The 235,929-nt window shown below is 42.3% G+C and overlaps 3 protein-coding genes across 5 annotated transcripts; 1 reads left to right on the forward strand and 2 right to left on the reverse strand.

Moving 5' to 3' along the window:
• Positions 1-812: 812 nt before the first annotated feature.
• LOC115157954 (TSC22 domain family protein 2) lies at positions 813-55,460 on the reverse strand. Its single transcript, XM_029706323.1, has 3 exons — positions 53,064-55,460; positions 3,680-3,731; positions 813-3,454 (listed from the first exon to the last, which is right to left on the reverse strand). Exons 1-3 carry the CDS (start codon positions 54,710-54,712, stop codon positions 3,167-3,169), a joined length of 1,989 nt encoding a protein of 662 aa, XP_029562183.1. The 5' UTR covers positions 54,713-55,460; the 3' UTR covers positions 813-3,166.
• A 61,540-nt stretch (positions 55,461-117,000) lies between these two features.
• On the forward strand, positions 117,001-123,617 carry LOC115157955 (profilin-2). Of its 2 annotated transcripts, none has more exons than XM_029706325.1 (3): positions 117,001-117,325; positions 119,478-119,670; positions 121,811-123,617. In XM_029706325.1, exons 1-3 carry the CDS (start codon positions 117,197-117,199, stop codon positions 121,906-121,908), a joined length of 420 nt encoding a protein of 139 aa, XP_029562185.1. In that variant the 5' UTR covers positions 117,001-117,196; the 3' UTR covers positions 121,909-123,617. The 2 variants fall into 2 exon arrangements, with proteins under 2 accessions (XP_029562185.1, XP_029562186.1); XM_029706326.1 differs by lacking the exon at positions 121,811-123,617 and adding an exon at positions 121,424-121,599.
• An 11,195-nt stretch (positions 123,618-134,812) lies between these two features.
• LOC115157957 (E3 ubiquitin-protein ligase RNF13) lies at positions 134,813-223,840 on the reverse strand. 2 transcript variants are annotated; one of them, XM_029706327.1, is made up of 10 exons: positions 223,605-223,840; positions 204,978-205,180; positions 204,664-204,744; positions 180,925-181,050; positions 159,142-159,229; positions 158,238-158,328; positions 157,356-157,461; positions 154,746-154,839; positions 138,388-138,468; positions 134,813-136,376 (listed from the first exon to the last, which is right to left on the reverse strand). In XM_029706327.1, the coding sequence occupies exons 2-10, from the start codon at positions 205,089-205,091 to the stop codon at positions 136,021-136,023; spliced, it is 1,137 nt and encodes a 378-aa protein (XP_029562187.1). In that variant the 5' UTR covers positions 205,092-205,180; positions 223,605-223,840; the 3' UTR covers positions 134,813-136,020. The 2 variants fall into 2 exon arrangements, with proteins under 2 accessions (XP_029562187.1, XP_029562188.1); XM_029706328.1 differs by lacking the exon at positions 223,605-223,840 and adding an exon at positions 223,288-223,499.
• Between the last annotated feature and the right edge of the window lie 12,089 nt (positions 223,841-235,929).

A 235,929-nucleotide genomic window follows, 5' to 3' on the forward strand; every position in this document is an offset into this window, starting at 1 on the left:
TATTCCAAGCATGCAATGATTACATCAAGCTTGTGACTCTACAAACTTGTTGGATGCATTTGTTGTTTGTTTTGGTTGTTTTATAGATTATTTTGTGCTGAACAGAAACAAATCGTAAATAATGTGTAATTTAGGAGTCACTTTTATTGTCAATAAGAATATGTTTCTAAACACTTCTACATTAATGTGGATGCTACCATGATTACGGATAGTCCTGAATTAATTGTGAATAATGATGAGTGAGGAAGTTACAGATGCACCAATATCATACCCCCAAGACATGCTAACCTCTCACCATTACAATAACAGGGAAGGTTAGCATTTGCAGGGGTATGATATGTCTAACTTTCTTACACATAAGTGAATTCCTCCCAATACCTTTGGTTCTCTAAAATGGACTATGTACAAAAAGTGCTGTAATTTCTAAACGGTTCACCCGATATGGATGAAAATACCTTTAAATTAAAGCCTGAACCTCAGTCATTGTATCATTTCAAATCATAAGTGCTGGAGTACAGAGCCAAAACACAAAATGTGTCACTGCCCCAATACATTTGGAGCACAAAACCGTACCTATGAGTAAATAAAATAGCCTAGTGTACATCAATTCAGTTCTTGTTGATCCTAGAGCAAAGTACAGCAAGCAGAGATTGAGGTGAGAGATACATGTTTTGGCATCTCTATAACCTGGATACAGCATGTTTCATACTTGTACAACAACTAAGTCAGTCATCAGTAACCAGAAGGTTGATTATTAGTCATTCATTGTAAGATGACACACAAACAAGACACAATTTGCACTGGGCAAGACATTGACATTCTTAATAAAACAGTAATTTATTTTTTTTTACACCATTTTTTTTGTTGCCACAACAGCACATTACAAGGGCATCATTAAGATATTTTCTCCAAGGCTCAGTGATCATCACGTTCATACAGTACACACCTCGCATGTACATGGCATCTCCTTCAAAAAAAGAAATAATAATACCCAGTTGCAAAGGTGAAATCTAAGTTCATCCTACTAAAGATGATAATTTTGGTTTGGTTCTAAGCCACAAAGAATGGTACAGGAATCACAAAAGACATGTAACGCAGACAGGACATACCATAATATGCTCATTCAATAGTTTACCAGATTCAAGCTGGAGTTGTGAAATGTGTACAATACTTTCCATTAAGTTTGTAAGTTATTATAGTCTAGCAGTTTTTTTATTGAAGTATGTGTTGGTACACTACAATCAGAATCTAAATGTTTGCATTCCTTAAAGGTCCAATGCAGCCATTTTTTTTAAATCTCAAAATCAAATCCTTTCTGGGTAACAATTCAGTACCTTCCTGTGATTGTTTTCAATTAAAATGGTCAAAAATAACTAAAAAAGAGCTACTTAAGCAAAGAACAATTTCTCAAGCAAGAATTTTGCTAGGACTGTCAGTGGTTTGAGTGGGGAGGGGAAAACTGAACTAATTTACTGCGTGGTGACGTCACCATGGAAACCCAAAGCTCCCTCCCACTAAAACAGGCTGACATTTCAGGTGGTCTTTTCAAACAGCTCTTATACTAAAAGGGCATTATAATTTTCACAGTATTATTCCAACCTCATAGTGTGGAAATATAAAGTAACGTTTTTGACTGCAATGGGCCTTTAAATACAGTAACATTTGCAATTTAACAAAACTTTTTTGGTCTGCATATGAAATTCAAAACACTTTACATAAACAAAAATACGTCTCAAACTTCATTTTCTGCTAGTGTGTGCTTCTGACTCTCCCTTACTCTTAATCCCCTCATTCTCTCCCCCTCTCTTTCCATTCCGTTCTCCTTCCTCTCTCGTTCTAACTGGCAGCTCTTTGTAAACGATGGGTAAAGGACAGAGCAGACTAACTTTACGTTACAATAAGAGTGCTAAATAAAAAGATGAGGTAAGAAAGTGGTTTAATTATAGATCATGCAGAACATGCTAAACAGAAACAAAAAAACAAGTAAAAAAAAATTCAAAAAGAAACGTGTGCATTAAAAATTAAATTATTACACAGCTTTGAGTCTTTGGTTACAACGTAGGTTGAACAATTTCACAGCTTTTTTACCCCTAGCCCAGACAGTAAATATGTGCAATAGAATTTTTAAAACGTTGGGAAAGTATGGCAATTGTCTTCCAATTTTGGCGACAAAGAAGCTACAGCAAATGTTTATCAAAATATAACTACCAACGATTCATATCTCAATAACTGGCGTTCACCTGTACAATCCCTCTTTGCTTTTAACACTTTACAAAATGTACATTCAACCTGGATTCATTTAATTAAGTTAACTGCCTTTTAGTGTTAGCGGTGCTATGCCATGGGAATTGCCTTTTTAAAAGAACCTATTGCATTTACGGAACTACTTTTTGATTAGACTACCAATTGACTGCCTGACCGATAATCTAACATACTTTAACATGTACTTCCGTGACATTGTTCATTTACATTATGAAAATTGTATCCCTGAAATAAATAAATGCAAACATTAAAACTGAACTAATGAAGTTATTTTTTGATTTGTGTCAGTGTGGTGGCTCTGGGAAAACTAGTTTTGGTCTTCTCACGGCGTGAGACACATTCTTCCTATGGTGGGAGGAATCCTTTCCTCCACCTCAGTCTCTATTTGTCGTTCTCATTCCCCCGTTCTTTTCCACTTGCTACCAACAACCAAGTGTGGAGTGGGGGGATAGAACAGTCAAGGGCCTCCCAGGACGTAGGACCCCCCCCCCCCCACGTTTTTCGGCCTCTTGGACCACCTCCACTACCGCCACCATGCGCCGGATTGCCTCTTACCCCCCGTGGCCCTGCACCGCACTCCTCCCTTGGCCAGCTCCCCATAGACTTAACGCAGGACACCCGGCCAAAAGAATGCTATCACATGATGATGATTGTCTAATACTGGGAAGGCCCGACGACAGCAGCAGCACGCAAAATGAAGCATGGCTCTTCACACGAGTCGAAGACAAGGGTGGCAAACAAAAGCTGATTTTGCTTGGTTTTTTTTTTGCTTCTAAAAAAACAAATCAAATGCAGTTCTGAGCTCTTTTTTTATGTTGCAAGGCAGCGGGAGAGGCAGGGGTTGGTTGTTTGTTGGGGTCTCCTCCTCCCGTATGTCAGGGAGGTGTATTACGGGGGCATGGGATCACACAGAGGTGACGTTGGGCTGCTGTGGCAGGCTGAAAGCCTGGGTTTCACCCTCCAGGGGGGTGTTGGTATTGGTGGAGGGTAGCTGCTGAGACGGGGAGGTGCTGCCGGCAGGGCTGATTTGGGTGGACGACAGCTGGGTGAGCTGGTCCATATTGGCCAGGGACTTGAGCACGGCGTTCTCCTGCTCAAGCTGAGAGTTCCTCTCGCACAGTTCCTTGATCTGCTCCTTCAGCACCTCCACCTCCTCCCGCACTGCGTACATCAGGTGGCTCTTCACTAGATCCTGAGGAGAGAGAGGCCTGCCATTAGCACAACAATTTAGGACCATACAACAATGCACACACACTATAGAGATAAGAGAGGTTGTCAGAGGGCTAGCAAGAGAGATATAATACCATGTCAAACATTACTCACAAGCTTTACCACTGACTTCAGGTCAAATCATGTACTTTAACTTTTCAATATGTTAGTAGTGCCTAGTTAAAGGTAAAACGAGAGACGCACTCACCATTGCTTGCTCTATCTTGTTATCGATGGCAACAACACTGGCTCCGGAAGCACTGTGGAGATAAGAGAAAAATAATGTTAATACCGAAGGAATGAGGAAGAGAGGCCACCCTATTCCTTTGAAGAGAATCATCAAATCATCTATTACACATTCGAATGTATGTTTCTGTTTTCAATTATGTCGGTCACCAGTCAAGCCTACGCATGTCAAAAATGACATGATATCCTCTTTACTTTGGAGTAAAGCAGAACAACTGCTCTTCCAAGGTACACTACTTGACCAAAAACATGGACACCTGCTTGTTGAACATCTCATTCAAAAATCATGGGCATTAATATGGAATTGGTCCCCCCTTCGCTGCTATAATAGCCTCCACTCTTCTGGGAAGGCTTTCCACTATATGTTGTAACATTGCTGCGGGGACAGCGTACCTTCTTTTTTTTTATCCATTGCAAATGAGAGGCTAATAGTTTCCCCTCGATAATCACCAAGTCTCAGTGTGAAAGAGCAAAATGTCATGCTCTGATGATCCCATATATCTAGTGGAAACGTCATAAAATGCCGAACACTTTTCCCTTGCCGGAATAGGCTAGTTGATACAATGTTGCAAGTTTGCTGGCAACAGACCTAGTTGATGGTATCAAATCAATGTTGCACTTCACTAGCTGAAGTCAAATATGGTACTGTCCAAATGTAGCATGTTTTTGGTCACAGGTTCAGGAATTGCTGAAGAAATGCAACTTTTACCTGGAGCTAACTCTGCAAATAGCACGGCTGGGTGATTTAAAAAGTCAGTCAATCAATCAATAATACTCTTAGCAAAAATGCTTATCTTTAATTTACAATATGTAGAATCTGAGAATAGAAAGGTTCAGAAATGTTTTGAAAAATCACAGCACAGTTGAAAAATATATGGCAAATAGAAATCTAAACTAGAGGTCAACCGATTATGATTTTTCAACGCCGATACCGATTATTGGAGGCCCAAAACCCCGATACCGATTAATCGGACAATTTGGGGGGGGGGGTTTATTTATTTATAATAATGATAATTACAACAATTCTGAATGAACACTTATTTTAACTTAATATAATACATCAATAAAATCGATTTAGCCTCAAATAAATAATTAAACCAAATTGAACATGTTTCAATAATGCAAAACAAAGTGTTGGAGAAGAAAGTAAAAGTGCAATATGTGCCATGTAAAAAAAAGCTAAGGTATAAGTTCCTTGCTCAGAAAATGGGAACATATGAAAGCTGGTGGTTCCTTTTAACATGAGTCTTCAATATTCCCAGGTAAGTTTTAGGTTGGAGTTATTATAGGAATTATAGGACTATTTCTCTCTATACGATTTGTATTTCATATACCTTTGACTATTGGATGTTCTTATAGGCACTTTATTATTGCCAGTGTAACAGTATAGCTTCCGTCCCTCTCCTCGCTCCTACCTGGGCTTGAACCAGGAACACATCGACAACAGCCACCCTCGAAGCACCGTTACCCATGTAGAGGAAGGGAAACAACTACTCCAAGTCTCAGAGTGAGTGACGTTTGAAACGCTATTAGCGAGCACCCCGCTAACTAGCTAGCCATTTCACATCGGTTACACCAGCCTAATCTTGGGAGTTGACAGGCTTGAAGGGGTGGGTATAATTTGTGGAACGTTCCAACAGGAATCTGTTCCAAAAAACGTAAAGTAAAAGGTTGCCAACCAACAACGCATACAAAGTAGCAACGCATACAAACCTGGCTAACTAGCTGCCGAATAGTCATCAACTCACCATGTAGCTTATTCTTAAATGTTTGTCTATCGGCAACCAGAGTGAGGACAGACATTTTTCGGAATAAACGTGATGAAATAGACCACTCACTACCCGGTATCTTATTCTGCCGCTATACAACTTTGTATGCGTTGTTTTTTGGCAACCTTGTTATTTACAAAGTTTTTGGAATAGATTCCTGTTGGAACGTTCCACAAATTATACCCACCCGGTTTGAAGTCATAAACAGCTTGAAACACAGCGAATAGCTGCTGGCAAATGCACGAAAGTGCTGTCTGAATGAATGCTTACGAGTTATGTTATGTCAATGTTATGTCATAATTACGTAAAATTCTGACAAATTAGTTCGCAACAAGCCAGGCGGCCCAAACTGTTGCATATACCCTGACTCTGCGTGCAATGAACGCTAGAGATGACACAATTTCATGTTAGTAGGCAATATTAACTAAATATGCAGGTTTAAAAATATATACTTGTTTATTGATTTTTAAGAAAGGCATTGATGTTTATGGTTAGGTACATTGGTGCAATGACAGTGCTTTTTTCGCAAATGCGCTTGTTAAATCAACACGCGTTTGGCGAAATAGGCTGTGATTCAATGATAAATTAACAGGCGATTACATGCAACGCAGGACACGTTAGATAAATTAGTAATATCAACCATGTGTAGTTAACTAGTGATTATGTTATGTTTGATAGTTTTTTATAAGATAAATTTAATCCTAGCTAGCAACTTACCTTGGCTTCTTGCTGCCCTCGCGTAACAGGTAGTCAGCCTGCCATGCAGGCTCCTCGTGCGTTGGATTGGATTAGTAACCGGAAGGTTGCAAAAACGAATCCCCCCTGAACAAGGCAGTTAACCCCTGTTCCTAGGCCGTCATTGAAAATAAGAATGTGTTCTTAATCTGACTTGCGTAGTTAAATAAAGGTGTAAAAAAAAAAAAAATTTAAGTCCCAAATTGTTTTGGGTTTTTTTACATAAAAAAAAAAATATATATATTATATCGGCAAATCGGTGGCCAAAAATACCGATTACCGATTGTTATGAAAACTTGAAATCGGCCCCAATTAAAATCGGCCATTCCGATTAATCGGTCTACCTCTAATCTAAACAGGATAGTGTTCAGAGATAGACAGGAGGGATAGAGTGGAGCTGAAGGATGGGATCAATTACATTGATGGAAGCCAAAAGCTGATCTACCCCCTACATTTTAATAAAAAAATGTATTGTAAAAAAATTTCTCAAGACAGATAGAAAGGGACATACAGGTGGAGTAGATTAATGCGATTTAAAGAAACAGAATTTTCATCACGATATTCTTACTGTTTTTATTTGTCAGCTGTGTATTTTTACTTAGTTGACAATGCTGAATTGGTTCTCAGTTCCATGTGCTCATTTCTTTAACCACCAATGGTTCACGGTGTCGGCCTATCAATGTGTCCACATGGCAGAAGCTGGTGCTCTCGCATTCGTTACATTTTTATCATTTTAATTCAGATTTGCATAATTAACCACGTGACAATGATTTTGAGAAACAAAATAATTATTGAAATGAAACTGTTCCATGAAAATGTGATTATCATAAGTGTCATGCAGAAACTCACGCGCCGCCTACGTCAGCTATAGTCCTACCCAAGTTTATCAGGCATCGCGTTCTTGGAAAATGCAGTTCATATTTTCTTCTTTGCCATGATTAGCTCAGAAATTGACGAATAGGTCTACAAACTCAAAATCCCTTATTACCCTGACACTATAGCGCACTGAGCGAAACTCCCGGACAGCAGTTGTGAGTAGCCTAATTTCAATCCATAGGCTATTGTCCATTGTACTTTGACCTGTCCTGTTTTTAGGATATGGTATGTTTGTTAACATGTTACTTCATATTCATATCGAAGCAAACATTTTTTGATAGGGCGCCATTTAGGCTATTTTATCGGAAGCACGCATGATGTAAAAAGTGTCCATGACATTCTGTAGGAGACAAAAGGCCACAGAGGCTATATACTCTCTACTGTATATGCTACATGATTTATGTTAGATGACTTTGACAGAGTGGTGATGGCCAATATACATATTTTCCCTGCCTTTGGCAGTGGGCACTGCTTATAATGGGGCATCATCAGTGCTCACCTTAATAGCCCACCACTGGGTGAGACAAGTTTTCATTGTTTTGGGGCAGAATTATGTGAGGTGTTGTTGGTGATTCTTGGTCAGTTTAGCTCGCGAAATGCTGCCCTTGTCAATCTGCCGCGCCAGGCGGCTGCCTAATCCGCGGGCCGGCCGGCCGACCACCTCATTGTGCGCTCCATTGTACTGGAAAGTCATCTTTCTTGATACTGTGCACTTTTAATAGGCACCATTAAAGCGCTGATCAGCAGTGCTTTAATGGGAGGATGGGGAGGATAAGCATGGGAGGATAAAGCATCCTCCCACCGTTTCAGGTAAAACAGCTAAGGGAGAAAATGTAACCACTCAACTTCATAGACAGCTATGGATGCAGGGACTCACTATCCATATCAAAATTATAGTTTTAACCATGTTTTGAGGCTATATAGTTTGTTTACATTTACTTTGTATACACACATTGGAGTGAAACAAGTATATAGTTTGGGTTCTGATGGGGTACGACAGTTGAACTAAGGTCATTAGGCATTTCTAAATTATACTCTTCAACAATCAATGAGTCCATGTCATGAATTCATAAGTCCAAAAATGGACAATGCAACTGCAGACTGCCCCTTCAGATGTACAATGCACCTCTACCGGGCACAGCGAGCCTCGTCGGCGCACCCTGTGCAAATAGGATATCTAATACAATGCATATAAAACCCAAGGATTAGGGAATAAGCGAATTCCCATAAAATTGTTGTAGTGAAGAATATAAACAATTTTTGGTGGGCAACTGGTGGTCACTGCATTCTAGATGCAGAACAATAACATACCACGCAAAACAGAACGGACCAAAAACTGATTGTTATTGGAAGTGAAACGTATTATTTCCGCTTCTAATGCAAATCAAATCATACGTAAATGGACTAATCTCACAACCGTGCATCTCTTTTTGATGTAAATGCACAAGGAGGCGTGAAGTGCTCTCAACCACCGTGTGCAGTGAAAACTGTTCGGGATTTTTTTTTCAAACACCATCCTCTGAATAAATATTTCTCCTTTCAGATGTAATACAATATAAAACTATACTTTTTTTGTCATGTTTTATCTCGACAGGTTTGAGGATACTATGTGTTGCAATCTTTTGTTGTCTAATCGACATCACAGTCGAATACACCGCGTTTATTGTACCCTTTTTATGATGGTTCCCAATACCTCTCGTTTATCACTCCGTTAAAGGCCGTATCCTTAAAGAAAATGCACAATACTCACATCGTTTAGGGCCCACCGTCTCGTTGACACATTAAATAAATCTCACATGTCGCTATTTAATCCTCAAAGGTTGTCGTGTTTGATACTTTACAAAGACCAATGCGCAGTCGCTTGCCTTTCCAGTACAACACCGCCCTGCAAACGCACGACTGAACAAAGGGGCTCGCGCGCAACACGCCACTAGAAGGTGCTCTGGCAAGATAACATTTTGTGCAGGTCTGTAGAAGTTTGCTATTAATGTGATTTCAAATTTTACTGAACCAGCGGAATACATGAAATGTTATTCTTCCTCCATATTCACGGGTGAGGTAAAACTATACGGCCCATGCTGTTATGCTCCAAAGACTGCGGAGGTTTTAGGTTTCCTCAGCACAAATCAAACTTGTGTGTGTCTGTGTCATGGTCTCTCAACTATTGCAGAAAACTATGCAATCCTTTTCAATCAGGTCCGAGTAATCCATAAATGCCATAGACTCCTCCATGCAATGTAAACAAGGCACCTGTCAATTATCGATGCTATGGTAATGCCTAGGCTCTGTATGTGACTGGCAGCAGCACAATGTATGATTGGACTTGCAGAGAGACAACCGCCCATCAAATGTCACACCACATTAAAGTTACTGATGCTACAAGAAAGAAGCCAAAGCCCTTGTATCCCTGCAAAGTTGATACAAATTGTAATAGTGGCACAACAGACCAATGATAAAATACAGTAACAATTCTAAAAATGGGACACTTTGTTCTTCTAGTAACTGATCATGGATACAAAACTTGAGCAAGAGCACAAGCAAGTTGATAAAATCCCACTCTTCATTGATAAAAATCAAGCATTATTGATTAGTCTTTTTCATACCATAGCAAAGACAGCTACACAATGATGAGGTAATACAAATGTATCCAAATACTCAAAAGCTATTACCTGCATCGTGCTCTGTGAGAAACAAAACGTCCTGAATATGCAGGTAAGGTTCCTGGCGTGCAGGGAAGACTGTAGCTCATTTTGCAACGCATGATGCCCAAAAGTTCCATAAAACACAACTCTGTCATAGGTATCAGTGTTTTGACAGTTGTGTGTCTCCAGTCTTTAAAAGCCTTTTTACATGTCACATTGACTTGCTTGGGAGAATGTTAGGGGAGGAGTTTGGTGCACTTGACATTCTCATTTGCCTTCTCATGCGACAGGCTTATATGATCACATTTACTGACATTCACTGCCAAATTTTATTTAATCACACCACGTGTCAACCCGCACCTTTATTATATCCATATACACTGTTAGTCTTAAAGAAGTTTACTCATAAATATCTTTAAAAAATCTGCACATTAGATGTTTCTTTGATTTCTCTCAAAACCAAATTATGGCACTCATGTTTAAGTAACTACATTATTGAATATGGATATTCAGGGTGCTAGTTAATATTTTCAGGTTGTGTGTGCCTTTTAATTTACTTTGCCTTAACTCTATTTAAAAGCTCCAATGCGCAAAACCCTTAATGTTTAGAGCACAGCATTTATTCTTTAAGTGCTTATGGCTGACTACACATACATGAAGCAAACTGCTACAACACTATCAACTGGGAACCTATATTTCTCTATTACATTGTTGTCCAGATTTTAGTCATAAGAAGATTTATGATTGTACTCTTTACAGTGATTTAATAGTTTTTAATATTAGCCTAATCCCATGATAAAAACTTGTTCTGTTAGTGAATTTACTCAAATAATTAAACTAATCAAATTTCAAACTCAACTTTCCTCATGTCAACAATGTCCTCTCTGTCCAGTCTGAAGCAGAGTTTCAAAATGCAAATGTCCAACTATCAAAAGCAGATATCAAAAGATGGAAAAATAAAACTGGATCATTATACCATTTGACCTTTTCCGGTGTCTCTACTCAAAAGTGGACCACTGAGGAGCTATTGTTCCTGCTGTGATGACCTACTTTCAACATACGGGTAGAGGGGAATGTTATGCTATGCTGACAGGTCCACAATAACATGCAAAACCGCAAAATGAACTGCCCGCATTCCACATCTTTGGCCCGCCTTGATTGCAATCTGAGTGGTTGATAAACAAGGAGAGAATAATACATTCTTCCTCCTCTGAAACAACCATAACAAAACACAGTGACAGCAGTCGGCAATGTTCTGCTGTGTCTCTGCCTAATGAGAGATGGGAAAGGATGATGGGCGGGGAGGGGTTAAAAGGAAGTGGAGGGAAGTCACTGGCAGCTAAATCTAATTTGTTAGCAATCAGCATCCAAGGAAAACAAGGCGGCCTGTACATTTTATTCCGGGAGGGGACATATGGGCTGTTTATATAAGAGATGGCTTGCTGTGTGTGTCACCCACAACAAGGACCTGTGCTGACCACAACAGTGCACACGTGTGTGTGTGTCAAGACAACAAACAACCCTAGGAACACAACACCCCACATTCCAGTCGCCCCCAAAGCCCCAAAACATTCCAGTCACCCCGGCGGCATAAACCCCAACACCACACATCGAAGTCACCTCACCCCTGACGGGGCACCGGCAGAACCAAAACACCCCACATTCAGGGTTGGGGGTGCTGACCGGATAACGGGGAGACGAAAACACAGAGAACATGTGCGAGGGCAGAGAGTACGGTCTCCCCTTTTTTCTCTCGTCTGATCACATGCTTTCGGAGACAAAAAATCCAATGTGTTCTTCATTAAGGGACAGACGCACAAGCACACTTCACCCTGCAAACCCATACGAACACCACACTAGGTGAAGGCAGCTGTACAAATCATACTTCAATGGCCGCTCCCCTCGGCCAATGGATCTCAAACTATGGAGAGGGTGGGTGCTTATAGAAGATCTTATTGACTGACGACACGCTGCTAGGCTCTTTCATATGCAGAGACCTTATTTATCCCCAGAGTTAACAGCATATGGGCCTCTCTAATCTTCTCAAAAGCTGCACTACAGTCGCTAGACCAGTTGATGTCAGCAGAGTCTGAGTTATTAGCCATTATCCTCACCTAAATCAAAAGAGGAACGACTCCAGCTGATTATGAACTGTCAAACAGAAAAAAGAAGCTTAGTTAAAGGTATCTTAATAAACACTTTTATATTTTGTCCATGTTCACCCAAGTCAAGAAGACTTAAGAGACAATGGTCCTGAAAGACAAATAACATTGTTATAAACCAGCTTTGCTACCCCATTGCCTTAATTGATGGTACCCATTATTTAAGAAAGGAGCCCAGTATAAACTTGCCTGGAGGTGGGTCTCTAGGGTCCTAAGGGGACTAGGAATGCTATTGGGCTAATAATGACCTTTTCAATCAAATAGGAAGCCAGGAGGAACATTTACAGGGACTCTGGGGCATGCCCTAAAACAATGAGTCTAAACCAATGTTATTCTTACTCCTGTTATATTTTGACTGCTTACATGGGTGCCCTGATTCACACTGGTGTGCCTTGAGGAACTCTCGTGTGCCACAAAACCGTTCTGAATCTTGATCATTTTTCGATACACTGACATATAACCCTTAGATGTATGTCAAATCCACATGCCATTTTTATTTGGGAGCACCAGTGCCGCTCAGATAATATATGAATGGTACATGATTACATCTCCATCATTGTTTCAAGTCCAGTGCGTTCAGGCTGTTACATTTATCAATTGAGGGGTGCACATCACAAGCAATGTCAGTTGTCTCATTTCACGTCGCCTGTGACAAGCATTAGCAGAGGCAAGTCTGCTTAGGCTTAGCTGTACCAAAGCCTCTGCCATAGAAACAAACGGAGCATGGCTTTGTGTCCGTTGTTGCACCGCTCGTCTCTAGCACAAACCGTTCAAAACTAAAGACTTATTTTAACGGAGTTATACAAACAAATATTTTTAGCACAGATTCGCAAAACGCACTTAAAAGGGGTACAGAATTATGAAAATAGTTCAAATAAAACCTATTTAATCTATAAAAAAAAAACGTTTTTCACAATTTTTTTTTTAATGATTTGCAGTATGGAGCAGATGAGGTCTATATACTAAATGAATTAATAAGGACATTTTAGGGATGCCCAACATTTTTTTTACCATCAAGCTGGGCCCAGGTTTAAAAAAAAAGGTTGGAAATCACTGCTGTAGACTATGTTATTAGATGCGATTTTCGGTAAACTATCAAAATAAAGTCGCACACTCCATATATTAACTCCCAGCAATATAATGGGTATTTACCAATGTTCCGGCATCACTGTGCCTTCCTCAGGGTAATGTCATGAATACTTGAACCAGGTTATGTAGACAAACAGTGCAATTAGTGCAACCAATGACAATAGTGAGGGTGTCATAACGATTATGTTAATTACAATTTGTGAAACGTAAAAATAATTATTTAATATATTACGCTATTGTTATCATATAGGAACATAATTGAATAATGTACATCATATTAGCATCAACATACATTGTTTTATTCAATTTCACATAATTGTTTCGCATTTAATTTCATATTTGTTACATGTAATCTTTTGGTTCAACCTTAAATGCATAATGAGCATCATCAACAGGGGGAAATGATTAGTTGTACGCTAATAAGCTGTAGCAAGAATATATCAATTTATATGACTTGTTCATAAAAGAAAGATTTGTTCATAAGAAGGGCATGAGATCAAAGTCAATATTGGGACCCAAATGAGAAATTGTGTTTTCCTGGAACCCAAGCTAAGGAAAATATGCAACTCTACGTGAATATCGATACATTTCATTGCCCTTATGCCTAAAAAAAATGTAATAGACAAAAACAAAAAATTAAATACCCATAAATATATTTTCATGCTTATTTTTCCCCATTAAAAACACTGTCTACAGTCGTGGCCAAAAGTTGAGAATGACACAAATATTAATTTTCACAAAGCCCGCTGCCTCAGTTTGTATGATGGCAATTTGCATATACTCTAGAATATTATGAAGAGTGATCAGATGAATTGCAATTAATTGCAAAGTCCCTCTTTGCCATGCAAATGAACTGAATCCTCCCAAAAACATTTCCACCCTGCCACAAAAGGACCAGCTGACATGTCAGTGATTCTCTCGTTAACACAGGTGTGAGTGTTGACGAGGACAAGGCTGGAGATCACTCTGTCATGCTGATTGAGTTTGAATAACAGACTGGGAGCTTCAAAAAGGAGGGTGCTGCTTGGAATCATTGTTCTTCCTCTGTCATCCATGGTTACCTGCAAGGAAACGCGTGCCGTCATCATTGCTTTGCACAAAAAGGGCTTCACAGGCAAGGATATTGCTGCCAGTAAGATTGCACCTAAATCAACCATTTAATGGATCATCAAGAACTTCAAGGAGAGCGGTTCAATTGTTGTGAAGAAGGCTTCAGGGCGCCAAAGAAAGTCCAGCAAGCGCTAGGACCGTCTCCTAAAGTTGATTCAGCTGCGGGATTGGGGCACCACCAGTACAGAGCTTGCTCAGGAACGGCAGCAGGCAGGTGTGAGTGCATCTGCACACACAGTGAGGCAAAGACTTTTGGAGGATGGCCTGGTGTCAAGAAGGGCAGCAAAGAAGCCACTTCTCTCCAGGAAAAACATCAGGGACAGACTGATATTCTGCAAAAGGTACAGGGATTGGACTGCTGAGGACTGGGGTAAAGTCATTTTCTCTGATGAGTCCCTTTTCCGAAGGTTTGGGGCATCCGGAAAAAGCTTGTCCGGAGAAGACAAGGTGAGTGCTACCATCAGTCCTGTGTCATGCCAACAGTAAAGCATCCTGAGACCATTTATGTGTGGGGTTGCTTCTCAGCCAAGGGAGTGGGCTCACTCACAATTTTGTCTAAGAACACAGCCTTGAATAAAGAATGGTACCAACACATCCTCCGGGGGGCAACTTCTCCCAACCATCCAGGAACAGTTTGGTGACGAACCTTGCCTTTTCCAGCATGATGGAGCAACTTGCCATAAGGCAAAAGTGATAACTAAGTGGCTCGGGGAACAAAACATCGATATTTTGGGTCCATGGCCAGGAAACTCCCCAGACCTTAATCACATTGAGAACTTGTGGTCAATCCTCAAGAGGCGGGTAGACAAACAAAAACCCACAAATTCTGACAAACTCCAAGCATTGATTATGCAAGAATGGGCTGCCATCAGTCAGGATGTGGCCCAGAAGTGAATTGACAGCATGCCAGGGCAGATTGCAGAGGTCTTGAAAAAGAAGGATCAACATTGCAAATATTTACGCTTTGCATCAACTTCATGTAATTGTCAATAAAAGCCTTTGACACTTATGAAATGCTTGAAATTATACTTCAGTATTCCATAGTAACATCTGACAAAAATATCTAAAGACACTGAGGCAGCAGACTTTGTGAAAATTAATGTGTCATTCTCAAAACTTTTGGCCACAACTGTAGGTTGGAACTGTTGCTGTTAAAATACAATTAATAATTCCATTCTGAACTGGAATAAATGGATTGATCACATCACACAGATGTATAACAGAACACACACACATGCTTTTTGATCGTGCAACCCTAAGTAACAGTACAGATAAAAAAGATTCTGGCCTACTGTATATCTTACTGTATACATTTTTGTTGATAGAAAGTCTAGGTTGGAACTGTTGCTGTTAAAAAACATTTTTTTATTCTGAATTGGAATAAACTGATTAATCACATCACACAGATGTAGACCAGAAAACACACACATACACACAGTCCTAATGAAAGGTGTGTGGCTGGTTGAAGTTTCCAACAAGCATGTCTATTCTGGGCTGTTTTTGACAGTGCAACATTGAGGTCATGCTCAGCATTGAGACTGTTTCTGTACTTCAGAACCCTGACTTGCATAGGTATGTGGTGCCAAACTGGATCAGAACATCTACTGCTTTCTCAGTCAGGCAGGAGACCGCTTCCTGATGCAGATGAGCAACCCAGAACTGTGTGAGTGTTTGCCTCAAAAAGCATCTTGCTTCAATCAGTTTATTCCAGTTCCGAATAAAAAGTATTACTTGTAACAGCAACAGTTGTGCCTTGCTAGTTGACTTACTTTTCCACTTTCAAAGCACTGTTTCCTGAAGCATTCTGCCCTGTTCTGAAAGAACTCCCTGGGTTTACCGTCATGTTGTGCCTAGATGTTTGATCAGGACGTGTCGTTTTATTAATTTGTTCGTTCTGAGAGACTCATTACTAAGCACTTCCCCACACAAAACACATTGTGGGCGCTCCTCATAATTTCTCAAAGTTTGTAAGAATGAGACAAAAAGTCATCACTGTATTTGCGTTTCATGACGATTGAGCTCAGTCAGAACTTGTGGCTAGCATGAGTCCATTTCATGGCAGCGGTGAGTGATGGCGAGTGGGAATAACAAGTCAGTGGCTTGAACGACATCGCTGCAGTGTGTGGGTCGTGGAGTGATCTTCAAGAAAACTGCAGAAAAAAGATCAGCTAAACCGCCAAGCACACGGGCATCTCCCTCTACCACTTGCGCAGCTGCCAAACTGAGCAGGGACAGATGCTAAGCAGAGAGCGCACTGAACCGAGTTCGCAGTTGCACTTGGCCAAATCAATTCCAGTTATTAATGAAATAATTATACATTTACGTCGCGACCGACCATTAACAGGTCCGCGACACACTTTGGGTCGCGACTCATACTTAAAATGCTGTTTTAGGTAGATGCGTTTTGCAACAACGGACACCAGTGCAATTCAAACCAGGTCCAAGCTTGTTTTTGAGTCTCTTGAATTGGTATGTGTCAGATACCAAAAAAACCTAATCAAATTGTATGCCACATGCGCCGAATACAACATGGGTAGACTTTACCGTGAAATGCTTACTTAAGAGCCATTTCTCAATGATACATAGTAAAAAAAAATATATATAATAAAAGGAAGAACAAGAGGAATAAAAATATAGACGAAATAAGCTATATATAGGGACTGGTAGTGTGTCAGTGTAGTGTAGTGTGTGTGGGTAGAGTCTTGTGAATATGAATAAGGTCAGTGCAAAATAGGGTCATTGCAGATAGTCCGGGTAACCATTTGGTTAACTATTTAGCAGTCTCATGGCTTGGGGATAGATGCTGTCTCGGAGCCTGTTGGTCCGAGACCCGAAGCTATGGTACCGCTTGTCGGACGGTAGCAGGCAGAACAGTCTATGGCTTAGGTGGCTGAAGTCTTTGGCAATTTTTCACACCTTCCTCAGACACTGCCTGATATAGAGGTGTTGGATGACAGGAAGCTCGGCCCCAGTGATGTACTAGGACGTCTGCACCATCCTCTGTAGCACATTGCTGTCGAGTGCAGTTGCCATACCAATGCTCTCAATGGTGCAGCTGTAGAACTTTAAGGATCTGAGGACCCATGCCAAATCTTTTCAACCTCCTGAGGGGGAGGAGGTGATGTCGTGCCCCATTGACAACTATGCAGGTGTGTGTGGACCATGTTAAGTCAGGGGTCTTCAACCTTATCTTGCCCTGGGACCCCCTCCCAGGCAAACCTATCATACGTTAGCAAAAACATTTGTCTTATTATCAGGTGAATGGCAAGGAGAAGTAAGGAATGAATAGATTTGGTAAATACTGAAAATTTTGACCTCCCCACATTATAATTGGAAGAGGAAGTGTGAACTATCATAGGAGTGACCTTTCTAGCTAATAGGCTAACACATTTTCACTAAGAGCAGCTGGTTAAATATTATGAGTGCATGAAATAAAATAACAGAAATTGTTTGAAATATTGGTTTATATATAAAACATAGCACGAAAGCAACAATCAAAGTCTAGGAGGAAGGCCATAATGGTAGCCCAGCCGATAGAGGTGAGACTTAAAGCCTGAAGAGTGAACATTTACAGTGCATTCGGAAAGTACTCAGACCCCATTTTTAAAAGGAAGAAGTTTGGAACCATCCACACTCTTCCTAGAAACCGCCCTCCGGCCAAACTGAGCAATTGAGGGAGAAGGGCCTTGATCAGGGAGGTGGCCAAGAACCTGATGGTCACTCTGACAAAGCTCCAGAGATCCTCTATGGAGATGGGAAAACCTTCCAGAAGGACAACCATCTCTGCAGCATTCCACCAATCAGGCCTTTATAGTAGAGTGGCCAGACAGAAGTCACTCCTCAGTAAAAGGCAAATGACAGCCCACTTGGAGTTTGCCAAAAGGCATCGAAAGGGCTCTCAGACCATGAGAAACAAGATTCTCTGGTCTGATGAAACCAAGATTAAACTCTTTGGCCTGAATGCCAAGTGTCACGACTGGAGGAAACCTGGCACCATACCTACAGTGAAGCATGGTGGTAGTAGCATCATGCTGTGGGGACTAGTCAGGATGGAGGGAAAGATGAACGGAACAAAGTACAGAGAGATTCTTGATGAAAACATGCTCCAGAGCTCTCAGGACCTCAGACTGGGGCAAAGGTTCACATCCCAACAGGACAACGACCCTAAGCACACAGACAACACAATGCAGGAGTGGCTTCGGGACAAGTCTCTGAATGTCCCTAAATGGCCCAGCAAGGGCCCGTACTTGAACCCGAACATCTCTGGAGTGACCTGAAAATAGCTGTGCAGCGACACTCCCCATCCAACTTGATAGAGCTTGAGAGGATCTGCAGAGAACAATGGGAGAAACTCCCCAAATACAGGTGTGCCAAGCGTCACACCCAAGACTCAAGGCTGTAATCGCTAACAAAGGTACTTCAACAAAGTACTGAGTAAAGGGTCTGAATACTTATGTAGACGTGATATTTCAGTTTAGTATTTTTTATAAATTTGCATTGTCATTGGGGGGGGGGGGGGGGGCAGTCAAGTGCTGGTTGCTGCCATGAGAAGGAGGATTATTTAGGAAACTGTTTGAAGTGGTAGAGTTTGATGTTTTCAGAGGAGCCCTGAAATTATCAGGGAGTTCCATAGGCGTGGTGTGTGGGAGGAAAAGGCAGGGTACCCCATTGTGTGGAGCCTAGTCCTGGGGGCATGGAGCAGTTTGGTGTGGCTTGAACGTAGGGTGGGTGGAGGTTCATGGGGGAGAGTAGGTCTGACAGGTAGGCAGGTCCATTTAGGGCTTTGTAGACAAGGAACATTTTATAGTAAATTCTTTGAGGAACAACTAGCTAGTGGAGATCAGCAAGGAAAATGCTACAGGATGAAGCGTGCGTAGTTAAAATATAGTTAAACTGTCCTTACAAACATGTGCCACAAAAACCACACACATTTATAGGCCTACACATTGAAAACACACACGAAGCAGCACACACACACACGAAGCAGCACACACACACACACACACACACACACACACACGAAGCAGAACACACACACACACACACACACAAAACGCAGAAGACTATCTGCCGGTCTCAATTCCATTGGAAGGGATAATGCCATCTTTCCATGAAAGACAACAATTGAAGGATGTGGGAAATGGATAAACAGGTTCATCTGAACAAGGGTTTTTCTGAGGCTGCATTGTTAGGAAATGTCGTCTACTATACATGGGGATTGGTTGACACAATAGAAACGATACAGAGAACGAAAGTGTGGACAGCCTCAACCGCCCCTGGCCTGCACACCATCTGGCAACTGGTGGTATTTTTCCAGTGCGAAATCAGAGTCACGAGCAGTGTTCCTCCCATGCCTATCCTGTAAACAGGCCTTAATAAAAAACTGAAAAGCTTGTTCACTGTCCTGTTGCATAATCCTTGAGCGGGTGCATGTACGCACGCACACACACACAATCAGCTGCTCTGTCTGCAGATGTCCCTTGCATGCTGCACTGTGATCTTATAAGCTGCAGTGTTTCCCCTATGATTTTTCGACACAGCGGTGGCAAAGTTAGCATAATTCGCCAGATTTCGCCATTGGGGCAGATGATTATTTTATTTTTTTACAGTTTTAAGGCAAGTTTCCAGTAATTCTACACATTTTGTCACGGGGCTGTGAGGAAAAAAAATGAATTTTTAAGCTAATTTCCTGCAATCCTACATATTTTTCCATAGGGCTGAGAGAGAATTTGCAGTTCTAAAGCTATTTCCTGCAATTCTACATACACTATACAATGCAGTCATTAAATATTCAGACCCCTTTACTTTTTTCACATTTTGTTATGTTACAGCCTTATTCTAAAATAGATTTTTTTGTATCCCCTCAATCTACACACAATACCCCATAACGATAAAGCAAAAACAGGTTTTTATAAAGTTTTGCAAATTTATATAAAAAAACAGAAAAATCACAATTACATAAGTATTCAGACCCTTTACTAAGTACTTTGTTGAACCACCTTTTGCAGTGATTACAGCCTTGAGTCCCTGGAGCAGGTATTCATTAAGGATCTCTGTACTTTGCTCTGTTCATCTTTCCCTCGATCCCGTCTCCCAGTCCCTGCCGCTGAAAACCATCCCCACAGCATGATGCTGCTGCCACCACCATGCTTCAACGTAGGGATGGTGCCAGGTTTCCTCCAGACATAACGCTTGGCATTCATGCCAAAGAGTTCAATCCTGATTTCATCAGACCAGAGAAACTTGTTTCTCACGGTCTGAGACTCTTTAGGTGCCTTTTGGCAAACTCCAAGCGGGCTGTCATGTGTCTTTTACTGAGGAGTGGCTTCCGTTTGGCCACTACCGTAAAAACCATATAGTGCTGCAGAGATGTTTGTCCTTCTGGAAGGGTTTCCCATCTCCACAGAGGAACTCTGTAGCTCTGTCAGAGTGACCACCGGGTTCTTGGTCACCTCTGTGACCAAGGCCCTTCTTCCCTGATTGATCAGTTTGGCCGGATGGCCAGCTCTAGGAACAGTCTTGGTGGTTCCAAACTTCTTCCATTTAAAAATGGAGGTCACTGTGTTCACCATCTTCAATGGTGCAGACATCTTTTGGTACCCTTCCCCAGATCTGTGCTGACACAATCCTGTCTCGGAGCTCTACGGACAATTCCTTCAACCTCATGGCTTGGTTTTTGCTCTGACATGCCACTGCCAACTGTGGGACCTTAGACAAGTGTGTGCCTTTCCAAATCATGTTTAATTAATTGAATTTACCACAGTTGGACTTCAATCAAGTTGTAGAAACATCAAGGATGATCAATGTAAACAGGATGCACCTGAGCTCAATTTCAAGTGTTATAGCACTATGAATATAAATCTGTCTACTCTTATGGCCTATAATCATAAAGTATTTTATTCAGGGATATGGGTAGTAAAAAAGAGAAGACCTCTGTTACTTTAGTTTGGGGACAAGTACATATTTGTGCTGCCACCTTTTAAAATGATCCCATCTAGCATGCTAACAAGTAGCTTTCCTGGAATGTTTACAGAGTGAGTGTGATTGCTAATTCCGTTATGGCGACAAAATATTTTGTCATCGCTCTGTTTTTTGCTGTTTAAAGGTATCCAATAACAGGTAGAGATGTGTGAACTTCAGTGACTCTGCTCACAACACCCCTGTTTTAAAATAGCCAAAGGAAACACATGAGACCAACGCAATTTCTGTGTTGGCTTACACCAGTGGTTGCACTATAAAGTTTGAATGGCAATTATAATATAACTTAGGGATAAGCCAACGAAAACGCCATCGATGGAGACGCAAAACAGTGACTGATCTGACCCACCCATCTCGTGATGGGGGAAAACAGTTACATATCGGGATATAATTTTTGACGATATACCGTATTGTATCGTTTTGACAATATCACAATATTTTTGCGCTAATTGGCTGTACCTGCACAAAAACTCCAGTATTTTTCCTTCATAGCTTCTTCTCCATCTTTTTAAATAGGGGACCCATTTGTTTTCAGCACTTTTATTTCCATGACTGATCAAAACTGTTATTCTCATGGCTTTCTCTTGTCCCTTTGCAGCAGACATATGGGTGAACAATATGTTTTGAACATCAAATCGCAATACATATAGAATCATGACAATTGTAATACATATTTTATTGCTTAGTATCGCAATTCCCAGCCCTGCACCTACCACAAGGTTTGGCATTGGTCAAAAAGTCAGTGCTTTTGCCCTCAAATTGCTTTTGAGCATGTTTTCCCCTTTCCAACAAGTCAGACCTTGCAGAGTTAGCTGACTACATTCAAAGGGAGGATGGTTGGGAGGAAGCTCTGTTTTACCTGTGGTTTGTTGAAACAGTTGGGAATAAAGACTCACTGTTCATCACAGCAGCCCACAGGCACTTCAGTTGGATGGGGATCAAACACATAAGCGGTGTACCCACGGCACACAGCCACGGCTCTTGCACAACCCGGCTACTGTTGTTTACCCCAACACATCCCATTTCAACAGCAGGTTCCTTGCTTCCCCTTTTCAAGAACAACGCGGCCATACGGACCACGCCATTCATGCTCAGCGTGGCAATCACACAAATACCTATTGTTTATACATGACGTACAGGGCTATTGCACTGAACTCTATTGGTAAAGGTTACGGAGCCTGCGTTTTGTGACGGCTGACTTTAGTTATATACAGTTACATATCTCAATATTATATAGATATTTGACTCCCCCACCCCCCAAAAAATATTGGTTACTGAAGGTTGTGTTAACTAGCGCTAGTCGGCTGTACATGCGCCAAAACTCTGGATGTGTTTCATACGATAGCTTGTTCTCCATTTTACTAACCAACATGTTTTCAGCACTTTTATTTCCCCGACTGATCAAAACTTGTTTTCTCATGCCCTCTCATCTCTCTGCAGCAGACATATAGCGAGAAATATCGATTCGCAATACATATCGTATCGGCACCTAAGTATTGTGATAATATCGTGAGGTTCATTGCAATTCCCTGCCCTAGCTGACTTGTGTGTAAATAAACAAACAGAGGTGGAAAAATCTCATCTCTTGCCAAGTGTGACAAAACAGCAATAGAAAACATACCCCACCCTACATGCAAACTTCTATGGCAGTGACCTTGCATGAAATTGAATATGGCAATTGAGAAACACCTCCTTAGAGATAGCTTCAGCATAGGCTACCCACTGGTGCACTTTGTATACCTACCACAGACCCTGTACCACAAAAGCACATTCTTCATGGGTGACCACTCATTACATCAACCATGAGTTCAGAGATTATGTATACTGGCCCTAGCTACGACGTCTCAACAAACAGACATGAATGAGATGTGTACTGCCAGCTAACCCATAAAACAAAAGGTGCTAGCTCGCAGCCAATAACGTCCATGGCAGAGAGTCAAGGCACTGCAGAGGCATGAGACAGCACATGGGAAAGTCTTTCATCTTCGAAACAGGGACATGAGTAATGCATGCTCCTCTCCCACCACATCAAAACAACACCTGGATTCCTCTTCAACTCAATATGATCCAATATCATCACTTGTATTACCAATAGCACAATTCATTACAAAAGGAGATTCAATTATTAATTTACAATACGCATATACAGTTGAAGTCGGAAGTTTACATACACTTAGGTTGGAGTCATTAAAACTAGTTTTTCAACCACTGCACACATTTCTTGTTAACAAACTATAGTTTTGGCAAGTCGGTTAGGACATCTACTTTGTCCATGACAAGTCATTTTCCCAACAATAATTTTACAGACAGATTATTTCACTTATAATTCACTGTATCACAATTCTAGTGGGTCAGAAGTTTACATATACTAAGTTGACTGTGCCTTTAAAAAGCTTGGAAAATTCCAGAAAATGATGTCATGGCTTTAGAAGCTTCTTTACATAATTTGAGTCAATTGGAGGTGTACCTGTCGATGTATTTCAAGGCCTACCTTCAAACTCAGTGCCTCTTTGCTTGACATCATGGGAAAATCTAAAGAAATCAGCCAAGACCTCAGAAAAAAATTGGAGATCTCCACAAGTCTGGTTCTTTCTTGGGAACAATTTCCAAACGCCTGAAGGTACCACGTTCATCTGTACGAACAATAATACGCAAGTATAAACACCATTGGACCACGCAGCCGTCATACTGCTCAGGAAGGAGACGCGTTCTGTCTCCTAGAGATGAACGTACTTTGGTGCGAAAAGTGCAAATCAATCCCAGAACAGCAGCAAAGGACCTTGTGAAGATGCTGGAGGAAGCAGGTACAAAAGTATCTAGCCGAAGAACACAATCCCAACTGTGAAGCACGGGGGTGGCAGCATCATGTTGTGGGGGTGCTTTGCTGCAGGAGGGACTGGTGCACTTCACAAAATAGATGGCATCATGGGGGAGGACAATTATGTGGATATATTTAAGCAACATCTCAAGACATCAGTCAGGAAGTTAAAGCTTGGTCGCAAATGGGTCTTCCAAATGCATACTTCCAAAGTTGTGGCAAAATGGCTTAAGGACAACAAAGTCAAGGTATTGGAGTGGCCATCACAAAGCCCTGACCTCATCCTATAGAACATTTGTGGGCAGAACTGAAAAAGTGTGTGCGAGCAAAGAGCCGTACAAATCTGACTCAGTTACACCAGCTCTGTCAGGAGGAATGGGCCAAAATTCACCCAACTTATTGTGGGAAGCTTGTGAAAGGCTACCCGATACGTTTGAATCTACCAAATACTAATTGAGTGTATGTAAACTTCTGACCCACGGGGAATGTGATGAAAGAAATAAAAGCTGAAATAAATTATTCTCTCTACTATTATTCTCACATTTCACATTCTTAAAATAAAGTGGTTATCCTAACTGACTTAAGACAGGGAATTTTTACTAGGATTAAATGTAAGAAATAGTTAAAAACGGAGTTTAAATGTATTTGGCTAAGGTGTATGTAAACTTCCGACTTTAACTGTATTCAGTTTCAGGTGGGTAGAAGGGAAGGATTTGATACAATGTCTGCCTATACTTGCGAAAATCGACACTTACTGTTTTGTTACTAAGACAATACAACACACACGTTTCAATAATGCACACGTTTACTCTTCACCTTCGATACATACAGTTATTTTGTCAATGCAAGTGAATGATTTATGCTCCATAGGAATTAGGTGTGGTCAAACAAGCCAAAACCATGTTACTGGGTCACTTCACAGTTGGTTATCGATTAATCATTAGCTGACCCCAGTAACTCCAAACAAGACTGAACTGATACTCCACTAAGGGAGTTCCATCAATCACGTCAACATAGGAAAATATGTCCTCTTTTACTGCCTGGTTTATCTTCTAATTCAATATTTAACTTTTTTTTGGGTGTTCATCTTCAGTTTTGTACGGAATCATTTTCTATGCAAGTGATATTTTAGATAATCATCAAATCACTAAGGCTAATGGACGAGCGAAAAATACCTTGCCTGGGTTAAACGAGGTGAAGGTATTCACCAATCTGCTCTTCAGCTCTCCCAAAGATTCCAACATCGAGCTTACAAAATATTACGTAAGTTGCATCGTAATAGGGGATATTATACAAAGTAATATCTTGATGTGATTTTCTTTTTGCAGTGCAAAATCCATGGTGCTACTCTGTACACCTATGGGGCAAAAGACACTTGAATGCTGGGTCCTTGTGACTGGTATATTGCCACACTAAACATTTCTAAAAAGTGTTGCCTGAATTGTGTGTGAACTGTACTGTTGGTTAAGAGCTTGTAAGTAAGCATTTCACGGTAAAGTCTACACTTGTTGTATTCGGCGCATGTGGCAAATAAAGTTTGATTTGAGAAACTCCAACCTGCCCCAACTCTTCCCACAATGCCATGCTTTCAACCATGCAAACTTGGGGATCGTCAGCCACGGCTGGTCCCCACACACACTTCGACCCCAGTAACTTGCTAATCGAGAAGGCTTTGCAGAAAGCAGTGGACGGGTTCCTGCATATTTGGGGCGGCAGGTAGCCTAATGGTTAGAGCGTTGGATGGTTGCTGGCTTCAATCCCCGAGCTGACAAGGTAAAAATCTGTCGTTCTGCCCCTGAACAAGGCAGTTAACCCACGGTTTCTCGGTAGGCCGTCATTGTAAATAAGAATTTGTTCTTAACCGACTTGCCTAGTTAAAGAAAGAAAATAAAAAAAGAGGGCCAACCAACTTTCTGGTAGAGAACGCCGTGATGAGTACTAAAATGGTTGCCCATAATAAAGCGCAATGCGCTATGATAAAGCCGTTAGATGCAGTTTAATTAAAATGGCAGCTGCAGTAATAGAGGATGTCGCCATAGCGTAGGACCGACAGGAACGGCGACTGAATAATCTGCTTTCTACTATTTAGCGAGAAGCAGGACCTAGTTCTATAGAAGACGCCCATAATTCTTCTCAGCTTCTTAACTAACTCATCAATATGCTCTCTAAAAAGACACATTTTCCTCTATCTAGATGTCCAGATATTTGTAAGCACGGACACGATCAATATGGACACCATCCAAAGTACATATGCTTAAGTCAGATTAATTTTTTTATGCGCTCTAGAGAACATATTACTTTGTTTTACCTGAAATCAATACTAATTTCATGTCATTGTAATACAATGAAGGCAGACTGTAGTTCCCCCTGGTCAACCGTGAGGGCAATAGCAACAGTCTCATCTGGATACAAGTGCAGGTTACAATTTTTGACAGACGTGGATATTGTTAATGTAAATAGTAAAAAGTACAGGACCCAGAATTCACCCCTGCTCTACACATTTCATAATATCCATGAAACCTGATTTAACACAATCAGTAGATAAACATTGCGTTCTGTCAAGTAATTTTTAAACCAGTTACATGCAGCCTGGTCTAAGCCAATTGAAAAAAGCCCCCGAATTAACAGTGAGTGATCAACAGTATCGAAAGTCTTTGAGAGGTCAATGAAGAGGGCAGCACAATGTTGCCTTTTATCCATACAGTTTAACCACATTTATAACTTTGGATGCAACAGAGATAGTGCTATGACCTGGTCTAAAACCCAACTAATAAACATTTGGAATACATTTCAAAGATAAGAAAGATCTGAGCTGATAATTAATCGAGGACTCTAATATTTTAGCTAGGCAAGAAAGTTATTATTTAGATCACAAGGGTCACCACTTTTGTGAAGGGGGCCACCTTCCAAACCCTGGGGAGAGTAACAGATATAATTGTGAGGTTGAAAATATGGGTTAACCTGTTTGGTATAGGGGGCAGTATTGAGAATTTTGGAAAAAATATGTTCCCATTTTTAACGGCCTCCTACACCAACTCAGAAGCTAGAATATGCATATTATTGTTCAGGTTTGGATAGAAAACACTCTGAATTTTCTAAAACTGTTTGAATGGTGTCTGTGAGTATAACAGAACTCCTATGGCAGGCAAAAACCTGACAAGGTTTCAAGCAGGAAGTACCCTGTCTGACAAGGAGTCGTGCGTCTTACCTCTTTTTATTGAAAAGTAAGGATCTTAGCTGTAACGTGACAATTCCCAGGGCTCCAATAGGCTCTCAGAGCCCGCGAAATAACTGAAGGTTTACGAGGGAACCTCAGGTTGAAATATATTATCGCCTTTTGTAAGTGGATGCTCGGAGGACCTTTCAATGATGCGCGTGCATGAGTCGCTTCTGAGGAGAAATTTTATTCGGCTGTTTAGGCTCAATGCATACTCCCGGTCGGAATATTAACACTTCTCTATGACATAAATGGCATAAAAATTGGTTTTAAACAGCGGTTGACATGCTTCGAAGTACGGTAATGGAATATTTAGACATTTTTGACACGCCAATGCGCCATGCGCGACACCGCGAAAAAGCATTCTAGAACTCACGAACAAAACGTCGCTGTTGGAACATAACGATGGATTATTTGGGACCAAACCAACATTTGTTATTGAAGTAGAAGTCCTGGCAGTGTATTCTGATGAAGAACAAGCAAGGTAAGAACATTTTTCTTATAGGAAATGTGATTTTGGTGGAGGCTGAACTGGGTGGGTATCTAAATAGCTAGCCCTGTAACGCCGGGCTATGTACTTACATTATTGCAAAATGTGCTTCATCCGAAAAGCTATTTTAAAATCGGACATATCGAGTGCATAGAGGGGTAATGTATCTATAATTCTTAAAATAATTGTTATGCTTTTTGTGAACGTTTATCGTGAGTAATTTAGCAAACTGTTAGTAAATTCACCGGAAGTTTGCGGTGGTTATGCTTTTTCTGAACGTCACATGCTAATGTAAAAAGCTGGTTTTTGATATAAATATGAACTTGATTGAACAGACATGCATGTATTGTATAACACAATGTCCTAGGTGTGTCATCTGATGAAGATTATAAAAGGTTAGTGCTGCATTTAGCTGTGGTTTGGGTTTATGTGACATGATATGCTAGCTTGAAAAATGGCTGTGTGATTATTTCTGGCTGGGTACTCTGCTAACATAATCTAATGTTTTGCTTTTGTTGTAAAGCCTTTTTGAAATCGGACAGTGGGGTTAGATTAACGAGATTCTTGTCTTTAAATAGCTGTGAAATAGTCATATGTTTGAGAAATTGAAGTTATAGCATTTCTAACGATTCAAAAATCGCGCCACTGGATTTCAGTAGCTGTTACGTAGGTGGGACGAGTTCGTCCCACATGTACTAGAGAGGTTAATGATTCAGTGAGGCAGAGAGCTGCAGCAAAAATGGATCAAGCATATCAGCTCCAGTAGATTTTTTATTTAACCAGGCAAGTCAGTTAAGAACAAATTCTTACTTACAATGACGGCCTTCTCCGGTCAAACCTGGGACAATTTTATTTTCAACAATTGACTAAGCTTCATTAGACGTTAACGGGTTAACCGTCAAATCAGCTAGAGGCTGGCAGAGGGAAAAGCAGTCGTTTGACTGACCAGGGTCAACTAGACCACCGTTTCTATCAAATAAAAAGCCTGTCGAGATATAATTATGATAAAAATAATCACATATCCCATTCTTCTCAATTATGATGCCAAAGTCAGACAGAACTTGCTTAGGCAGGGAAGACGTGCTGGAATTGAAATAGCGTGAGTAGAACCCGGCATCCCCATTCAAGTCAATGATGGCATAATGGGAGGACTGTCATTCTCTCTGGCACCAAAAGCTAAAAAAGTGTTGATAGGGGACAGAATGCGGTCGGATTACATACGTTACTCTTCCATATTTCCACATGGGTGAAGATATTGGAAATTTAATCAAAGCCTACTAGATGATAAATTGTTTATAACTAGGGCAGAAGAATTTATAAGACTTTTTCCAGACATAACTTAGGTACAGCAGATCCCCTTATTGTAATGGGACACGTTTAAATGTACCTTCAGAGGCCATGCAATTCAGTACACATCTATAAAACAAAAGCAATTTAGATCAAAAGAGCCCATAATAAAGGAAATTGAAGGAATAACTACAGTTAGATAGCAATAAAAACTGTACCATAGACGCACAGAATAAGTCAGAGGAAAAACTAAAAGAAATGGAGGAACTTATTCAAGAAAGATCCAGTGTATTATAAAAAAATAAAGCGAACTGGATGGAATATGGGGGAAAATGCACCAAATTCTTTTTCAATCTTCAATATAGAAATGCTGACAAAAAAAATGTATTGAAACTTGTTACAAATGGAGTCACACATGATTCACCAAATTATATTTTGAAAGAGAAAGTAAAGTACTTTTCGTTTCAGTCTCCTCCATCTCCAGTAACCGAAGCTAATTATATGGATTTTTTTCCTAATAATAATAATAATAATAATAATAATAATAATGTAAAATTGACATCTGTACAGAAAGACTCATGTGAAGGCCAATAACAGAGTAGGAACTTCTTGATTCCCAGCCTTTAAGGCTGGAAAAACTCCAGGGCTGGATGGCATACCAGTGGAAGTATACCAAACTGTTTTTGATATACTCAGAGGACCATTATTAGCATGTTTTAACCACTCCTATATAAAATGGTAGATTATCGGACACACAACAAGGTCTGATATCCTTATTACTGAAACAGGACCCTAGTGGTATGTACACTGCTCAAAAAATAAAGGGAACACTTAAACAACACAATGTAACTCCAAGTCAATCACACTTCTGTGAAATCAAACTGTCCACTTAGGAAGCAACACTGATTGACAATAAATTTCACATGCTGTTGTGCAAATGGAATAGACAACAGGTGGAAATTATAGTCAATTAGCAAGACACCCCCAATAAAGGAGTGGTTCTGCAGGTGGGGACCACAGACCACTTCTCATTTCCTATGCTTCTTGGCTGATGTTTTGGTAACTTTTGAATGCTGGCGGTGCTTTCACTCTAGTGGTAGCATGAGACGGAGTCTACAACCCACACAAGTGGCTCAGGTAGTGCAGCTCATCCAGGATGGCACATCAATGCGAGCTGTGGCAAGAAGGTTTGCTGTGTCTGTCAGCGTAGTGTCCAGAGCATGGAGGCGCTACCAGGAGACAGGCCAGTACATCAGGAGACGTGGAGGAGGCCGTAGGAGGGCAACAACCCAGCAGCAGAACCGCTACCTCCGCCTTTGTGCAAGGAGGAGCAGGAGAAGCACTGCCAGAGCCCTGCAAAATGACCTCCAGCAGGCCACAAAAGTGCATGTGTCTACTCAAACGGTCAGAAACAGACTCCATGAGGGTGGTATGAGGGCCCGGCGTCCACAGGTGGGGGTTGTGCTTACAGCCCAACACCGTGCAGGACGTTTGGCATTTGCCAGAGAACACCAAGATTGGCAAATTCGCCACTGGCGCCCTGTGCTCTTCACAGATGAAAGCAGGTTCACACTGAGCACGTGACAGAGTCTGGAGACACCGTGGAGAATGTTCTGCTGCCTGCAACATCCTCCAGCATGACCGGTTTGGCGGTGGGTCAGTCATGGTGTGGGGTGGCATTTCTTTGGGGGGCCGCACAGCCCTCCATGTGCTCGCCAGAGGTAGCCTGACTGCCATTAGGTACCGAGATGAGATCCTCAGACCCCTTGTGAGACCATATGCTGGTGCGGTTGGCCCTGGGTTCCTCCTAATGCAAGACAATGCTAGACCTCATGTGGCTGGAGTGTGTCAGCAGTTCCTGCAAGAGGAAGGCATTGATGCTATGGACTGGCCCGCCCGTTCCCCAGACCTGAATCCAATTGAGCACATCTGGGACATCATGTCTCGCTCCATCCACCAACGCCACGTTGCACCACAGACTGTCCAGGAGTTGGCGGATGCTTTAGTCCAGGTCTGGGAGGAGATCCCTCAGGAGACCATCCGCCACCTCATCAGGAGCATGCCCAGGCGTTGTAGGGAGGTCATACAGGCACGTGGAGGCCACACACACACTACTGAGCCTCATTTTGACTTGTTTTAAGGACATTACATCAAAGTTGGATCAGCCTGTAATGTGGTTTTCCACTTTAATTTTGAGTGTGACTCCAAATCCAGACCTCCATGGGTTGATAAATTGGATTTCCATTGATTATTTTTGCGTGATTTTGTTGTCAGCACATTCAACTATGTAAAGAAAAAAGTATTTAATAAGATTATTTCTTTCATTCAGATCTAGGATGTGTTGTTTAAGTGTTCCCTTTATTTTTTTTGCAGTATATTAAGATCCAGTCCATTTAAAAAATTGGAGGCCTCTTACACTTCAGTGTTGTGATGCAAAAATCTTAGATAATGCTTGGCGCATAGACATTTTTAAAAATCAGACAGGTTTTTTACATGGACGATACATTGGAGATAAGACAAGCACTGGAAACAATAGAATACTATGAAATATCGGGGACACCAGGCCTGGTTTTCATAGCCGATTTTGAAAAGGCTTTTGATCAAGTACGACCTGAGTTTATATATAAATAAATGCCTAGAATATTTCAATTTTGGGGAATCTTTAATTAAATGTGTTAAAGTTGGGTGTAAAATAGTAAATAATGGCTACATCTCAGAAAGTTTTAAACGGTCTAGAGGAGTAAAACAAGGTTTTCCACTATCGGCATATTTATTATTGCCATTGAAATGTTAGCTGTTAAAATCAGATCAAACAATAATATCAAGGGATTAGAAATACAGGACTTAAAAACAAAAGGTGTCATTGTACACTGATAATTCATGCGTTTTCTTTTTAAAACCACATTTAGAATCCCTCCACAGCCTCAGAGGAACTAGATAATTTTGCTAACCTCTCTGGATTAAAACCAAATTATGATAAGTGATTTTACGTATTGGATCACAAAAAACTGGTAATTATACATTACCGTGTAGTTTACCAATAAAATGTCTGACGGGGATGTGGACATACTCGGTATTCAAATCCCAAAAGAAAGAAATGATCTCACTCCAATAATTTTTTATAGAAAGTTGGCAAAAACAGATAAGATCTTGCTACCATGGAAAGGAAAATACTTGTCTATTTGTGGAAAAATCTCCCCGATTAACTCTTTAGTCATATCACAGTTGACCTATTTGCTTATGGTTTTGCCTACACCTACTTTTTAAATTATATGAACAAAAAAATATTCAATAGTATTTGGAATGGGAAGCTAGACAAAATTAAAAGGGCCTATTTATATAACGAATATGAATTCGGAGGGCAGAAATTATTAAAGCATTAGACCTCTCACTAAAGGCATCAGTGATACAAAAGTTATACTTAAATCCAAACTGGTTCTCTAGTAAATTGGTAGGAATGTCTCACCCCATGTTCAAGAATGGCCTTTTTCCCCATTATTCAGATTACAACTGCTCACTTTCGGTTGTTTGAAAAGGAAATAATCTCCAAAATATCGTTATTTTTTAAACAAGCCTTAGAAAGTTGGTGGAAATTTCAGTTTAATCCACCTGAAAAGACAACAAATACAACAAATGTAATAATTGATAAAAAATAATAATAATTTGAAGAAATGTTTAAAAAAATGTATAATTTTAGTGAATGATATCATAAATAGGATGGGTGGAGTTATGTCACACATGCAGGTAACACAGACATATGGAAATGTCTGCTCTACCCAAAATTACAACCAACTAATTGCAGCATTACCACAAAAATGGAAGAGGCAAGTAAATGGGAAAAAAGTAAGGAACTTCTCTGTCGGCCCTGCATTAAAGAACATAAATGGTTAAAGAATGTGAAAATAAAAACATACCAATTTCATTTAAGGACCAAAAAAATTACAGCTGTGCCATATAAATTGCAAAATAGTTGGGAAGAGACTTGTGATGTGCCAATGGAATGGGTACATGGTTTATGAAATGACAAGCAAAACAACGCCGGATTCAAAACTTCGAATTTTTCAATTTAAATTACTATACAAAATTCTTGCAACTAATAGAATGTTATATATATGGGGGATACAATCTTCCCAGCTCTGCATATTTTGCTGTGAGGAGGCGGAGTCATTAGGTCATTTATTTTAGTACTGTCCATATGTAGCTTGTTTTTGGTCACAGGTCCAGGAATGGCTGAAGAATTGCAATATTTGCTTAGAACTAACGCTTCAGATAGCAATACAGGGTGATTTGAAAAGCCATGGTCAATCAATCAATATAATAATTATTTTAACAAAAAATGTTTATTTAATTTAAACTGTAGAAGAATAGAAAGGTTCTGTACTTTTGTGAAGCATCACAGCACAGTTGAAAAATATACGGCAAATAGAAATCCAAAATGGATGGTGTTTAGAGAGATGGATGGGTTGAATGGAGCTGAAGGGTGGGGCTAATAAGATAACCAATGTAAAATATACGGGGTCTGTAAAATGTATATAGGATAAGAATTGTGAAATAGCAGTTACAAACAGAAATCAAAATGGACGGACATCAGAAATAGAAGGACTAAAAACAAACAAAATACAACTATTGTAAAATAGAGTGTGTCTGTAAAATGTATATAAACTCAAGGTAGAAGCCTAAGTGTTATTGTTTATTAGTTTACTCCAATTGGGGTATGGGTGGTAGGGATTGTGGGGAAAAATAAAGGTATATTTTGAAATTGGAAGTTTACATACACCTTAGCCAAATACATTTAACTCAGTTTTCCACAATTTCTGACATTTAAATCCTAGTAAAAATTCCCCATCTTAGGTCAGTTAGGATCACCACTTTATTTTAAGAATGTGAAATGTCAGAATAATAGTAGAGAAAATTATTTATTTCAGCTTTTATTTCTTTCATCATATTCCCAGTTGGTCAGAAGTTAACATTCACTTAATTAGTATTTGGTAGCATTGCCTTTAAAATTGTTTAACTTGGGTCAAACATTTCAGGTAGCCTTCCACAAGCTTCCCACAATAAGTTGGGTGAAATTTGGCCCTCTTGACAGAGCTGGTGTAACAGAGTAGGTTTGTAGGTCTTCTTGCTCGCACACACTTTTTCAGTTCTGCCCACATATTTTCTATAGGACTGAGGTCAGGGCATTGTGATGACCACTCCAATACCTTGACTTTGTTGTCCTTAAGCCATTTTTCCACAACTTTGGAAGTATGCTTGGAGTCATTGTCCATTTGGAAAACCCATTTGCGACCAAGCTTTAACTTCCTGACTAATGTCTTGAGATGTTGCTTCAATATGTCCACATAATTTTACTTCCTCATGATGCCATCTATTTTGTGAAGTGCACCTGTCCCTCCTGCAGCAAAGCACCCCCACAACATGATGCTGCCACCCCCGTGCTTCACGGTTGGGATGGTGTTCTTCGGCTTGCAAGACTCCCCCTTTTTCCTCCAAACATAAAGATGGTCATTATGGCCAAACAGTTCTATTTCTGTTTCACTAGACCAGAGGACATTTCTCCAAAAAGTACAATCTTTGTCCCCATGTGCAGTTGCAAACCATAGTCTGGATTTTTTATTGCGGATTTGGAGCAGTTGCTTCTTCCTTGCTGAGAGGCCTTTCAGGTTATGTCGATATAGGACTCGTTTTACTGTGGGTATAGATACTTTTGTACCCGTTTCCTCCAGCATCTTCACAAGGTCCTTTGCTGTTGTTCTGGGACTGATTTGCACTTTTTGCACCAAAGTACGTTCATCTCTAGGAGACAGAACGCGTCTCCTTCCTGAGCGATATGACGGCAACGTGGTCCCATGGTGTTTATACTTGCGTACTATTGTTTGTACAGATGAACGTGGTACCTTCAGGCTTTCCGAAATTGCTCCCCAAGGATGAACCAGACTTGTGGAGGTCTAGTTTTTTTTCCTGAGGTCTTAGCTGATTTCTTTTGGCACTGAGTTTGAAGGTAGGCCTTGAAATACATCCACAGGTACACCTCCAATTGACTCAAATGATGTCAATTAGCCTATCAGAAGCTTCTAAAGCCATGACATCATTTTCTGGAATTTCCTAAGCTGTTTAAATGCACAGTCAACTCAGTGTATGTAAACTTCTGACCCACTGGAATTGTGATACAGTGAATTATAAGTGAAATAATCTGTGTGTAAACAATTGTTGGAAAAATTACTTGTGTCATGCACAAAGTGGATGTCCTAACCGACTTGCCAAAACTTGGGGAGTGGTTGAAAAACTAGTTTTAATGACTCCAACCTGAGTGCAAGTAAACTTCCGACTTCAACTGTATGTATGTATGTATGTATGTATGTATGTATGTATGTATACATATATCTACCAAAATAAGATATGGGGGATTGGAAATGAGGCAGACAATTACATTGATGGAAGCAACAATCTTTCCGCTATATATATATATATATATATATAAATAAAACAATCCAGCTACAATAGTCATTTACAACATTAACAATGTCTACACTTTATTTTTGATCAATATGTTGTTATTTTAAAGGGATTTTTTTTTGCTTTTCTTTCATAAACAAAGGACATTTCTAAGTGACCAAACTTTTGAATGGTAGTGTGTAATACATATAAATAAAACCTGCATCACATCCGGCCGTGATTGGGAGTCCCATAGGGCGGTGCACAATTGGCCCAGCATCGTCCAGGTTTGGTTGGGGTAGGCCGTCATTGTAATTAAGAATTTGTTCTTAACTGACTTGCTATAAATAAAAAAATTAAATATTTGGCGTAGGTATAATTTCACAAGCCCTTAATTTTACAATTTGACCTTCAGATTGTACAACAAAGCTTAGAGAAAACATGTACAAATGTTTACATCTCATCTACCTATCTATATATACACTGTATAGTAGCAGGGCGACAATGCCTAAAAATCATATCTCGATTCATTATATCTATATAAATAATGAATCGAGATATGATTTTTAGGCCATGTCGCCCAGCCCTGCTACTGTACAGTGCATTCGGGAAAAGTATTCAGACCACCTCACCTTTTCCACTTTTTGTTATGTTACAGCCTTATTTAAAAAATTTATAAAATTATATTTTTTCCTCAATGACACACCAAAAACTGTTTTGTTGAAAGTTTTGCAAATGTATACATTTTTTAAAACTGGAATATCAGTTTTACATAAGTATTAAGACCCTTGACTCAGTACTTTGTTGAAGCACCTTTGGCAGTGATTACAGCCTTGAGTCTTCTTGGGTATGATGCTACAAGCTTGGCATGCCTGTATTTGGGTAGCTTCTCACATTCTTTTTTGCAGATCCTTTAGGTGCCTTTTGGCAAGCTCCAAGCGGGCTGTCATGTGCATTTTACTGAGGAGTGGCTTCCGTCTGGCCACTACCATAAAGGGCTGAGTGCTGCAGGGATGGTTGTCCTTCTGGAAGGTTCTCCCATCTCCACAGAGGAACTCTGGAGCTCTGTCAGAGTGAACATCAGGTTCTTGGTCACCTCTCTGACCAAGGCCCTTCTCCCCTGATTGCTCAGTTTGGCCGGGCAGCCAGCTCTAGGAACAGTCTTGGTGCTTCTTCCATTTATTAATGATGAAGGCCACTGTGTTCTTCGGGACCTTCAACGCTGCAGACATTTTTTGGTACCCTTCCCTAGATCTGTGCCGTCATCATCCCGTCTTGGAGCTCTATGGACAATTCCTTTGACAACATTGCTTGTTTTTTTTCTCTGACATGTACTGTCAACTGTGGGACCTTGTATAGACAGGTGTGTGCGCCTTTCCAAATCAAGTCCAATCAATTGAATTTACCACAGGTGGACTCCAATCAAGTTGTAGAAACATCAAGGATGATCAATGGAAACAGGATGCACCTGAGCTCAATTTCAAGTCTCATAGCAAAGGGTCTGAATACTAAGATATTTATGGCTTTTATTTTTTATACATTTGCAAAGATTTGTAAAAAAAAGAAACAGTTTTCGCTTTGTCATTATGAGTTAGTGTGTAATCAATTTTAGAATAAGTAAATGTGGAAAAAGTCAAGGGTTTCTGAATACTTTCTGAATGCACTGTATATTTCCACACTACGAGGTCGGAATAACACTGAAATTGTGAAAAAGATGATAATCAAATCAAATTGTATTTGTCACGTGCCAAAGATAAATCAAATTGTATTTGTCACGTGCCAAATATAAAACAGATGTAGACCTTACAGTGAATGCGAGTTAGAGTGACTATGCCCTTTTAGTGTAAGAACTGTTTGAAAAAACTGCCTGAAATTTCAGCCTGTTTTGGTGGGATAGAGTTTTGGCCTGCTTGGTGACATCACCAGGCAGTAAATTAATTAATAGACCAATAAAAGAGTTCCAAACCTCTCTGCCAAAAACAGTTAGTTTTCAGTTTTCCCCTTCCCACAGACCACTCCCAGACAGTCCTAGTAAAATTCTTACTTGAGAAATTGCTCTTTGCTCAGAAACTATTTTTACCATTTGAATTGAAAACAATCACAGTAAGGTACTAAAATGTTACCCAGAAATGATTTGATATTTAGAAAAAAATGTCTGCATTGGATCTTTTAGGCCAGATCTGAGATGAGGGGAGAAAAGCACCCAGAAGAATTTGCATTGTCAGATTTCAACTGCAGAGAAAAGACATCAGATGGCCTCTATACGTTTCACTCACTATATCCACTCAATGTGAACCTAAAAAGCATCAGAGGGTGATTCCCCTACATGGCTGATGCAACCTCACTGTTCTTCTGTTACATAGTGTGGTTTTTAATCTGCTGCACATCATCACTACAGTGATTTGACACACTGTATATTTTCTGGCTTCCAGAGTTTTGTAAATCCCCCAGCCCATATCACTCAGAGTGAGGGAAAGAGACAGCCAGAGCAGTTCAGAGAAGGATTGATACCATAGCCTAAACAGCCGAACACTCACAGTAAGGGAAATTAACCAACTGATCATTCTCTCTCCAACTTTCTCACACAAATACACTCCCAGAGAGACGGGCCTAACACAGAGATTAAAGCCTTATCCCTTACCGACACCCAGAAAGAGGGAGTACAGAGCGGATTGATGACTCAGACCCAGCTGTCTGCCATGCTTGCCACACATCCTCATTACTCACTATTCAGTCTCATTCCAGCTCTGAGGAGACCATTTGCACATAAACCTCCTTGTTAAGCCTCACTCCCCCTGTGAGTCGACTGGCTGCAACACACAGCCCTATAGTTTCTTAAGGGGATAGATCGGCTAGCTTTTTATGTCAGAGTCAATGGGAATGGACAGAAAGGCAGGGTGAGGCCACAGCAACACGCCTAGCATTCATTGCAACATCTGAAGCAGTAAACAAGAGGGAGCCATTTATAGAGGCATTCAGCGCCAACATGTAATCTAGGTGAACTCATGCAACGATCAGGTCAGACGATATAAAATATATAAAAACGTACGTTCCCCAGCAAGAAAACCCCAAAATGTGACTTAAACAGAAGGGAGAACTAACAAAAGAGAGTCACTGACCAACAACCAAAACGAAACAGGTGGGGTTTTAGGAGGGGTTCTGAAAGACACACATGATAGAGAAATGTGATATTAACAGTTAGCAATTGAAGCAATTTAAAGAAATAGGAGGATATTTCTGTCCTGTTAGTGTTTTTAAATGGTCTCCACTCCAGTTTCCTGCAGCTAATCTGGGCGCATGGTCACCAGAGATGGCTTGAGCTGACAAATGAGTTAAAGACTGCATTACATAGGCAAGATGTGGTGGGTGTAAACGAGATAGACAAAAATTCCTCATTGTCTCCCAAATCTTCCTTGCACCTGGGAAACTAAGCCAGTGAGGGGTTAAGACAACACCCACGTACAGATAATGACAGAATGAACCCAGAGTGGTTTATGATGCTCCTGGGTCTGCGTGAGGGGGGGTTGAACCAACCATGACTGACCATTGTTAGTGTGAGCTATATATAGTACTCTGCATTTGAGTAAAGTTTAGGTTACTCGGTCCAACACTCAAGGGTGGGGGTCGACCAGCCTCATTATTGCAAAAATGAATCGATATTAAATAAAGATGATTGTTTGAAGAAATTAACATGTGAGTACTGAATTTCCACTACATTTTTGTCAATTTTTATTTATTTATTTCACCTTTATTTAACCAGGTAGGCAAGTTGAGAACAAGTTCTCATTTACAATTGCGACCTGGCCAAGATAAAGCAAAGCAGTTCGACACATACGACAACAGAGTTACATATGAAGTAAAACAAACCTACAGTCAATAATATAGTAGGAAAAGTCTATATACAGTGTGTGCAAATGAGGTAAGGGAGGTAAGGCAATAAATAGGCCATGGTGGCGAAGTAATTACAATATACCAACTCTGGAGTGATTGATGTGCAAGTGGAGATACTGGGGTGCAAAAGAGCAAGATAAATAAATAAATACAGTAAGGGGATAAGGTAGTTGGATGGGCTATTTACAGATGGGCTATGTACAGGTGCAGTGATCTGTGAGCTGCGTACAGCTGGTGCTTAACCTGTTATGATAGGGGACAGTATTTTCACGGCCGGATAAAAAACGGACCCGATTTAATCTGATATTTACTCCTGCCCAGAAACTAGAATATGCACATAATTATTGGCTTTGGATAGAAAACACCCTAAAGTTTCTAAAACTGTTTGAATGGTGTCTGTGAGTATAACAGAACTCATATGGCAGGCCAAAACCTGAGAAGATTCGAAACAGGAAGTGCCCTCTCTGACCATTTCTTGGCCTTCTTTGGCCTCTTTATTGAAAACAGAGGATCTCTGCTGTAACGTGACACTTTCTAAGGCTCCCATAGGCTCTCAGAAGGCGCCAGAACGTTGAATGATGACTGCAGTCTCTGGCTGAAAAACAGTAGCACTGGATAGTGGTCGATCTGAGAACAATGAGACGGGTGCGCGCGTGCACGTGAAGAGTCCATTTTACATTTTCAGTCTTTGAACAAAAACGACGTCTCCCGGTCAGAATATTATCGCTATTTTACGAGAAAAATCGCATAAACATTTATTTTAAACAGCGTTTGACATGATTCGAAGTACGGTAATGGAATATTTTGAATTTTTTTGTCACGATACGCGCCGGCAGGTCACCCTTCGGATAGTGTCTTGAACGCATGAACAAAACGCCGCTATTTGGATATAACTATGGATTATTTGGAACCAAACAAACATTTGTTGTTGAAGTAGAAGTCCTGGGAGTGCATTCTGACGAAGAACAGCAAAGGTAATAACATTTTTCTTATAGTAAATCTAACTTTGGTGAGTGCTAAACTTGGTGGGTGTGTAAATAGCTAGCCCTGTGATGCCGGGCTATCAACTTAGAATATTGCAAAATGTGCTTTCACCAAAAAGCTATTTTAAAATCGGACATAGCGAGTGCATAGAGGAGTTCTGTATCTATAATTCTTAAAATAATTGTTATGTTTTTTGTAATTTAGTAAATTCACCGGAAGTTTGCGGGGGGGTATGCTAGTTCTGAACGTCACATGCTAATGTAAAAAGCTGGTTTTTGATATAAATATGAACTTGATTGAACAAAACATGCATGTATTGTATAACATAATGTCCTAGGGGTGTCATCTGATGAAGATCATCAAAGGTTAGTGCTGCATTTAGCTGTGGTTTGGGTTTTTGTGACATTATATGCTAGCTTGAAAAATGGGTGTCTGATTATTTCTGGCTGGGTACTCTGCTGACATAATCTAATGTTTTGCTTTCGTTGTAAAGCCTTTTTGAAATCGGACAGTGTGGTTAGATAAAGGAGTGTCTTGTCTTTAAAATGGTGTAAAATAGTCATATGTTTGAAAAATTTAAGTTTTTGTATTTTTGAGGAATTTGTAATTCGCGCCACGCCCATCATTGGCTATTGGAGCAGGTGTTCCGCTAGCGGAACGTTTAGATGTAAGAGGTTAACATGCATGAAACCAAGGCTTTTACCGTTACAGAAGTCAACAAATGAGAGCACCTGGGGAAAAGGAGTGGAGCTAGGCACTGCAGGTCCTGGATTAACCTCTACATCACCAGAGGAACAGAGGAGGAGTATGATGAGGGTACGGCTTAAGGCTATAAGAACTGGTCGTCTAGTACGTTCAGAACAGAGAGTAAAAGGAGCAGGTTTCTGGGCGCGATAGAATAGATTCAAGGCATAATGTACAGACAAAGGTATGGTAGGATGTAAGTACATTGGAGGTAAACCTAGGCATTGAGTGATGAGAGAGATATTGTCTCGACACATTTAAACCAGGTGATGTCACCGCATGTGTGGGAGATGGAACTAAATGGTTGGCTAAGGCATATTGAGCAGGGCTAGAGGCTCTACAGTGAAATAAGACGATAATCCCTAACCAGAACAGCAATGGACAAGGCATATTGACATTAGGGAGAGGCATGCGTAGCCAAGTGATCATAGGGGTCCAGTGAGTAGATTAGGTTGGCTGGAGAGACAGCGATTCAGACAGCTAGCAGGCCGGTGCTAGAGGGACGTCGCGACGGAGGAAGTCTGTTATAGCCTCCTTGTGCGGTTACTTCGGTAGACCAGTCATGATGTATTAGTAGGGTTCCGTGTAGCAAAGGGGTCCAGTCCAATTGGCAAAGTAGGTATAGTGGCCCAAGAAAGTGGCCGATGGATCTATTCAGCTAACAGTCCAATATGCTCTAGACAGCTTGCGGGCCACGGATTTCAGATGGGCATTCAGGGGACGTCGCGACATAGGAGCCAGTTGAGTAACCCCCCTCGAGCAGATTACGTCGGTAGTCCAGTTGTGAAGGATCGGCAGGGCTCCGTACCGGCAGTAAAAGGGGTCCAGGCCAGTTGGCAAAATAGGTATTGCAGCCCAGCAGTGGCTGATGGACCTCTTCAGCTAGCCGGGAGATGGGCCTAGCATGGGCTAGCTCCAGGCTAATTGGTGCTTGCTTCGGGACAGACACGTTAGCCAGGAGTAGCCACTCGGATTGCAGCTAGCTAGCTTTTCTATAACAAGGAGGACGCACAAGACATCCTCCAAACACCCCACAGGGCCGACATCCTGTTATTTGCAAGAGGAAGCGACACAGGTACAGAGGACAAAGAGCCGGAGGCCTGGTCAGGACCTGGAGAAGGCGAGTGTGAAAGCTGCCGTTACCGTCAATACTACTCGCCAACGTGCAATGATTGGACAATAAATTAGACGAGGTACGATCACAAATATCCTACCAACGGGACATCAAAAAATGTAATATCCTATGTTTCATGAAATCGTGGCTGAATGACGACATGGATATTCAGCTAGCGGGATATACGCTGCACCGGCAAGATAGAACAGCACACTCCGGTAAGACGAGGGAGGGCGGTCTGCGCATATTTGTAAACAACAGCTAGTGCACGAAATCTAAGGAAGTCTCTAGATTTCTCGCCTGAAGTAGAGTATATTGTGATAAATTGCAGGCCACACTACTTGCCGAGAGCGTTTTCAGCTATACTTTTCGTGGCTGTTTATTTACCACCACAGACAGATGCTGGCACTAAGACCGCACTGTCAGCTGTATAAGGAAATAAGCAAACAGGAAAGCAATTACCCAGAGGCAGCGCCCCTAGTGGCCAGAGACTTTAATGCAGGGAAACTTAAATCAGTTCTACCAAATCTTTATCAACATGTTAAATGTGCAACTAGAGCGAGAAAATTAATTCTAGATCACCTGTACTCCCCACACAGAGACGCGTACAAAGCTCTCCCTCGCCCTCCATTTGGTAAATCCAACCACAACTCTATCCTCCTGATTCATGCTTACAAGCAAAAATTAAAGCAGGAAGCACCAGTGACTCGGTCTATAAAGAAGTGGTCAGATGAAGTAGATGCTATACTACAGGACTGTTTTGTTATCACAGACTGGAACATGTTCCGGGATTCTTCCGATGGCAGTGAGGAGTACACCACATCAGTCACTGGCTTTATCAATAAGTGCATCGAGGATGCCGTCCCCACAGTGACTGTACGTACATACCCCAACCAGAAGCCATGGATTACAGGCAACATTCGCACTGAGCTAAAGGGTCGAGCTGCCTCTTTCAAGATGTGTGACTCTAACCCGGAAGCTTGCATGAAATCCTGCTATGCCCTGCGCTGAACCATCAAACAGGCAAAGCGTCAATACATGGCTAAGATTGAATCATACTACACCGGCTCCGACGCTCGTCGGATGTGGCAGGGCTTGCAAACTATTACTGACTACAAAGTGAAGCACAGCTGCGAGCTGCCCAGTGACACGAGCCTACCTGACGAGCTAAATCACTTCAATGCTCGCTTCGAGGCAAGCAACATTGAGGCATGCATTAGAGCATCAGCTGTTCCGGACGACTGTGTGATCACGCTCTCCGTAGCCGACGTGAGTAAGACCTTTAACAGGTCAACATGCATAAGGCTGCAGGGCCAGACGGATTACCAGGACGTGTGCTCCGGGCATGTGCTGACCAACTGGCAGGTGTCTTCACTGACATTTTCAACATGTCCCTGATTGAGTCTGTAATACCAACATGTTTCAAGCAGACCACCATAGTCCTTGTGCCCAAGAACACAAAGGCAACCTGCCTAAATGACTACAGACCCGTAGCATTCATGTCCATAGCCATGAAGTGCTTTGAAAGGTTAGTAATGGCTCACATCAACACCATTATCCCAGGAACTCTAGACCCACTCCAATTTGCATACCGCCCAAACAGATCCACAGATGGTGCAATCCCTATTGCATTCCACACTGCCCTTTCCCACCTGGACAAAAGGAACACTTATGTGAGAATGTTATTCATTGACTACAGCTCAGCGTTCAACACCATAGAAGAGATTATCCAGACAACCACAGCAGCTCTCTGAAGCAGCCTACCTGGCTCAACATCCAAGCCCTGATCCTTAGAACATATGGAGGGCCCTAACACAAGAAGGCCTACCATTAAACCAGTCTATTGAAGACACCTCATGGAGGTGGCACATTGGCGGATCAGAGCGATGCTCTGTAAAATACGAGATCATCCAAATCATCTCAGAGGGCCGCTCTTCATATTAGTAATCTCAGAGACATGGAATTGCATGGAGGAGAGTCCCATCAGTGGCCCTGAGTGACTCACAAGCTGCCGTTCTCAAAGAACGTAGGAAGTGTCGAATGACCAATATGTTATTTTTTTAGGGCCAATACCAATTTTTTTGGTAAATCTCTTGACAAACTGGGTAAATTAAGATGGCATAGACCTACTCACAATATAGCTGAATATATATTAAATAGGGATTGTGTTGCATGCATTGTGATATTGAGCTTGTTTTGGCTGATCATTGGAGTCTACGGTGTTATAGGTGACAAACAATTTGTTTGCCTTCCATTTGGGACTTACAGTGCATTCGGAAAGCATTCAGCCCTTTTGACTACTTTACACATTTTGTTAAGTTACAGCCTTATTCTGAAACGTATTAAAATGTTTCCCTCATCAATACACACACACACACACACACACACACACACACACACACACACACCCACCCCATAATAACGTTTAAAACTGTTATACATTTATTAAAAATAAAACAGAAATACCTCATTTACATAAGTATTCAGACCCTTTGCTATGAGACTCGAAATTGAGCTCAGGTGCATCCTGTTTCCATTGATCATCCTTGAGATGTTTCTACAACTTGACTGGAGTCCACCTGTGGTAAATTCAATTGATTGGACATAATTTGGAAAGCACACACACACCTGTCTATATAAAAATGTCCCACAGTCAACAGTGCATGTGAGAGCAAAAACCAAACCATGAGGTCAAAGGAATTGCCCTTAGAGCTCCAAGACAGGATTGTGTCGAGGAACAGATCTGCAACATTGAAGGTCTGCAGCATTGAAGATACCCAAGAAAACATTCTTAAATGGAAAAAGTATGGAACAACTAAAGACTCTTCATAAAGCTGGCCGCCCGGCCAAACTGAGCAATCGGGGGAGAAGGGTGAAGAGGCAACTCCGGGATGCTGGCCTTCTAGGCAGATTTGCAAAAGGAAGACATCTCAAACTGGCCAATAAGAAGAAAAGATTAAGATGGGCAAAAGAACAGACACTGGACAGAGGAACTCTGCCTAGAGGGCCAGCACCCGGAGTCGCCTCTTCACTGTTGACGTTGAGACTGGTGTTTTGCGGGTACTATTTAATGAAGCTGCCAGTTGAGGACTTGTGAGGCATCTGTTTCTCAAACTAGACACTCTAATATACTTGTCCTCTTGCTCAGTTGTGTACCGGGGCTCCCACTTTCTATTCTTGTTAGAGACAGTTTGCGCTGTTCTGTGAAGGGAGTAGTACACAGCGTTGTACGAGATCTTCAGTTTCATGGCAAGTTCTCGCATGGAATAGCCTCCATTTCTCAGAACAAGATTAGACTGACGAGTTGCAGAAGAAAGTTATTTGTTTCTGGCCATTTTGAGCCTGTAGTCGAACCCACAAATGCTGATGCTCCAGATACTCAACTAGTCTAAAGAAGGACAGTTTTATTGCTTCTTTAATCAACACAAGTTTTCAGCTGTGCTAACAATTGCAAAATGGTTCTCTAATGATCAATTAGCCTTTAAAATGATAAACTTGGATTAGCTAACACAACATGCCATTGGAACACAGGAGCGATGGCTGCTGATAATGGGCCTCTGTACACCTATGTAGATATTCCACAAAAGAAATCTGCAGTTTACAGCTACAATAGTCATTTACAACATTAACAATGTTTCTGATCAATTTGATGTTATTTTAAATGGACAAAAAAAAAGTGTTTTTCTTTCAAAAGCAATGACATTTCTAAATGACCCCAAACTTTTGAACGTTAGTGTGTATGTAGGTAGGTCGGTAGGTAGGCAGGCAGGCATGTATATATTTTTAATTTGGGACAGTTCATGTTCAGTTTGGGATGGCTTAAATTGCATTTTGGGAAAATTCTGGGACTGATGGAAAAAGTTAAGTCTCGAGCCATGATCGTAACCACTGTAATGAAATACAAGTTACATTTCTGAAATATGTAGGTGAACTTGTGAGACTCGGTCAAGTCATCTGATGTAACCTACAAAAAAACAAGCAGCCCAGAACATAGGCTAGTACAGGTCAGAGAGCCCACCCAAAGGACTCATTGAACATTTCTAAGAATCTGAAGGGGTCCATTAGTCATTGTCATCACCAGGAGAAACGTCGTCTACTTGGGTAGTGGGCCGAGAACGATAACAAGGTTTTGACAATTTCTCTTTGGTCTTGAGACTTCCCTTTGAAATGAAGCCCAGAGATACTTCACATACTGTAACCACTATGAAAAAAATGGTGTGTAAGGAAGAGTGAGAGAAAGCAAGAGAGCGATAGAATGCCAGGGGGAGACAGCAAGAGAGATGCCTGGCCAACATGCACAGTTGTTTGTACATGGTCAACATTCTGGGAACTGCCTGTGACACACTATGGGGCTGATTCAATTCCAAATGTAAACTGGGTTAGTATGGACTCTGAAGGCAAAACAACAATGTTCTTGTTTCAGAGTTGTTTTTCTTAGAGGAGGGACCCTTGTCTGTGGAAGCTGAAATACACACTTGTATTTACATAACTTAACAGTGTCAGACATTTTTACTGTGGAATTTTAAGGTTAATAATATGGAAAACGGCCATTTAAAATGAACATTTTGAACTTGGGACTAGTTCCCAGATCCAAAGCACGTCTACTATTAGGTCTTCCTATTTTACACAGAGGTCAGGGATCATTCCATGAGGATGAATTTAACATTTTGAAGGGGCCATTTGCAGTATCAATAACCTTAAAATTCAACAGTAAAAATGTCTGATGCCGTTATAATAAGTTAGATACAAGTGTGTAGTTGCAAAGTGAAAAGGTTACCTTGTCTGCTTAGTACAGTCACAGATCACACACTATTTAAAAGCACATTCTAAAATAGTCATCAACATTATTCTAGGAAACACACCGTTTGAGGTCATTTTGTAAAACAGGGTTAGTGTTACAGTTTCAAAGAGGCACTATTTTTTATTGTAGTTATTTTCAGTGTTGTTTTTATAAGATAACATATCTACAGTTGTTTGTCATGAACATGGACTGTCAAGTCATTTCCTACAAAAAGTTGATCAGATAAAGCATGAAAATTAAATGTGCTGTATTTTTGTTATATTTGAATGTTAAAATAGGGTTACAGAACGTTTCGTTTTTTTTTTTTTTCTCTCAATTTGGCTGCATCTTTAAGTGCACTAATATCATAGCCCCAAATAAATTAGCCTAACTCACCACCTACGTAAGCGGAAACGGAAAAAACATATTAGCTAGATCAAACTAAATATAATACCCACTGCTAGTAGCCTTGTATTAATCTAAGATATGTTTAATGTCCCCCAAAAAGTTGCAGTTGTAGCCTAGCGCCCAACGCAATGGCCAATGCGTATTTCGCACACACTGCATATCAAAGCCATATTAAATATCTTAGTTGTAAAATAGTTGCTATTGAGCTCAAAACTGAGAGCTGAGAAATAACAAATACAGTGGATTTGGAAAGTATTCAGACCCATTGACTTTTTTCAGATTTTGTTACCTTAGACTTATTCTGAAATGTATTCAATCGTTCACCCCCCCCCCCATCAATCTACACACAATACTCCATAATGACAAAGCAACAGGTTGAGCTCAGGTGCATCCTAGTTCCATTAACCATCCTTGAGATGTTTCTATAACTTGTCCACCTGTGGTAAATTCAATTAATTGGACATGATTTGGAAAGGCACACACGGCTATATAAGGTCCCACAGTTGACAGTGCATGTCAGTGCAAAAACCAAGCCATGAGGTCGAAAGAAATTGTACGTAGAGCTCAGATCGGGGGAAGGGTACAAAAAAATGTCTGCAGCATTGAAGGTTTCCAAGAACACAGTGGCCTCCATCACTCTTAAATCGAAGAAGTTTGGAACCACCAAGACCCTTCATAGAGCTAGCTACCCGGCCAAACTGAGAAATCGGGGGAGAAGGGCCTTGGTCAGGGAGGTGACCTAGAACCTGATGGTCACTCTGACAGAGCTCCAGAGTTCATCTGTGGAGATGGGAGAACCTTCCAGAAGGACAACCATCTCTGCAGCACTCAACAAATCAGGCCTTTATGGTAGAGTGGCCAGACGGAAGCCAGTCCTCAGTAAAAGGCACATGACAGCCCGCTTGGAGCTTGCCAAAAGGCACCTAAAGGACTCTGACCACGAGAAACGAGATTCTCTGGTCTGATGAAAGCAAGATTGAACTCTGACCTGAATGAACAGAGCAAAGTACTGAAAGATCCTTGATGAAAACCTGCTCCAGAGCACTCAGGGATTAGTCTCGAGTGTTGCTAAGTTGGTAGAGCATGGTGTTTGCAATGCCAGGGTTGTGGGTTCGATTCCCACGGGGGACCAGTACAAAAAAATATATAAATTTAAAAGTGTATGAAATGTAATTTATGCATTCACTACTGTAAGTCGCTCTGGATAAGAGCGTCTGCTAAATGACTAAAATGTAAATGTAAAAATGCTCAGGGCCTCAGACTGGGGGGCGAAGGTTCACCTTCGAACAGGACAACGACCGTAAGTAAACATCCAAGACAACACAGGCGTGGCTTAGGGACAAGTCTCTGAATGTCCTTGAGTGGCCCAGCCAGAGCTCGGACTTGAACCCGATCTAACATCTCTGGAGAGACTTGAAAATAGCTGTGCAGCGACGCTCCCCAACCAACCAGACCGCACTTGAGAGGATCTGCGGAGAAGAATGAGAGAAACTCCCCAAATAAATATGTGCCAAGCTTGTGGCGTCATACCGAAGACTCGAGACTAATCCCTGTCAACAAAGTACTTAGTAAAAGGTCTGAATATTTCTGTAAATGTAATGTCAGTTTTTTATAAATGAGCAAAAATGTATAAAAACCTGTTTTTACTTTGTCATTATGGGGTATTGTGTGTAGATTGAGAGAGAAAAAAACATTTTAATCAATTTTAGAATGAGGCTGTAACATAACATGTGGAAAAAGGAAAGGGCTCGGAATACTTTCCGAATGCAATGTATATACAGTACCACAAGAGATTATTTATTTTTACTACTTTCTACATTGTAGAATAATAGTGAAAACATCAAAACGATGAAATAACACATATGGAATCATGTAGTAACAAAAAAAAGAAAAAAAAAAAAGAGTTAAAATATATTTTAGATTCTTCAAAATAGCCACCCTTTGCCTTGATAACAGCTTTGCACACTCTTGGCATCAGTGTATTAGTGTTTTGAAACTTTTTTTGTGGACCCCAGGAAGAGTAGCTGCTGCTTCTGCAAAAGTTCATGGGGATCCAAATAAACAAATATAGGCTAGCCTACCAGCATACGCACTCCAAGGTTAACCAAACTTCAGCACAGGAACATTCTACACACGTGTTCTGGTGCGCATCTATAGGAGCCCTCTGGAGATCCCCCCCCAAGAGTCTATAAACAGTGAGAGTAAATGCCAGCAAGAGTCAGCCTGAACAATGAGAGATTAAGGACAGAAAAAAGGCCAACATCAACCACCCCAGGTCAGGACCGATCGAGGCAGTTGACAGAGGCGAGGCCTGGTGACTCAATCGAGCCATGTTATCTCATAGCTAACTGGGCCCCAGATCCATTGGCTATCATCGCCACCTGTCCCCTCTGTCCACTCAACCTCCGACACAGCCTGTCCTGGGCTGCGTCCCAAATGGCACCCTGTAGGGCTCTGGTCAAAAGTAGTGCTGGTTACACAGGGCTCCCCTGATGTCATGGCCGACATACGAGAACGATTAGCAAATGGGCACGGCTGTTCTCCGATGACATCACACTGGCAACAACTCGCTCTGTCCACCACCATTCCCCCTTCTCTCCCCTATCATGCACATCAACAACTCTGATGCTGGCCTGGAACAAAGTCTCTCGGTAAACAATGATTAGTTTCAGGAAAATAGCATCAGGACAATACAATCAGACCTCATTTCACACACATCCCGCTATACTAGAGACAATTGAAAAGTGGGTATTGATGAGGTGGCATGCTAGGACGAGAGCCAGGAGACATTCGACACCATATAGAGAACAAAACACAGGGCTACATGCTAGGAGAGTATTCATTTCAGTTAGTGTCAGCTGCAAAACAATTACTTTTAGTGTAATTTATTTGAGAGCCCTCAACTCAAAAAAGAGGTGGTAAATAAGGGGTACTGATTGTCTATAACGAAGTGGGTTATTATCCAGTTTTTGTGGGCGGAGGCATTATGCCTATAGGGGGCACACAGGCATGTGCCCCCTCAGATTTGTCCTGTAAAAAATGTTTTTGTTGTTTCTCTGTATACTACTAGCAACTTTATCAAGTTGGCTTTAGTTTCCCAATCTGGGATAGCTATCTCCCAGCCTCATAGCTAGCTACCAAGAAGCCATTTCAGGCTATCAATAAAGTTAGAGTAGCTAGCTTGTCAAGCCATAGGTGGGACGTCCATAAGACTCAGCTTACCCTAATGTACACTGAATTAAATTACCAAAATGATTTAGCCTACTCCTGTCAATACAGAAATAAATTAAATCATTCAAAATAGGCTACTACACCAGAAAGTATGGTTGAGCCACAGAGGATCATTAGCTTCTTTAAAAATATATTGTTTTAAATCGCATTGTCTACAGTCGGAAGGGCACGCAATTTCGGCAGCATGAGCGGCAAACACCAAATAGATTATTATTGAGTTGCGACTGTCAATGAAAAGTAGAGGCCCAGCCAGGCATTTCGCAATATTTCTAAACACAATCGCGGGAAAACGTAGTTTGGAAAGCAAATGGCTATTGCTGTAACGAGAAGACAAAGAAATTCTCAACTTAATTTAGCTAACAGTATAGCCTATATTATTGGCACCAGTTGAGAGTATCGATCATATTCCCGGTGAGTTCGTATACTCACTCCATCATTGGTGGGTCAGTGCCACTTGAAAGTTTGTTTTTAGACAATTTCCTCCTCCAGGTTAGATGGATGTCAAATTGTATTTGTATCAAAGCCATATTAAATATCTTAGTTGTAAAATAGTTGCTATTGAGCTCAAAATTGAGAGCTGAGAAATAACAAATACAGTGCATTTGGAAAGCATTCAGACCCCTTGACGTTTTCCAGATTTTGTTACCTTACAGACTTATTCTGAAATGTATTAACTCGTCCCCCCCTCATCAATCTACACACTATACTCCATAATGACAAAGCAAAAACAGGTTGAGCTCAGGTGCATCCTAGTTCCATTAACAATCCTTGAGATGTTTCTATAACTTGTCCACCTGTGGTAAATTCAATTAATTGGACATGATTTGGAAAGGCACACACGGCTATATAAGGTCCCACAGTTGACAGTGCATGTCAGTGCAAAAACCAAGCCATGAGGTCGAAAGAAATTGTACGTAGAGCTCAGATCGGGGGAAGGGTACCAAAAAATGTCTGCAGCATTGAAGGTCCCAAAGAACACAGTGGCCTCCATCATTCTTAAATGGAAGACGTTTGGAACCACCAAGACCCCTCCTAAAGCTAGCTACCCGGCCAAACTGAGAAATCGGGGGAGAAGGGCCTTGGTCAGGGAGGTGACCTAGAACCTGATGGTCACTCTGACAGAGCTCCAGAGTTCATCTGTGGAGATGGGAGAACCTTCCAGAAGGACAACCATCTCTACAGCACTCAACCAATCAGGCCTTTATGGTAGAGTGGCCAGACGGAAGCCAGTCCTCAGTAAAAGGCACATGACAGCCCGCTTGGAGCTTGCCAAAAGGCACCTAAAGGACTCTGACCACGAGAAACGAGATTCTCTGGTCTGATGAAAGCAAGATTGAACTCTTTGGCCTGAATGAACAAAGCAAAGTACAGAGAGATCCTTGATGAAAACCTGCTCCAGAGCGCTCAGGACCTGACTGGGGGCGAAGGTTCACCTTCGAACAGGACAACGATCGTAAGTACCCCTCATCAATCTTCTCGTAGGACTATGAGATGGATCAGACAATGCTGTTTTTATTGATCTGTTTGTCAGTGTCAGCAAAGTAGGCTACCCTGTCATTTTTGTCATATTATAAAAGATTCTGCTAATGTCTCCACCCTCCAGTCATATAAAGTGTAGTAGATTTGCATGAAATATGTTTATAAAAAGATTGACTTATGATATTAGCCCAAATTAGGACTATGCAATCTACTCATGACATTAGGAATAGTATACCATCTTACATAAAAGTCTGCAAACGCGATAATGCACAGAATGCTTTATTATAAAGGTGCATTGTTATGGTGAAAATGATCTTCCCCAAACTTAAAACAACTCACGCGCTGCCTGTGTCTCTAACCATCTTAGCTGGCATGCCTGCTGGCAAGGTTGGTAGACTTTAGAAAACCAAGCAATAACTAAATGTAAAGAATAAAACTCACATAAGACTCTCCTTTAAATCTTTTACCCAGATTTTCGCAGAGATGCATATTTAGTTTCTTTAAAAATAGAACCACTCGTCAAGTAGGATACAGACAGCTCAAGAAGTATGCTTAGCTATGCAGAATGGACATTTTTATATTAGAATTAAGCATAAATTATTATATGTTTCAGGTCTTTAAGAAATTCAATTCTCGAACAGGGTCATATATCCAACCCCCCCACCAGCTATCCAAGTATTTTGTGCCTCCTGTTGGTGGGCACAAAAGAAAAACACCAAAACTCTACGACAGTTCTCTCTGGCGCAATGCTCCTCCCTGCCAGCCGCACTCCCGCCTGCCAAACTCCAAATTTACTCTCTGAACACAACTGCAAGACATGTTTTTACATACAACTAAACAATTCCAGGAATAGCATACCTCACACCAGCCTTGGCAAGGGGAGGTGTTCACTACACAATGTCGAGTATGACTGCATTGCTGCAGAATGTGATGTAAAAGATGATTACGTTTTTTTTTGTTTATCTTAACATGATGCCCATTGACACCTGTTGAGTGTGAATGCATAAACACCTTGTGTGTACACTAAAGAATACAATGAGGTTGAACATTGAGATAGGGAGTGGCCACTGGCATTTTAAATGAAATTGAAACAGTCATCTTTCTTACCCATCCTCATCCCCATCCATGGGAATGGCTATCCCGAACAGACTGTTGACGGTGGGATTGGCCAGCTGCAGGCTCTCTGGGATAAAAGGCCTCATGAAATCTTTTCCCAGGGTGGCGTTGGGCTGAGGAAGGTTGTCCGACCTCCTGCGGCTGTCATCCTCTTGGCTGGCTGCGGGAAGGCCCTGCCCAGCAGATACCGACGTGGCCCCACTGCAAACTACCTGGGCCTGGGAGAGTCCTCCAGGGCCTGGGGGGGTGTTGGTGGCGCTGGGCACTGTGGCAGGCACGTTCTGGACAACGGAGGCTGTGGAAGGTGCGAGGACACTGCCCACTCCACCTGAAGGCAGGGGCTGACTCACAGGGTGCTGCATGGCACCCCCGGGCAGGAGAGGGGCCATCACTGCACCGCTGCCCACCTGTAGTAACATCCCCGGGGCCGAGGCTAATGGACCGCTGTGCAGAGACCCTGTCAGCTCCCCGGCCTGAGCCAACAACCCCAGCACCTGAGCACTGAGGCCGGCTGGGGTGATGACAGGCGAGGGGCCCTGGCTCGCAGGAGGCCCCACAGTGAGGGAGGCCATAGGGAGGGTTTGAGTGCTGGAGCTCTGAGGCTGGTGAGGGGGTAAGTAGTCCAGCTGACTGGGGTGCGTTCCAGAGGGATGAGCAGAGTAGGCAAACTGCTGGGCTTGCGTGGCAAGAGGCATATGGGGATATTTTTTCAGCATGCCGCCTTGGGGCGCCCCGTTGAGGCCAGTAGGGTGAAGTGTTTGGGGGACAGCGGGCTGGACGTTGACCTGGGCCTGGGATACCACTGCTGAGTAACCCATGGGCTGGAAGGCACTCCCCCCGTTCCCTATTTGGGGCGCTAGGCCGTTGCCTTGCTGCTGAGGCTCCGGAGGATGGCCATGATGGATAGTGGAGTAGCCACTATCACCTGTGGACTCTTGAGCCTCTGTGGACAGGGTACTAGAAGCAACCACAGAGTCTCCTGTGGCCCCAAGCCCAGTGTCCCTGTCTGCATTGTGGTCAAGGGTGACAGTGTGTTTTATGCTATCCACAGTCCTGCTCATGCCAGAGCCCTCAGAATCTCTCTCATAGAACTCTGTACATGTCCATCTGCCCCGTCTGAAGGGCTCCCCTGTACCATGGTCAAGTTTAATGACCCTGAAACGTGAACTATAGCTTACAGTGGTTGTAGTGCTAGGCGCAGCTGGGGGCGTTTGAGCCACACTTGTTGGGGAGACATTCGCAGCAGGGAAAGCATTGACTGTTGTCAGCTGCTGAGATGCAAAGGTTGGAATGGAGGGCTTACTCGCGGCTGGTACAGGCACACTACCCCCTAAAAGGTTTTGATTGACATGACTTCTGCCTGTACTTCTAAAAGCGTGCCCCCCGTTAAAATGACCTGTTGCAGCCTCCACTTCCCCTACGTTGTTTAAGGTTTCCTCGGATGAACTTCTGTCACATACCCCCGTGTCAATATCGGCCCGTGACAAGTCGAATATTTCTGATGACACATCCTCGGTTCTGGATTCGTCAGGGTCGTCCAGACTCTCGGTGTCATCCGTGATGCTACTGGCCGCCACCTGAGCCTGTGTCACACTTGTGATTTGAAAACAGCTCTTCTTCTTTGCTGGCATTTTTGACATATTTAATATGTTAGTCACTCCAGCTCTCTATTTCCAGATTAAAGTGTTAAGTATGAGCTCAATTAGTTAGGTAGTCTTCTAACTTATCCATCTAAAGAACTCACAGTTTATAACGAGAGACAAGTATGCGACATCTTCCTTGCTCCCCTCTCCTGTTGCAGAGTGTGGCTGAGTATAAAAACGAACAAACAAATTTCCTCTGAACTCGGACAAGGTAACTAGCAAGCTAGTCTCCGTCAGCACGAAATGTGACAAGTCTCCCGATACCACCGTCTCCTCTCCTCCGGCTCCTCCAGACCTGGCCTCCCGTGTGAGGTATTTTTACGGCCCGGAGTTGCAAGCAGGCCGCTGTCGCAGTTACTGTTCACCGGCTGCTACCGATACTTCAGTCTGACTGGCGGGCCTCGTTTTTCACCACTCTTCCCTTTAGCTAGCCAGCCAGCTAATGTAGCTAAAAGCGAACTAGCTAGCTAGCCAAATAGCTATCGTTAGTTCTCTCCTTACATAGGAACCAGCCTGCACGACATCATATAAACAAGTCCATATCCTTCTTCAACTCGTCACATGGAATCTATATCCTCCTACGGTAGACATAAATTCCTGAATTGAAGAAAGTTCAGCTTCCCCGTCCTCGGGTTCTCTCACTCTTTAGAACTCCTACTGTGACTGAAATTCACTTACTAGCAGGCTAGCTCAAGTATGGCTCTGCTCATTCTCTACCACTCGACAAGATGGCAAAAAAAAAAACGCACAGCACTCTGGGAGAGTTGCGCATTGGCGTCCTGTCTGTGATTGGCGTGCATAAATCATTTGAGAATTGAATAATTCGAAGGGGATACGATGATTTGCTAATATTCTGAGAGAATAAAGTATCTAAACACATTTCATATCCCCAGACACTTGTGAAATTTCTGCCAACATAGACATCTGTGTTTGGTTAATATTGGGTCAGATACAGATCAGCCTTGATTTCAACATCCACATAGACGGCCTTAATTTCTCCCAAAAATGTATATGATTTGTACAGATTATCTGAACAAATAATAGGTCCTACCGGAATAAATCTAAACAAATCATTGACATCTATGTTTCACAAGTTTGGACAGTGCAGCACAGTACAATAGAGCTCAGTAGAGTAAAGTGTAGTTCAGTACAGTAGAGTACAGCACAGTATAATGTACTATATTGTACCTTACTTTACTCTAATATGTTCTGCTGAACTTAACTGTACTGTACTCTACTGAATTAAACTGTACTCTACTGAATTAAACTCTTCTGTACTGTACCGTACTGTACTATACTGTAATGTACTCTACTGAATAAAACTAATGTCCTGTGCTGTTCAAACTTGTGAAACAGCCTAGAGGTCTATGATTCGTTCAGATTTGGTCTGGTCCTGACCGACCAACTGTGTACTTGTTTGGGGGCGGAGCTCATTAGAATAATAACCAGCATGCTTTGCAAGTGTTGGTTTTATGCTTAGGTGGTATACGGTATATACCTTATACAGGGGTATTTGGAAAGTTTTATCAGTACATGTGTATATTTGTGGCTACTTTTTAAGTAAATACCTGTAGTCAACTTGGGAAATACGTTAGGAGATAAACCAGATCAAGTTCTTCATTTAACCTGTCACATTATTTTACTTTATGAGCTTACCATAGTTACCGAGAATGGTTGAGCCAGTCAAGGGTTTGTTTGAAAATAGCACAATGGGTGAAAGCAGGAGCTGGTGAGTCCAGCTGTGTATTGACAGGGGTTGTGTTTTATATTGAAAGTCAACAGTGTTTTTTTTTTTTACTTCAACAGAGTGATCAGGGACTTGCAACTATTGTTTTCCTTCACAGAAAAGATATTAGTGCAACAGATTCTGCAGAAAATAGCTTTATCTTTATCAGATGACAAAAGAAATGCAATACTATTTGGATGGCAGCCACACAAGGAAATGAGCTTACAATGAAAAATAAGGATTTTTTTTTCAAAAACGATGCATGGCCATCATTTTTAATGTTTATCATCATTTCTAATGTTTATCATATATCCTGCTACATTCCCATCAGCTGTCAGAGCAGCTTACCGATCACTGTACGTGTACACAGCCCATCTGTAAGAAGCACACCCAACTACCTCATCCCCATATTGTTATTTATAAAACATTTTTGCTCTTTTGCACCCCAGTATCTCTACTCGCACATCATCATCTGCACATCTATCACTCCAGTGTTAATGATAAATTGTAATTATTTCGCCTCTATGGCCTATTTATTGCCTTACCTCCCTAATCTTACTACATTTGCACACACTGTACATAGATTTTTCTATTGTGTTATTGACTGTACGTTTGTTTATCTCATGTGTAACTCTATGTTGTTATTTTTGTCGCACTGCTTTGCATTATTTTGGCCAGGTCGCAGTTGTAAATGAGAACTTTTTCTCACCTGGCCTACCTGCTTAAATAAAGGTGAAATTAAAAAAAAAATTCTGTTTAATTTATCCCCTCAAAATACCTAGTCCTTGCCGATGACAAGCATACCCATAACATGATGCACCCACCACCATGCTTGAAAATATGAAGAGTGGTACTCAGTGATGTGTTGTGTTGGATTTGCCTCAGACCTAACACTTTGTATTCAGGACATAAAGTACGTTTCTTTGCCTCATTTTTTACAGTTTTACTTTAGTGCCTTATTGCAAACAGGATGGAGGTTTTGGAATATTTCTATTATGTACAGGCTTCCTTCTTTTCATTCTGTCAATTAGGTTAGTATTGTGGCGTAACTAGAATGTTGTTGATCCATCCTCAGTTTTCTCCTATTACAGCCATTAAACTCTAACTGTTGTATAGTTTTTTGGCCTTATGGTGAAGTCCCTCAGCAGGTACCTTCCTCTCCGGCAACTGAGTTAGGAAGGACACCTGTATCTTTGTAGTGAGTTGGTGTATTGATACACCATCCAAAGTGTAATTATTAACTTCACCACACTCAAAGGGATATTCAATGTATGCTTTTTATTTACCAATCTACCAATCGGTGCACTTCTTTGCGAGGCATTGGAAAACTTTCCTGGTCTTTGTAGTTGAATCTGTGTGTGAAATACACTGCTCGACCGAGGGACCTTACATATAATTGTATGTGCGGGGTACAAAGATGAGATAGTCATGTTAAACAGTCCATGCAACTTATTATGTGACTTGACAAGCAAGTTTGTAGTCCTGAACTTATTTAGGCTTGCCATAACAAAGCAGTTGAAGACTTATTGATTCAAGACAGTTCAGCTTTTCATTTTTTATTAATTTGTAAGAATATTGAAAAACATAAATCTAATTTGACATTATAGGGTATTGTGTGTTGGCCAGGGACAAGCAATTCAATCCAATTCAATCCAATTCAATCCATTTAAAATTCAGGCTGTAACATTCAAGAGGTGTGAATGCTTTCTGAAGGCACTATATTTCTACCTTGTGGACACTAAGTTATAATTGTGAGGGTGACACTTGGATGATCCTTTCCTGTCTGTCATACTATCTGCCTGGCCAACACCCATTCACTGAAGCATTGTAGGCTCCAGGACATGTTAGTCACTATGCTGTATAGTGCCACACCCAATTCAAAAAAGGAAAAAGACTGCTCATTCACAGAAAAAGGTAGGAATCCAACTGTAGTAACGCGATACAATATTTTATAATATAGTCCTATTATTGTTTGTCCTGTATGTGTATACAACGTGTTTGTGTGTGTGTGTGTGTGTGTGTGTGTGTGTGTGTGTGTGTGTGTGTGTGTGTGTGTGTGTGTGTGTGTGTGTGTGTGTGTGTGTGTTACACAGCCCCAGGTCTCTCAGATGTTGGATGACATCACTGTCTCGCACCATATTGCTCTTCCACTCTTCCTCTCCTGCCAAGGGATATGTAGGACAGAGAGAGAGAGAGAGAAAGAGACACACTCACACACACACACACACACACACAAACAGACAGAGGAAATAATAATGGCGGTGTCTATTGAGGATAGGAGGCGTGGTGATGGCACATTAACGACAGGACCACTGACAGCAGCATACATCGCCAGAACAAAAGACAGCAACACTTTTAATACAATGACAATTTCTGGAGTTAAACAATGGCCCTCGCTACAGTGGTTTAATTAAGGGTGAGAAATTTGATTATCTGCACTTCACCTCAACGGATTTCTGTTTTTGGTTGTTGTCCCTACGGCTAGATGTTTTAGTATCGAAAATAACCTTACAGTGGCGTTCGTTCATCATTTCTTAGGACATATCTACAATAGACAGGGCCTGACAGAGACAAGACAATTGTTGGAATGTTCCTTGTCACCCATGCTCACACTTTACCTGTCAAAGTAAAACTTAACTACAGTTAGTTAATTTAGCTACAGTTGGTTCATTTAGCAATAGTTCTTTACTTCATTTAGCTACAGTTTGTTAGCTAGAGATATCTAATTTAGCTACAGTTTGTTTGATACAGTTAGTTCATTTAGCTACAACAGATTTACACACACAGCCCGACCTCTTCTTTGAAGACGGGTGTGTGTGTGTGTGTGTGTGTGTGTGTGTGTGTGTGTGTGTGTGTGTGTGTGTGTGTGTGTGTGTACATGCATGCGTATGTCTGTTGACATAGTGTGGGATAGGGAGATACAGTAGGGAGCGTGAGCCCTGCTCCCAAGCCGGTGTGACACAAAAGGCGCTAAAGCCAGTTTGAATCGCTGTTGAAACCCTGAGGTCACAGGGGTGCGTTTGAGGCTAAAACAGGAAGCCCCGGCGCTCACCTCGTCATTGACAAGCTGCCCTCGTGATTGACAAGTGGGGGGCCAGGGAGGCCCCGCGGGACCCGGCCCCTAGCTGTGTCTGAGTGGAGAGGCCACCTGGGCTGCCAAGGGGGTCCCTATCGCGTGTTACGCCTCACAGAAGGGCCGCTGCTCAGTGTCGGACCACTCGTCCAATTAACAGACAGGCAGCGAGCGGGTACATCAGCTGTACTGGTTTGATAGGGACAACGATATTACTGAGAGGAGAGATATTTACGCAAACACACATACAACTGTGCACAGAAGCTGGACAAAAAGAAGAGCTATTGTAGAGAAAAATAAAGGTAATGTCGGCTCACTGCAGATGCAAGTCCATATACTGTAGTTCAAATTTAAAAATGTAGCTTACAGATTCTTAAATATATATACTGTATACAGTGCCTTCAGAAAGTATTGTTGTGTTACAAAGTGAGACTAAAATTGATTTAATTGTATTTTTTTGTCAACAATCTACACAAAATGCTTTGTAATTTCAAAGTGGAAGAAAAATTCTAACATTTTGTAAGAAATTAATGAAAAATAAAATAGTAACATATCATTGTCTTTCTAAACGTTTCGAAAGGGGAGGGTAGCCATGGGCGCCCGCATCATAATGGTAATGGCCCTCCCCCTATGACCAAGTTCCACAGCCTGTCATTCGGTCAGTTTGTACCGTAGAAGACTCAAACCACTTTGTAAAGACTGGGGACATCTAGTGGAAGCCATAGGAAGTGCTCAATGAATCCTAACTCAGGGTGTGTTTTATAGGCAAAGTGCTGAGATCCACAAATCAGATTTCCACTTCCTGTTAGGATCTGTCTCGGGGTTTTGACTGCCATATGAGTTCTGTTATACTCATAGACACCATTCAAACAGTTTTAGAACCTTTAGGGTTTTTTCTATCCACATCTACTAATTATATGCATATCCTAGCTTCTGAGTTTGAGTAGGAGGCCGTTTAAAATGGGCACGTATTTTTTTCTAAAATCGCTGTAGCGCCCCCTATCCTTGGCGTGCGTCAAGAGGTTAAAGTATTCAACCCCGAGACAATACATGGTAGAATCACATTCGGCAGCGATTACAGCTGTAAGTCTTTCAAAGTAAGTCTCATAGCTTTCCACACCTGGATTGTACAACATTTGAACATCTATTATTGTCACGCCTTGACCTGAGAGAGACGTTTTATTTCTCTATTTTGTCAGGGTGTGGGGTGGGCAGTCTATGTGTTATATTTCTATGTTGTCTTTTTCTTTATTGGCATAGTATGGTTTCCAATCAGAGGCAGCTGTCTATCGTTGTCTCTGATTGGGAATCATACTTAGGCAGCCCTTTTTTCCCCACTTTCAGTTGTGGGATCTTGTTTTTGTACAGCTCAGTTAGCCTGCAGAACGTGACATTCGTTTTCCGTTGTTTAATGTTTTGTTTTAGTGTTCTGAGTTAAATAAAGAAATATCATGAACACTTACCACGCTGCGCTTTGGTCCACTCCTTACGACAATCGTCACAATTATTTTCTAAATTCTTCAAGCTCTGTTAAATTGGTTGCTGATCATTGCTAGACAACCATTTTCAGGTCTTGCCACAGATTTTCAAGCAGGTTTAAGTTAAAACTGTAACTCGGCCACTCAGGAACATTCACTGTCTTGGTAAGCTGCCCCATTGTAGATTTGGCCTGCTGAAAGGTGAATTCCTCTCCCAGTGTCTGGTGGAAAGCAGACTGAACCAGGTTTTCCTCTAGGATTTTGCCTGTGCTTAGCTCCATTCCATTTATTTTTTAATCCTGAAAAACTCCCCAGTCCTTAACTATTACAAGCATACCCATAACACACCCACTATGCTTGAAGATATGGAGAGTGGTACTTAGTAATAAGTTGAATTGGATTTTTCCTAAACATAACACATTGTATTCAAGACAAAAATGAATTGATTTGCCATATTTTAATTATTAATTTAGTGCCTTGTTGCAAACAGGATGCATGTTTTGGAATATTTTTATTCTGCACAGGATTCCTTCTTTTCACTCTGTCAATTAGGTTAGTATTTTGGAGTAACTGCAATGTTGTTGATCCATCCTCAGTTTTCTCCTATCACAACCATTAAATTCTGTAACTGTTTTAATGTCACCATTGGCCTCATGGTGAAATCCCTGAGCAGTTTCCTTCCTCTGTGGCAACTGAGTTAGGAAGGACGCCTGTATCTTTGTAGTGACGTGGTGTATTGATACACAATCCAAAGTGTAAATAATAACCTTATCATGCTCAAAGGGATATTCAATGTCTTTTTTTAAATGTTTACCTATCAAACAAATAGGTGGCCTTCTTTGCGAAAACCTCCCTGGTCTTTGCGGTTTAATCTGTGTTTGAAATTCACTGCTCAACTGAGAGACCTTACAATTATCTGTATATGTGTGATACAGAGATGAGGTAATCATTCACACAGAGTCCATGCAACTTATTTTGTGACTTGGTAAGCATTTTTCTACTCCTCAATTTATTTAGGCTTGTCACAACAAAGGGGTTCAATACTTATTGACTAATTTCAGCTCTTCATTTTTAATTATTTGTTAAAAAAATTTGAAAAAACATAATTTCACTTTGACATTATGGGGTGTAGGCCAGTGACAAATACATCTAAATTCAATCCATTTTAAATTCAGGCTGAAACACAACAAAATGTGGAAAAATTCAAGGTGGGGTGTGAATAGATTACTGAATGCTTTCTGAATACATTTTACATCTCTTATCCAGAGTGACTTAAAGATAGACTAATGTGTTAGATTATATTGACAAATCAATCATACTTATTTTATTTAACTTTTTGGGGAAAAGGGTGTACTGGTTCTGGGAGGGATTCCATATCTTGTAGCCTACATGTTCTCTTGTTAACAATCATGTTTAAGTCTAATATGTAGATATTTTTTAATATATAGTGTATGCGGACACCCCTTAAGATTGGTTGATAAATAATAAAGGTTGCTGACAGGTATATAAAATGCATCACACAGCCATTCAATCGACATAGACAAACAGTGGTAGTAGAATGGCCTTGCGGAAGAGCTCAGTGACTTTCACAGTATGCCACCTTTCCAACAAGTCAGTTCGTCAACTCTCTGCCCTGCTAGAGCTGCCCCGGTCAACTGTAAGTGCTGTTATTGTGAAGTGGAAATGTCAAGGAGCAACAGCGGCTCAGCCACTAAGTAGTAGGCCACACAAGCTCACAGAATGGGACCGCCGAGTGCTGAAGCACGTAGCGCGTAAAAACTCACAATGCCAAAGGACGTCCAGACAGAAATGGTTTGTCGAGATCGGTGTGGAAGAACTTGACTGGCTTGCACAGAACCCTGACCTCAACCCCATCCGACACCTTTGGGATGAATTGGAATGCCAACTGCGAGCCAGACCTAATCGCCCAAAATCAGTTCCCAACTTCACTAATACTCTTGTGGCTGAATGGAAGCAAGTACCCACAGCAATGTTCTAACATCGAGAGGAAAGCCTTCCCAGAAGAGTGGAGGCTGTTATAGCTGCAAACGGGGACCAACTCCATATTAATGCCCATCATTTTGGAATGAGATGTTTGACGAGCAGGTGTCCGTCCACATACTTTTGGTCATGTAGTGTATGATTATGAATGTTTCTAAAATGACATATTCGGATGTTTTTGGAGCCTTTTTCCATAGCCCACATACTGCAGAATGCACAATGAAGAAGTTTATTGCGGTTGGGGTAAGTTTCTCAAAACCAGGTGAAATCGCTAAAAAAGTGTCTGGACCCTTCTATAACATGCCATTTACATCAAAAATAGAGATTCGGTTCAAAAATAGTGAACCAATCCTTTAAAAGGCACTTAGTATACTATTTTTTTTATTTAACCTCTTGCAATTGGAAAACATGCTCTTCGTGACAGAATTTTAAAGTTAGGTGAAATCAAACATTTTTTCCCCAAATCAATTTACACTACCCAAAAGGGACTCATTTCATGGAACGATCCATTTGCTGACAGATAATTCTACCAAAGCTCAATGCAGCAAGGGAAAGGGAAAGGGGGATACCTAGTCAGTTGTACAACTGAATGCCTTCAACTGAAATGTGTCTTCCGCATTTAACTCAACCCCTCTGAATCAGAGCTATAACCAGTATGTCTGCATCTAGTGCGGTCTTTCTGTCTCTCAGCTTGCCAATAAGAACATTATGCCTCTATATTTTTAATTCAATAAATGAATCACTGATAGAATTTATTTAACCTTTCAATGTCCAGGGTGTTGCCTAGCCCAAGATCAGTGAAAGCACCCGCCCTTACAGAAAAAAATTGGCTTCTGGCAAACATTTGTGGCAAATCTTGAGTAAATTTAGGGCAAGCATATATTTTCACATGCAAATGAGTTTTGTAGCAAACTGTTGCTGCAACTTAGAGGCGACTTGTGAACTCTGGGTAACTCGCGGCGAACATTCAACTGTTTGCTACAAATTTGCTGCAAACTCATTATGAATATGCAAATTAGATCAGGTTTTTGCTTACTTTGTGTATAACAACATTGAAATGTCTTCTAATGAAACCAAATCACATATAACTTTAAATGAACTTGCTTCTCTCGGAGAAAATTAAACATACTAAATGTACAAAATATACTAAGCAATATGTATTCAATGTCTTAACAGATAAAAAAATAAACCCAATACACCTTTCTTATCTATTTCACAATGAAAACATTATGCCAGGGGCCGCAATATTAACCTTGAAATCAGAATGCTAATGAAGACAAGAGCAAATACTAAATATTTCCCAGATAAACTGTTTACTTAATCTTTTTATGTATCTACAACATTTACATGAGAGAAATGTGAACACTATGGGGACGTTAACCTTATGTTTAAATGAGCAACTACCGAATTTACGTAAGCCAAGTGATAACTGAGCAATGAGCCCGTCCTCTTATAGCTCCTCCCACCAGCCTCTACAGTTAGTTGAAATTGTAAACAAGATTTTTCTCAAGTCAAGCATCAACACAATTGATTTAAATGAATCAACTAATTATGATCTTGAATCTAGACTGAGGACTTCATCATTAAGAAACAGGTGTCTACTAGTTGTCATGAGTCTCTCTCCTTGGTGAGGATCAAAAGTGCCAAATCACCATCTTTACTCTTAATAGGGCTAGGTGTTCCGCTAGCGGAACTTCAGTTTCACTTCCGGTGAAACTGGAGGGCGCGCAATTCAAATAAATAATCATAAAAATTATGAATATTAAACATTTAGGTACATACAAGTGTCTTATATCGGTTGAAAGCTTAAATTCTTGTTAATCTAACTGCACTGTTCGATTACAGTAGCCATTACAGAGAAAGCATGCCACGCGATTGTTTGAGGACGGCGCCCCACATCAAAATATTTTTCCACTGGCACAGGCTTCATAAATTCACAAATAGCGATGAAATATTCATATACTTTTTGAAAATCTTCCTCTGATTTGTCATCCAAAGGGTACCAGCTATAACATGTAGTGTCGATTTGTTAGATAAAATCTTTCTTTATATCCCAAAAAGTTTAGTTGGCGCCATTGATTTAAGTAATCCACTCGTTCAACATGCAGAGAAAGGAATCCGAAGTTCTACCGCTAAACTTTGTTTCAACAAGTCAAAATATGTTTCTATTGACTCCTCAGATACCCTAAAATGTAATCAAACTATAACATTTCTTATTGAAAGAAGTGTGTTCAATAGGAAACCGATTTTAGCAGGTGCGTCTTGTCTTCATCGTGCACCCAAACACGAATTTCCAACACTGTGTCCTTGTACTGAAACTCATATTTCTTATTCATTTTGGAAGTTACAAGCCTGAAACATGATGCTGCCACCCCCGTTCTTCACGGTTGGGATTGTGTGCTTCGGCTTGCAAGACTCCCCCTTTTTCCTCCAAACATAACAATTGTCATTTTCGCCAAACAGTTCAATTGTTGTTTCATCGGACCAGAGGACATTTCACCAAAAAGTACGATCTTTGTCCCCATGTGCAGTTGCAAACCGTACTCTGGCTTTTTTAATGGCGGTTTTGGAGCAGTGGCTTCTTCCTTGCAGAGCGGCCGTTCAGGTTATGTTGATATAGGACTCGTTTTACTGTGGATATAGATACTTTTGTACCTGTTTCCTCCTGCATCTTCAGAAGGTCCTTTGCTGTTGTTCTGGGATTGATTTGCACTGTTCGCACCGAAGTACGTTCATCTCTAGGAGACAGAACGCATCTCCTTCCTGAGCAATAAGACGACTGCATGGTCCCATGATGTTTATACTTGCGTACTATTGTTTGTACAGATGAATGTGGTACCTTCAGGTATACTTATTTCCCTCATTAAAATGCAAATCAATTTATAACATTTTTCACATGCGTTTTTCTGGATTTTTTTGTTGTTATTCTGTCTCTCACTGTTCAAATAAACCTACCATTAAAATTATAGACTGATAATTTCTTTGTCAGTGGGCAAATGTACACAATCAGCAGGGGATCAAATACTTTTTTCCCTCACTGTAGCTAACATGATACTGAACAGTGACGCTATCATATTGACAGGCATATACCGTGTAATCGGAAAGTATTCAGACCCCTTGACTTTTTCTACTTTTTGTTACATTACAGCCAAATTCTAAAATGTATTCAATAGTTTTTTTCCCTCAACAATCTACACACAATACCCCATAATGACAAAGCAAAAACAGGTTTACATATTTTTGCAAATGTATTAAAAATTAAAAACTGAAATATCACATTTACATAGGTATTCAGACCGTTTACTCAGTTTACTTTGTTGAAGCACCTTTGACAACGATTACAGACTGAAATCTTTTTAGGTATGACGCTACAAGCTCGACACCTGTCTTTGGGGAATTTATCCCATTCCTCTCTGCAGATCCTCTCAAGCTCTGTTAGGTTGGAAGGTGAGCGTTGCTGCACAGCTACTTTCAGGTCTCTCCAGAGATATTCGATTGGGTTCACTCAAGCACATTCAAAGACTTGTCCCGAAGCCACTCCTGCATTGTCATGGCTGTGTGCTTAGGGTCAACCTTCGCCCCCAGTCTGAGGTCCTGAGCGCTCTGGAGCAGGTTTTCATCAAGGATCTCTCTGTACTTTGCTCCGTTCATCTTTGCCTCGATCCTGACTAGTCTCCCAGTCCCTGCATCTGAAAAACATCCCCGCAGCATGATGCTGCCACCACCATGCTTCACCGTAAGGATGGTGCCAGGTTTCCTCCAGACGTGAAGCTTGACATTCAGGCCAAAGAGTTCAATCTAGGTTTCATCAGACCAGAGAATCTTGTTTCTCATGGTCTGAGAGTCTTTAAGTGCATTTTGGCAAACTCCAAGCAGGCTGTCATGTGCCGTTTACTGGGGAGTGGCTTCCGTCTGGCCACTCTACCATAGAGGCCTGATTTGTGTAGTGCTGCAGGTATGGATGTCCTTCTGGAAGGTTCACAGAGGAACTCTGGAGCTCTGTCAGAGTGACCATCGGGTTCTTGGTCTCCTCCCTGACCAAGGCCATTCTCCCCCGATTGCTCAGTTTGGAAGAGTCTTGGTTGTTTCAAACTTCTTCTAGAGAATGATGGAGCCCACTGTGTTCTTGGGGACCTTCAATGCTGCAGATATTTTTTGGTACACTTCCCCAGATCTGTGTCTCGACACAATCTGGTCTCGAACCTCTGTGGAGAATGCTGCAAGGAAAGACCTAGTTAAGCTGCAACTGACCCAGAACAAAGTGGCACGTTTTGCTCTTATTTGTAATCTGAAGGCTGACATAAATTCTATGCATGCCAGTCTCTCTTGTCTAAGAGTTTCAAGGACAGCTTTTTTCCATCTACGTAACATTGCAAAAATCAGAAACTTTCTGTCCAAAAATGACGCAGAAAAATTAATCCATGCTTTTGTTACTTCTAGGCTCGACTACTGCAATGCTCTACTTTCCGGCTACCCGGATAAAGCACTAAACAAACTTCAGTTAGTGCTAAATACGGCTGCTAGAATCCTGACTAGAACCAAAAAGTTTGATCATATTACTCCAGTGCTAGCCTCCCTACACTGGCTTCCTGTTAAGGCAAGGGCTGATTTCAAGGTTTTACTGCTAACCTACAAAGCATTACATGGGCTTGCTCCTACCTATCTTTCCGATTTGGTCCTGCCGTACATACCTACACGTACGCTACGGTCACAAGACGCAGGCCTCCTAATTGTCCCTAGAATTTCTAAGCAAACGGCTGGAGGTAGGGCTTTCTCCTATAGAGCTCCATTTTTATGGAATGGTCTGCCTACCCATGTGAGAGACGCAGACTCAGTCTCAACCTTTAAGTCTTTACTGAAGACTTATCTCTTCAGTAGGTCCTATGATTAAGTATAGTCTGGCCCAGGAGTGTGAAGGTGAACGGAAAGGCTGGAGCAACGAACCACCCTTGCTGTCTCTGCCTTGTCGGTTCCCCTCTTCCCACTGGGATTCTCTGCCTCTAACCCTTTTACAGGGGCTGAGTCACTGACTTACTGGTGTTCTTCCATGCCGTCCATGGGAGGGGTGCGTCACTTGAGTAGGTTGAGCCACTGACGTGGTCTTCCTGTCTGGGTTGGCGCCCCCCCCTTGGGTTGTGCCGTGGCGGAGTTCTTTGTGGGCTATACTCGGCCTTGTCTTCGGACGGTAAGTTGGTGGTTGTAGATATCCCTCTAGTGGTGTGGGGGCTGTGCTTTGGCATAGTGGGTGGGGTTATATCCTGCCTGTTTGGCCCTGTCCGGGGGTATCATCGGATGGGGCCACAGTGTCTTCTGATCCCTCCTGTCTCAGCCTCCAGTATTTATGCTGCAGTAGTTTATGTGTCGGGGGGCTAGGGTCAGTGTGTTACATCTGGAGTATTCTCTTGTCTTATCCGGTGTCCTGTGTGAATGTAAATATGCTCTCTCTAATTCTCTCTTTCTTTCTTTCTTTCTCTCGGAGGACCTGAGCCCTAGGACCATGCCTCAGGACTACCTGGCATGATGACTCCTTGCTGTCCCCAGTCCACCTGGCCATGCTGCTGCTCCAGTTTCAACTGTTCAGCCTGCGGCTACGGAACCCTGACCTGTTCACCGGACGTGCTTGTTGCACCCTCGACAACTACTATGATTATTATTATTTGACCATGCTGGTCATTTACGAACATTTTAACATCTTGACCATGTTCTGTTATAATATCCACCCGGCACAGCCAGAAGAGGACTGGCCACCCCTCATAGCCTGGTTCCTCTCTAGGTTTCTTCCTAGGTTTTTGGCCTTTCTCAGGAGTTTTTCCTAGGGAGTTTTCCCCAGCCACCGTGCTTCTTTCACATGCATTGCTTGCTGTTTGGGGTTTTAGGCTGGGTTTCTGTACAGCACTTTGAGATTTCAGCTGAGGTACGAAGGGCTATATAAATAAATTTGATTTGATTTGATTTTGATTTGATTTGATTTGATTTGATTTAAGAGTTGAGGAGAGACTGACTGCATCGCTTTTCTTTTTATAAGAAACATTAATGTGTTGAAAATCCCAAATTGTTTGCATAGTCAACTTACACACAGCTCTGACACACACACTTATCCCACCAGACATGCCACCAGGGGTCTTTTCACAGTCCCCAAATCCAGAACAAATTCAAGAAAGCATACAGCATATAGAGGCCTAATTGCAGGGAACTTCCTTCCATCTCATATTGCTCAAGTAAACAGCAAACCTGGTTTCAAAAAAACAGATAAAGCAACACCTCGTGGCACAACGCCTCTCCCCTATTTGACCTAGATAGTTTGTGTGTATGCATTGATATGTAGGCTACGTGTGCCTTTATTTTTTTTATGTAGTTCTGTCTTTGAGCTGTTCTTGTCTGTTGATGTTCTGTATTATGTCATTCTGTATTATGTTGCATGTTTTGTGTGGACCCCAGGAAGAGTATCTGCTGCTTTTGCAACATCTAATGGGGATCCTAATAAAATACCAAAATACCAACATTTCTTTGACCTCATTGCTTGGTTTTTGCTCTGACATGCACTGTCAACCATGGGAACTTATATAGACGTATATAGTGTGTGCCTTTCCAAATCATGTACAACCAATTGAATTTACCACAGGTGGACGCCAATCAAGTTGTAGAAACATCTCAAGGATGATCAATGGAAACAGGATGCACCTGAGCTCAATTTCGAGTATCATAGCAAAGGGTCTGAATACTTATGTAAATAAGCTATTTCTGTTTTACATTTTTAATACATTTGCAAAAAATTCAAAAAAACAGTTTTGCTTGGACATTGAGGTATTGTGTTTAGATTGCTGAGAAAAAAAATATTTAATACATTTTTGAATAAAGCTGTAACATAACAAAATGTGGAAAAAATCTATTGGTCTAAATACTTTTCGAAGGCACTGTAGGTTTTAAAAGTCAGCAACGTCTTCACCTAAAAATATAAGTGTTTAAAATATCCGGCAAATCATTAGTTAGCTAGCTATCACATTAAATGTGCAAAAATATGATAGTAAACATTAGCTGGCTAAGCACCAACTAGCTAGTTAGCCTGTCAGTGGTGCTGACTGATTGAAACTGATATAGCAACAAAATGTGTTTCACTCTATCCCATAAAACATGACACTGCAAACCAGACATCAATTAGCTAACACATTTGAAAGTTTATTAGGATGTTTAATTAGTCAATTAGTTACTGTACACACTTACCAGTCAACTATGGTAGGTCGATTGCTTGGTTTCCATTTGCAATTGATTTTTCTGCTACCCTCAACTACTGGCAGGGGTGCAACTTTGGTTTTAGAAGTGGGGGAGGGGCATAATTATTTATTTATTCATTTTATTATCCAGTCGGATAAACACTCCAAACAGCCTACCTGACCTCTCGGAGGCATACGCATGGTCCTAAATTACACCATTGCCTCATTTTGTATCACATTCCAATGATAAAACTGGGCAGGACAAAAATGCAGATTCAGAATGTGGGGGGGGACATGTCCCCCTCGTCCCCAGTGAAAGTTGCGCCCCTGGTTACTGGTCTTGGAAGTTATATGTTCCCCATAAACAAATTCTGGTAAACTGTTCGCTCGTAGTGGCAATAAATATTGTTGCCACAGGCTTGCCATAGATTAAAATAGAATCTCGAGAGAATTGTTTGCCAGAAAAAAAACTCTGGCGAATTTTATTTGTCACATACCCGTGTTAAGCAGATGTTATTACGGGTGTAGTGAAATGCTTGTGTTTCTAGCTCCAACAGTGCAGTAACATATAACAAGTATTATCTAACAATTTCACAACAATACACACAAATCTAAAGTAAAGGAATGGAATTTAGAATGTATTTATATTTGGGCGAGCAATGTCAGAGTGGCATAGACTAAGATACAGTAGAATAGGATAGAATACAGTATATACATATGAGATGAGTAATGCAAAATATGTAAACATTATTAAAGTGACTATTGTTCCATTATTAAAGTAGCCAGTGATGATTTCAAGTCTATGTACATAGGGCAGCAGCCTCTAATGTGCTTGTGATGGCTATTTAAGAGTCTGATGGCCTTGAGATAAAAGCTGGCTCTTTGTCCCAGCTTTGATGCACCTGTACTGACTTCGCCTTCTGAATGATAGCGAGGTGAACAGGCAGTGGCTTGGGTGGGTTGTCCTTGATGATCTTTTGGCCTTCCTGTGACATTGGGTGCTGTAGGAGCCCTGGAGGGCAGGTAGTTTGCCTCCGGTGATGCGTTGGGCAGACCGCACTACCTTCTGGAGAGCCCTGTGGTTGCGGGCGATACAGTTGCCGTACCAGGCGGTGATACAGCCCGACAGGATGCTCTCTATTGTGCATCTGTCAAAGTTTATGAGTGTTTTAGGTGACCAGTCAAATTTCGACAGCCCCCCTCAGACGATCCCACAGGTGAAGAAGCCGGATTCGGAGGTCCTGGGCTGACATGATTCCATTGGTCTGTGGTTGTGAGGCCGGTTGGACGTACTCCAAATTCTCTAAAACAACGTTGGAGGCAGCTTATGCTAGAGAAAAGAACATGCAATTCTCTGGCAATAACTCTGGTGGATGTTCCTGCAGTTACCTGTCATGCCATGATCTGTTTCACCTGTTCCTGTGATTGTCTCCACCCCCTCCAGGTGTTGCTTATTTTCCCCATTGTAAGGTTCTGGGTGTAGCTGGTGCAGAGGAGTCAGGCACAGGACAGCAGAGATGAGTAACACAATGAACTTTACTCAAAATTTCCAAATACATTAAGAAATACCATAGGACCTTCAATCAGAGGCAATGATAGACAGCTGCCTCCAATTGAAGGCCCAATCCCAATACCTAAACACAGATCTAAACACCCTAGAACAGACATAGAAATATACAAACATAGAACAATGACCAAAACCCCGGAATACATAAATCAAACACCCCTCTACATACACACACACCCCAAACCATATAAAACAAATACCCCCTGCCACGTCCTGACCAAACTATAATAACAAATAACCCCTTTACTGGTCAGGACGTGACACAGAGGGCATGATCACCCGGTCATCTGGGTCGTTGGGTGCCCTCATGCACGACATGGTGTTGTTATTGTCGGAGTGTGCATAAAATGCATTGAGTTCGTCCGGTAGAAAGGCATCTTTGGGCAGATCATGGCTTGGTCTTCCTTTGTAATCCATCATGGACTGTATGCCTCACGCATCAGGCATCGGAGGTTGTGTAATATGACTACACCTTATTCCTATATTGTTATTTTGCTCGTTGGATGACTATGCAGAGATCATAGCGGGACATCTTGTACTTGTTCCTGCCCTCAGTCATAGCCTCAGGGTTTCTGTGACAGCCCTGTTTGCAATAGCCCTGTCCTTTATCTTATCACAAACTTCGGTATTAATCCAGGGCTTTGATTGGGGAAGCAGCAAACCTTCACTATGGGGACAATGTCGCCGATGCATTTCCTAATGAAGCCATTGACGGAGGTGGTTAGCTCCTCAAAGTTATCGGCGGAGTCTCAGAACATATTCCAATCAGCATTAGCAAAGCAGTCCTGTATCATATACTCTGATAACAATTTCTCAACGGCGCGAGTCACAGGTATTTCCTGTATTAGCTTCTGCTTTTAAACAGGAAGCAGGAGTATGGAGTCATGATCTGATTTGCCGAATGGGGGACGAGGGAGGGCCTTGTATGCTTGCTTGTGGGCAGTGTAACAGTGGTCAGGATTTTATCGCCCCTAATGGCGAAAGAGACGTGTTAATGGAAGTTGTGCATCAAATGTCTTAATTTAAATCGCCGGCAACAAGGAAGGTTTTCCAGCTTGTTATTTTTATTGTCCTGAGGTGTAATGTATACAACAGTCAAGATAACTCCCTCAGGAGGTCGAAGGGTCGGCATTTGACCATCATTCCAAGACGGGTGAACAATGGGTCGAGTCAGCACACAATTTATTGTTGATGAAGAGGTAAACCCTTCCCCCTCTCGATTTTCCTGACTCCACTGTCCTGTTCACTCGGTGAATGGAGAATCCTTTGAGTTGGATAGCCATGGGGGTATCTTGTCTGAAAGCCATGTTTCAGAAAAGCAGAGAATATTACAGTTACGAGAGTCCCGTTGGTAGCAAATACATGATTGGAAGTCATCCATCTTATTATCATGTGACTGTACATTATTATTTTTTGTATATTTTTTCCCCAATTTCGTGGTATCCAATTGGTAGTTACAGTCTTGTCTCATTGCCGCAACTCCCGTACAGACTCGGGAGAGGCGAAAGTCGAGAGCTGTGCGTCCTCCGAAACACAACCCAACCAAGCCGCACTGCTTCTTGACACAATACCCACTGAACCCAGAAGCCGGCCGCATCAATGTGTCGAAGGAAACACCGTGCACCTGGCAACCATGTCAGGGTGCACTGCGCCGGCTCGCCACAGGAGTTGCTAGTGTGCGATGGGACAAGTGCATCCCTGCCGGCCAAACCCTCCCCTAACCCAGATGGCGCTGGGCCAATTGTGTGACGCCTCATGGGTCTCCCGGTCGTGGCCGGCTGCGACAGAGCCTAGACTCGAATCCAGAATATCTAGTGGTACAGCCTTAGACCACTGCGCCACTCAGGAGGCCTCAAGTGACTGTATATTGACCAATAGAATGGAGGGAAGAGGTGGCCGGTTTTCCCTTCACCTTAATCTTGCCAGAACTCCCCCTCTCTTGCCTCTGTAACGACAACATTTTCTCTTGGATACCCGGAAATTGCGTTGGAAATACAGAAAAAGCCTAGGGCAGATGAGTCGAAGTTGTAGCTGGAATTGAGATGAATAACTGCCTATCTGAATGTTCAAAAGTTATTGTCGGTTATTAGAAATGTTATTGAACATATTTTGTGAAAATAAAGTTAAGATAAACGCCAAAACAATCGCAAAGTTGGGTCGGCGTTTGCAAAATAGCGGCCATATCGTACAGCGCCATCTTTGTCTCAAGCAGCATACAGCAACATGATGTCCTTTTACAGCTATAACACTGTAATACTTGTTGTTGACATTACTTTTACTGCAACCAGTAGCCTGTAGTGTACTGTAAAATTACAGGAACTTTTTAACAGTGTAGTAAACTCAGCAAAAAATCCAAATAACTTCACAGATCTTCATTGATAAGGGTTTAAAACACTGTTTCCCATGCTTGTTCAATGAACCATAAACAATTAATGAACATGCACCTATGGAACGGTCGTTAACACACTAACAGCTTACAGACGGTAGGCAATTAAGGTCACAGTTATGAAAACTTAGGACACTGAAGAGGCCTTTCTACTGACTCTGAAAAACACCAAAAGAAAGATGCCCAGAGTCCCTGCTCATCTGCGTGAACGTGCCTTAGGCATGCTGCAAGGAGGCATGAGGACTGCAGATGTGGCCAGGGCAATAAATTGCAATGTCCGTACTGTGGGACGCCTAAGACAGCGCTACAGGGAGACAGGACAGACAGCTGATCGTCCTTGCTGTGGCAGACCACGTGTAACAACACCTGCACAGGATCGGTACATCCGAACATCACACCTGCGGGACAAGTACAGGATGGCAACAACAACTGCCCGAGTTACACCAGGAATGCACAATCCCTCCATCAGTGCTCAGACTGTCCGCAATAGGCTGAGAGAGGCTGGACTGAGGGCTTGTAGGCCTGTTGTAAGGCAGGTCCTCACCAGACATCACCGGCAACAACGTCGCCTATGGGCACAAACCCACCGTCACTGGACCAGACAGGACTGGCAAAAAGTGCTCTTCACTGATGAGTCGCGGTTTTGTCTCACCAGGGGTGATAGTCGGATTCGCGTTTATCGTCGAAGGAATGAGCGTTACACCGAGGCCTGTACTCTGGAGCGAGATCGATTTGGAGGTGGAGGGTCCGTCATGGTCTGAGGTGGTGTGTCACAGCATCATCAGACTGAGCTTGTTGTCATTGGAGCCAATCTCAATGCTGCGTTACAGGGTAGACATCCACCTCCCTTATGTGGTACCCTTCCTGTAGGCTTATCCTGACATGACCCTCCAGCATGACAATGCCACCAGCCATACTGCTCATTCTGTGTGTGATTTCCTGCAAGACAGGAATGTCAGTGTTCTGCCATGCCAGCAAAGAGTAAGGATCTCATTCCCATAGAGCACGTCTGGGACCTGTTGGATCGGAGGGTGAGGGCTAGGGCAATTCCCCCCAGAAATGTCTGGGAACTTGCAGATGCCTTGGTGGAAGAGTGGGGTAACATCTTACAGCAAGAACTGGCAAATCTGGTGCAGTCCATGAGGAGGAGATGCACTGCAGTACAGGTTAATGCAGCTGGTGGCCACACCAGATACTGACTGTTACTTTTGATTTTGACTCCCCCTTTGTTCAGGGACACATTATTCCATTTCTGTTAGTTACATGTCAGTTTATGTCTCAGTTGTTGAATCTTGTTATGTTCATACAAATATTTACACGTTAAGTTTGCTGAAAATAAACGCAGTTGACATTGAGAGGACGTTTCTTTTTTTGCTGAGTTTATTTCATTGCTAAAAGGGATAGAATGGTGGAGGGGTAAAGAACAGGATGGAGGGGTGCTCTCATCTTATCTATGAACATAGACAGGGCTCTAACTCCCCTAGCTCCACAATGAAATAGGGTGCAGGCCAGGCAGCTGAAAAGGATAGAATGGTGGAGGGGTAAAGAACAGGATGGAGGGGTGCTCTCATCTTATCTACAAACATAGACAGGGCTCTAACTCTCCTAGCTCCACAATGAAATAGGGTGCAGGCCAGGCAGCTGAAAAGGATAGAATGGTGGAGGGGTAAAGAACAGGATGGAGGGGTGCTCTCATCTTATCTACAAACATAGACAGGGCTCTAACTCTCCTAGCTCCACAATGAAATAGGGTGCAGGCCAGGCAGCAGGCTGTTAGCCAGCCTGCCAGATTAGTGGAGTCTGCCACTAGCACAGTCAGTGTAGTCAGCTCAGCTATCCCCATTGAGACCGTGTCTGTGCCTCGACCTAGGTTGGGCAAAACTAAACATGGTCGTGTTCGCCTTGGCAATCTCACTAGAATAAAGACCTCCTCCATTCCTGCCATTATTGAAAGAGATTGTGATACCTCACATCTCAAAATAGGGCTACTTAATGTTAGATCCCCCACTTTCAAGGCAGTTATAGTCAATGAACTAATCACTGATCATAATCTTGATGTGATTGGCCTGACTGAAACATGGCATAAGCCTGATGAATTTACTGTGTTAAATGAGGCCTCACCTCCTGGTTACACTAGTGACCATATCCCCCGCGCATCCCGCAAATGCGGAGGTGTTGCTAATATTTACGATAGCAAATTTCAATTTGCGTCTTTTCGTCTTTTGAGCTTCTAGTCATGAAATCTATGCAGCCTACTCAATCACTTTTTATAGCTACTGTTTACAGGCCTCCTGGGCCATATACAGCATTCCTCACTGAGTTCCCTGAATTCCTATCGGACCTTGTAGTCATAACCGATAATATTCAAATTTTTGGTGACTTTAATATTCACATGGAAAAGTCCACCGACTCACTCCAAAAAGCTTTTGGAGCCATCATCGACTCAGTGGGTTTTGTCCAACATGTCTCCGGACCTACTCACTGCCACAGTCATACTCTGGACCTATTTTTATCCCATGGGATAAATGTTGTGGATCTTAATGTTTTCCTCATAATCCTGGACTATCGGACCACCATTTTATTACGTTTGCAATCGCAACAAATAATCTGCTCAGACCCCAACCAAGGATCATCAAAAGTCGTGCTATAAATTCTCAGACAACCCAAAGATTCCTTGATGCCCTTCCAGACTCCCTCTGCCTACCCAAGGACGTCAGAGGACAAAAATCAGTTAACCACCTAACTGAGGAACTCAATTTAACATTGTGCAATACCCTAGATGCAGTTTCACCCCTAAAAACTAAAAACATTTGTCATAAGGAACTAGCTCCCTGGTATACAGAAAATACCCGAGCTCTGAAGCAAGCTTCCAGAAAATTGGAACGGAAATGGCACCATACCAAACTGGAAGTCTTTCAACAAGCTTGGAAAGACAGTAAGTACCATGCAGTATCGAAGAGCCCTCACTGCTGCTTGATCATCCTATTTTTCTAACTTAATTGAGGAAAATAAGAGCAATCCTAAATTTATTTTTGATACTGTCGCAAAGCTAACTAAAAAGCAGCATTCCCCAAGAGAGGATGGCTTTCACTTCAGCAGTAATAAATTCATTAAATTCTTTGAGGAAAAGATCATGATCATTAGAAATCAAATTACGGACTCCTCTTTAAATCTGCGTATTCCTCCAAAGCTCAGTTGTCCTGAGTCTGCACAACTCTGCCAGGACCTAGGATCAAGGGAGACACTCAAGTGTTTTAGTACTGTATCTCTTGACACAATGATGAAAATAATCATGGCCTCTAAACCTTCAAGCTGCATACTGGACCCTATTCCAACTAAACTACTGAAAGTGCTGCTTCCTGTGCTTGGCCCTCCTATGTTGAACATAATAAACGTCTCTCTATCCACCGGATGTGTACCAAAGTCACTAAAAGTGGCAGTAATAAAGCCTCTCTTGAAAAAACCAAACCATGACCCAGAAAATATAAAAAACTATCAGCCTATATCGAATCTCCCATTCCTCTCAAATATTTCGGAAAAAGTGTTTGCGCAGCAACTTACTGCCTTCCGGAAGACAAACAATGTATACGAAATGCTTCAGTCTGGTTTTAGACCCCATCATAGCACTGAGACTGCACTTGTGAAGGTGGTAAATTACCTTTAAATGGCGTCAGACCGAGGCTCTGCATCTGTCCTCGTGCTCCTAGACCTTAGTGCTGCTTTTGATACCATCGATCAGCACATTCTTTTGGAGAAAATGGAAACCCAAATTGGTCTACACGGACAAGTTGTGGCCTGGTTTAGATCTTATCTGTCGGAAAGATATCAGTTTGTCTCTGTGGATGGTTTGCCCTCTGACAAATCAACTGTACATTTTGGTGTTCCTCAAGGTTCCGTTTTAGGACCACTATTGTTTTCACTATATATTTTACCTCTTGGGGATGTCATTCGAAAACATAATGTTAACTTTCACTGCTATGCGGATGACACACAGCTGTACATTTCAATGAAACATGGTGAAGCCCCACAATTGCCCTCGCTGGAAGCCTGTGTTTCAGACATAAGGAGGTGGATGGCTGCAAACTTTCTACTTTTAAACTCGGACAAAACAGAGATGCTTGTTCTAGGTCCCAAGAAACAAAGAGATCTTCTGTTGAATCTGACAATTAATCTTGATGGTTGTACAGTCGTCTAAAATAAAACTGTGAAGGACCTCGGCGTTACTCTGGACCCTGATCTCTCTTTTGACGAACATATCAAGACTGTTTCAAGGACAGCTTTTTTCCATCTACGTAATATTGCAAAAATCAGAAACTTTCTGTCCAAAAATGATGCATAAAAATTAATCCATGCTTTTGTTACTTCTAGGTTAGACTACTGCAATGCTCTACTTTCCGGCTACACCGATAAAGCATTAAATAAACTTCAGTTAGTGCTAAATACGGCTGCTAGAATTCTGACTAAAACCAGAAATTGGATCATATTACTCCAGTGCAAGCCTCCCTACACTGGCTTCCTGTTAAGGCAAGGGCTGATTTCAAGGTTTTACTGCTAACCTACAGAGCATTACATGGGCTTGCTCCTACCTATCTTTCCATATTGGTCCTGCCGTACAGACCTACACGTACGCTACGGTCACAAGACGCAGGCCTCCTAATTGTCCCTAGAATTTCTAAGTAAACAGCTGGAGGCAGGGCTTTCTCCTATAGAGCTCCATTTTTATGGAATGGTCTGCCTACTCATGTGAGAGACGCAGACTCGGTCTCAACCTTTAAGTCTTTATTGAAGACTCATCTCTTCAGTAGGTCCTATGATTGAGTGTAGTCTGGCCCAGGAGTGTGAAGGTGAACGGAAAGGCACTGGAGCAACGAACCGCCCTTGCTGTCTCTGCCTGGCCGGTTCCCCTCTCTCCACTGGGATTCTCTGCCTCTAACCCTATTACAGGGGCTGAGTCACTGGCTTACTGGTGCTCTTCCATGCCGTCCCTAGGAGGGGTGCGTCACTTGAGTGGGTTGAGTCACTGACGTGGTCTTCCTGTCTGGGTTGGCGCCCCCCCTTGGGTTGTGCCGTGGAGGAGATCTTTGTGGGCTATACTCGGCCTTGTCTCAGGATAGTAAGTTGACGGTTGACGATATCCCTCTAGTGTTGTGGGGGCTGTGCTTTGGCAAAGTGGGTGGGGTTATATCCTGCCTGTTTGGCCCTGTCTGGGGTATCATCGGATGGGGCCACAGTGTCTCCTGACCCCTCCTGTCTCAGCCTCCAGTATTTAGGCTGCAGTAGTTTATGTGTCAGGGGCTAGGGACAGTCTGTTATATCTGGAGTATTTCTACTGTCTTATCCGGTGTCCTGTGCGAATTTAAATATGCTCTCTAATTCTCTCTTTCTCGCTTTCTTTCTTTCTCTCTCTCGGCCCTAGGACCATGCCTCAGGACTACCTGGCATGATGACTCCTTGCTGTCCCCAGTCCACCTGGCCATGCTGCTGCTCCAGTTTCAACTGTTCTGCCTGTGGCTATGGAACCCTGACCTGTTCACCGGACGTGCTACCTGTCCCAGACCTGCTGTTTTCAACTCTCTAGAGACAGCAGGAGCGGTAGAGATACTCTGAATGATCGGCTATTAAAAGCCAGCTGACATTTACTCCTGTGGTGCTGACCTGTTGCACCCTCAACAACTACTGTTATTATTATTTGACCATGCTGGTCATTTATGAACATTTGAACATCTTGACCATGTTCTGTTATAATCTCCACCCAGCACAGCCAGAAGAGGACTAGCCACCCTTCATAGCCTGGTTCCTCTCTAGGTTTCTTCCTAGGTTTTGGCCTTTCTAGAGAGTTTTTCCTAGCCACCGTGCTTCTACACCTGCATTGCTTGCTGTTTGGGGTTTTAGGCTGGGTTTCTGTACAGCACTTTGAGATAACAGCTGATCTAAGAAGGGCTATATAAATCAATTTGATTTGATTTGATGGCTCTTCACAAGCACACTGTAATGGAAAATGGTATACGTTTACCGTATTTTTGGTATTATCATCAGTATAAAAAATCTCTGAAATGTTTTACTGCAGCATACTGTAAATGATGGTGCATTGTGGGAAAATTGTTGTATTTCAAACGGTACTGTAATTCCACCACACCGAGTAAAATACCGTACCGTATCTTTGGAGCGTCGTGACATCAGGGATTGTAACATACTCTGTTTCACGGAAACGTGGCTCTCTCGGGAAATACTGTCTGAGTCCGTACAGCCAATTGGGTTTTCAGTTCATCGAACAGACAGAAATAAAGATCTCTCCGGGAAGAAGAAGGGAGTGGGTGTATGTTTCATGATTAACTACACATGGTGTGATTGTGATAACATACATGAACACAAGTACTTTTGTTCATGCGACCTAGAATACCTCACAATCAAATGCCGACTGTGTTACCTACCAATTTCTCCTCGGTTATAGTCACAGCTGTGTATTTTCCTCCTCAAGCCGATTCCACGACGGCCCTCAAAGAACTACACTGGAGTATGCAAACTGAAAACCATGTATCCTCAGGCTTCATTTATTCTAGCCAGGGATTTTAATCATGTCACAACCTGATCTGGTTCACCTATCCTTGTGATTGTCTCCACCCCCTTCCAGGTGTCGTTTATTATCCCCGGTGTATTTCTGACTCTCTGTGCCAGTTCGTCTTGTTTGCCAAGTCAACCAGCGTTTTTCCTTGCTCCTATTTTTCCCAGTCTCTGTTTGTTTCTAGTCCTCCTGGTTTCTGACCCCTGCCTGGCCTGACCTCGAGACTGCCTATCGCCTGGTACTGTTTGGACTCTGACCTGGTTGATGAACTCTCGCCTGTCCCCGACCTGCTTTTGCCAACTCCCTTTGTTATAATAAATATCGGAGCCCAACCATCTGCCTCCTGTGTCTGCATTTGGGTCTCGCCTTATAGTACGAACTGGCCATGACAGACCCAGCATACTTGGACCAGCTCCATCACGTTGTCTCCCTGCAGGGAGCCACAATTGGGAGGCATGAGGAGCTACTTCCGGGCCTTTTGGAAAGGCTTCGTTCCCTGACGGAACGCCACGACCAAGGGTTCAAGGCGATATTGGAGCAAATCAGTGAATTAGCTCATATGCAGCACGCCACATCTGAGACCTCCCAACCTCCCAACCACCCAGTAACCTTCCTACTAGTGGTGGATTGGTTCAACCTACCCCGGTTCCCCAAGAACCCCGCTTACCTCCTCCGGAACGTTATGCAGGCAATTCTGGTTCCTGCCGGGCATTCCTTTCCCAGTGCTCTCTCATCTTTGAACTCCAGCCCTCTTCATTCCCGTCGGACTGATTGAAGATATTAGTGTGATAAAATACACTATCTGGAAGGGCGCTCTCCTGGGCAACAGCTGTGTGGGAGCAGCAATCTGCTGTGTGCCAGAGCTTGGAGGAATTCATGGCAGAAGTGAGGAAGGTTTTCAATTCTCCAGTGCCCGAGAGGGAGGCAGCTCAAAGTCTACTGCAGGTACATCAGAACTCCCATAGTGTGGCAGACTACGCAGTAGATTTTCGCACATTAGCCGCCGAGAGTTCCTGGAATCCAGAGGCTCTATTCGACATCTTCCTCCATGGACTGTCGGAGGGGATAAAGGACGAGCTCGCAACATGGGAAATACCACTGGACCTCGATTCCCTTATCGCCCTTTCAATTAGGATTGATGGCCGCCTACAAGAACGCCGGTGTGGGAGGAGGTCGGGCATTGGGAACACTCGTTCGTCTGGTGATGGCACTCGTCCTAAGGAATCTGGAAATCCCTGAAGGGTGCATTTCCGAGGAGAGCCGAAAACACCCAAGGTTCCCCGAGAATCATTAACGACAGGTGAGTTGTATACTCCAGAGCCTACGCAACTGGGACAAGCTAGATTAACGGTTGGGGAACGCTCACGTAGGCTGAGTTCAAACTGTTGTCTGTACTGTGGAGAGGCAGGACATTATATAGCTACCTGCCCTGTTAGGAAACCCTTGTGTCTGGTGGGTACAAGTACTCTGGTGAGCCAGACTGGGAGTTCCCTAATTCCCATCACCCGCACTCCTTTTTTATGCTTTTTCTGTGGGGAGACGAATCTAAGTCTCTCCAAGTGCTCATTGACTCTGGGGCTGATGAAAGTTTTATGGATGCTACTATTGTTTCTGAACTTGGTATTCCCACTCAACCCCTCTCTGTTCCCATGGATGCTAGGGCACTGACGGCCCCTCAATTGGAAGAGTCACCCATAGTACAGTGCCCGTTCATATACGGGTTTCAGGAAACCACAGTGAGACCATACAGTTCCTCCTCCTTGCATCTCCCCATGTTCCTGCTGTCTTGGGATTTTCCTGGCTCCAAAAACACAACCCTGTTATTGACTGGACGACGAGCTCTATCCTGGGTTGGAGCCCATTTTGCCTTTCCCACTATCTTAAAGCAGCACAGCCGTCCCGAGACGTCCTCCTCAGGACGTTAGCAAGGCTTTGGATGTCTCTGCCGTTCCAACTGAATACCATGACCTCCTGGAAGTTTTCACAAAGGCACGTGCTACTTCTTTTCCCCCGCACCGTTCTTATGATTGTGCCATTGATCTCCTCCCAAGCACCACACCACCTTGTGTTGGCTATATTCTCTATTCTGGCCGGAGACCAAAGCCATGGAAGAGTACATGGAGTAGTCTCTGGCTATGGAGGCACCCTCCGTCTGCACCTCCTGCCGGCTGTAACGGGTTGGTAGTCGTGGTGAAGGAATGAGGCACAGGAAGCTGTTGTTCCACTGGATATCATAAGGTGAATGCACCAATTTGTAAGTCGCTCTGGATAAGAGCGTCTGCTAAATGACTTAAATGTAAATGTAAATGTAGTGGCGTATTTAATTTACATTCACACATAAAACAAATATTCCCAAACACAGGGGAGAAAACACACACGGCGTAAACAGCGCCGACACGAACATGAGCCGTCAGTACCGAAATAATCCCGCACAACACGGAAGCGGACCAGCTAAAATAAATAGCCCCGCTAATTAACCAAACTAAACACAGGTGCACAAAACCAAAAAAAAGGGAAAACCAAAAAAGGGAATCAGTGGTAGCTAATAGGCCGGTGACGACGACCGCCGAGCGCCACCCGAGCAGGAGGGGGCGCCACCGTCGGTGGGAATCATGACACCGGCGCAGGGTTTGTCTTTGTGGAGAAGGGGCCACCATTTTTTCCAAGCTGGACCTTTGGAATGCCTACCACCTGGTTTGGATACGCGAAGGAGATGAGTGGAAGACAGCATTCAACATAGCAAGCGGACATTATGAGTACTAGGTCATGCCATTTGGACTCGCTGTCTTCCAGGCTCTGGTAAACAATGTGCTCAGGGACATGCTAAACCATTTTGTGTTTGTCTACCTTGACAACATCTTGGTTTTTTCCCGGTCTGCCCAAGAACATGTTCTTCATGACAGACAGGTTCTTCAGCGCCTCCTGGAGAACCTACTGTTTGTGAAAGCCGAGAAGTGTGAGTTCCACCGCTCGACAATCCGGACCCGTCCCATCAATTTGTGGTAGAGGTTGATGCTTCAGATGTTGGAGTGGCGGCCATCCTGTCCCAGCGATCTGCCCAAGACCGAAAGTAGGCAACGAGAACTCCTGGTGGACAGGTTGGTGTTGGAAGAGTGGAGGCACTGGCTGGAAGGAGCAGAACAGCCATTCTAGGTCTGGAGCGACGATAGGAATTTGGAATATCTCCGTACAGCCTAGCACCTTAACTCCAAGCAGACCTGGTGGGCTCTCTTGTTTACAACATTCAACTTCACAATTTCCTACCACCCAGGGTCCAAAAATGTGACGCCTGATGCCCTCTCCCACCTATACAGTTCCTCTGCCACACACTTGGTCTCCGAAACCATTCTCCCTACCTCATGCCTTGCAGCCTCAGTGGGTTGGGGTATTAAGACCCTGGTTCACAAGGCACAACATTCCCAGCCTGGACCTTGTTTGTCCCTAACTCAATCCGGTTCCGGGTCCTGGAATGGGCTCATTCCTCCAGGCTGACCTGTCATCCAGGTTCCCGCCGTACCCTAGCATTCCTTCTGCAATGTTTCTGGTGGCCCACTGGTGCCTGATGTCTCTGCCTTCATGGCCGCGTGCACGGTGTGTGCTCAGAACAAGACTCCATGGCAAGCTCCTTCTGGTCATCTTCAGCCACTACCGGTCCCTCATCGTCCCTGGTCCCATATCTCTCTGAACTTTGTCACTGGGCTCCCCCCGTCTGATGGCAACACCGTCATTCTGACAGTGGTGGATCGGTTCTCAAAGGCCGCTCATTTCATCCCTCTCCCCAAACTTCCCTCTGCCAAGGAAACGGCCCAGCTCATGTTGCAGCACGTCTTCCGGATCCATGGACTCCTGGTGGATATGGTTTCCAACCGGAGTCCTCACTTCTCTTCTCAGTTCTGGAAAGCGTTCTGCACCCTTATTGGGGCGTCGGCCAGCCTATCCTCCAGATTCCATCCCCAATCTAACGGCCAGTCGGAGCGAGCTAACCAGGACCTGGATACCACCCTAAGATACCCGATCTCAACCAAACCCACTACCTGGAGCCGACAACTGGTCTGGGTGGAGTATGCCCGGAACACCCTTCCCTGTTCAGCCACAGGACTCTCCCCTTTTGAGTGCTCCATGGGCTACCAGCCTCCACTCTTCCCAGAACAAGAACTGGAAGTCAACGTACCCTCGGCCCAGATGTTTGTCCGCCACTGTCAACGTACCTGGAGAAAAGCTTGGGTAGCACTTCTCAAGACCAACTCCAGGTATTGTCAACAAGCGGACCGCCGCCGGACTCCAGCTCCCCGCTACCGCATTGGGCAGAGGGTATGGCTGTCCACATGGGACCTGCCCCTTTGGGTAGAATCCTGCAAACTGTCCCCCCATTTCATTGGTCGTTTTCCCATCTCTAGAGTCCTTAGTTCCACTGCTGTCTGTCTCTCGTTACCCCGTACCCTCCTTATTCACCCTATTTTCCATGTGTCTAGGATTAAGCCTGTGTCTTACAGTCCTTTGTCTTCTGTGTTTCCTGTCTCTCTGTGCCAGTTCGTCTTGTTTGCCAAGTCAACCAGCGTTTTTCCTTGCTCCTATTTTTCCCAGTCTCTGTTTGTTTCTAGTCCTCCTGGTTTCTGACCCATGCATGGCCTGACCTCGAGACTGCCTATCGCCTGGCACTGTTTGGACTCTGACCTGGTTGATGAACTCTCGCCTGTCCCCGACCTGCTTTTGCCAACTCTCTTTGTTATAATAAATATCGGAGCTCAACCATCTGCCTCCTGTGTCTGCATTTGGGTCTCGCCTTGTGCCCTTATAAACAAAGCTAATCTGTGGAAAACAATACTGAAGTTCTACCAACACAATTGGCTGTAGTACTCGCTCTAAAAAACAGTGTACCTCTGCTACTCAGCTTTTCGAAATGCCTACAAGGCCCTCCCCCGCCCTCCCTTCTGCAAATCTGATCACGACTCCATTTTGCTCCTCCTTTCCTATAGGCAGAAACTCAAACAGGAAGAACCCGTGGGACTATTCAATGCTGGTCTGACCAATCGGAATCCATGCTTCAAGATTGTTTTGATCACGTGGACAGTGATATGTTCCGGGTAGCCTCTGAGAATAACATCGACAAATACAAGGACATGGTGACTGAGTTTTCAGGAAATGTTCAATGGCTCAGACATGAGACGTATGTGTCAGGGTCTACAGACAATCACAGACTGCAAAGGGAAAACCAGCCACGCCGCAGACAGCAACGTCTTGCTTCTGGGTAAGCTAAACACCTTATTCACCCGCTTTGAGGATAACACAGTGCCACTGACATGGCCAGCTACCAAGGACTGTGGGGTCTCCTTCACCGTGGCCGACGTGAGTAAGACAATTTAAGCGTGTTAACCTTCTCAAGGCTGCCGGCCCAGACGCCATCCCTAGCCGCATCCTCAGAGCATGCACAGACCAGCTGGCTGGAGTGTTTACGGACCTATTCAATCTCTCCGTATCCCAGTCTGCTATCCCCACATGCTTCAAGATGTCCACCATTGTTCCTGTACCCAAGAAAGCAAAGGTAACTGAACTAAATGACTATCGGCCTGTAGCAGTCAGTTCTGTCATCATGAAGTGCTTTGAGAGACTAGTCAAGTATCATATTGCCTCTACCTTACCTGACACCCTAGACCCACTTCAAATTGCTTGCCGCCCCTATAGATCCACAGACGATGCAATCGCCATCGCACTGCACACGGTCCTATCCCATCTGGACAAGAGGAATACCTATGTAAGAATGCTGTTAATTGATATTAGCTCAGCATTCAACACTATAGTACCCTCCAAGCTCACCATTAAGCTCAGGGCCCTGGGTCTGAACCCCGCCCTGTGCCACTGGGTCCTGAAATTCCTGACGGGCCGCCCCCAGGTGGTGAAGGTAGGAAACAACATCTCCACTTCGCTGATCCTCAACACAGGGTCCCCACAAGGGTGCGTGCTCACCACCCTGGACTTCAGGAAACAGCAGAGGGAGCACCCCCTTATCCACATCGACAGGACTGCAGTGGAGAAGGTGGAAAGCTCCTCGGCATACACATCACCAACAAACTGAAATGGTCCACCCACACAGACAGTGTGGTGAAGAAGGCGAAACAGCGCCTCTTCAACCTCAAGTGGCTGAAGAAATTTCACTTGGCAGCTAAAACCCTCACAAACTTTTACAGATGCACAATTGAGAGCATCCTGTCGGGCTGTATCACAGCCTCGTATGGCAATTGCACCGCCCGCAACCGCAGGGCTCTCCAGAGGGTGGTGCGGTTTGCCCAACGCATCACTGGGGGCAAACTACCTGCCCTCCAGGATACCTACAGCAATATTTTATCAAATCTTTATCAAATTTGTATATGTTTTTTATTTGATACCTCAAGGGGTCCTACATGATCCATAGTATGACCATCTTAATACAATTCCATATGTCAGCTTAGCACCCCCCCCGTCCCCAAACGTCTTACACTCTAAAGAATTAAGCATTTCTTTTGTGATGTACAGCAACATTTTTGATGGGATGGCAATCAAATCAGTGTTGTTTTCACCAATATTTAGAGTGTCCTTTAATAGACTGCTAAAGAGCAAAGAACCATATTTGTTTACATCAGTTTTGGCTTGACTGACTATTATATTACACGTTTACATATACTTTCTCATAGGACTTTACTTAGAAACGGACCCTAAGAACTTGTGTGTAGGCTCTTCCAAATAGGCCCAACAGTTTGTATAGCTGGTCATGTTTATTTGTGCTGGTCTGAGGGTTGACTCTTGCCAGTGACTGAGAACTGTGTTACGGTTTGTGCCCACTTTCAGAGTGCGCCAGTGGTAACAAGTCAAGTATTGTGTGGCCAGCTTTTTCAGGAGAGCGGTCCTGGCCATGGTCACCTCTGACCTCTAGCGACGCACTGTGGGCTGGGAGAGCACAGTAAACAAACATAATTGACCAAAGATCACTCAGCACATTCTAAAATGTTCGGCCCACACATTCTAAAATGGTAGGCTCCAAAAGGGTACGAAGAGTCATCCCAGGTTGTCACAGTTGTGTGGAGAGAGGGACCAAGGCACAGCATGATTTGAGCTCCACATATTTTATTTGGTGAAACTTACAAAACAAAAGGAAACAAACAACTAACCGTAACATCAGCAGTGCTACATGCACTAACTCAAAACAAGATCCCACAAAACACAGTGGGGAAATGGCTGCCTAAATATGATCCCCAATCAGAGACAACGATAAACAGCTGCCTCTGATTGGGAACCATACCAGGCCAACATAGAAATAAAACACCTAGATAAAAACACCCCCTCCCCCCTAATCACACCCCGACCTAACCAAAATAGAGAATAAAAAGGATTCTCTATGTTCAGGTCATATCTGAAAAAGGTAAATAATAAATAAATGTGGTCTTTGCGCATGGCTGATGCTTTTATTAGAAATTATTTTTTGACCAGAAAACAGAAAAATATTAGCTTTTTAAAATCTAGTATTGATTTCAGATTAACCCGTAAGTATGAGCTGAAAGAGCATTATGGGGTGTTTGGATAGCTATTGTGAAAAAGGAAAGCTGCCTGCACAAATTACCTCTAGCTTGAGAAAAACCTTTGGGGTTGATAAATGCCCAACATCAAGCATATGTTGTACTTTTTAAAATAGTAAATAATGAAATAAATGTTTTATTAATAGTTAATAAGTAATTTATTAACACATATGTTAATATGTTATTATGAAGTTACCCTTACATGTTTGAGGCATGTCTTTGTCACTTTTGTACATATCATGCTGTTTCTTTTATTTATAATCAAATGTAGTCAAATAAAATAAAATAGTCACATGAATACAACAGGTGTAGACCTTACAGTGAAATGCTTACTTACGAGCCCCTAACCAACAATGCAGTTTAGAAAATACAGATAAGAATAAGAAATAAAAGTAACAAGTCTTGGTGTGCTTGGTCTGCTAAAGCCTTAAGTCAACCCAGTTCTGTCACCTTATATTCATTTTAAAATGTCATTATTATCATATTATATAATAACTGTGCAATATTGCTACTGATATTAGATTTTAAGTCTCATTGCTTATATTATTGACAGTTTTGAAAATGTATAAATTAAATGAACATTCCAGTATGAAGCAAAACACAGCATCATATCCTAAATGCATCGTATTTTTGTATTTTGAAAGTTAAATATTGTGGAAACTTGATTGCTGACATGAAAAAGATTTTGGAACTATATCAGCAATGAACTAATGAAACAAATACAAAAATATACTTTTGTGCTATTTAAAATAATAGAAGTATCATGCTCTTTAACAAAAAAGTTTTTATTTCTCACCTTTGCATATACAGTATCATGCTTTCTATCTATACTGAACAAAAATATAAATGTAACATGCAACAATTTCAATAATTTTACTGAGTTACAGTTCATATAACGAAATCAGTAATTTAACATAAATTAATTGGGCCCTAATCTATGGATTTCACATGACTGGGCAGGGGCGCAGCCATGGGTGGGCCTGGGAGGGCATAGGCCCACCCACTTGGGAGCCAGGCCCAACCAATCAGAATAAGTTTCTCCCCACAAAAGGACTTTATTACAAACATAAATACTTCTGTTTCATCAGCTGTCCTGGTGGCTTGTCTTAGACGGTCCCGCAGGTGAAGTAGCTAGATGTAGACTGAAGCTGTCTTGGGATGGAGTGGTTACACATGTTCTGCGGTTGTGATGCTTGTTGGACGTACTGCCAAATTCTCTAAAATGATGTTGGAGGTGGTTTATGTTAGAGAAATGAACATTAAATTCTCTGGCAAAAGCTCTAGTGGATATTCCTGCATTCAGCATGCCAATTGCACATTATGACATAGTGTGACAAAACTGTGTGGCTTTTTATTGTCCCCAGCACAAGGTGCACCTGTGTAATGACCATGCTGTTTAATCAGCTTGTTGATATGCCACACCTGTCAGTTGCATGGATTATTTTGACAAAGAAGAAATGCTTACTTACAAATCAAATCAAATTGATTTATATAGCCCTTCTTACATCAGCTGATATCACAAAGTGCTGTACAGAAACCCAGCCTAAAACCCCAAACAGCAAGCAATGCAGGTGTAGAAGCACGGTGGCTAGGAAAAACTCCCTAGAAAGGCCAAAACCTAGGAAGAAACCTAGAGAGGAACCAGGCTATGAGGATGGCCAGTCCTCTTCTGGCTGTGCCGGGTGGAGATTATAACAGCACATGGCCTAGATGTTCAAATGTTCATAAATGACCAGCATTGTCAAATAATAATAATCATAGTAGTTGTCGAGGGTGCAACAAGTCAGTAACACAAGAGTAAGTGTCAGTTGGCTTTTTCCTAGCCAATCTTTGAAAGTATCTCTACCGCTCCTGCTGTCTCTAGAGAGTTGAAAACAGCAGGTCTGGAACAGGTAGCACGTCCGGTGAACAGGTCAGGCTTCCAGCAGGTCTGGGACAACAGGTCTGGGACAGGTAGCACGTCCAGTGAACAGGTCAGGGTTCCATAGCTGCAGGCAGAACAGTTGGAACTGGAGCAGCAGCACGGCCAGGTGAACTGGGGACAGCAAGGAGTCATCAAGCCAGGTAGTCCTGAGGCATGGTCCTAGGGCTCAGGTCCTCCGAGAGAGAGAAAGAAAGAAAGAAAGAGAAAGAGAGAATTAGAGAGAGCATATTTAAATTCACACAGGACACCGGAAAAGACAAGAGAAATACTCCAGATGTGACAGACTGACCCTAGCCCCCCGACACATAAACTACTGCAGCATAAATACTGGAGGCTGAGACAGGAGGGGTCAGGAGACACTGTGGCCCCATCCGATGAAACCCTCGGACAGGGCCAAACAGGTAGGATATAACCCCACCCACTTTGCCAAAGCACAGCCTCCACACCACTGGAGGGATATCTCCAACCACCAACATACCATCCCGGGACAAGGCCGAGTATAGCCCACAAAGATCTCCGCCACGGCACAGCCCAAGGGGGGGCGCCAACCCAGACAGGAAGACCACGTCAGTGACTCAACCCACTCAAGTGACGCACCCCTCCCAGGGACGGCATGGAAGAACACCAGTAAGCCAGTGACTCAGCCCCCGTAATAGGGGTAGAGGCAGAGAATCCCAGTGGAGAGAGGGGAAACCGGCCAGGCAGAGACAGCAAGGGCGGTTCGTTGCTCCAGCCTTTCCGTTCACCTTCACACCCCTGGGCCAGACTACACTTAATCATAGGACCTACTGAAGAGATATGTCTTCAGTAAAGACTTAAAGGTTGAGACTGAGTCTGCGTCTCTTACATGGGTAGGCAGACTATTCCATAAAAATGGAGCTCTATAGGAGAAAGCCCTGCCTCCAGCTGTTTGCTTAGAAATTCTAGGAACAATTAGGAGGCCCGCGTCTTGTGACCGTAGCGTACGTGTAGGTATGTACGGCAGGACCGAATCGGAAAGATAGGTAGGAGCAAGCCCATGTAATGCTTTGTAGGTTAGCAGTAAAACCTTGAAATCAGCCCTTGCCTTAACAGGAAGCCAGTGTAGGGAGGCTAGCACTGGAGTAATATGATCACATTTTTTGGTTCTAGTCAGGATTCTAGCAGCTGTATTTAGCACTAACTGAAGTTTGTTTAGTGCTTTATCCGGGTAGCCGGAAAGTAGAGCATTGCAGTAGTCCAACCTAGAAGTAACAAAAGCATGGATTAATTTTTCTGTGTCATTTTTGGACAGAAAGTTTCTGATTTTTGCAATGTTACGTAGATGGAAAAAAGCTGTCCTTGAAACAGTCTTGATATGTTCTTCAAAAGAGAGATCAGGGTCCAGAGTAACGCCGAGGTCCTTCACAGTTTTATTTGAGACGACTGTACAACCATCCAGATTAATTGTCAGATTCAACAGAAGATCTCTTTGTTTCTTGGGACCTAGAACAAGCATCTCTGTTTTGTCCGAGTTTAAGAGTAGAAAGTTTGCAGCCATCCACTTCCTTATGTCTGAGACACAGGCTTCTAGCGAGGGCAATTTTGGGGCTTCACCATGTTTCATTGAAATGTACAGCTGTGTGTCATCCGCATAGCAGTGAAATGTAACATGATGTTTTCGAAAGACATCCCCAAGAGGTAATATATATAGTGAAAACAATAGTGGTCCTAAAACGGAACCTTGAGGAACACCAAAATTTACAGTTGATTTGTCAGAGGACAAACCATTCACAGAGACAAACTGATATCTTTCCAACAGATAAGACCTAAACCAGGCCAGAACTTGTCCATGTAGACCAATTTTGGTTTCCAATCTCTCCAAAAGAATGTGCTGATCGATGGTATCAAAAGCAGCACTAAGGTCTAGGAGCACAAGGACAGAAGCAGAACCTCGGTCTGACGTCATTAAAAGGTCATTTACCACCTTCACAAGTGCAGTCTCAGTGCTATGATGGGGTCTAAAACCAGACTGAAGCGTTTCGTGTACATTGTTTGTCTTCAAGAAGGCAGTGAGTTGCTGCGCAACAGCTTTTTCAATAATGTTTGAGAGGAATGGAAGATTCGATATAGGCCGATAGTTTTTTATAATTTCTGGGTCAAGATTTGGCTTTTTCAAGAGAGGCTTTCTTACTGCCACTTTTAGTGAGTTTGGTACACATCCGGTGGATAGAGAGCCGTTTATTATGTTCAACATAGGAGGGCCAAGCACAGAAAGCAGCTCTTTCAGTAGTTTAGTTGGAATAGGGTCCAGTATGCAGCTTGAAGGTTTAGAGGCCATGATTATTTTCATCATTGTGTCAAGAGATATAGTACTAAAACACTTTAGTGTCTCCCTTGATCCTAGGTCCTGGCAGGGTTGTGCAGACTCAGGACAACGGAGCTTTGGAGGAATACGCAGATTTAAAGAGGAGTCCGTAATTTGATTTCTAATGATCATGATCTTTTCCTCAAAGAAGTTCATGAATTCATCACTGCTGAAGTGAAAGCCATCCTCTCTTGGGGAATGCTGCTTTTTAGTTAGCTTTGCGACAGTATCAAAAATAAATTTCGTATTGTTCTTATTTTCCTCAATTAAGTTGGAAAAATAGGATGATCGAGCAGCAGTGAGGGCTCTTCGATACTGCACGGTACTGTCTTTCCAAGCTAGTCGGAAGACTTCCAGTTTGGTGTGGCGCCATTTCCGTTCCAATTTTCTGGAAGCTTGCTTCAGAGCTCGTGTATTTTCTGTATACCAGGGAGCTAGTTTCTTATGACAAATGTTTTTAGTTTTTAGGGGTGCAACTGCATCTAGGGTATTGCGCAAGGTTAAATTGAGTTCCTCGGTTAGGTGGTTAACTGATTTTTGTCCTCTGACGTCCTTGGGTAGGCAGAGGGAGTCTGGAAGGGCATCAAGGAATCTTTGGGTTGTCTGAGAATTTATAGCACGACTTTTAATGCTTCCTGGTTGAGGTCTGAGCAGATTGTTTGTTGCGATTGCGAACGTAATAAAATGGTGGTCCGATAGTCCAGGATTATGAGGAAAAACATTAAGATCCACAACATTTATTCCATGGGACAAAACTACGTCCAGAGTATGACTGTGGCAGTGAGTAGGTCCAGACACGTTGGACAAAACCCATTGAGTCGATGATGGCTCCGAAAGCCTTTTGGAGTGGGTCTGTGGACTTTTCCATGTGAATATTAAAGTCACCAAAAATTAGAATATTATCTGCGATGACTACAAGGTCCGATAGGAATTCAGGGAACTCAGTGAGGAACGCTGCATATGGCCCAGGAATGTAAACAAATTTCTGCAAAATATTTGAGAGAAATAAGCTTTTGTGAGTCTGTGATGTTTAATTTCAGCTCATGAAACACGGGACCAATACTTTACATGTTGCGTTTATATTTATGTTCAGAATATTTTGTCTGCTTATAAGACTGATGAAGGCCTGGTAGCTAAAACCTGTCCTTATGACTGCTGCTCTAAAAAATCGAAAGAAATAACCTGTGATTTGATCACGTTTGATTACTTTATTTGCGTTTTCATATTGATTTATTACTTTATTTGCGTTATGAATACATTTGGTTACTCCTGGGCTACAACACCCAAAATATCGTTGTAAGAGTTGGGCCAGCCAAATGTGTCATTTGAAGCCTTGAAGCCACTGCCTCATGCTAAATTTATTTGCATTATTATGAAATTACCAGACTGACTTATAGGTTTGTCAGTTTTGAATATGAATACACTTATCTTTGAAAACAGACGCTGTGACTAATACACATGGCGCAAAGCCAGTATTCAAATAATGGTAAGAATGAAAAGGTTTTAGATATAATCATTTTAGAATGAATCATTTGGCATGAGGCTAGACTTGGAAACTTTTTACATTTACATTTGCATTTACGTCATTTAGCAGACGCTCTTATCCAGAGCGACTTGCAAATTGGTGCATTCACCTTATGATATCTAATATATTTACTTATTTCCCCAGAATTAAGTTTGAATTTGAAACAAAGGGGATTTTTTTGCCAATAATAGCTGCCTTTGTTTACAATAATGCATTTTGTTCAATACACCAAAGTATTGATTTATATTTGGACACCTCTGCTTAGCCTGGTCCCAGATCTGTTTGTGCAATTGACATTGACCATAGGAAATGGCAAGACAGCACAAAAGCAGATCTGGGACCAGGCTTAAGAGTCTGCTAGCCCCATGCTCTTAAAAATAAAGGTGCAAGTTGGAACCAAATAAGGTTATTGAGGGCGATGCCATACAAGAAGCATACAGTGCATTCAGAAAGTATTCAGACCCTTTCCCCTTTTCCACATTTTGTTACGTTACAGCCTTATTCTAAAATGGATTAAATAAGAAATGTTGATCATCAATTTACACACAATACCCCCATAATGACAAAGCAAAAACTGGTTTTTAAGAATTTTAGCAAATTTATAAAACAAAAACAGAAATACCTTATTTACATAAGTATTCAGACCCTTTGCCATGAGACTTGAAATTGAGCTCAGGTGCATCCTGTTTCCATTGATCATCCTTGAGATGTTTCTACAACTTGATTGGAGTCCACCTGTTGTAAATTCAATTGATTGGACATGATTTGGAAAGGCACACAGTTGTCTATATAAGGATTCACAGTTCACAGTGCATGTCAGAGCAAAAACCAAGCCATGAGGTCAAAGGAATTGGCTGTAGAGCTCCAAGACAGGGTTGTGTGGAGGCACAGATCTGAGGAAGGGTACCAAAACATTTCTGCAGCATTGAAGATCCCAAAGAACATCATTCTTAAATGGAAGAAGTTTGGAACCACCAAGCCTCTTCCTAGAGCTGGCCGCCTGGCCAAACTGAGCAATCGGGGGAGAAGGGCCTTGGTCAGGGAGGTGACCAAGAACCAGATGGTCACTCTGACGAAGCTCCAGAGTTCCTCTGTGGAGATGGGAAGGACAGAAGGACAACCATCTCTGCAGCACTCCACCAATCAGGCCTTTATGGTAGAGTGGCCAGATGGAAGCCACTCCTCAGTAAAAGGCACATGACAGCCCGCTTAGAGTTTGCCAAAATGCACCTAAAGGACCATGAGAAACAAGATTCTCTAGTCTGATGAAACCAAGATTTAACTATTATGCCTGAATGCCAAGCATCACGTCTGGAGGAAAACTGGCACCCTCACTATGGTGAAGCATGGTGGTGGCAGCATCATGCTGTGGGGATGTTTTTCAGCGGCAGGGACTAGGAGACCAGTCAGGATCGAGGGAAAGATAAACAAAGCAAAGTACAGAGAGATCCTTGATGAAAGCCTGCTCCAGATTGCCGAGGACCTAAGACTGAGGAAACGGTTCACCTTCCAACAAGACAGCGACCTGAAGCACACAGCCAAGACAATGCAGGAGCTGCTTCAGGACAAGTCTCTGAATGTCATTGAGTGGCCCAGCCAGAGGTTTTGGTTCAACTCTAGTTATTAACGCCAACACTGGAGTGATTTTACAGTGTTCATTTAACTCCTGTATCAACACTAGAAATGTTACACTGAAAAATCAACACTAGTTAACACTGGCCAATGTGCTGTCTTCCGTACATTTCAAAAACCTTTGGCGATCTCAGGATTAGGCCTGTGTGTTTGGTCTGACCAGTGAGAGGCCGGGGGTGTGTGTGTGTGTGTGTGTGTGTGTGTGTGTGTGTGTGTGTGTGTGTGTGTGTGTGTGTGTGTGTGTGTGTAAGGACCGACACTGGAGAAGAGAAGCAGGTACGGGGAGTTGAACATTTAATGTGGAACAGACATCAAACAGGACAGAGACAGCGTCAGAACCGGGTATACAAAGACAAACTGACATTAATCCTGAAGCAGGGAACAGAGCTTGGGAACAGACAGATTTAGGGGAGGTAATGACACAGGTGAGTCCAATAATTGCTGATGCGCGTGACGGGAGGGGGAGCGGGAGCAGGCGTGACAGCATGTTTGTGTGCGTTCATGTGTGTGTGCTTTCTTGCATACGTTCGTGTGTAATACAGTTCAGCCCCTTAAAGGTAAAATCTTTAGATTGTTATCGCTGCAGTTTGGCCCACCTGTTGCGACAAGTGGCTCTGTTTCTGAGAAACAGATTTGCATAGAGAGAGAAAACATCTCGAACCAAACACCACCTCATAACCTGCTAGTGACTAAAAGTGGTGTGTGTGTGTGTCTGTCTTTCTGTCTGTGTATTTCTGGTTTCTGTGTGCAGGTGTTTGTATGTGGTGCCAATGTATGTGTATTTGAAATAGTTTGTTTAGTTGGCTTTTTTTTGCACTTCTCACTTAATTAACTCTGAGGCCAAGTTATTGTAGCTGTGACGACAGCTACAATACCTCTAGTGACATTTTCCCTCAGACATCTTTGTATGAGCGATAGAACAGTAAAATATGTCCTGCAATTTGTTTTATAATGCTACTCCGTTCATCAACAAAACCAAAAAAAATAACAAAGGTGCTGGGGTGAACAATGGCACTGTGTACCCGAAAACAGATTCCATATTTAAAGAATCAATGGCTATTTAAAAGTAAAAAAATGTATTTTCCAATCCCGGATTGCCCCTTTAAAGGACAACTCCGCCGCTTTTGCTTCTCTGTGAGGTTTTCAAGAACGATCCCCGTGATGACTTATACAAGACATTATGGTTGTCTTTGTCTAATAAGATCTGTAAATATTTAAAATAGACACTCAAAAACCTATAGAATGATATTTATAGTCGGCTTACTCCAATATTTTTCTATTTGGCTCAATCTCCAATGATTCCATTCGGCAAAACCACTCCCACCATCACCGACCGAAGTTGCAACTCCAGCAGCCTTGGTGCCCTTTCCAAATAGCCTATGTTTTCGTATTGAATTACTTGTAAACGTCCTATTTTTTTATTCGTTTGAATAGGCCTCTAGTGTTGTTGGATGGTTGCTTGGATAGTCGCTGTGGCAATATGTCTGTTATCGCTGAAAAAAATTAATTCGGATGCAGCAGGTTTAGTGTTACGTGAATCAAGTTATCAATGTTCTTAAACTGAACTTCAGTTAAACTACTCAGTCTGCCCCCCCCCCCCACCCAGAGTGTGTAAGATTCTGTTTGAATGGAGAAGACGGATAGCCAGCCCATCCTTACAATGTACAAAGCCTTTTATATTAACACACACACACACACACACCAGTAGAGAACTCCACCCAGCTTTAGGTGGCTGTATTTTTCCACAGTACCCAGACCACCTGTCTCCTTATCTTTTGCCAGCCTAGCTGTTCCAGGGCCGTTGTTTCTCTCCCTAACTTAGGGAGACCTCTTCTCCTGTTCCTTTCCCAAGGTCGTCTTATCAACTCTGCCCTGCTCATTTTGAAGTGGTAACAGTGTCTTACTCACACACAGTATTGGAATATAGTTTTTAACCCATTATTATAGCCTTATTCCGAATACATTTCAACAGGTTATAGGGTTTCTGAGTGAAATCATTTAGTCAAACCTTTAATCATATAATTTCCATTACATTTAGCTACATAGCTAGCTAGCATTGCTAATGTTAGCACTAAAGATACAGGCTGAGAGATTAGGATTCTTCTAACAGGCCTACATGTTGTTTGAACTATTGTGTAAGACAGTCGCTAAGATGAAACTCGGCTGTTATTGTTGCAAACACTATGATTTTGAATGTAGCAGTCGAGATTGCCAGGAGATACAGACCCTACCGTTACGCTTGTTTACACTGAGTTGCACTGAGGTCGGAACGCAATCATGGTTACATTAATTAAGACAATCATGGTTACGTTAAGACACCGTGGAGCAGGCGCGAGATATGGATCGGAAAATGTACCTCAATTCAGGGATGGGATATGCCACTGTACTCCAAATTTGACATTTATCCCCACTGCTCCATCGAGAAGATTGAAATACTGTTAGTTTTCCCGGAAAACTGGCCTTTTCGTCCTCATTCTAGCTATCGGTAGCCACTGCAGCCATTTTGGAATGGCAGTGTCAGCCAATCAGCTCCTTTGTTGTCCAATGCGACATTCCATTCCATAACAGCTGTTATGGCTACTGCTAGCTAGCATAAGGACAAAAAGGGCTGTTTTTCTTCTCGATGGAGCAGGGTGGATAAAGGTAAAATATGGAGCACAGTGGCATATTCCATCTCTGCACTGAGGTATATTTTCCGACCCATATCCAGGGTTGCCATGTCTGTGGATTCCTGAAAATTGGGGAAACTTTTAAAACAATTAAAATGTATAGGGGGCGGGTTGCGGGTTTTTGGGCTACTTCTAAATTGCGCTGCGGCAGCCATGGCATTTCTCTTTTTTTTTTTTTTATATTAATAATTTCACTGTGACCTGCTACTGCTGACTATCAGGCAATGAGGCAGGCTGTGGCTGAGTGAATGAGTCAGTGAGTGGTGGGGGAGGGCGGGAGGGGTGTGTGTGTGTGTGTGTGTGTGTGTGTGTGTGTGTGTGTGTGTGTGTGTGTGTGTGTGTGTGTGTGTGTGTGTGTCGAGCACAGTCATTGAGAGAGCACTGCAGCAGGCGGTCATGACGAGTGATTTGAGAACAACAAACTAATTAACTAGCACTAGCTAGCTACGTACTTCTCCCTCATAATATTATTTTGTCTTGTTTGTTGTATCCTGAATTCCCCCAGTCCTACCAATCATTAACCTACTAGAGCAAACACAGCAAAGGAGGGAAACTGAAAAATAATCATCCAACAGTTTCAGAGAGAGGCAGAGAGGATCAAACAATATGCTTTCTCTCTGGAAATGTATCCAGGGCTTGAAATTAAAAGCGTTTTGTCATCTCGGGAACAATATTAAAAAAAATGTCATACAACTACTATACATCCATAAAATGTAAAAGCAATGAGGCTAATGCAACAGATCAGAACGTTTAGCTTAAAATGTTGATAAACTATTATTTCTTCACATTATAAGCACAGCAATGCGCATGCAGCAGTAGTCTACGCGTGAATGTTCCAAAATGCAATTAGCGGTAACACACCATTCTAAAAAGCACACAGCACATGTGAGCGGTTTCATGTGACAGAAATGAAAATATCTGTTCGAAATGTAGAAAAGGGGGAGATCAAATGATGCAACAACATGCATGCATTGCTAATACAGTATTACTAGGATTGTGTCGTTACCTGCAGGACAATGAAAGGAAGTTGACTTGAAAACCAATAGAACAATGGAAATAGGTTTCAATGGCATACCTTTGAGATTTGAAACAATTAAGTTCATGGTTAAATAGTTTCAAAATGCTGACTGCCTCCATTCAGATTGCAAGGTGGGTGATGTGTGCTGTACCCAACAGGCACTGGCCTTTCTCTCCACTCTTGTGACCATTTGATCTGAACGAACCGTGCCTCGACTATGTCAACAGAATCAAGCCTTAAGATGTTAATGTTAATTATCCTACATTATAACTGTCAAACATTACTGGTGTTTAGCCTATGGTGTGGACATAAGAGGCTGTAGTCAATATGATGTGGCTCAGTTGGTAGAGCATGGTGTGTGCAACGCCAGGGTTGTGGGTTCGATTCCCACGGGGGGACAAAAAAAAAAATGCATGAAATGAAACGTATGCGCTCACTACCGTAAGTTGCTAAGGATAAGAGCGTCTGCTAAATGACTAAAATGTAAATGCATATAACCTAGACTGCACTTTTAAATGTAGGCTAAATATTTATGTACATTTATGCAAAATATTATTCTAATGTTGGCTGTTTTAGAGACAATTTTTTAAATGTGAATTTCTGGCTCAGTTGACAGCCCCATTTAACTATTTCAGTAGTAGGCTACTCTTATTAGCCTTTTAAATGCATTTCGGGACGATTCTGAGATGGTGAAGGAAAAGTTATTCTCGAAGAAATCCCCATCAAAATCCATCAATTTAAGCTAATAGATACACCATATACAAAAGTATGTGGACACCCTTGAAATTAGTGGATTCAGCTATTTCAGCCACACCCGTTGCTGACAGGTGTATAAAATCGAGCACACCGCTATGCAATCTCCATAGACAAACATTGACAGTAGAATGGCTTTATTGAAGAGCTCAGTGACTTTCAACATGGCATTGTCATAGGATGCCAACTTTCCAACAAATTTCTGCCTGGCTAGAGCTGCCCCGGTCAACTGTAAGTGCTGTTATTGTGAAGTGGAAATGTCTAGGAGCAACAATGGCTCAGCCCCGAAGTGGTAAACCACAAAAGCTCACAGAATGGGACAGTCAAGTGCTGAAGCGCTTAGTGCGTAAAAAACGTCTGTCCTCGGTTGCAACACTCACGACCAAGTTCATAACTGCCTCTGGAAGCAACGTCAGCACAACAACTGGTTGGGAGCTTCATGAAATGGGTTTCCATGGCCAAACAGCCGCACACAAGCCTAAGATCACCATCTGCAATGCCAAGCGTTGGCTGGAGTGGTGTAAAGCTCACAGCCACTGGGCTCTGGAGCAGAGGAAATGCGTTCTCCGGAGTCACGCTTCCCCAAGTCCGATGGACGAATCTGGGTTTGTCAGGTGCCAGGAGAACGCTACCTGCCCCAATGCAGAGTAACAACTGTAAAGTTTGGTGGAGGAGGAATAATGGTCTAGGGCTGTTTTTCATGGTTTGGGCTAGGCCCCTTACTTCCAGTGAATGGAAATCTTAACGCTACACCATAAAATTACATTCTAGATGATTCTGTGCCTTATCCTGTTTCAGAATGACAATGCCCCCGTGCACAAAGCGAGGTCCATACAGAAATGGTTTGTTGAGATCGGTGCAGAAGAACTTGACTGGCCTGCACAGAGCCCTGACCTCAACACTATCAAACACCTTTGGGATGAATTGAAACGCCGACTGCGTACCAGGCCTAATAGCCAAACATCAGTGCCGACCTCACTAATGCTCTTGTGCCTGAATGGAAGCAAGTCCCCGCAGCAATGTTCCGACATCTAGTGGAAAGCCTTTCCAGAAGAGTGGAGGCTGTTATAGCAGCAAAGGGGGTACCAACTCCATATTAATGCCCATGATTTTGGAATGAGATGTTTGACAAGCAGGTGTCCACAAACTTTTGGTCATGTAGTGTATCTGTTTTTTGCACGGGCTGCATATCAATCCGCAGTGTTCCTAGGCTGTCATTGTAAATAAGAATTTGTTCTTAACTAACTTGCCTAGTAAAATAAAAAAATAAATACATTATGCAACTTTACTTGTCATACAAATGTTGGGCTGTATGTTTTTGTTTTTAATGCATTCTAAGGCTGCATGATGCAACTCTAATGATGATTTGAAAAAAGTTGCATGAAAGGCATGAGATCTGCTTTGTTTTTTTGCGCAGGCAGCACACACTTCATCAGTCTCTCATTCACAATTTGACAAGCACTTGACAATGCATAACATTTCCTGGTGGCATCCCCCTTGTGTGGCCATAATGCCCCCTAAAAAATCCATGTCTTTTGCGGCCAGTGGCCGTTGTGCCATTGGGCTGAATATAATAATTATACTGTAATTCCCTTTTCCCGGCTGCCGGCTCTCTCAGATATCTCAATTATTAGCCAATGCCTGTCACTTTGGGCCCTTCTCACATCTCAACTCCGAAGTAGCTACAAGTGAAGACAGACACATCGAGGGACGCAACTGCATGAGTCCTTCTTATGGAATTCCGAGGAGCATATTGAAGCTGTTGGAAGAAATTTCCACATGTACTTTCCGTCAGCCAACAAAATGAGTAGGCCTAATGAACAGCAAAAGCACTAGCCTATGTTGAGCTATTCTATTGGTCAACTTGTCCTTATGCGTGAGAAGAAAATATTCCAAACATAGTCTGTGACATTTGTGGGATGGGATAGATCAGAAAGTTTAGCTTAAAATGTTGATAAACTATTAGGCTATTTCTTTCCATTATAAGTGCATTAATGCGCAGACGTCAGTAGAATATAAGCGCAAATTTTCCAAAATGCAATCAATTAGCGGGAAAAGACCATTCTCAAAAGTAACCGCAAATGCAATTATGCATGTAGGCCTAATGCTTTATCATGAAGCTGCATTTCTATGGTGAAAATAATCTTCCCCAAACTTGAATGCTAGTTAGGCTTTACACCGGTCGTTAAGTGGATTAATGTGCTTAATTTTAAGACATTATTTGGCCACTTTAGTTGTAATACAAACATTATCAAAATGTATAGTCATATGAGCTAGGCTACATGTGGTGCGCAACTAAGATTTGAAAAAGTTGCAAAAAAAAGGTATGCATTGTTTCTTGCCTTACTGCACATAAGCTAAGCATCATTCACAAGTGATAGGCTAATATTGTCACCCATCAGACTATTCTTGATTTAATCTTGTCTTTACATATACTAAATAATATATGTGTGAAATTTGTTTTGATTTAGAATGGACTATTATCATGCACCTGTCTCGAAACAGGGGCAGGGGAATAAAATATGCGTAATCTATGCACTTAAATAGCGATTGGAGCACGCTTTTCCCGTGGTTCATTTTAATGCCAGCCAGGTAGGCTATTCTCCTGTTGTAAAGAGAAGCAATGTGCTTAATATTAGGAAAGTTGACAAATAAATATAGTAGGCCATGAAAACTGATGGGATCCTCCTCTTTTTAATAGAGGCCATCAAAACTCTGTTTTCTAACTCAATTGAAATGTTGCACAACATGAGCTCATGGGCTCTCGTTACGTGTTTGATTCGATTTTCGATTACATTTCTATTGATGTCAGAATGATTAGAGGGACAATAGAATGCTGAGTACCAGGCAGTTAGCAAGTTTGGCAGGCTACTATCAGCAGCATCAGAGCTTTGAGAAGTCTACTTACTGTGACAAAACTGACTTATGACCTGTGTGACGGTAATATGCTCAACGTAACAGCCCAATGCTGGACCAAATGGTGAGTGGGTTGAGTGCAGCCCTAGGACAGGTTGCATATTCCTGGGTTAGCGTAGACTGTCATGTGACTACTAGACACTCAAGGAAGATTTCAGGGCTATTTTACCATGGGAATATCCCTGATGCTGAAGATCTCTGAAGGAGTCTAAGGTTTGTTTTACCTAAACCCCTGGCACGTTTTAGCCTCATCATTAGCTTAACATTTGGCATCTAAGCGCACAAAAATACACTCTCTACCCGAGGGAACCAACAACTCAAGAGAGCCACTTTCACAGGTGTAAACGCCACAGAAGGACAAATGAGGGAAAACTCTCTTTGAGTTTAAAATTCTTAACTAGCCCTGGTACTTGGTGTCATTAAGGGCTTTATAAATAAATGTTATTGATTGATTACTGCTAATGGAGTGAGCCTATGGCCATATGCAGTGTTTGTTGGAACAGTAGTTGAGGTGTGAAAGGGTTGGAGTGTCAACAATACAATAGTATAATATCTCATTGCTGAAATATGGCAGTGGACAAAGATTCTATCCCCTGGGCACAGACTTCAGTTCAATTGGATTGGATTTAGGTTAGAAGTTGGGTGAAAAAATAAATAAATAATCAAAATTCCTATACATTGATGACATTTTGCAAATCCAATCAGTTTTCCACGTTGATTCAACATCATCACATTGAATTATGTTGAAATTATGTGTAAACAACTTCGATTCAACCAGTTTGTGCCCAGTGGGATATCACCCCAAAAACCACTGTAGTAGACTTGAGAACCTACTGTACATGTAACCGGTGTGAATTGGCTAGCTACAGTGAGGGAAAAAAGTATTTGATCCCCTGCTGATTTTGTACGTTTGCCCACTGACAAAGAAATGATCAGTCTATAATTTTAATGGTAGGTTTATTTGAACAGTGAGAGACAGAATAACAACAAAAAAATCCAGAAAAACCCATGTCAAAAATGTTATATATTGATTTGCATTTTAATGAGGGAAATAAGTATTTGACTCCTCTGCAAAAAATGACTTACTACTTGGTCTGACTGGCTAGGCCACTGGCTAGGCCACTCCAGGAATTTAATGTGCTTCTTCTTGAGCTACTCCTTTGTTGCCTTGGCCGTGTGTTTTGGGTCATTGTCATGCTGGAATACCCATCCACGACCCATTTTCAATGCCCTGGCTGAGGGAAGGAGGTTCTCACCCAAGATTTGATGGTACATGGCCCCGTCCATCGTCCCTTTGATGCGGTGAAGTTGTCCTGTCCCCTTAGCAGAAAAACACCCCCAAAGCATAATGTTTCCACCTCCATGTTTGACGGTGGGGATAGTGTTCTTGGGGTCATAGGCAGCATTCCTCCTCCTCCAAACACGGCGAGTTGAGTTGATGCCAAAGAGCTCCATTTTGGTCTCATCTGACCACAACACTTTCACCCAGTTGTCCTCTGAATCATTCAGATGTTCATTGGCAAACTTCAGACGGGCATGTATATGTGCTTTCTTGAGCAGGGGGACCTTGCGGGTTCTGCAGGATTTCTGGGCTGATTCCTCACCGTTCTCATGATCATTGCAACTCCACGAGGTGAGATCTTGCATGGAGCCCCAGGCCGAGGGAGATTGACAGTTCTTTTGTGTTTCTTCCATTTGCGAATAATCGCACCAACTGTTGTCACCTTGTCACCAAGCTGCTTGGCGATGGTCTTGTAGCCCACTCCAGCCTTGTGTAGGTCTACAATCTTGTCCCTGACATCCTTGAAGAGCTCTTTGGTCTTGGCCATGGTGGAGAGTTTGGAATCTGATTGAGTGATTGCTTCTGTGGACAGGTGTCTTTTATACAGGTAACAAGCTGAGATTAGGAGCACTCCCGTTAAGAGTGTGCCCCTAATCTAGGTCAATTATATTTTCATATTTTTATTTGCCCAGCGTGTGCATGAATCATAACATTTAGTGGGAGACAATATAACTATCCTGACAGTACTGGACCCAATCTGTGTTTAGTTACCCACATTGTTACATTGTAATTAGCTCACAGGGATCATTTGATTCAAGTCAGTCACTATTTGGTTTGGGGCGCATATAATTGACCGCTCTCTAGAGTTCCTCCCAGAAATATGTGAAGTGACCAAATCATTCTCAAGCAGTCCTTGTGCTCCATCCATGTTGCATTCTGCTCATAACACCAAATAACTTTTCCTGAAAAGAAATTAAACTGCAGTAACAGGCTCTGGACACTGTGTGTCTTCATTGAGCAGAGACATGTTCAACAGAGAGGAGATACCTGCTCAGGATGACCGTGTTCGAGAGCATCAAAACTGCTATGTATCATGGTTAAGTTGGGACTGACTGACTTATAGACCATTTATATTTGTTTTTAAGTAGTTATTTATGATGCAAGGTGATTTGTAGAGCAATGTCGAACGCCACCAATGTTTGGTTTAGTCCTAGATTTATGGGCATAAGCACATATAGATCACATTCATTCATCTTTATCAGTCAATCAGATTCCATAGCTTCACCTTAAGGTCAATTAATTAAACCCAGTATGATTTTTGTCATCTCTACCTGTAATAGTTTGGATTGGAAAGTACCTGCACTCCTTCCATGCTGTAATGGTGAATCTGAACTTTCACTCTAAATACAAGTTGTGTGTAATGGATCTTGTCTAAATATGGCCACTTGACTCATAGTCATGCGATTCACATGGTGGTCTCTATGACCTTGTTAGTTCACATCAAGTTCCCTCCCAGCTAGCATATAATGTCCTGAGAATCATATGCTTCTTAGAGCTTGGTGAGAGTGTGGATGTCCTGTGGTTATTTTGCATACAACCTTCCCATAATGTTCTAGGAATGGTGCAGGATACAAAGCTTGCACATAACGTTCTGAGAACCATATGTTTTTTAGGTGGGAATTTCAGTACTTCAGCATCACGTTTGCTACAGGTCCTCATGGTTCTATTTAAAGTCATGTTCTCAAAATATTCAGAGAACTTTAAGAAACAATGTTCTTCTGTGGGAATTTCTGTACTTCAGCATAACGTTTTCCACAGGTTTCCTCATGATTCTATATAAAGTCATGTTCTCAAAATAGTCAGAGAACGTTAGAAGATGTTTTTCAATTGTTTCAATCTCAAGACCTTCAGACTGTTAAATAGCCATGACTAGCTGGCTACCACCCAGTTACTCAACCCTGCACCTTAGTAGCTGCTGCCATATATACATAGACATGAAATCACTGGTCACTTTAATAATGGAACATTAGTCACTTTAATAATGTTTACATACTGCTTTACTCATTTTATATGTATATACTGTTCTATTCTACTGTATTTTAGTCAATGCCACTCTGACATTGCTTGTCCTAATGTTTACACTACCGTTCAAAAGTTTGGGGTCACTTAGAACTGTCCTTGTTTTTGAAAGAAAAGCACCGTTTTGTCCATTAAAAATAACATCAAATTGATCAGAAATACAGTGTAGACATTGTTTATGTTGTAAATGACTATTCTAGCTGAAAATGGCAGATTTTTAATGGAATATCTACATAGGCGTACAGAGGCACATTATCAGCAACCATCACTCCTGTGTTCCAATGGCACGTTGTGTTAGCTAATCCAAGTTTATCACTTGAAAATGCTAATTAGAAAACCCTTTTGCAATTATGTTAGCACAGCTGAAAACTGTTCTCATTAAAGAAGCAATAAAACTGGCCTTCTTTAGACTAGTTGAGTATCTGGAGCATCAGCATTGGTGGGTTCGATTACAGGCTCAAAATGGCAAGACACCTGATCTTAATGAGTGCTTGTTTCCTTTGAAACAAGGTATGTTTGAATAAACTAAAATGAACAGCTTTGTATGAGTTTAAAAAAAACATGGCATACCAGCTTCATTCTGGTGGCGCAGTGGACAAATTCCATGGATAGAGAACAGAAGATTATAGGTTTGAATCTCACTGATGTATCACACTAAAAAAAATGTATTTGTTTACAGGATTTGTGCCTAAGCAAATTAATTTCCATGTGTCTTATCTGTGCTTGGAGTTCAAAACAGTTAACCTAATCTAGCAGTGTTGTTTAAAAGTCTTATTGAAACATGCAGTGAAAGTTTTAAGGACGTTATTCAAAAACCTCCAAATAATCTATAATTTCCATTCTCGGAATGTTAATAAAACGTCCCAGGAAAACCTTCAGAGAACCATAGTAAAACGTTCTCAGAATCTCCCTGCAACATAACAATTAACGTATCCAGAACAGGGGAAATGTTCACTTCCGTTCTTAGAATATTCAGAAAAAGTTCAATTTTACCTGTCAGGAAACGTATGGCTTCGTTCCTAGAACTAATGGGAAACCAAAAATGTACGTTCCCACAACTTCCAAGGAACCAAATGTGTTAGCTGGGTTCTGACCTCAGAATGCCCCTCTCTTTTGCTCTCTGCACCAGACAAGGCCTCTATTATGCTGATATGCTGTATATTGTTATTTGCTGCAGTGGACTGGAGCAGAGTGGAGTAGAACAGTCGTGCGCACAGGTTACTATTTATTGTTCATTTGACTTGCAAACAACTGGTGGCTTTTTTGGAAGGACAACCTTTGCTCTGTTGTAGTTGTTGTATCAGGTAGTGACACAACTCGGACTTAACAGATCATATACTCAGTGATGCTTCATTGGAGTGAATCGAAAACATAGCTTTCAACCTTGTACTCACACAAACAAATATAGAACATGGTTGCCCTCTCAATCCTATCATTCACTAATGAAACCAATGATAAACTCCTTGGTTTAGTTAAGATTAACTCTGAATATCCATAAGTGGGTTTCCCCTGGCCTCTATAGCTCTACGAAGATCTCTACAGGTCCCCACCTATAACGAGGATCTACAAGAGCCTCCTTTCGCAATCCCCACCAGGCCCAAGGCTCCTCTGAATATATTACTCCAAATGCAAATGTGTCTTTCCAAGGACAGGACTCCAGTTCTCCTTCAAATGAATCACTTCCATTCAGTCAACAGAACAGTAGAAGATTACACCAGACTGTACATTATAAGACCATCGTTCCATGTAGAAAGACTATGTATATCAGTATGGTGTGTAATAAATTCATACCATCCTTCTACAAAGCCAATGAGTGTATCTATCTATCTATCTATCTATCTATCTATCTATCTATCTATCTATCTATCTATCTATCTATCTATCTATCTATCTATCTCCATCTAAGTTATGTGGTGACTGATATCTATAACTGAATGGTTGTTCTGCATGAGTTAATGGTCTGTTAGTGGCTTGCCGCTGGTTAAAAGACAGTGAACATCAGTTGCATGGTGGCTGGAACTTGGAAGGAGGAGGGTCCCCCTGGAGAGGGTGTGAAAGGAGGATTCTGTGAGCACGGTCCAAGGGAGGGGGGCTGACTCTTAGGGGCACAGTCGGCCGCAGCTATCCTCTGGACTGGTTTATGGCTGCAGATGAGCGGAAGTGGTAGAACACATAGCCCCCCTCCCCCCCTCGGTTTGCCCTGGCCTGATGTGGGGGTGAGAAGGGTTGGCTTTGTTCTGGCAGGGACACATGGTTTGAGCCCATCATGCTACAAGTGAGTCCCAAGGCCTTGGAGCAGTCATGTCGTTCGTGCATGCGTGCCGTGAATGCATGTGTGTGTGCCCCTGTGTGTGCCTGTGTGATACCCAAACGTTGCAGTCATGAGCTCCCCGTACTAATAGCAAGATGGTGCCAACAGAGATGGTCGCCTCGCTTTGAGTCCTTAGGAAACTATGCAGTATTTCGTTTTTTTATGTATTATTTCTTACATTGTTAGCCCAGAAAATCTTGTGTTATTACATACAGCTGGGAAGAACTATTGGATATAAGAGCGACATCAACTTACCAACATTACGACCAGGAATACGACTTTCCCGAAGCGGATCCTTTGTTCGGACCTCCACCCAGGTCATTGGATCTAATCCCAGAGGCCGACCCAAAACAACGTCGCCGTTGTTCTAGTAGTGGTAGTGACTGCAGTAGTGACTGGTTGTATTTTAAAAAGTAGGTAGATGGAAAGGCAGCAGCTACTCTAACTGGCATCTAGCAACATCAAGGTAGTTATATACAATTAATAATATTACATGACATGACATTTCATAACACTTTTCACAACACATTAAGTGTGTGTCCTAAGGCAACTACTCTACTGCCACATATCTACAATACAAAATCCATGTGTATGTGTATGTAGAGTGTGTGTGTTAGCATGTGTGTGTGTATGTATGTGTACGCATGTGTCTGTGCCTGTGTGTATGTCTCTTTCTTCACAGTCCCCACTGTTCCATAAGGTGTATTTTCATCTGGTTTTTTTTTATCTGATTCTACTACTTACATCAGTTACCTGATGTGGAATAGAGGTCCATGTAGCCATGGGTCTATGTAGTACTGTGCATCTGTCATAATAGTTGAAGCCGTGTTGTATGGACCAAACTGCAGACGGAATGTGGATACTCATCTTTTAATGTAAAGAATAATAAATTAAAGCAAAGTATACACAGGGAAACAATAAACACGAACGCACGACAGGCTAGCAGGCTACGTACAAACAAAAGACTAGCAGTGTTAGCACAACCACCCACAAACCCAAGTGACAAACATACTCCTAAATATATGACTCCCAATCAGGAACAACGATCCCCAGCTGTTCCTGATCAGGAGTCAAAAGACTAACACAGAAACAGACATACTAGACAACACATACAGACTTCTTCTGCCACGTCCTGACCAAAATACTCTGCTGGTCAGGACGTGACAGCATCTCCCATAGTCTGTTCTGAACTTGGGGATGGTGAAGAAACCTCTGGTGGCATTTCTTGTGGGGTATGCATGGGTGTCCGAGCTTTGTGCTAGTAGTTGAAATAGGCAGCTTGGTGCATTCAACATGTCAATACTTCTTGCAAAAATAAGTGGTGATGAAGTCAATCTCTCCTCTACTATGAGCTATGAGAGATTGAAATGCATATTATTAATGTTAGCTCTCCGGGTGCATTTAAGGGCCAACCGTGCTGACCTATTTTGAGGAACAGTGGGTTTACTGCCTTGTTCAGGGGCAGAATAACAGATTTTTACCTTATCAGCTCAGGGATTCGATCTTGCAACCTTTTGGTTACTAGTCCAACACTCTAACCACTAGGCTACCTACCGCCCAAAATTACTTTCGCTTCCCTCGAGGCCTGAGGGCACATAAACTCAGCAAAAAAAGAAACGTCCTCTCACTGTCAACTGCGTTTATTTTCAGAAAACTTAACATGTGTACATATTTGTATGAACATAACAAGATTCAACAAATGTGACATAAACTGAACAAGTTCCACAGACATGTGACTAACAGAAATTGAATAATGTGTCCCTGAACAAAGGGAGGGCTCTGGGTGAGAATGGTGCGAGGGGCCGACTTCGGCGGGAGTTGTGACACCTATCTGGGTAATGTTTTTTCTCTCCTGAATGATCTGAATCTAGGATTACAGGGACTCTCCGCAACTATATTCAATGTGCGGGACAAAATTGAGGCTATGATTAAGAAGTTGGAGCTCTTCTCTGTCTGCATTAAGAAGGACAACACACAGGTCTTTCCATCATTGTATGATTTTTTGTGTGCAAATGAACTCAAGCTTACAGACAATGTCAAATGTGATTTAGCAAAGCACCTGAGTGCTTCGCTAAATGGTGCTCAATTACGCAGGTACTTTCCCGAAATGGATGACACAAACAACTGGATTCATTATCCCTTTCATGCCCTGCCTCCAGTCCACTTACCGATATCTGAACAAGAGAGCCTCATCAAAATTGCAACAAGCGGTTCTGTGAAAATTGAATTGAATCAGAAGCCACTGACAGATTTCTGGATTGGGCTGCGCTCAGAGTATCCTGCCTTGGCAAATCATGCTGTTAAGACACTGATGCCCTTTGCAACCACGTACATATGTGAGAGTGGATTCTCGGCCCTAACTAGCATGAAAACTAAATACAGGCACAGACTGTCACGACTTCCACCGAAGTCGTTTCCTCTCCTTTTTCGGGCGGTGTTTGGTGGTCGGCGTCACCGGTCTTCTAGTCATCGGCTAGAAGATAGTAGATAGGTAATAGTCATCGGCTATTACCTATTTCTGCTCTCCTGCGTCTGACTTCACTGCCACCAGTTCCGCAACCCTTACAGAATTCCACACCACCCATATGGAGTCAGCAGGAGCAGGTGCCCCTGGTATAGGGGTCGAGGAGCGCATCCATGGACCGCGTTGTCCAAATCATGGACTGCTGGGAGAGACAGGGAGTTCCTCCAGCGCCTCCCCCAGCACAACAGGGGCCTCCACTACTCACTCCCCCTGCACCCGGTTCCAGTGGGATTCGCCTCACTCACCCCGGGGAGTACGATGGGACGGCTGCCCGCTGCCAGGGGTTCCTGCTGCAGTTGGATTTATACCTGACAAGGTTCCATCTCGTGCACCATCTGTGGCCGCAGAGGTCACTGCCGGTCGGTGCCGGGTTGGTTCCTCTCGGGGTTGAGGCAGCAGGCAGGGCACTCTGGCGTCACCCTAGGTGAGAAAGCACCATTCTCACACAGAGCCCTCTGTTGCACACATGTTTTTGTTCGTCAATTTTCCTGCGTTTTCCCCGCATTCCCAGCACAAGGCGCTCATCGATTCAGGCGCGGCTGGGAATTTTATTGACAGATAATTTGCCCATAGTTTAGGGATCCCCATCGTTCCTGTGGCTACGCCCTTCCCAGATCACGCCTTAGATAGTCGACCATTAGGGTCAGGGTTGATTAGGGAGGCTCCTCTGGGCATGCTCCTCTGGGCATGGTGACGCAGGGAGGTCACACGGAGAGAATCAGTCTCTTTCTCATTGACTCTCCTGCGTTTCCCGTGGTGCTAGGCCTACCCTGGTTAGCTTGTCATGACCCCACTGTTTCATGGCTACGGAGGGCTCTCACGGGGTGGTCGCGAGAGTACTCGAGGAGGTGTTTAGGGGTTTCCGTATGTGCTACTATGGTGGAAAGTCCAGACCAGGTCTCCACCGTGCGCATTCCCCCTGAATATGCCGATTTGGCTCTCGCCATCTCCAAAAAGAAGGCGACTCAATTACCACCCCATCGACGGGGGTTGTGCGTGTAACGATCGTTGTATGTAATGGACCAAGGCGCAGCGGGTTGAGTGCTCATTTTAACGTTTATTAGAACACTGAAAAAACAAAACAAGAAAACGAACGAACAAACGACCGACCGACCGAACGAACGAACGAACGAACGAACGAACGGTAATGCAGGCTACACACACAGCTATGCAAAAACAACTTCCCACAAAGGACAGGTGAAAACAGGGCTACATAAGTATGACTCCCAATCAGCAACAACGATGTACAGCTGTTCCTGATTGAGAGCCATACTAGGCCAACACAAAGAAATACACAACATAGACAGAGCATAGAAATACAAAACATAGAACATAACCAAAATACTCTAAACAAACACCCCTCTACATAAACACATATCCCAACAAACCCCGAACCACATAAAACAAACATCCCCCTGCCACATCCTGACCAAACTACAATAACAAATATCCCCTTTACTGGTCAGGACGTGATAAATCTCCTGGTAGACACAGCACTTCCCAGGAGTCACGTGTATCCTCTGTCACAGGCGGAGACGATGGGTATGGAAACATATACAGTACAAAAATAAAAAATGTAAAAATTAAAAATGCATGAAATGTATGCATTCACTACTGTAAGTTGCTCTGGATAAGAGCGTCTGCTAAATGACTAAAATGTAAAAATGTAAAAATGTATATGTCTCCGAATCCCTGCATCAGGGGTACATTCGGTCCTCCACTTACCCCGCTTCCTCGAGTTTCTTTTTTGTGAAGAAGGAGGGAGGTCTGCGCCCGTGTATTGATTATCGAGGTCTTAATCAGATAACTGTGAGGTAAAGTTACCCGCTACCTCTTATCGCCACGGCGATTGAGTCAATGCACGGGGCGCGCTTCTTCACCAAACTTGATCTCAGGAGTGCTTACTATGACGTGGGGGACCGGGAGCTGTTGGCTGTTATCAAGGCTTTGAAGGCGTGGAGACATTGGCTTGAGGTACTAAACACCCTTTTCTCATCTGGACTGACCACCGCAATCTGGAGTACATCCGGGCGGCGAGGAGACTGAACCCTCGCCAGGCAAGGTGGGCCATGTTTTCACCTGTTTTGTTTTCACTCTTTCTTACAGACCAGGTTCCCAGAACTGTAAGGCAGACGCACTGTCCCGGCTGTATGACACAGAAGAGCGGCCCATGGATCCCACCCCCATACTCCCGGCCTCCTGCCTGGTGGCGGCGGTAGTGTGGGAGCTGGACATGAACATTGAGCAGGCGTTGCGTGCAGAGCCCGCTCCCCTCCAGTGTCCCGCTGGGCGTCTGTACGTTCCGTCTGCTGTCCGTGACCGGCTGATCTATTGGGCCCACACATCACCCTCCTCTGGTCATCCAGGCATCGGTCGCACGGTGAGCTGTCTGAGTAGGAAGTACTGGTGGCCCACTTTGGCTAAGGACATGAGGGTGTATGTTTCCTCCTGCTCGGTGTGCGCCCAGTGTAAGGCTCCTAGGCACCTGCCCAGAGGTAAGCTACACCCCTTACCCATTCCACAGCGGCCATGGTCACACCTGTCGATCGATTTCCTGACCGATCTTCCCCCATCACAGGGAAACACCACGATCCTGGTTGTTGTGGATCATTTCTCTAAGTCCTGCTCTCTCTCTCCCTACGGCCCTACAGACTGTGGAGGCCTTGTTTACACACGCCTTCCGGCACTATGGGGTGCCTGAGGACATAGTGTCTGATCGGGGTCCCCAGTTCACTTCGAGGGTCTGGAGGGCGTTCATGGAATGTCTGGGGTCTCGATCAGCATTACCTCGGGTTTTCCCCCCGAGAGTAATGGGCAGGTGGAGAGAGTAAACCAGGATGTGGATAGGTTTCTGAGGTCTTGTTGCCAGGACCGGCCGGGGGAGTGGGCAGCGTTCGCTCCGCCACTCCTCAACTAACCTCTCCCCCTTCCAGTGTGTACTGGGGTAACAGCCGGTTCTGGCACGTTGGCATCAGAGTCAGACCGAGGCTCCTGCAGTGGACGACTGGTTCCGGCGCCCATGTTCACCTTCAGTGCACCGTGCTGCGCCAGAAAGCCGGCGCAGACCGTCACCGCAGTGAGGCCCCGGTGTTCGCACCGGGGGACTGGGTCTGGCTCTCGACCCGAAACCTGCCCCTCCGCCTGCCCTGCCGGAAGCTGGGTCTGCGGTTTGTGGGGCCATTTAAAGTCCTGAGGAGACTGAATGAGGTGAGTTACAGGTTACAACTTCCCCCAGATTACCGTATTAACCCCTCGTTCCATGTGTCTCTCCTCAGGCCGGTGGTGGCTGGCCCGCTCCAAGAGTCTGAGGTGCGGGAGATTCCTCCACCCCCTCTGGACATCGAGAGGGCCCCGGCGTACTCCGTTCGATCCATACTGGATTCGAGACGTTGGGCGAGGGGCCTTCAGTACCTTGTGGACTGGGAGGGGTACGGTCCAGAGGAGAGATGCTGGGTTCCGGTGGAGGATGTGTTGGACCCTTCAATGCTGCGGGAGTTCCACAGTCTCCGTCCGGATCGCCCTGCACCTCGCCCTCCGGGTCGTCCCCGGTGTCGGCGCGCGGCTTCTGTCACGACTTCCACTGAAGTTTTCATTTTCCATTTGTTTTATCTTGTTTTCTTACACACCTGGTTTCCATTTCCCTCATTTATTGTTGTGTATTTAACCCTCTGTTCCCCCCATGTCCTTGTGTGGAATTGTTTGTTTGTAAGTGCTTGTACTCTATGTTACTGGTGCGCGTCGGGTTTTGTACCCATGTAGGTTGTTTTTGTATTGCCGTGGGTTTTGTAATTAAACTGCTCCGGCTATTTCCTATTTCTGCGCTCCTGCATCTGACTTCACTGCCTCCAGTTCCGCAACCCTTACACAGACTGTGTGTGGAAAAAGACTGAGACTCTCTCCAATACAACCCAACATTCCAGAGTTATGTGCATCCTTTCAAGCACACTCTTCTCATTAACCTGTGGTGAGTTATACACAATTTTCGACGAACAAATACAGTTTTATATGTAAGATGGCTAAATAAAGAGCAAATTTATTGATTATTATTATATTACTATTTGTGCCCTGGTCCTATAAGAGCTCTTTGTCACTTCCCACAAGCCGGGTTGTGACAAAAACTCACACTCATTCTTATGCTTAATAAATGTATCGTATAGTGTATCGTATAACAACATTTGAGAGTGCGCTGACCCTGGTGCTAGAGGGGGTGCGCAGATGGAGGTTGAATGTTTGAAGGGGTACGGGACTATAAAAGTTTGGGAACCACTGCTCTAGTCTATTCCCACACACCAGCCCCTATATTTGGACCACGACATTGCTCGTTTTAATATTTCTATAATTCTCAATTCCTTTCTTTTTATTTTTTGGATTTGTGTGTATTGTTTTGTATTGTTAGGTATTACTGCACCATTGGAGCTAAGAACATAAACATGTGTACACATAAATATGTGTACACAACCAAAAGCAGTACTATTACAGCTTTCTGTCCATGACTCCTTGGCTGGCTAACTCACTCAGTTGGTTGGTCAAACTACCCCTACATAACACGGGTGTTTTACAAACCAACAACATGGGAAGGATATGGGAGTGGTCAGCTGACTAACAAAACATTTTTTGTACAGTTCACCTTCTCTATGATTGGCTATTTGATAACAAATAGATAAGGTGAGGTGAAATTCCAGGTATTCTGGCCTACATAGAGAATATTGCTTTGTTGCTATGAGCCTCAGCACCTTTATGGAAAAACAAAGACTGTCACATAACTCAGAAAACAAACCACACCTCTGAAGTAATAGTCCCAACATGGCAATATCATGCAAATTCTCAGGGTGCTTGGACTGGATGATCTGGGACTGGGCTAGAAAGACTTTGCTCTGTTAATCACTTTCTCACAATATGATTGTTTTTTGTTATAGCTAAATACAGTTTCTCTCAGAGAACTAGGCAGACAATGAAAAGTATCATGCTGTTCCACGCATATGGCGATAAACAAAATAAATAGATATCTACTCCTGTTACACCCTGAGTGAGTTAATAAGTAACCAATATGTGTATTTATTCTGTATACTAAGTTTCTTGTGATATGTCTCACACTGGCCTGGACTGCCACAAGAACTGGCTAGTTCAATCACATGCATTAAACGTCAGCTAATATGGCAACCTCTATTTTCTAATAATGTGCGGGTTAGAGGGGGAGGCTTATTTGAAGAACCAATTAACCCTAAACTGACCATTTAAAATCAAAATTGTGCTAAATGGGCTAGTTTTGTTTCTCTTAACTGTCATTAAGATCTCAGACTTGTTTGTTGTAAAATAAGTAACATTCTAAACTGAAGGAACATAATCTAACACAAAAAATAAAATGTAACTCTTGCATGCTTTCAATACATAGAGTTCTAACAAATTATCGCACTAGAATCTTCTGATGATGAGCGATGATGATATCAACAATTTCCGATGACTGATACATTGTAACTTTGATTCATACCGGTAAAAGGGCATCGTGGCGGGAAAATAAGGACTACGTATGCTCACGTCATATGACCAATTAAGTCTACCATTAACCGATTCGGAAACATACTGCTTGGGCAAAATATCACACAAGATAGCAAACGATAGTAGTTAGCGGCATATTGACAAGTTAGTAAGATAGACACGGTCCAAATCATTCTTTGGATCTGTAACACCCATTTTATTCATCCGCGACAACCTACGACTTGCTATGAAGTTCAACCTAACAACGACTGCGCGGAGTGATTTATTTAAGGACTACACCCAGGCACTGCCCGAATGCAGTGGGTCCTCTTCTCTGCCCAAACCCAGAAGAAAGCGGGGTCGTGACGGAACTGGGGAATTGTCGGAGGTCCCAGAATCACCGAAAATATAGTTTACAGAAACCGCAGTGTTGTGCGAGAGTACCCGTTAAATATATATTTTTAAGATTTTTCCATATTTGAACTAATACGCAAGTATGTCCTGGCAAGGCTACGTGGAAAACCTGATGGCCGATGGCAGCTGCCAGGACTCCGCCATTGTTGGGTACACGGACGCTAAATATGTCTGGGCATCGTTTCCCGGTGGTACATTTGTTAACATAACGGTAAGGACATAATCAAATAATGACAGACTTATCTACAAACAAAGGGAAATGCCGCCATTTTAGGCTGTTAGTTCATTTAATATGGGAATAAGGCCTTGCCTAATGGGGAAGCCCTAGATGGAATGATAAGGTAATGTTAGGCTCGAGCCAGGCATTGAATGTTGGCTAAGCTAGCACACATGGTATCCGGTGTTTTCTTGTACAGATATAGACTTTTGCACTTATCTGAAGTGTAAGTGCATAGGCTCAGAACCACAACTACATTCAGAATGTCATGGTGTTATCAATATAGCTAAGGTCTAAAGCTTTCCTTTTGAGTAAAACATTGACTATTCAACATGAAACTGTAGGAGGTAATCCGCTGGCTAACATGTTTAGTTAGCCTGACTGTGTTTAACTATCTGATCTAGAACTTGGAAATGAAACACAACGGTGCTTTCAGCAATTTGATACCCCATATGGGATATGGGAAAGTTAAATGGAGACCGGTGTCCCGTCTTGCAGCGTTTACTGTTATGTCTAGCCAGCAATGCGGGCTTTGGGAGGAGGAATGTCGGGAGCGAAAAATGGCACAAATCAGGCCTGTCACCCAGATTCGAAAGTTATTAAGCAAAATTGTTTGCTCATTACGCTGCATGCATATGTTACATGTACAATTTGCTTTGTACACTCAGCGGTATTCACAGATGCATTTGTGAATCAGGCCCTCGCTCTCGCCCCTTTTGATTTCCCAAGATGGCGCCTCCACTCTGCATTTATAATATTTTCCCTCCTGTCTACGCAATTTGATCGGATTGCAACCTAAATTGGATGCACCAGCTCGAGGCAAATTGGTTGTACAATAGTATACCATCCAATTGGCCTGCAGGTTTATTTTACATATTGCATCAGTCCGGTCATTCGTTGGCCCTCCATTTTGTTAGCTAGCAAGCATGCATGTAAATCAACTATTTCGAGTTGCTTGAGTTGTCAAAAACAGTTTAATATGTAAATTCACGCGCGTGCAGAACAATTATTCGATAGTTTGCTACATGTTAGCGGGTTAATAAACATGCACGTTTTAACTAGCTATCTTTCTAGTGTGGATCTGCGACAGGATATTACCCATAATCTAATGAAATTGCGATTCCTGTATCATAGATTGCCGTGCGGATATTGGAGGTTATTTTTCAGTCAGATGATTATTTTGGTTTTGGTTAAACATCTAAACATCTAAGCTATGGTTAAACATCTAACCATTAGCTGTTTGGTACCCAGGCTGTGACATGAACAAGTTGGCAGTTACTCTGTTAAGTTTATGTTCAAATGTTACAGGTTGTAGGCAAGCTGTCAAATCAGTTGTCCTGCTGTGTTGCCTTGGTGAATTACTCTGGCTTCTGCTAGCCTGTAACGTTAGTGTTCTAGAGACTTCCACGAGGAGGCCAGCTTCTAGCTTTGCCAAGGCGTTATGGCATAGCTGGCTAGCTACTTTGCTTGCTAGATGGCCACATTAAATACGCTGAATTCCCTTCATTTTTTTCTGGAAGGGTCTGTTGTATAATTGTGCAATTTTATGAGTCTGTTTTCATTGAGTAATTGTATGGGCAAACTATACAAAATCTGACTAGCTAGGCATCAGTTGCTGACCATGACAGCCAAGCAATGCCTGATATGTATTGCAAAGAAATAAAACTGGATTGTTTAATTTGTAAACTGAATACATGATTTAAAGGTTAAATTCAATGGTCTTGAGTCAAATATGGACACTGGCCTATGAGAGCTGAGATGGTTACACTATCAATCTCTATCACATAGTACCCTAAACTATTTTTCAGCATGTGTTCCTTTCTGCCTGGTAGGACAAATGTGAACTGCAATACTTCTCAAATTGCCAAGTTCTCCAACTGTGATTCCAAAAAATGTCCCATTTATTTCAGAAGTCTGACTGCTTTTGACTGCCTTTTTGTTGAAATGTTTTAATTTAACCAAATAATGCTCCCTCTGAAGCTTTGCTAATTTTCACCCAACTTTGATTCTTTCTGTTTTAGGTATTGGAGAGAATAAACAAGTTGTCACACATGCTCTTATCTTATTGTTGTGTAATGACAAATGTTTTTATCCATATGACTTTCTAACTTTATATGCTTGACATTTGTCCAATGCTCATCCGTAGGTTGACGAAATCGACGTCATAGTAGGAAAGGACCGAGAAGCTTTCTTCTGCGGTGGGCTGACCCTAGGCCAAAAGAAGTTCTCTGTCATCAGAGACAGCCTCCACGCCGATGGGGACTGGACAATGGACATCAGGACAAAGAGTCAAGGAGGAGAGCCCACATACAACGTTTCCATAGGCAAAGCCGGCAAAGGTAATGCCTGTCCCATTTCATTTTAAGGCTGTATGTAGTGCATAGGTTTAGTTTGGTTGTAATTAAAGTTTGCTGTGCATGTACAATATACTGGTATTCACCTCCTCAATATATAAAATGTATTTAAGGTACAGATGCAATTAAGTCTGTCACATTAAATCAACAAATGCATTGCACAATCATGCTTTAGCTTACACAAAATTGTAGCATCAGGACCTAGATGGGCTTTAAAATAGTAGGAAGGGATATTATACAATTGGAAACTTTACTTGTAATCTAATTCATATGTTGATGTAGTTGTTATTTTAAGGAAAATTACACTCAAACGCCTTTTCGTATTTGTTTCATTAGTCCACTGTTCATACGCTCCTGGATGTTTTGAATATCAGCAATCAAGTGTAAGATGTAGAACTTTGAAAATGCGTAATGACGCTTTATGGATTTTGAAAGTTCTGTAGCTTAAACTTGATTGCTGACATCCCAAACAGTGGACTAATGAAATGTACCAAAATATGGTTTGAGTGGAATTTCCCTTTTAAGCACAGAGCTATTATGTATGGGAAAAGGGGTTCATGCAGTATAATGGACTTAAATTTAATTTCAAGTATTTTTCAGATTAAGGAAGCCAATCAAATACCATTTGTTTTAAAGAATAGGTTAGTTTTGCATCAGATTGGATTCAGGGACAATATTTGATCAACTGCTAGCTGGTCAAATGAGTCACAAGTCTTGATGGGCCACTGAATTGAAGGGGAGATGCCCTGCCATTCGAAAAACAAGATGCCTGTGAGTTGTGCCAATGTTCATTTTGCCTTTATGGTCCCTATTCTCCTATGTCCCTAGCAGCTTTAAGTCCATGACACTCCTACTTGCAATACACAACCTCCCATCTGTGTATGTTTCTGTCACAGGGCAAGCTGGGCAACCTTTTCTGAGTTTATCCTTCTGGTCTTCTTCCTGATCGAATCAACCTTGAATTGCATGCGTATTCCCTATCCCTCTGTAATTGATGCCCTTTTCCCCTCACATCAACGCTTAAGTGTCAAGTTCAGGTTATTCCCATCACATGTTAACCCTAGTCCCTGTCAATTTAGGCATTTCTGCTCTGGTAGTGGCACTCAAGGATTTTGCTGCTGTTCATATGTATTGAGGAGAGGTACTACAAGCATGCTGACTGCATGTGTACTGCATTAGTGTTGGTGGTAGTGAGTAGAAGCATTCACTTTCCTATTCCTCCCTGCTGCTGGCATGCCATGTAGACTCATAGCTAAGTAGTGGACAAAGTAAAGGGTAGTCTTAGGCCAGTGTTTTGTTTCTGATTTACTTGTCATTGCCACCCTTTACACCAGTTTAGAATGGAGCAATTTGTGCTGTTATTGTCACAGCTTCTGACTGGGTAAAAAAGCCATTTATGGACTTTGTTAACATAAGCGGATGATTCAGACATTCCTAAGTTCAGAAGAGTAGGCTAGATGTGTTTCATTATACTGTAGGCTAATGGGCTTGAATGGGCAGCACTATTGCATAATTTTAGTGAGAGCTTTGCATGTTTTCTTCCAGTCCAAGGGCAGCAGCCATAATAAGAAAATGAATGCTTGCATATTGGCCATGGACGGGGCCTCTGGTGAGCTTCCTATGTCTTCCTTCATACTAACCAGCCCTGTCCACCACCTTGTTTCTATTTGACAATTTCTTTAATATTAAATTATCTAACTTCACATTTTCTCAATTTCCCTTCTCTCTTTTCTTTCAGTCTTGGTTCTTGTATTGGGCAAAGAAGGGGTCCATGGAGGCGGATTGAATAAGAAGGCATACTCAATGGCAAAATACTTAAGGGATTCAGGGTTCTAGTTTTGTCTTGACATAGCCCAAGTGTAGTAGTTGAGGAAGAGGAGAGGAGAGAAGTAAAGAAAAAACACAAAATAAAAATGTTAAAGCAAAGAGATTGCTGTTAATATTTTCCTTTCAAGCAGTCCTATTTAAAATGAGTCCTGGCAGCGTTATTGGCAGTGCAGGGCCACATGTTTAAGACCCTGCAGTCAACAATGTAGCCCCACCTTTAGCGGGGAAAAGTGGTTTCTTATCCCCCCACCACCATGTCTGTTCATTTCTGTTCTTTTTTTTTTCTTGTGTACTCCAGCATTGGTTTTAGTCATGGGAAAGGAAGGTGTCCATGGAGGGCAGCTCAACAAGAAAGCGTATACAATGGCTGACTACCTGAGGAAGTCTGGATACTAAAGCAGCCTCTGCCCAGCCTCCTAGCAGCTCACCCTTACCACCCTCTTGCGTTTCACAGTACTTCCAGTTCTAGTTGGTAGTTGCTTATTTTTTTCTCTCCTCTGCCCCCTCCCATTTTTTGCTCCCTTTTTTATTTATCCCCTTTTCTCTTGTCCTTTTCCAGTCATCTTTATGCATTCACACTGTGTACTCTATCCCATTCTAGCACTACTGTTGCACCATAGTTAAAGATGAGCATGTTGTTAACAGGACATTGTGACAAATCTGTACTTATAAAGACCTGTACCATTCTAGCCAATGCTCAGTGAAAACCCTAAAGTGAAGGAAACCTAAATTAAACAGATTTCATATGATGGTGCCCGGTAGTTCAGACCCTTGAGCAGCCGATGCCTTTGGAGCACTTGAGCAGTAATCAAGCTCATATTGTCTTCCTTTTCTGGAGCATGTCTGGGAGGGGAAACTGCATGCATATCTTTGAGCCTACTGAAATACTGTTCCGTCTGCCCCGCGTGCCCTGTAACTCCTGCCAAATGTCTGTTCCCCCTCCCTCCCTCTTTCCCATCCTGTTTGTTCATAGTAGGTGACACTCCATCAGTACTCAGGAGGCATATTCCTCCAACCACTACACCTTAAAGTCCTCCGTAGCCCCCTTTCCCAGATGGGTTTTTAAGTGGGGGGGGGGCCCAATCCATTTTTGGTATTGATTGAATCAAATGGCAAAACAGCATTGATGCAGGTAGAATCTCCTCCCACGCCCTCTTCATGACCTTTCTGACTACATGAACCCCATGGACATTCCATCGTTGCAATGGCTCAGGCACTTAAAATATTGTTTGCCAGCTCCTGTAATATTTTTTTATTTTTTTTAAGGCTGCCATTTTGGACAGTAGATATCCCAGCATAACGATCTGGAGTGTGTCCAGTTTGAATTTTTCATAGGACCAACTTTTGTTGCAGCTTGGGTATTTATACAGTTGCTCTAGCTAAATCATTGTGAAGGATGACTGCTAGCCTCATCTTTCTGCTGAAGGCAAAACAACACTAACATAAAACCACACTATCACATGACACCAGATAAAGCTGCGGGGGAGGGGGGAGAGTTATTGGAGGAAATCTGTTTCCTCATTTGTCAACCTTTTTTTTTTTTTTTTTTTTTTTTTTAAGAAATGAATTACTGCATTTAAAAACCCATGCTGTGTGAAGAAACAACTGTGGTATAAATTGCCTTGTTCTCTAGTCATCAACTAAGATGTGGTATCAAACTGTGTTCAGGCTCGGTACTTAATGTAATCTCCAATTGAAAATAACTTACAGTAGAAATGACACTCAATTTAATGGGAGATGGGATAGTTGGAATAAGAACACTTGGTTCTCTTGTGGAAACTTAAAATACAAAACATGGGTATCCTGTGCCATAATGTAGAGATCTGTTGCTATTGTGTGATGGATTTTAACTGCTGCCCAGTAAGGGGTAATTTCATTGGCACTTTTAGGGGTGTTTTAGCATCTGCTCCAATGTTCAGGCCTTGTGGCATGTGTACTAATTAAAATCTTATTTGCTGATTTTTGTTAATTTCTTCCCCCTACACCTTTCTTACACCTGGGATAGTCTCTAACACATTGGATTTCATATGCATAAACCAATAAATGCCATAAATTGATTTATCACCTTGTTTACAGACCGATCAAATAAATTTATTCCAACCAGATTGATTGTATGTACTTTCTTGCTTTTCAAGTTGAAATGTATTCTCTGTTTGAGCCAGAGCAGCAGTTTTATTTTTTTAATTATTAAACTGGAATTGGTTTGGAGGTTCCTATTACCCTGTCCTGGAGCTAAATAGTTCAACTGGGATGCTCATGGTTAATCTTTAAAGGTATGTTGCAGGTAAACATGGTGATGTTCCTTTTGTAAGAAAGGTATGAAGATGTTGGCTGAGTCTGTGGCAGAATTAGGCCTGGGAACCCCACAGGGCCTGATGGTAACATACCAAAATGTGCATTTCCTTGACAGTGGGTGTTTATTGGCTTGATCAGTGGTTTTCAAACCTCTCCTGGGGGACACCCAGACGTTTCAAAATGTTGCTGTAGCCTTTAACTAGCTCACCTGATGGACTAATATAGGGCTTCGTAATTAGTTGAATACAGTGTGCTAGCTCTGAAATAGTTCAAATACATGGAACGGCTGGTGGTTTCCAAGGAGAGGTTTGAAAACCACTGGGCTAGATGGACTGAAACATTGGCTTAGGTCTGACCTTTCGTCTCAGCATAGAACTGGGGAAGCAACGATTATTAAACGGGTCTGGATTCAGTTGTCGACAACGCAGCTTCTGAAGGCAATTTCCGATTCAGGCAACGTTTACCGTGAATGAGATCTCCGTGAAACGGGAACATTTTCTTAAAGCCATTTTAACAACCCGTGGTCAGATTGCATCCCAGACTAATTCGGGGTATGTGCATCTTCATCCTGTCACCATGTATAGAGGGTCCCAAAAAATGTACTTTTCTTTCTAGTAGACTATTGAAGACTTGATATTTCAAGATGACGTAACCTGATGGTGAATGCGTCATATCTATTTAATGTCTTGGTTTCTGTAGAAGTAACCAAACTGGGGGAATTAAGAGTATCACTGCAACAACTTGACAAGTGATTAAAAAAATAAAATAATTATTGGCTTCACAGCGTTCCATTAACCCTCTACACTTTTGGGAATTGGCCTATATGCATAGGTTTTAAATGTAATGTTTCTTAGAGCCCAGCTGATTGAAAACCCGTATCAACTGATATGGGCTTTTTACCGCTATGTTGGTATTGGCTGACAATTCCACCCGGTATTCAGTAAATGGGGTGTGGGGGTGGAAGGGAATCTCATGCTTATCTGAATGCTTGTTGACATTCTCGTGTTGTCACAATGTATGAAATCAACATTTTAAGCATAGTTTATTGGACAATTGCTATTTTGGATGGCAATTTGAGAATTCAGTGTGGAAAAGTCTTTCCTGACTAAAACAGTATATTGGCAGCTATATCGTTGTTTTTTGGGGGGGAACGTAATCTGACAAACCCATCGGTAGGGCTCTAGTTTTACAGAAGAAATATGAAAGCATATGCATAAAAATGGTAGCAACTGAAAGGGAACAGTTTGGAGATGAATAAATTATTAGACCAAAGGTGAGTGTGTACACAATTCGCCTGACACGAGACTGAATCCAAACAATACTGTTGATTTTGTGCATTTTACATTTACTATACTTTTCACCGCATTTGTATAATGACATTAGAAAATACTCTGGATACTAGAGGTCGACCGATTATGATTTTTCAACGCCGATACCGATTATTGGAGGGCCGAGAAAAGCCGCTACCGATTAATCGGCTGATTTTTATTTATTTATTTGTAATAATGACAATTATAACAATACTGAATGAACACTTATTTTAACTTAATATAATACATCAATAAAATCAATTTAGCTTCAAATAAATAATGAAACATGTTCAATTTGGTTTAAATCATGCAAAAACAAAGTGTTGGAGAAGAAAGTAAAAGTGCAATATGTGCCATGTAAGAAAGCTAACGTTTAAGTTCCTTGACCAAAGGCTCGTATTTCTGTGTGTTATGTTATAATTAAGTCTATGATTTGATGATAGAGCACTCTGACTGAGCGATGGTAGGCACCAGCAGGCTCGTAAGCATTCATTCAACAGCACTTTCGTGCGTTTGCCAGCAGCTCTTCGCAATGCTTCAAGCATTGCGCTGTTTATGACTTCAAGCCTATCAACTCCCGAGATTAGGCTGGTGTAACCGATGTGATATGGCTAGCTAGTTAGCGGGGTGCGCGCTAATAACGTTTCAAACGTCACTCGCTCTGAGACTTGGAGTAGTTGTTCCCCTTGCTCTGCATGGGTAACGCTGCTTCGAGGATGGCTGTTGTCGATGTGCTCCTGATTCGAGCCCAGGTAGGAGCGAGGAGAGGGACGGAAGCTATACTGTTACACTGGCAATACTAAAGTGCCTATAAGAACATCCAATAGTCAAAGGTATATGAAATACAAATCGTATAGAGAGAAATAGTCCTATAATAACTACAACCTAAAACTTCTTACCTGGGAATATTGAAGACTCATGTTAAAAGGAACCACCAGCTTTCATATGTTCTCATGTTCTGAGCAAGAAACTTAAATGTTAGCTTTTTTACATGGCACATATTGCACTTTTACTTTCTTCTCCAACACTTTGTTTTTGCATTATTTAAACCAAATTGAACGTTTCATTATTTATTTGAGTCTAAATTGATTTTATTGATGTATTATATTAAGTTAAAATATGTGTTCATTCAGTATTGTTGTAATTGTCATTATTACAAATAAATGTAAAAAATCGGCCGATTAATCGGGATCGGCTTTTTTTGGTCCTCCAATAATCAGTATTGGTATCATTTTGAAAAATCATAATCGGTCAACCTCGAGTTTTCATGTACCGAATAAAAATCTAAAGTTCACTGTTTCCTTCGCATTTTTAACTCTGCCGTTAGTTTTGTCACAAACTGTTGGGTTGAATAGCAAATATGCGCGCTCTGGTCTTGGCATATACACTAGCCAACAGCTCACAAATACTGTGCGGGTGGGCTGGTCTACATGAGATTATTGGATAAACGAGAATATTTGTATTTGTCAAACGGCAGTCAAGCATTGATCATCATGTCACCCAAATCAGACCATCGATATTTATTGGAAAGGAGTGTTAAGATCATGTGCACTTTCGCCATCCTGTGAAGTTCATAATTTATATAATCTGTAGACTTATAAACTGCATGGTTTCCTGAGTCATAGTGGGAGTAGCACACACCATATAATCGTGTGACTCCAAGTTTTCTTCGATATGATGGTTTTTATATCAATATTTGCACATAGGTGTTTCCACTGCCATTTCTTGCATATTACATTTTACAGACAAATAAAAATCCCACCATGTCGAACAAACAAATTAGGGTAAGTGTAAACATTTATCCCATCAAAATCGAAATTTAGACATTTCTAACATATACTGCCCTAGAAAAAGTGAATATAAAATGACAGATTAATCTCAAAGTTTTGACTTACACGTTAATAAGACAAATATTTGACAAAAAATGTAAAAAGTCTGGACTGGGCTGAATGGGTACTGGGTGTAGCCTTTAAGCCCATGGGTGTTCCAAATAAACTCACCTCTTAAATAATCAATTTTAATTTCCAAATGTTCAAAACTTACAAACTGACATTCTTTTGTAAAATTAGATTTACATTAATCTCATCTAAAGTTAAAATAAACTGATCATTGCTGTTAACCATGAAAGTATCACTTATAACAGGGGAGTGTCCACAGAGATCAATGTGGACTTAGGCTTTTGTTCATGCCATCCAGTACACACCTGATTCAATTAATCAGACTTCAGTCAAGACCTGATCAGTTGAATCAGGTGTTATTGCTTGTTTAGAACACAACCCTGCACCCACACTGGCCCTCTGTGGATTTGACGCCATGCACAAAGACCATAACACACACAACTTTCAATGAATTATCTGAAAGCTGATTAACATTGGCTATTCTTATTAATTAGTTCAACTTGTCTTCCTAAAGCTTATCTGAAGACAGTTTAAAATCTCCCTCTCTACTGTGTATTAAAAAGGTACAGGTGGACCAAAAAATTCATCACCTGGATGAATGAAAGACAACAATGTGGCAATGCCCCCACCCAAAAGTGCTTGAGTAGTCGCCCAATAGTCATCTTGTCCCTCATTTGATAGCATTTGAATCCATCACTTGTAGGTCTTCTATCCCTGATATCACTCAATCCTGATCTTATTCCTCTCTGCATCAGTGACTACCTGTCTACTCCAAATGTCTTGGAGAGAGTACAGAGGTTTCTAATCTTGGTAAAGGCACCATGGCTAGATGCACAATATGCATAGCTGTAGTTTTTGTGTATTTTAATCAACTTAAATCTGAACAAAATACACATTTATATTAATTGAATATTAGGGATATCAACACACGATCCCCATGTGTTATCCCAGGCCTGCTGTTTTGACTCTCGCTCGCTCTCTACCGCACCTGCTGTTTTGACCTCTGAATGCTCGGCTATGAAATGCCAATTAACATTTACTCCTGAGTTGCTGATAGGGCTGTGGCAGTAATTACATTTTGTCAGCTGGTGATTTTCATGCAAATAACTGCTGGTTTCACTGTAATTGACCATTCATTAACAAACACATTTAGCATCTCCTGGCTTCCAAGCATAGCGTACAAGCCACTGATTCGAACCTTTGGAACATCTATATTTTGAAAGTCTAATAAATCAATTTAATATAGCCTACACCATCACAATAAATCCATAATTTAGACGGGTGTAAAGAGACCTTATGACTTTTTTTTTAGCCTCTTTCAGAAGAAAAGAGGCTTTAAAGAAAAAATAACATATATTTGTAATAATGACAATTACAACAATACTGAATGAACACTTATTTTAACTTACTTTAATACATCAATAAAATCAATTTAGTTTCAAATAAATAATGAAACGTGTTCAATTTGGTTTAAATAATGCAAAAACAAAGTGTTAGAAGAAAATAAAAGTGCAATATCTGCCACGTAAGAAAGCTAACGTTTAAGTTCCTTGCTCAGAACATGAGAACAAATGAAAGCTGGTGGTTCCTTTTAACATGAGTCTTCAATATTCCCAGGTAAGAAGTTTTAGGTTGTAGTTATTATAGGACTATTTCTCTCTATACCATTTGTATTTCATATACCTTAGACTATTCGATGTTCTAATAGGTACTTTAGTATTGCCAGCCTAATCTCGGGAGTTAATAGGATTGAAGTCATAAACAGCGCAATGCTTGAAGCATTGCGAAGAGCTGCTGGCAAATGCAGTAAAGTGCTGTTTGAATGAATGCTTACGAGCCTGCTGATGCCTACCACTGCTCAGTCAGACTCCTTTATCAAATCATAGGCTTAATTATAACATAATAACACACAGAAATACGAGCCTTAGGTCATTAATATGGTCAAATCCGGAAACTATAACTTCGAAAACAAAACGTTTATTCTTTCAGTGAAATACGGAACCGTTCCGTATTTTATCTAACGGGTGGCATCCCTAAGTCTAAATATTGCTGTTACATTGCACAACTATCAATGTTATGTCATAATTATGTACAATTCGGGCAAATTAATTACGGTCTTTGTTAGGAAGAAATGGACTTCACACAGTTCGCAACAAGCCAGGCGGCCCAAACTGCTGCATATACCCTTACTCTGCTTGCACAGAACTCAAGAGAAGTAACACAATTTCCCTAGTTAAAAGAAATTCATGTTAGCAGGCAATATTAACTAAATATGCAGGTTTAAAAATATATATTTGTGTATTGATTTTAAGAAAGGCATTGATGTTTATGGTTAGGTGCACATTGGTGCAACGAAAGTGCTTTTTTGCAAATGTGCTTGTTAAATCACCCATTTGGTGAAGTAGGCTGTGATTCAATGATAAATTAGCAGGCACCGCATCGATTATATGCAACGCAGGACAAGCTAGATAAACTAGTAATATCATCAACCATGTGTAGTTAACTAGTGATTATGTTAAGATTGATTGTTTTTTATTAGATAAGTTTAATGCTAGCTTGCGCCTTACCTTGGCTCCTTGCTGCACTCGCATAACAGGTGGTCAGCCTGCCACGCAGTCCCCTCGTGGAGTGCAATGTAATCGGCCATGATCGGTGTCCAAAAATGCTGATTACTTTGAAAACTTACTCAGCCATTCCGATTAATCGGTCGACCTCTAATATTTACCCCAAAAGATTTCCAATGGACTGGCTATTCTGTGTTGAGCGGTTAACAAAGAAACAGGTCCACCTACAGTTGAAGTCGAAAGTTTACATACACCTTAGCCAAATACATTTAAACTCAGTTTTTCACAATTCCTGACATTTAATCCTAGTAAAAATTCCCTGTCTTAGGTCAGTTCGGATCACCAATTTATTTTAAGAATGTGAAATGTCAGAATAATAGGAGAGTGATTTATTTCAGCTTTTATTTCTTTCATCGCATTCCCAGTGGTTCAGAAGTTTACACACACTCAATTAGTATTTGGTAGCATTGCCTATAAATTGTTTAACTTGGGTCAAACATTTTGGGTAGCCTTCCACAAGCTTCCCACAATAAGTTGGGTGAATTTTGGCCTATTCCACCTGACATTCCTCCTGGCCCATTCCTCCTCCATTCCTCCGTAATTGAAAATAAGAATTGTTCTTAACTGACTTGCCTAGTTAAATAAAGGTGTAAAAAAAAATAGAGCTGGTGTAGGCCTCCTTGCTCGCACACACTTTTTCATTTCTGCCCACAAATGTTCTATAGGATTGAGGTCAGGGCTTTGTGATGGCCACTCCAATACTTTGACTTTGTTGTCCTTAAGCCATTTTGCCACTTTGGATGCTTGGGGTCATTGTCCATTTGGAAGACCCATTTGCGACCAAGCTTTAACTTCCTGACTGATGTCTTGAGATGTTGCTTCAATATATTCACATAATTTTCCTTCCTCATAATGCCATCTGTTTTTTGAAGTGCACCAGTCCCTGGTACGATCTTTGTGCTCATGTGCAGTTGCAAACCGTAGCCTGCTTTTTTTATGGCGGTTTTGGAGCAGTGGCTTCTTCCTTGCTGAGCGGCCTTTCAGCTTATTTCGATAGAGGACTCGTTTTACTGTGGATATAGATACTTTTGTAACTGTTTCCTCCAGCATCTTCACAAGGTCCTTTGCTGTTGTTCTTGGGATTGATTTGCACTTTTTGCACCAAAGTACGTTCATCTCTAGGAGACAGAACGCGCCTCCTTCCTGAGCGGTATGATGGCTGCGTGGTCCCATGGTGTTTATACTTGCTTACTATTGTTTGTACAGATGAACGTGGTACCTTCAGGTGTTTGGATATTGCTCCCAAGGATGAACCAGACCTGTGGAGGTCTACAATGTTTTTCCTGAGGTCTTGGCTGATTTCTTTAGATTTTCCCATGATGTCAAGCAAAGAGGCACTGAGTTTGAAGGTAGGCCTTGAAATACATCCACAGGTACACCTCCAATTGACTCAAATAATGTCAATTAGCCTATCAGAAGCTTCTAAAGCAATGACATTTTCTGAAATTTTCCAAGCTGTTAAAAGGCACAGTCAACTTAGTGTATATAAACTTCTGACCCACTGGAATTGTGATACAGTGAATTATAAGTGAAATAATCTGTCTGTAAACAATTGTTGGAAAAATTACTTGTGTCATGCACAAAGTAGATGTCCTAACCAAATTGCCAGAACTATAGTTTAACAAGAAATTTGTGGAGTGGTTGAAAAACGAGTTTTAATGACTCCAACCTAAGTGTATGTAAACTTCCGACTTAAACTGTATATGCTTTACTTAATTCATGCACTTTAAATTGTGATATAAATGTTAGGCTATCAATTTAGATTTGTAATACATTCTAAGGCTGCATGATGCGCCTCTAATGATGATTTGAAAGAAGTTGCATGAAAGGCATGAGCTCTGCTCTATTTCTTGCCAAGTCTGCACACATTTCTTCAGTCTCTCATTCACAATTTGACAAGCACTTGATAATATTCTCACCTATTAGACTATTCTTAATTTAATTTGTTATTTTACGTATAGCCTACTAATACGTGTGGAACTATTTTAGAATGGCCCACAAACAAAAACATGTAATCCGTAGCCTGCACTCGAATGGCAAATGGAGGTTATGTGCGGTTATGCATAGGTGGTGCGTCCATAAATCTAGGGGAAGCTAAACTTTCACTAAAATCTATTTGAATTATACTGAGCAGAAATATGAACGCAACATGTGAAGTGTTGGTCCCATGTTTATTGCACTGAAATAGAAGATCCAAGAAATGTTCCTTATGCACAAAAAACATATTTTTCTCAAATTGTTGGTACAAGTTTGTTTACATCCCTGTTAATGAGCATTTTTCCATTGCCAAGATAATCCAGCCACCTGACAGGTGTGGCATATCAAGAAACTGATTAAACAGCATGATCATTACCAGTGGCTTAACTTTAGTTTTAGAAGTGGGGGGGGTCATCCCTCAGAAGTTTTTGGGGCATCTTAAGTTCATTTCCTGCACTTGTGTTGTCCCTGACTAAAAAAATATCTTGGTCGACCAATCAAATTTTAAAACTTGTATTTATCCATATATAGACACACCTTATGTGTTTTAATAAAATCAACTAGGCTATACAGTGCATTCGGAAAGTATTCAGACTCCTTGACTTTTTCCACGTTTTGTTATGCTACAGCCTTATTCTAAAATTGATTAAATCGTTTTTTCCCTCATCAGTCTACACACAATACCCCATAATGACAAAGCAAAAACAGTTTTCGATATTTTTTGTGTGTACATTTATTAAATAAAAAAACTAAAATCACACAAAATCACAAGTATTCAGACCCTTTGGACTTTGTTGAAGCACCTTTGGCAGCGATTACAGCCTTGAGTCTTCTTGGGTATGACACTACAAGCTTGGCACAGCTGTATTTGGGAAGTTTCTCCCATTATTTTCTGCAGATCCTCGCAAGCTCTGTCAGGTTGGACGGGGAGCGTCGCTGCACAGATATTTTCAGGTCTCTCTAGAGATGTTCGATCGGGTTCAAGTCCGGGCTCTAGCTGGGCCACTCAAGGACATTCAGAGACTTGTCCCAAAGCCACTCCTGCATTGTCTTGGCTGTGCGCTTAGAGTTGTTGTCCTGTTGGAAGGTGAACCTTCGCCCCAATCTGAGGTCCTGAGCGCTCTGGAGCAGGTTTTCATCAAGGATCTCTATGTATTTGTCACCATCTTTCCCTCGATCCGGAGGGATCGAAGTCTTCCAGTCCCTGCCGCTGAAAACATCCCCACAGCATGATGCTGCCACTATGCTTCACCGTAGGGATGGTGCCCGGTTTCCTCCAGATGTGACGCTTGGCATTCAGGCCAACGAGTTCAATCTTGGTTTCATCAGACCAGAGAATCTTGTTCCTCATGGTCTGAGAGTCCTTTAGGTGGATTTTGGCAAACGCCAAGCGGGCTGTCATGTGCCTTTTTACTGAGGAGTGGCATGTGGAGTGCTGCAGAGATGGTTGTCCTTCTGGAAGGTTCTCCTATCTCCACAGAGGAGCTCTGTCAGAGTGACCATCGGGTTCTTAGTCACCTCCCTGACCAAGGTCCTTCTCTCCTGATTGCTCAGTTTGGCTGGGTGGCCAGCTCTAGGAAGAGTCTTGGTGGTTTCAAACTTCTTCCATTTAAGAATGATGGAGGCCACTGTGTTCTTGAGGTCTTTCAATGCTGCAGACATTTTTTGGTACCCTTCCCCAGATCTGTGCCTCGACACAATCCTGTCTCGGAGCACTACGGACAATTCCTTTGACCTCATGGCTTGGTTTTTGCTCTGACATGCACTACGAACTTATATAGACAGGTGTGTCCCTTTCCAAATCATGTCCAATCAATTGAATTTACCACAGGTGGACAAGTTGTAGAAACATCTCAAGGATGGTTAATGGAACTAGGATGCACCTGAGCTCAACCTGTTTTTGCTTTGTCATTATGGGGTATTGTGTGTAGATTGATGAGGAACATTGCTTATTTAATCTATTTTAGAATAAGGCTGTAACGTAACAAAATGTGGGGAAAGGGAAATGGTCTGAATACTTTCTGAATGCACAGTATGCTTCTCGTATGGCATCGCACTCAATAACCTCATTTGGTTCCAACTTGCACCTTTATTTTTAAGAGTGTGGGGCTTGCAGACTCTTAAGCCTGGTCCTAGATCTGCTTTTGTGCTGTCTTGCCATCTCCTATGGTCAATGTCAATTGCACAAACAGATCTGGGATCAGGCTAAGCAGAGGTGTCCATATATAAATTAATTATTTGGTGTAATTTGAACAAAATGCATTATTGTAAACAAAGGCATCAAGGTAGGGAACCCAGCTATTATTGGCAAAAAAATCCCTTTTGTTTCAAATTCAAACTTCAGTCTGGGGATATAAATAAGTATATTTATAATAACACCTCATGTAAAAAGTTTCCAAGTCTATCCTCATGCCAAATGATTCATTCTAAAATGATTATATCTAAAACCTTTTCATTCTTACCATTATTTGAATACTGGATTTGCGCCATGTGTATCAGTCACAGCATCTATTTTCAAAGATAAGATAAGTGTATTCATATTCAAAACTGAAAATCAGTCTGGTAATTTCATAATAATGCAAATAAAGTTTGCATAAGGCAGTGGCTTCAAATGAAACATTTGGCTGGCCCAACTCTTACAACACTATGTTGATGGGATGCACTTGAGCTCAATTGCGTCTCATAGCAAAGTGTCTGAATACTTATGTTATTAAGGTATCTGTTTTAATTTTTTTATACATATACGGCTGTAACTTAAAATGTGGAAAAAGTGAAGGGGTCTGAATACTTTCCGAATACGCCGTATAAGGCTTATGGCCTAATTAGTGTAGTCTACTTGGCAAGTATTACACGGTTCAGGCTGTTTCTCATGTTCGAACCTGCATCAATTGGACACAATACAGCGCTGATTGTCAGACCAAAATGGAAGTAATAATTAATAGTCTCCATTATGTAATGGTGACAGATCCAGGCCACCATGTTACTTGTTACCTGTAAGTCTGATCAAAGAGATGGGGCTTTTGAAACCAATGTCATGGCCACAGAGCACGGTAACATAGCTGGTTCACTGATCCACTGTCACTACTTGTTCTGATCCATCATAAAAGTTCTTGACGATGAAGAACACACTTCATTAAATCACTGTAGCTTTGTGCCTTGATCACAAACCTCTTGAAATGGATGGAAGGCCTCTGCATTCTATTGACAAACAGTGTCTTTATTGAAGTTAAATTAAATTGAATACAGGCATGTGTGAGCATAAGATGTTTACAAGACATCAAATAAAAAGGCAACAGGACTCAACATAGAACAGTTCAAGTCATATTAGAAAAATGATTTTTACTTGTAGAACTTCCTACGTACAATATGATGTGAAATCAAATCCATGTTGCAAGACCTATCCACCAATGGCATCATGCATTTCAGAGAAGTGGTCTGTGATGTGTCTAGAGCAGCCAAATGAAGTCTACAGCAGACTGCTTGTAGCAGTGTAGACGCGGGTACTACCTGAACAAAACTGTTTCTCCCCACCCCCTCTGCTTGCATTACACGACTGCTGAGAGGTTACCCATAACATTGGGCAAACACACAGCAAACCTATCTTCCTTTGGCTGAATGCACAACCGGTTTGGCTTAATTTTGTCTGTGCAGGTCAACGTAACAGATCAGTCGTGTCAAAATCATAGTCAGATGAGCGACTGGCTCCAGGATCTCAGGGTAGAGACCGATTGGCAAAACCCAGTTCCCATGGGCTCTCGTTTTTATATATTCACATGGAAAAGGTCAGATCAACTGATTTTATAAAAGGCTGCTGTATAGTACTTTGATTTAGATATTTCTATGCAGCAGGAATATATACAATATAACAGGCTACAGATATACAGGCAAAAAAATTATAAATTTTTTAAGATGTTAATTATGGTGATCTATACATTATATATATACTCTCAATGCATTCCTTCACAGTTGGTGTCAAGCATGCTCGTGCACACGAGAGCATTGAGCCCTTTCTCACAGTGAACAGAGTATAACACTAGTCGGAGGATGTCTGCAGAAAACCACCCCATACTGACAAACCAGAGTAAAAAACAGTCTACTGTACGGCACCATTCCTGTGAAATCGACGCCGTTTAGCCCAAAACACATGACACATCTTGTCATCCAGACACCATCTGCACATTTTCCCACCCTTCAGTAATCAGGTTAAAAATACAACAAAAGGAGAATTATGATGATTTACATTCTAAACTTGGAGGGAGATAAAATAGATTATTATTAAACAGTAGTAAAAATGAAACAAATCCTCTTGACCACGCCTCCTGCGTGAGTCTCTGCAACCCCATAGGGTGAGTGGGAGAGAGGGGCGGCGGAACGGCCACCTATCTGTCAACTCAGGCCAGCCAATCAGGCGCGGACCGGGTCGTGGTCGTCAGGATGAGGCTCCTGCACCTGCACCACTGTCTCCACGGTGACCTCGCTGTCGTTGCTGGTGTCCAGGTGGTCGTCTTCATACTCGGAGGACTCCGGATCGGGCTCGGAACGTGAGGCGCCCGACATGGTGCCAAAGGAGTGGCCGCTGGTGGAGGCCAGGGAGCGCAGCAGCGGGGTGCTCTCTGACACCTCGTTCTCATCGGGCCCGCTGTCGCCCTCCTCCGAGTCGGAGTCTGAGTCGCCCGCAGAGGGGACCACCTTCTGCTTGCACACAGGACACGTCTTCTTGGTCTTGGTCAGCCAGGGGTCCACACACTTGTTGTGGTAAGCTGGAGGGAGAGGACAGGGAAAAAGGTCATTACACTCAATCATAGGCAGCATGTAGGTTTTTTCTAGGGTTGTAAATCAAAGGTACAACACACAAGGTAATCCTAAGGGTGTGCTTGTTATCTACTGAATGAATGTTGTAACATGACTATATAAGGGTGGACAATTTTGATTAGGTTTGGCTACAACACCTGGAGAGGGTAATGGGGAATTTCAAAGGCAAACCTAGCTTAATGTATTACAATACTAGGATTTAAGCTTAATAGGTTTACAAATAGGGGATTGTGGACATTTCAGGAAATAATGCTTTAAAACCAGCCATTTTCACCAAGAAAATGGCATTCTATTTAACTTTTACATTACCAGTACTGTATACAGTATTAGTATAGCTTGACAGTGTCCAGAAGCTACGGCGGTTTTCTAAGAACACTAGCGGTCAGGCCAGCTGCATAGTAGATGCAGCAAAGTGAGCTGGAGCCAAATAGATGATTTTCTGCGATGATACAGACAGGCATGGTTCCAGGAACAGCACAGGGTGCAGTAGAGCCTTTCAGACTGTCGCCCACTGAGACATCACATGACCTGGTGTTTTATACTACATCGACAAAAGTATGTGGACACCTGCTCATTCCAAAATCATGGGCATTAATATGGAGTTAGTCCCCCCTTTGCTGCCTTCACTCTTTCCACTAGATGTTGGAAAACATTGCTGCGGGGACTTGCTTCCATTTACCCACGCGCCTTAGTGAGGTCGGGCACTGATGTTGGGCGATTATGCCTGGCTCGCAGTCGGCGTTCCAATTCATCCCAAAGGTGTTCGATGGGGTTGAGGTCAGGGCTCTGTGCAGGCAGTCAAGTTCTTCCACACTAATCTTGACAAACCATTTCTGTATGGACCTTGCTTTGTGCACATGGGCATTGTCATGCTGAAACAGGATAGGGCCTTACCCAAACTGTTGCCACAAAGTTGGAAGCACAGTATGCTGTAGCGTTAAGATTTCTCTTCACTGGAACTAATGGGCCTAGCCCAAACCATGAAAAACAGCCCAAGACCATTATTCCTCCTCCACAAAACTTTATAGTTGGCACTATGCATTAGGGCAGGTAGCGTTCTCCTGGCATCTGCCAAACCCAGATTAGTCCGTCGGACTGCCAGATGGTGAAGCGTGATTCCTCACTCCAGAAAACACTGCTCCTCACTCTAGAGAACGCGTTTCCACTGCTCCAGAGTCCAATTGCGGTGAACTTTACACCACTCCAGCCAACGCTTGGCATTGCGCATGGTGATCTTAGGCTTGTGTGTGGCTGCTCGGCCATGGAAACCCGTTTCATGAAGCTCCCGATGAACAGTTATTGTGTAGATGTTGCTTCTAGAGGCAGTTTGGAACTTGGTAGTGAGTGTTGTAACTTAGAACAGACAAATTTTATGTGCTTCAGTACTCGGCGGTCCTGTTCTGTGAGCTTGTGTGGCCTACCATTTGCGGTTGAGCCGTTGTTGCTCCTAGACATTTCCCCTTCACAATAACAGCACTTACAGTTGACTGGGGCAGCTCTAGCAAGGCAGAAATTTGAAGAACATACTTGTTGGAAAGGTGGCGTTCTATGACGATGCCCTACTGAATCCACTAATTTGAAGGGGTGTTCACATACTTTTGTGTATCTAGACCAGTGTTTCCCAACTCTAGTCTTCCAACAGCACACATTTGTTGTAGCCCCGGACAAAAACACCTGATTCAACTCATTGAGGACTTAGTGATTAGTTGACTCATTTAAATCAGGTGTGCTTGTCTGGGGCTACAACAAAAATGTGTGCTGTTGGAAGACTAGAGTTGGAAAACACTGATTTAGAGGACTGCAGTGGAGGAGCACAGGTTGCTAGATGGGGGTGGGGTAGAGGAAGGTGAGGAGTAGCAGAGAGGGTAGGTGGCAAGTAGATGGGTTTAGGGTAGTAGGTTGTTGTGTGGTTGTGTGTGTGTCGGGAGGGGGTAGAGGGCATGGCAGGCCAAGCCTCACCGTGAGAGCAGGGCAGGACCCGGAGCTTGTCTCCCTCCTCGTACTCATCCAGGCATATGGCACACACATCGTAGGCGTCCCCTAGGTACAAAAGACACACGGTTCAATGGCAAAACAAAATACAGAAAACTCCTCTTAATAAAGACATTTTAATTTACTCAATTGTGTAGCCCGTATTTATTTAAATGACGGGCTGAGTCAGACTACTGTCAACTGACTCAGAGTGCCTTACAAAAGTATTCACCCCCGTCATTTAAATTTCATTTCATGTAATGGACATACACAAAATAGTCCAAATTGGTGAAGTGAAATGGAAAAAATAACTTGTTTCAAAGTAAATGAAAAAAAAGTAAAACGTAAAAGTGGTGCGTGCCTATGTATTCACCCCTTTTGCTATGAATCCCCTAAATAAGATCTGGTGCAACCAATTACCTTCACAAATCACATAATTATTTAAATAAATTCCACCTGTGTGCAATCTAAGTGTCACATGATCTCAGTATATATACACCTGTTCTGAAAGGCCCCAGAGTCTGCAACACCATTAAGCAAGGGGCACCACCAAGTGGCACCATGAAGACCAAGGAGCTCTCTAAACAGGCCAGGGACAAAGTTGTGGAGAAGTACAGATTAGGGTTGGGTTATAAAAAAATATCCGAACTTTGAACATCCCACGGAGCACCATTAAATCCATTATTAAAAAATGTAAAGAATATGGCACCACAACAAACCTGCCAAGAGAGGGCCGCCCTTAAAAAATAAAGGCGAGCCGCACACTCTAGGAGCTCAGATATTTATGTCCAACGTTTGGACAGACAAGCTGTCTTCATCAGGGTATAATGATAAACACTGCGGGATGACTCATTTATAAAGTGTCAAAAGATACACACAGGTGTCTGTAATCATGGCCGGGTGTGGCCTGATATCATTGGTTAATTCTCATACAAAAAACATAAATGGATAGCGTACGATCTTAGATACAATTTGGCTACATAAGCCTACAAACATTTGCAATAGCAAAATCACAAGAATGGCTTCAGATCAAAGTCTACGTTGAGACTGAAGGGAGCAAGGGTCTTTAAATTAAAGATCCAGGCAGCCTCTCGTTTTAACAATACATTGTCGAGGTCACCCCCTCTCCAAGGGAGGCATGACATGTTTGATGCCAATATAACGTAGAGACGAAATCGAGTGGTTTTCTTCCAAAAAGTGGGCCGCAATTGGGTAAATCGAGTTTTTGCACCTAATGGTGTTACGATGCTCCGAGATACGTTTTAATTTGTGCTTTGTTTTACCCACATCATTTTTACCACAAGGACAAGTTCTAAGATAAATAACTGCCTTAGTGGAGCACGTGATAACACCTTTGATTGGGATCTGTTTCCCTGTTTGGGGGTGTTTGAAGGATCTACATTTATAAGTGCCATTGCATTGAGCACAGCCATTACATTTGTAGTTTCCATCCAGCAAATAGATGTTGTGCAGGGATATCTTGGGGTGGTAAATCAGAGTTTACCAATTGATCTGAGGTTTCTGCCCCACGAGAATACGACCAAGGGAAGGTCCGAAAACACATAACCGATACTATCATCGGATCTTAGAATGTGCCAATGTTTGTGAACGATTCCCTTAATTTGTTCCGAGCACTTTGAATAGCGGGTAGTTAGAACGCAAGAATGCTTATTTTTGCAAGACTGACCTTGAAAAAGGTCATGTCTCGTTTTGTTTTGAATTTTCTCCATGGCAGTATTAATCTGACAATTTTTGTACCCCCTCTCCTTGAATTTTCTTTGCGTCTCAGCCATATTTCTGTCGAAATCTGATTGGGCAAACTGTTTTTCAAGGGAAGTGGATGACAACTATCAGCCCTCAACAAAATGTTACGATCAGTAGGTTTCCTGTAAAGATCAGTGTATAGAACATTATCTTCACACAAGATCAGAAGATCAAGAAAACTGATTTGACGTGTATCAGATTGAGAGAGGGCAGTCCACCAAAACTCACGGACCAGGCAAGGAGGGCATTAATCAGAGAGGCAACAAAGAGACCAAAGATAACCCTGAAGGAGCTGCAAAGCTCCACAGCGGAGATTGGAGTATCTGTCCTTAGGACCACTTTAAGCCGTACACTCCACAGAGCTGGGCTTTACGGAAGAGTGGCCAGAAAAACATTTGGTGTTCGCCAAAAGGCATGTGGGAGACTCCCCAAGCATATGGAAGGAGGTAATCTGGTTAGATGAGACTAAAATTGAGCTTTTTGGCAATCAAGGAAAACACTATGTCTGGCGCAAACCCAACACCTCTCATCACTCCAAGAACACCATCCCCACAGTGAAGCATGGTGGTGGCAGCATCATGCTGTGGGGATGTTTTTCATCGGCAGGGACTGGGGAAACTGGTCAGAATTGAAGGAATGATGGATGGCGCTAAATACAGGGAAATTTTTGAGGGAAACCTGTTTCAGTCTTCAAGAAATTTGAGACTGGGACGGAGGTTCACCTTCCAGCAGGACAATGACCCTAAGCATACTGCTAAAGCAACATTTGAGTGGTTTAAGGGGAAACATTTAAATGTCTTGGAATGGCTTAGTCAGAGCCCAGACCTCAATCCAATTGAGAATCTGTGGTATGACTTAAAGATTGCTGTACACCAGCGGAACCCATCCAATTTGAAGGAGCTGGAGCAGTTTTGCCTTGATGAATGGGCAAAAATCCCAGTGACTAGATGTGCCAAGCTTATAGAGACATACCCCAAGAGACTTGCAGCTGTAATTGCTGCAAAAGGTGGCTCTACAAAGTATTGACTTTGGGGGGGTGAATAGTTATGCACGCTCAAGTTGTTTTTTTGTCGAATGTTTCACAATAAAAAAATATTTTGCATCTTCAAAGTGGTAGGCATGTTGTGTAAATCAAATGATACAAAGCCCCCAAAAATCTAATTTAATTCCAGGTTGTCAGGCAACAAAATAGGAAAAGTGGGGTAAATACTTCTGCAAGGGGGTAAATACTTCTGCAAGCCTCTGTACCTCCGCTTTCAAGTCATTTCCCTACATTTGTTTCGGACAAAGTTCTCACTCTTTCCAAAATGGCTGAAATTCCACTCCAAGCACATTCCCGCCATGTATGTGGCTACCAAACCGGGCCAAACCTTAACTGACTTGCCTAGATAAATAAAGGTTAAAAATAGTAAAATAAAATGCACTCCCTTTCAAATTCCACAGCATTCTTTCTTGCCCCTTCTCCTGTGGGGAGGACGAGGTGCTGTGCTATGAAGGGTGCCGGATATGTGGGCCAGTGTTTATGTAAGCTTTAAATGAGCATGTTTTGCTGCTCCTCAGTACCCGTGCCAGGATTGCATGTAACCGTATAAGGATGGGGAGTCACGTCCACCCCCCCCTTTCAGTAAAGTCACAGACTCAATCTCTCCCTCTTTTTTCCTTTTCTCTGCCCTCTTTCCTCTGTCTCGTGCTCTCTTTTTCTCAGACTGTCTTTGTTGCCTGTCTCCAACTTTCTTTTTTCTCTGTCTGTTATTGTCACTTCTTGTCTTTATTCATTTCTCCCTCTCTCTCTCTGAACTTGAACCCAGTGCTGAAGGGGGGGGAGTAAGGGAGCATTTATAAAGGCATGGCTCCAGCACAAACTCAGGAAATGCTGAACTGTGGCACTGGGCTATTCTGAGTGAAGTTGAGCACTAAGCAGAAAAATACTTTGACACCACAAACTCAAAGGGTGTGTACACTGCTAAGTAAGACATACATGCAAAGGCACATTCACAAACAGTGACATCTAAGACCTGTTCCTCACTTGTCCCGAGAAGTTCTCCAGCATAACTCAGTTTAACAACCTGATATAGCCAAGTAAGCAAAAACACAAGTATCATACAGTAAATTACCAAAGGTATGTGGACACCTGCTCGTCGAACATCTCATTCCAAAATCATGGCATTAATATGGAGTTGGTCCACCCTTTGCTGCTATAACAGCCTCCACTCTTCTGGGAAGGCTTTCCACTAGATGTTGGAAACATTGCTGCGGGGACTTGCTTCCATTCAACCACAAAAGCATTAGTGAGGTCGGACACTGATTTTGAGCGATTAAGCCTGGCTCGCAGTCGGCTTTCCAATTCATCCCAAAGGTGTTTGATGGAGTTGAGGTCATGACTCTGCGCAGGCTAGTCAGGTTCTTCCACAGCAATCTTGACAAACCATTTCTGTATGGAGATCGCTTTGTGCACTGGGGCATTGTCATTCTGAAACAGGAAAGGGCCTTTCCCAAACTGTTGCCACAAAGTTGCAAGCACAACATTTTCTAGAATGTCATTGTATGCTTTCGCATTAAGATTTCCCTTCACTGGAACAAGGGGGCCTAGCCCGATCATGAAAAACAGCCCCAGACCATTATTCCTTCTCCACCAAACTTTACAGTTGGCACTATGCATTGTGGCAGGTATCTGATTTGTTAGTTGGACTGCCAGACGGTGAAGCGCGATTCCTCACTCTAGAGAACACGTTTCCACTGCTCCAGAGTCCAATGGCGGCGAGCTTTACACCACTCTAGCCGAAGCTTGGCATCACGCATGGTGATCTTAGGCTTGTGTGCGGCTGCTCGGCCATGGAAACCCACTTCGTGAAGCTCCTGACTAACAGTTCTTGTGCTGATGTTGCTTCCAGAGGCAGTTTGAAACTCGGTAGTGTGTGCTGCAACCGAGGACAGACGATTTTTACGTTCTAGGTGCTTCAGCACTCGGGGGTCCCGCTGTGAGCTTGAGTGGCCTACCACATCGCAGCTGAGCTGTTGTTGCTCCTAGATGTTTCCACTTCACAATAACAGCACTTACAGTTGGCCGGGGCAGCTCTAGTAGAGCAGAAATGTTATACACCTGTCACAATTTTATACACCTGTCAGCAACGGGTGTGGCTGAAATAGCAGAATCCACTCATTTGAAAGGGTGTCCACATGCTTTTGCATATATCGTTTTTTTTTACTTGTGTTCTTTACTATTCCATTGACATTATTAATGAACCTTTTTCCGTTCTTAATTTTCTGATTTCTAAATTACATTACGACGAGAGCCTTATCAGATTTTGTAATTTTCAAGTCAAATGCCCATATCAAGCAGTTCAAGTTTTTTTGTGTTTGTTGGTCAGAGAGAAGCACGGCAGCAGAATTCTCTTTTTGAGCAGAATTCACAGTCTGGTCATCCCTTCTCATGAAAGCATGGGATTAAACTACTCAGGCTGATCAAAGGAGCTGGTGTGGGCACATTACTCACTCACCCGGGGGCAGCAGGGTAGCCTAGTGGTTAGAGCGTTGGGCTAGTATCCGAAAGGTTGCAAGTTCGAATCCCCGAGCTGACAAGGTACAAATCTGTCGTTCTGTCCCTGAACAAGGCAGTTAACCCACTGTTCCTAGGCCGTCATTGAAAATAAGAATTTGTTCTTAACTAACTTGCCTAGTTAAATAAAGGTAAAATAAAAAAAAATCTATTTCCTGGAACTTTCTACTGGGTAAAGTTAGTAATGACATGACTATTTATATACATCAAATGTCGGAACAGACCATGCATGACCATGTCATCCGAGAAGGAAAAAACTGTTCTTACGCAGCATAAAAACTAATTATTGAATAATTTTCATCCAACCTTGTTTAGATTCTATCTTTAGACAATAATGTTAATCAGACTCTGTATACGGTTTGATTATTATATTATCCCATTATCGCTGATTGCGACAGACTCTTTTCAACACTACCCTTATCTGACATCGTGTTGAAGTGGCCCCTAAGGGCCTTTGGGGACCAGTAGTTTAAAAAGAGCCAGAATGTCAATGAAAGTCCTCCATTTTGCTCCAGTCAGCCAGCCAGCATTCCTGGATCTCAGGAGGAATCACGCTCCCTTACTAAACTAATCAGAGCGAGGAGACAAGAGTGTGTGTGATGCGCACAGATCTGCACAGCTACCTACAGCTAGAGCCAACATGGCTGTGGTAAGGCTACTTGCAGTGTTCTGTGACGAGAAGGGACTGTATCACAATACTCCTGCCTCACTGTTCACACAGTGTCAGAACCTCCGCAGCTGCTTTCGCTCTGTGTGAGTGTGTGTGTGTACTCAGCCCAGGGCTGGAACAGAGCAGAGGGAGAGAAGGAGCACACACAGTGACTCAGCAGTCGGGGAGCCCTGGGGAGAGACGGGAGGGCAGGGGTCAGAGGGAGAGCCCGGTCCCTCTCGTAAACAGGGAGATGGGGTACCATCTTAGGTTCAGTGGTTTTAGAGGGTGAACTGGAGCAAGGGAAAATGTATCTCCCTGGCTTCCTCTGTCTTTCTCTGGAACTGCTGGTTTTGAGGTTTCTGTGTCTGCTCTCCGTCTGGTGGCGAAACCACACACACAGCTGGGTCCCTCAGTCTTAACCAGAGCCAGAAAGCCAGACAAAAAGCGCACGGTCACATGGTAAGCTTACAGTTCATTCGGAAAGTATTCAAACCCCTTCCACTTTTACATATTTTGTTACGTTACAGCCGTATTCTAAAATGGATTAAATCGTTTTTCTTCCCTCAATCTACACACAATACCCCATGTTGACTAAGCAAAAAGAGTAACAAAATGTGGAAAAAGTCAAGGGGTCTGAATACTTTCCGAATGCACTGTATATGAGGCTAACTTCATATGGATGATGCAAGGGCTAGCAACAAGGCTGCAACAAAGTCAAAAACATAATTCCACTTTGACATTATGGGGTATTGTTTGTAACACAACAAAATGTGGAAAAGGTCAAAGGTTGTGAATACTTTCTGAAGGCACGGTAATACTCCTCAGACTGGTTTTGTGTGCTAATTACACTGCTATTGTACATTGCATTGAGATAGGTACTCTAAGCCTATTCAGACTCCCTCCCCCTTCCTGCCAAATTCCTCATTAGCGCTGCAGGCTAGAAGCACCACTCCTCAATGCACAGACAATACGGTAGGCTGGCTAATCAGCTAGCATCTCCCCCATGTCATCCCCCTGCCCAGAGAAGCCTGCATCGCTCAATTAAGGGAATGAATACATGCTTTATTCACACCACCAGAGATATAATTGCATCAGCGCACACTGCACTCTTAGCCTAGAGTTGTGACATGGCCATAAAACCACCCCTAGAATGACAGGGAAAACAACTAAAAGGCCTAGTGCGTTAACACTACAATGTGATACCATTAGATTAGCATTAGCATCGCTAACACTGCTGATAATAACACAACTAACCTACAGCCAGAGGACATAGAGGCCTGTGTAGAGAGAAGTTGCTTCTAATTGTCTTTGACTTGTAGGCACTTCTGGGAGATGATGCAATTGAACCATTGTGGCGCATGGTTCCCATCTTCGTGTAACATTTTGCATTGGGCACAGACTGGTTCCAATCCAAAGCCCTTAGTGACAGGCCTTCTCTTTCAATTGCCCACACACACATATGTAGACAAGCACACACAGTGCCAGTGAAGACCAGGCATCTACTTACTGTAGGTTCAGTTAAAAACCAGACTCAGCATCAGGTTTAGCTGAGGATGGTGGCTAAGGGCACCATTCCCACACACACACACTGACCCCTGGTTACTGGCACCCTGCCCAAACACAGCCCGCCAGGAGAATAGACAAGTGGAAGAGAGTGAGGTCATGGAGAAAGGGAAGCAGCAGACAGAAGCACTCAGCTTTGCCTTGCTGCCGCTGCGGTCACACAGTGGTGTTAGAGACAGCTAAAAATACCCTGGGCTGGAGAACGTGAGCTCTGAGTTCTGCATAAAAGGTATAAAAAGAGGTCCGTTCGTGTTGGCACACTGTAAACAATTAGCGCAGAACGAGTCCAACGAGTGATCTAAAAGGTGGCTCCGTGATTCACGCTTGTCATCGCCCACCCCATGTAGAGAGATGGGACGGCTGCAAGGCTCGGCCTCGGACGAGTGTGTATCTGGGATGCCATTCCATCCCGGAACACAGCACTGTCAGCCTAGCTAACCAGCTACCTCACCTTCCATGTTGAAATGGCGCCAAGCTGGCAAACCCGCTCCAGCCTATTAGGATCAACTAACAAGGTTTGGTATACTCCCCCTCAGGCCTAACAGGCCAATCAAAAAGCAAGGAAACCCTCAGATCATTGCTTTGAATAAAAAACTGTCCAATCTCGGTCATTGACTACACTTCCTCCCCTTACCTACCAGTACTTATACACTCTCCATAAGACAGCGAGGTACAGGCCTTCCGGACTGCCCACAGGCCTATTCCACGCAACGCAAGCAGAGATCCGGTGTGCAGGGCTTAAAGGGTGATTAGGTAGAGATTTGGTGTCCTCGCTTGGAATCGCCAAACACTCTGACAGAGCCATCGTCCTGACCAACCTGCCCTCTAAATACACCTCTGCTGTCTTCAACCAGGATCTCAGCAATCACTGCCTCATTGCCTGCGTCCGTATTGGGTCGGCGGTCAAACGACCACCCCTCATAACTGTCAAACGCTCCCTAAAACACTTCAGCGAGCAGGCCTTTCTAATCAACCTGGCCCGGGTATCCTGGATAGCTGAGGTTCTGAAAGAGCTGCAAAATCTGTACCCCTACAAATCAGCTGAGCTAGACAATCTGGACCCTCTCTTTCTAAAATGATCCCCCGCAATTGTTGCAACCCCTATTACTAGCCTGTTCAACCTCTCTTTTGTATCGTCTGAGATCCCTAAAGATTGGAAAGCTGCCGCGGTCATCCCCCTCTCAAAGGGGGAGACACTGTAGACAGACCTATATCTATCCTACCCTGCCTTTCTAAGGTCTTCGAAAGACAAGTTAACTATGCAATCTGGTTTCAGAGCTGGTCATGGGTGCACCTCAGCCACGCTCAAGGTCCTAAACGATATCATAACCACCACCGATAAAATACAATACTGTGCAGCTGTCTTCATCAACCTGGCCAAGGCTTTCGACTCTGTCAATCACCGCATTCTTATTGGCAGACTCAACATCCTTGGTTTCTCAAATGACTGCCTCGCCTGGTTCACCAACTACTTCTCAGATAGGGTTCCGTGTGTCAAATCGGAGGGCCTGTTGTCCGGACCTCTGGCAGTCTCTATGGGGGTGCCACAGGGTTCAATTCTCAGGCCGACTCTTTTCTCTGTATACATCAATGATGTCGCTCTTGCTACTGGTGATTCTCTGATCCACCTCTAAGCAGACGACACCATTCTGTATACTTCTGGCCCCAGACGAGCTTCAGTGCCATACAACACTCCTTCCGTGGCCTCCAACTGTTCTTAAATGCAAGTAAAACTAAATGCATGCTCTCCAAAGGGTCTGAATACTTATGTAAATACGGTATCTGTTTTAAGTTAATACATGTGCAAAATTGTCTAAAACCCTGTTTTCACTTCGTCATTATGGGGTATTGTGTGTAAATTGACGAGGGGAAAAATAGAATAAGGTTGTGGCAAAAGGGAAGGGGTCTGAATACTTTCCGAATGCACTGTATATCAAACATTTTTCAAATGTACTTAAGATCCACTATTAGCATGTTTTAACCACTCCTATAAAAACGGTAAACTATCAGTATCTCAGCAAGAAGGTCTGATTTCACGATAGCTGAAACATGACCCATGTGCTAAGTATAAAGATCCAGTACAACTAAAAAACCGGAGGCCCCTTTACACTTCTGTGTTGTGATGCAAAAATCCTAGCAAAATGCATAACACATAGAATTAAAAAGGTGTTGGAGATAATTCATCCTGATCAGACAGTTTTTTTTTTTACATGGATGATACATTGGAGATAATATAAGACAAGTACTTGAAGCAATAGAACACCATGAAAAATTGAGAAAACACGAGCTGTGTTCGAATACACATACTAACATACTGTACACTATATACTATTAGTTTATTTTAGTATACTGTAACTGAACCATATCCTTTCAGTTGAGCGTACTAAATCTTTGCCTGTCTACCGAAGTTGATGCTGTTGTTATGCAACCTCTTGTTAGCTAGTTAGCATAACAAATTACTAGTTAGACATTTTATGACTTCGGGTGTGTTCTTATAAATTCAATCTGGAGTGCCAGAGTGCGCTCATAAATTCAGAGCGTTGTCAGATTGTGAATTCAGACCGTTTCGCTCTCGGAGCGCACACTAGACGCTCGGGCCGAGGAGTAGGGTTGATTTGAGCGTTCTGGCCTTACAACGGCAGTCAAGTACCGAAGCTAATGTTGGCTAGCTTGCTAGCTACTTCCAGACACAAATGAGACCACTCTGACCATTTTACTCACCCTACCAGAGCTGGTTAGGCAGTTTTCATGTTATCCAGAGCGTTGGTAAATGTAACTGTGCTGCTGGAAACAATTTAATTGCGCTTTTTTTTCCAACGTTTACTGACACCGGCCATATTCAACGGGTGTTGAGCGTTGGTAAATTCATTATTCTGCGCTCTGGTACACTCAGAGAGAGTGCTTTGAAATCAGAGTAGATAGCCAGAGTGAATTTACAAAAACACCCGAGTGTCCATTGAGAACGCACAACGACTATAGAATTTAGCTAAGCTAAGAATGAAGGGGATAATCAAGTCAATAAACATTGGGTAGTTAGTTAGATAGCCTATAGTTAATATACTGGCAAGTTTGATGTATAAGTAGCCAACTAACGTTAGGTAGCTAGCTAACATACCGGTACATATTGTTGTAATGATATGCTATGCTGTTATTAAGGACAGCGTAGCTAACAAATTGTCAGCCAACATAACTTGTAAGGTAACTTATTTGAAAAGTCATTATTTTATTACATTGCTCAACATTTTCTTAACATTTGTCATAATTAGTTAAAGCAATGAATTTCTATCTGCTCTCGTTGGACTTCGGCTGCATATTTTTCGCCATTTTCTTCAAATCTGAAAACGATGTGAAGCCATGCCCATTTCCTGAAGAATTGCATTATGGGCCCTAAGTTCGGAATTAGTGTCCTCTGCGTGTATACTTCATATTTTGGCTTTTTTAGTTCTGCCCACATATTTTCTATTGGATTGAGGTCAGGGCTTTGTGATGGCAACTCCAATACGCTGACTTTGTTGTCCTTAAGCCATTTTGCCACAACTTTGGAATTATTCTTCGGGTCATTGTCCATTTGGAAGACCCATTTGCGACCAAGCTTTAACTTCCTGACTGATGTCTTGAGATGTTACTTCAATATATCCACATAATTGTCCTTCCTCATGATGCCATCTATTTTGTGAAGTGCACCAGTCCCTCCTGCAGCAAAGCACCCCCCAACATGATGCTGCCACTCCCGTGCTTCACGGCTGGGATGGTGTTCTTCGGCTTGCAAGCGTCCCCCTATTTCCTCCAAACATAACGATGGTAATTATGGCCAAACAGTTCTATTTTTGTTTTATCAGACCAGAGGACATTTCTCCAAAAAGTACGATATTTGTCCCCATCTGCAGTTGCAAACCGTAGTCTGGCTTTGTTTATGGCGGTTTTGGAGCAGTGGCTTCTTCCTTGCTGAGCGGACTTTCAGGTTATGTCGATTATAGGACTCGTTTTATTGTGGATATAGATACTTTTGTACCTGTTTCCTCCAGCATCTTCATAAGGTCCTTTGCTGTTGTTCTGGGATTGATTTGCACTTTTCGCACCAAAGTACGTTCATCTCTAGGAGACAGAACGTGTCTCCTTCCTGAAGGACCAAAACATTCTGGTGGAAGAACAAAATGTTTTTTTGTAAATCCAGAGCCTGTATAGATCATATCTTCTTGGTCTGTATAATTAGAAATAGATTACATGAAGAGAAGCCTACTTTTGCATGTTTCATTGATTTCCAGAAAGCTTTTGATTTTGTAAATAGGGATCTTTTAGCCTATAGTTTGTTAAAGACGGGGGTTGATGGGACATTTTATTGAGCGATCCAGTCTCTTTACAAAGTACCAATTGCTTGTGTGCGTGTTAATGAATATCATACAGATTGGGTTCCCCACACCCTCGGGTGTTAAACAAGGAGGCGCCTTATCACCGACTTTGTTTGCTTTGTTTATAAATTATTTGTCAAAATAAATGAAACCGTTAAATTTTGGAGTAAGATATGATGATGAAATGCTAAGTATCCTTTTAAATGCTGATGATATTATGTTGATGGCAGAAACTGAACAAGACCTGCAGAAAAAGATGGAGACTCATGATTAACCAGACAAAAACACAGAATGCATTTTAGAAAAGCAGCTACTAAGAGAAGTGTATTTCAGTTTTGTTTTGGTGAAGAAATTCTTGAGTTTACTAGCATTTATAAATATTTGGGTATTTTTATTGATGAACATATTACCTTTCTACATGCAACATCTGCCCTGGCCGAATCAGCAAGTAGAGCTCTTGGGGGAGTTATAGGAAAAACAAAAACAATCAAAGATATTGGTTATGCTACGTATTCCAAACTGTATCAGACATCCGTGTGTCCTGTTCTGTACTATTCAGCAGGAGTGCGGGGTGCTAAGAGGTTTTTTAAAAATGAACATGTCCATAACAGAGCAGTAGGTTACTTTTTAGGTGTCCACAAGTTTGCACCTGTACTTGCAATAACTGGGGACATGGGTTGGGAACCCTGTGAGATGGAAGGTGTGTATGGTGAGACTTTGGAATAGACTGTTGGATATGCCAACTGCCATGAATAGCTAGTAAAGTTTTTCAATGGGATCTATGCATAGGGGGAGCCTGGGCAACTGACATGTCTGACCCTTTTCAACAGTCTGACTGGGAACATCTGTATGAAAACCAAATGAAGGGAGACAGATATGATTAAAAAACAACTGTTGATGCAATTTGAAAAAAAAAATGTGTGGAGGAGATTAATCATAAACCCAAATTGAGAACCTTTTGTTTGATTAAGGGTGAGTTTGTGTGTGAGAGATATATTATGTATTACCTACCTAAAAACAATAGATTGCTATGTGCACAGGTATGATCAGGGATATTGCCTCTGCGTATTGAAACAGGTCGGTACTGTGGTGAAGTGGAAGAGGAAAGATTATGTAATTATTGTGACCTGGAAGAAATAGAGAATCAAACTCATTTTATCCTATATTGCCCTTTCTACCACGACATACGCTTGCTCTTATTCCAGAAAGACCACCAGATATACCCTGGCATTATGTGGCTGAGTGATGAGGAGAAACTGAAATGTTTTTGTTTTTTTGTCCATTGTGTATTTCCGTTCTCAAAATATTTAGATAAACCCTGGAATTTTTTTTACAAATATTTAGCGTCGACGTGGTTAATTTTGTTTGTGTATATAGATTGTGTATAGGCTTGTCTACCATATGAATCTTCTCTTTGTGTCAGACTGGGTTCAAGTGACTTCTGTTTCCTTTTTTCGTCTGTCTGTCTGTCTGTCTGTCTGTCTGTCTGTCTGTCTGTCTGTCTGTCTGTCTGTCTGTCTGTCTGTCTGTCTGTCTGTCTGTCTGTCTGTCTGTCTGTCTGTCTGTCTGTCTGTCTATTATTTTACTGCTGTAATTATTGTTTGGATAACCTTATTTACTATTATGCATTGATTGATTGATTTATTTATTTTTTCACTCTTTGTGCGATGCGCAATGCAGAGAACACCGGAAGAAGAATGATCATTGAATTACCACAGTGAATTATTGTAATGTTTGTTTATGTGTCAATTAATCCCATAAGGGATGGGTTGCCAACTGACGATTTGACACAAAAATAAAATGTCATGAAATTCATTAATTAAACAGGTGTGCCTTGTTCATTTGTGGAATTTCTTTCCTTCTTAATGTGTTTGAGCCAATCAGTTGTGTTGTGACAAGGTAGGGGTGGTATACAGAAGACCAAGCCCATATTGTGGCAAGAACAGCTCAAATAAGCAAAGAGAAACAGCAGTCCATCATTACTTGAAGACATGAAGGTCAGTCAATCTGGAAAATTTCAAGAACTTTTAAAGTTTATTCAAGTGCAGTCGCAAAAACCATCAAGCACTGGGATGAAACTGGCTCTCATGAGGACCACCACAGGAAAGGAAGACCCAGAGTTACCTCTGCTGCAGAGGAAAAGTTCAGAGGAGTAACCAGCCTCAGAAATTGTAGCCCAAATAAAGGCTTCAGAGTTCAAGTAACAGACACATCTCAACATCAACTGTTCAGAGGAGACTGCGTGAATCAGGCCTTTATGGTCGAATTGCTGCAAAGAAACCACTACTAAAGGACACCAATAAGAAAAATAGACTTGCTTAGGTAAAGAAACACAGTGGAAATCTGTCCTTTAGTCTGATGAGTCCAAATTTGAGATTTTTGGTTCCAACCGCTGTGTCTTCGTGAGACGCAGAGTAGGTGAACGGATGATATCCGCATGTGTGGTAGCCACCGTGAAGCATGGAGGAGGATATGTGATGGTGTGTGCTTTGCTGGTGACACTGTTGCTGATTTATTTAGAATTCAAGGCGTTCTTAACCAGCATGCCTACCACAGCATTCTGCAGCAAGCATCCCATCTGGTTTGCGCTTACTGGGACTATCATTTGTTTTTCAACAGGACAATGACCCAACACACCTCCAAGCTGTGTAAGGGCTATTTGACCAAGAAGGAGAGTGATGGAGTGCTGCATCAGATGACCTGGCCTCCACAATCACCCGACCTCAAACTAATTGAGATGGTTTGGGATGAGTTGGACCACAGAGTGAAGTAAAAACAGCCAACAAGTGCTCAGCATATGTGGGAACTCCTTCAAGACTGTTGGAAAAGCATTCCAGGTGAAGCTGGTTGAGAGAATGCCAAGAGAGTGCAAAGTTGTTATAAAGGCAAAGGGTGGCTTCTTTGAAGAATCTAAAATATAAATCATATTTAGATTTTTAATTTTTTTTACTTTTTTGGTTACTACATGCTTCTGTATGTGTTATGTCATAGTTTTGATGTCTTCACAACTATTCTGCAATGTAGAAAATAGTAAAAATAAAGAAAAACTCTTGAATAAGTAGGTGTGTCCCAACTTTTGACTGGTACAGTATGTTTGGATACAGTCTATCTGGATGTGATGCATGTCAAGTAACTATACTCGTGCCATGTAACTACTGTGAAGAAAAGAAAGAGAGAAGTGCCATGTATGTAAAATGTGTGTGTAGAATGTACATGTAACAAAAAAAGAAAAAAAATGTAAAAACAACATTTATTTTTGTCCTCAGAAGAGGAGGCGGTAGTGGTTGGCCCAATAATACTAAAAAATATTTTAACTGCAGCTGATGGAACCATTCCCTGGATGTCTGAACTCCCTCTAATGCCTGTGGAAACTGTCAGTCAGACAAGGGTTGTCGCACAGCCACTCACACACACACCGTCTCACACAACCACACAGGGAGCTACTTAATATGCATCACCTAGACTCTGTCAAAATCTCCTGTGTCCCCTGCACAGACGATTTTGAACAAGGGGCTTCCTACCCCAAACCAAGCCTCTAAACTCCTTCCAAGTGTGAATACAGCCAACATTCTACTCAGGACTGACATTTGACCAGGTGCAGATCTCAGAAAAACAGTATTTGCAATGCAAAAGCAGGGCTATAAATACCTCCTGAGCTGAGCGAGGGGAGAAACACAAAATGGAGAAACCCTCTAAAGTCCATGACTTCCAATTAAGGAGTTTCAAATCTACCTCCCTCGAGGTAAACAGAATATGTATTTATATAGAGCCTTCTCATACCCGAGATAGCGGCATTCTTAATCTGGGGAGCAGGCTCTGTGGAAAATCAAGCTGTATTGATCTCATTAGCTCATGGCACGAAGCGCTGGAGCAGACTGAGGTGTCATAACTCGTTCATAATGTCACCCGCATTGTTGCCCAGTCGTATGACACAAGGCATAGCGTGGCTAGACCCGGTGGAGATCTAAGGTCAGTTTGGAGTTCTCATCTAGGTCGAAGGTTAGGGTGAGCGTTTAGGGTCAACTGTTCATTGAGGACGAAGGTCGATAGATCTGTGAGTGAGTCATAATACCATTCTAAATAATCTCACACAAGGGTATACGTGTGCCTTCCGATCATAAAGCCAGGTTTCGATCTTTGTGTTGTTGATACACAGGCAGGCAAACAAACTGACACAAAACAATTTTTAGACTCTTGTTCTCCAATGACAAATTCCAATGTACACAGATACTCCCTCAGCTTGAACCCATGTTGAAGCAACCAGCTTTGACAGTAATCCATACATTCACACAAAGTGAGGAAAAACATAAGGGGATACCTTACATCCCTGAACGACATTACTACAACAATACACAGATCTAAAAAGATCAGTGTTGTCAATGCTAACACAAAACTATTGGCCCATCTCACTTCTCAACTTTGAAGTCAAGATAGCTTTGTTGATAGCTATATCCCTCCATACCTTTATTGTACTTGTGAATGGGAAGTTTCTTCAGCTGGTCCTTGCGCAGACGGCTTCTCCGAGCCCTGTGTCTGCCCTGGACAAACTTGGTGATCTGAGCGAGAAGGGAAAAGTCAAGTCAGATGGGGAGTTATGAGTCACTTAACCTCACTGAAAATCTTGATGAATACCCCAACATTTTTTTGGAACCGGGCAACACTCTTGTACTTCAACCATGCACCCTCTTTCCAAAAGTCTGACGTCACCATTTCATTGATAGTTATTTCCGAATTAAGAATTCTTTGCAGTTAAGAAATACTTCAAACAGTACTCCAAGTAATTGTATGGGCATTTAAAATAATGACATTTATCACGCTCTTCTGTCAATTCTTTGGGAAGTGGGATGATTTGGGTAACTGACTCTGCTTTTTAACTCATCAGACAAATCTAATGAGCAAGTTCTCTGTTATTTGTTGCCTAGTTAAATAAAAAAATGAAAACATTTTTTTGTTGTTGTAGCAGGCTTGATGATATCATCTTCATACACGCAGGAAACTGTTGAGCATGAAAAACCCAGCAGCGTTGCAGTTCTTGGCACAAACAAGTGCACCTGGCACCTACTACCATACCCCGTTCAAAGGCACTTACAGTGCATTCGGAAAGTATTCAGACCCCTTGACTTTTTCCACATTTTGTTACTGTACAACCTTATTCTAAAGTTGATTAAAGAAAACATTTTCCTCATCAATCTACACACAATACCCCATAATGACAAAGCAAAAACTGGTTTTTAGAAATTTTTGCAAATGTATTAAAAAAATAAATAACGGAAATATCACATTTACATAAGTATTCAGACCCTTTACTCAGTACTTTGTTGAAGCACCTTTGGCAGCGATTACAACCTCAAGTCTTCTTGGGTATGACGCTACAAAGCTTGGTACACCTGTATTTGGGGAGTTTCTCCAATTCCTCTCTGCAGATCCTCTCAAGCTCTGTCAGGTTAGATGGGGAGCGTCTCTCCAGAGATGTTCGATCGGGTTCAAGTTCAGGCTCTGGTTGGGCAACTCAAGGATATTCAGAGACTATCACCACTCCTGCGTTGGGGCTCCTGAGTGGTGCAGCGGTCTAAGGCACTGCATCTCAGTGCTAGAGGCGTCATTACAGACCCTGGTTCGATTCCAGGATGTATCACAACCAGCCGTGATTGGGAGTCCCATAGAGTAGCGCACAATTGGCCCTGTGTCGTCCGGGTTAGCATTTGGCCGGGGTATTAAATAAGAATTTGTTCTTAACTGACCAGTTAAATAAAGGTAGAATAAAAAAATAAATAGTCTTGACTGTGTGCTTAGGGTCGTTGTCCTGTTTGAACCTTTGCCCCAGTCTCAGTTCCTGAGGACTCTGAAGCAGGTTTTCATCAAGGATCTCTCTGCTAAATGACTTAAATGTAAATGTCTCTGTACTTTGCTCCGTTCATCCTTCCCTCAATCCTGACTAGTCTCCCAGTCCCAGCCGCTGAAAAACATCCCCACAGCATGATGCTGCCACCACCATGCTTCACCGTAGGGATGGTGCCAGGTTTACTCCAGACGTGACGCTTGGCATTCAGGCCAAAGAGTTCAATCTTGGTTTCATCAGACCAGAGAATCTTGTTTCTCATGGTCTGTGAGTCCTTTAGGTGCATTTTGGCAAAGTCCAAGCGGGCTGTCATGTGCCTTTAACTGTGGAGCGGCTTCCATCTGGTCACTCTACCATAAAAGGCCTGATTGGTGGAATACTGCAGAGATGGTTACTCAGTTTGGCCGGATGGCCAGCTTTAGGAAGAGTCTTGGTGGCTCCAAACTTCTTCCACTGTGTTCTTGGAGACCTTCAATGCTGCAAACATTTTTTGGTACCCTTCCCCAGATCTGTACTTTGACACAATCCTGTCTTGGAGCGCTACGGACAATTCCTTCGACCTCATGGCTTGGTTTTTGCTCTGACATGCACTGTGAACTGCGGGACCTTATGTAGACAGGTGTCTGCCTTTCCAAATCATGTCCAATCAATTGAATTTACCACAGGTGGACTCCAATCAAGTTATAGAAACATCTCAAGGATGATCAATGGAAATAGGATGCACCTGAGCTGATGTCGAGTGTCATAGCAAAGGGTCTGAATACATATGTAAATAAGGTATTTGTCTTTTAATTTTTAATGCATTTGTAAAAATTTGCAAAAACCTATTTTTCACTTTGTCATTATGGGGTATTGATGAGATTTTTTTTAGAATAAGGCTGTAACGTAACAAAATGTGGAAAAAGTGAAGGGGTCCGAATACTTTCAGAATGCACTGTAAATCTTTTGTCTTGACCGTTCATCCTCTGAATGGCACTCATGCACAATTCATGTCTCAATTGTCTCAGGGCTTGAAAATCATTCTTTAGTCGGTCTCCTCCCCTTTATCTACACTGATTGAAGTGGACTTAACAAGAGACAATAATAAGGGATCATAGCTTTCACATTGATTTACATGGTCAGTCTATTTCATGAAAAGAGCAGGTGGTCTTAATGTTTTGTATTCTCAGTGTATATGAATGAATGAATGAATAAACTTCATTGACATGTTGAGAAGATAGTGCATTTGTCTACCATGAAAACGACGATGAGGATGAGGCAGATTCCCACGATGATGAGGAAGGGGATCAGGTAGTATTCCAGAGGCAGGCTGAAGTCGGGCATGAGGACCACATGACCCCTGAAAAACAACAACAGCGCCATTATGAAGATTTAATGAAGTGTTTATGACTGACAATTAGATACACTCCAAATAATAGTGACCTACAAGGAGTCCTTACGATTGGAGCGTTTCGACATGGCCCATCATCTATAGCATGTCACACGAGGCGACTCATTTTCATTTTACACCTCATGACGTCCTGTCACATAAACGCCCTCCCGTCTGACTAATGTAATTTCACACGGTGAAATAATGGGTAAGACTTCACTCACCGTCATCATTATTTTCCAAATACACATAGGCAAATTCAGTTAACGTTTCTATAATAATATTTCCAGGCAATTGACTGGAAATGTACTATTTTGGTATGTCTGCATGCCAGGACAAAAGAGGTACTAACCCGAATATGATTGATATCAGAGCAAAGAAAGAGGTCTATTACTGACAGCATGGTGGGATGAAAAAACAGTCATTCCCTGATTATCCACTGTTCTCTGCATAGCTCTGGGAATGTGATGACAGCATGAGGCAGATCTGCTTTACGATGCCAGCACGTCAATTGAGGCCATTATGACATAGCAATGTAACACAAAGATAAAAAGATCATGTTACGTCGTCTTTCCACTGCATTCATAGAATAAATAAATATTTAATTTCAAAAAAATAACGCTGACAGATTTATTTGGACAGGATTCTTAGACAGTATGGATAGAGTACGCCAGTTTGGATGCCTCCGGCTTGAATTAGCCTTGATGTTGATTGACATGGAAATTAGATTTTGGCCTGTGACTCACCCCTTGTCATATGTGTAGTCTTTTTTCAGGGAGTTGGCAGTCTCTTCGCTCACAAATACTGATGGAATGTCAATCTGCTTCAAAATATCCACTAAAAGGGAAAAGAGAAGGAAAATCTATTTATACATGAGGTGGCCACATATTGATGCCCATCATAAAATAAAATCAAGACCATCATGAAATAATCCGTTCGAAGGAAGAAATTAAGATTCGAGTCAGTTATCGGTGAAAGATACAAAAATAGAAAGAATGGTAAATTTGTCGAGGTACTCCAGTATAACATCTGGCATTTCTGAAGTCATTTATTTAGACAGACCATAACTGTGGCGAACTACAGATCTTTAAAGCTGTTAGATGGGGTAATTTCCAGGGTCTATGGGACCCTTTGAGCCTGAAACACACTGGCATAGGGAATTTTGGGCAAATGCCTGGTGGTCTGATCCATCTTTAGCCCAATGGGCATTTTTTTTAAATAATGAGTCTATTAAGAAATGTTATCATTATTTTTTGGGGCAGAATTACCATTTTGGCTAATGGGCTGCTGTTCCATTCAGACACCAGCCCAAAGTAGTTTAGTAGAACGGACAATTTGCCCCTGGTGCGCTGATTTATGATTCCAGTCTGCCCCTGCGTTGAGGCTGATGCCCACTTGTGCCACCGTCTTATATATGATTCTGCTCATGCACGACTGTGGGCATATTGTGGGTATGTTACTAGTTGGTAGGGCCCACAGAAGCCCGGTGACATAAATCTCTTGGATGGCTGATAAGTTAACAAATGGCTCGCTGACCAACGTTTGAAAATAACCCATCCGACTGGATGATCCGTCCTAGACAATTACCAGCATGAGGTGCTGTCTTGATTATTCATGATACGGAAGGATTGGAAGAGGGGGGAAACTTACGATCATTGGATCCCATGCTGATTAAGTCATCAGAGTCCACGTTGTGAACAATCGCCGCCTTGTAGCCGGCCTTCTGGGCGTTAAGGACCTGCAGGAGACAAAACCTTTGTGTTCATTGTGTGTGTGTGTGGTTCCTATGGATCAGCGTGTGTTCAGCCAGCCCATCCCACCTAAATATCTAAGTATCTTTATACTGTATCCATTCTGTGACAGCTATCTCCATAACTATTTTGTAACGGACTTCACTTCAGGGCAGGGAGCGTGTGGTTCAGTTGAATATTTGTCAATGTCCATGCATTTGTATACTATGTGCGTATTATGATAATGACATGCTATATGGACACACCAGCACATGAAGGAGAACAAGGCAAGAATTTGCATAGCATGTAATGTAGCTTAACACATAGCATTCTGAAAGAAATCAATGGCTAAAATAACTTATTTGACATAGTAGCTTGTAGAGGGTATGTAATCAGTGGTGACCCGTCATTCAGGGCAGGTGGGGCAGAACAGAGGCCCACCTGTTTTGTTAAATTATAAAATGTTATTCTGGCATTAATTCGTGTCACATATCAGTTCAGCATACAATGTAAAAAAAAAAACAATCCTTGAGTTAATAAAGCAGCATACAAACTTGGTCTATTTCTTGAGTAAGGCAGCTCCTAAATGCATTGGTTTCAGCCTAGCTCAGTGCTTTCTGTGTTGGAGGAGCAGCTAGCAAAAGCACAGAGCATAGGCGTTGTTAATCTTATCTGGTTGTGCCGTGACTGGCTCAGGGTTCTGTCACTCATGGGGACACTACGTCACCACAGAATCTACAGGAGAGATAGGCAGTTCAACCCCGCTTGTGTGCTGCCATAGATTTACAGTAAACGTGCCCATCCAAGAAGTCTTAAGGTCATTGCCCACATATAAAATGACATCAAATCACATTATATCTCCCGTAGCTTTGATTGGACTGATCATGTCAACATCATACTTTCAAAATCTTAGCTAGCAAACTAGCAGTCATCATCATCAATCAAGTTGATGATCTACTGGCAAATGCTTTTCAATCCTTGTCATATGAGAAATTAGAGATAAAATGTCTCTGTGCCATTGGACATAAATGTTACGCAACAAGTCGGAAATCGCAAATTCAACAATGAGAGCTTAAGAAGGAAGCAGTGGCTGACTGAGTGTTGCTTCCCCTGCCTGCTTTTCGATGGAGAGGGTGTGTGGTCCAAGTCTGGGTTTAAGGATTTAAAACATCTATCTGAAAGTTTCTCAAAACATGAGAATTGTGCATCACATGTAGACAATGCAGCTAACCTGGGATTACTGGGAAAATAAAACATTGTGGCTCAGCTAGACATATAGACGAGCCATGTCCTTCACAACCAACAAACGGAGGAGAATAGGTACATGCTTGCCAGAATTATAGCATGCATTAAATTGTGTGGTAATTGTGAGACAGCACAAGGGCCATGACGAGTCAGCCCACTCCTTGAACTCAGACATTTTCAGGTGTATTTTTGAGAGCATGCGTGAAGGAGATTACAGGTTACAAAGGCATTATGACGACCAACCCATTTTTAAGGGTACATAAAGCACCATCCAAAACAAACCTTTGGATTGTATGTATGAAGTGTACAGAGAAGCTATAGCTAAGGAGGTGTCTGAGACTCCTTTTGCATCTGTACAAGCAGACGAAACCACTGACGTCTCCTGTAAATCACATATGGTAATAGTGCTGCGCTACATGTTATCAGACCACAGTGTGTGTGTGAGCTTTTTGGAGTTTGTAGAGGTGAAAGACAAACAAAACTGGTGTTTGCCTCTCCAACGCTATCAAACAAGTCCTAGCGCCACTGAACGTGAAGGAGAAGCTGGTTGCACAAACTTACGATGGGGCAGCGGTGATGAGTGGTAATGCACGTGGTGTCCAAACGCTACTTAAGGAGACTTACCCAAACGCGCAGTTTGTGCACTGTTACGCACACCAACAGAATCTAACACTTCCCCGACTCTGTGCAGGGCGAGTAAGTGTACTTACAAAGTGTTTTTTGCAGACCTATCTTACTTTTCACTTTTTTCTCGCTCTCACCTTAAAGACTCTCCACTCTCGCGGAGTCAGCGAACAGACGGGTCCCCGGGCCACCGGGTACACGATGGAACTTCAAAAGCAGAACCGTCAATGCTGTGTGGGAGGAACGTGAGGGCACTGGCCCCCTGGATGGAATGAGATCCCCATCAGTGAGGCATATGACCTGTCCATGAAACTTAAAGGATCACACATTTCTGCAACCGCTCAAGTTATTTTCTTTGGTCATGTCAGAGGTGGATGTTTAGTACAACTTAATGCAGAAACGAACCATTGACGCAGCAGGAAATGCCGGAGCAATTGACACCTTTAAGGTGAACATTAAAAACATTGGCGAGCAAACTGATGCACTGGCCAAGAGGACATGTTGATGCCACTGAACCAGGGCAGAGAAACCTTAACACTGCACCTGTGATGGAGGCATGCACTGGCCAAGAGTGCACACAATCGCTGCTCATGTGCAAGAAAGGTTTTCTGAAAGTGACCACTTAATTGTGGCAAAGTTGATAGACAACTCGTTTTTACCCCAATATGAACATTCCTTTCCGAACGCAGAGCTCCAGTGTTCTACCAAGCTATGGCCCATGGGAAACGGAGCCTTCTACCGGCATGAAAACGGTGCTGTCCATCCGTACCGGAATCCTGAGCTGCACACTGGAAAGACGCCACTTTCATTATTGAAATCACTATACGAGAACAACCTGCAAAAGGCTTTGTCTGAGACGGTCTCTTTTCTCAAAATCATTATCACCACTAATCCGATGACAACCGCTGAGTCAGAGAGAAACTTTTACACCCTTAAAATGATAAAAACTTTCACACGCAACACCACGGGCCAGAAAAAGTTGAATGTATTGGCCATGCTGTCAATCCAGCATGACTTCATCCAGAGAACACCAGACTTTGATGACAAAGTAATTGATAAGATTGCCCACAACAAGGACCGCCGTGCCACCTTCCTGTTCATGTGAGCACAACACAACAACAGTTGAGTCCAAAAAGATGTAATGTATGTTTCTGCATAAGTAATATGCCAGGGAGATATGTATACCGTAGCTAAGAAATTAACACTAAGTGTATGTTGTTTAGTAAGCTCTCTCTCCAATCCTAAACTTGAAATTCAATCAAGACCAAATCAAATATTTAATTTACAATTAGACTAAGTGAGGGATGTCAGTGCAGTGTAAAGTGAAAGGATGTTACACTTAGATGTTATAATCATATGCCTAAATCCAACTTCACTTAAAATGCTTTTAAGAAGTTTCCTCAGAAATCATTTGGGTAAAGATGTGTTATTCTTGGTGTAAATGTACACCCCGCCATGGCGGTGAAAGTGAGACAATGATGCAGAGGGAAGAGGGAAGAGCATACTATGTAAAGAATAGGGGTGAGGAATCAGTTTGTCTTTCTGACTCGCTATGAGCCCAGAGAGTCGGAGCAGCGAATGTCCCCATCCATTGACTGCACCACAGTGGACTAGCATTAGCCTAGTGCTTGTTAACCTAAGGCTATAGATTAGGCTAGGCTAAGACAGGGCTACACTCCCCACACTATGCCCAGTATAATATTCTGGTATCATTTTCTGTAGCTATGCTAAGCTAACAAAATGTATTGTTCATTCAGACAAAGAGGATCAGAGAAGAGATGGTTGTTTGAGGGAATCGAGATGCTAGCAGACATTAGTGCAGGGCTGCCTTTTGTTTGTCACTGGAATTTTCTGCACTCTGTGTGTGTGAGTTTGCGTTGAGTGCAAAGCTGTATAAGGCCCAGTATTTGCCTGTGAGGGTGTATTGTGTGTGTGTGCATCAATGACTACAGTGTGTCTGCAACCGTGAGTGTCAACCTAGGAATAAATAATTTTGTGTGTTCTGAGAGCTACCGCAGGCCGCAGTGTGTACACGTCTGTGTGTGCGTTTGTGTGTGAACGTCTGTGTGTGAGCGCATCTGTCTGTGTGTGCTTCTTTGTTTGTGTCTCCATATGTATGAGGCTGTCTTTGAGAAGAGACAGAGAGCTAGCGAGCCAGCAGATGATTCCTGTCGCAGTCTCTCCCCCATCCCCTTCATTCCCACAGCATTAAAGTCTCCTATGAGAAAGTTATCCCCCACAGAGGAGACAAATGCAAAACCATTGAGGCCCTGTTAAGAAACTGGAATCTACATAATCCTATCTTTACTGTGACAACAGGAGATTCGTTACAAACATAAAAACTGAGAAAACAGATGATTTGTGTACTCAAAATTGTGACTGTAGGCTGTTTTGGTATGATATCTTGAGCTAAGAATGCTGCTAGTGTTTTGACAACTCTATGATGACGGCGGAAGTAAGGAGCTTGACTTTGGGGTTGTTTTTTTGTATTCTTATATGTGTTTTTCTTCATGTTCTTTAAGGGTTTTAAGTGTCCTTTTTTTTCAGTGTAATCGTGAGAAGCCCCTCAGGCTGCTTCACCTCTGATGCCAGCATGTGGTCTGCCTGCAATCTGAGAGGAATTCAACCTCTACTGGCTCACAGAATGTTTGCATGGGCAGAGATAAGGACATTCAGTGCATTCCTCTCAGACTGCAGGACGAGAGAGAGGGAGAGAAAGAAAGAAAGAGAAAGAAGATGAAAAGATGGGGAGGGGGGTGCAAATCAGAGCCTACCAAGACACGAACCTTCACATTGAGAAATCGATAGCATGCATACGCACGCATGCTTGGATGGACACACAACCACACACAGCAACTCGCTATTTTCTTTGATTCCAGACTGAAGGCACAACATGTCTGCAAACTAACGAGGGAGCAACAACAACATCCTCGATCACAATTTAACAGCACTTACTGTGCTTGTTAATTACTGTAATCCCCGGAAGAAAAATCATATCAAATAAAAAAATATTTGTCACATGCTACGAATATAAGGGGTGCAGACTTTACCGTAAAACGCTTGCTTATGAGCCCTTCCCAACGATGCAGAGTTAAAAAAAAGAGTGGAAAAATGTAAATAGTAACACAATCAAAAGCACACTCCATTAATGACGCGCTTCCATTGCAGTTAGCTTGACAGTGTCTTTATTGAAGTCTATACCTCTCAACCGAGGTCCAAGGGCAGAAACAAAATCTTTGAGTCTAAAGGATAACTGCAATACTGAATGGACAATGTGTCTTTGTGAAGCCTTTGTGAAGCGTTAATAAGCTGTGTATGATGCAATATAGAGTCTGGACCATCTGTGTAGCAGATATAGACTCTAGCGTCCTGATGTGGTGGTGACACAGTGGGGTGCAATGTGAGCTTTCAGGCAAGCATCTGCACATGCTTCCGTTAAGTCTCAGCATGTGTGTTTGTGAATGGATGTGTGAATTTATAAATCACAAGTAACTGGGTCATGGAATATTTATTGGTGGTCACTGGTCAGTCACCAAAGAAATGTGTTAGCCATCTCCCATGCACAAACATTTAAGTGCACTGATTTAAGTGCACTGTTGACGATAAATGACAAATTCACAAAATAAATGTTATTTTCTTCTCTACTTTTTATCCCATTTCCAGGTTGACTTTCAGTGCAGTACAGTCAGCTAAAACTTTTGAATTTAGCAAAAATAATAATTTAAATATATGTTTTTTAAGCTCCCATGCAGTCTTTTTAATTACACTTTTAAATCATCACTGTATGACTAATTGTCACGCCCTGACCTTAGAGATCCTTTTATGTCTCTATTTTGGTTGGTCAGGGCGTGTGTTGGGGTGGGCATTCTATGTCCTTTTTTCTATGTTTGGTATTTCTTTGTTTCGGCCGGGTATGGCTCTCAATCAGGGACAGCTGTATATCGTTGTTGCTGATTGGGAGCCATACTTAGGCAGCCTGTTTTCCTTTGGGTTTTGTCGGTGGTTATTTTCTGTTTAGTCATTTGTTACCTGACAGAACTGTTTGGCTGTTGTCTTTTGTTTATTTTGTAATGTGTTCTCTTTTCCCATTAAATTACAAAGATGAGCACTAACCACACTGCGCCTTGGTCTACTCCATTCATCAACAGCTGTTACAGAACCACCCACCACAAGCGGACCAAGCAGCGTGGAGAGGAGGACTGGACATGGGAGGACATCCTGGACGGCAAGGGATCCTACACTTGGGAAGAGATCCTGGTCGGAAGGGATCGCCTCCCATGGGAACAGGTAGAGGCACTCAGAAGAGCGGAGGCAGCAGGAGAAAAGGACCAACGGCAACGGTATGAGGGATCACGGCTGGCAAGGAAGACCGAGAGGCAGCCCCAAAAAGATTTTTTTTGGGGGGCACACGGGGAGTGTGGCAGAGTCAGGTTGGAGACCTGAGCCAGCTCCCCATGCTTACCGGAAGCAGCGTAGTACTGGTCAGGCACCGTGTTATGCTGTGAAGCGCACGGTGTCTCCAGTGCGCGCTCATAGCCCGGTGCGCTATAGGCCAGCCCCCCGCAAGTGCCATGCTAGAGTGGGCATCAAGCCAGGACGGGTTGTGCAGGCTGTGCGCTTCAGACCTCCAGTGCGTCTCCAGGACCCGGTCTATCCTGTGCCTGCTCTTAGAGCCAGGCCTCCTGCATGTCTCCCCAGCCTGGTGAGTCCTGTGCCTGCGCCCAGAGCCAGGCCTCCTGCAAGTCTCCCCAGCCTGGTGAGTCCTGTGACTGTGCCCAGAGCCAGGACTCCTGCATGTCTCCCCAGCCTGGTGAGTCCTGTGCCTGCGCCCAGAGCCAGGCTGCCTGCATGTCTCCCCAGCCTGGTGAGTCCTGTGCCTGCGCCCAGAGCCAGGCCTCCTGCAAGTCTCCCCAGCCTGGTGTGTCCTGTGCCTGCTCCCAGAGCCAGGCCTCCTGCATGTCTCCCCAGCCTGGTACGTCCTGTGCCTGCTCCCAGAGCCAGGCCTCCTGCATGTCTCCCCAGTCTGGTGAGTTCTGTGCCTGCTCCCAGAACCAGGCCTACGGAAAGTCCCCGTCCAGAGCTTCCGGCGACAGTTCCCCGTCCAGAGCTTCCGGCGACAGTGCCCCGTCCAGAGCTTCCGGCGACAGTGCCCCGTCCAGAGCTTCCGGCGACAGTGCCCCGTCCAGAGCTTCCGGCGACAGTGCCCCGTCCAGAGCTTCCGGCGACAGTGCCCCATCTAGAGATGGCCCACAGTCCGGAGCCTGCAGAGACGGCCCACAGTCCGGAGCCTGCAGAGACGGCCCACAGTCCGGAGCCTGCAGAGACGGCCCACAGTCCGGAGCCTGCAGAGACGGCCCACAGTCCGGAGCCTGCAGAGACGGCCCACAGTCCGGAGCCTGCAGAGACGGCCCACAGTCCGGAGCCTGCAGAGACGGCCCACAGTCCGGAGCCTGCCGAGACGGCCCACAGTCCGGAGCCTGCCGAGACGGCCCACAGTCCGGAGCCTGCCAAGACGGCCCACAGTCCGGAGCCTGCCGTTTCGGTTTTGCGGCCGGAGTCCGCACCTTTGAGGGAGGTACTGTCACACCCTGACCTTAGAGATCCTTTTATGTCTCTATTTTGGTTGGTCAGGGCGTGAGTTGGGGTGGGCATTCTATGTCCTTTTTTCTATGTTTGGTATTTCTTTGTTTCGGCCGGGTATGGCTCTCAATCAGGGACAGCTGTATATCGTTATTGCTGATTGGGAGCCATACTTAGGCAGCCTGTTTTCCTTTGGGTTTTGTCGGTGGTTATTTTCTGTTTAGTCATTTGTTACCTGACAGAACTGTTTGGCTGTTGTCTTTTGTTTATTTTGTAACGTGTTCTCTTTTCCCATTAAATTACAAAGATGAGCACTAACCACACTGCGCCTTGGTCTACTCCATTCAACAGCCGTTACACTAATAAACAACTGTGAGTGTTTATTTCATGAAAAATTATTTAACGAGTCCGACGCGAAGAATATACTGCTTTCTAAGGGAACAGGCCCAAATCCCTGTCATTTGCGTGAAGAAAAGATGAGGAAAAATGGGGCGGAGGTCAGGCCTGCGAATTCTGAGAATTTGTAGGCGAGTGAGTAAACCCCCACTGCCATCCGTTTTATTGGCCAATGTGCAATCATTGGAAAATAAAATCGATAACCTACGATCAAGTTTATCCTACCAACGGGACATTAAAAACTGTAATATCTAATGTTTCACCGAGTCGTGGCTGAACGACGACACGGATAATATAGAGCTGGTGGGATTTTCCATGCACCGGCAGGACAGAGAAGTTACGTCTGGTAAGACGAGGGGTGTGTGTATTTGTCAATAACAGCTGGTGGCGATGTCTAATTTAAAGAAGTATTGAGGTATTGCTCGCCTGAGGTAGAGTACCTTATGATAAGCTGTAGACCACACTATCTACCAAGAGAGTTCATATCGATATTATTCGTAGCCGTCTATTTACCACCACAAACCGACGCTGTCACTAAGACCGCACTCAATGAGCTGTATACGGCCATAAGCAAAGAAGAAAATGCTCATCCAGAAGTGGCGCTCCTGGTGGACTTTAATGCAGGCAAACTTAAATCCGTTTTACCTCATTTCTACCAGCATGTCACATGTGCAACCAGAGGAAAAAAAACTCTAGACCACCTTTACTCCACACAGAGAGATGCATACAAAGCTCTCCCCCGCCCTCCATTTGACAAATCTGCCCATAATTCCATCCTCCTGATTCCTGCTTACAAGCAAAAACTAAAGCAGGAAGTACCAGTGACTTGCTCAATATGGAAGTGGTCAGATGACGCAGATGCTATGCTACAGGACTGTTTTGCTAACACAGACTGGAATATGTTCTGGGATTCATCCAATGACATTGAGGTGTATACAACCTCAGTCATCGGCTTTATCAATAAGTGCATCGACGACGTCGTCCCCACAGTGATCGTACGTACATATCCCAACCAGAAGCCATGGATTACAGGCAACATCCGCATCGAGCTAAAGGCTCGACACTAATCCGGACGCTTATAAGAAATCCCGCTATGCCCTCAGACGAACCATCAAACAAGCAAAGCGTCAATACAGGATTAAGATTAAATCCTACTACACCGGCTCTGATGCTAGTTGGATGTGGCAGGGCTTGCAAACTATTATGGACTACAAAGGGAAACCCAGACGCGAGCTGCCCAGTGACGCGAGCCTACCAGATGAACTAAATGCCTTTTATGCTCGCTTTGAGGCAAGCAACACTGAAGCATGCATCAGAGCACCAGCTGTTATGGATGACTGTGTGATAACGCTCTCGGTAGCTGATGTAAATTCTTTAAACAGGGCAACATTCAGAGAGCATCCTGACCAGCTGCACCATCAAGAGCATCCTGACCGGTTGCATCACCGCTTGGTATGGCAACTGCTCGGCATCTGACCGTAAGGCGCTACAGAGGGTAGTGCGTACAGACCAGTACATCACTGGGGCCAAGCTTCCTGCCATCCAAGACCCATATACTAGACGGTGTCAGAGGAAAGCCCCAAAAATTGTCAGACTCCAGTCACCCAAGTCAGACTGTTTTCTCTGCTACCACACGGCAAGCGGTACCGGAGCGCCAAGTCTAGGACCAAAAGGCTCCTTAACAGCTTCTACCCCCAAGCCATAAGACTGCTGAACAATTAATCAAATGGTCACCTGACTATTTACATTGACACTAACCTGTACCCCCGCACATTGACTCGGTACCGGTACCCCCTGTATATAGCCTCGTTATTGTTAATTTATTGTGTTACTTTTTATTATTTTTTACTTTAGTTTATTTGATAAATCTTTTCTTAACTCTTTCTTGAACTGCACTGTTGGTTAAGGGCTTGTAAGTAAGCATTTCACGGTAAGATCTATACTGTATTCAGCGCATGTGACGAATGAAGTTTGATTCGATTTTTTTATTTGATTAAAGATAAAAAAAAATTATAATGTATTTCTCTGAGTCTTCTTTATCCATTAAAATGCTCATTCGAATCGTGTGGGCAGATAGGATCATCTAGACTAGTCTACAGCCTAACGTCAAAGCTTCAAAGTGGGAGGATACATATGCAAATAAAAATATGAATGGTCATTGGTCAGAATAATCAGATCGCAGTGTTTTTTCTGGATCAAAAACTTAGGTGGTGGGCATGCAATGGGTATAGGATTTTAGAGAACATTTTAGAGGCCCCATCTTGGTGGGTTAGACATTTTTATATATTTAAGCCAATTTCCTGCAATTCTACACATTTCTCCATGGAGCTAATCGAAATTGTTTCAATTTTAAAGCAAATTTCCTGCAATTCTACACATTTTGCCATGGAGATGAAAGAAAATGTTACCGTTTTAAAGGTAATTTCCTGCAATTCTATGCATTTTGCCATGGCTAATGCTTTGTTCTTTTGTTCAAACATAACAAAATCAATACTGTTAAATTCATTATTTTGGGAATTTTCAATTCTCCCTGACTCTAGCTTTTATTGTGGTGATTGTTAGTTCTCAGATTATATTATAAAAAAATATATAGGTCCATTATCTTTTCTACATATTTTAAATCTTGTTTTAGTCAGTTAAGTTTACACTAGTGTCGAGCCTTTAGCTCGATGCGGATGTTGCCTGTAATCCATGGCTTCTGGTTGGGATATGTACGTACGGTCACTGTGGGGACGACGTTGTCGATGCACTTATTGATGAAGCCGATGACTGAGGTGGTATACACCTCAATGTCATTGGATGAATCCCAGAACATATTCCAGTCTGTGTTAGCAAAACAGTCCTGTAGCATAGCATCCGCGTCATCTGACCACTTCCATATTGAGCAAGTCACTAGTACTTCCTGCTTTAGTTTTTGCTTGTAAGCAGGAATCAGGAGGGATTTTTCTGCCATTTAAATCTTTGGTCGGGCTAGTTTGAGCCTTTAGCTCTTTCCAGCCCGACCAAGGATTTCAATGGCAGATAAATCCCTGGATCAGATTGTGATATTATGTCAAAACTCTATCCCACCTGAACAGGCTGAAATTCCAGGTAAATAAACCTCATAGTGTGGAAATATATATATATTTTTAAACAAGGAAATCATGTTTTTGACTGCACTGCCCCTTTAAGTATTTTGTATATGTGTATTGGATAGAAAGAGAGAGAGCTGAAATGTAGGAGAGAGTGCTGAAAGAGCAGTGGACCGGATTCGAACCCATGCTGACAGCGATACATCGTACATGTGCACCCTTTTAACCTGCAATGCCAATTTGATCGAGATATGGTTTGCTAGATAGCCTAAACAACAGAAATGTGCAATTAACACTAATTTCATTAACTGTGCCTTGCTTTTTCTGCCTCAGTGCTCTAAGTGCTCCCTCATGAGAAAATATATGAGGGAGAACAGAGTACTGAGCAGAAAAAGCAAGGCAATGGTATGGAATAGTATATTTAAAAAGGTAACACTAGTAATTCATTTCCCAAATGTAGTCATTTACTGTTTAAGTACTGACACTTATTACTTAATTACCATGTGGCTACAAAACAGTATCCTAGGTATTTATCTGGTTATGTTATAGTCCAAAAACACTAACCAGAAAGTGTAACAAATGTAATGTTAAAGTTGAACTTAGGGGAGGGAAAACTGATCTCATATCAGTTTTGAAGGGCGGAGGTAACCGGAGCATTTGCAGTGGTGGTAGTGTGTGTCTGTGTGTGTCTGTGTGTGTGTGTGTGTGTGTGTGTGTGTGTGTGTGTGTGTGTGTGTGTGTGTGTGTGTGCATTCATGAGAGACTACAACATGTTGTAGTTTTCCAGTGCAGGAGCAGCTAGGTAGGGCATGAGGAAGCTTATCAGACATCTCTCTCATTGGTCATGGATTGATGGAGCTGTATAAACTGTGCCACCTGGAGATGCATGACTCACTAGTGCAGTACAGTTAACCCTTGGAGTGCCACAGTGTATGGGTAGGGCAGAGAGTGCATAAAGTTGTATAATAAAATCAAAGACTACTGCAAAAACTATGAGAATATAAAGGTTCAGAACTTTTATGAAACATCACAATTGTGAAAAATATATGGCAAATGGTAATCAAACCTGGATAGTGATCAGAGATCGATGCAAGGGGTTGAGCGGAGCTGAAGGGTGGGACTAAAAATAACAAGATCATTTATGTAAAATATACTGTATACGTAAAATGTATATAGGTTCAGAACATTTGTGAAACAGCACAGTTGAAAAATAAACTCAGCAATAAAAGAAATGTCCCTTTTTCAGAACCCTGTCTTTCAAAGATTATTCGTAAAAATCCAAGTAACTTCACAGACCTTCATTGTAAAGAGTTTAAACACTGTTTCCCATGCTTGTCCGCAATAGGCTGAGAGAGGCTGGACTGAGGGCTTGTAGGCCTGTTGTATGGGGGATTGGAAATGATGCAGACAATTACATTGATGGAAGCCACACTCTATCTGCAATATTAAAGCTGATCTACCCCCTAAAGAAATATTATTTAAAAAAAAAGAGTATTCTCAGAGTAAGGTAAATGAAGAATATGGAATGTTTAAGTACTGCTCTAATGAGTCAAACACACACCCACATGACCTTACGCGAGACAGTGGGCACAACAGTGGGATCCATAGCCTTGGTGGTGAGACAGAGACAGCTGATGGCATCAGTAATTACTGCCGCATCAGGGTGTGTGTGTGACTGTGTGTTGCTGAGTTGTAAGCCAGCACTGCTGAATCATGGCTCCTCAAACGGTGGGGCAGACAACAACCAACGTCTCCTGGACTGGAGTTGTCAGCCTCTCCTCTCCTGGCCAACTGAGGCTTTCTCCGTCCCCGTCCCCATCCCCTCCCCCTACTGTTTATACAGCAGCTACACATCAGTTCCTCTCCTCTCTTCACTAGGCTGGATTCACACTCCTTGATCTCTCTCTCACTCTCTTTCTCTTGCACTTGCTCAGTCTGCCATCTCTCACTTTCTCTCTCTCTCCTTCTTTAGTTCTCCCTCCCTTTCCCTGCATCAACGTCTTGTCCTCCATGCCAATTTCTCTACTTTACTCCACACCTCCCTCTCTCTCTCTCCGTTCTCGCTCTCTCTCCATTAACCCCTTTTGCCTTCCCTGCCAATTCCTCTCTAGACTTTTCTTCATCTCTCTCTTGCCCTCTCGCTCTCTTTCTCATTTGCTTTTAGGAAGAATCTGGTGCAAAGTGGGGCTTGGTTTCAAGGTTCAGACTTCTGACTAGATAAGAGCTATTCAAACTGCAGGAAGGGGCTTTGCAACTGATAATACTGCACAGCAGCACTACAGCACTGAAACAACCGTGCAAGTGTGTGTGTGTCCGCCACTCTGTGGAGATGACATCACAAGGCCACATGTCATTAAGGTCAGGGGAGCAGAGCAGCAGCGCAGACTGTGTTGATACCAAAACAGCACGGAGACATAACAGGGACGCAACAGGAGATAAGCCACATCCTGGCTTGCGCTCCCCTGATCCAGACTAGTCATACACATAGGCTATGTGTACTTTTATATGTTTATGGGAAACTGTCCCAAACTGTCATAAAACACAATAGATGTCAGGCTAGTAGAGTAGGCTAAAGGGGAATCCAGTTGTCATTCTCTCTATAGGTGTAATGAAATGAGAGAGAGGGGGAGACAAAGGGACAACAGGGCTACTCTGCCATTGTGGATTAGGCAAACACGTGTGTGTGTGTGTGTGTGTGTGTGTGTGTGTGTGTGTGTGTGTGTGTGTGTGTGTGTGTGTGTGTGTGTGTGTGTGTGTGTGTGTGTGTGTGTGTGTGTGAAGGTAACCAGAGAGAGCGTGCGAGAGCACGTAATTATATAACACAACCATTGTGTGCCTGCGTGAATGTATATTGAGAGTGTATGAGTGTGTGATGTGTTGTGTGTGTCAAGAGAGTGGCAGGAGAAGAGTTGGTTCGCCAGCTGGAGGGAGGATGGAGGGACTCTTGACACAGGCGGACAGGGGTGAGGGGGGTCGGAGAAAGGGGGGGGGGGGTGTAGTGTCAGGTTTCCTTCCCAGTCTCCTTCCCCCACAGCTGGGGTCAGATGGGTCACCAGCGAGCCCCCCCTTCCCTCTCCTATTTCAGAGGCCCAGCAAGCAGGAAGTGTTAACCTTACCCCATCCTCCTCCTCCTCTCGCTCCTTCACCACTTCCCCTTTAGCTGCGAGCCCTGTCCCTCGGAAGGCTGGAGTTCTAAAAGGAGCAGCAGTGCTGGGATTCCCTTCGCCTCCCACACGCACACACACATACAGTGCATTCGGAAAGTATTCAGACCCCTTGACTTTTTCCACATTTTGTTACGTTACAACCTTATTCTAAAATTGATTACATAGATTTTTTCCCTCATCAATCTACACACAATACCCCATAATGACAAAGCAAAAACAGGTTATTAGAAATGTTTGCGAATGAAATATTTACATAAATAATCAAACCCTTTACTCAGTACTTTGTTAAAGCACCTTCGGCAGCGATTACAGCCTTGAGGCTTCTTGTGTATGACGCTACAAGCTTGGCACCCTGTATTTGGGGAGTTTCTCCCATTCTTCTCTGGAGATCCTCTCAGGCTCTGTGAGGTTGGATGGGGAGCGTCGCTGCACACCTATTTTCAGGTCTCTCCAGAGATGTTCAATCGGGTTCAAGTCCGGGCTCTGGCTGGGCCACTCAAGGACATTGAGAAACTTGTCCCAAAGCCACTCCTGCATTGTCTTGGCTGTGTGCTTAGGGTTGTTGCCGTGTTGGAAGGTGAACCTTGGCCCAGTCTGAGGTCCTGAGCGCTCTGGAGCAGGTTTTCATCAATGATCTCTCTATACTTTGCTCCATTCATCTTTCCCTCGATCCTGACTAGTCTCCCAGTCCATGCCTCTGAAAAACATCCCCGCAGCATGATACTTCCACCACCATGCTTCACCGTAGGGATGGTTCCAGGTTTCCTCCAGACGTGACACTTGGCATTCAGACCAGAGAATCTTCTTTCTCATGGTAAGAGTCCTTTAGGTGCCTTTTGGCAAACTCCAAGCGGGCTGTTATGTGCCTTATACTGAGCAGTGTCTTCCGTCTGGCCACTACCATAAAAGCCTGATTGGTGGAGTGCTGCAGAGATGGTTGTCCTTCTGGAAGGTTGTCCCATCTCTACAGAGGAACTCAAGAGCTCTGTTAGAGTGACCATCGAGTTCTTGGTCAACTCCCTGACCAAGGCCCTTCTCCCCTGATTGCTGAGTTTGGCCGGGCTGATAATTCTAGAAAGAGTTTTGGTGGTTACAAACTTCTTCAATTTAAGAATGATGGAGTCCACTGTGTTCTTGGGGACCTTCAATGCTGCAGACACCTTTTGGTACCCTTCCCCAGATCTGTGCCTCGACACAATCCTGTCTCAGAGCTCTATGGACAAATCTTTCGACCTCATGGCTTGGTTTTTGCTCTGACATGCACTGTCAACTGGGAGACCTTATAAAGACAGGTGTGTGCCTTTCCAAATCATGTCCAAACAATTGAATTTACCACAGGTGGACTCCAATCAAGTTGTAGAAACATCTCAAGGATGATCAATGGAAACAGGATACACCTGAGCTCAATTTCGAGTCGCATAGCAAAGGGTCTGAATACTTACAGTTGAAGTCAGAAGTTTAAATACACCTTAGCCAAATACATTTAAACTCAGTTTTTCGCAATTCCTGACATTTAATCCTAGTAAAGGTTCCCTGTCTTAGGTCAGTTAGGATCACCACTTTATTTTAAGAATGTGAAATGTCAGAATAATAGTAGAGAAATATTTACTTCAGCTTTTATTTCTTTCATCACATTCCCAGTGGGTCAGAAGTTTACATACACTCAATTAGTATTTGGTATCATTGCCCTTAAATTGTTTAACTTGGGTCAAACATTTTGGGTAGCCTTCTACAAGCTTCCCACAATAAGTTGGGTGAATTTTGGCCCATTCCTCCTGACAGAGCTGGTGTAACTGAGTCAGGTTTGTAGGCCTCCTTGCTCACACAAGCTTTTTCAGTTCTGCTCACAAAACTTCTATAGGATTGCGGTCAGGGCTGTGTGATGGCCACTCCAATACCTTGACTTTGTTGTCTTAAGCCATTTTTCCACAACTTTGGAAGTATGCTTGGGGTCATTGTCCATTTGGAAGACTCATTTGCGACCAAGCTTTAACATCCTGACTGATGTCTTGAGATGTTGCTTCAATATATCCACATAAATTTACTTCCTCATGATGTCATCTATTTTGTGAAGTGCACCAGTCCCTTCTGCAGCACAGCAGCCCCACAACACGATGCTGCCACCCCCGTGCTTCACGGTTCGGATGGTGTTCTTCGGCTTGCAAGCCTCCCCCTTTATCCTCCAAACATAACGATGGTCATTATGGCCAAACAGTTATATTTTTGTTTCATCAGACCAGAGGACATTTTTCCCAAAAGTACGTTCTGTGTCCCCATGTGCAGTTGCAAACAGTAGTCTGGCTTTTTTATGGAGGTTTTGGAGCAGTGGCTTCTTCCTTGCTGAGCGGCTTTTCAGGTTATGTCAATATAGGTCTCGTTTTACTGTGGGTATAGATACTTTTGTATCTGTTTCCTCCAGCATCTTCACAAGATTCTTTGCTGTTGTTCTGGGATTGATTTGCACTTTTCGCACCAAAGTACGTTCATCTCTAGGAGACAGAATGCTTCTCCTTCCTGAACGGTATGACGGCTGCGTGGTCCCATGGTGTTCATACTTGCGTACTATTGTTTGTACAGATGAACGTGGTACTTTCAGGCGTTTGGAAATTGCTCCCAAGGATGAACCAGACTTGTGGAGGTCCACAATTTTTTTTTCTGAGGCCTTGGCTGATTTCTTTTGATTTTCCCATGATGTCAACCAAAGAGGCACTGAATTTGAAGGTAGGCCTTGAAATACATCCACATGTACACCTCCAATTGACTCAAACGATGTCAATTAGCCTATCAGAAGCTTCTAAAGCCATGACATAATTTTCTGGAATTTTCCATGCTGTTTAAAGGCACAGTCAACTTAGTGTATGGAAACTTCTGACCCACTGGAATTGTGATAGAGTGAAAAAATCTGTCTGTAAACAATTGTTGGAAAAATGACTTGTGTCATGCACAAAGTAGATGTCCTAACCGACTTGCCAAAACTATAGTTTGTTAACAAGAAATTTGTGGAGTGGTTGAAAAACGAGTTTTAATAACTCCAACCTAAGTGTATGTAAACTTCCGACTTCAACTGTATGTAAATAAGGAACGTGTTACATTTTTTTTACACATTTGCTAACATTTTTAAAAACCTGTTTTTGCTTAGTCATTATGGGGTACTGTGTGTAGATTGATGAGTTAGAATAAGGCTGTAACGTAACAAAATTTGGAAAAAGGGATGGGGTCTGAATACTTTACGAATGCACTGTACACACTCTAGTCCACCCATTAATACTAGAAGCCCCCTCACTAGATCACCTGCTCTCTTGCTCCCCATCCCAGACCACCACACACTCCCACAGAGTGGCATGTCTACCCCGGCACATCAAACCCAACACTCACAAGCTCTCAAACTGCCCCGGACACTCAAGAGCGTGCATTACTGTATCTCCCATTATATCTGATGGTACTTAGAAACAATCAGTTTTCATTCACATGGTACTGTTTAGCGCAATGCTAAAAAAACACATATGCTGCGAAACATTTCCAGGCATTTTTTACCTCCCTCTGCTCCCCTATTTTGAGCCAAAATAGATTCCTGGATTCCTTCTTTGTTTCTCTGACATTTGAGCTTCTGGTACAGTTAAAAGTCTGGGAGCTGTACAGCTTTGGGGGTGGAAGGTGGGGTGTATTTAAGGATCTCCTTTTTCTGTACCCCCCCACCTGCTTGATTGGAGATTTATTAATGGTCAATCAAAAGCCTGGAGGCCAACGTAAGACATTAACCCATTCTCTCTCTCACACACACACACGCCCCTCCTCAAACCGAAGGTCCGTCCCCCTACATTATGTCCCTGCCCTTTCCTGAATGCAGTCTCTTGTGCATGCCAGTCCCTCCCCAGCTCTTAGGTAACTCAACTGCTGTAGAGAACACATCTGTCTGGCTGATCCTGAGTCAGGATCAGTGGCTCTGTGCTGTTTGACTATAGGTAGGAGTTGAAATTCAAGGACTGATTCTACATCGGATCTTAGAGCCAGACTCTCAGCTAATGCTTTGTAAACCTTTGACATCTGCTGTTCTGTGGTCCAGGGGAAGAGTGGGATAGTAACTGACTTTGATTTGGGACTGAACTGTCCTTTTAAGTGATCCAATGTCAGGCCGAGTGTAGTATCGGCTGTTCTTAGATCAGTTTGTCTGAAGCGCTGACTGATAAGGGGTTCAGTTTGTATCGTGGAACAGGCTGATCTCAGGTCAGGCCTAGTGTGTGTGCTAGCGTGTTTGTCTCTGGCTGACGCACGGCAGGCTGGAGAGGGCAGGGGGGGCATCCGGTTTCAGTCCTGCCTCGGGAACACCTCGCTGTGTGGTGTGTGTGTGATGCAGAAAGGCCTTATAAGGTATGGAGCGGGAGAGGGACAAGGGAGAGAAAGCCCCACACACCACAGCCAGACTGCCTGTTCTAGAGATCAAATCAATTAATCTCCCTCTAGCTTTCATTCTCTCCCACTCACTCTCTTCCATCTCTCTTGACATCTATCATAGAATCCATTACTCCTTACATCTCATACCCCCTCCCCCACCTCCACCTCTTCCCTCCATCAATCCATATATACTTCTATCATTAGCCTAGACTCTTCACTCATTTACAGTGCATTCGGAAAGTATTCAGACCCCTTGACTTCTTGTTACGTTACAGCCTTATTCTAAAATGGATTAAATCGTTTTTTTTCTCTCATCAATCTACACACAATATCCCATAATGACAATGCAAAAACAGGTTTTAGACATTTTTGCAAATGTATTAAAATTAAAAAACAGGAAAACCTTATTTGCATAAATATTCAGACACTCGAAAATAAGCTCAGGTGCATCCTGTTTCCATTGATCATCCTTGAAATGTTTCTACAACTTGATTGGAGTCCACCGGTTGTAAATTCAGCTGATGGACATGATTTGGAAAGGTACACATCTGTCTATATAAAGGTCCCACAGTTGACAGGTCATGTCAGAACAAAAACCAAGCCATGAGGTCGAAGGAATTGTCCGTAGAGCTCCGAGACAGGATTGTGTCGAGGCACAGATCTGGGGAAGGGTACCAAAAAATGTCTGCAGCATTGAAGGTCCCCAAAAACGCAGTGGCCTCCATCATTCTAACCCATCGCTTTCTACTACATATAATAATATGATTAAATTTTATCTTTACATTAAAAAACCAAAGTATATCAGAATTCCAATCATTCCAATAAATGTTATATCCCTTGATCTTCAAGAATAGGACTTGGAAATATGGAAGTATATATTAGCCAAATTGTTTTACCTGAGCATAAACCCAAAACTAAGGACTTATTAGCCAGCCCTACTCTGTTGTTTATGATTTTGTTGTCATGGAGGACTGATTGGACTCATTGATTCGAGTTGAAAAATAAATTCTGCTCTCAAGGAATGGCATTCTTTGAGCACTACTGAAAAGTGTGATTTACATGTGAAAAATGATTGCCATATGCCGCATTTGCTAAAGACCTATTGTTGACCTTTTTGTTGGTGACACTTTGATATCTTGATAATATGCAGCTGTTTAAAGGGCAATTCCACAGACGAAACAATAACAAAATGGTCGCCCCGCCTCTGTTTTGGTAAAAAGCTGAGGGATGGGCCTGGAGAAATGTAACCACTCTCAGATTAATAGACAGAGCTTTGGATGCAAGGACAGACCATCCATTATATAAAAATAATTGTTTGTTATTACTGTAAAACAAGCTTATATTTTGGGTTCTCATGGAGTGTGACAGTTAAACTAAACACGTGGCATTTATAAGTTATATTCTTCAAGAATCAATAGAGATGTGTGTGTGTGTGTGTGTGTGTGTGTGTGTGTGTGTGTGTGTGTGTGTGTGTGTGTGTATATATATATATATATATATATATATATATATATATATATATATATATATATATATATATATATATATATATATATGTATAAATAAAGTGTAGCAATCCAAAAATTGATGTAGCAACTACAGATTGCCCCTTCATGTCTATCAAAAGTGTACAAGTTTGAGCATGTGTCCATTAAACATATGGATTTATTTATTTTTATCAGAATTAATTAGATTGAGCAATAAAAGCCCCACTTTTATTCCATAGGCTTGGATTAAAAGTAATCCTCGAAGTAATCATCAAGTTTTTCAAAAGTATCCGTAATCTGTTTACAATATTTTTGCTGGTAACGTAACGGATTACAGTTAACGTTTTTTGTAATCCGTTACTCCCCAACTCTGATTATGGGGTATTGTGTGTAGATTGATGAGGGGGAAAAAAACAATTTAATCCATTTTAGAATAAGGCTATAACGTAACAAAATGTGGAAGAAATCAATGGGTCTGAATACTTTCCAAATGCACTGTCCCTCTCCTTGTATCCTTCCACTTCCCCCTCCTTCTCCATTCCTAATTTCTTCGCTCTCTACGCCTCGCTCTACTCCTGTTCGCTGCACACGGCCTCACTTCAAGGTTGGATGGATCGAGTGGTGCTCTCCACAGCTCCTGGGATTTATTAGGAAAACAACTCCTCCTCTCGACTCTGAGCGCGCCACACACATACACACACACTTTCCGCAGACAGACACATTCGAGTCGAGACGTTTCGGAGTGCCGCGCCGTAAAAACTAAATGGCTCCTTTGTTACTGAGAAGAAGAAAATAGGCCTAATATCCCCGTCTTCGTGGATTTGCCATGCATAAAATGTTGTAACTCGGTAATAAGAAATGATGCTTTCCCCCTTCTTAAAGGGAAAAAACCAATGCCCTCCTCTCTCTTTGGTTGTGATGTTGGCGCAAGTTAAAGGTGTCTTTTCCATACCATGTTAAAACGACAACAATGCTTTTATTTGCATTTCTGCAGAGAGCTGCTGAGGGCACCCAGTTAATGCACCACATCAGTAGACGAACCAGAGAAGCAGGGGATGAGCGGAGAGAGGGAAGGGGGGATTGGAAAGAGGGAGAGATGGTTCAGTGCCAGCACAGGAAGTCCTGACTGGGCAACAGCTATTTCCTGTGTACTGTGCTGCATGTAAGAAGGGCTCAAGGTAGAAGTTGTGCCTAAGTATAGATCTAGGATCAGCTTTCCCAATCCCATCCCTAACCATATCCATCAGGAGGTAAAAAAGGAAACTGACTTTGGATCAGTACTCAGGGCTCCCGAGTGGCACAGCGGTCTAAAGCACTGCATCTCAGTGCAAGAGGCGAGACTACAGTCCCTGGTTAGATTCCAGGCTGCATCACATCCGGCTGTGATAGGGAGTCCCATAGGGCAGCACACAATTGGCCCAGCGTCGTCCTGGTTTGGCTGGGGTAGGCCGTCATTGTAAATAAGAATTTGGTTTTAACTTACTTGCCTAGTTAAATAAAGGTTCAATAAAATATATATATTTTTTTAATTACAGGCAACTTCATTATAGACCATAAGGGAGCCTTTAGGTAGGAACTACATTTAACCACAGATTTAGGATCAGATTACCCCTACCCCCAATCGTAACCCTAACCATTAGACGGATGCCAAAATATCTAATCTTGTGTACGTGGTTAGCAACTTCGGGGCAACAAATTATACACCACATGGGGAGGTTTGTGTGATTACGATGCACCCTACCTTGATGTCAAAGTTGCAGTCGAAGCGCTTGATGAGCACGATGAAGGCACCAGTGAGGTTGTCCCGAATAGGGGGCGGGTCAATGGGTTCGCAGGCATTTTCGGGCCGTGCACCAATCAAAAAGCCCTGTGGGTGTGACATCACAGTACAGTTAGAGCATCAGTTATGTGACTTATCACTCAATTGAACAACACCCACAAAACAGGTCAAGTAAAAAAAGAGTGTGAGAGTAGGAGCAAAAAGTAGAATCATCACCACAAACAGAGGAAATGTGGTGGTGTGCATATTCATAGTTGCTCTCCTCAACAGAAACTGGAACCTAAATAGAAATTCACTGGAAGGTCAAACATCTAAAATTAAATCCATTGGAATCTAGAGAGAAATGGTGAATCTGCAGGCTGGTGAGACACTGAACAAAGAGAACAGAAATAAGAATTCAGAAATAGGCTAAAGAATTCAAAATGGCTCCAACTACAACAATACAGAGCCAGAATTATGTTTAAATTAAGAAACATAATGCTTTATTCAAACCCTCCCTTGCCACGAGATTAGTAAGGTAATGTCCCAAATGGCACCCAATTCCCTATTTACTACATTACTTTTGACCAGGGCCCACAGGGTCAAAAGTAGTGCACGAGATAGGGAGCCATTTGGGACTGAGCTAAGACTGATCAAATCCACGGTAAAATCCACAGATGAAAAAAAAAAAAAACAAGAGATCATATCTTGGCATTGAATTCTTCTGGTCGCCCAAGATGTCCTGTGCTGCAGGACGAGAGAGACAGAGAGGAGAGAGGGAGAGAGAGCAAAAGGGAAAGAGAGACAGGGTAGGATCAGCCCAAAAGCCAAAGACAGCTCAGAGTTTGGCTGGTACTGTTTGAGATAGCTAACCATATTGGCACCTAAAGTACTTGTGTTAGAATGCTATTTTCAACAGAATATCGGTGCCAACATGGACTGTGGAGTCCACACAGAGCACTGCATTAATGAAACCTAGCAGGTCCTACAGCTCTGGGAGTCTGGGACCCGCCTTGGGCATGACTCGGCCTATCAGAACACAGCCAAAGTGGCAGGCCCAAGGCCGAAGCCAATCACCTGCAGGCCAGCTGAGAATGACAGAGATACTGTCCAATAACAAGCATACTTCCTGAATTTGAGGGCCTGCTGCTGTCCAATGACTGAGGTTCTGTTCAAGTGTTTCCATGTAGGGAGAGGTGTCCCGTGGTGTCTTCAGTGAGTGAAACGTTCATAACATTGCAGACAGAAATGTAATAAATAGAGCTGACATAATTCATTAGATCCACATTAAACGATAACCGTGTTGTGGGGATATGTTGATTTTATCATATTTGTCCCGTTTCCATGCACTATTAAATCCAGTGTAATGCGTTTTCATATCCTATCAGGTGCAGATGGTAGTCAGATTGTAGTCAGGGGTGGTAGGCTAGTCAGAGATAGAGATGAGGCCTATGTCCCAAATGGCACCATATTCCCTTTATAGTTCACAATTTTTTTTTTTGAGCCCTATGGGGCCTGGTCAAAAGTAGTGCACTATGTAGGCAATCGGGTGCCATTCAGGACACAAACAAGGTGTAAATTGCTGCGGGATTTGGTGGGGGTGGACCCATGACTCGGCAGCTACAGTCAGCTGTGAAAGTGATGAGTTCATTTTAGTGAAGGAGCTAGAGTTCGCTCTCTGGAGCAGTGCCAGTACAGAGCGCTTCAAAAAGGACCCCGCCTTCCCGGATTGTCAGCCCTTTTTGTTTTTGTGTGAGCACAGTGCACGTTGATATGCACACAATGCTGAGACTGGTAGGTGTCCCTCAAGAGGAGGAACATTAGAAAGACTTGTGTCTGTGTGTGTGTGCGTGTGGGTGTGTGTAAGCCTGTGTCTAAATGGTACCTACACACCTATTGCAAGCTGCCATTCTCTCCAAATGACAGGGATGGAAAATGAAACAGTTAAATGTATAAAACATACCATCACTTTTCAATAGGACGGATAGAAACTCCAAAAGCTTTTATCGTTACATTCTTGATCTCATACAAAGAGATGGTGAAGAACTGGCACTGGAAGCTGTTGTCTACTTTATCTGGACTCCTGTTTTCAAAAGGAAAACAGACTCGAAATCTCCCTGGATACCTTCCGCAAAGCCTGCTATGACGATGACACTGTCTCACATTTTCACGTGGTTCAAAACAAGCTACAATAGCTCCCCCTGTTGGCAATGGACCCACAAAGAAACCCAGAGGGGAATCCCTAACCACAACCGTACAGAGCATTGTATAATTGAGGAGGAATTCAATAAAACACCTTCAAGTTCAACAACCAACTGTTAGTTCCAGATTTTGAATCCGGGGCCAATGTTGTTGAATCATTCCCTAAACATATAGACCTAGAAGAAGAACCATTTCAAAAACCCATTTGCGGAGGTGGGTTTTCGCTTTAGCGTAGTGATTCAGTGTTCAGTGACTTTCCACTCTAGAGGAGAGCATGACTAGATCATGCAACCGATTAAGCCTTTACCCCTCTCCTAAACCACCACCAACACCTCCTCCTGCTCCTGCTCCTCCTCCAGGGGTGCTGTAGTATGGCTGCCCTCTGCTACTGTACACCCTCACCAAACTGTCTTTCAAAGGGTTTGGGATACAGCTAAATACTAATATCTGTTGGCCATTCATGAACATTGGACAATAAAGTAATCTTCCTCCTGCACTGCGGCATTACACGGTGGTCGTGATACCTAATCAGACTTCGATTCAAATACTATTTGAGTGTTTGCTTTAGCCTACCTGGAATGCAAGATTGGGACTATTACAATGTTGGGACTATTCTATTGTTCTATTAAACCAGGAAAGTTTAATCGAGCACAGATTAAGATTTCAAATATCTTTTTTTTTTCTTCACAGATCTCTACCTAATCCATGTGGGAAATGTCAGAAATACAGAGCATAACACAGATTTTCCCTGGTATCGACAGAAGCAAACACAGGAATAATTAATTTGCCTCCAGCTTGTGCTGTGTTAAAATTAAAACAAATTAATCAAACGTCAGAATAATAGAGCAGGTTTCATAGACACACTGCACACAAAGGTGTAGCAGCTCAACTGTTTCAACTGTACTGAACAATGTCTAGGCCCCTTCAATCCCATGTCATATGTTACAATTAAACAACCAAGAACATAACAACTAAGTATGACACAAGTAAGGTTCATTTTAGACAGCACAAAAAAATGGTATCTAGGCTAGTAGAGCCAAACATATCTCATCTAGGAAATGAAGTAGTCTTGGCACCCAGAACCAAATCAGATTGCATAAATTGAAACTAGTTCAGTGGAGTTTGCTCTCTCCCTCCCTGCAGAAGGGAGAAAGCTGGAAAAAACAGCTCATGTGACTTCTGATGTACACTATATGACCAAAAGTATGTGGACACCGGCTCGTTGAACATCTCATTCCAAAATCATGGGCATTTGGAGTTTGTGCCCCCTTTGCTGCTATAACAGCCTCTTCTCTTCTGGGAAGGCTTTCTACTAAATGTTTAAACATTGCTTCCTTTCAGCCACAAGAGCATTAGTGAGGTCGGACACTGGTGTTGGGAGATTAGGTCTGGCTCGCAGTCGGCGTTCCAATTCATCCCAAAGGTGTTCGATGGGGTTGTCGTCAGGGCTCTGTGTAGGCCAGTCAAGTTCTTCCACACCGATCTCGACAAACCATTTCTGTATGGACCTCGCCTTGTGCTGCACCATTAGTATTTCCCTTCAACGGAACTAAGGGGCCTAGCCCAAAATGTGAAAAACAGCCCCAGACCATTATTCCTCCTCCACCAAACTTTACAGTTGGCACTATGCATTGGGGTATAGTTCTCCTGGCATCCACCAAACCCAAATTCGTCCGTCGGACTGCCAGATGTTGAAGAGTGATTCATCACTCCAGAGAACGCGTTTCCACTGCTCCAGAGTCCAATGGCGGCGAGCTTTACACCACTCCAGCCAACGCTTTGCATTGAGCATGGTGATCTTAGGCTTGCTCGGCCATGAAGATCCCGACAAACAGTTATTGTGCTGACGTTGCTTCCAGAGGCAGTTTGGAACACGGAAGTAAGTGTTGCAACCGGGGACAGATGATTTTTACGCGCTACGCGCTTCAGCACTCGGCGGTCCCGTTCTGTGAGCTTGTGTGGCATACCACTTTGCGTCTGAGCCGTTGTTGCTCCTAGACGTTTCCACTTCCCAATAACAGCACTTACAGTTGACCCGTGCAGCTCTAGCAGGGCAGAAATTTGATGAAGTGACTTGTTAATAACAATGGTGCAGGAGGGGATGCCTACTGTGCTAATTTCTTAGTTTTTTCACATTGTTTGTAACTTTTTATTTTATACATAAAGTTGCTGCTACCATCTCTTATGACCGAAAAGAGCTTCTGGACATCATAACAGTGATTACTCACCTTGAACTGAACAAAGATTCTTTCTTTAACGAGTCCGACGCGAAGGATGTACTGCTTTCCGGAGAACAGGCCCAATTAGTTTATTTAGTAAATATTTTCTTAACTCTATTTCTTGAACTGCATTGTTGGTTAGGGGCTTGTAAGTAAGCATTTCGCGGTAAGGTCTACACCTGTTGTATTTGGTGCATGTGACAAATACAATTTGATTTGATGGAAAGGTGGCATCCTATGACGGTGCAATGTTGAAAGTCACTGAGCTCTTCAGTAAGGCCATTCTACTGACAATCTTTGTCTATGAAATTGCATAGCTTTGTGCTATGCACAAAACAGCTGTCAGCAACGGGTGTGGCAGAAATGGCCAAATCCTCTAATTTGAAGGTGTGTCCATATACTTTTGTATATATAGTGTATCTGGATTCAGGCCTCGCTCTGCTCTGCTGTGAGGAAATGGCTGTTTCTCCTATGTAGTGCACTACTTTAGACCAGAGCCTTATGGGCCCTGGTCAAAAGTAGTGCACTACATAGGGAATAGGGTGTCATTTGGGATGTATCCTGGGAGTGCCAGCACCAGGGCTCTAACACAGTGGCATAGATAGCAGCTACTGGACTGTGCTGAAATGTAAGTCATGCTCCAGACCAGAATCTGAGTGCATGGAGTTCAGTCTCTAAGTAGGCTACCAAAAAATGTCCTTTTGTAAATGCAAGCACTGGCTCGGACAAAAACAACAAGGGATGAAAATACCCACACACTGACTGAAGCACAGGTAATGTTACAGGAATGTATAACTTTTCACCATGGATTGGTTGTCTAGATTTTGGCAGTAGATCTGTGGACAGGAAATCGGTCAACATGATCTTGCTCAAACCAGCACAGAATTATTCAAAACGACTTTGTTTATAAGTTATTTGACCAGTTTTCAGAAAAGCAGAGACCACCTAAAATAGTCAGGAGCAATGGGCATTAGTTCACCATTAAAGAGATCTGTCAATATGTACTGGATGACTATGAGAACACAGAGATAGTCAGTCAGTCCGTCTAGGTCCGGCTTAGCTCCCAGTCTTTGTCAAGACCTCACCCTCAGCTCCCTCCATGTTTCGCACAGGAAATACGTGTATATAGCCACAGCCCAACTCCAAAGACGCAGGCCGAATCCAGCTACCGCCCTCCACTTTCCCAGGCCACTCCCCTTCCTGCATCCAGAGCATGGACTAGTCACAGATCTGACATGACTGGATAGGAGAAATCAGGGGTTCCAACGCATAGCCTACAGCAATCTATTCGTTTAGATCAGTGATTAGGCTACCCCAAAGTAAACAGGGCCTAATCTAACACCAGTTTTGCTTCCTCAGTTTGGCTTTGTTTTGGTTGGCTTGACCAGTTTTGCTTGGTTTGTATGGACATGTGTCGCATCATAAACTTTCCACAGGAAACGCTGGTTTCGATGTTCAGTCTATATTTAAGAAGAGTGGAAGTCAGAGGATGCCACTTGATTAGAATGAAAAACATACTGTTGCCATTCTGTTTACCAAAAAATTATAAAGGGGTGTTTTCAAGGCCAGGGATGTGAAACGCTCCGAAACATTGCAAATAGAAAGAGAATTAGAGCTGACATGACTCCCTATTCTATCTGACAGACAATGGTTTCTGTTCTAAATTATACATTTCATTTGAAACGTTCTGTAATGTTATATCCCGTTTTGGACAGACCAGATTTCGCAGGGGAACCTCTCTGTTAATCTCTGCTAACAATAACAATAGTCGTCAGGACGTTTCCCTCACACAGTGAGGGGAAAAGTATTTGATCCCCTGCTGATTTTGTACGTTTGCCCACAGACAAAGACATTTTCAGTCTATAATTTTAATGGTAGGTTTATTTGAACAGTGAGAGACAGAATAACAACAAAATAGTCCAGAAAAACGCATGTCAAAAATGGTATAAATTGATTTGCATTTTAATGAGGGAAATAAATATTTGACCCCCTCTCAATCAGAAAAATGTCTGGCTCCCAGGTGTCTTTTATACAGGTAACGAGCTGAGATTAGGAGCACACTCTTAAAGGGAGTGCTCCTAATCTCAGTTTGTTACCTGTTGTCATGACGTTGGCCTCTTTGGGTACAGGAAGGACAGTTGACCCCCTCCCCTTTGTACCATCACCCAACCTACCTTCCCCCCCAACCCAGGGTTGTAAAAATTCCAAGAGGAGAATCTACTACAACATGTTTCATAGAGAGACAAAGGAAATTCTTCCAAGTCATAGAATTGGAGAACCAAGAGACATGTGTGTTCTGGAGAAGATATGGAAGATTGATGAAGACTCCAGCTACGAACTGATCCGCTTGGTACAATTTTGTGATACTCAGAAGAGACAATATAGCCATATTACCCTAAAACGGTCTACATGATAGCCTCAGCGATGAGACTGAATCCACATGGTTGTATAAAATGTATTAATAAGGATAAAGCTATTTGTAATACATTGAGATGCTATGTACTGATGTTAATGTGATAGAATTATATTTCTGTAACCAAGTCTAGCTCAGTCATAGGCACGCCCCCAGGGACACATACAGGACCAGGCGTCATTTGACAAGCCTTTTCTATGGGTACTATAAAACACCCCCTGATTTACATTTCTACAGACCAGGCCTCCACTCCCTCGTGAGTTTGGCCCAGAGGTTTGACCAGCCAAGTATTCTACTGAAAGTGAACCATACCACGTGGTTAACTTTTAGACTATCGATATCGACAGAATAAGAACAAGTCTTTGATATTAATTATTAGTCTGCAGCTAAGTAAATTATATCATCGAACGCGAAGACCAACCACATCCATTCTATGATGTCGCTCTGACAGATCCATTCTAACCGAGAGAGAGAACGCTGACAAACTCTCCATTAGAACAAAACTCTCCAACAAGAATCCCGACGACACATGAGCGTAAATATATATTGATTGCAAATGTTCCCGAATGAGTGAGCCTTCAATTGCCAATTGTTAATATTAATGAACTCTGTGTAACTTCTCAGCTTACCGTTTTATGACCCATTGTCTAACAGACCAGCCATGCTTGTTAGCCATTAGGGCACATTCCTCTACCCATCATTTGTGACGATAGTTGCTGTTTGTATGTTTTCTGTTAATTACTTAGTGTAGTAAATAAATGATTTTAAGACAATTGATGTATGGATGATTTTAGTAAAGACTGGGTTCGTGCAGATAACCAAGAATTACAACTTTCATGATGAGACTGAAACAACATACGGGTTAAGATTGACTGCTATCGATGTAAAATATTACTAAGTATTTTAAGAGTTTATTCTGAGGATAACAGCTCTATAAACGTTCTTCTGTGGTGCCCCGACTTTCTAGTTAATTACATTTACATGATTAGCTTAATCAGGTAATATTAATTACAGAGAAATAATTTTATAAGTTAGCATGTCATATCACTTAATCCGGCATAGCCAAAGACACGACATATATGGAGCCCCCGTGCGAGGAATCTAAGATAGAATTGGACTTTGCTGTGAAATTCTATATATCAATTGTGCAAACGGAATTGTACAAACAGCATGCTATCTAAACAAAGTGATTGTGCATTTTCCATTGAGAGAAGCTATTTAAAATAGCCCGGTCTTATATCGATAGCAGTGAGGAATAAATTCCAGTTTTAGTCCGTTAGGCCAAACGGTACTATTTCTGTCGGTAAATATTAACTTCTAGAGTAAGGTTAGAATTTAGAAGTTAACTGTCCGGTAACCGAGCCGAATAATTTGCCTACCGCACTAAGAAAGTGTGGGCAGACCGTATGCGTATCTGTATTTCAGTACCGTGTCGCTCCGGTCAGCATAAACACTAGCAGAATATGCTGAATGGGGTTAAGGTGAGACGTCACTAGAAAACCCACCCTTTCCATAAGTGAAAGGATCCTATTTTGGTGCTTGGAAGGATACTCCTGAACCAAGTAGCAATAGCTTAGCATTACGGGCAAGCTAACAGAGAGGGAACATTTCCTCTCTCCGTACCACGTTTAAAATTCCTCCGTAGCGCGACGGAAGTCCGACCTTTGTACTTCCGTTTAAATTTCATCATTCTGCACCCTGGTGGTGAAGAATTGCCAGTACATCTCTAGGGGAAATTCAAACGTGGAGCACGGGATATGACGTCTCATTCAATTTAACTAACAAGTGAAATTGCCAGATTTACCTTTTCAAGTGGATCTTTTTTTTTTTTTTAAATATCCAAAATTGATTGGGCGTCCATAATGAGACATTATTAACTTTTTCCAAACTTAACTTAGATGAAGCAAGGCTCTCAGGTTAATTGAAAGTTAATTCCCAGATAGCCTATACAGGTTTGAGATATCATAAATAGATTAATCAGTAAAATCTGCTTTAGCAAGGCACCTTCAGTAAAACCCATTACTGACGGGAGTGAATCCCATGTGGCTTCGGCCTTAAGGGAAAGTATAGTGGTGAATGTACCCTAAACATTTAAACTACATTACTGTTATGATAACTCCGCAATCTGAATTGCTTGGGTATCATTGCCTCATACAATTTATTTAGTTAAATTGTCGAACATACCTTTCTAGGTTCTTCCAACTAAATGAGACAACTTAAACTTTGCATATTAACCTTGATGAAGCAACCTCTCAGGTAATTCAAAGTTAATTCCCAGATAGCCTATACAGGTTTGATATATCATAAATAGATTAATCAGTAAAATCTGCTTTAGCAAGGCACAGTCACTAAAACCCCTTTACTGACGCTCAGCCCAGGTAGGAGCGTACCCTAGTGGTGAAGGGTCCCAACATTTGACCTACGGTTTACACTTATGATATCCAATCAATGGAGATTGTAGGAACCAATCGTCTCATTCAATTTAATAAGTTAAATTGTCGAACATACCTTTCTAGGTTCTTCCAATTAACTGAGACAACTTAAACTTTGCATATTAACCTGGATGAAGCAAACTCTCAGGTAATTCAAGTTTAATACCCAGACAGCCTACCCAGGTAGGACTAATCATTGGCCTTGATTAATTCAATTTGCTTTTGCAAATTCATTCACGCCCAACTTCCACAGTACTGTACAGTACTGATGGTTCATTAACGTCTATAAATATATTAAAATCGTCTTTGCAGCTCCCCACATTCCAAAACCAAATTTTGGAAAATTAGGAAAAACATTTTTCCTTTCAAATGTTCTAATAATGTGCAGGCTATCAGAGGGGGTGGTCCCCACTCGCCCGCTAATTAGTGAACCTCCACCCGTAAATGGATTGATCTCTGACATCAGCAGCGATAACAACCCTAATTATGTAATTAGTGGAAAAGCAGACAACAATGTTTTCCAAAATCAACCATCGGGCGCAGGCCTCGTAAAGGTTCTCTCCAGTCTAGCTCTGATGTCTTGCCATCCGAGATTGCCATCTGTCCAATACCGCAGTGCACAGCTGAAGCACGAGCAGGTAATGGTAGACATAAAGGGACAGGTGGAGAGAACCGGGAAACCAATGACCAAGGCAGACAAGGGAAAAATTCTGCTAGCTATGGAACTGCGTTCGAAAACTGAACAATTAAATGTAATTGCAAAAACGTATGACGATGAACAAGCACAAGCTCTTCAACAAAATCGTTTTCTACAGGAACAAAATCATATGCTACAGGAACAACTCGATTTAGCCAAAACTAAATACGATGATGTCCACGCCAAACTAGATAAATCTGAAGAGTTATCTACAAACAGGAGCGCTCAACTTGACAACATGCATGCTGTTTTGTTGAATGTTACTCAAAATAACACGGTGCTCCTCAAAGCGCTGCAGACCAAAGACGATCAGTTAATGAACACAATGACAAAGTTGGATGATAAATCAGCAGAACTTATTGAAGTCGCTGACCAAATGAATGATGAGAGAACTCAGGTGATGAGGTTGGAAATATTGATTTCTAAGCAAGCAGAGGAAATCTCATCACTGAATCTCTCGCTCCGTACTCAAGACCTCTATCTGCAAACCATGACAGATAAGTTTGAGACCGAAAGGAGCAGGTGTGACACTTACGTGTCCAAAATCAGTACTCTAAGCGCTCAAGTGGACTCTGCAATGCAGCAGAATTCCACCCTTAGGTACCATCTGGAGGAAATCCAGAATGGTCACGCTCTACAGCGCGACTTCCCATCCAAGCAACCGGAGCCCTGTACTCACAGGAGTGAAGACAATAGGTTTCAGACCTTGCCTCCCTCATGTGTCCCTCAGTCTTCTCCTCTTTGCCCTTCGGCACTGAGTAATATGGCGCCTCTTGGCCAACAACAACAAGGCTTGGCTTCCTCTCTTGGCCTTTCGGCCCCAATCTCTCCACAGGATGAAGCCAACCCTCTCCGCCCGCTTGGCGCGGAATACCTTGACAAACTCGTCAAGAATTTCCCCACCTTTGACCCCATTCCAGGTCAGCCAAACGATACTGAGACGTTCCTAGCTGACATAGAGGACGCGTTGGATGGCTACCCGAACGCTACGGGTTCTGACAGGGTTTACCTGTTGAAGCGAACGTCAAATAGACACGTGACAGGGTTCATTCGTCTACAACAGCAACACGTGCTAAATGATTACACTAAACTTGCCACAGCTTTGAAATTAGAATTCAGTGGTTCTGCGACTCGCAAACACGATAGCTCACTGGCTAACACCGTCAAACAAGCTCGGAACGAACACCCACAAGCTTACTATCATAAGCTTCGTTCAGCTTACTTTGGCCTACTCACAGAAACAGGAATGGAAGAGCTTTTACCATTCAAACAAATGTTTCTGTCGAACATGTATCCCACCTTCATTACCTACTTGGGCCCTGCCGCCCACGTTGGCTTGCCTATCTTACAACTCAGAGGATAACAGCTCTATAAACGTTCTTCTGTGGTGCCCCGACTTTCTAGTTAATTACATTTACATGATTAGCTTAATCAGGTAATATTAATTACAGAGAAATAATTTTATAAGTTAGCATGTCATATCACTTAATCCGGCATAGCCAAAGACACGACACTGTATAAAAGACACCTGTCCACAGGAGCAATCAATCAATCAGATTCCAAACTCTCCACCATGGCCAAGAACAATGAGCTCTCCAAGGATGTCAGGGACAAGATTGTAGACCTACACAAGGCTGGAATGGGCTACAAGACCATCGCCAAGCAGCTTGGTGAGAAGGTGACAACAGTCGTGCGATTTATTCGCAAATGGAAGAAACACAAAAGAACTGTCAATCTCCCTCGGCCTGGGGCTCAATGCAAGATCTCACTTCGTGGAGTTGCAATGATCATGAGAACGGTGAAGAATCAGCCCAGAACTACACGGGAGGATCGTGTCAATGATCTCAAGGCAGCTGGGACCATAGTCACCAAGAAAACAATTGGTAACACACTACGCCGTGAAGGACTGAAATCCTGCAGCGCCCGCAAGGTCCCCCTGCTCAAGAAAGCACATATATATATATGCCCGGCTGAAGTTTGCCAATGAACATCTGAATGATTCAGAGGTCAACTGGGTGAAAGTGTTGTGGTCAGATGAGACCAAAATGGAGCTCTTTGGCGTCAACTCAACTCGCCGTGTTTGGAGGAGGAGGAATGCTGCCTATGACCCCAAGAACACCATCCCCACCGTCAAACATGGAGGTGGAAACATTATGCTTTGGGGGTGTTTTTCTACTAAGGGGACAGGACAACTTCACCGCATCATTTGACGGGGCCATGTACTGTCAAATCTTGGGTGAGAACCTCCTTTCCTCAGCCAGGGCATTGAAAATGTGTCGTGGATGGGTATTCCAGCATGACAATGACCCAAAACACACGGCCAAGGCAACAAAGGAGTGGCTCAAGAAGAAACACATTAAAGTCCTGGAGTGGCCTAGCCAGTCTCCAGACCTTAATCCCATAGAAAATCTGTGGAGGGAGCTGAAGGTTCGAGTTGCCAAACATCAGCCTCGAAACCTTAATGACTTGGAGAAGATCTGCAAAGAGGAGTGGGACAAAATCCCTCCTGAGATGTGTGCAAACCTGGTGGCCAACTACAAGAAACGTCTGACCTCTGTGATTGTCAACAAGGGTTTTGCCACCAAGTACTAAGTTATGTTTTGCAGAGGGGTCAAATACTTATTTCCCTCATTAAAATGCAAATCCTTTTATAACATTTTTGACATGCGTTTTTCTGGATTTTTTTGTTGTTATTCTGTCTCTCACTGTTCAAATAAACCTACCATTAAAATTATAGACTGATCATTTCTTTGTAAGTGGGAAAACATACAAAATCAGCAGGGGATCAAATACTTTTTCCCCCCACTGTACATGCAGACACAGCATCATTCAAAGAATGGAATTTGATACACCTGGTATTGGATATTAATGAAAAAGAATGTCTCAACGAGATTCATACCTGAACCCCACCTTTATTTGCAAAGGAAAAGTACATGATCAGTGAATATATTCAATGTACAGGCTACAATGTGGGGATCTCATGCGTGGTAATAACTACAGTACATGTATATAGGACTTGCATCCTTGGCACAATAACGTTATTATATTCTACTCAATCCATAGGCTTCATTAATGCCATTCAGACTTGAAGTTGATACAACAACTATGATAGCTGAAGTTCATAGATTGGTATGAATATTAGTTCAGAACCTAACGTTTTAGGGTCCATACACAGATCGGCTATATACTGTAGCTAGCTACACATCCATAGGCATACAGTTATTTTTATCCTCCACTACACAATAAGCAAGTAAATAGTTAGCTAGCTATGTTACTTCAGCTGCATTGCACAGCAAGGCAAGCTTACACAATTGTACATTCAATTTGCAGTAAATGCTTTAGCTAGCTACATTCTTTACATCCACTGTTTCCCAAGACGACAGTCTGGTTTGCTGGTTCTCTCAGGAGTCCCTAAAACAAACAACACGAATTACAATGTCATACTCATGTCATAACACCAGCTAGCTAGCTTGCTAATGTTAGCTAGTTAGCTAACTTGCTAAATAGCAATTTTTGTAAGTTAATTTTATGACAAAAGAATATGCACAATCGTTTGTCTCTACATTAACTAACATATTCCTCTCAATTGTACATTTTTAGCTTTACTCGTTATGACGTTATAACTACTTACATTTGCTTCCCCCGTAATGTTTTGTCACCCATCTTTGCTGAAGAAAGTCACCAGGGACGTGTGGCTCGCATCAAATTCGTCATTGGAACCACTCGATATGATTGGTCATATAAAAACCTTGGGACCCAAATGCATAATGAGTGCTCTAACTCCCCCTTGTGGTGGTCTGGAGCAATGAAGCCGTGACCCTGGGTACCTCCTGCGGTGTAAGCTCACAACTTTTAAAGGAGGAACCACTGTAGCAGTGCAAGCTGTGTTGCTACAGATTCTGGTTCAATACCCGTGCCGGCCTCGACTGGGAGACACATGAGATGACTGTAGGTTTTTGGTTTCTCGCCCTCTAAAAACAGAAATAAATCATTCTAAATAACAAACTTACAAATTAGTAACAATGGCTCATCCCATGTTCAAGAATGGCCTTTTTCCTCGCACATTTTTCATTATTTGAAATCCAAATCATCTCCAAAATATTATTATTTTTTAAACAAAGCAATTATCATTATTATCATTGTTATTATCATTATTATTATTATTATTATTAATAATTTTGAATTATATAAAAGCCCCTTAGATATTCTCACAGATATATTATTAACCCTGTTATTAGCAGGACAATATGGTCATATTGGTCATGGCTCCCGAATGGCGCACAATGGGATTGCCTTGCAGTTTTCCAGCTGTATACACTGAAAGCGCGCGAGATTCAAGGCACAAGAGCAGGGGGCGCAGGATGGGCCGCAGAGCCGTGCACAGAAGACAGACCTAGCCCATGGGGAAGGGAGGAGGAAGGGGGATGGGGGGTGGACACTCCTAGGCCCCACGCTCTTCTCAATTTACATCAACAACATAGCTCAGGCACTAGGAAGCTCTCTCACCCATTTATACGCAGATGATACAGTCTGCATATCAGTCTGCGTATACAGCTGGCCCCTCCCCGGATTTTGTGTTAAACGCTCTACAACAAAGCTTTCTTAGTGTCCAACAAGCTTTCTCTACCCTTAACCTTGTTCTGAACACCTCCAAAACAAAGGTCATGTGGTTTGGTAAGAATGCCCCTCTTCCCACAGGTGTTATTACTACCACTGAGGGTGCTGCTACCATGTTGTGTTCCTACCATGTTGTTGCCATGTACTGTTTCTACCATGCTGTGTTGCTGCCTTGTTATGTTGTTGTCTTAGGTCTCTCTTTATGTAGTGTTGTGTCTCTCTTGTTGTGATGTGTGTTTTGTCCTATATTTATATTGTATTCATTTTTATTTTTTTTTAAATCCCAGGCCACCGTCCCCAGAGGAGGCCTTTTGCCTTTTGGTAGGCCGTCATTGTAAATAAGAATTTGTTCTTAACTGACTTGCCTAGTTAAATAAAAGGTTAAATAAATAACAAATAAATAAAACGCAGAGCAACACTTTAAGGACCATTGCACTAATAATGGCGCTGACTAGGGAAACGTTCCCGCTGTTCTTAATGCCAGTCTGCACGTTCAAACTAAAACAATGTAACTAATAATGGCATCTTTATGCTTTCGTTAATAAAATAATGATACAAATACTCTTTCAAAAAGCAGATGTTTATTTAGTAAATGGATACATAATGAATTACTATGGGAATAAATATCACTGAATTACAGAAATATTGGAACAAAGTTGTCTAATGAAGGTAAACTAATTGTTGCTTACTGGAAAATACTCTTTCAAACACAAATGGTCACGTTGTACAGCGCCATTATGACGATTAGCAGGTAGCTGGACAATAGACTTGCCTAGGAGGGTAGGGGGAGAATTCTATCGCCAAATGTATTTCTTAGTTAGGTTGGCCGTGGTTGGTTGCCATTTCAGTTTAATCCATCAGAAAAGACAAAACAAATAATACAACAAAAAGTATTATTATTATTATTATGTATCACATCCGACCTTGATTGGGAGTCCCATAGAGCAGCGCACAACTGGCCCAGCGTTTCGCTCCCTCTAAAAACAGAAATAAATGTTTTGGCCTTTAGAAATATTATTTTGGCCTTTATTCAGATTACAATCGCTCACTTAGTTTTTTGGAAAACAAAATAACCTCCAAAATATCGTTATATATTATCAAGTTGATGGCACAGTCATATAGCCCGGCACCTACATTAGGCTGAGTGTCTCACTCATTCATGGCTTTGGATCAAAATAAATAAGTACCAACATTCTTTCTGATAGTCTTTAATAAATACATGTTTTGGTTATCCTGACCTGGACACCATGTACAGTATTATAATAGCCCATTATGGTCTATTAGCAGGACAATATACCTTTACAAACACCTCTCTGTATTTTGATACTTTGTGGATGGGGCCTCCCGAGTAGCGCAGCTGTCTAAGACACTATTGGTAGGCCTACAGTATATCGAAAAATATGACGCGACTCTATAATTACATGTAGAGGATCGGATGATTCTAAATTAAAACCAATAGCCGCCTTGTGGGTCTCCCGGTGGCGGTCGGCATGGGTATTGATCCTGCATCTGTAAGTTCGATATGTAGCGTTGCTACAAATGCAGGTTCGATACCCGTGCCGGCAGCCATCGGCACAGCACAGGTATCTTGTAATGTGCTGTTAAATGTGGTGTAGGTCTTATTTATTTAAAGAGCATATTGAAGTTAGAAGCCACAGCATTTGAAGCAATAGCCTACAACCGTTTCACGCTGCTCTGAGACAAGCATGGGGACTGGTCTTGATAAATCAATGAGATAGTTATTTTCACTAAATCTCTGTTTGGGTATTGGTTAGACTACAATTATACAATTAGGGTGCAGAAATGTTATGCTCCTAGTGTAACGTTTATTTAACTTGGCAAGTCAGTTAAGAACAAATTCTTATTTCCCCATCGGGGAATTGAACCCCAGTCTCCCACACGACACAGGGATTCTTTAGCTAAATAGCCCAGTACTGTAGCCTACTCCCGACCATTATATTTTCCGTTCCATCCTAACAGAAACCCAGAGGGTTTTGGTTTTTCTTGGAATAGAAACACCATAATATTAATCAAATAAATTAAGCAACATTTCTTAAAATCTGTCCCATATACTATGTTCTTATAAAAAAAGGTTTTAAATTCTCTAGTACAGCCACTATTGAAGGCTATCAAATGCTTCTCAAAGATGCCCTCTGGTGGTCAAACTAGCACTAACTAGCATTAATGGTACCAGTGGTTGGCACTTAATTGTAAGCTGAGGATGATTAGGTGACCGTGATGGTATGAAAGCCAGATTGGGAATTTAGCCACTCTTACAATAAGTGCCATGGAGTCTTTAGTGACCACAGAGAGTCAGGACACACGTTTAACATCCCAACCCGAAAGACGGCACCCTACAGAGAGCAATGTCCCCAATCACTGCCCTGGGGCATTGGGATATTTTTTTAGACCAGAGGAAAGGATGCCTCCTATTGACCCTCCAACACCACTTCCAGCAGCATCTGGTCTCCCATCCAGGGACTGACCAGGACCAACCCTGCTTAGCTTCAGAAGAGAGCCAGCAGTGGGATGCAGGGGGGTATGCTACTGGCAAAGTAAAAAAAAAAACATCCTGAGAATGTCCTAAAAAAGGCCCTGACATGGTCCTCAGTGACATCCTGGGAACTTACAGTGAACTAGACAAAAGGTCCCCCAGAGAACGTTCCCTTGGGACATACCATCACGGTCACCTAATCAAGGACTAGTAAAATAACGTCCTGAGAATGTCCTAAAAAGATCCTGACATGGTCCTCAGAACTTAATTTTTATTTTTTTACATTTAATCTTTATTTAACTAGGCAAGTCAGTTAAGAACAAATTCTTATTTAAAATGATGGCCTACCCCAGCCAAACCCAGACGAAGCTGAGCCAATTGTGAGCCGCCCTATGGGCCTCCCAATCACGGCCGGATGTGATGCAGCATGGATTCGAACCAGCGACTGCAGTGACACCTCTTGCACTGAGATGCAGTGCCTTAGACCGCTGCGCCACTCAGCAACTGGCACACTTTCCTTCTGTGTAAGAGAGTTGAATGTTTCCAGTTGTGCCTTCGAGGGTGCTCTGGCCTTCCGAAATGGCACAGTGTACGGCTAGGCTGTACGACTTCCTCTCAGATTCTGATTACAGTAGTTTTAGGTTGCATCCCAGATGGCACCCTATCCCCTTTATAGTGCACTACTTTTAACCAGGGCCCACAGGGACCATAGGGCTCTTGTCAAAAGTAGTGCACTCTATTGGGAATATGGTGCCATTTGGGATGCAACCTAAAACTACTGTAATCAGAATCTGAGAGGAAGTCGTACAGCCTAGCCGTACACTGTGCCATTTCGGGGCATTGGAGGTGTGCGGTTCCTCTCAAAGAAAGACCAGACTGAGGACCATGGTGAAATCATATGAGATAAGCAAGCTGGTAAGTGTCTGGTGATTCTGGTAAAAGCTGCAAGCTCCTTTGTGGGAGGAAGTTTATTCTTAGGACCGCAATCCCTTGGACATGGAAGCCTTGGACATGCAATTCCTGAACATTCTTCTCTCAGTTCTTCCATTGTTCACTAGCCTTTGCAGATCGTCCAGGAATGGATAGGTGAAGGCAATAAGAAGGAAATAGGGGTGGGAGTGGTGTTCCTTAAGCACATGGACTTGTCCAATAAAGAAAATACATTTTTGTTTTCTGTTGCAAAACGTTTCACAAAGTATTCATTTGCGTGCCCTAATGAACACGACCAGGATTTAGCTCCTGCTTGGACCTCCCCAATCGTCTCAGATCTGCGACTGAGACTAGACAAGGTTTAGCGAGGAGGGGACAGCTTTTTTGGAGTTAGACGCAGCCAGACAGAGTCCTGGGTAAGTGCACCCGACAACACAGATAAGCACTCTGCTGGCAGGGTAAGCAGGGGCCTTGACAGTAGACCGGGATACAGTCACCACAGTCGACACGCTACAATCACAAACCAATTTGTTAACACAGCAGGACAGGCTATGGTCCAAACACTGAAACACTGCCACCGATACGACCACAACCGCAGCAGGGCGACCTGCTGAAGCCAAACGGCATCTGACCGAAGATGTAAAGACCATATTGTTTGGACAAGATGGAATGATAAGTACAATATGGAACAATATGTCAAAGCAACATGATAAGGCCTAGGTTGTTGGTCACCACGATTGCCTTCCTAAAAGCCACAGTGCATCCACACAGAGGCTGGCAGAGAGTTCAAACGGGTGGGTGAAGTGGCTGGGCTTAGCTCCAGTCAGAGGGGGTGGAGAGGGGGAATGAGAAAGAGCGGTAGGGGTAAGACAGTGAGTAAGAGAGAGACAGAGAAAAAGGGGATTGATTGCTTGGAGAGAGATAAACAGAGAGAAAAAAAAACTATGAATGCGCAAGAGCGACAAAGAATAAGAGAGTGAGAGGACTGAGCGGGTAAGGAAAACAGAGAGAGAAGGAGAGAGAGCTAGAGAGAGTAGGCATATGCCCTCATCGCTCAGCCTTTATAATCAGATGCCTTACGCAAGTAAGCCTGGCAGGCTGAACACATACAGTGACAGACGTGACCCCTGCCTCTTTACTAGAACTCGGAGGGGAGGGGCTAAACTCATCAGTTGAAACTGCCGTCCCCCGTCCTAGCCCACCCCATACTGGGTTACCTGGGGGAAATACTGTCACAACAGCAGGTGGTTGCACTGCCACCATGGAGCCAGCAGGCCATACTCCAATGGTCTTGAATTATACCCTTGTCGCACTAACGTGCCGAACCGACCTGCACTGTGCTGGTTTAGATATGTTCTCTTCACATGGTCTTTTCCAGCATGGTTCCAGAAACTATGATGGATGTGTAACCAGGCCAGCACAGTTTGGCTTGGTTTAGCTTGACTTGGCTCAGTAATGTGAAAAGGGTATTAGAAAGATCGCTTCCTTTCCAAGCCTCCTTTCCTTCATGACGACTGAACTGTGAGGACTTGAAAGGTGCACGCACAATGGTGAAATCCTATACAGACCTTGATTCACTAATCAGTTGTGAAGGAAGGGAGATAGGGAAAGGAAGCTATTTAAGAGTATTGGGACCTATAGATAACTGCCAAAATAAAGGAAACACTTGAGTAAATGAGGGATACAAAGTATATTGAAAGCAGGTGATTCCACACAGCTGTGGTTATTGAGTAAATTAACCAATTAACATACCATCATGCTTAGGGTCAAGTATAAAAAAAATCCCAGTTGCCCATTATTTTGGCAACAATGTCTAGAAGAAATCTCAGTGAGTTTCAAAGAGGGCTCTCAAAGGAGTATAGGGGGTTTAAAGTGTTAAATTAAATTAATTTGTTAATTAAAGTTGACTGTGCCTTTAAACAGCTTGGAAAATTCCAGAAAATTATGTCATGGCTTTAGAAGCTTCTGATAGGCTAATTGACATAATTTGAGTCAATTGGCGGTGTACCTGTGGATGTATTTCAAGGCCTACCTTCAAACTCAGTGCCTCTTTGCTTGACATCATGGGAAAATCAAAAGAAATCAGCCAAGACCTCAGGAAAACAATTGTAGACCTCCACAAGTCTAGTTCATCCTTGGGAGCAATTTCCAAACGCCTGAAGGTACCACGTTCATCTGAACAAACAATAGTACGCAAGTATAAACACCATAGGACCACGCAGCCGTCATACCGCTCAGGAAGGAGACACGTTCTGTCTCTTAGAGATGAATGTACTTTGGTGCGAAAAGTGCAAATCAATCCCAGAACAGCAGCAAAGGACCTTGTGAAGATGCTGGAGGAAACAGGTACGAAATTGTCTATATCCACAGTAAAACGAGTCCTATAACCTCAAAGGCCGCTCAGCAAGGAAGAAGCCACTGCTCCAAAACTGCCATAAAAAAGCCAGACTACGGTTGCAACTGCACATGGGGACAAAGACCGTACTTTTTGGAGAAATGTCCTCTGGTCTGATGAAACAAAAATAGAACTGTTTGGCCATATTGACCATCGCCAAAGAACACCATCCCAACCGTGAAGCACGGGAGTGGCAGCATCATGTTGTGGGGATGCTTTGCTGCAGTAGGGACTGGTGGACTTCACAAAATAGATGGTTTCATGAGAAAGGAAAATTATGTGGATATACTGAAGGAACATCAAGACATCAGTCAGGAAGTAAAAGCTTGGTCGCAAATGGGTCTTCCAAATGGACAATGACCCCAAGCATACTTCCAAAGTTGTGGAAAAATAGCTTAAGGACAACAAAGTCAAGGTATTGGAGTGGCCATCACAAAGCCCTAACCTCAATCCGATAGAGAATTTGTTGGCAGAACTGAAAAAGCGTGTGCGAGCAAGGAGGCCTACAAACCTGACTCAGTTACACCAGCTCTGTCAGGAGGAATGGGACAGAATTCACCCAACTTATTGTGGGAAGCTTGTGGAAGGCTACCCAAAATGTTTGACCCAAGTTAAACAATTTAAACGCAATGCTACCAAATACTAATTGAGTGTATGTAAACTTCTGACCCACTGGGAATGTGATGAAAGAAATAAAAGCTGAAATAAATCATTCTCTCTACTATTATTCTGACATTTCACATTCTTAAAATAAAGTGGTGATCCTAACTGACCTAAGACAGGGAATTTTTACTAGGATTAAATGTCAGGAATTGTGAAAAACTGAGTTTAAATGTATTTGGCTAAGGTGTATGTAAACTTCCGACTTCAACTGTAACTTATAAATGCCTCCTGAGCTTAGTTCAACTATCGTACCCCATCAGAACCCAAAATATAAGCTTATTTTACTCCAATGTATGTAAACAAAGTAAATGTAAACAAATACTATACAGTGAGTGAAAAAAGTATTTGATCCCCTGCTGATTTTGTACGTTTGCCCACTGACAAAGAAATGATCAGTCTCTAATTTTAATGGTAGGTTTAGGCAGCATAGGCAGCATTCCTCCTCCTCCTCCAAACACGGCGAGTTGAGTTGATGCCAAAGAGCTCCATTTTGGTCTCATCTGACCACAACACTTTCACCCAGTTATCCTCTGAATCATTCAGATGTTCATTGGCAAACTTCAGACGGGCATGTATATGTGCTTTCTTGAGCAGGGGGACCTTGCGGGCGCTGCAGGATTTCAGTCCTTCACGGCGTAGTGTGTTACCAATTGTTTTCTTGGTGACTATGGTCCCAGCTGCCTTGAGATCATTGACAAGATCCTCCCGTGTAGTTCTGGGCTGATTCATCACCGTTCTCATGAACATTGCAACTCCATGAGGTGAGATCTTGCATGGAGCCCCAGGCCGAGGGAGATTGACAGTTCTTTTGTGTTTCTTCCATTTGCGAATAATCGCACCAACTGTTGTCACCTTCTCACCAAGCTGCTTGGCGATGGTCTTGTAGCCCATTCCAGCCTTGTGTAGGTCTACAATCGTGTCCCTGACATACTTGGAGAGCTCTTTGTTCTTGGCCATGGTGGAGAGTTTGGAATCTGATTGATTGATTGCTTCTGTGGACAGGTGGCTTTTATACAGGTAACAAACTGAGATTAGGAGCACTCCCTTCAAGTGTGCTCCTAATCTCAGCTTGTTACCTGTATAAAAGACACTTGGGAGCCAGAAATCTTTCTGATTGAGAGGGGGTCAAATACTTATTTCCCTCATTAAAATGCAAATCAATTTATAACATTTTTGACATGCGTTTTTTGTTGTTATTCTGTCTCTCACTGTTCAAATAAACCTACCATTAAAATTATAGACTGATCATTTCTTTGTCAGTGGGCAAACGTACAAAATCAGCAGGGGATCAAATACTTTTTTCCCCTCACTGTATAACCTCAAAACGTGGTTACCCTGCAAACAAAAATGAGTCATTAGGACGTCCCTGGGACGTCACGGAATGGTGGCCTAAATTCATCAGAATGTTGTGTCATGGTCCCCTGGAAGTTTTGTCTAGTTCCCGGATGGTCCCGGGGACGTTCCTGAGGATGTTTTTAACACTTCTTTGGACATTGTGTCATGGTCCCCTGGAGGTTTTTGTCTAGTTCCCAGTTTTAAATCTCAGCTCTGTTAAAAATACACAGAAGAATAACTATTATATTTATCATATTGATTCAGGAGCAACATTAAAACAGAATAATCTGTCCCACCAACAACTATACTGAAAACCCAAACTCAAATTGCTGAAATAAGTAAATTAAATCAATGAAATAATAGTCAGATTAAATGACTATTATTAAAGATGGAACTCTTTTGCTAAATGCAGAGATGTTTTATAGGTAATGAATGTGTAGGGGACTTCTGAAATTCTACTTACTGACTGTGGCGAAGCAGAAAGAACAGCATACCTCAAATCCAGAGGTTGTGAGTTCAAATCCCAGGTGGGGTCATATTAAAGAGTCAATACTAATAATAATGGCGCCGGAGGGGATGGCTGCCGTTTTACCGGCTCCTAACCAACTGTGCCATTTTGTATGTTTTTTCACATTGTTTGTAACTTATTTTGTACATAATGTTGCTGCTACGGTCTCTTATGACCCAAAAGAGATTCTGGATATCAGAACAGCAATTACTCACCTTGAACAGGACAAAGATTTTTTTCTGTAATGGGTCCGACGTGAAGGATATACTGCTTCTCTGAGACCAGGCCCAAAACCCCAACATTCACGTGAAGAAAATACGGAAATAAAGGGGGCAGAGATCAGTCGCCTTGTGAGAATTCGTCAGTGAGTGGGTAAGCCGCCTCTACCATCCGTTCGATTTTAATGCAGGCAAACTTAAATTCGTTATACCTAATTTCTACCAGCATGTCACATGTGCACACGGAGACTAAAACATATATTTGTTATTGTTCGACTAAAACAATCTCGGTCGACCAACAGCCTAATGACCAAACAATGACCAGTCAACTAATTGAGGTCAGGAGTTCCTAATGTTTTGTACACTCAGTGTATATGCATTAGTGATCATTTTTGATAATCAATTCACTCTGTTACACATTTTTAGTTTTACATTCGTTTTTCTGAGATGGGCATTCTCTCAAGAAAAAATGCCACCCAAAATTGAATTCCATTCTTATCGTTCATATTCTGATGATGGTTATACTTTAACTTGTGTCAATGGCAGTGAAATGACTGGGTATGTAAACAGTCAACGTATGGACCATTGTTGTACCCACCTTGAGTCCATCGCTGGGCAACCGGTACCCAAACCGTGCAGGCAGGTCATCAAAGTTTCCCGTTTTGTTGTCAAATGTGTACTGAAAGAGAAATAAGAATACAAATCGTATCATGAACTACTTGGTGGTGTTAATAACTAGAAGCTCCAAGCACAGAGCCAAAATATGTTTTCTGTAAGCCAGTGAGTCAGTCAGTCAGTCAGTCTGAATGTCTGTAGACCACGTCTGTCTGTTTGTGTATCTGTCTGTCTATCTGCCTTCCTGCATGCCTGCCCACCCACGCGCCCGTCCGTCTCGCAGTCTGCGGGACTCACGGCAGAGATGTCAGCCTCGACGGGCAGCAGGTTGAGGAAGGCAAAGAGCTGCACGGTGAAGATGGTGTAGATCTGTGTGGCGGACAGCATCAGCATCCCCAGGGAGAACAGCATCTTGCATTCCGAGCTGTGCCAGTCGACTGACACACACCTGCACAGACTGACACACGGATGGACTGTCCCAGTGCTGGCGGCTCTCACACCTGCAGAGTGTAGACACATGCACAAACACAGGTTTGTCACTGTCTATAGGCCTACATCTGCTCTCCCAGCCTCCCACAGAACAGAAAATATAAACACACCACACCTGGGTTCAAATACCTAGGTCATTTATGGCAATCTATGTTAACTTTGATAATTTACACTTGAATTTTTTATTTTTTTTCATTTTTATATCTGTGTCCATAATGCCTATTAGTTTCTAGTGGATAGACCATGTGGTTTAAGAAAAAAATGCCTTATTAATGATTTGTTTTTTCTAATAAACAAATCGAATAATTTTCAATGAACTCTGCAACTTTTCACTTTTTTCACAACTGCCACCAGTTCGGTGCCAAAACATTAACAAAAAAGACAAATTTACATCGTAAAATAAATAAAAGTGTGTTAAAAAAAAAAAGGATATCTCATGTTGAAACCCTCATATGAAACACCAATGGTATTCACTAAGTTGATAGTTTATATTTAGGATGTTTTACAGCTTTGTAATGCTGTATATGTTTTTTGTTCTTTAAAAAAAAATCTTAATTGAATATTTTACATGTGATAAGGCTACACTAAGGGCCAGGGATAAGACATAGACACCTGTGATAATATTAAATCAAAAAGGCCAATAGATAGATAAATTCCCCCCATAACTTGAAAGTTACCAAAAATCTGGTAGTTTACTGGCAAACTTTGAACGTTCTCAGTAATATACTTTCCCTTTACAACCCTCCGCATGGGCGGAGAAGCACAGTGCAGTTATCTTTCCAAATAATTTAACTTAATATTATTAGGCTATACTTTAGGCCTACTACATTTTCTGGAAATAAATATTGACAACCCATTTATTGTCTCTGCCTGCAAATCGTCCCACTCCTAAAAGGTAGGCAAAATGTAACTGAAGAGAAAGTGCAAGTATCTCCGCTCTCTCATCATTCTTGCTGGATCAGATTCAGTATCCTATAGACTCTCTCTCCTCTCCTAGGTTGTGTCTACACTTGACACTTACATTCATTATTAAACATGCAATGAACTACACGGAGGGAAAAGTACACTGTGCATTCAGCACCACGGACAGAACTCTTGTTAACAGGTATGCACAAAAACACAAGAAAGAGAGAACTCAACATTACATTTAAACTACTCAATCAGTGTGAGGAGTGAAGTCTCTGATGGGCATTGGCTAGAGCAGTGAAGTCCGGTATAGTTTCTGACGTCGCTATGCGCAGGATTGCTGAGAGGTAAGTAGGAGATGATCTGTGCCTTGACTTGTTATATTTCATCACTGAAAATGTCTGTTCACATACATAGGTTGATCCAAATAGTACAAACATCTTCTGTGCATGACTCCTAATCTTTGGAAAGTTTTGTTCATCGAGAAATGCATAGAACCTCGTCATTGACATTGTTTTGAATAGTTCTCCAATCACTGCATCTGACTGAAGATCGATAAGCTCAAGTTGCAGGTCAGTGGGAGCGTTATCCACATTGAAGGTGAAAGGAGAGAAAACCAACAGCATGTCATTTTCCAACACTTTGAAATCCTCAAAATGATGAAAAAACTCACCATTCAAAGCACGCAGCAGCGATGTATACTTCTCCCGCTGGTCATCTGATAGGGAACAGACTAGTAGTGTCGGGAGGTGGGTGAGATTGTTGGCCCCTCCTTGGCAGGTCAGGAAGAGCAATTTTCCCTTGAAGGCTTTGACAAGGCTGTACATCGAATGTGCAAAAAGGCCTTTCCCTTGTAGTTTGGAATTCAGTTCATTCATGAGGGCCATGATGTCCACAGTGAAGGCAAAAATCAGCCAACCATTCTTTATCTTGCAGTTGAGGGAAATCCACATATTTTCCTTTCATTTGCAAAAACTCAGCAACTCCCCGACTTCACGTCCCACACCCTTTTAACCACCTTTCCCAAACTCAGCCATCTCACGTTTTCTGGTAGGGGAGATCTGCATGACCCGACTGTCTCTTCCAACAGCGAGACAAACTGCCTGTGGTTTAAAGATTTTGCTCTTATGAAGTTTACCGCTTTAGTGACTGTATCCACAACATGGCTCATTTTCAGAACACATTTACCGAGCACCTCCTGATGAATAATGCAAGGCAGGAAAATAATTTTCTGATCTGGGTTCAGCTCAGCTACTTGATATTGTATCCTTTTCAAAAGGCCAACATTTCTTCCTGTCAAGTTTGGGCACCCATCAGTGGTCACGCTGGATAACTTTTCAAAACTCAGTCCCAGCTTTGTCACACACTTAACCTCCTCCAATAAATCTTTCCCTGTGGTTGTGCTCTTCATTGACTGCACTGAAGCAAGCTCCTCTGTCATTTCAAAGTCTGGGGTTATACCTCTTAAGAATATCAACAAATGCGCCGTGTCACGTGCATCACTGCTCTCATCCAGGGCCAAGGAAAAATAGGTGAAATCCTTTACCTTGTCTTTCAACTGTTATTCCATATTCTCTAAGATGTCCTCAACAAACCGTGTCACTGTTCGTCTTGACAGGGAAACATTTTCAAAACAGCTCTTTCTTGTCGGGGCAAAGTCTTGCTGCAGAGTCAATTAAACATTCTTTAATCAATTCGCCCTCAGCGAATGGCTTGCTATGTTTAGCAATTTTGTGGGACAGTACATAGCTAGCTATTGCAATTCCGTTGTTTGCTGAATGCAGTTTTGTGAAAAGTCATTGATACTTTTGCAACTGAGAAAGCAACTCTTTGGATGCACTTGCCCTCTGCTCAGAAGACATATTCCTATATTTTTCTGCATGCTTCGTCTGGAAATGTCGGGACAAGTTGTATTATTTCAAGACAGTGATACTCACTTTGCACATTAAGCACACAGCTTTCCCTGATACCTCAATAAATATAAATAATAAATGTCCACTCTTGCTGGAACATCCTATATTCATTGTCTACTTTCCTTTGAAAAACTCACTTTTGCACAATTTCTAGCTAGCTACTATTTGTCACACTTGCCAAAACTATAGTTTGTAACAAGAAATTTGGGGAGTGGTTGAAAAACGACTTTTAATGACTCCAACCTAAGTGTATGTAAACTTCCAACTTCAACTGTATGAATTTTTGCCATATTAGCATTGACATAAAATTTGGCTTTGGCGGTATACCGTATACCGAGGTATTTGGGAAAAAGCCACTGGATGATTTTTCAATACCATTGAAACTATTTATTTGAATCCATGCAGTCAACTTGTGCAATACATTAGGAGATAAAGCAGATTGCGTTCTTAATTTCACCAGTCACATCATTTTACATTATGAAGCTTATCGTAGTTCCCCAGACCAGTTGAGTCAGTCACCTGTTTGTTTTTAAATAGCACAACCGGAGCAGGTGAATCCAGCTGTGTATTGACGGGGTCGCGTTTATATTGAAAGTCAAGTGTTTTTTTTGCTTCAATAAAGTGATCAGAGATGTGCATCTACAGTTTCCTTCACAGAAAACACATTCAGCAGAAAATAGCTTTTCATCAGATGACAACAGAACTGTAACGCTATTTGGCTGGCAGCCACACAAGTAAATTAGCTTATAATGTGACCGACCGCCTTGATTCGGTGTTATGCAGGAAAATTTGAAATTGTGTTTTTTACATTGGATAAAAGCTGAGACACAGAACTACAAACTGGAATATCATACACTGCATTTGAGGAACAATGGGAAAGTAATTCTGCTTTGAAGTTTGATAAACTTGTAACCTCACTTTTGAGAAAATGGCCTTTGAATGGCCACACCCTTCACACCCATCTCTTTAAGGATTCACATGTGAGGTCATGCGCTAAACAGAGAGTAGTGTAGTAAAGATTAAGACTAAAAGTGGTTAAAGTAGTAGCCTACAATAAGGAAAAATTCCAGGTAAACAAAGTCTCCAGATAAAATATTTTATAAATATTAGATGACGCTTACCCAGACACACTTGTCTAAATTGATGGGTCATGTGAAATAAATGCTCTAACCCCCAGCCACATCTTGCCTAGTGGATGGGTCTCTACAGAAGGTGTAAACGGTACAGCCAAATGCTTACTTGCACAGTAGCCATATCAGAAAAAGATAGTGTCAATATAAAGAAAATAATATACAGTATGTACAAGAACAATAGCAGTGATAGATGAGGTAGTTATATGCATACAAATCAGGGGTAAAGTCCCTGAGCAGCAGGATAGTAGTAGCAACGTGTGTTAGGAGAATCATGTCGTGGAAATTCAGAATTGAGAGAGACTGTTTCTTGAAAAACAATCATTTTTATTTAATATAAATTAATTACTGCAACAATGAAACCGTCGACCCCACACGCCGAAGTGTGTTGCCGAGTGCTTAACTGATCATGAAAAAAACTGATGTTATATAGGACCTAAAAATGCTTAGTCAGGCTGGTTCCAACTCCCATAAGCCACCTTGTTCATCTCCTGGTTGTCTACACAGGATATTGTTATACTTCCAACCCGGCTTAGTTTCCCAGATGCCAGGATGATCAGACAATTAGGCATTGTCCTAAATTCTTCCAGGCTCTCTCGGCTCACACACACACACACATACCACATCTTGCCAACTTTAGGTAATTATCACCAAGTCATTGTCTGCCCAAGCTATCTCTAGCAAAACCCATTTAGTTGACCATACGCCCAGACTAACTACAAATAGTAGGACATTTCTGTTCTGTTTAATTCTGTGTTTCTGTAAAGAGATGTTTCTCTCTTTACAGAAACACAGAATTAAACAGAACAGAAATGTCCTACTATTTGTTAAGTATTAATTGCTAACTATTAACAATAAACAAATCAAATGTTATTTGTCACATGCGCCGAATACAACAGGTGTAGACCTTACAGTGAAATGCTTACTTAAAAGGCCTAACCAACAATGCAGTTAAAAAAATAAAAAAATAAAAAAAATACATAAAAAAAAAAAAATGAATAAGAAATAAAAGAAACAACTAAAAGAGCAGCAGTAAAATAACAATAACGAGGCTATATACAGGGGGTCAATGTGCGGGGTAATTGAGGTAATATGTACATGTAGGTAGAGTTAAAGTGACCATGCATAGATTATAAACAGAGAGTAGCAGCAGCGTAAAAGAGGAGTCTGGGTAGCCCATTGATTAGCTGTTCAGGAGTCTTATGGCTTGGGGGTAGAAGCTGTTAAGGAGCCTTTTGGTCCTAGACTTGGCGCTCCGGTACCGCTTGCCATGCGGTAGCAGAGAGAACAATCTATGACTAGGGTGGCTGGAGTCTGACAATTTTTAGGGCCTTCCTCTGACACCGCCTGGTATAGAGGTCCTGGATGGCAGGAAGCTTGGCCCCAGTGATGTACTGGGCTGTACACACTACTCTCTGTAGTGCCTTGTGGTCGTAGGCCGAGCAGTTGCCAAACCAGCCAGTGATGCAACCAGTCAGGATGCTCTTGATGGAGCAGCTATAGAACCTTTTGAGAATCTGAGGAACCATGCAAAATCTTTTCTGTGTCCTGAGGGGGAATATATTTTGTCATGCCCTCTTCATGACTGTCTAGGTGTGCTTGGACCATGTTAGTTTGTTTGTGATGTGGACACCAAGGAACTTGACGTTTTCGACCTGCTCCGCTACAGCCCCATCGATGAGAATAGGGCGTGCTCTGTCCTCCTTTTCCTGTAGTCCACAATCATCTCCTTTGTCTTCATCACGTTGAGGGAGAGGTTGTTGTCCTAGCACCACACGGCCAGGTCTCTGACCTCCTCCCCTATAGGCCGTCTCGTCATTGATCAGGCCTACCACTGTTGTGTCATCGGCAAACTTAATGATGGTGTTGGAGATGTGCCTGGCTGTGCAGTCGTGAGTGAACATGGAGTAAAGGAGGGGACTAAGCACGCACCCCTGAGGGGCCCACGTGTTGAGGATCAGCGTGGCAGATGTGTTGTTACTTACCCTTACCACCTGGGGGCGGCCCATCAGGAAGTCCAGTTGCAGAGAGAGGTGTTAAGTCTCAGGGTCCTTAGCTTAGTGATGAGTTTTGAGGGCACTATGGTGTAGTAGTCAATGAATAGCATTCCCACATAGGTGTTCCTTTTGTCAGGTGGGAAAAGGCAATATGGAGTGCAATAGAGATCGCACAATCTGTGGACCTGTTGGGGCGGTATGCAAATTGGAGTGGGTCTAGGGTTTCTGGGATAATGGTGTTGATGTGAGCCATGACCAGCCTTTCAAAGCACTTCATGGCTACAGACGTGAGTGCTACGGGTTGGTAGTCATTTAGGCAGGTTACCTTAGTGTTCATGGGCACAGGGACTATGGTGGGCTGCTTGAAACATGTTGGTATTACAGACTTAGACAGGGAGAGGTTGAAAATGTCAGTGGAGACACTTGCCAGTTGGTCAGCGCATGCTCGGAGTACAAGTCCTGGTAATCCGTCTGGCCCTGCGGCCTTGTGAATGTTGACCTGTTCTTACTCACATCAGCTGTGAAAAGCATGATCACACAGTCATCCGGAACAGCTGACGCTCTCATGCATGTTTCAGTGTTACTTTCAAGCGAGCATAGAAGTAATTTAGCTCGTCTAGTAGGCTCGTGTCACTGGGCAGCTCTCGGCTGTGCTTCCCTTTGTAGTCTGTAATAGTTTGCAATCCCTGCCACATCTGACGAGCGTCGGAGCCGGTGTAGTAGGATTCGATCTCAGTCCTGTATTGACGCTTTGCCAGTTTGTTGGTTCGGAGGGCATAGCGGGATTTCTTATAAGCTTCTGGGTTAGAGTCCCACTCCTTGAAAGCGGCAGCTCTACCCTTTAGCTCAGTGAGGATGTTGCCTGTAATCCATTACTTTTGGTTGGGGTATGTACGTACAGTCACTGTGGGGACGACGTCATCGATGCACTTATTGATGAAGCCAGTGACTGATGTGGTGTACTCCTCAATGCCATTGGAAGAATCCCAGAACATATTCCAGTCTGTGCTAGCAAAACAGTCCTGTAGCTTAGCATCTGCTTCATCTGACCACTTTCTTATTGACTGAGTCACTGCTGCTTCCTGCTTTAATTTTTGCTTGTAACCAGGAATCAGGAGGATAGAATTATGGTCAGATGTGCCAAATGGAGGACGAGGGAGAGCTTTGTATGCATCTTGTGTGTGGAGTATAGGTAGTCTAGAGTTGTTTTCCTCTGGTTGCACATTTAACATGCTGGTGGAAATTTGGTGAAACGGATTTAAGTTTCCCTGCATTAAAGTCCCCGGCCACTAGGAACGCTGCCTCTGGATGAGCGTTTTCCTGTTTGCTTATGGTGGTATACAGCTCATCGAGTGTGGTCTTAGTGCCAGCATCGGTCTGTGGTGGTATGTAGACAGCTACGAAAAATACAGATAAACTCTCTTGGTAGATAGTGTGGTCTACAGCTTATCATGAGATACCGTGAATATAGATTTTGTGAACCAGCTGTTGTTTACAAATACATAGACCCCCATCCCTTGTCTTACCAGAGGCCGCTGTTCTATCCTGCCGATACAGTGTAAAACCCACCAGCTGCATGTTGTTCATGTCGTCGTTCAGCCACGACTCGGTGAAACATAAGATATTACAGTTTTTAATGTCCCGTTGGTAGTTTAATCTTGCTCGTAGGTCATCGATTTTATTTTCCAATGATTGCACGTTGGCCAATAGAACAGATGGTAGTGGGGGTTTACTCTCTCGCCTACGAATTCTCAGAAGGCAGCCCGACCTCCGCCCCCTTTTTTTCCTTCTCTTCACGCAAATTAAGGGGATTTGGGCCTGTTCCCGGGAGAGAAGTATTTCATTCTTGTCGGACTCGTTAAAGGATAAAGATTCTACCAGTTTGTGGTGAGTAATCGCTGCTTTGATGTCCAGAAGTTATTTTCAGTCATAAGAAATGGTAGCAGAAACATTATGTACAAAATAAGTAAAAGAATAAGTTACAAACAATGCAAAAAGAGGAACAAAATAACATAGTTGGTTAGGAGCACGTAAAACATCAACCATCCTCTCCGGCGCCATTCTTCTTATCACAGTCATTTGAATAGAGGCACTGCAAATAGTGCTGATGGCTAGGAATCCGTCCGAACCCCGCATGAACAAGGGAATCTATATTCGGAGAGCCCGATTCTGTCCTGCCCTTGACTTTGGCGCAGGGCATGTGATGTCAATAGCCTCTTCGTCACAAAACTCCCTGATCTTCTCAAAAAGATAAGTTTGTCTAGCTGTGTCCAGTCCAGGTGGTGCTTGTGCAGGCAGACCATCTATGGGAGGAAGGATGTCAGCGTTGCGCAGCAGCTGAAACCTGTTCCCGACGGAGTCCGAACGCTCCTTGGTGACAACACAAGGCTCCAGAGCACCGAAGCTGTAAAACGGGAAATACCAAAAAAAATGATGTGAGATCAATAAAAGTAGTGCCAATCATGTTGGAGGTAAATTAAATAATCAAAATGTGTTGTTTATGCTTTTACATACCAAGTGTTGTCATCGATTCCGTGTAGAGACGCCACGTCGCTGCTTTTGTCACATGGGATGGCGGCAGCTTTCCACCGTTTGTGTCCTGGGTGGCATCCTGGTAATACTATTGCATTATCCTCTGCGTAGTTGTTGATGAAGTTCACAACTTGCTGCAAGTCCTCATGCTTCAGCTGTAACCTGTGCTTGCTTGGACCAGCTCTCTTTTTGATGGGAGGCATTAGACCATTCTCCTTGTATGACTGGTGGAGGAGAGTCAGTCGTGTTCTACTGATGCTGAAAGACAAATTCCAGATACAAATATTTTGGCATTATTATACAATAGATAGCCGTAATCACCATCAGTCACACCTGGCTAACTTGTTGGGTCATGTAATCATCTGGCGAAGTGGAGTCTTTTGTTTAGACATGCAAGCTAAACAATGAACCATAATCCTAATCCATAGAGTACTAGCAATACAAACCGATTGTCATAGCTAGCTAAAGGTTAACCAAATAGATTCAATGTTAGCTAGTTAGCTAGCTAAGATTAGGCTATAACTAGTCATGCGAAATGGCATTCTGAGATAACATTACTACACACAGATCATAAACGGAATGTTAGCTAGCGAGCTAGCCATCTAACATCAGCTAGCTAGCTAACAGTAAGCTTTAACTTGAAATGAAAACAACTTTGACAAAATTAGAAACATATATCTGAAACTGTAGCTAGACTCTTACCTGTATATATGGATGAACACATCACGGCAGACTGCAACCCCTTTCATTAAATAAGACGTCCTGTGTCGTTTCCGTTTTGTTGGTACAGCTTGCTTTGCCCGCCGTTGTTGTGTCAAGTCACTCTGGTTCACACTGACTGTGCAATGCCATGAAAATCATCTTAAGCTTTAGCCCCCACCCAAACTCTGACCATTTTACTCACCCTAGCAGAGCTGGTTAGGCTGTTTTCATGTTATCCAGAGCGTTGGTGACTGTAACTGTGCTCCTGGCAACAATTTAATTATGCTTTTTTGCCGACGTTTACTGACACCAGCCATATTCAGCGGGGGTTGAGCATTCGTAAATTAATCAGTTATTCTGCACTCTGGCCCACTCAGACAAGAGTGCTCTGAAACAGGTTTTGCAGTGACATTCTATTGAAATGGACACTTACATAGGAGTCTTTTGTTAAGTTTTACTACACAATAAAAAAACATTTTAAAGTCGCATTAGACAGGATTACCTACACATACTGACCAGCTCAAATAGAAGCGTGCTATATGGCAGACAAATCCAAACTCATCTCTTAGCATGTCCATCCCACTCATTATCTCAGCCAATCATGGCTAGCGGGAAGGTTGCCCTTTTTTTCTGTGGCTAAACTAACTAGGCTCATAATTTATTCATAATTTATTCATATTTACAGATGGCATTCAAGTTTGTTATTAAGGCATATGAAAGTTCACATGTTCGAGAAGGCATTTCTGGCCCAAAAAAATATTTTGATAAATAAAAATAAGTTTACGTTCAAATGGCTCTCCTGTGAAGTAGTGACCGCAACATACGCCTAGTTTCCTGAAAAGGGTCACAATTGTGCTCGTTGACAAAACAGACCTGGGATGCCTTTTCATACAGAATTATTTGACAAAGATCCACAGTGGGTCTGTCTGTGTATGTAGCTTTATACTGGAGACAGGTTTATAATTGCAGTGAATGTCACTATTCATTTACTGTTAGGCTTTAGCATTTCTGACTAGCAGCCATACTGTAGGTAGCAGTGAGGGAAAGAACTTGTTCTCACTTGAGGATAAAGCATTGATATTTTTCTGCATGACTCAGGCACTCTTTCAATTGTCTTGTCAACCAAGCAACACTACTTATTTTGCTCAACTAAAGCGTGAAATAAATTGTGTTTATATTAAAAAGATTGGCCTGGCTGACATGGAAATTACTTTAAGGGGAAAGGATCCACAGAAAGAGGTTGATTATCTTTCTACGAATCTCTTTATTTGCAATGCTGGCTGCCATGGTTAACACAAACGCAGGACATTGAATGCTACCTGAACTGAGTAACATAAGTACAGTATCACAGCTATGGTAAATGTGTGTGTGTGTGTGTGTTAATGTCCACAGAAACACTATTTATCATTCCTACACACCAAGAAACTTCAATTCCATTTCTTACCATGCCGCCTTTAGGAAAAGACACCTGACCGTAGGGTCTTGAAGTGTTCGTACTTTCTATAGTCATTATGGATATTGTCTGAGCTTACTGGTCATTAACACTGCACACAGCCAGAGTATGTCTCACATTAATGTAGTTGGTTTTAGCTTTTCTATCAATGAATGACTATTTCAATAAACATTCTTCATTCTGTTGGTGTGTGTACTTTTATGTGTTTGTGTGATGGAGCAAATCATTTAACGACACCTTTCTTAATTCAGCCTATTGGATCGTTATATTCTGCAGATTCTGAACAGTCATGTAACAATTGGAAGGATTAGACATTTCTAACATATACTGCCCTATTTTTGTAGGAAAAGTGAAGCTAAAATGGAAAATGTATCGCTCGTGTAAAGTTGTACGACTTTACTTTTTGTAACTGACAAATAACCTGTCAGTCTGTCGTTGTTTTTTGTTTACGTGTTCACTATGCGGGGGAAATGGTAAGACAAGCGGAACTACGTGACTAAGAACTGTTGTAACGGGGATTTTTATCGTAGCAACACACTTTTGGAGTGAAGTATAGTTCTCACGGAAGGTGACATTTCTGACTAAAACTACAGAATAAAACTGCCAGTTAAAATCATGGAACAGTGGTGCTTATGGTTACTGGAGGGACCTAGACTTAATTATAAAATATTTATAAAAAGTCTGGATTGGATTTAATGGGTACCAAATGTAAAATAAATAGGCCATAGTGGCGAAATAATTACAATATAGCAATTAAACACTGGAGTGATAGATGTGCAGAAGATGAGTGTGCAAGTAGAGATACTGGGGTGCAAAGGAAAATAAATAATAGTATGGGGAATGAGGTAGTTGGATCGGCTATTTACAGATGGGCTATGTACAGGTGCAGTAATCTGTGAGCTGCTCTGACAGCTGGTGCTTAAAGTTAGTGAGGGAGATATGAGTCTCCAGCTTCAGTGATTTTTGCAGTTTGTTCAAGTCATTGGCAGCAGAGAACTGGAAGGAAAGGCGGCCAAAGGAGGAATTGGCTTAGGGGGTGACTAGTGAGATATACCTGCTGGAGCGAGTGCAACGGGTGGGTGTTGCTATGGTGACCAGTGAGCTGAGATAAGGCAGGGCTTTACCTAGCAAAGACTTATAGATGACCTGGAGCCAGTGGGTTTGGCGACAAATATGAAGCGAGGGCCAGCCAACGAGAGCATACAGGTCGCAGTGGTGGGTAGTATATGGGGCTTTGGTGACAAAACGGATGGCACTGTGATAGCAAATTGGATGCCGTCTGAGTAGAGTGTTGGAGGCTATTTTGTAAATGACATCTCCGAAGTCAAGGATCGGTAGGATAGTCAGTTTTACGAGGGTACAGTATGTTTGGCAGCATGAGTGACTCCTCAAATTATGTTCTCAAAGGATCAGGAATTAGCAGCCAAGTGAAACAAAAAAGATTGTACTGTGCAGATGAATTTTTTAAACAAAAGCTAGCTAGCCTCTCTAGGGGGTGTGGGACGCTACCGTCCCACCTGGCCAACATCCAGTGAAATTGCAGAGCGCCAAATTCAAAAACAGAAACACTCATTATAAAAATTCATAAAACATTCAAGTGTTATACATTGGTTTAAAGACAAACTTCTTGTTAATCCAACCACGGTGTCAGATTTCAAAAAGGCTTTACGGCGAAAGCATTCCATGCGATTATCTGAGAACAGCGCCCAGCAGACAAATCATTACAAACAGTTACCAGCCAAGTAGAGGAGTTACACAAGTCAGAAATAGTGATAAAATGAAATCATTTACCTTTAATGATCTTCATATGGTTGCACTCACAAGACTCCCATTTACTCAATAAATGTTTGTTTTGTTCGATAAAGTCCCTCTTTATATCCAAAAACCTCCATTTTGTTCGCACGTTTTGTTCAGTAATCCACAGGCTCAAAGGCAGTCACAACAGACAGACAAAAAATCCGAAAAGTATCAGTAAAGTTCGTAGAAACATGTCAAACGATGTTTATAATCAATCCTCAGGTTGTTTTTAGTCATAATAATCAATAACATTTCAACCGGACAATAGCTTCGTCAATATAAAAGGAAAACAAGAAAGGCGTGCTCTCGGTCGTGCGCATGAAAAACCTCTGGGACACTGAAGTGGCCACTCATTCAGACTGGTCTTACTCCCTCATTTTACAGAATACAAGCCTGAAACCATTTCTAAAGACTGTTGACATCTAGTGGAAGCCATAGGAAGTGCAATTTGAGTCCTAAGTCAATGGATACTGTAATGGCATTCAATAGAAAACTACAAAAATCAAAAAAATCCCACTTCCTGGATTTCTCAGGTATATTATATGCATACCCTAGCTTCTGGGCCTGAGTAACAGGCAGTTTACTTTGGGCATGCTTTTCATCCAGAGGTGAAAATAGTGGCCCCTACCCTAATGAAGCTAGCCAAGCCTAAAAGTGTTAACCTGTCAGTTAAAATACATGGCTCAAAAACACCAGCTAAATGCAATAAAACCTCAATGTAATCAAAAACAAAATAGCTGATTAAAAAACAATTAAAAACACTTAAAATACCTAAATATGTACACATTTACAGGAGCTCTGTGCTTAGGCTGCAACTAGGGCGCCATGGCAACTGTATAACTATTATAGTAGTAGCCTTGTATAACCACCATCGAGCTGTAGGCCTAAGAGCGTGTCCTGTTTAGTCTTAATACCGTAACTTACTTAGGTCTAGATTTCAATATATAGGCTACTGTATCAATCAGCCAATCATTCGTTCATGTCATCACACAGCATACAAGTCATTCATGCTTTGAAATGCAATCCAGCATTTTAGTTTTAAAATGAAATAACAAAGGGAGCTTTGAATAATTAGCCTAAACAATAACTAGAACGGCAATTCACAAATGCATGGAACTTTTTTAAAGTCTTTGCTGTAATGGATTTATATATTTTCAATATAACAGACTCTCTGGTACACTTATAATTGATTTAGTGTCATTGGCAACTGTTCCAAATGGTCCCCCAAAAATATTGTGTAAACTAACAGCACCTGTTTGGCACACAATAGTCATGCAGCACTTGCTTCTATACCTTCCTTTTTCTTGATCCCCAGTAGTTTCCATAACTACATCAAATGTCTTCCACACATCTGACTTCCCCTTTCCCTCATGAGCAACTGGTATCATCTTATTAACCATTTATTTAGCCAATCATCAGTCATCTGAGTCAGTGCAGTACAAGTTGAGAGCCCTTCCCTATATGCACGATGAAAGTCAGTAGTTAACTTCTTTGAAAAATAGCACTGCATTTTTTTTTAAACACAACTTCCTCCATCAATTTACTAAGAACAGGCAGCAAACTGGTTGGTTAGCTGTTAGAGACAGAAAAGGGTGCTTTACTATTTTTAGATAGTGAAATTATTTCAGCTTCCTTCCACGCCTTTAGATGTTAGTTAAATGCATGGCAAATAGGGGTGGCAATAGTCTGCTACCATTCTCAATAGTTTCTCATCTAGGTTGTCTATACCTGGTAGCTTACTGTACATTACTGATGGATAACAATAGTTTTTCCACCTGTTCCACACAAACTTGCCCGAATTCAACACAATCCCTCTCTTTCATTATTAGATCTTCAATACACAAATATGATGGTTCACAGTTCAATGTTGTCATTTCACTTCTCAGTTTGTCTACTTTACCTGTGAAATAATCATTGAGATTTTAGTTATATCAAAAGGTTTTGTTCTAAATGACCCATTAACTTTAATGAACGATGGAGATTAATTGGGTTTTCTACCCATAAAATAATTTAAGATGCTCCAAAGTCTTTTCACAACATTTCTCAATTAACAGTATTTCAACCAATCAGCTAAGCAGCCTGACTTGTTTACCACATTTTTAGCATATTTCTTTGAACCATACCATTTTTCAATTCATCATTGATCCAGGGGGCTCTAACAGTTCTCACAGTTATGCACCTGTTAACCTGTCCGGGCTAGGGGGCAGTATTTTCACGGCCGGATGAAAAACGTACCCAATTTAAACAGGTTACTACTCTGGCCCAGAAACTAGAATATGCACTGTTTGAATGGTGTCTGTGAGTATAACAGAACTCATATGGCAGGCAAAAGCCTGAGAAAAAGTCAACCAGGAAGTGGCGGTTCTGAGAATTGTAGTTCTTCTTTCTAGTCCCTTTCGAAACTAGTGTCTGTGGGGTTACGTTGCACTTCCTAAGGCTTCCATTGGCTGTCAAAAGCCTTCAAAAAGTTGTTTCAGCCTTCTCCTGTTATTGGGCAGATAATAGGAGCTCAGTTACTGAGTGGACTGCCTGTGGACAAAGGGATTGGATATGTGCAGTCACGCGAGCGCGCCGTTCCTTCTTTTTCTCCTTGAATGAATACGCTATTGTCCGGTTGGAATATTATTGCAATTTTACGTAAAAAATACCATAAAGATTGATTTTAAACAGCGTTTGACATGCTTCTAAGTACGGTAATGGAACATTTGGACTTTTCATCTCTGGTACCGCGCTCGCACGTTATGCCAATGGATAGTGCTCTGAACACACGAACAAATGGAGGTATTTGGACATAAATATGTATTATTTCGAACAAAAACAACATTTCTTGTGGAAGTAGCAGTCCTGGGAGTGCATTCTGACGAAGATCAGCAAAGGTAAGAGAATATTTCTAATACTAATTCTGAGTTTCGGTTGCTCCGAACTTGGCGGGTGTCTGTATAGCTCTCTGTGATGGCTGAGCTATGTACTCAGAATATTGAAAAATGTGCTTTCTCCGTAAAGCTATTTTAAAATCTGACAAAGAGGTTGCATCCAGGAGTAGTCTATCTATAATTCTTTAAATAATTGTTATATATTTTGTCAATGTTTATGATGAGTATTTTTGTAAATTGATGTGCACATTCAATGGACGTTTTGGTGGGAATACATTTTCTGAACATCACGCGCCAATGTAAAATGCTGTTTTTGGATATAAATATGAACTTTATCGAACAAAACATACATGTATTGTGTAACATAATGTCCTAGGAGTGTCATCTGATGAAGATCGTCAAAGGTTAGTGCTTCATTTAGCTGTGTTTTGGGTTTTATTGACACATGTCCTTGCTTGGAAAATGGCTGTGTGATTATTTTTGTCTATGTACTCTCCTAACATAATCTAATGTTTTGCTTTCGCTGTAAAGCCTTTTTGAAATCGGATAATGTGGTTACATCAAGGAGAAGTGCATCTTTAAAATGGTGTAAAATAGTTGTATGTTTGAGAAAGTTGAAATATGACATTTTGTTGTTTATGAATTTGCCGCCCTGATATTTCACTGGCTGTGAAATACGCTAGCGTCCCACGTAGCCCATAGAAGTTAAGAGACTGTTTGTCAACAATTGGCAAGAATAATTTTTGAAATACTCCATGCATCTGGATTCTGCTCCTTATACACATCAGACCAAAATAAACGTTTAACATCTTCAACAAAAGAGTATTGAGAAAAGACTTAGTATAAAGTCTTATAAATAACTTCCGGCCCTGCCTTTCGTACTTTGTCTTTCCTTTTATCCCATGGGTGTTACAAATAAGCCGACCTCTTAAATAATCTATTAAAATTCATTTCCAAAATGTTAAAATGTATAAACTGACATTTCTTATGTAAAATTTGATTTATATTAATCTCCCCTGAAGCTATTCAAATAAACTTATCATTGCTATTCATCGGGCTTATTTGTTTCAAATCTTGGTAAATGGCTAGATGCATAATATAACTGTACTTCTTGTGTTTTAATCAATTTAAATCTGAACAAAAAAACCAACATATTTACGCTCAGGTTCATTGAATATTAGGGATATCAACACACTATCTCCATGTGTTTTAATGCAAACCAGGCTTAATAGGCGCATACTGGGCTTAACTTAGACAACAGTGATTTATGGTGAAAAAAGTCCGAATAACAAAGTCGACTGATAAAATATTTGAAAACCAATGGTTTGAGTTTTAAATACACAGTATAGACTAAAATAGAATGCAAAGTTAGTATTGATCCTATTGAACAATGCTTCTTTATTGACATTTACATTCTGTATAGAGGTAGTGTTTTTGGTACTACTGTACCCTTTAAGCCCACCTGAGATAAATGTCAAATTTACAAAACTGGCATCTATGTATAACCATGACAGGATAATTTAACAGTAAAATAAGACAAAATGCAGAAAACAATGTACGCTCTGAATGCCTGAAATCTATTATCTTGTTGTAGTTTACCAAATTATGCTGCTACTGTACTGTGTGACTGTGACATGCACGACTGCTAGTATGAAAATAGCAGTCGTGCAATAAATAGTAATTAATGGCCATGAAATATGCTATCATGTGCACTCAAACAGCGTTATATATTTAAGCAATAAGGCCCGAGGAGGTGTGGTATAGGGCCAATTTACCACGGCTAAGGGCTGTTCTTATGAACGATGCAACGAGGAGTGCCTGGACACAGCCATGAGCTGTGGTATATTGGCAATATATCACAAAAACAAGCTTGTTCAGCTCTCCAAGGGTTACAGCCTGTCCTACTGAAAGATTAAAATCAAGCCTTGTCTGTTTGGATGAGGTAGGCCTACAATCATCTTCAGCAGCAGTGGTCAGGTCTCAGGGGTCTTTCCCTATAAGTTATGTGTTGGCGTGTTGCCTTTACAGGTGCTTCAAGAGATTGGAAGTAGCGTTTCAATCAGTTTCTAACTTGGGCACAGTTTACAGTAATATTCTTGTCACTTTGTCCTACCAAATCTAAGTAATGGGTGTACTTCCATGCTGAGAAAGTCAATGTTTTAGATGCTTCTGCCATTTTTCATCTCCCTCACTAGTAGTGCATGCCTGCGTAATCAGGAACTTGGTGAGGACGAAAACAATTAGAATCTGGGGCAAGGGGATTTTTAAATATTGCTCCAACAGCGAGGGAATAATAGTCACAAATATTTATTTGGATCAATAACTGTAATAGGAAGGGCATGATAAAAGTAGCAAACAAATTTTTTGATCAGTGTTATTACTCAAACTGGAACAATAACTAAGTTATATTACTACTGTAATGCTTTAACCCCAACACTGCACATGGCCTTCTTGAATGACAACCTATTTAGTTAGCCAAACTATAATTTGCCTTTGGTGAGCTTCATTTAGCAAGTGACAATTTGCGAGCTAATGTTATGCTGGTCACAAATCCCCTATCTAGCGAACCTAAACACAGTGGCAAATTGGAAAATCTGGTCCAACCCTGTTTCGCAAGCTATTGCAAGCCTTCTAAACATGCCCAAGGAAGCAAGCTGCCATTATTAGCACACTAAAATACAATTAGGCATCTGTTCAACTTGAAACCAGAATATATTCTGACCCTACACTTGCTTACAATTCTACTGGGTTTGGACATACTTCCTTAGTTTAAGACACTGCGGAGATGGCGTGAGATATGGCTCAGAAAACGTACCTCAATCCAGGGATGAGAAATCGCGTTGTGGGTAGAATTGTCCCATTATCCCAATTTCAAATTGTAATCCAGGGATGAGAAGGCCATTATTTCAAATGACATTTTCCGAGCCATAGCTCGCGCCGACTCCGTGGTGTCTTAATCTAAACAGGAAATCTGTCCGACCCCAATGCAGCTATAAACAAGCGTACGGATCGGAATCTTTACTGGCGACATTATTACATGACTCGAGTCCAGCCACAAGCATAGTTGACGTTAGCTAGCAATCAACGCTAGCTACAAATGCTATAACAGTTAGCTAGAGCGTGGATCCTTACCTTTAAATCAGACCGAAGTTTCATCTGGTTTAAAAAAAGATACGACTAATATGGATATTACAATAATTTACTATCTATCAATAGAATCGCAATAATTTCCAATAATTTAATTCCGTTAGACATGTCAGTACGACAGAATGTCAACAATAATCCCTAGCTAGCTTCTTCTTGTTCTTCTTCTATGATATAATGGTGATCCGCAAACAAAAGTTAAAGGTGCATACTGTCACCAACTGTGCTGGAGTGTGTGGTCAATCACAGTTTAACTTTGCTGCAGGAGGGACTGGTGCACTTTACAAAATAGATGGCATCATGAGGAAGTAAAATTATGTGGATATATTGAAGCAACATCTCAAGACATCAGTCAGGAAGTTAAAGCTTGGTCGCAAATGGGTCTTCCAAATGGACAATGACCCCAAGCATACTTCCAAAGTTGTGGAAAAATGGCCTAAGGACAACACAGTCAAGGTATTGGAGTGGCCATCACACAGCCCTGACCTCAATCCTATAGAACATTTGTGGGCAGAACTGAAAAAGTGTGTGCAAGCAAGGAGGCTTACAAACCTGACTCAGTTACACCAGCTTTGTCAGGAAGAATGGGCCAAAATTCCCCCAACTTATTGTGGGAAGCTTGTGGAAGGCTACCTGAAACGTTTGACCCAAATGAAACAATTTAAGGGCAATGCTAACAAATACTAATTTAGTGTATGTAAACTTCTGACCCACTGGGAATGTGATGAAAGAAATACAAACGGAAATAAATCATTCTCTCTACTATTATTTTGACATTTCACATTCTTAAAATAAAGTGGTGATCCTAACTGACCTAAGACACTGCATTTTTGCTAGGTTTAAATGTCAGGAATTGGGAAAACTGAGTTTAAATGTATTTGGCTAAGGTGTATGTAAACTTCCGACTTCAACTGTATGTCCTGGATGGCAGGAAGCTTGGCCGCGGTGATGTACTGGGCCGTACGTATTACCCTCTGTAGCACCTTATGGGGACCTGTTCAGCCCTCCTTCCTATTGTCCACGATCAGCTCCTTTCTCTTGCTCACATTGAGGGAGAGGTTGTTGTCCTGGAACCACACTGCCAGGTCTCTGACCTCCTCCCTATAGTCTGTCTCATCGTTGTCGGTGATCCGGCCTACCAATGATGGTGTTGGAGTCATGCTTGGCCACACAGTCGTGGGTGAACAGGGAGTACAGGATGGGACTAAGCACACACCCCTGAGGGGCCCCAGTGTTGAGGATCAGCGTGGCAGACGTGTTGTTGCATACCCTTACCACCTGGGGGCAGCCCATCAGGAAGTCCAGGGTCCAGTTGCAGAGGGAGGTGTTTAGTCCCAGGGTCCTTATCTTAGTGAGGAGTTTGTGGGCAATAGGGTGTTGAACGCTGAGCTGTAGTCAATGAACAGTATTCTCACATAGGTATTCCTTTTGTCCAGGTGGGAAAGGGCAGTGTGGAGTGCGATTAAGATTGCATCATCTGTCGATCTGTTGGGGCGGTATGCAAATTGGAGTGGGTCTAGAGTTTCCGGCATGATGGTGTTGATGTGAGCCATGACCAGCCTTTCAAAGCACTTTATGGATAATCATTTAAGCAGGTTACCTTCACTTTTTGGGGCCAGGGACTATGGTGGTCTGTTTGAAACCTGTAGATATTACTGACTCAGTCAGGGAGAGGTTGAAAATGTCAGTTAAGACACTTGCCAGTTGGTCCGTGCATGCTTTGAGTACACGTCCTGGTAATCCGTCTGGCCCCTCAGCTTTGTGAATGTTGACTTGTTTGAAGGTCTTGCTCACATCGACTTCAGAGAATGTGACCACACAGTTGTCCGGAACAGCTGGTGCTCTCATGCATGCTTCAGTGTTGCTTGCCTTGACACAAGCATAAAAGGCATTTAGCTCGTCTGGTAGGCTCACATCACTGGGCAGCTTGCGGCTGGGTTTCACTTTTTAGTCTATAAAAGTTTGCAAGCCCTGCCACATCTGACGAGCATCAGAGCCGGTGTAGTAGGATTCAATCTTAGTCCTGTATTGACACTTTGCCTGTTTGATGGTTCGTCTGAGGGCATAGCGGGATTTCTTATAAGCGTCCGGATTAGTGTCCCGCTCATTGAAAGCAGCAGCTTTTAGCTCGTTGCGGATGTTGACTGTAATCCATGGCTTCTGGTTGGGATATGTACGTATGGTCACTGTGGGGACGACAGTTGATGATGAAGCCGGTGACTGAGGTGGTATACTCCACAATACAATTGAATGAATCCCGGAACATTTTACAGTCTGTGCTAGCAAAACAGTCCTGTAGCTTAGCATCTGCTTCATCTGACCACTTCCGTATTGAGCGAGTCACTGGTACTTCCTGCTTTAGTGTTTGCTTGTAAGGAATCAGGAGGATATAATTATGGTCAGATTTACCAAATGGAGGGTGGGGTAGAGTCTCTGTGTGTGGCGTAAAGGAGGTGTAGAGTTTTTTTTCAGTTGCACAGTTTCTTTTCCTCTGGTTGCTCATATCAAAATGGCTCTAACCTTACATTTCCCCTCACCGTACCCAGTAGAACATTAATATCAATTATATCTCGTTTCAAAGCTTTTTTGGCTAACTGGTCTACAATTTCATTCCCTTCAACACCAAAATGTGCTGGGACCCAGCAGAATCTCACTGCTTCACCCAGTCTCTCAATTCTCCATAATAACATTAATACCTCCAATAGTAGATCATTCCTTTTAGATTTACCTGATGATAAACTTTTCAATACAGGCAGAGAATCTGAGCACACTATAATTCTAATAGGTTGTACGTCCTCCACCCACTGGAGGGAAACTACTATCGCCAACAGTTCAACTGAGTATGTTGACAGTTCATCTATTAGTCTTCTACATATTTGTACACCAAATTCAGGAATGTAAACACCTGCTCCTGTGCGCCCACTATCTGGGTACTTGAATCCATCTGTGAAAAGCGTTAAAAAAAATCATAAAAACATCTACCAATGTAATTGTCAACCAGTTTCCCTATATCACTGACTTCTGAACAATCTTTGCTATGTCAAATGTAGGCGACAGTTCGCAATGATTAAAACAGTTACACGTTGATAGACATAGTCATATGTAAAACATTTATGCAGCGTTTGGCGACGTGCATCGCCGACATCTATTAAAGAGTAATTCCTCAACTGAATAATGAGGAAATTAGCAAATGATGGTGTACTGAGTTATTGTTTCATGTTAAAGACATGGCAGCTTATTGTAATGGAGTGAATGTATTGTAATAGGGTGAATTATACGGACTTGTTAAGCCAAGATTCATGAAATATGAATTTATGAGTACAAAACGCTTGTTGAACAATTCTATCATTCTATCATCCTATCCAACCTTGATGGGCTATCAGCAGGACAATAGACTCTTACCGAGTCCACCAAATGCATTGTTTTCTAACCGCATCTGGATGGATCCATAACAAATTATTATGGGAATAAATATCCCCGAATGACAGAAATATTGGAATAAAGTAGTCTAATGAAGGCAAAAAAGTGTTGCTTACTGGGACACCCAAAGTCATCCAATTGTTATAATAGGGTTTGAAGAAATAGCCTTCTAATGATGTGCGCTGAGAGTCGGGAAGCAAGTTCAGGGAGTGAGTACAAAACAAGAAACACTAACAGCACACAGACAAGAAACAGAAACAGAAACAATGATGCCTGGGGAAGGAACCAAAGGGAGTGACATATATAGGGAAGGTAATCAGGGAAGTGATGGAGTCCAGGTGAGTCTGACGACACGCAGGTGCGCGTAAAGATGGTGGCAGGTTTGCGCCTTAACAAGCAGCCTGGTGACCTAGAGGTTGGAGAGGGAGCACACGTGACAAGCCTACCCGCGTGTGGTCAACTATTTCAGCACTGTTTTGCGCTGCTCTGAGACAAGCATGAGGACTGGTCTTGATAAATCAATGAGATTTTTATTTTCAGTGAATCTCCGTTTGGGTATTGGTTAGCTACAATTAGGGTGTGGAAATGCTAGGATTGGATGTTAGGATGTTAGCTCTTCACGCAATCACTTAGTAGCCTACTCCCAACCGGTCACGTTGTACAGGGTTTTGTTTTTCTTGGAATAGAAACACCATCATATTAATCAAATGAATTAAGCTACATTTCTTCAAATCAATCCCATATACTATGTTCTTACAAAAAAAGTTTAAAAAAATCTCTAGTACAGCCAATATTAAAAACAGTCAAATGCTTCTCAAAGATGCCCTATGGTGGTCAAACTAGCACTAACTAGCATTAATGGCAACAATGGCTGACACTTAAATAATGTGCCATAGAATTCTGCGGCAGACCGCAAGGTGTGCTGCAGTACGACACAATTTTAAAGGAAGAACCACTGTATATGTACATCCCAAATGACACCTTATTCCCTATGTAGTGCACTATATTTTACCATGGACCATTTTTGCTTCCCACATGAAAAACAGCTTTCTATAGAATATTAGAGTACTTACTATATTTGGTATTTTATTAGGATCCCCATTAGCTGTTTGGAAAGCAGCAGCTACTCTTCCTGCGGTCCACACAAAACATGACATAATAAAGAACATTTATAGACAAGAACAGCTCAAGGTCAGAACTACATCAATTTAAAAATGGCACACGTAGCCTACATATCAGTACATATACACAAACTATCTAGGTCAAATAAAGGAGAGGCGTTGTGCCATGAGGTCACTATAGAATTCTGTAGGGAACTGTAGCAAACTGTAGTGTACTGTATAATACTATACTTCACACTGTAGTATCCCTTGATCATGTGTAGTACTTACTATATAATTGTGTAGTATACTGTAGAATACTATTCTACACACTGTAGTGGCCATTGATCATATCGTGCTTACTATAGAATCTTGTAGTATACTGTAGAATACTATACTCCACAGTATAGTATCCCTTGAGCATGTTTAGTATTTACTATAGAATTTTGTAGTATACTGTTGAATACTATACTACACACTGTAGTATCCGTCAATCAGGCTGTGCTTACTATAAAATTGTGTAGTTTACTGTAGACTACTATACTACACAACACACTGTAGTATCCCCCTCAATTGTGTAGTTCTTACTAAATCATTTGGTAGTATACTGTTGAGTACTATACTACATACTGTAATATCCCTCGATCATGTAGTGCTTACTATAGAATCTTGTAGTATACTGTAGAATACTATACTCAACACTGTAGTATCTCTTGATTATGTAGTGCTTACTTTAGCATGTTGTAGTACTCTTAAGTGATAATGCCCTCAAAGCCGATGTTTGGAGGATATATTGGCAAGTGTGTTGTTAGAAAACCGTGCCAGAATTATATCCTCCTAACACCGGCTTCGAGGGCATTGTCACTTTTATACAACTGGTTACCAACATAAGAAAAATAAGGATTGACATGTTTTCATTAAAAAACATTATTTTTATGAATTTATTCATACTATTTCATCCTTCCACAAGATATGGTCCCGACACAAATCTAGGGTTGCTACCCAAGCCGGCTGGTCGTTCGTTCTATCGGTTTGGGTTGCCAGTGTGACGATCGTCGTAGAGAGGAGACCAAGGTGCAGCGTGGTAAGTGCTCATGATACATTTTATTATAACTCAGAACACTAAACAAAACAACAATCAAAGGAAAACGAACGTCACCTTCTGCAGGCTTTCACTGAGCTGTACAAAAACAAGATCCCACAACTGAAGGAGGGAAAAAGGGCTGCCTAAGTATGATTCCCAATCAGAGACAACGATAGACAGCTGCCTCTGATTAGGAACCATACTCGGCCAAACACAAAGAAATACAAAAACTAGATTGCCCACCCCACATCACACCCTGACCTAACCAAACAAGAGGAAATAAAACGTCTCTCTAAGGTCAGGGCGTGACAGTACCCCCCCCCCCCCCCACCCCCCCCAAAGGTGCGGACTCCCGGCCACAAACCTGAACCTATAGGGGAGGGTCCGGGTGGGCATCTATCCTTGGAAACGGCTTCGGTACGGGGCTTAGCCCCCACTCCGCCTGCTGATCCCTCCGCTTTTGTTTAACCGGACCATGGATCGTCGCCGGAGGAACCGGACCGTGAATCATCGCCGGAGGCTCTGACCTGGAAACCCCCGCTGGAGACTCTGGACTGCGGACCGCCGCTGGAGACTCCGGACTGCGGACCGCCGCTAGAGACTCCGGACTGCGGACCGCCGCTGGAGACTCCGGACTGCGGACCGGCGCTGAAGACTCCGGACTGCGGACTGGGGGACGTCGCTGGAGGCTCCGGACTGGGGGACGTCGCTGGAGGCTCAGGCCGTTTCTGACAGAAATTATTTGGTTGTACAAACCCACAGTTTAATCAGGTTTCCGGGTGGCTGGTCTCAGACAATCCCGCAGGTGAAGAAGCCAGATGTGGAGGTCCTGAGTTGGAGTGGTTACACGTAGTCTGCGGTTGTGAGGCCAGTTGGACATACTGCCAAATTCTCTAAAACAACGTTTGAGGCGGCTTATGGTAGAGTAATGAACATAAACATTTTTTGGTGTCAACAGCTCTGGTGGACATTCCTGCAGTCAGCATTCCAATTGCACACTCTCGCAGAACTTGAGACATGTGTGGCGTTGTGTTGTGTGACAAAACTGCACATTTTAGAGTGGCCTTTTATTGTCCCCAGCACAAGGTGCACCTGTGTAATGATCATGCTGTTTTATCAGCTTCTTGATATGCCATATATCTGTGGCATAACAATAGTGCATGGATAATGGGGGTATTTCTATGAATTGTACATATAAATTACACTTGTTTTAGATATATTTTACCTTATAATAGCTGGAGACAAATGTGAAACCAGTCATGTTTATTGTGTTATTGGCTTGTTTATTGTTTACTCCATGTGTAACTCTGTGTTGTTGTCTGTGTCACACTGCTTTGCTTTGACTTGGCCAGGTCGCAGTTGTAAATGAGAACTTGTTCTCAACTAGCCTACCTGGTTAAATAAAGGTGAAATAAAACAATAAAAAAATATGGCAGCAAACCTTCCCACAGTAAAGTTTATGAAATGCTGTGCCATTAGGCAGAATTTAAATTGTATGGCCTTTTAACTTGTAAGGATGGGCACTCTCAAATGTCTTAATTATAGGCTACCCTGGCTGACTTTCTCCGTTTACTATTTATATCATGTTAAATAGCACTATCAGTACCGAAGTCAGTAGGCCTAATAACAACATATTCAACTGCCAATTTACTGTTAGTTCCCTTAATTTGGTAGAAACTACTGTACATTATCATTACATTTCATTAAATGTTTTCGTTTACCTTCATTTGCTTCCTCTGTTAACGCCATCACTGCCATGTGGTTGTTGCTGAGGATCATTAGCAACATTTAATAATATTTCTTTTAAAAAGGCTAATTAAATTGTTATGGAGCAGAGTGCAGACCAAGCCTTAACAGTTTGAACCTGACACGTGGCGCAATACTTGGCTGTGTCATCACACAGTTCCATGGTTACTGCGGGCAATAGATAAGTGTATAGCCTACTATTGTACAATAGTCTCCCTTTTATAATTCTATATAAACTAATCTTCCAAAATTACCATGGGTTAACAAACTGAATGTGGCAATTTTCAGAATCACTCAAATCACTGAGCCTTTACGCACAAAATATATTGATTAATACATACTTTCCTAACCCTACAATTTGCCTAAATAATCTACAAGATCAGAGTCTTTTTAAATCTACCAGTTGGTGTTGAAACTGAGAAGAATATGCATATATTTAGATGTTTTTTTTCATTGATCTCTATTTTCTGAACCCGTTCTTTCGATGTATTCTAGTCTGTCAACAAAATTCAAATGAAAGGTACACCGTATTTAAAGGGATGACTTAAGATAAATGTACTGAAAACCCCATTGAATGAAAACTCCACCAGAAAATCTGTTGGCCAGAAAGTGGAAGGGTTTTCAAAAGTTGAATTACATTTATTCAGTTCACACTTGGGAACCACGTCTGCAAAGCCCGTTACACACCTTCATAAGGTAAGTCTGAATACCAACTACTGAGAAGTATGTATGAAAGGCTTACGTAAGTAAGGCGCAGTTTCCTAAGTCGGAATCGGGCTCTATGTGAGTAGTACTTACAGTAGGAGGCATGGTTATGTGATGGGGATTGAAATGATGATGATCAATGATGTTTATGTTGATTTTGTTGTCTATTTTACTATTGTACACCAGTGGAATCTTTTCCAATTACGGCTCTCTCTGTATGACACACCATCCATTCACCTCTGTCTGAGTGGGACACCCTCCATTACTGTTCCATCAGTGTTGAGCCCTCTTTCTCTGATTGTATGGGACACTCCATCTCTTTCTGGCAGGATTACTTCCATGTGCAACTGTCAGATGACAAGCAGGCGAGGCACTTCCTGGAACTGGTGCCATCCTTCAGGACCTCTGAGCCCTGACCGACATGGGCATCACCCCTGGCAGTGCCATCCGTTGCCTACTAAAGGTACCAGTCAGGCATATAACTCTAGCCACATTACAACAAACAGATATACATATAAATCCTTATAAATGGCCACTAATGAATGAAAAAGGTGTATTTGACCAATCATTCAAATCAAATCAAATCAAATTTATTTATATAGCCCTTCGTACATCAGCTGAAATCTCAAAGTGCTGGACAGAAACCCAGCCTAAAACCCCAAACAGCAAGCAATGCATGTGAAAGAAGCACGGTGGCTGGGAAAAACTCCCTAGGAAAAACTCCTGAGAAAGGCCAAAAACCTAGGAAGAAACCTAGAGAGGAACCAGGCTATGAGGGGTGGCCAGTCCTCTTCTGGCTGTGCCGGGTGGATATTATAACAGAACATGGTCAAGATGTTAAAATGTTCGTAAATGACCAGCATGGTCAAATAATAATAATCATAGTAATTGTCGAGGGTGCAACAAGCACGTCCGGTGAACAGGTCAGGGTTCCGTAGCCGCAGGCAGAACAGTTGAAACTGGAGCAGCAGCATGGCCAGGTGGACTGGGGACAGCAAGGAGTCATCATGCCAGGTAGTCCTAGGGCTCAGGTCCTCCGAGAGAAAGAAAGAAAGAAAGAAAGAGAGAATTAGAGAGAGCATATTTACATTCACACAGGACACTGGATAAGACAAGAGAATACTCCAGATGTAACAGACTGACCCTAGCCCCCCGACACATAAACTACTGCAGCATAAATACTGGAGGCTGAGACAGGAGGGATCAGAAGACACTGTGGCCCCATCCGATGATACCCCCGGACAGGGCCAAACAGGCAGGATATAACCCCACCCACTTTGCCAAAGCACAGCCCCCACACCATTCACCCAATAATTGATTCAATTTGTTAAGTCACATGAATTGTACACTCTTAGAAAAAAGGGTTCCAAAGAGTTCTTTGGCTTGCCCATGGAAGAACCCTTTGACAAAGCCTTTAGGGTTCCAGGTAGAACCCTCTGTGAAAAGGGTTCTTGCATGCCTACACATACACATGATAAGACACGCACTCTACACACACGTACACATTGATTTTGTATTGTCGATATGTGGTAGTAGAGTAGTGGCCTGAGGGAACACACGTAATGTGTTGTGGAAAGTGTTATGAAATGTAATGTCATGTAATATTTAAAATTGCACATAACTGCCTTAATGTTGCTGGACCCCAGGAAGAGTAGCTGCTGTCTTGGCAACAGCTAATGGGGATCCTTAATAAATATAACTACAAATAGTGTACTGGTTATTGCTTTAAACAGTGACCTTACCATACTATCTGCTTCACTTGCTGTCAAAGTCAACCTTGAGACTTGAAGTAACATTGCCCTTGCTCAACCAAGACCATAGTTATGGTAGAGCAATTGGTTAGTAAGAACACTGCTTTGTGAGTATGAAGTATTGTTTTGCAGAGGGTCCCGGGTTCGATACCAGGTCAGGTCGGGAACAGCACTTACTCTGTTACACAAAGATCTGTGAAAGGTTTTCAAACAGATGAGAGTGGTTGCATAACAAAGTGCAAATTTAACCATCCGTTTAATGGGCTTTTGTTTTATATTTTTAGTTCAAAGTGTAAATCGTAACAACACTATAGTTAGCACGTGGCGAATGACACTTAACACCCCTCTTTCATTATTATGCCTCTAAGTTGGACTCCGTGCTCTGTGCTTTACTCCTTACGTTCACATCCCTTCACTGAAAGAGTCAATGCCAGACCTGTCTGTCTCTCTCACTTGCTGGTTGACTAGAGTAGAAATCTATAGTAGGGTATGGTTGCACAGGGATGGAGCTGGAATGTGGCCCAATGCAGCATTGTCCTTGTACCCAACATCCATATAGTCATAAAACCTTTCCCCATGTAACTGTCTTTACCTCAGTCTGGTGTTCGCTGAACAGTAGTTGTATACGTTATTGGTTCCTTGAAATACATACTCATTTGTTTTCAGTTTTTTACAGTTTTTTACAATTTAGTCTTGGCACCCAGAGTAGTTAGCACCCAGTTCATTTTGATAGAGTAAAGCTCAGTACAGTACAACAGTGATACGAATTTGAAAATGTTATTACAAGCTTGAGCCACAAGATGGTGGAGATCACAAGCTCATATAGCATGGACCTCTGATTTGTCTCTAGCTCAAGGATCTGACCTTTTTTTTCTATTTTCGCCTAAAATGACATACCCAACGACATCCTGGGGCCGTACCATATCGCAGATTCTCAATTGCAAACATTATCTCTTCTTTGGTAATAGGGGCACTAGGTATAAATTGCCCTTAGGCACAGATCTACGATCAGTTTATTCTCGTCAGATCCAAACCTGTAATCCTACAACCAAATCCTTTTTTTTTTTAAACAACAAAGCTCTCAGTATAGTGATGCAGTTCTTTAGATGTTGTACAAATGAAATTTAATAATTCCAGACTTTATCCATTAACGTTATATTCCTTTTTCACCTATCCAACTGCTCCATTCTCTGTGTAGCCTGCTGCTACAGGTAAGTGCCAAAATAAAGAAAATACCAACATAAAGTGTCTTAATAGGGCATTGGACCACCACAAGCCGCCTTGGCATAGATTCTTCAAGTGTCTGGAACTTCCTGTGTGGAAGCACCCCATGCTTTCAATATACTTTGTATCCCTCATTTACTCAAGTGTTTTCTTTATTTTGGCAGTTACCTGTAGAATGGAAGGAGAGGATTTTCATCAGCCCTATGTTCTCTGGGCACTATAATCCCTCAACCTATGTTCGCTGGGCCCTATATTCCGTAAGACCTACATTTTAAGTCGTAAGTTTACATACACCTTAGCCAAATACATTTAAACTCAGTTTTCACAATTCCTGACATTTAATCCTAGTAAAAATTCCCTGTCTTAGGTCAGTTAAGAATGTGAAATGTCAGAATAATAGGAGAGAATTATTTATTTCAGCTTTTATTTCTTTCATCACGTTCCCCGTGGGTCAGAAGATACATACACTCAATTAGTATTTGGTTGCATTGCCTTTAAAACCACAAGCTTCCCACAATAAGTTGGGTGAATTTTGGCCCATTCCTATTGGCAGAGCTGCTGTAACTGAGTCAGGTTTGTAGGCCTCCTTGCTCGCACATGCTTTTTCAGTTCTGCCCACAAATTTTCTATAGGATTTAGGTCAAGCTTTGTGATGGTCACTCCAATACCTTGACTTTGTTGTCCTTAAGCCATTTTTCCACAACTTTGGATGTATGCTTGGGGTCATTGTCCATTTGGAAGACCCATTTGCGACCAAGCTTTAACTTCCTGACTGATGTCTTGAGATGTTGCTTCAATATATCCATCTATTTTGTGAAGTGCACCAGTCCCTCCTGCAGCAAAGCACCCTCACAACATGATGCTGCCACCCCTTGCTTCACAGTTGGTATGGTGTTCTTCAGCTTGCAAGCTTCCCCCTTTTTCCTCCAAACATAATATATGGTCATTATGGCCAAACAGTTCTATTTTTGTTTAATCAGACCAGAGGACATTTCTCCAAAAAGTACGATCTTTGTCTCCATTTGCAGTTGCAAACCGTAGTCTGGCTTTTTTATGGCGGTTTTGGAGCAGTGGCTTCTTCCTTGCTGAGCGGCCTTTCAGGTTATGTCGATATAGGACTCGTTTTACTGTGAATATAGATACTTTTGTACCTGTTTCTTCCAGCATCTTCACAAGGTCCTTTGCTATTGTTCTGGGATTGATTTGCACTTTTCACACCAAAGTACGTTCATCTCTAGGAGACATAACGCGTCTCCTTCCTGAGCGGTATGATGGCTGCGTGG

The sequence above is a fragment of the Salmo trutta genome, chromosome 22, assembly GCF_901001165.1.
Source record: "Salmo trutta chromosome 22, fSalTru1.1, whole genome shotgun sequence".
Taxonomy (NCBI): domain Eukaryota; kingdom Metazoa; phylum Chordata; class Actinopteri; order Salmoniformes; family Salmonidae; genus Salmo; species Salmo trutta.

Bases quoted from the DNA above. Each gene is read 5' to 3' on its own strand.
- LOC115157954 (XM_029706323.1), bottom strand. From the start codon at position 54,712: ATGTCAAAAATGCCAGCAAAGAAGAAGAGCTGTTTTCAAATCACAAGT. The intron at 3,732-53,063 runs GTAAGAAAGATG...TTATCTCCACAG, and splicing joins ATGGATGGGGATGAGGATGG to TGCTTCCGGAGCCAGTGTTG. The intron at 3,455-3,679 runs GTGAGTGCGTCT...CTCTCTCCTCAG, and splicing joins ACAAGATAGAGCAAGCAATG to GATCTAGTGAAGAGCCACCT.
- LOC115157955 (XM_029706325.1), top strand. From the start codon at position 117,197: ATGTCCTGGCAAGGCTACGTGGAAAACCTGATGGCCGATGGCAGCTGC. The intron at 117,326-119,477 runs GTAAGGACATAA...GCTCATCCGTAG, and splicing joins GTACATTTGTTAACATAACG to GTTGACGAAATCGACGTCAT. The intron at 119,671-121,810 runs GTAATGCCTGTC...TGTGTACTCCAG, and splicing joins CATAGGCAAAGCCGGCAAAG to CATTGGTTTTAGTCATGGGA.
- LOC115157957 (XM_029706327.1), bottom strand. From the start codon at position 205,091: ATGCTGTTCTCCCTGGGGATGCTGATGCTGTCCGCCACACAGATCTAC. The intron at 157,462-158,237 runs GTGAGTCACAGG...GTTGTTTTTCAG, and splicing joins GACTACACATATGACAAGGG to GGGTCATGTGGTCCTCATGC. The intron at 138,469-154,745 runs GTATGGAGGGAT...TTTTGTACCTAG, and splicing joins CATTCACAAGTACAATAAAG to GGGACGCCTACGATGTGTGT.